The sequence below is a fragment of the Setaria viridis genome, chromosome 8 (genome assembly GCF_005286985.2).
Source record: "Setaria viridis chromosome 8, Setaria_viridis_v4.0, whole genome shotgun sequence".
Taxonomy (NCBI): domain Eukaryota; kingdom Viridiplantae; phylum Streptophyta; class Magnoliopsida; order Poales; family Poaceae; genus Setaria; species Setaria viridis.
Genome location: NC_048270.2, coordinates 30,218,481 through 30,499,752, shown reverse-complemented (window position 1 = coordinate 30,499,752; position 281,272 = coordinate 30,218,481). Strand labels below are relative to the sequence as shown.

Sequence of the window (281,272 nt, the reverse complement as noted above, 5' to 3'; positions counted from 1 at the left end):
AAGTGACATGGCTTGTTTTATGTTTTAATAGGTTACGTGGCCACCGCTCCCTGTCCCACCCTGCCGCCGCTGTACGCCGCTCCGTGTCTCGCCCTCCTGCCACCCCCACCTTCTACCTGCCGTGGTTTTGCAAGGTATAAGCTGTGTATGTGGTGGTCGGCCATCGTGTCGTTGGTTTGCTATGTATATGGTTGTCGGCCATCGTGCTATTGGTTTGTTGCAGGTTGTGGTTACCTCACCGTGCAGGGGAGGTGTTGCCGAAATTTACAATTGACACTATTATGTTCCTTTGTTGCAGGAGAGGCTATTGCAAAGATCATTCCACACCATCCTCGACTCGTCACTTTGCAGGACAGCGAGGTGAGGCATCCTACACCCCTCTTTCCGTATGGTGTGAAACATAGGATGTTTGTATATCACGTAACCTAGCTAGGAGTCTCCCGTTCAAAAGAGATACGGTTGTTAATATGCAGATCTTTGCATATCTACAACCGTATCTGTTTCGAATTGTCCACGTTTTTTGTACAGCTCGAGGATGTGTATGTCGGGGATACATCCCCAGTACCCGCAAGGAAGGAAGAAGTCAAACTCCTACTAGGATTCCCCTGTAATCCTACTAGGACTCATCCCGTGTAATCCTACTAGGACTCATCCCGTGTACTCCTACTAGGACTCCTCCTTATAATCCGACTAGTACTCTGCCTCCTGGAGTATATAAAGGAGGGCAGGGGTACCTAGCTCGGAAGGTGATACCTCAACACACAAGCGCAGGGCGCAGTATACAAACACCCCCAAACAGGACGTAGGGTATTACTCTACTTTGGCGGCCCGAACCTGTCTAAATCCGTGTCTTGTGTCCTCACTTTTACCTTCAAGTTCCAGGTCAGGTGATCCCCCGCTACACATTCTGCTACCTCGGGTACACCTTGGTAGACGGCCGGCATAAAACATCGACATTGGCACCTACCGTGGGGCTGATCGTCGAGATCATCAGGCGAGCTTGAAGGACCTCATCTTCAAGCCGGCGTTTGCTTTCAAAGCGGGCGCAACCTTCGTCTTCGACTCCTAACTTTGCATCACCGACGGCGACTTCGGGTTCGACCGCGATTCGAACTCGAACTCTGACGGCGGCTACGGGTCCGACTGCGACTTGAATTCGGAGTCCGACGGCGACTTCGGGTCTGGCTACAACTCCGAGTCCGATGACGACTCTGGGTTCGACCGCAACGCGGAGTCTGACGGCGACTCCAGCTTCAACTCCGACTCAAAGTTTGACAGCGACTCTGAATTCGACCACAACTCAAAAGTCTGACTACATCGCGAGCTCGCCGACGACTACGGGCAGCTCGCCGATGATTTCTTTGACTATGTCACGGGCACGCCGACGACCACGGTCGGCTTGCCGATGACTACGTCGACTACGGGCAGCTCGTCGACGACTTCAACTACGTTGCGAGCTTGCCGACGACTACGGGCGGCTCGGCAACGACTTCGACTACTCTCCTCGACTACTTCGCCCGGCAACACACTGACGACTACTTCATCATGACGCTCGCCGACGACTTCTCCGAGTACGTCGCGGCACTCGCCGACTACTATGGGCGGCTAGCCGCCGACTACTCCGACCACATCACGACGCTCGCTGACGACTACTTCTACTACTCGTCTCGACTACAAGGCCAGTCAAGGGCGGACTATTCCAACTCCTCGTCTCGACTAAAAAATTAGTCGGGGCAAACTTCGCATCATCGACAACTAGTCAGAATCGCCTCCGACTAGTCGACTTCGTCAACAACCGTTACGGCTTCATCAACGACCGTCACGGCTTCGTCAACAATCATCCATGAATATCATTGTGTTGATGGGGTTAGTTTCCATGCTGTACTCTGATCCGAGATAGAGTTTCAATAGCATCTCCTTGTTGTTCTCCGGATACACAATCTCCTTGCCAGGACGTGTATTTGGAGAACAGCAGTGAGGTGCTGCCAAAATTCTATCTCGGATAGGAGTAGAGCATGGAAACTAATCCCATCTACACATCCTCGGGTAGGATTAGGACCTATCTTCACCTATTAGACAATATAGGAACCTGTAGATGCAATTGACTTTTATATTTCTTGCTGATATGTTAGAGGATGGATGGCCGTGAGTGGATGTACACGGGCCGCTCTAGTCAGGGTTCATTGGCCGATTAATGGATTCAGAAGACCGATGCTTTCTTGGAAGTAGCATTTGCAAGGGTTAAAGGAGAGCATGTCACTTGGTGTCCCTGCAGCATTTGTGCAAACTCGCGTTGACAAACAAAAGAGGTCATGGGTTAACGTCTTTGCAAGAATGGATTTATGGCAGACTATACCCAATGGATCTACCATGGCGAATCTGATCATGTGAGAGATGAGGTCGTGAGACAACGCATTGAGGATTATGATGCCGGGGCAGGATACATGTTAAATAACTTTCATGAAGCACACTTCAATGAAGGACGTAGGAAGGAAGAGCCAGAGCCAACCACAAAAGCGTATTATGATATGTTGTCTATGGCACAACAATTTATCTAGAGTCAACTTTCACGGGCATACCAAGGTTTCTCAAATGGATGTCATTGCACGCCTAATAGTCGTAAAGTCCCAATTTAGCTAGAGTCGAGAAGCCTTTGATGTTATGCTGACAATTTTTGATAGCCTGCTCCCGGATGGTCACATTCTGCCAAAGAGCATGTATGAGGCATAGAAACTCCTTCATGCACTTAAGATGCCATATGAGCAGATACATGCTTGTCCGAAGGGATGCATCTTATTTAGAAAAGAACATGTGGAATCAAAGTACTGTGTGAAGTGTAAATCCTCTAGGTTCCTGGAGGTAGACTCTGGTGATGGTCAGAAGAGGTAGCTCGCAATCCCCGTGAAGATCCTATGGTACCTTCCATTCATTTCGAGGATCCAATGACTTTATATGACTGAGGAATCCATGAAACAGATGACATGGCACAAATACGGACATCGATACAATCCTGAGAAGTTGGTACATCCATTCGATGGTGAAGCATGGATACGGTTTGATATGATTCATCATGAGAAAGCTCTAGAGGCTCGTAATGTACGTGTTGTGCTGGCAACAGATGGGTTCAATCCTTATGGAATGGTGGCTGCCCCATACACTTGTTGGCCCATGTTCGTTATCCCCCTCAATCTCCCCCCGACATCCTCTTTCAACGATAGAACGTATTGTTGTCGTTGATAATTCCTGAACACTCGGGGAATAATATGAGTGTGTACATGGAGCCTCTGATTGATGATTTGGTCCGTACTTAAGGGTTGGGATGTTGTGTACAAGGTATCGCCACATGGTAAACTACCTATCCAAAATAATGAAGATTACAACATAGACCCCAACACATATGACAGAGAGTTCTTTCAAGAAGATGGGCTCAAAGGGAGTTTTGAGATAGACTTAACTGAAGCTCAGGGTATGGAAGTAGACAATGAAAGGGGTGCTGACGAGGATGCCGGAGACAAGGTTCAGAATGTGAAGGACTTAGAATTACTTCAGCGATTACATTTAAGCAATGATGGTGATGACGACATTCATCCTTCGGAGCACAAGCATGATTATATCGACACGTGTGATAGTGATGATGAGACTTTTGATCTAGCTAATCCCGATCATGATGATTATTTCTAATACATGTATGATCCATACTAATTGATTTATTATTTTCATACCATGTTATTTTCTAAGTATGTTTTGTTTATTTTGCATCTATTTCGATGTATTATCTATGCTAATTGGTTTACTCTTTTTAATTGCAGGTGATTGAACAATGGTGGGCGGTATGAGGAGGATAGCGTCGCTCTACTCAAAAGTGATAGCGTGGCTCAAAAGGTCCGATGCAGCTACAGAGTCTGATGTAGCTGAGGGGTCCAGGAGGAGACCTCGGGGTAGACCTAAGGGTGGAGGCAGGGGTCGAGGGTAGGGTGGAGGCAGAATGAGGCCACAGTCGCCTGTACCTTCATCGTTGTCTGAGTCTGAGGAGGTACCTTCCGCTCACGCATCCTCTAGGAGGAGCAAGTACAGGTGGAGGAGGAGGAAGGGGTGGAGGAGGAGGCACGGGGTTCCGGTTCCTCTAGTTCATCGCGTGTGTGGTTGCGAGGTCCCTCGACCCTCCCGAGCTGATCGATACCTCTTGAGAGACGCCCGCTGATTTGACTCGCTGGATCCAAGTAAGTAACTTTAGATGTTAGCACTAATTTTTCATTTGATATGTTCAAAATTACAATAGAAACTAATAATTCATCTTAATCACTGGGGCAGGGGTTGGAGGAAGGTCGGTGGGGGTGATCACGCACGCCATGTGAGTGGCATCCTTGGTCTTTTGATCAGGCAGTTGTTCCCTAGCCTGGTGCAGTTTGACGGAACTGTCGAGCCGGCCTACACGTGGGCCCACTATGCCGCCGTCCCTGATGCCCCTGATCAGGATGGCAGGGTATTCGCCAATAAGGCGCAGCATGTCAAGGCCGAGCTTTGGGTAAGTGTTTCTCGCACTACATTTCTCAATACATCACATTCATGGGACATTCTTGAAATAATGACCGGATACATCACGTCTATATGCAGGACTTCTTTAGATGCAAGGAGGGACACGAGGCCAAGGCGGATGTTGTGGCTGACAAAGCCGCCAAGAAACTTGTCAAGGACATGCACTATGAGGCGCATCCAGATCATCATCCAATACCACACGGACATCCTTAGAGTGAGGTTCCCTAAAAGTGAGGCAAGAACCATAAAGCTGACCTGGGAACAATACTTGCGGGTAAATATAGAACATTAATACTTATTTTTTATGAGATTAATTACGCTTAATTTCATCTTCTTACATGTCATATACTTGATGACGTAGGTGCCTCCGTGGTGGTGCGCCTAGCATCTCCAGTGCTGGGAGCGGATGGTGGACAAGTGGCACAACCCCGTGTGGAAGGAGACTCACAACGCTTGTCGGGAGCAGAGTTTGCTGATGCCGCGTGCACCATAGCATCAAGGCAACCTCAACCTCGAATAATACGTGGCTAGATGCGTACGCCGAATTCATTTCTTTATTCTAACACTCAATTTTGCATAATTTCTAATCATATTTCCATCTTTGCCAAGTGTTTTTCGCCTCGCACTATGCAAAAAGTCGATCTTTGCCGAGTGTTTTTCGCCTGGCACACTCGGCAAAAATTCCATCTGTGCCGAGTGTCTGTGCCATTAGACACTTGGCAAAGCCGCCATCACCATCTTCTCCCCGTCATGTTACTTTTTTTTGCTAATAGCCGGTTTTAGCACTCGGCAAAGTCTTTGCCGAGTGCCCGACAAAAAACACTCGGCAAAGAAATGTTTGCCAGCATTGTAGATGCTGTGTGATGTTTGCCGAGTGTTACACTCGGCAAAGCCTTTGCCGAGTGTTTTTTGGACTTTGCCGTGTGCCCAGGGCACAGCAAAGCTACTGTTTCCAGTAGTGGATGTTGACAAAGCCACCTCCTTCTGGTACCAGTCCGTGAAGTTTATTGAAAGAAAGGTTCAATCTAGTGAGATATGTAAAATTGGCCAAGTACTGTGGGACTGTACCAGACAGTTCATTGTAAGACACATCTAGTGATACCAAGCTGGTTAACATGTCCAAAGTGTCTGGAAATGAGTCATTGAGTGAGTTGTGTGACAGGTTCAGAAAGGCTACAATTTGCAGCTGTCCAAGCACTACTAGAAATATGACCTCTCATCCCTGGTGTTTGTATCGGTCACGTTTGGAACCGGTACTAATTCTAGCATTAGTACCGGTTCCAATGGATACTGCATGGAGCGCGTCCCGAGGACCCATTTGGTACCGGTTGGGGGCAACAATCGGTACTACAGGGTGCACATTAGTACCGGTTTCTACCACCAACCTGTACTAATACTCCATGCACACTCTAGTACCGGTTGCGGCCTCAATCCGGTACTAGTGTGGCACGCCCCCTCTAGTACTAATTTCCTTTGTATAAATACCCTCTTCTTCCTTTGTATAAATACTAAGTATTTCAATTCATTTGCTTTTACTTCATAAAACCAATTCATGTGTATATGCGGAGATTTGCTGCCGTGACGGGGGATCACCCTTCTCGCTCATCTCCTCCAATTCGATTGGATTCGATCTGGCGACTGGCGTGCCGGGAGTAAAGGAGGGAAATGGATTGTGGAGGGAAAAAACGAACCAAGGTAGGAGGGAAGGAAGAAGGGAGGGAGGGAGGGGAAAGAAGAAGGAAGGAATAAAAGCATGCGTAGGGGAAGGGAAACTATTCATTCATTCACCGCCAATCACCGCTCCCGCGCTCGCTACTGCTGCTCCATTTCCACCAATCAGTTTCTCAACTGGGCTGGGCTGGGCTAGGCTGGGAATGCTTGCGCAAGGCTGCTGGTATGGGCCGGCCCTAAAATGGTAAGGCTTGTGCACCTAGAGGAATATGCTTGATGAGCACCTGGAGACTCATGTCAAGATAATGCCATCCTGAAAGATTTTCTAGATGATGAAGCTGAGGAAGAGGATGATAGTGATAATGACATGATGAGATTTACGAATGATGATGAGGATGATGGAAGTGATGAAAATGAAGTTTTTAATGATTTGATAGCAGTTGGCAAAACAAATGATTGCAAAGATATTTGCAGATGATAATGATAAGTATGAGCACTCTGATGATGAAGAGATAGAGGAACATTTGGCCCGTCAACGTATTTCAAAGTACCACATCAAATCGAACTCGAGACCTTTGGAACAAATTACGTTTATCATCTTTTGCACAACAACAAATGTGACCTTTGGAAGATAGCCCTTCTCTAAACTTGCACAACAACAAATGTCTGAGCATGGAGGTGGTAGCAGGGATTGTTGTATCAGTCCATCCCTGTGAGGCAACATCTCGATTCTGTGGCTACTGACTGAGGCATTTGTCCTAGAGTAGACCAATGGTGCAGCAGGATTAAGCTTCTTTGAACGTGAATAAGTCAGAATTCTTTCTCTTTCTCTTTCTCTTTCTCTTTCTCTTTCTCTTTTTCTTCGCACTGTTCTTTTGTTTACAAGGGACTTGGTTGATCCGCGAGACCTCTCACCAACTCCTCCACCACTTTCCAAAGCAAATCAGCTTATCACATGGTAGTGTCTTTGAAACATGTATAGGGCACATCACATTACGTTTATCATCTTCTGCACAACAACAAATGTGACCTTTGGACGATAGCCCTCCTCTAAACTCGCACAAAAACATGAAGTACTTACTGAACTTACAGACCGTGTTCATCTCGTGGAGCTCATGAAGTACGGTGTGCTTATCATGGACACCTCAGCCTCTAAAGGCATGAAGTAGATGCCACAGTCGATGGAGAGAGCATCTGGGTCTAACCATATGGACACAAGTCTTCCCTTTAGATAATATACCATCGGATTCCTTGTAGGAGTTTGTATGTTGGACCATACCAACAGGAAGTTGATGAAAGAGCTCATGTCATTGTGGGCAAAAGGTCCTGGTAGCTCATGTTCCTCATTTGAAGTCCTCATGGCAGTACTACTTGGGAAATTGGTTATCCATTTTGAATGTGAGTTCTCAATCCTTCTGCTGTAGTTCCATATACGAGCTTGTCTTTTGTATGTTTTGGGTCTACACTTTGATAAGTTGCCCTCTTCAATGGTACATGGTTATTATATATAGTAATAAGTTTTATGCATTTGGAGCTAGAGTAATTTGTGATTTTTAGAATAAGTAATGGATAATTTTTTCATTTGTATTCATGTGTTATTTAGAGCTTATATTATTGATTTTTAGAATAAACTACCATTTTTTATGCTAAATAAATTGTTAGACATGGTGCCATAGGGGAGGTGCTGGCCGAGCCAATCACCAGCTCGGGCCTCATCCAATCCATGACGCCATAGTGTTCTAAAGGATCCTGTCTTCATACATAGTTATTATACTAAGTTTTATGATTTAGAGCTAGAGTAACTTCATCCTATCTTGAAATTATATTTTTTTCAGATATGTATAAGTAATCCTACACGGAGTCAAGAAACGAAAAGGCCATGGTCGGTGAGAAGATCTTTTATAACTTGCACTTGCCACAATACACTTTCCAAATAAAATTGTAACAAGAAGCATTTCCAAGATTGTTAAAAGGCATCAAATTGCTTTGAAAAGAATTGATTGCGTAAGCCCAATTGGGGTTGATTACCGAAGATGTCCACAATGATGCTTTCTACAGCTACCAACATCAAGGTTTGCAATGGATTTTTACTAACTTCAAAGCTAGGAGGAATGTTATTCTTGCTGGTACAAGTATAGTATATTGATAAGACAACACAAACTTTGTAAGGATATTCTAAAGCATCTGCTTCTAAAGCATCCTCCCTCCATGGTGCTGTTCGAGATGAGCTCTGATTCTATGAGCACCTTGGAAAGTGGAATTAAGTGGAGCCTAGGCTGACTTGCTATTCTAGGCACAATTAATCTCAGCCTAGGCTCCACTTAATTCCACTTTCCAATGTGCTGGCACTGCAACTCCAATTCATGTGCATGTACGTAGTTCCAGGGGCTCAAGCTCCACGAGGACGAGGACTGATCTATAAGAAGATCTATGAACTGATCTATAAGAAGACACCATTGAACCACTAGCAGTTCGGCCAAGGAAAGATGACTGATACACGGTGACACCATTTGATGGTTAAATATGACAAACATCTTTGCAATCATTTGTTCGTGCACTATAAAAATGTCATTATCACTATCATCCTCTTCCTCAGCTTCAACCAAGACGTGGAATATAACAAGGAGTTTGGTTGAGTACACATGTGAGTGCGATTTGACATGGTACTTTAACTAGATGGATATTCAAAACAAAATTCATGAAAAACTGCTAATTTTAGCTTTCTATGAAATTTATATTTTCATGTTTTTTTCTACTTAATTGAAACATTGTTCACAAGAAGATTATTCTTTCATTGATGATTATTCTTTATTAGATATGTTTCACTGAAAATGAGTTCATGGTGAGGAAGCTATATAGGTCACAGGTTCGTACAAAATATCTAAGTTTGTGCAAAATATCTAAGTTTGTGATGCTCCGTACAAATATCTAAGTTTGTGCACAAAAATGGAAAAGTGGCAATTAATACCGGTTGGTAGCTAAAACTGGTACTAAAGAGGGCTTTTCGTTTCCCGCACGGCAGGCCCCTTTAGTATCGGATGGTAGCTACAACCGGTATTAAAGGGTCTTTAGTACTGGGCGTTAACTACATCCGGTACTAATGTGGCCTTTTTGTTTCCCACGCGACAGGCACCTTTAGAACCAGTGCTTAACACAAACCAGTACTAAAGGGTGTTTAGTATCGGGTCTCCTGAAACACCGGTACTAAAGGTGGGGGAGATAAAACCACCAACCCCTTCTCCGCCGTCCACCGCCGTGCCCCCTCCTCACCGCTCTTCCTCGACCCCATCGCCCCTATAGCTAGCCCCAGCCCACATCGCTGGCGAAGCCCTGCCGCCAGTTGCCCCAGCCCACATTGCCCCCATCGCTCCATCGTCGTCACCCTCTGCTCGTTGTCGACCGCCACCCCATTGTCACCGTCACCCTCTGCTCGTCGTCGACCGCCGCTCCCATCGCCGTCACCCTCTCCTCGTCGTCGACCACCGTGTCCTCGTCGCCGTCCCCCTCTGCTTGTCGCCCGTCCGCCCCCTCATCGCCGATCGCCCTCTCCTTGTCGTCGACCGCCGCCCCCTCGTCGCCCCTCTGTAATTGCATTTCTTCAATTCAATTTTAATTAATTTCATTGTTGAATCCACTGAGAAAGTATCTATCATGCTATATATCCAGAATTGCTTACTATGTCATATGTGTCATATATAGTATGTATCCTTGCAGCGGTTTAAGAATGATGCTACCCTTATCTAGATGGTTTTTCTTGTCAAATTCAATATGGTTTTCCAAATCCGTACTTGTTGAACTTGCATACCGTGTTCATCTCGACGAGCATGTTCTCCGCCGAGCGGCAATGGACGTTAAGGAGGAGCTCCGATTCTACAAGGAAGAGCAACAACGGACATCATGGAAGACCGTATCCCCTTCCTCGTAGAATCGGAGCTCTTCCATGGTGAAGTACGGTGCCGCCCGGTGGAGAAATGCTCGCCGAGATGATCACGGTCTGCAAGTTCAACATGTATGGATGATTATTTTTTAGACATGTTTTTGAGCTAGAATTTAATGGATATTTGATAACTTCAAACCTAGGAATGTTATATAGAAATGTTACTACCCTCGAGGTAGTATCGTTGCCTCATCCTGCAGGAGTTCACATCCCTACTCCCGGTATCGTCATGCCAAAAGGCGATCGAAGCAACGGAACAATTCCGAACATAGTAATATTATTTCCTTCTTCTAATTGGTTTTGTACTACACATGAATAATTCCTAATTCTACTTACATACAATGTAGGTTATCAACAGTGTTAGATGGCTTAAACGAGTTGTCGCAGAGCTAGGTGGTGCCACTCCTAGAGTGCAAGCCGATGTAGTTGGTCCAATTAGAAGACTACACATCTGTTTTCAAATACCCATTCGAAGAGCACCAAGAGTAACAGGGCAGCCCAAGCCAATGGTTGCAATTGACGCATGGGGTTGAGCATCACCACATAAGATAACTTTTGGAAGGACCTTTGTGGAGGCATGCCTGCAACAGCTAAAAGATCATGGGTACTTTGTGCCAGACTACTCGTATTTTAAAATAAAGGCGCTTGAGGAGGGAAGCAGTAGTGTGATTATGACTGCTGAGAGGCTATGTCATCTGAATCAACATACCATCTAATTATCCTTTTATCTTTAACTACATTACATCTTTTAAATTTCATAATGTTATTCTCTTCTTTTAGGATATGTATAATCAAACCTTTGCGGCCATAAGCTTTCAAGCAATTCTGGAGCAAGCAGTGGAAAGGTTGGGATATAGTTACAACGTTGGATACCTGACGTGCACTAGATATTTCACGCTCCAGGCTAAGCTCTCTTTTTCTACAAGGCATGTCAAGCGATGGACACACCATTGTTTGAGATTTATGGTTGTCCAAATCAGTATCATTCTGAAGCGCTAGAGAGTGCACTGGTTCATGCTCTAACTTATATTGATGATGTTCTAGACATTAAGATTGTAGATATAATTATGTTCCATATCTAAGTAAGCTATCCAGACTAAGCCCGTAGTATGCATGGATGTAACATTTGTCTTAGGTGTTTGAACTTCTCTCTAAGACAAGTAATGCTGTATGAACTTAAGTAGTTACTTTTCTTATATATTTGAATTATTATCAGAAGTGGCTCTCTCTAAGTTCTCAAATGTAATATTATAGATATCTATTAGTGTACAAATGTAGAACAAAGAAATAGAAAAGAAAAAAAGTCATTTAGTACCGGTTGGGGATACAGAAAAGTAATAATATTATCTCAAATGTTATATTAAAGATAAATAGAACTTTACATATATTAGCGTATTAGAACTAGTATACGTAAAGGAAACAAATACGAAATACGAATATAGAATAAAAAAACAAAAAATCAGAAAAGAAAGCCGGTACCAATAAGGCAGCCCCCGCGCGGGGCGTGGTAGGCCCTTTAGTAACCCCCCTCTAGTACCGGATTACCAGTACCGGTTGACAACCAGTACTAGAGGGGGGTTACTGATCGGTACTAGAGGTGATTTTTCCAGTAGTGAAGGGATGTTGGAAGTCTACCAACCAAGTGATTATTTGAGAGATACACTACGGGAAACCTCAAAGTCGCCGAGTGTAATTACTTCGCCTATATATGCTGGTAATTCACCTTTCAATGAGTTTAGAGACAGATGAAGGGATATCAGGCTAGCAAGCTGAAACACACTGGCTGGTATTGTTGATGATATCTTGTTTTGAGATACGTTAAGGTACCTTAACTTGGTCAGGTTTCCAATGCCATCAGGTATGCCATGGGAGGAGCTGTTGCTATCCGGGTCTAGCCTCTCTAGTTTATACACATAGAAATCTGATATGGGATGGGGCCAAATATGCCATTTCTTGAGAGGGTAAGATGATGGAGCTTGTTCACCACCATCATTGATTCTGGGATTGTTCTACTCAATTGGTTTTCTCACTACTAGAAAAATAGCCTCTAGCACCGCAGAACAAGGATCCACCCTCTTCAGTCTGTTCTCCATGGATGCGTCTCTGAGAAAAGAATATAAAAGGCAAAGGGTGTCCAAATATATCATGCTACTGTCATTTGAATTGACTAACTGTTGAGATGAATTTGATGAGGGCCATGCATAAGGAGCACAGCACAGGCTGCGTGTGTGTATATAATATATATTCTGATGACCAATCTATCTGTAGTAGTATAGAACCAAGACCATCGCCTCCTGCTGATCCAGGAACAAGGGGAATGGCAGTTTTACACCAGCTTATTAGAATGAACAAAGTTAACCCCTAGTATCTAAAGGGTCGTGATTGATGTTCATAATTACATTCGTGTTGTATTACTGCCAAAAGGTTCGGAGGAACCAGATGGTACCGGACTCAAATGGCATATATCCGGTCGATCTCGGAATCTGAGAACTCCGAGTTGTGCTGCCATGAGTTTGAGCCGCTCCTCCTGGTTGATTTCACCTTCTTCCTGATTTTACGCGTGCGCTTGGACTTCACCACGTAGTATGTCATTGTCCCAAGCACACCGGCCATGATCACCCCGCCGATCAGGGTCACAAGAAGCGCAGCCCATTGGAAGTGCCGCCCCACAACAATGTACGAGGAGGATATGAATGCGACCGTCGTGCACACTGAAGCCAGCCACATCAGCTTGTTGATGACCTCGACAACCCGCCTCTCTGCTTTGGTCTCACCCCCAACCACTGTTATCTGGACCACAACAGATGAGCCACTGTGTAGATGTGGTAACAAAGCTGTTGGGTGCAGCGAGCCATTTGGGTGGGTTCACTATAGAGAGAGAAAGAGAGAGAGAGAGGATGGACTTGCGGGGTTGTAGCCTTGTGATTCTTTTTTTTTCCCACGAAACATTTTGTCTTGATATAAATTTGATGATAGAGAATATACAACACGTACCAACAATTAGCATTGTTTAATTAACTTTAGTTAAATATATACATCCTGGTAGGAAAGTAGGTGTTAATTAATAAGGGCACCCGCACCGGGCCGTTATCAGCTCTCTATAGCAGAGCCTTAAGAAAATGAGAGGAGAGAGAAATCGTCGCTAGATGTATCGAGTGTCGCCAGCACGCACTTCCTGGTCGAGTGGGCCCACATCCGCATCCACGCGATTCCCCACGCCGAGCTCCCCACAGGCGAGGCGGAGCAAGGCCAGGCGGAGCAAGGCCTCCACCGCAGCGGCGGCCTCAGGCTCGGGCGGAGCTCGTCCTTGGCACGGCGACGACGAGGAGGTGTGCGGCGGGCGGAGATGCGCCCCATGGGGCGGAGCTCGGCCATGGCCTGGGGCAAGGGGATGCTGCTGCCGGCGTGGGTGTTGGGGGGGGGTGCAAGCGCAGAGCGGCGATTTGCGGCCGAGCTGGGATGCCGCGAGGTGGCCGGAGGTGGTGGCGAGGCCGTCGGGCCCACCGCGGGTGGAGCAGGGGTGTGGCCGCCGGTCCGCCGGCACTCAGCAGCACAGATGCTGGGCCACCCGCCGGTGCCGCCTGCTGGGTTGGGGGAGAAGATGGGGAAGTCCGGGAGAGAGAGGAGGAGGAGGATGAATGTGGGACCCAATAAAGTTAGAAATAAATCTATAGTGAATCTGTTGGGTAGCAATTCTACAGGTATTGTTTATAGCTGAGTTGTACAAGTTATAAAGTTATAGAGAGCGTACAGTTGGAGGTGCCGTAAGCGTTCATTTTCTGAAATGTTATGATCGACTGGCAGGACAAGTAGCTTGCCTAGGTGACCGGGAGTAAATGAATAGAGCATTCAAATATTTATGTGCGTGTACGTAAATTTTAATTTGTGCATGAAGAAATAGAAAAGAAAAATAAGTATATGAAATATGAAGAAATAGAACAGAGAAATCAGTACATATATATATATATATATAGCAGTGGGCGGCGCAGCCTAAACATCGACAGCTGTATTTCCACTACTATTTATTGTTTGATACCCTAAACCTTAAACCCTAAACCTTAAAACTGAACGTGCTGAACTTCAAGGAAGTTTTGACATGGATTAAGAAACATATCCTCTTGTTATTTGAGCTTCCACTGGTTTGGAGTGGAAGGTATTCAAAATTCGAGCCAAAGTTCAGAAAACTTTGAACTTAGTTCATTTTCAAACCCTCTCTTTGAACCGGTCGTTCCTCAAAATGTTTGAGCGTATCTATCTCCCAATCTAGCACAGTTTTGACTAATGCTCCTTATTTGGAAACAGTGAACATTTTTTCTTTGCTATTATTAAAGTTCACGTACCACCGGTATCAGATGACCTATGTCCATATGAGTTTAATATCTAAACTCCCAAGATGACGAGACCTACCCTCTTTCGCGACGACGACTACGGCGCGGCCCTCCTCTGACTACTGCAGCTCTTGCCACAGAAGAGCAATCTTCTCACCAAGCTCTGGGTACGAGCGATGAAGTCAGGAACCAAGAACAGAAGAGCCAAAAATGACGACCAAGGGCAAAAGATATGCTTACTGAGACCGGCGCTCTCAAGCATAGAAGGCTCCTCATCTTGCTGGGTCACCCTCTCCTGTAGCCGAGCGAACTCTTGCTCCGACGACAACGCCTTCTGCTTGGCGTGCGCTCGGGCCGTCCGCTCCGCCCCCAGAGCCTCCTGTGCTGCAGCAAGTGCCTGCTCGGCAGTAGTCGCCCGCTCGAGCGCACGACGCTCCGCATCTTGGTGCTCCCCGACCGCCGCCTCGGCCTCTGCCAGGCAGGCTTGTGTCGCGGCAAGCTCCTACTCAGTAGCAGTCGCCCGCTCTTGGACTCTGGCCACCGGCGCCACCCGGTCTTGGGACTCGCGACGGGCAGCCTCCAGCTCACGAACAAGCTCCCCAACCTGCCGCAACGCCGCCGCGTCCCGCCCCTGCCGACTGTGCTCCTCCTGAAGGAATCGGGACTTGCTGACCGACATCGTCTCCAAGCCCTGCAAGATAAGAGCAAGTGCAATAAGGTGACCATTTGAACGATAAAAAAAATTAGAGACAAGACCAAGACCATAGGAAGCCTACCTCCGTGACGCGAGGCAGGTCGACGGACATGGCCTGATGGTCTACATATGGAACCCTACAGTTCACATTCGTCTTCGGGTACCTCATGTGATTAGCAACCATAGATTCCGCTAATTTCAGAATGGGGAAAATAATGATTCTCGGGGGTGGATGGGGCGGAGGAGGAGGTGGTGGAGGGAGACCGGGGCCGGCGGTGGTGGAGGGTGCGGAGGCGGAGGGAGGCCGAGGTCGGCGGGGAGGGGCAGAGGAGGAGGGGCGGCGGGGGTGGAGGGTGCAGAGGAGGAGGTGGCGGAGGGAGGCCGGTGTCGGCAGGGGCTGCCGGCGGGGCGGCATGGGTGGGGGGGGGGGGCTGGCGGGTGTTTTTCTCTTTTTTAATTTTTTAACACCCTCTAGTACTGGTTATCTCAACCGGTACTGGAGGACCCCCTCTAATACCGGATTGCTAGTATCGGTAGCACAACTGGTACTAGAGGGGGGTATGGAACCGATACTAGAGACAATTTTTCTAGTAGTGTCCTCAACACTGTCCGGGAGTCTTACAGCAAGGGTGCGGTCCTCAAGATGGCCGACGCACAGCTGGGCGGCGACTACGACGAGAGGCAGATGGAGCGCGTGATGCTCGTCGGGCTCTTGTGTGTCCACCAGGATCGGCAAGGCAACGCAGGTAGGCCATAGGCCTGCCCGGAGTCCGGTGACGCGACACGGGAGGGGAGAACCTAATCGGAGCCTAGCGTTCTTTGTGCTTGTCTCTACTTTGACGAGAACCAGATGGAGCGCGTGATGCTCGTCGGGCTCTTGTGTGTCCACCGGGATCGGCGGAACCGGCTGAGGATAAGAGAAGCTGTCAATTTGCTCTCGAATCTCAAGCACCCGTTACCTGAACCTGAAGTTGTTACTACCTGAGCACCTAGTAGCTAGGGAGTATGTAGTTCAGTGTCTCCTTTACCCTAGTAGGATATGCTGTCGGCTGTCCATCCTTCAATCTGTTTGACCATTGTTTTCTCTTACCAGATTTATTTGAGACAATATCTTTGGTGCCGGAAGGTGTAGGTGTATTAAACTCTTTCAAATAATTCGTGTCTGACTCTAGCAATACTTAATATGATACTACATATGTATGGTAGCTAAGGATATGTTTGGATTGCTCCTTATGCTTGCCCTACCAAAATTTTGGCGTTGACTACACATGTGTAGGTTCGCTTGGATCGACGTCAATTATTGGTGAGCCAACCCGTGCACAGCGGTGTCAGTTGATTTTGTCATCAACTCTGGGCGGAATCAAGGGCGTCAGTTGATTTTTCAATTATCCTATTCCTCACAATTCTATATGTAATTCCAAGAGCAAATGTGATTTGGACCTCATATAAAACGATTTCAATTGATTTTTCAGTTATCCCATTCCTCACAATTCTACATGTAATTCCACGAGCAAATATGATTTGGACCTCATATAAAACGATTAGCAAGTTTTGGGAGCTAAATGTGCATTTTGGGAGTTTGGGATCCAGATAGTACACCGAGCTAAATTTGAGGAACAGCCCGGCATTTTACTCAAGAAAATGGATGGAGTGATAAGGTTGGAGTTGCCATGCGGGGAGAAAATGAGGTCGTCGAGTGGGGCTTGCGAAGAAAATGGATGGAGTGATAACGCGTGCAGCATGGTAAAACAATAATCGCGTGAGAATTTCTCAGAAATTTCGTCCATGGTGCATGCTGTTCCGTCTGAACACGATGTCCGGTTAGTAAAGAGAAGAACGAAGCATTGAATCACACCTTGGTCGTCGCGATGCTTGGACAGGAAAAATCTGGCCTGGGGAATCTTGTTTCCTCGACGCTTCGTTAGTAGAAAGTTCAATTTCGTGACCATCGCTTACTTACTGGTGAAGCAGCTACCACAGCGATCTCTAACACTGCAGGCTGTGGAGGCCGCTGTGCAGTGACGCCCACGCGACCAAATCTCTCGACCTCCATAAATACTTGGCCCACGCTATAGTTTCTCTCGCGAACGGAAAACCCCAGCTAGCTGTAACGAAGAGAGCAGAGCGATATGTCTCTTCTCCTGCTGCCCAACCATGGCCTATCGAAGAGCTTCCCCCTTCCTCTTCCTAGCAACTGCTCACTTGTGCTTCATGTCTCCTCACAACACCGCTGCTGTGTCTTTCAGCTATAACTTCTCCAAGGCGAGCGACCGAGAAAAACTCTGGTACGCCTGCGGCGACCGAGAAAAACAATGGTACGCCAGCTGCGACCCCTCTGCCGCCGGCGACGGAATCAGTATTACAAAGATGGACAGATGGAGCACCGGCCGTGTGGCCTACAAGGAGGCGGTGCGCCTATGGGACGACCGCACCGGCAAGCTAGCCAGCTTCAACACGAGCTTCTCGTTCGCCATCGGGCGAAGCGGCAGCGATGGCAACGCAGGGGCCGATGGCATGGCGTTCTTCGTCGGGCCTTTCCCCCCGAGCCTGCCACAGGACTCGGGCGGCGCCTTCCTCGGGCTCTTCCCCAACAATAAGTTGGCACAGGGAACCGTCGGCGTGGAGTTCGACACGTTGTGGAACCCAGCACCAGCAGATTGGGAACCTAATGACATCACCACCGATCACGTCGGCATCGAGGTGGGCAACATCTGGAACATTATCAGCCACACCAAGGACTTGGCAAAAGGGAGCCTCTCTGGCCCCATGGAGGCGAACATCGCTTACGACGCGGGCTGCAAGCTGATGGTGGTGACCCTACGACTGGCCAACGGGAGTAGTGTCAGCGTCCAAGCGACGTTGGACTTGAAGGACGTTGCAGGACTGGGTCCGGACGCGGCCGTGGGATTTTCGGCGGCCACCGGGGACCTGTTCGACTCGCACCAGCTACTCTCCTGGTCTTTCAGCTCAACAGGTACTACCTACACTACTCCGTTATAAAATGTAGATTATTTTAATTTTTTCTAAATATATATATATTGCTATATATTTATACATAACTCTATATTTAGGTGTGTAGCAAAATCTATACATCTAGAAAAACTAAAACGATCTACATTTTATATTCATACTAAATCTATTTGAAGACGTGAATGTTAATATTTTTTTGTAAATTTTTTCAAACTTGAAACTGTTTGACTCCTTGAGAAATGATAGTTACATTTTTTTTTATGGAGGGAGTTGAATTTTTACATGACTGGTTAGTAGTTTTTTTTCTAACGAAAGGCTAGTAGTTTATTATTGGAGATTCTGTCATGGATTCACGTTCTGACCGGTGAGTGGTTATGACTAGTCAGGTTTTCATTTTCTTCTCCGCTTAATAATGCTTATTATTATTGGTCTCCACTGACAGATCCATCTAAGACCGAGCAATGCGTTATAATTTTGATAGCTCTCGCAAGTGCATCATTAGCCGGTTTAGTGGCTGCTCTGCTTTGCCTTGTCATACGTAGACAGGGACCGGAGGCGATACCGTTGCCAGGTAAAGACCATCTATCGTCTGTCTATTTGATTTCTTACACACACAGAGAGAGATCAAACGAGTTAAAGCAGTGCACACGGTGTAGCGAACTTACTAGTATCTTTATCTCTCCTTTCTGAAACAAAACCCAGTGGCAAGGAAATTCTCATACCGCGAACTGTCCACGGCGACCAAGAACTTCTCCAAGGATAGGAAGCTCGGTGAAGGATCCTTCGGGGAAGTGTACAGAGGGGACCTGCGGGATCCGCGCATGCCCCCTGTGGCAGTGAAGAGGTTGACAAAGCTGTCGGAGCAAACCAGGCGGGACTACGTCACCGAGATCATGATCTTGGGCCAGCTGAAGCACCGCAACCTTGTGAAGCTCGTTGGGTGGTGCGACGGCGGTGGAGACGACAAGCCTCTGCTCGTGTACGAGCTGGTAACCAACCGGAGCCTCGACGACCACCTCCACGGGTCGTCGGAGAGGCTGCTGACATGGCCGGAGAGGTACAAGATCGTGATCGGCATCGGCTCCGCCATAGAATACCTCCACACCGGCGACAAGGACGCCATCCTGCACCGGGACATCAAGCCCAGCAACGTGATGCTGGACGACGCGTTTGAGGCCAAGCTCGGCGACTTCCGGCTCGTGAGGCAGGTCAAGCCCGGACAGGGCTCCCTCAGAGGCACGACCATGGTCGGGAGCTGGGACTACATGAACCCCAAGTGCATCACCACCGACTCGGTGATCACGGCGTCCGACATGTACAGCTTCGGGGTGCTGCTGCTGGAGATCGCCACCGGCAAGAGGCCACGGGTAGTGCCGCAGGACGATGAAGAACTAAGCCTCCGAAACGCCCTCGTCGACTCTGTCTGGGAGTCTTACGGCAAGGGTGCGGTCCTCGAGATGGCCGACGCACGGCTGAACGGCGACTTCGACGAGAGGCAGATGGAGCGTGTGATGCTCGTCGGGCTCTTGTGTGTCAACCAGGATCGTGGGAACCGGTTGGGCATCAGAGAAGCTGTCAATTTACTCTCGAATCTCAGACACCCGCTACCTGAACCTGAAGGTATATCAGCGTATGATAGAAAATGATTGCTACCTGAATCTCAGACGTGCACCTAGTCGGAGTATGTAGTTTAGTGTCTCCTTTACCCTAGTAGGGTATGCTGTCGGCTGTCCATCCTTTAATCTGTTTGACCATTGTTCTCTTCTCAGATGATGTTCCTTTGCGCCCACTTGTTGAAGTCATGCCACCGCCGATGGAGATAGAGTTGCCAGGTAAATGTAGTCTTCTCGACGTTTAAATTTCTTAAATCAAGTGACTTAAAGTTAGACAAATGCGCGCTCAAAACTCTGAAATAAATCTCTCTCTTTTTTCGACGGAGAAATTCAGTTGCCAGGAAATTCTCGTACCACGAGCTGACCTTGGCGACCGACAGCTTCTCCGAGGACAGGAAGCTCGGCGCCGGCTCCTTTGGAGCAGTGTACAGAGGGGACCTGCGAGATCGTCGGCGCGTTGATGCGCCGGTGGCAGTGAAAAAATTTACACTGCTGTTGAAGCAAACCAGGCGGGACTTCGTCACCGAGATCATGATCTTGGGCCAGCTGAAGCACCGCAACCTTGTGAAGCTCATTGGGTGGTGCGACGGCGGTGGAGATGACAAGCTTCTGCTCGTGTACGAGCTGGTAACCAACCGGAGCCTCGACGACCACCTCCACGGGTCGTCGGAGAGGCTGTTGACATGGCCGGAGAGGTACAAGATCGTGCTGGGCATCGGCTTCGCCATAGAATACCTCCACACCGGCGACAAGGACGCCATCCTGCACCGGGACATCAAGCCCAGCAACGTGATGCTGGACGACGCGTTTGAGGCCAAGCTCGGCGACTTCGGGCTCGTGAGGCAGGTCAAGCCCGGACAGGGCTCCCTCAGAGGCACGGCCATGGTCGGAAGCTGGGAGTACATGGACCCCAAGTGCATCACCACCGACTCGGCGACCACGGCGTCCGACATGTACAGCTTCGGGGTGCTCCTGCTGGAGATTGCCACCGGCAAGAGGCCACGGGTAGTGCCGCAGGACGATGAAGAACTAAGCCTCCGAAACGCCCTCGTCGACTCTGTCCGGGAGTCTTACGGCAAGGGTGCGGTCCTCGAGATGGCTGACGCACGGCTGAACGGCGACCTCGACGAGAGGCAGATGGAGCGCGTGATGCTCGTCGGGCTCTTGTGTGTCCACCAGGATCGTCGGAACCGCCCGGGGATCAGAGAAGCCGTCAACTTGCTGTCGAATCTCGGACATCAGGTCTGTTTGTCTCAGCCTCCAGATGATGTTCCTTTCCGCCCACTTGTTGAAGTCATGCCGCACCTTGGACCGAAGCCGCAATCTCATCCGATAATCACGCGTCGTCTCCTTCGCCGTATCATGCGTAGACCGCGCCGGGCCCACTCGATGATCCACATAGAGCTGGAAGGTAAAAGATATCATCTTGTGTTGTTCTAGTTTAATTTCCTACTAAATCAAACTGGTCAACGATCGAGGGAGTCAGAAAGAAGATTTTATTTATTCGTTTTTTTTGTGGGGGGGGAACAGTGGCAAGAACATTCTCCTACAAAGAGCTGTCCGCGGCGACCAGCAATTTCTCCGAGGACAGGAGGCTCGGCGCGGGCTCCTTCGGGGTAGTGTACAGGGGGGAGCTGCAGGATCCGCGCATGCCGCCGGTTGTGGCCGTGAAGAAGGTTATGCTCCTACCGCACCAGACCAAGGACTTCGTCACCGAGATCATCACAGTGAGACAGCTCAGCCATCGGAACCTTGTGAAGCTCCTCGGCTGGTGCAGCGGCGGCAAGCTCCTTCTTGTGTACGAGCTGGTAACGAATGGGAGCCTCGACGATCACCTCCACGGGTCGGAGGGGCTGCTGACATGGCCCGAGAGGTACAAGATCGTGCTCTGCGTCGGCGCCGCCATAGACTACCTCCACAACGGCTATCGGAACTGCATCCTGCACCGGGACATCAAGCCGAGCAACGTGATGCTGGACGACGACTTCAACGCCAAGCTCGGCGACTTCGGGCTCGCGAGGCAGCTGATGCTGGACGACGCCTTCGACGCCAAGCTCGGCGACTTCGGGCTCGTGAGGCAGGTCAAGCCCGGACAGGGCTCCCTCAGAGGCACGACCATGGCCGGGAGCTGGGGCTACGTAGACCCCAAGTGCATCACCACCGACTCGGCGACCACGGCGTCCGACATGTACAGCTTCGGGGTGCTGCTGCTGGAGATCGCCACCGGCGAGAGGCCATGGGTGGTCGATGAAGAACTAAGCCCCCGAAACGCCCTCGTCGACGCTGTCCGTGAATCTTACGGCAAGGGTGCGGTCCTCGAGATGGCCGACGCACGGCTGAACGGCGACTTCGACGAGAGGCAGATGGAGCGTGTGATGCTCGTCGGGCTCTTGTGTGTCGAGCTGGAACGCCAGCACCGACCGAATATCAAAAGAGCCGTCAACTTGCTCTCGGATCTCAGCCTTCCGTTATTATAGGATAGAAAATGGTTACTTGGCGAGTTAACACTGTATAAACCAACCATTGCTTTCTAAGTTTAGGGTATGTTGTCTCCCCAGCATCCATATGGTCTGTGTGCTGAAGCAAGTCAAGCACCCTCTTCGCAAACGTGTGTAACATAACTATCCTTCGGTACCTTGTTCTGGCTTTCTGATCTCTGCGTGGATGTCATTCTACTACAGTACATCCCTTTAAGTACGTTGCTATCCAGCTCTTCCTCTTTTCCCAGAGTGCCTTTATTGCTAGGTTATTAGCTATCTCACACTCATCTACCAACTTGTTCCACTCCTCCTCAAACTATGTTGGCCCCAGTAGATTCTAGCCTCTCCTTGAGGTTTTTATCTTTGTGTTGTATGTACAATTTGTCGAGCTCGTATTCCCACGCCCTTGTGATATGCCATCTGCAGTTTCTATGTTGCAATTTGTCGAACACTGTCCTTATCACTTCTCTCATTGCTGCATCCTCATCTGTGGGAGCCAAAAAAAAAAAGATATATACAAACATATATATCAAACAACAGTTTCCAAAATGAACCAGCAATAGGGTTGCAACCCATACAACATCTAGTTTGCAACAGCAGAATCCATTTTATTGCAATTGTTCAATTATCAAGTTTGCAAACATTATATGTGTATTTGGAGTAAAATTTATACTTGTCAGGATGTCAGGATCACATATGGCTGGTGCCCCCCATGCAGTTCTTGAAAGTTTCAAACAACCATTTGAATGATTCAATTGTTTCGTCCCAAAGCAGAGCTTGCCCAAAACTGACATTCTTCAGGTTGTTATTGGCCCCCACAAATATGCCTAGTGGCATGTTTTTTCTATTTGTTTTGTGGGTCATGTCAAAGGTAATCACATAACCAAAGTCCGTGCATTCAGCCCTTTGACTTGCATGGCTCCAGAATATGCTCATGAGAACCTTTGTTTTCGGATCAAAATCCACATCAAAGTAAAAGTACTCGTTGCTTGCCTTGCATTCTCTAAAAAACTGAAAAAGCTTCTCCAGATCAGCACCCCTTTCCTCCGTTGCTTGCTCAGCATTCCTGGAACATAAAAAGAAATTAGTAAATTATTTTTTACAGCTACGAGCATAATTTTTTTCTTTTGGAATTTTTTTTCTGGTCTTAGCACATAGGGACCTACATGTTTTTGACATCTTTCTCTGTGAACGGCCAGTTTTGACGGCCACCATATAGCTCGGACGTGACATTCATCGCAGCTTGGTGCGCTACCCCATTCCTTGCCATGATAGCAAATAGGTCATCCAATGCTGCCTCCCTTTGTTTGTGAATATGCATGTTCCTGACCATCCTGGGCGTCGGGTGCAACTTGTGGTTGTGTGCTTCCTCAACATGGTCGAAGTACCATTGTTTGGCTTTCTTATCTTCCTTGACCTTAACATATGCAGGGCAGCCTACTCTCTTTGATGTCTTTTCAATCTGATGTCGCCGGTGAGGAAAGTAATTAGGCGAGATTTGGCGGCAATGGTGGCACTGTTATCCGTGGCGAATCAAGGGAAGTAGCGAATATTTTGAGGCTCAATTTGAATTTGGAGTCTGAAGAGGAAAAGGATGGTTTCCTTTTAGGGGGCTCTCGCAATACTTGGCATTCGAACATGGCCTGATGTAGGTTTCGGGAGCCGGACCGGAGATTTAGATTTAAAGATACTTTTTGCTAAGATCATATCTGTGTTGCTTTACAACATATGCATAGTCTAGGTTGCTGTAGATTGGTTACCTCTGCTCTATCTGTTATCTGTTATCTGTCTATACATGCCTCCACGGCTCCGCTAGTCCTCGTCCTCAAGGGCTGGCACCTAGTTCTGGTTGGCGTGCCTCCATAGCTCCGCCAGTCCTCACTAAGTTTAAATCATTATTTGTATCAGGAGGAATAATCCTAGTTTATCATTAAACAGATCATGTGAAACCTCGGAATAATCAAATTACTCCCTCTAGATGGACAAATAGAATATTTATGCCTTAGTTTGTTATGAACATTAGTTCGGAGAGGTAAGAATGCACTCGTCATCTTACCTAAAGATTCTGGTTGCATATGATGGTCTTAATATGATGCGTTCGTAGCGAAAAAATTCGTCGGAAGTTTGCTACCCTACATTAGTGCATTCGGATGCCGAAACACACTCATTTTTGTATCATTTTTCGTGTAGTGGCGAAATGCTCCAAAACACTCCCAAACATGTTCTAGGGTCTAATGAGGTATATTGGATCGAGAGAGAGATATACAAGAGTAAAATGTAACTAAGGGTACAAAGGTCCTTAAGCACAACAAAAGATCCAGAAGAAGTGGAGAGTGAAGTTGAGTCAGCAACTAACCATGGAGGAGCACAAGGAGAGCAAGGAGATGGTGGTGAGCCACCAGATGATGATGAGGATCAATCTAAAGATGAAGAAGGGGAGAAGGCGCTCTATGTGGAACCTGAAGAACTGAATAAGAGTGGTCTACAACAATGGAGATGGTGATCGGCAAGGGTTGCACCGTACGCAACCCTTGATGTTCAGCAAGGGTTACCGAGACAGCGGCTTAAGAATGATGCTACCCTTTTCTAGATGGTTTTTCTTGCGAAATTCAATATGGTTTTTCAAATCCTTACTTGTTGAACTTGCATACCATGTTCATCTCGACGAGCATGTTCTCCGCCGAGCGGCAACAAATGTCAAGGAGCTCCAATTCTACAAGAAAGAGCGGCAATGGACATCGTGGAAGATCGTGTCCCCTTGTAGAATCGGAGCTCTTCCATGGCGAAGTACGGTGCCGTCCGGTGGAGAAATGCTCGCCGAGATGATAACGGTCTGCAAGTTCAACAAGTACAGATGGTTATTTATTTAAAATGTTTTTGAGCTAGAATTTGATGGATATTTGATAACTTCAAACATAGGAATGTTATATAGAAATGTTACTACCCTCGAGGCGGCACCGTTGCCTCGTCCTGCCGGAGTTCACATCCCTACTCCCGGTATCATCATGTCAAAAGGCGATCGAAGCAATGGAACAATTTCGAACATAGAAATATTATTTCCTTCTTATAATTAGTTTTGTACTACACATGAATAATTCCTAATTCTACTAACATACAATATAGGTTATCACCAGTATTAGATGGCTTAAATGAGTTGTTGCAGAGCTAGGTGGTACCACTCCTAGAGTGCAAGCCGATGTAGTTGGTCTAATTAGAAGACTACACATCTCTTTTCAAATACCCATTCGAGGAGCACCAAGAGTAACAGGGCAGCCCAAGCCAATGATTGCAATTGATGCATGGGGTCGAGCATCACCACATAAGATAACTTTTGAAAGGACTGTTGTGGAGGCATGCCTGCAACAGCTAAAGGATCATGGGTACTTTGTGCAAGACTACTCGTATTTTAAAATAAAGGCGCTTGAGGAGGGAAGCGTAGTGGGATTATGACTGCTGAGAGGCTATGTCATCTGAATCAACATGACATGGTATGGATCTAATCATCCTTTTATCTTTAATTACGTTACATCTTTTAAATTTCATAATGTTATTCTCTTCTTTTAGGATATCTATAATCAAACCTTTGCGGCCATAAGCTTTCAAGCGATTCTGGAGCAAGTAGTGGAAAGGTTGGGATATAGTTACAGTGTTGGATACCCGACATGCACTAGATATTTCACGCTCCAGGATAAGCTCTCTTTCTATAAGGCATCTCAAGCGATGGACACACCATTGTTTGAGATTTATGGTTGTCCGAATCAGTATCATTCTGAAGCGCTAGAGAGTACACTAGTTCATGCTCTAACTTATATTGAAGCTATTCTAGACTTTAAGATTGTAGATATGAATTATGTTCCATATCTATGTAAACTATCCGCACGAAGCCTGTAGTATGCATGGATGTCATATTTGTCTTATGTATTTGAACTTCTCTCTGAGACAAGTAATGTTGTATGAACTTAAGTACTTTCTTTTCTTATGTATTTGAATTATTATCAGAAGTGGTTCTCTCTAAGTTCTCAAATCTAATATTATAGATATATATTAGTGTACCAATGTAGAACAAAGAAATAGAAAAGAAAAAAACACGTTTAGTACCGGTTGGGGATACCAACCGGTACTAATGAGGCAGCCGCTGCGTGGGGCGTGGCAGGCCCTTTAGTACCAAATGGCCAGTACTAGAGGGGGGTTACTGACCGGTACTAGAGGTGATTTTTTCAGTAGTGAAGGGATGTTGGAAGCCTACCAATCATGTGATTATTTGAGAGATATATCAAGATAATCTGTTTCAACTGGCCTATATATGCTGGTAATTCACCTTCCAATGAGTTTAGAGACAGATGAAGGGATATCAGGCTAGCAAGCTGAAACACACTTGCTGGTATGGTTGATGATATCTTGTTTTGAGATACGTTAAGGTATCTTAACTTGGTCAGGTTTCCAATGCCATCAGGTATGCCATGGGACAAGCTGTTGCTATCCGGGTCTAGCCTCTCTAGGTTATACAACATAGAAATCTGATATGGGATGGGGCGAAATATGTCATTTCTTGAGAGGGTAAGATGATGGAGCTTGTTCACCACCATCAATGATTTTGGGATTGTTCTACTCAATTGGTTTTCTGACTACTAGAAAAACAACCTCTAGTATCGGTCCTATACCGCCCTCTAGTACCGGTTGTGCAACCGGTACTTGCCATCCGGTACTAGTGGGGGGTCCTTAGTACCAGTTGAAATAACCGGTACTAGAGGGTGTTAAAAATTAATAAGAAAAGAAGATCACCCCCACCCCCGCCGGCCCTGTCGGACCTTGCTCGACACGGTCCTTAGTATGATGCTGATCTCTTAGGATGACCGAGATCTCACTCGCTTTTTCTGCTTTGTATTCGGCTGTTGCCTTTTTCCACACCTTCCCCGCCGCCTGCCCCCTCCGACGGCCCAACCTCCATCTCCACCCCGCCCCCTCCTCCTCCGCCCCTCCTCCGCCGCCGGCGGCGGCCTTCTCCGCCTCCACCGCACCCTCCTCCACCCTCCTCATCCAAATCCACCGCCGCCGGCCCCGCCCCACCTTTGCCTCCACCCGACCACCTCCTCCTCCATCCCTCCTCCGCCACCACCGGCAGCCTCCTCCGCCTCCACCTCCGCTATCCATCCACCGCGCCCTCCTCCACCACCTCCTCCTCCGCCATCCCGCCGCCATCGCCTATCCGCGCCGCCGCCTCACGTCGCCCTGCTACTGCTCCTCACCACCGGTGAGGGGCGAGCGGAGGGGGGAGGAGGGGCGAAGGGCTCGGGGAGAGTGAGGGAGCTGAGGGAGAGGGAGAGGAAGAGGAAAGTGAGGGAGAGAGGAAGAGGAGAGAGTGAGGGAGAGAGGAAGGGAGAGGGAGAGAGGAAGGGAGAGGGAGGCGTGGGAGAGGATGAGTGGAGACAGGGGGTGATGGAAGGATAAGGACAGTTGGAGCAGCGCAGGGGGGGGCAAAAAAATCTAAGTGTGTGGGGAGGCAGGGGGCGCATGGGGATAGGGGATCTAATACCGAATGGGGGTTCTGTCCGGTACTAGAGGGTACTAAAGCTAAAGCTAACATTTGTACCGGGTTCAAATGTGACTGGTACAAATTCTAGGGATGAGAGGTCATATTTCTAGTAGTGTCTCATACAATTAGCGCACTAAGGCTGCTCAAATTGGACAGGGAAGCAGGGAGTTCAGCAGTCAGCTCATTGTGACTCGCAAAGAGCTATTGTAGCTACGTGGAGAGGTTTCACTAGTAGAGAACTCACCTTCCATGCGCCCCCTTTTGTCCCAGTTTAAAGTTGGCCCGTGACAAAAAGGGGGCGCGCCACGATAGGCTGGAATGGGCCGGACCTTTACTCCCGGTTGGTATTTACAACCGGGACTAAAGCCCCTTTAGTCCCGGTTGTAACGGCTAGTTTCCTGAAACCGACAGCGCCACCCTTTTGTCCCGGTTGGAGCTTCCAACCGGGACAAAAGCGCCACCCTTTTGTCCAGGTTGAAGTTACCAACCTGGCCTATATATGCTGGTAATTCACCTTCCAATGAGTTAGGAGATAGATGAAGGGATATTAGGCTAGCAAGCTGAAACACACTTGCTGGTATGGTTGATGATATCTTGTTTTGAGATACGTTAAGGTGTCTTAACTTGGTCAGGTTTCCAATGCCATCAAGTATGCCATGGGACAAGCTGTTGCTATCCGGGTCTAGCCTCTCTAGGTTATACAACCTAGAAATATGATATGGGATGGGGCCAAATATGTCATTTCTTGAGAGGGTAAGATGATGGAGCTTGTTCACCACCATCAATGATTCTGGGATTGTTCTACTCAATTGGTTTTCTCACTACTAGAAAAACAGCCTCTAGTACCGGTCCCAAACCCCCCTCTAGTACCAGTTGTGCAACCGATACTTGCCATCCGGTACTAATGGGGGGTCCTGTAGTACCAGTTGAAATAACCGGTACTAGAGGGTGTTAAAAAATAATAAAAAAAGAAGATTACCTCCACCCCCGCCGGCCCTGCACCTCCCCCGCCGCCGACCCCCTCCGAGGGCCCCACCTCCGCCTCCACTCGGCCCCCTCCTCCTCTACCCCTCCTCCGCCGCCGCCGGCGGTGTTCTCCGCCTCCACCACACCCTCCTCCACCCTCCTCCTCTAGATCCACCGCTGTCGGCCCCGCCCCACCTCCGCCTCCACCCCACCCCCTCCTCCTCCGTCCCTCCTCCGCCACTGCCGGTGGCCTCCTCCGCCTGCACCTTCGCCATCCATCCACCGTGCCCTCCTCCACAACCTCCTCCTCCGTCATCCCGCCGCCATCGTCTATCCGCACCGCCGCCTCACCTCACCCTGCTGCTGCTCCTCACCGCCGGTGAGGGGCGAGCGGTGAGGGAGCTAAGGGAGAGGGAGAGAGGAAGAGGAAACTGAGGGAGAGAGGAAGAGGAGAGAGTGAGGGAGAGAGGAAGGGAGAGGGAGGCATGGGAGAGGATGAGTGGAGACAGGGGGCGATGGACGGATAAGGACAGTTGGAGTAGCGTGGGGGGGGTGAAAAAACCTAAGTGTGCGGTGGAGGCAGGGGGCGCACGGGGATGGGGGATCTAATACCGGATGGGGGTTCCGTCCAGTACTAGAGGCTACTAAAGCTAAAGCTAACATTAGTACTGGGTCCAAATATGACTGGTACAAATTCTAGGGATGAGAGGTCATATTTCTAGTAGTGTCTGATACATTTAGCGCACTACGGCTGCTCAAATTTGACAAGGAAGCAGGGATTTCTACAGTCAGCTCATTGTGACTGGCAAAGAGCTATTGTAGCTGAGAGGAGAGGTTTCACTAGTAGAGAACTCACCTTCCATGCGCCCCCTTTTGTCCCAGTTTAAAGTTGGCCCGGGACAAAAAGGGGCGGCCACGATAGGCTGGAATGGGCCGGACCTTTACTCTCGGTTGGTATTTGCAACCATCCCGGTTGTAACGGCTAGTTTCCTGGAACCGATGGCGCCACCCTTTTGTCCTGGTTGGAGCTTCCAACCGGGACAAAAGCGCCACCCTTTTGTCCAGGTTGAAGTTACCAACCGGGACAAAAGGTTTACTCCCGGTTGGTAATTCCAACCAGGACAAAAGGGTGGCACTTTTGTCCCGGTTGAAAGCTCCAACCAGGAGTAAACTTCCAACTGGGATAGTTGTTCCTTTTTGTCCTAGATGGAATTTCCAATTGGGATAAAAACTTATCCCCTTAAAGCTGCAAGACAAAGGCCTTTCTTCCTCTTCCAGCCCGAGCCACTCCACTCCAGAAAGACAGAGAGCTAGCTTCATCCTCTCCATGGCGCCGAAGCAAACCCAGGGGAGGTGCTACCAAATTTGTTTTCCTCATTTTCGTGGGGATTTCACTCATCCAAAGTGTTGTGAAGGTTAGCTACTTCATTATCCATTCATTTATTTTTTTTATACTTTGTTTTATGCTTTAGAGAGGGAGAAAAATGAGTTCCCTTGTTAGAAAGAGGGAGAATGGAGAGGATTTGTATTTATACATATTTTTGAGCTACAATGTGATGGATAGTTTTGAGCTAGAATGTGAGGGAGAATGGAGAGTAAATGTGAGGTAGAATGCAGAGGATTTCAATTTTATGTATGAGGAAAAAAGTAGAGTAAATGTGTTTTTAACATTTAGAAATTGCCATAAAATTAAGGTAAGTAAATTGTAGGTGTAAGAAAAAAGAATTTGGTCATTGCTACATTTTTTTCATGTCACTATAATTTAAAACTTAATAATTGTATTTATTGGACCAACAATTTATTTATCTCATGTTTAATGCAAGAACTAAATTATAAATAATAATTCTATATAAAACCCTATGTTCATTTTCCAAGTAATACGATGCGTAATGCGGGTTCGTATGTTGTCCATGTGTAATCCATTTTCATGCGTAATATGGGTTCATATGTTGTCCATGCGTAATCCATTTTCATGCGTAATACGATTGGACCGGCAATGAATGTATAACGCGGACAGATGGAGCAAGGATCTGTCATACAATGATCTGTCCGGTACAATCCCACAATACTTGGCCAATTTCACATATCTCACAAGCTTGAACCTTTCTTTCAATAAACTTCATGGACCGGTACCAGAAGGAGGTATCTTTGTAAACATCAGCCTACAATCTTTGGTGGGGAACATGGCTCTCTGTGGTGGAGTTTCACGACTGAGGCTTTCACCATGTAATAGCAGTCAGAGCTCCACTAAACGATATCGTATTTTAAGGTTTTTGCTCCCTACTGTCATCATAGTAGTTGGAGCTGTCACAATCGGTGTGTACCTGATGTTAAGGAAGAAAGTCAAGAAGCAGGAAGGGAGGGTCGGTTCTCCTGACATTGTCGGCACCCTCAACCATACCGTAGTTTCGTATTATGAGATCATTCGTGCCACGGATAATTTCAGTCAGATGAACCTGTTGGGCGCTGGAAGCTTTGGAAAAGTTTACAAGGGCCAACTAAGCAACGGCCTGGTGATCGCCGTAAAAGTTTTAAACATGCAGCTGGAACAAGCAGTGAGAAGCTTTGACTCCGAGTGTCGTGTTATGCGCATGGCTCGACATCGCAACTTGATAAAAGTACTTAGCGCCTGCTCAAATCTGGACTTCAAAGCTTTAGTCCTTCAGTACATGCCTAATGGAAACTTAGAAACACACCTACACACTGATGGTAGAGTGCATCTGGGATACCGTCAGAGGTTAGACACTATGTTGGATGTGTCCATGGCAATGGAGTACCTACACTATCATCACTTTGAGGTAGTCCTGCATTGTGACTTAAAGCCCAGCAATGTTCTATTCGATGAAAACATGATAGCACATGTGGCAGACTTCGGAATTGCAAAATTGTTGCATGGAGATGACTACTCCATGGTTTCTGCAAGCATGCCTGGGACAATTGGGTACATGGCACCAGGTACTTCGACACGCTTGATATATTTGTTTGGTACATCATTTACTACTATCGCTAATTGTTTCCTTTTATGTTCTGATTTTTTCGGACAGAGTATGGATCAGTTGGAAGGGCATCAAGAGGAAGTGACGCATTCAGCTACGGGATCATGCTTCTTGAAGTATTCACAGGAAAGAAGCCCACAGACCCTATGTTTGTCGGAGAACTAGCCCTTAGGAACTGGGTTAATCAAGCATTCCCAACAAATTTAATCGATATAGTGGATGACTGGCTACAACAAGATGCTATTAATTCTTTGAAGAACTTTCTAGTGCCAATATTTGAGATTGGTTTACGCTGCTCAAATGACATGCCAGACCAAAGAATGACGATGAGTGATGTGGTTGTGAGATTGACCAAGATCAAGGAGGACTACATGCAGATCAGTTTAACATAAAATGATGTAGTGCTCCAAGTTGGATACTTTGATAGAAATGCTTGCATCTTGGCCAAATAAATTTGCATCATCTGTGATTTATTGTTCTATGATAGGTATCGCAGGGATCTTCTGATGAATCCTACCTTGGTTGCTGGTTTAGCCCTGCCGCCGGTTTCTACTGAACGAGTAACATATTTGTCATTTTGTTGTGCGGTTACTTGGTTGTTCGTCCATTTGTGAAGGAGTCCATGATGTTTGGCCCACTCCAGCAGAAGGTGATGGAAGCAGCAGGTTGGGCCGGCGGCCTGGCCATGGAAAGTGTCAGGTAGGCCGGCTTTTTGAGTAGGTGGGAGCGGGATGCCTAGCCGCTTTGGCAGGAACTTTAACAGCACCCTGATCCTCCCAGCAGTGATGATTGATGACGGCAGCAGCCTTTAGAAAAGAATCTGATTTATCGCGGTGTTTCTAAAAAGAATACAAGGAACATTTTAGCTACCAGCTTCTTGCTACCTGGAAAGATCATCACAAAATATTAAAAGTATGCCTCATACCAAATTATTAAATTATGCCAATCGCGGCACATAGAATACTTGATCGGGTAAGTTTACTCCCATATGAGGAGGAAGACACCGTAAGCCAACCTTTGGCTAATAAGCGTGGCAAGTGTTTCATTTGTCATGCAGGTATCATTCCTCTGCAGGAAGCATCGTGTGATGATCCTCGACCGAAGGTTGGTGAAGAGCTGCTACACTACGGGAACAGACAGTTCGCCGAGTGCCTGGGGCATTCGGCGAAGGCCCAAAAACCCTCGGCGAAACGTTTGCCGAGTGTAACACTCGGCAAACGACACACGGTAAATTTTGAGTCGGCAAAGTTAGCTTTGACGAGTGTTCTATGTCGTGCACTCGGTGAAGCTTTCACCGAGTGACAACAAAACACTCGGCAAACATATTTTTTGAAAAAAATAAAAAAAACCAAAAGTGGCAGCCGCCACCACCATTGCCGGCCACCACCACCGCCGCCTCGCCACAGCCGCCGACCACCACCACCGGCCTCCACCACCGCCGCCTCGCCACAGCCGCCGCCCACCGGCCTCCACCACCGCCACAACCGCCGCCCGCCACGCCGCCGCCTCGCCACGGCCGCCGCTCGCCACGCCGCTACATCCACCGGGGAGGGGCGGGCCACCCGGAGCTTCCGGCGGCCGACCTTGTCGACGAGGATGATGGAGACGACGGTGGCGGGGGAGAGCCGGATCTGGCCCGTCCGCCCGGATCTAGCCTGTCCGCCGCCCGGATCTAGCCCCCGCCGCCCGTCGGACGCTGCCTCCCCTTCTCCCCTCCTCCGCCGCCCCCCCGCCGGTCGACGTGGACGATGGAGCCGGATCTAGCCCGTCCGCCGCCCGGATCTGGCCCGTCCGCCGCTCGGATCTGGTCCGTCCGTCGGGGGAGAGGGAGGGGACGGGGTCGGGGGGGAGCGCTGGGTCCGCCGGAGGAGAGGGAGGGGAGGGGGCCGGGGGGGGGGGGGCGTGCGGCGGCGGGCCAGGGGGGGGGCGCGTGCGGCGGCGGCGGCGGGCCAGGGGGGGCGCGTGCGGCGGCGGCGGCGGCTGCAGGAGTGAAGCGGCCGGGGTGGGGAAAGAGTGGGGAAGAGAGGAGAGTAGCGGGGGGCGGTCTGCGCGGGGGGCCGGGGGGGGGGGTGTTTTGAGGCATGTGGGGGGGCGTCTGGTTTGCCGAGTGTCCTACGTGGACACTCGGTAAACGGTTTATTTGCCGAGTGTCCAACTTAGGACACTCGGCAAACTTTTTTTGGAAAAAAATTAAAAAATATCCAACAGTTTCAAAAAAATACCAAATTTTCACACAAACTAATATATATTCTCTATTGACTATACAAAAAGTTTTGTAGTCAAACCAAACTCGACCGTCACTTCGACTCTAAATCTTATCGAATCCTCTCAAAGTTACTATTCTTCTTCTGAGATGCTTCGGTTTGTAATCATTGTACATGATGAAATGTGCAAAACCTTCTCAATTTTTTTCCACAGCCTCCACGTATTATATCATCATATCATGACAAATCTCATGATTTTCAGACTTTGCTTGTTTTTTTTACAATTTAAAAATACTACTGCCACACATTCATGGTCGTGTTTCTTGAACAAGATGTTCGAAATTTCTTTTCATTTCATGGGTCAGGTCTCAAATTGGGCCAAATAACAAGAATATCATTTTTCTACTCATTTTGTTCCATAATTTGAATTACTTGCAGTTCAAATTTGACTTATACCAAAATTTTCCTTGAAATGCAATTAATTAAATAAATATAGCAAATAAATCCAAAAATATACCCAATTTTAACATGGAGTACCACATGTTGTATGTGGGGAGTAGAAAAAATTTCATGGTGAAAAGATGAAAAAAATTATTTTTTTGCCTAGTGTCAAAAAAAAACACTAGGCAAACGCCCCTCTTTGCCGAGTGTTTTTTTTGACACTCGGCAAACCCCCCTCTTTGCCGAGTGTTTTTTTTGACACTCGGCAAAGAGGGTGGTTTGCCGAGTGTTTTTTATTTGACACTCGGCAAAGCCCCAATTTGCCGAGTGTTTTTTATTTGCCGAGTGTTTTTGGGTTGGCACTCGGCGAAGAGCTTGTTTGCCGAGTGCTGAAAAAAACACTCGGTAAAAAAAATACACTCGGCAATTTTTAACTTTCCCGTAGTGCTACTATGCAGAAAGTACGCGAGCAACCTCCGAGGGACCAAGCTTTGCGCAAGCGTGAAGGTCTGCGAGTGAAGGCGTGATTCAAAGGAGAAAGCCAAGGTGTACACATCTGTCTTGATGATCTTTATGTAAAGCATGTTCCACTAATGTAGTATAGTAGGTAGTCAAGGTACAAAGGGTAAAAAAGAAAGTCCTTTCCTGCTATAAAGGGATCCACCCTTCATGTACAAAGGATGATCTTTTTCTGAGAATGAAATCTCACCCAAGTGGCCACCAATTTCTGTGTATTCTATTTCTTTGAAGAGCACTATTTGGTCTCGGGTTCACTCAAAACCAACAGTTGGGGACCACCATGGTTTGGCATGATGGCACAAAAGAAAAGGAGTTACCAACGCGACAGCTGTCAGCGAAGGTGACGATCAGCAAGCTGTGGTTGCAGAGAACCAAATGGTTACCTTTAAACAGCCGCAAGATGATGAGCATCAGAGGTTCCAAAGGATTGAGAACAATCTTAGAACCAGGTGTTAGATATAAAGAGCAGAAGTCGAAGGTGCTGGAACCCATGAACAAGCAGAAAGTAGCACCAGGCACAATCAAAACTCTGTTGACCAAGATGGCAACAGAAGTAGCACCTTGAACATCACGGATCTAACTATGATTTATTAGAGCTTCACATACTGTGTGCCGATTAAAGTTTATTTTAGGCACCGTGGTAAGCAGGTTTAGTGCAAGATCAATAATTGGTTGACGCTACAGCCACCTATCCTTGGAAAACAAAGTGTGCGTGCCATCACCAATGTTGGCTTCCACTGCCATGGAGAAGAAAGCTGCAGCCTCACTCGAATTCTTCATTGACTACAATAGACCTTTGATCGCAAGCAGCACCTTGATGATATCTCCGGATGACATCCTACTCGATGCATCTCCTCAGAGCAACACGCTCCAAGTCTAAGCAGGGAAATAAGGCAGTCTATCTTTCCCTTGTGAGAAGAATCACCCGCATCTTGAATTTCTTTTTCGGCGTACAAAAACATACGCATGTCGACAATGTCCATTGTTCTGTTATGTAGGAACTGTTCAACGTATTGACGAAGGCTCATTACTCGGCTGAAGCTATCAGTGGGCCTCTTACCGGTTACCGTCTCTAAAGCAAGAATTCCATAACTGTAAATGTCTCCTTTCGTTGATACCTCGTTTCCAGTACTATATTCTCTGTTCCACCAAACATTTGGAGCACATTAGATATCTGGCTTAGGATATGCAGAGTTCCAAATTTAAGGTACAATCAGAATATTTTAGCAAAAAACAAACATTCCGTGGAACAGAAGTATGACATTTCACTTCGGCTAATCATTACTACTGAAAAACGCGGCATTAGTCCCAGTTGGTAGGGCTGAAAGATACCAAAAATCCATCTGGGATTAAATTTTCGAGACAAGGGGGGTTCTTTAGTCCCGTGTCATTCACCCGGGTCATTCACCCGGGACTAAAGGCCCCCTTTAGTTCCGGTTGGTTTTTACCAACCGAGACTAAAAAATTTCAAAAAAATAAAAAAAATGGACCCAGCCGCGCCGCCCGCCCGGCCATCCGCTTGCGACCCCCCCTCCCCCGTCCACTCCGCCTCGAAGGAAGGGAAAGGAGGAGAGAAATAAGGAAGAAGAGGGACTGCTGTGCGAGATAAGGGAGGGGAGAGGATAAGTAGAGGGAGGGGGGGGGGAGGGGGCTAAAGGTCCCCTTTTATCCCGGTTGGAATTTTCAACCGGGACTAAATCTTTAATCCCTTCCAACCGGAACAAAAGGAGGGCGGCGTCGGTGTGATTTTTTATAGCCGTTACAACCGGGACTAGGGGGAGGAGCTTTAGTCCCAGTTGATCTTTATAACCGGGACTAAAGGCCCCCCTGGCAATGACCTTCGATGGCAAATTTTTGACCTAGGGCTAAAGGCAAAGTCAATCAGGACTATAGGGGTTGGATGGAAGATTAGTAACTTCAGTAGCGCATGTTTAAGTTCTTCCATCAGCATGCTTCACCTTAAGGAAGTAACATAATCATAATTCATAAATATAGAAAAGAAGAAGATATTGCACTAACCTTTGTCCCTCTAGATGCCATCGAACTCGTCGACTGTTGGACAATTGAGCTTCCCTCAACAAGAATCTTAGCGAGTCCAAGTCTCCAACATGTGCTACCATATCAGCATCCAAGAGAACATTACTTGGTTTAAGATCACAATGTAGAACAGGTTCTGATCCATGTCAATGAAGGTAATCCAACAAAGTTACCCACTCCTATCATTATAAAAATATTCTAAAATAAATCCTAAACCCATATCTATATTATCGAGCTCTTCCACTATAAAAAATAATCTAAATTAATCCTATAATCTTAATCTAATTTACTCATGCATATCATTATAAAGGATAATTTAAAATGTCATTCTAAATTTGTATCTAAGTTACCCACGTATGTCGTTATTAAAAAAAGCTAAATTAAACACCTAAATCTTAATCTAATTATTTTCATGTGCATCATACATAAATATCCAAAAGTAAAATAATATATGATTTTAAATTACCTATTTATTATTGTTAATATACAAGTACTAAGTTAAGGTATATACGCATGATGAGTATCACCATGTAGACCATTTATACACGTATATGTGAGGAAGTGACGAAAAATATTGATTTTTATGCTAAATATAATGATGGAGGTGCGATACAAAATGAAAGAAGTGTGAATGTGGATGAAAAAGTGTATAGAGTAATTACTAATTAAAAATCAATCACAAATGGAAAAAGATAAGTACACATCTACATGGGTATTATGTTGAAGTATTGAAAAATAAGAGAGTAGTACGTAAACAATTTTAATTATTAGGTAGGAGTTTAATTTCTAAATATTTTTTAAATATAATAGCTTTTAAAAATATTAGCACACGAGGGAGCACGGTTGATGGATTAGTTTATATATAATTATATACAAAAAGTGCAAGTCCAGAGCAATGCTTCTTTTGTTTATGCTACATCAGTTGTCTGCTTTTAACATGGCTAAAAACAAACACGAATGAGACTAGTAAATCTACTATAATTAAAACATTTCTAACTGAAGACATTAGGAACACTTTGGGAGGCTATCATTTTTTCCTCCAAACAGGAGGGTTGAGCAACTACTGAATATAAGTCTATCTTATAGCTTTATGTGTACATTGTGGGCGCATTCAAGAGCTAATCACTGTTTCAACTCTTATGCTTATTGTGTATGGAAAGATAAGGCTAGAGACTACCGACCAGTCTCCCACCTGCAAAGCATGTCGCATTCCGTTTAGCAGTCCTTTGGATTATCTGATCTCTTTCTTCGGTTCACAGGTCCGCACAGAATTTCTAAACTTTTAGTATTCTCATCATATATTGGTCAACTAGTCCATCAATTGGTAACTAGTACTGAGCAAGGATGGGCCTTGTTAGAATTCAACAAGTCGGCACCAGGTGATTCTAGAGACAGCCGAAATTCGACTAGGATGGTAGAGAATTCGACACCCAATTCAAGATCCCACAACCCAATACAATCTGTACCAGTTTTTAATAAGTGCACAGAGCCGGAGCAGTTCTGCAGACTTTCAGAAAGCCATGTTTTCGCAGATCGATCAACAAATGTAAGAGGACGCGCACCTATCATCCTCATAGAGCACCTAAGATTATTCAGATTACCGCACTGCTGCGATATCAAGTGTCTAAAAGTTTGAGTTTTGGAATGCAAGTGTATAACTTATCTCGATCCCATCTTGTGTTTTTCGCTTTTCGGCATGTTTTTCTTCGCCAAGAACCCCGAGATCCTCACCTGCTCTCGCTGGCGTCGGGTGGCACGACCGCACGACGGAATCGCCTACCCTTCCGACCCGGGGCAATCTTTGCCGCCGCTGCCGCCCCCATCGCCTTGCTCCCTCGTGGCGACCGCCGTCGGTGAGACAGACAAACATTGTGCAGGAGAAAAGAGGGATTTGCAAGAGGAAAAGTGGACACTGAAATGCAGGGTCTGATTGCTCCAATTTCGTTCGAGATGTTGGTGGTTTGATTCATTGATTGTGAAGCGGAGATATTGTGATTGCTGCTACTAGGGCTTTTTTTAGGAATGCTACAAGGGCTTGTTTATTTGCGCACAACCCTATAGCTAAAGCATGAACATTAATGTCAAATTTGGGTAGGGCATATGCACGTTTTTTTTAGCCAAACTAAAGTTTTTGACAGTAATTTGGGCTTCCTAATGTGGGCCTACTAAGGAGTTGGGCCGGATGGATGGGTTGGGTTGGCTTAGTTGGGCCAGGAGGAAGAGAAAGGAAAAAGAAAGAGTGATGGGGGCGAATTAGGAAAGGTAGAAGTTGGGCCTTGAGCCTAGTTGGATTAGAGCTCAGATTGAAATTTGAAACTAAGTTTTTGAATTTGATTAACCTTTTAGTTTGAAATTTTGGGATGTTACAGTCACGCCATGAAAAGCATCAAGACTAGAAGGCAGGGGAAGCTAACTGACATGTAGCGTCCTGATTGTTTTTTTTACCGTCTTTTTGGAAAGGTTAGTTTTACAGTTTTGATCCACATATTATCTTGCTAATCCATAAACCACTAAAATTTCAAAAGAAAAAGGAAATAATAGTAGGGTTTATATGTTTTGGTGGTAGGATTTACCTATTTCAGAAGCTTTCGGCTTCCGGTGTGGTCAGCCTGTGGCAGTGGCGAGGCAGCATGCTGCCGCAAGTTATGGGTTGGACCAGGAGGGATCAAGATCACTGGCGTTCATTGACGGGCCAGGTAACAATTATGGTGGGCAGGAGTTTTTCCAGTTCTCCCAAAGCTTGGCCATCGTCCTCAGCTGAGCGAGACAGAGGCTGCTCGGTAGTCCGACCCAGTGATCACCACTATGGACATTGTCGCTTATCTTCAGCGTGTTAAATCCTGGTGACAATAGCGCAGCTCAAAGATGATTCAGAGTCGAGACCTGTCCACAGTGGAGGCACACTGCACCTTCACAAGGATTTCAGGCTCTGCTTGCCTTTATAAGTTTTTAAAAGGTTATTTATAATAGTTTATAGAGATTTTTAGAAAAACTTTTAAGTAAATTTCTTAGAAAGTACCTCTTGCCCATTGTTGCTTTGTGTGCTTAGCCCCTACCCACAGTCGTTGAGCTCTTTCACACTTGCCCCTGCCCTGCCACCATGAACTAAATTCTTAGTTTTTTGCAGAACTTTCTTTGTCCAAGGTTGTCTAAAAAATTACAAACTTACTTTTAGATGTGATTGCACGAACAACAGAATTTCGAGAGTTTGGAGAAATAAAAACTTTTTCATGCAATTACAATATGTGTTGTGACACAACTATTTCCCATTTTAAGGGGGTGCTTCACCTTACAAAAACTAGCTCCACTCCACTAGCTTCACACTTTCCCACCTCCACTCCACCAACTCTAGAAAAACATGGAGCTGCTGTATATGTTTGGTGGATTGTAGTGCTCCAGCTCCAGAAATATGAGGATTTGGTGGAAATGTTCTATTTTGTCCATGGTGGATGGCTGGTTGTGTTTTAAGCATTTTGGAGAGTTTTTATTTTATTTTTTTGCTGCTGCTACAGTATGTTGCTACAATACTTCATGGAAAAAAAAACTAGCTCAACAATGAGCATGGCAAGATATAAAATGAGATGTTCCATCCAATAATGTTCCAATGACCAAAATGTTCAACCAAATAATGTTCTATTGAATGAAAGGTCGCAACAAATACGGTACAAACTCAACCTTACCATTACAAACTAGTTCCAAGCAAGAGCGAGTGAGGTAGCTAGCTCCTCACGAAAGACATCCATAGTTGGCGTTGTTGAGTGCGGAAGTTGACCCATCCGACGCCACTTGTGAAACGACATATTTGTTATATCTTTCTGGTATTGTAGGAACAAAATTAGGATCACGATCAAACCGAGCAAAGTCTTCATCTTCATCTCCATGTTCACGAATGAAATTGTGAAGGACCATGGTAGCCACAACAATCATCTTTTGCTTGTACATGGGATATGGTGGCATCTTCCAAAGAATTTGCCACTTCATTTTTAATAATCCAAAAGATCGCTCAATCACATTGCGGATAGATGAGTGAACCCGATTGAACCTTTCCATAGGAGTCTTAGATTCAGTACCTCTGTGCCATTCCGGTATATGATACCTTTCACCCTTATAAGGAGCGAGGTAGCTAGGACGATTAGGATATCCTACATCCACAACATAGTATTTGCCTATATTCAGATAAAAATAATATGAGTTATGGATTAATGCTACATGTTAAACACATACGTATGTTCAAATTAAACACATGTTACCTCGTGGAGGATGTAGGAAAAATTCTTCATCCACTCTGAGTGTATTATACAACACACTTGTGTCATGCATAGCTCCAAGCTATCCCGTGGAAACATAAGTGAAACGCATGACAAAGTTACATACTGCTAGAACATTTTGAGTGGCTATCCCAGTTTTTCCAATATATCTCACTTGCTCATCAGGTGAAAGAGCGATACGGATATGAGTGCCATCAAGTGCACCAATGCAATCTTTGAAATGTGGATATGCATGTCTATCATCTCTTATCCTTTTATGGACTATGGGGAAGTTAGGATTTTTTGGTGTAATGAAATCTTTTGCCATAGCCATTGTCAACATCCTCTTGAAATGGTATGATGGGGTTAGAGCTCATAGGATTCCAGTAATCTGATTGGTCATTAGTGATGTCAGCAAACATCACTATCAAATCCTCCTCATTTTGCAATGGTTTTTTTCCTAAACTTGCCGCAACCTGGAATATCATGAAAGAAGGCAACCATTGTTACTAAAATAAATGACATGAAACTATTGAAGAATAGAAATAAAATAATCTCGGGACTCATCACCTTTGCCTTTTTCCACCACTCATCATCCATATCAATCACACCTCTTCCTCTGTCCCATCCCACTCATGTTTGCTTCCTCATTAATTGTTTCCAAGTTGATAAATCGGACTTCAACTTATCCCACTTGTTCTTCATTTGCTGCTTGGTCAAACGAATTGCTGTGAGGTTGAAGGATTCATCGCTAACCTCATCATAGCCTACTGAGTTCAAATGGGTGTTTGGCCTATTCCCTTTCTTAACTTGTTTGGAAAACAATGAACATATGAGCATCGTGTTTGCATCATTCCATTCAATTGAATCACCCTAACCAAGTTATGACAATAACCAATATCAAGTATTTGCACTAAAGTTTCTCTAACTCATATCACCTTATCTTATCATTTCAACCAACACATACATCATGAATGAATTATAAAACTATTGCATGATAGTGAGAAATTGCATATCATGAGAAATTGCATTACCGTGTCTTGAGCATTTCTTTTCCCTACCTTCTTCATACCTATGTGCTGTGCAGCAGAGCCGGCCACATCCTGGCCGCTGGGCTCGCTGCCAAGCCTAGCGCCACGGCCACGGCCAGGGCTGCCGCCCCAGGACCTGCCCAAAGAGGCTCGGTCGGCGGTGCCTAGGCCGCCAAGGCCCAGTGCGCCGAGGCCACCAGGGTCTTCTTGCACGCCACGGCTTCTCCTGGCCCCACCCAACGAGCCACGGCCGGCAGCGCCAAGGTTGCCATGGCCCAGCACGCCGAGGCCGCCAGAATCTTCTTCTCATGCCATGGCCGCCCGTGGCCCCACCCAACGAGCCACAGCCGGCGGCGCCCAGGCCATCAAGGCTACCATGACCCAACACAATTTGTGTCTAGGCATCATGGGCGGAGGCCAAAATCGAGCCGGTTGGAGGAACTGAGGAAGGAATCGCCGGATTGGGTGGAGGAGGGTCGCCATCGCCATCCATTTTCGCTGGGGACTCGGCCGGCGGCGGCCAAGGCGACCAGCGGAGCCACTAGGGTTCGCGGGTGAAGGGATGAGGGGGGTGGGGGGCGACAGGAGCAGTCCGGTCTTTTTTTTCTTTTGTCCAACTGATACGTTTGTGTAATGACTGGCAATGGTGGGTAAATACCCACCAACTCTATGAGGAAGTCTGAACCTGGAGTTGTTGGAGCACCCCTTGAGGTACTCCACCAAAAATGTGAATCTGGCCCCTAGCTCCACCTTTTTTTTTCTGGAGGTGGAGTTGGTGGAGCTAGACATGTTTGGCTACGAGTTTTTTTGGAGTTGGTGGAGTGGAGCTAATTTTTCTGCAATAGAGTGTGCCAAACACCCCCTAAATTTCTGATTTTGGACATGCAGGTGCGTGGTGCGTCCATTGATTTCTCTGTATACATGTCTCAGTTTAGGAAGGGCATGCATGCACATTATTTTATACTTATTAATTGAAATTTTAATGTATATTTTAATTAAGAAATATAAATAAATGGTCAGGATTTCATGAAGGCCAATCAAGATTGAACTTGTCCCAAGTTTCTGCAAAATGATTTCAGATTCTGTTCTGTAGTACAATGCTCCATACAAAGTTTAACAGAGAAATCCAATAGGTACTACATCCATCCCGAAATACAAGGGATTATGGCTAATTGGCTATGCCTATGCACCAGGACATGTACTTGTCCATGTACATAGCAAAAACCTTATATTTCAGGTACTACTTCATACATGTGGTATTTGTCCTAAAAATCTGAAGACAATTGCAATTCACCCTGGAAAACAGAGAGAAGCAGGTATAATATTATTGCTAGTACATCATAAAGCATGAAGGCAACTGCATGTCATTCCGTATGAAGTGAAGATTCATGTTTCCTCCACCAACCATCCGTTATCCAACAATTATTCCAGCTGATGGAACTGTGAAACCTCTGAAGTCAGGTCGAAGCATCTAAATGTGGATTAAAGATTTGATGGCAACCAGCTCCTTGATGATATCTCCAGTTGGCATCCTACTGGTCGGCATTTCCTCAGAGCATGACAGTCCAAGCCTAAGTAGTGAAATCAGGGCCTCAATCTTTCTATTGTATGAAGCACTTGCATCATGAACTTCATTCTTGAGCCTCAAGGACAGAGGCATGTCAACCACTTCCATTGTTCCTTTATGTAGGGCCATTTCGACATATTGACGAAGGCTCATTCCTTGTGCACAGATGCTATCAGTGGGCCTCTTCCCAGTTACCATTTCTAACACAAGAATTCCATAACTGTAAACGTCTCCATTTGTTGACACCACATTTCCAGCACCATACTCTGTAAATTAAATGTTCGAAAATACAAGATATCTGAGGATGCGCAAAATTCTAAGTTTAAGGTACAGCTGTAATACTATAACAGAAAAAGCAAAAGTTGGTAGGTGGCACAGCATAAAAATAAAGTAAGTAATGAACAATAAAGGCAGACAAACATAGCATAAACATATGCATGATAAAAACAGTTAGCTAACCTGGGGCAGCGTAACCGATTGTCCCTCTAACTCCCACTGAGCTTGCTGACTGTTGGACAATAGTGCTACCTTCAGTAATAATCTTGGCCAGACCAAAGTCTCCAACGTGGGCTACCATATCAGCATCCAAGAGCACATTGCTTGGCTTAAGATCACAATGTATAACAGGTGTTGGGCCATCACAATGAAGATAATCCAATGCGTAAGCCACATCTAGCAGTATGGCCACTCTTTCTGCGAGATCCAAGTACCTTTGTTCTGTTTGGTCATTAGGTTCAGGATGTAGCCAACCATCTAAACTCTGATTAGGCATAAAGTCATACACAATTGCTTTGAAATCATTTCCTCTGGCATCAATGCTTGCACAAGCTGTAACTATCTTGACGAGATTCCGGTGTCGCATGTTTCGGAGTGCTTCACATTCAGCTATGAAACTCTTGAGCGCCCCAGGAGTTTGAAGCTTTAGTACCTTCACAGCAACAAGATCTTTACCTTCCCCATCCTGACAATCTAACTCTCCTTTGTATACTGATCCAAATGATCCAGAGCCCAGAAAATTGGTAGGAGAGAAGTCATTTGTTGCTTTCACCAACTGAGAGTACGAGATCAATGGGTGGCCTTGCATGAGTATTGTTGAAGGAGTTTTTGTGTTGCTTCTCTTGCGCCATGATTTAAGAATGTAGAGTGATGAAAGGATGACCAGTATTGCGACAAGAGAAATAACAATGGGCACAACCACAAGGTTTTGTTTTTTCTTTGGTCGCTTTATCGAACAAGGAGGCAAATGTAGTCCAGTTATTCCATTGCAAAGTTTACCATTGCCTTTGATTGAGACTCCAGAAGCATTTGCAAAAACACCTGCAGTTGGCACTTCTCCAACAAAGTTGTTGAATGACAAGTTCAGAGAATAGAGCAATGTAAGGTCCCCTAAGAACTTGGGTATTGGACCTGACAAATTGTTGCGTGAAAGATCAAGAGTTTCAAGACCTTTGAGCTGACCCAGGGCTGATGGGATGCCACCAGCTATGAAATTATTTTGGAGATAGAGGTTCTGGAGGCGTTGGCATTGACCAATGGTAATAGGAATTTCACCTGATAATTTGTTAGACTCTGCATGGAATACTATAATACTTTCCAAATTTCCAATCTCTAAAGGTATTGAGCCCTCCAAGTGGTTATTGGATAGATCCAAACCATTAGAGAGAGTGGAAATGTTGAATACTTCCCTTGGAATGTGGCCTGTAAAACCATTACTAGATAGGTTTAGAGATAATAAGTTTGTAAGGTTTCCAACAATGCTTGGTATGCTACCAGTAAAACCATTTGATCCGAGATTTAGCATATTCAGTGCTGCAAGATTTCCTAATGTCAGTGGGATTGGCCCGCCAATTTTGTTGTTTGCAACAGAGAGGATTTGCAGATTTTGAAGCCTGCCTATGGAGGAGGGAAGAGTTCCTGTGAAATAGTTGTTATCGAGACCAAGAGCTTGTAAGTTGATGAGGTTATCAATATCTTTAGGTATGGTTCCTGAAATTTTGTTCGTGTCAAGGTAAAGAGCTGCCATGGTGGTGGACAGATTGGAAAGTGAATCAGGAAGCACTCCTCCTAAGTTACAAGTACTCAAGGACAATGCAGTAAACTTGGAACAATTGGTCAATGCAGTTATGAATTTCCAATCGTTGGGTTCTTTGGCTTCAAGCATAGTTTCTGAAAGCTCTAGAAGTTTTAAATGTTTTAAGCCTCCAATCTCTGGAGGAATGATGCCGCTTAAGGGGTTAGCACCAAGCTGAACCAACCATAGACTGGAAGCGTTAGCAATTGATGCAGGGATACTGCCATGGAACTGGTTGTGATCGGTTCCTATAATCTGCAGATTGGGAAAAGAATTGAATGCATTTGGAGGAAGACTTCCACTTAAATAATTTTGTTGTACAGTGAATGCTTGTAGAGAGGAAATATTCCAAATAGAATTGGGGATCAGGCCAGTAAAATTGTTAAAGCCTAAAGTTAGCCTAGATAAATTGGACAAGTGGCCTAAAGATGAAGGTATCGCGCCAGATAGCTTGTTGTAATCGAGACCAAGAATGATGAGGTTTGAGAGATTGCCCAACGCAGGGGGTACCTCATCAGAGAACCGATTGACTCTCAAATTCAGTACTTCCAGCAAGGGCAAATTCGCCAAAGATGGAGGGATCTCCCCTGAGAAACCATTTTTCTCAACATTCAAAAGCACAAGATTTTTCAGGCTGGCACCTATCTCAGTGGGGAACCGACCTTGGAGTCGGTTATCGCTTAGGTGAAGCATTGTGAGGTTGCTGCATCCTACCAGCAGAGGCACAGGAATGCCACCTTGGAGAGAGTTTGTGCTCAGGTTAAGCACCTGAAGCCTGCTGAGACGACCAAGCTCCTGAGGTATCTGCCCGACGAGGTTGTTGTCGTGCAGATCAAGAACCTTGAGAAAGGACAGGTTGCCAAGAATTGGTGAGAGGCGCCCAGAGAGGTGAGAAGAGCCCAACCTTAGTGAGGTGACCCTCTCGGGGTGCTGACGGCTGCAAACAACCCCTGGCCAGCTGCAGTAGTGGCTGGAGGAGTTCCATGATGCCAAGGAGCCCGCAGAGGCGAACGCCGACTTGAATGCGAGTAGCGTGAGCTCATCGGCTGTCACATTGCTGCTCCCTGTAGATACCAGAGCATAGGAACAGAATAGCAATAATGAGAAACAGAACAATGTTATAGCTCCTGCCATGACGATAAGTAGTTACAAGTGTGTATGCACTCATACTCTCAACGACGACATGTTATAGCTCCTGAATTAGAGAGTAGCATTGCCAAGTAACCGGCCGTCTAGCCGCCAGTCTTTGGTCAATGTATGGAGGCATCCAAGGACCACTACCTTCCATGTAGCTCCTAGAGCTTACTATAATGCATATTGGCAAGTGGGAGGACACATGCTGCGAACCAAACAACCACACTTGCTAGAGAGTGTCATTTGGTTAAGCAGTCTAGCCGCCAGTCTTTGGTCAATGTATGGAGGCATCCAAGGACCACTACCTTCCATGTAGCTCCTAGAGCTTACTATAATGCATATTGGCAAGTGGGAGGACACATGCTGCGAACCAAACAACCACACTTGCTAGAGAGTGTCATTTGGTTAAGCAATCAGCATTTGCATCTCCTTATTTCTCTCTACAAAGCTGATGAAATTAGCCTACTAGATAAGTTCATCCAAAGGTGAATGTGGATTGGCCATTGTCGGACCCGCTTTACAGAGGTCCATTGTGCACATCGTATCAGTCCTGGATCAGCGCATAGACAATAGAGATTGATATTGAAACAATACTTTGATCATTATTGATACTAGAATAGGGTTACACGGTTTATGGCTTTACAAAAGTGGCCTAATGCCAACGAGGCAATCAACGCAAACATTACAAGCAGAGTAAACAAGACAAACATTAGAGATCTACTGCAGCGGTCCTACGGCATCGTGACTCCAATCCTACAGGCATTCTTGGGTGTAGACGTAACCCTTATCTTCATGCATTCTCCTTAGTACAGTCCTCATCATTATTCGTATTCTGGTACGAGTTCATCATCTCTGTACTTCATTTCGTAGACTTCGTCCTCATGCATAATCAATATATAGCCTTGTGCTCCCTATGTAGCACTAGTAGAGAACTTACTTTCCATGCGTCCCTTTTGTTCCAATTTAAAGTTAGCCCGGGACAAAAGAGGGTGTGCCACGGTAGACTGGAATGGGGTGGAGCTTTACTCCCGGTTGGTATTTGCAACCGGGACTAAAGGCCCCCTTTTGTCCCAGTTGTAACGGCTAGTTTCCGAGTACCAACGGCACCACCCTTTTATCCCAGTTGGAGCTACCAACCGGGACAAAAGTGTTACCCTTTTGTCCTAGTTGGAGATTCCAACCGGGAGTAAACATTTTGTCCTGGTTGGTAATTCCAACCGGGACAAAAGGGTGATGCTTTTGTCCCGGTTGGTAGCTCCAACCGGGAGTAAACTCCAATCGGGACAAAAGCACCACCCTTTTGTCCCGGTTGGAATTACCAACCGGGATAAAATCTTATCCCCTTAAAGTCGTAGGTTAGAGGCCTTTCTTTCTCCTCCAGCCCAAGCCACTCCACTCCACAAAGACAGAGAGCTTCATCCTCTCCATGGCGCCGAAGCAAGCCTAGGGAAGGTGCTGCCGAATTTTTTTCCTCATTTCGGTGGGGATTTCACTCATCCAAAGTCTTGTGAAGGTTAGCTACTTCATTCTCTGTTCATTTATTGTTGTTATGCTTTGTTTTATGCTTTAGAGAGGGAGAAAAATGAGTTTGCTTGTTAGAAAGAGGGAGAATGGAGAGGATTTGTATTTATACATGTGTTTGAGCTACAATGTGATGGATAGTTTGAATGTGATGGAGAATGAAGAGTAAATGTGAGGGAGAATGAAGAGGATTTCAATATTATGAATGAGGAAAAATTAGAGTAAATGTGTTTTTAATATTTAGAAATTGCCATAAAATTAAGATAAATAAATTGTAGGTGTAAGAAAATAGAATTTGGTCATTGCTACATTTTTCCATGTCACTATGATTTAAAACTTAGTAATTGTATATATTTAACCAACAATTTATTTATCTCATGTTTAATGCAAGAACTAAATTATAAATAATAATTCTATACAAAACCCTATGTTCATTTTCCACGTAATACGATGCGTAATGCGGGTTCATATGTTGTCCATGCGTAATCCATTTTTATGCGTAATACAGGTTCATATGTTGTCCATGTGTAATACATTTTCATGCGTAATACAATGCAGGTGGACCGGCAGTGGATATATAATACAGATAGACGGAGCGAGGAATTTATTGATGGCTTGCATTATTTTCTCAAAGTGGCCAAAGCGAACAAGCCAGAGAACGAGTTCATATGTTGTCCATGCTTCCAATGCAGTAACAAGAAGGACTATTCAAAGGCTTCCTGGGGACTATTCACAGCCACTTGTTTAGATACGGTTTCATGCCTAACTATTTGGTTTGGACCAAGCACGGTGAAAGAGGGGTTGTAATGGAAGACGGCGAAGAGGAGGAGGATGATGACAACATTTCAGACTGGGCTGCAGCCAAGCTTTTGCAGATACTACAATGAGCGAGGCTGATGAAGATGGGTTTGCAGAACATGGCCCTACTGATGACCTTGGTCAGGTGCTAAGGGATGCACACAGAGATTGCAAAACTAAGAAGGAAACAGCAAAGTTGCAGCGCATGATAGATGATCACCAAAAATTGTTGTACCCAAATTGCCAGCAGGGCCATAAAAAGCTGGGTACCACACTAGAATTTATGCAATGGAAGACCAAAAATGGTGTGTTCGTAAGGCATTTCAGGGGATGTTGAAAATTGTCAAGAAGATTCTTCCCGAGAATAATGAATTGCCGTCCACAACATATGAAGCTAAACAGATTGTTTGCCTTCTGAGATTGGAGGTTCAGAAGATACACACATGCTCTAATGATTGTATCCTCTATCGTGGTGCTGAATATGAGAAACTAGATGCTTCTCTTGTGTGCAAAGCGCTACGGTATAAGATAAGGCGAGATACTCCTGGTGATGTCGAGGGCAGCCTCCCAAGAAGAGAGTTCCCGCAAAGGTGATGTGGTATTTCCCTATAATACCACGCTTAAAGCGCTTGTTCAGGAACAAGGCAAATGCTAAGTTGATGTGATGGCACAAAGAAGAACGTAAGCAAGATAAGATGCTGAGACACCCCACTGATGGGGCCCAGTGGAGATCAAATGATAGAGCATTTCCGGACTTTGAAAGTGATGCAAGGAACATAAGGTTTGGTTTAAGTACTGATGGATTCAATCCATCCAGTGAGTTGAGTAGTGGTCATAGTACTTAGCCTGTGACCTTATGTATGTTAAACCTTCCTTCTTGGTTGTGCATGAAGCGGAAGTTCATTATAATGCTGGTGCTTATCCCAGGCCCAAAACAATCCGGCAACGATATTGACGTGTACCTGAGACTGTTGGTTGATGAACTTTTACAGCTCTGGAAGGAAGGAGGTGTACGTGTGTGGGATGAGGATAAACAAGTGATGTTTAACCTACAAGCATTGTTGTTTGTAACCATCAATGCTTGGCCTGCACTGAGTAATCTTTCGAGACAGACAAACAAGGGATATCAGGCCAACACCCATTGTTTAGATGACATAGACAACATGTATTTGAAGCACTGTAAGAAGGTCGTCTATATGGATCATCGTTAATTTCTCCCTGCTCACCACCAGGTGAGAAACAACGGGATGCAATCTTCTCAATCCATCGATCCATGCCTTGGGATTGGAGTTTAATAACATCTTTATTTCTGCTATATGTACAGGTGGTGTACGAGAGTGCCTTACCAATCCTAGCAGGGCAACAAGCCATGGCATGGAGATTCCACCTGGCTACGCCAGTGTCGGCGTAGAGCAGCTCGCTGATAGCTAATATGAAGGCCTAGAGCTCGACCTCCAAGGAGGTGATGGAGAAAGGACACTAGGAGATGCGCTTCAAGGCATCATTCTATAGTGCAAATGCTACATCATCATCCTCGACACGGAGGCATTACCGCTCCCCACAGATCCCCAGCTGCAACCTTCTCCTCAAAGGTCAAGAATGACTTCTCCACCACGGCCTGCTCCAGGACTATCACCACCGGGACCGTCGCTTCCTACTTGATCAAGGTCTCCATCTCACCCACATCCTGGTGACGACGACGACAACAACACCCCTCCCTGATCACCGACGCCGGGACTAAGAGCAACCCCGAGCAAGGAACCTGCAACACCACTTAAGAAGTTGCGACCACCGCCTCCCAAGCCAACATAGAGAAAGAAGAAAACAAAGGAGCCTGAAGTGACTCATGAGGAACGCTGAGAGGCAATGACTCATGAGGAACGCTAGGCTGAAATCCAAGCAGAATGTAGGGAGTGGTTCAGGAAAAGGGCTGAAGAAAATAAAGTAAGGGAGATGAAACCACCACTAGTAGATCCAAATAAATTACAATTTTTTATTAAGATTTCAGAATCAGTCAAGAAGATGATGAGAGGAAAAAAAAAGTAAAGGAAAGTCATCTTAAGTGGTGTTGTCCCCCACCTCAGGCATCTACCAGAAAAAGACGCTAAAGGGATAGCAGCAATACCCTTGGATCAACAAGAACAAGTATTGAAATTCATGGAAGATATAGGTACGGGACTTGATGCATGTCTAGGGCAAGTTGACCTGCCAGCTGCACAGCCAGTACAACCGAAATGGACCTTTGAGCTAGGCAAGTCTCAAGTAAGGCCTGAGTTGGTAGGGAAGCTATCAACAAAGATGTACGAATTCCATGAATGGTACATGAAGACGTCCGCCGACCAGATGGCGATGTTCGGCCTTAAGGTAAAACCGATAGATTTTTTCAGCAAAGGCAAGAAACTCCTCTCGCTGGAATTCAAAGATATATACGAAGTGTACCATCATGATGCCCTAGATGTCTCTGTCATCAGCGTCTGGGCTCTATAAGTATCCGTTATCTATATGTAAATTTTGGATCATATCATTATTTTTTGTGTGTGAGTCGCCCTACTAACTTTGTCTTCTATTTTATGTAGGATACTAATTCAAAAGTGCCGACGAGAAGGATACTTCCATGTTGGCTTCATGGATCCATCCCTAGTTAATCAAGACCATATACAAGATTTTCTAGAGAAAACGTTGATGGAAATATTCAATTTCCTAGACAAACAAGCTTACAAGAGTTGCATACTACTTGCATACAACTTCAAGTAAGTGTTTGTATACCGTCTATTTTTGTTTTATTTTCCTTACTTGATTAATGTTAGTTAGCTCTAATATATATGAACATTTATGTACGCAGTTTCCACTAGATCCTCATAATAATTGAGCCTGATAGAAGCCACATCATTGTCTTCGATTCCTTGAGGAAACCACCGGCGGAGTACCAAGAGATGCAAGACATGCTAAACTTGTAATAATTCTGGACCTTTATCTCAATGCAAAAGTTTGTTTCCTAAATTTTCGCTTAACACTATATCATTCATTATTTTAATCCATAGTGCATGGAGACAGTTCCTCAAGAAACACAAAGGTGCATTCAAAGAAAAACTTACATGGAACATAGACTTTCTGGTACGTATGAAGTTTGCACATTTTGTACATTCTATATCATGAATATTTCATAACTTGTTTCTTTGCCCACTGAAGTGCTTAAGACATGAACCCGGGAATAATCTATGTGGCTACTACATCTACGAGAACATGCACAGTTTTGTGTCACACAAGGCTAGGTTGACGGAGCATGAAAAAAAGTACGTAAAATAAAACTATTAATAGTTAATTATTTTCTAGCTCTTTATATTTAATTGTTTGTGTAACATTATTCACATATTTCCTAATTACATATGCATAATATTCAACATAGCATCTTGGAGAAGGAAAGAATAGAGGCAATATGTGAAGGTCTCGTAGGATTCTTGGTGGACGAGGTGATAAATCCACAAGGAGAATTTCATTATGATGGATGAAATTAAGATGCACCGAGCAACACCTCGATGGGAAGATCCTAGGAATATCCGGGACAAATTTTTGTATAAATACTATAGTTTGAATATTTGTATATAATACGCTAAGATTTGTATAGTGTGCTAATTAAGAATTTTATATATACTAAGAATTATACGTATAGTAATTGTATAAATACTAGTTTGATTCGTTTAAATACTAGTTTGATTTCATTATAAAAAAACTCTCAACTACTAAAGGTTAACTAAAGGGATACGTGATGCATGAAATTACAGGCGCCATGCAGGCACCTACATGGCGTGCACCTCAAATTTTGTGAATGCACTTTAATCCCGGTTGGAAAACCAACTGGGACTAAAGGGGCCTGTCCTGCGCCTGGTGTGGCAGCCCCTTTAGTCCCGGTTGGTTTTACCAACTAGGATAAAAGGGGGTCTTTAGTCCCGGTTAAGTGACCTGGGACTAAAGACCCCCTCCTTTGGTCTCGATTGCTTTATCCCGTATGGTTTTTCAGGAGATTTTCTCCCTACCAACCGGGATAAAAAGTGAGTTCTCTACCAGTGTAGCCTTCATATTTCCGTGAGTAGTCTTTATCCTTTCATCCTCAAATATGTTCCTTATTACTGTCCTAACATGTGTTTTTCCTTGCGTACATCCACTGGTATTCCTTCATTGTCACGAGTGCTCCTGCAGCTTTCTCCTAAAATATTCAACGAGGGTGGTATGAGTACGCTACGTACTCAACAAGTCCTAACTATTGAGTTTAGGTAAGGTAATGATTTGCAGGTTGCATGCAAAGGATTATTTTGGTGAATTATGCAATATGGTAGGTGGATATTTATAAAAAGAAGTTTGAGTCCTTGGGGAGAATTCTCCCTTCCCGCCAGTTCCCGATTCTCAGGTCAACATGGCTTCCTCTCATCCATTCCTTATGTGAGTTCCCATAACAATCTCTTTATAAACACTAATCATATAGATCTCACCATAACCGGTTGCCCGGTACTAAGGACGTGGCTATTCGAATAGATTCATACACTCTGCAGAGATTGTACACTTTACCCACATGGTGTTACCGTCTAGATCATCAACAGCTTCAACGAGATCCAATACCTGACGGCTTTTCCCTATACTTCTACCTACGAGAGGTCATATGTTAAGTTGCAATACCAAGATGTTTCCAACATTCTAATCGGTGGAAGTTTTGCTCGGCACTTGCCATCTCGCTCTTCATCAATTGGCCCCTGGCACCGACCAACCTCTTCGTGCTGCAACCATAGCACCATCCGTTTGTATAGTCTTTGTTTCCCTTTGTTTTTGCCCCATTCAACTATCATGCACCTGAATGATGTAATAGGTATCCACACACAAATGCAAACAGGCCAAACTACTTTTCCATTATCTATAAAATTTGAGAGGGTACAGGTATAATATAGTGTACTAGAGCCACCATCATTGAATCATACCACTAGCGGTTATTATATGGCAAGTTGCCAGGGACTGCCCACCAGCTAGCCGCCTGCCTGTTAGGCATGTTGCATTCCGTTTTTGAAATCACAAGTACACTTTTGGATTTGATGGTATACGCAATTTGCCCACCATCCGTTTTGTCTTTGGCTGCTATACGCAATTCTAACGTTTCAAGATCGTCATGTTTAGATGGTTCCAACTTAAAAAGTCACCTTGGCTGAATTGTTGACGAAATTAAACAAGATTAGAACATACAATCGTGGATAGGCTTCACCAGTTACCTGTATTGCTAACTGCATGGTTATCAACAAAGCTAACTGCATTTTTTTAGAAAATGGAAATATCTGGCGCCAGACACAAGTTACAAAGTGATCAACTAATGGCTGATCAAAAATAAAAATAAAAAAGAAAGAGCACACAAACAATATGAAATAATCATCAGCAATGTCTATTATTGCTTCTCCATCTATTCTTAGCGACAATCCAATGATTTTGTTCGCCAAAAAGGTGGTCTCCCTTGTATCCTCACACTGCAATAATGCAAAGTCGTAGCTAGTATGTTCCCTGAATGTAGCCTTAAAAGCGACGCCTATAAGTAGGAATGTGACATAAAAAAAGATTGCTAACACCGTCCCATAGAACTGAGATTGAGTTTTTACTTGGTGATATAAACCAATTATGGTGGTCCTTCGGATGCCCCGATCTTCATGATAGTAATAAGCTTGTGAATCAAGGATAACGAAAAAATTGTCAGCAATTTCATGCTCATTCCCGGGGCCTCAAGAGGGATGGGCATCAACCACGTCCAGTACACTACCATCACTGGTAGAGAAATGGGATTTTGTCATAGTTGGAAACAATTTCCAACCGGGACTAACAAATCGGGACTAAAAGTCCCCATATTTAGTCTCGGTTCTTCACCCGGGACAAAGCCTACCTCAACCGAGACAAAATACTTCTAAAAAAACTGCATGCCGCCCCCATCCTGCCTGCTCGTGCTGCCACCCCTTCAGCTCCGCCTCGACCACCACCTCCTCGAGCTCCAACTCCACCATAGAGACAATCAAATCAAGAGAAAAAATAATTGACACTTCACAAATTGAAGCAAGAAACGTGCTCATCTCACATGACCATAACACAAGCAAGAACCACACAACCAATCAATTTGCAGAAGATCCGATTCACAACACATGAGTATAAGAACACATGAGTTCGATTTAATTCACAACACGCGGTGGATTCACCAGAAAAAATCACAAACGCGCAATTCATTAAGTATTTAGAAATCCATTAATAAGCCATTCCTCTCTATTCCGGGAATTATCCCTTAGAAATCAGATAATTCCCAAAATGTCCATCATCCTCTCTCTTTCGTTTCTCTTAAGCTAGACATTGATTGTTAGAATTATTTGTATGATCGCATGCTTGTTTGAGCCGAGAATACGACCAAGATCTGACCGGAAGCCAAGGATCCAGAAGGAACAAAGCCAAAGGTTCGGCCATCCAGAAGACCTAATTCGCATAGAAGCATTAGCCTGACCTGGCACCAATGAGAAGCTGAAGATTTGGAAGGCGAGAAGCCAAGACTCATTGTCGACCTAGGAAGCGCAATGTCCTAGCATCAACCCCCTTGATCATGTTTTATCCTATTAGTTTTATAAATAATAAAATAAGCCAAGATAATAATTTGACGTGCATATTTCCATAAAAACCATAAGGACCACCCACCTCCATTTCCTTCCTTGCCCTGTCTTCCAGGCATCTCTAACCAAATATCCCATCAGTGACCCCGAACGCGACTAGATCGATGCCCGAGCATCACTTAGAATTAGATTTCTTAGGAATATCACAAATACAACGCTTTTTATGGTGAGTTTTTATGTTTAATCTAAAATAAACCAACTAAAGAGAGTTAGAAACCATTAAGATAGGACATGGAAGTAAGGGGGCAACCTTAGTGGAGGATCCTGTCCTAAGAGCTTACTTCGGTCATGTAAGGACCGGTTCATGGGCAAGTCTTTCTGGTGAAATGTGCAACCATACGTGCCAAAAAAGGTACAACCTTTGGGAGTACCTATTTATATGAGGCATTGATTCGTGCCCCTCTAGTTGAACCTAGTAATCCATTCCAAGGGCCCAAGGTGAGCAACGGATATGCTGGAGCAAGACCTTTGCATAGTCTCAGGTCTATATCTGGCCATGCAGCCTGCAGCCCGAGAGCCCGGCACGAAGCACGTATTTTTAGCCCATACCTAACCCAGCCCGGCCCGTAACTCTTCGGACTCGGGCTGGCTCGGCCCGCATCATCGTGCCGGGTGTGGGCCGTTGCCTCGGCCCGACGGGCGGCACGGCCCGGCACAAAAATGTTGTCCCGGCTCATTGCCGGCCCGTTAAACGAGCAGCAGCCCAGCAGGCCGGCCCAGCAACGGTCGGGAGGGGGGCATATATAAGCCCTCGCGGCCGGCGATGCCCCCCCTTCGCAAACCCTACCTCCCATTCTCCCCTCCGCCCGCCGCCTCCTCGCCTCCTCGTCTCCTCCGCTGCGCGCCTACGCTCCAGGCTCCTCGCCTCCTCAGCTCCTTCTGTCCCGGCGAGTCGGCGACGGCCGACGGCGACCGGCGTGCCACCTCCTCGCCTCGACTCCTCCCGTCCTCTGCTCCCGGCTCACCTCCTGAGGCGTCGCGTCCGCGTCCGCGCCTCCGCAGGGAGTACCTGACCGCCTGCCTGCCTCCCTGCCTCCTTGGTGCCTTCTGCCTTGCTGGCTTCCCACCGGCACCGGCGCACCGCCTCCTCGCCTCCTCGCCTCGACTCCTCCGTTCCCCGCTCCTTGACTCCTCCCGTCCCGCCTCCCTGGATCTGGATCTACATCTAGATCCTCCTGATCCTTAGATCTAGATCCTCCTGATCCTCTTCTTGTTCTCCTGATCTTGTTCCTGTCGTCCTCTCCAGCCCAGGCTGAGCCGCTGAGGCATCGCAGGTATGTAGATGAGTAGATCCTCCTGATCCATTTCTTGTTCTCCTGATGTAGATCCTCCTGATCGTGTTCATGTTTTCCTGATCCTCTTCTTGCAGGTAATTGTCTTCTTCTCCTGCTCCGGGCTCCGGCGTCGCAGGTATCCATCGCCCGGTCGGGTGCCGCGCGCCGTTGAGTGACGGAGCGGTTGAGGCCTGAGACAGTGAGACCTGAGGGACACCCCGGCCCCCGGCTGCCGCCTGCCCCAGGAGGTCGTCGTGATGGACGAGAACTACACCATCAACGACGACCTAAGGGCCTATGGCCTGCCAGGTAACATCTTGCTGATCCTCTTCTTGTTCTTGTTCTCCTGATCATCTTCTGGTTCCTGTCTTCCTGATCCTCTTCTTGTTCCTATCTTCCTGATCCTCTTCTTGTTCTGTTCTACTAGGCGACGATGAGGACGATGTGGCTGCCGGAGCTGTGCCACTCGTCGGTAGCTCTGCTGCTCCCGTCAATGTGGATGCTGCCGGTGCCGGAGGTACTATTCCACCTTCTACCCCATCTTCTACCCCATCTTCTACCCCAACTACATCAACGGGCACCAGTGTCCGCAAGGGGAAGCGGCAGTCTGCTGCCTGGAATGACTTTGAGGAGTTGTTCCAGGACGGCGCCAACAGGAAGAAGGTAAGGTACGCTACCAAGTGCCGTCATTGTTCTCACATTCTTACTGGCCGGTCTTGTGCTGGTACTGGCCATTTGCTCCGGCACCAGAAGATGTGCTTCACTAAACAAAACCATTCTTCTCTTATTCAGTCGCAACTGCAATTCCATTCTGATGGCTCAATTATTAATTGGGAATACAAGCCCGATCTTGCTCGCAAAGAATTGTGCCGGTTGATTGCTAGACTTGATCTTCCCCTAGGCTTTGGTGAGACAGAGGCATTTGTGGAGTACATCCAGCGTGCTCATAACCCTCGTTTTGCTAAAGTTTCTAGACAGACCACTTCTAGAGATCTTGCCAAGTTCTTTGCCGAGCGTCATCTTTCTCTTGTTGATACTTTGAAGTCTCATGTTTCTTCTGTTTGTCTTACTTCTGATATTTGGTCAGGGAATGCCAAGGAGGACTACCTTAGTGTTGTTGCACATTTTGTTTCTGCTGATTGGGAATTAGAGAAGAGAGTCATTGCTCTTAGGTTGATTGATTGCTCCCATTCTGGTGTTAACATTGCTGAGCGTTTTGAACAAGTTGTTTCTGAGTTTGGTTTATAGGATAAAATTTTCTCTATCACACTTGACAATGCTTCTGCTAATACTTCTGCCATGTCCACACTTATTCCCAAATTTGTTGGTTATCTAGGTCCAGATCCTGAACCTCTTGATTCTGATTCTGATTAAGCACTTGTTGGTCTTTTGCATCAACGTTGTGCATGTTATATTATCAATCTCATAGTCAAGTCTGGTTTGAAGAGGATCAAGGCTTATCTTGAGGCTTTTAGGACTACAATCTCTTTTTTGAAATCTTCTAATCAATGCATTGCAGCTTTCCATAACTTCTGCATTGTCAAGGGGGTACGCCCTCGTAAGTTTGGTTTAGATATGGATGTGAGATGGAATTCTACATATCTCATGCTCAAACATCTACTACCATATAAGAATGTCTTTTCTGTCTTTATTTCTGCTCATTATGTGCACAATGGCCAGCCACTTCTGACTGAAAACCATTGGGTAATTGCTGAGAAAATTTTGCTATTCCTTGAAATGTTTTATGATTCCACTATTGCTTTATCTGGTGTTTACTATCCAACAAGTCCTTTGATGTTGCATCATATTATTGAGATTGCTAGCCATTTGCATGGCCAAGATTCTGATCCATTGCTCAGAAATATTGTTGTTCTCATGAAGCTTAAGTTTCTCAAGTATTGGCAGAACATACCTCTGTTGTATTCCTTTGCATTCATTTTGGATCCTAGAGCCAAGGTGAGAGGTTTTCATAATGTTCTCCAACTTCTTTCTCAGACAGTTGGTGTTGATTACTCTTCTTATTTCACTGAGGTAAGAACTCAATTACATAAGTTGTTTAACAAGTATGAAAACAAGTTTGGTACAGTTCGATCGCAAAGGCCCGCTCAACCTTCAGCTACTACTGGTAAGAAAAGAACAGCATGGGGTAAGATCTTTGGTGGTCCTGGTACATGTGGTTCTCCTGTTCTTTCATCTACACCTCCTATATCTCCTACTTCAGAGCTGTCATCCTACTTGGACAGTGATACTATTACTTGCTATGACGATGACTTCAACATACTTAGTTGGTGGCATGAGCACAAGCTATCCTATCCTATTTTGTCCATACTTGCTAAAGATGTTATGTATGTTCCAGTTTCCACTGTTTCTTCAGAATCTTGTTTTAGTCTCACTGGCAGGGTGATTGAGGAGCGGCGCCGACGGTTGTTGCCGGAGACGGTGGAGATGCTGACCTGCCTCAAGGATTGGGAGTTGGGAGATGCAAGGGCCCAACATGATGTTGAGAAGGAGGTCAATGAACTAGAGGAAACTTACAAAAGCCCCTACCCAGACATGGATGAAGGCCAAGCTAGTCAATAAGTCCATTACTAACTCATTACTCATCTTGTTCATTTGTTAAACACTTTGAATTGCAAACACTAATGCTGTTGGCCTGTTGTGCTTGTGCACCTCTAGGCCTACCCCAGGACCAGGAGCAAGCTGAAGGCTGAAGCCTGTTGCCTGTTGGACTTGGAGAATGGAGACTTGGACTGTTGGTCTGTTGCGGTGTTGCCTGAATGCCTGTTGGAGTTTTGGTGTTGGCTTGGCGGCTTGGCCAGTTGTTCATTAGATGTTATGTCTGTGAGTCAGTCAGTCTGTGTGTGTGTGTCTCAAACTCTTTGTAATGTTGAGTTGAAACTGAGCTGGCTGTACTCTTTTTCCCTTCCTAGGGTTTTCTCACAAGGGTGAGTTTTTACCTAGGAAGGTTTTTTAATGAGGCAACCAACACTTGATCACCCAGATCAAGTGTTAACAACTCTAATTCATTCTGCTTGTGGAATGGGTGACCGCACCGCTCTCCTCTATGTAAAGGTGAAAACTTTTTTTTATATGATTTTATGCGTCTTTTATTGTATTGGTAGTAAACTATAACGAGGATAGTATCAGCTACTGTTCCAAGGACTGATACAGCTAATCAGTGAGATTTCCAGAAGGAGGTCTCTACAGTGCGTGTATGTGGAGGAGCGCCGGGGCTACTGAAACGAACTGGGCTGAAGGGAGGAAGAGAAGGGAAGAGGCCCGAGGTGCAAAAGAGATGAGGAGAAGAGATGGGCCGAGCCAAGCTGAACGGGAAAGGAAGAGGAGATTGAGCCCGAGTTCATGGAGGAATAGAGAAAAGCTTTGGATATTTTTTAAGAGATTCAAGCAAGGATTTGAAGGATTTGAAAGGGTTTGCAAGGATTTAAGATTCGATAATGGAATTGGTTGCCACCAAAAGATTCAAAGCAAAACAAAACACAGAAGCAAGCACAACAAAATGCATATGGTGAATTTTGATGCAAGGTATCTTGATAAATTATTTTTAAAAGGGTGTTTGAGATAAGAAATAGCAAAGCAAAATTTAGTTTATTTGGAAATTTTAAAAAGTTTAAATTTTTAGTTCCTTTTATCATGAGGCAAAACACAGGCTGTTACAGCCATAGGGTTACAAACATAACAATCCCTGTCGAGCCAAGCAACTTCATAATATTTAACGAAACTTCATACAGTGTCCTTAATTAGTAATCCTATCATCCTATGCATTCTGAGCCTCAAAAGTCACAATTAATTCATTCAAAAGAGAATTCTCCATGAGCCAAAGATCACCAAAATTCTTCAAACACAGTAGTAGTACTTCATATTTCCATATAGCAGCAGTTATCAGAAGTTTAAATGTTAATGTAAGTGAACCAAAATGACTTATGTTTTTTTAAAAAAGAAAGTGGCTTACGTTAAGTTGCAATACCAAGATGTTTCCAACATTCTAATCGGTGGAAGTTTTGCTCGGCACTTGCCATCTTGCTCTTCATCAATGCGCCCCCTGGCATGCGACCAACCTCTTCGTGCTGCAACCATAGCACCATCAGCTGCAATATAATGGTCCCTTATCCAAATCCGGCACTCATCACGTGTGGTTGGACTACTTCATTTCGTGATACCTTCCTTTCCTGGAAAGAATGGATAAGTTGGTGGATTTTCTTGAATACCATATTCGAGAATCGAGAGGATATGGCATATATAGTTATTTTTTCACAGGTATGTGATTGGTGGCACATATATATTATAGTTTTTGTTTCCATTTGTTTTTGTCCCATTCAACTATCATGCACCTGAATGATGTAATAGGTATCCACACACAAATGCAAACAGGGACGGATCCAGGCCCCAAGCTGCCCGGGCTGCAGCTCGGGGCGAGCCCATAAAACTGCTGTTGGCACTTCTTCTGGCCAACACACGAATGCGCTAGTTCGTGTGTAGATCAGAAGATCACCTCGTCGGGGCTTCTGCACCTGGCCGGTCAGACCGGTCAGGGGTCCGGTCAGATCGGTCCTTGTAGGGGCACCGCAAAAGTCTACGTTCACCACCTCGGGAGGGACCCGTCGGAGATGGCGAGCCTAGGGTTGCTCTGAGATCGGTTAGGTCACTCAGAACGTCCTCAAACGCTGCCAGGATGCAGGAGGAAAGCAAAGGGGTTGGAAAAGCTAGGGTTTGAGATAAAAGTGTAAAAAGATATGTTTGACGATTGGGTGATTGCCCTCAATTGGCTAGGGCCCTTCATATTTATAGGATGGGAGGTCTTTTCCCGCAAGGAAATCCCGTTTCATCTCCAATTCGACCAGGACTCCAGAAATTATTTCGGACTTGGGCTGACCGATCTGACTAATCGGGGTCACCGGTCTGACTGGTCGGAGCCACCGGTCTGACTGGTCGAGGCCACCGGTCAGACCGGTGGGCATGCCCCAAATCGGCTATGAGCCTGATCAGTACTGCTGCCACTTTTGGGCTCCAACACATACCCCTGTTTCTTGGTAAAGCTTGCATACCAAGAAATAAATCTAAGGGTGATGGATTCCACCGGCCATTTGTTCTAAGGGTGATATTTTCGGGATATCGGCCATATTGCTTTAAGCGTCTTGCCAAACACTCGGATGGTACTTTTTCAAGTACCTCCCATTCAGAGCTCTAGGTAGCTAAAATCCGTGCAATGTCTCCACCATATAGGAATTCCCACGAAGCACACTTTTAATCTTGTATGGCCCTTCCCAACTTGGAGACCACTTTCCAAATTTATTGCTCTTGGTTCCCATAGGTAAAATTGTCTTCCAAACCAGATCCCCTACCTGAAATGTCTTGGCTTTGACCCTTTTGTTGTATGCTCTAGCTACCTGAATTTTATCCTTTTCAATCTCAACTAAAGCCTCCATCCGCTTGTTGGTCACTTCATCAATATTATCCATCATTAAAGCATAATAGGTGTCAAAATTAAGATAATTTTGCTTAGCCAACCTATATGCACCCAGATTTACCTCAATGGGCAAAACGCCTTTTTGACCATAGACGAGCTCAAAAGGAATAACTTTAGTGCTGCCATGTCTAGAAATATTATGAGCCCATAAAGCTTTAGATAAAACCTCATGCCATATTTTAGGATTGTCCTCTATCTTTTCTTGATGAGCTTAATTAAAATCTTGTTGTTAGACTCGGCTTGACCATTAGCTTGAGCATAATAAGGAAATGAATTGAGCAATTTAATACCATAAGATTCCACAAACTCCTGCACTTCTTTAGATATGAATGAAGTTCCTTGATCCATGGTCAAATCTGCGGAATGCCAAATCTATGTATAATATGCTCCTTAATGAACTCAATCACCTCTCGATGTATCATATTCTTAAGGGGCATTGCTTCCATCCACTTGGTGAAGTAATCAGTAGCCACAATCACAAAACAATGTCTCTTCGACGAAGAAGGATGAATCTTGCCAACAAAATCCAATCCCTATCCTCTAAACGGTCACGGTTTGATAATTGAATGCATCAATGAAGCAGGCACCAACTGAACGTCCCCAAACCTTTGACACTCTTCACAACCTTTGTAGTAGCGAAAACAATTGGCTATCATATTAGGCCAATAAAAACAAGCTCGCTTAAGAAACCATTTCATCACACGAGCTGATTGATGCGTACCACAAACTCCTTCATGCACCTCTGCCATAGCCACTTTGGCCTGATCAGAACCCATGCATTTTAAAAGTAACCCATCGACCATCCGACGATATAATTCACCATCAACCAAAGTGAAATTGAGTTCCCAACGTCGGATTTTTCTATCAATTGAACACTTAGGATTCTGTATATAGTCAATCAGAGGTTTTCTCTAGCCATCCACTTCATCCTTAGCAAGTTTGGAATGCTCCATGGCCGAAGCGGCAACTTCACCAGGCAGACCGGTCAGACTGGCTGTCTGGGCGGTCGGACCGGTTGGACCGGTCAGACCAGTTTTGAAGGCCGGTTGGACCGGTTCCTCCAGGACATAACCCTCGGCCTCGCAAAGTTTTAGCTTTCTCTCGTGAAAATTTCTTTTAGGAATGTTATAGCCAGACACTTGTTGTGCTAGAGCATTAGCCCTCGGATTCTCTTTCCTTGGTACATGGTAAATAGTAAATTCGTCCGTGCAAGATATGATGTCTAGACATTTATCAAGATAGGCATTCAAAAATCCATCCAAACATTGGCAAACCCTGGATACTTGTTGTACCACCAGTAAGGAATCTCCATAAACTTCAACATGTTTTACCCCCATCTGTTGCAAAATCTCCAAACCGAATAACAAAGCCTCATAATCGGTTTGATTATTAGTACACTTGTGACCCAATCGGCTAAGAAACTCAAAAACAGCTCTGTGTGAAATAAGCACCACACCAATGCCACAGCCACTCTTGCAAACTGATCCACCAAAATGCAATTTCCAAGGGGTAATCGTGATATAACTGACATTTAAATCAAGTTGCTCATCAATTCTATGCTCAACAATAAAATCGGCTACAATTTGACCCTTCATTGATTTCAATGGTTCACAAACCAGATCATATTCACTAAGAGCATAAGCCCATTTGCTGATTCTACCACTCAAAATAGGTTTTTGCAACATGTATTTAATTATATCGGTTTGACAAGCTACTATGCAAGTATTTGATAATAAATAATGCCTCAACTTAGTGCAAGCATGATAAAATGATAAGCACAACCTGTTTCGGCATCCAATAATCTTCTACTCACATAGATAACAATATGCTCCTTCCCTTCGGTCTCTTGAGTCAAAACAGCCCCAATCACGCCTTCTTCGGCTGCCACATATAATTTAAATGGAATGCCATGTTTTGGCACCTGAAGAATAGGCGGCGAAGATAAATAGTTCTTGATTTCCTCAAATTCTTCTTGCTACTTTGCCCCCCAAGTGAAATCAGCTTCATTCTTCAACTGAAGTAAAGGAGTAAATGCATTCACCTTCCCAGACAGGTTGCAAATAAATCTTCTCAAATAATTCACCTTGCCCAGAAACTTTTGCAACTCTTTTTTGCAAGTAGGAGCTTGTAGTTTTCTAATAGACTCAATCGTTTTAGGATCAATCTCAACACCTTTCTCATGAACTACAAAGCCCAAAAACTTCCCAGCCGATACACCAAAAGCTCATTTGAGTGGATTCATCTTTAGACCATATCGACGCATTTTCTCAAATGCAAGCCTCAAATCAGCCAAATGGGATCCTGGTCCGGCCGATTTTACCATAATGTCATCGATATACACTTTCAGTACTACTCCAAGTAAATCATGAAAAATCAAATTCATAGCCCCTTGATAAGTAGCACCAACATTCTTCAAACCAAAAGTCATAATGATCCACTCAAACAAACCCACAAATCCTGGACACACAAAGGCCGTTTTGGATATATCCTCTTCAGCCATAAAGATTTGATTGTATCTAGCATTATCATCAAGAAATCTAATCATTTTATGTCCAGATGCAACATTAATAAGCACATCGACTATAGGCATAGGATATTCATCTTTTGGTGAAGCTATGTTAAGATCTCTAAAATCAATGCATACTCTGAGCTTACCCATGCCCTTCTTCTCAACAGGCACAATATTAGAAACCCAATTAGCATATCAACAAGGCCTAATAAACTTAGCATCAAGCAACCGATTGATCTCTTCTTTCACTCAATCATAAATAATAGGATTGAAACGCCTAGCAGTTTGTTTATGAGGCCTAAAACTAGGTTTGATGGGCAGCCGATGCTCAACTAGCTCGTGGCTTAAACCAGGCATTTTAGTATAATTCCATGCAAAATAGTCGACATACTCTTTCAATAACTTTATTAAATTGGCCTTAAAAGCAAGCTCAAGATTTTCATTTACAAACATCGGCCTTGACATAGTACCATCACCAATATCCACCTCCTCTAAAGGATCGGCCGATGTGAACCCTTGTCCTAATTTACTCATATCATCAAGATCCTCAATGACCTCACACATATTGTTCTTCTACGCCCGATAGTGTTCTAACCTCTGCTGCAACCATTCTAGATTTACATCCATTACATCATATGCGATAAGCTAGCCGATCCTCAATCGGCTTTAATACAGTAGTGACAAAGCCATCCTTTGTGCAACTAATGAACTTGCAATTAGAAAGATCTATACCAGATAAGCACTTGACATTATCATGCACGCCTATGGTAGAACTATCGGCTACAGCAACACAAGCTGACATATCACCATGCACAATCTCCACTTCATCGCCGACCAATTGAATCAAGAATTGATGCAAAGTGGAAGGGACACATTGATTCGCATATATCCAATCACGACCCAAAATTAAACTGAAGTTACCTTGGGTCTTGTTGACAAAGAAAGCGGTAGCCAACAGCTTGCTCCCAACAGGGAGCTCCATAGAGACAACGCCTTTAGCTCCCATAGGCTCGCCTCCTCCCACACCGCTGACAGTCATGTTGGTCTTGATCAGCTCCTCATGTGAACCTCCCAATTTCTTGAACAAAGAATAGGGCATCAAATTTACAATAGCCCCTCCATCAACCAACATTTAAGAAATTGGCTTCCCATTGATATGGCCTTTCATGTACAACGCTTTCAAATGACTTTCAGTAGCATTAGGCTTCCGGAACACAGCTTCCTTCAGCCCAAAGTGAAGGTGAGACAAATCATCCTCCGAGATCACATAACCATCCATCGACATATAAATCACATTTATATCCAAGTTCATGCTCTCAGCGAACTACTATAATCAAGAAGTTGTTCATCGTCCTCCGATTCACGAACTAATGCCAACTCATTGTCACAAGCCGTAGGGCCAGAAGAAGTGAAACCAGGTGGCGACTCTAGCTCGACCGGTCTGACCGGCTCAGGTGCTGGCGCAGACGCCTCGACCGGTCTGACCGGTGGAGCTGGGGTGTTGGTCTTGTGATGAGGACACCACGAGTACATCTACACCAGCAGCACCTCAGGCGCCTCCAGTTGCTCCTCCACCTCAGGCGCCTACAGTTGCTCATCCAGTTGGGCCAATCACTCGAGCCCGTGCGAGAGAATTAAACTTCATCATGCTGTTAAGGAACGAAGGCCCATCGGAATAAGAAGATGGCCCAACAGGGCAGCCCAGGTGGGGCGCCTAGGGTTGGGCGCCGTGACCCCTTCGGACTCCAGGGGCTGCGCCCCCTTTATTTAGTCCGAGTCCTTTTTGTTTACGACTTGAGTTTTGTTTTACATCTAGCTTTAGCTACTCTTGAACACGCGCAAATACGCGCTGTCCTTGTGATTCAGAACTCCACCTTCGAGTGATATTTAGATTGCTCGCCTCTCTTTCTTGTTCGTTCTTCGATTGCGGACAGGAATCGATCTTCGTGATCAGGCTGATCTCGCACCGGCGAGGTTGGTAACCATCGGGAGTTGGTTCAGCGATTGCATTGGCGCTTCGGGTTCGCTCGTCGTAGTCGGATCGTGAGGGTCTACTTCCACCAAGTCGAATTTATCTCCACTCACCGAAAGATCGGGCACTCCGACTCTATCAAGTGGTATCAGCTTTCCAGGTTGATCGGTGAGTTTTACCGAGTGTTTTTCCCTTCCTACAGTCCACAAAAACCAAAACAAATTTTTTTTCAGGTTAGATCCTTTGTCCCAGCAACCGTTTAGCCTCGCACATTCTTTCAATAAGTGTCTTTGTTGAATTTGTGTGCCTACTCGTTCAATTGTTGCTGGTTACTTGTGTTTAATCTCTTGTTTATCGTTTTTCATCTAACCCTAGTTTTCGCCGCCGCCGCCGTTCCGCTGCTCGCCAACCCTACCAGCCGCGCCCACCGCAACTCCCCCCGCGACAACCGCGCCGCACCATTCCACTACTCCGATCGCCCCTCCCCTGTCAAAAAAAAAGATCGAAAGCAATCAGAAAAAAAAAAGGAAAGTGCAAAAAAAAAGGAAAGAAGCAAAAAAAAAAAAAAGACGAAGAAGAATCCAACAGGGAGAAGGAAGGTGATTCGGCTTTGTTTCGTTGGAACCTCCCTTTGCGCGCGCCGTGACTCCTCCTGGGTCACGCCTCTCTGGTGTTAATTCCCCCCTCCCCCACGCATTCCGTGCCAGCCTTTCACATCCGTCTCTCTCTTTCTTGGTCCTTTATTATTCTGAGGTTCGCCTTACTCTAGAGAGAGAGAGAGAGAGAGTATCTTTTTTTTTACCGGAATACCCCTGTACTTTCGGAAAAAGTGTGTGCCGCAATTTGATATTTGAGATCCTCTGTGTTCATATTATCAGTTTTGGGGCACCCTCTGTGAAAAAAAAAAAAACAGAAATAAAAAAAAAAAAAAGAGGTGCGCCCTCTCCACCTTGCCTCTGTTCTTTCGATTTTTCCTTGTTACCAGCAACTCTTGTTACGTGTTTGGCACTATCTTTCAACTTTGCATTATTGTTTGATTGTGCTAATCCTTCATTTGAGTGCAGCCTTCCCAGAACTCCACATAGTTCTACGACGAGCATATTTTGTTTCTCCAGGCAATCGCTCCTCCAATCTTTCGTGAGTTCCACCGGTTGGTTGCAGTTCGCCCCTGTGTGCGTGGTAAGAACGGATAAGAATTTGATAACAGCACTAGTGTGAGCGCCTTGTGAGCTGTTACACCCCTATTTTGTCGTCGCTTGTGTTCTTGTCTTTGCGCTAACCATGGCAGATGATGTCGACGCGGGGGCTGACCAGCTGCAGGGCATACGGGCGCAAGTTGAAGGGCTTGTCACCGACATTCAGACGATTCATGAACGGCTGGACTCGACGATCTCCTCGACGACCGAGCGGTGTGATCAGCTCGACCTTGCACAGACGGCCGCTAAGGCCACACTCGACTCAGTTGTGGCAAGACTCGATGCATTGCACACTACAGTCGCAGAGTTGCAGCAGGGTTATGGTGGTGACTCGGACCAGGACGATGGCGACCGCCGTGGCCGTGCCCGCCGCGTGCCACGCCGTCCCGGTGGTAATGATTCCTTTTCCAAGATTAAATTTAAAATTCCACCTTTTAATGGCAAATATGATCCTGCTGCATATCTTGATTGGGAATTAGAAGTTGAACAGAAATTTTCATGCCATGATATTCTTGCTAATTCTCAAGTTAAAGCTGCTATTAGTGAATTTACTGATTTTGCTTTAATCTGGTGGCGTGAATATAAACACAAACATCCCAATACCATTCCAACCACTTGGGAGCAATTAAAAACTGCTATGCGCCACAGATTTGTGCCTTCTTATTATGCTCGCGATTTGCTTAATAAAATGCAACGTTTTCAGCAAGGTTCCAAATCTGTTGAGGAATATTTCCAGGAATTACAAATAGGCATGATTCGTTGTGGGTTATTGGAGGAAACCGATGCTGCTATGGCACGTTTTCGTGGTGGTTTGAACCGCGAAATTCAGGATATACTTGATTATAAGGACTACACAGATATGACAACATTATTTGAATATGCTTGCAAAGCTGAACGTGAAGTGCAGGGACGCCGCTCGAAGACATATTCTAACTCTTTTGCAGGAAGAAGCTCGACATCCAACTCCGCACCCGCTCTCCCTGCGCCACCCACGCCCACCACTACACCGCGCGAGCGAACGGCCAAACCTGCAAGCGCTGCCCCTTCCACAGGCGCCGCCCCTCCCACAGGCCGTACACGGGATATTCAGTGTCATCGTTGCAAAGGATTTGGCCATGTGATTCGGGACTGTCCGAACAAGCGCACTTTGCTTCTTCGTGACGATGGTGAGTACTCTTCCGCTAGTGATTCTGAAGATACTCGACATGCGATGCTTGCCACTGACCATGCAGCTATGGAGGTACATGTCAACCCGGGCGACGCCGATAGGTATGAAAGTCTTGTTGTGCAGCGTGTTCTTAGTACACAGGTCGCCCCGTCCGAGAAGAATCAGCGACACACTCTTTTCCATACCAAGGGCGTTGTGCAGGAGCGGTCGATTCGCATCATCATCGACAGCGGCAGCTGCAACAATTTGGCGAGTACCACGCTGGTTGAAAAGTTGTCTTTACCCACTCGTAAGCATCCACATCCATATCACATTCAATGGCTTAATGATGGTGGGAAAATTAGAATTACTCGATCAGTCCGTGTTCCTTTCTCCATGGGTGCTTATTCTGATTTTGTTGATTGTGATGTTATTCCCATGGAAGCATGCTCTCTGTTACTTGGGCGACCTTGGCAATATGATACTGATAGCTTGCATCATGGTCGTTCAAATCACTATTCTTTCATGTTTAAGGGTCAGAAAATAATTATACATCCCATGACACCTGAACAAATTCTTAAAGATGATCTTGCTAGAGCTGCGAAAACTGCTAAACAACTTGAACCATCGACATCTATTAATTCTGAAATCAAGTTGAATGCTCCTGTTTTGCTTGCCACACGTGCTGATTTTGATGAGTTACGCGATGCTCCTTTGCCATGCTATGCCCTTATATGCTCTAGTGTGCTCGTTTCACTTGATGATGCACCATCTTTGGATATTCCCCCTGCGGTTGCTAACATTTTGCAGGAGTACGCTGATGTCTTTCCAAAAGATTTGCCACCGGGACTTCCACCACTTCGTGGCATTGAGCACCAGATCGACCTCATTCCCGGCGCACAGCTTCCGAACCGTGCACCGTACCGTACAAATCCGGATGAGACGAAGGAAATCCAGCGCCAGGTACAGGCGTTGCTTGACAAGGGTTATATTCGTGAGTCTCTTAGCCCTTGCTCCGTTCCTGTGTTACTTGTTCCAAAGAAAGATGGCTCATGGCGTATGTGTGTAGACTGTCGTGCTATTAATAACATTACCATTCGCTACCGATACCCTATACCACGCCTTGATGATATGCTAGATGAGCTTAGTGGTGCCATTATTTTCACTAAGATTGATTTGCGTAGTGGCTACCATCAGATTCGCATGAAATTAGGTGATGAATGGAAAACGGCTTTTAAAACAAAATTTGGGTTATATGAATGGTTGGTTATGCCGTTTGGTTTGACAAATGCTCCCAGCACATTTATGCGTTTGATGAATGAAGTTCTGAGGCCCTTCATAGGATTGTTTGTAGTTGTCTATTTTGATGATATCCTCATTTACAGCAAGTCTATGGAAGAGCATTTAGAACATTTGCGTGCTGTTTTTGATGCATTGCGTGCGGCCCATTTATTTGCTAACCTCGAAAAATGCATGTTTTGCACACAACGTGTCTCGTTTCTTGGCTATGTTGTTACTCCACAGGGCATTGAGGTGGATAGCAGCAAGATTGATGCCATTCGGGAGTGGCCTACACCGACAACGGTCACACAAATTCGAAGCTTTCTTGGCCTCGCAGGTTTCTACCGCCGGTTTGTTCGTGATTTTAGCTCCATTGCAGCGCCTCTACATGAGCTTACAAAGAAGGATGTTCCCTTTGCTTGGAGTGATTCGCAAGAGGTTGCGTTCAGCACCTTGAAAGATAAGTTAACCAATGCTCCTCTCTTGCAGTTGCCTGATTTTACTAAAGTGTTTGAGCTTGAATGCGATGCTAGCGGTATTGGGCTAGGTGCTGTTTTGTTACAAGAAGGAAAACCGGTTGCTTACTTTAGTGAGAAATTAAGTGGTGCTAGCTTGAATTATTCTACTTATGATAAGGAGCTTTATGCTTTAGTGCGCACTTTGCATACTTGGCAGCACTACCTTTGGCATCGCGAGTTTATAATTCATTCTGATCATGAGGCTTTAAAACATATTCGTACCCAAACAAACCTGAACCGTCGTCATGCTAAATGGGTAGAATTCATTGAGTCTTTCCCTTACATTATTAAACACAAGAGCGGGAAGGAAAATGTCATTGCTGATGCTTTGTCTCGTCGCTATACCATGCTGTCACAGTTAGATTTTAAAATCTTTGGCTTGCAAACTGTGAAGGATCAATATGTGGATGATGCTGATTTTAAAGATGCTTTCGCCCACTGTATTCATGGCAAACCATGGGGCAAATTTCACATACAGGACGGGTTCCTGTTTCGCGCTAACAAGCTGTGTGTTCCAGCTAGCTCGGTTCGTCGTTTGTTGTTACAGGAAGCGCATGGAGGCGGTCTCATGGGGCACTTTGGCGTCTTCAAGACGCATGAAGTGCTGGCTGCCCACTTCTTTTGGCCCCGGATGCGCGCTGATGTTGAGCGCCTTGTTGCCCGCTGCACTACTTGCCAGAAAGCTAAGTCACGATTAAACAACCATGGTTTGTACATGCCTTTGCCTGTTCCTACTTCCCCTTGGCTTGATATTTCTATGGACTTTGTTTTGGGATTGCCTAGAACTAAGAAGGGGAGGGACAGTATTTTTGTGGTTGTTGATCGTTTCTCCAAAATGGCTCATTTTATACCTTGTCATAAGACTGATGATGCTAGCAATGTTGCTGAATTGTTCTTTCGCGAGATTATTCGTTTGCATGGTATTCCAAATACAATAGTCTCTGATCGTGATGCTAAGTTTCTCAGTCATTTTTGGAGATCACTATGGAATAAAATGGGAACTAAATTGCTGTTTAGCACCACTTGTCACCCTCAGACTGATGGACAAACTGAGGTGGTTAATCGAACCTTGTCCACCATGCTTAGGGCTGTTTTAGATAAACACTTGAAACGTTGGGAAGATTGCTTGCCTCATGTTGAGTTTGCTTATAATCATGCAACGCATTCTTCTACAAAGATGTGTCCTTTTCAAGTTGTTTATGGTTATATTCCTCGGGCGCCTATTGATTTGTTTGCACTTGATGCCGAGGACACCCCACACATAGATGCCGCTGCCCATGTTGATCAAATGATTACCTTGCATGAGCAGACTCAACAAAACATTGCTGCTGCTAATGCTAAATATCAGGTTGCGGGTAGTAAAGGGAGAAAACATGTTACTTTTGCACCGGGTGATCTGGTTTGGTTGCATTTGAGGAAGGATCGTTTTCCTACCTTACGTCGTTCTAAATTGATGCCACGTGCTGCTGGTCCTTTTAAAGTGCTAACCAAGATTAATGATAATGCTTATATCCTTGACCTGCCTGCGGAGTTTGGTGTTTCCACGAGTTTTAATGTTGCAGATTTGAAACCGTATGTGGGTGAAGATGAGGAGTTGCCGTCGAGGACGACTTCAGTTCAAGAAGGGGAGGATGATGAGGACACCACGAGTACATCTACACCAGCAGCACCTCAGGCGCCTCCAGTTGCTCCTCCACCTCAGGCGCCTACAGTTGCTCATCCAGTTGGGCCAATCACTCGAGCCCGTGCGAGAGAATTAAACTTCATCATGCTGTTAAGGAACGAAGGCCCATCGGAATAAGAAGATGGCCCAACAGGGCAGCCCAGGTGGGGCGCCTAGGGTTGGGCGCCGTGACCCCTTCGGACTCCAGGGGCTGCGCCCCCTTTATTTAGTCCGAGTCCTTTTTGTTTACGACTTGAGTTTTGTTTTACATCTAGCTTTAGCTACTCTTGAACACGCGCAAATACGCGCTGTCCTTGTGATTCAGAACTCCACCTTCGAGTGATATTTAGATTGCTCGCCTCTCTTTCTTGTTCGTTCTTCGATTGCGGACAGGAATCGATCTTCGTGATCAGGCTGATCTCGCACCGGCGAGGTTGGTAACCATCGGGAGTTGGTTCAGCGATTGCATTGGCGCTTCGGGTTCGCTCGTCGTAGTCGGATCGTGAGGGTCTACTTCCACCAAGTCGAATTTATCTCCACTCACCGAAAGATCGGGCACTCCGACTCTATCATCTTGACTCTCCACTCCTTCTTTTGCGGGACCATGGATCTATATTTGCCAAATGCTTCATCCCTCTGCTTCTCTAGCTCATGTTCCCTCTTCTCTTGCAACCTCAGCCTCTGCAACTTCCTCCTTTATGTGCGAGTTAACCCGGGAGGACACCAGCTTGGCAAAAAGTACTTGGAGCTTGACCCACTACTGCTGGCCTCATGGTTGGTACCAGCGGGAACCTTCTGACCAGATGATAAGACCAGATTGCCTATGCCAATCGGTCCTTTAGCACTATTCTCCACGGGAACATTCATAGACCCGATCTGGATAATAGCTCTCTCTGCACCTTTCCCTGAGTCTATTTCCATCTTCTGATTCTCCTCCTCCTTCTTGGGACGATACACTTGCTTTGGAGGAGGCATCCTTGGTGCCTGGACAGGCCGGTCTAACCGGTTAGGGTAGACCGGTCGGGTCTGAGTGCCCTGACCGGATGAGCAAAGTGCCCAACGGCCTTGCATGGGGCGTGAGATCCTGTCCAAAGCCGACTTCCTTGATTCTCCCCATCTAGGATGGAAAGACGACTGTTGCACGAACTGGTAAGGCACCCACATTACCCCATTATCATCCCACACCAGGCATGAAGGTTTCAATGCTGGAGGGGCCCAAGATGTGGAGGGGTACTGCCTTGGTTGCACTTGGTCACTTCTCTGTCTTGTAACCACTCTCGGCGGCGAACCTTGTCTCCCTTGATGAGTAGGTGACCTCATTCTCTTTTTTAACTAGTCGATCACTTGTAACGGCCTTTTGCTTGGAATACTTGTCTAGAAGCATATCAAAAGTAACCTTTTCCCTAGGACTGCTCCCTAGATCTTTTGCCATCAAAAGTGACCTTTTCCCTAGGACTGCTCCCTAGATCTTTTGCCATGTTGAGCTTCCAAGTCCTAATTTTGGGACGCTTCGGTTTCAGCATCCGGGGGCGGTCCTGGGGCTGACTGGTCCCCTGCACCGGTCTGACTGGTTCGGTCTGGCTAGTAGACTTGAGCGGTTTTTGACCAAATGCTGTGGACATTGCTTGCCCCCTGTGTCCAGAAGTTTTTACAGTAATTTCAAATGACTCTCTGCCATCTAGAGTCTTTTTATACACCACTTCCCTTGTTAACTCTTTTTTCCTCAAATTGGGCTTTTCTTCCCTGATCATGACATTCTTGCCCTTGGTCGCTTCGACTTGATGCGGCAGAATCAGTACCTTGGGCTGTTGTATATCCATTGTATTGACAGGAAACGGTGTCTTGTCCACTTGCATTTCATGAAACGTCAAACGACCTTCATTTATAGCCGATTGAACCTGTCGACAAAACACATTGCAATCATTAGTCGCATGGGAAAAAGTATTATGAAACATACAATATGCTTTCCTCTTTAGCTCTTCAAGTGGAGGCATCAAAAGTATAAGCAATTCATCAAAAATACGATCACACTTGGAAACATCGAAAGTAATTTCACTTCTTGCCGACTCTTGTGAGCCGGCTTAAGAGATGCACAAGAATATGATTTAGCTTTAGAAGGCCACACAAATTCAGTTACATAAACCTCATTGTCATCATCGTTCAAACTATCGGAATCATATTCAATAGCATGCATATTACACCGACGAGACTTGAAGCTATCTTTTTCCTTAGCGATCCTAAGTTCTATTGTTGAAGCCTTCATAAGCACTTGTGCAAGGGTATGAAGCTCAAAACCTTCTAGCTGATCCCTAATGGATGATTTCAAACCCTTAAGAGCAAGATCGGTCAAATCACTATTGGAAAGTGACAAATTAAAGCATCAGTTCTTAGTTTCTTTGAATCATCTTGTGTAATCAAAGACAGATTTCTCTTTGCATTGCCTAACTGATGTTAAATCTGTCAACTTTAATTCAAAACTCCCGATGTAAAAGTGATCATAAAATTTCTACTCTAATTGATCCCACGAATCAATAGAGTCAGGAGCCAAGGACGAATACCAAGCAAAAGAGGCTCCAGTTAATGATAAAGAAAATAAATGAACCCGCAAAACATTATAATAACCCGCTTCACCTAGTTGAGCCAGATACTGACTAATGTGCTTCCAAGTAGTTCGGTTATCTTCGCCACTGAATTTAACAAAATCGGGCATGTGCCAACTGACAGGATAGGGGACATAGTCAAAATCAGCAAGATACGATTTTTGATACAACTTTGAACTGCTTGTATCTATGCCAAATTTATTTTCAATTATAGCCAACATCTCCTCTCTAAATCTTCTAATCTCGCTAAGGGGATTTGACTCTGGTAGTGCTGGGGCTGATGTATTCACAACACTCGCGTGGGTGGATGCCATTCTAAATGCGATGCAAATCAGGAAATACATCATTTGAAATACCCCTAGATGCAACAGTGGTGTTAGGGATCGGGGGCGTCATGTACGCTATTGTGCTAATTGAGGGTGTATTCACTCCAAGCTCACCATCATGGTTAGGAACAACCGAACTGGGCACAACAGCGAGTGGCATGGGCGATTCAGGGACAATTGCTAACTGGCCGGCTTGGGAAGCCTAACCAGTCAGACCGCCTGCCTGGACCGGTCTGACCACTTCAGCCATGTTTGGCTTTGGCGGTTGGACCCGGGGTGACATCTGTCCTACTTAGAAGTTCAACGGCATGCCATACTTAGGGTTTTCAGGAATAGCCCTAGGTTTGCCGATGGACTTGAATGTACAACCCCACGTGAATCAACTTGAGAAAAATCGTCTTTATTAGATTCAACAGATTTACCCTCTACAAGTTGATTTACACGTGTCATTAAAGAAGCAGTACTTTGATTTTGGGCCTCAAGGTTCTTACGGAACTCTGCATTAAAGATAGACTGATCGAGGGTAAGATTACTCACATTGCATACTTCCTTGATCATGCGGTCTTTCATCTTGATCGCGAGCATCTTGATGTCTTGTACTCTCGTCGCTTTGCCCTTGCTATCTTTCTTAACGCCCACTATATAGTAGTTCTTCACATACTCTTGGAGCACCACGATGTTCCACTGCTCCTCCTCGCTAAGATCCTCCACAGAAGCTGTGATGATATTGTCCATGTTAATTTCCGTAGTAGATCCCATCTTGCTAGGGTTCTCCGGAACGGTTGCAAAAACCAGATCTTTTTTCCCCAACGGAGTCGCCAAAATGTGTTGGCGCTTCTTCTGGCCAACACACAAATGCGGTAGTTCACGTGTAGATCAGAAGATCACCTCGTTAGGGCTTCTGCATCTGAGGGGTCCGGTCAGACCGGTTCTCACAGGTGCACCGCGAAAGCCTACATTCACCACCTCGGGAGGGACCCTATCGGGGATGGCGAGCCTAGGGTTGCTCTGAGATCAGTCAGGCCACTCAGAATGTCCTCAAACACCACTAGGACGTAGGAGGAAAGCACAGGGGTTAGAAAAGCTAGGGTTTAAGATAAAAGTGTAAAAAGATATGTTTGACGATTGGGTGATTGCCCTTAATCGGTCAGGCCTTTATATTTATAGGGTGGGAGGTCTTTTCCTGCAAGGAAATCCCGTTTCATCTCCAATTCGACCATGACTCCAGAAATTATTTCGGACTCGGGCTGACCAGTCTGACTGATCGGGGCCACCGGTCAAACCGGTGGGCATGCACCAGATCAGCTACGAGCCTGATCGGTACCGCTGCCACTTTTGGGCTCCAACAATTGCATGTATTTCTACAGTATAAATCAGCCTATATAGCATCAAATCAGCTCATTATGTCATTGTAAAATCAATTTGCCTTGGTCCAGCCCGGGTCCGGCTGCAGTTCTGGCTCCGCCCCTGAATGCAAACAGGCCAAACTACTTTTCCTTTATCTATAAAATTTGAGAGGATACAGGTATAATATAGTGTACTATAGCCACCATCATTGAATCATACCACTAGCGGTTATTATATGGAAACTTGGCAAGTTGCCAGGGACTGCCCACCAGCACCTGCCTGTTAGGCATGTCGCATTCCGTTTTATTGAAATCACAAGTACACTTTTGGATTTGATGGTATACGCAATTTGCCCACCATCCGTTTTGTCTTTGGCTGCTATACGCAATTCTAACGTTTCAAGAGCGTCATGTTTAGATGGTTCCAACTTAAAAAGTCACCTTGGCTGAATTGTTGACGAAATTAAACAAGATTAGAACATACAATCGTGGATAGGCTTCACCAGTTACCTGTATTGCTAACTGCATGGTTATCAACAAAGCTAACTGCATTTTTTTTAGAAAATTGAAAAATATCTGGCGCCATACACAACTTATAAAGTGATCAACTAATGGCTGATCAAAAATAAAAATAAAAAAGAAAGAGGACACAAACAATATGAAACAATCATCAGCAATGTCTATTATTGCTTCTCCATCTATTCTTAGCGACAATCCAATACTTTTGTTCGCCAAACAGGTGGTATCTCTTGTGTCCTGAGACTGCAATAATGCAAAGTTGCAGCTAGTATGTTCCCCGAAGGTAGCCTCAAAAGCGACCCCTATAAGTAGGAATCTGACATAAAAAAAGATTGCTAACACCGTCCAATAGAACTGAGATTGAGTTTTTACTTGGTGATATAAACTGATTATGGTGGTCCTTCGGATGCCCCAATCTTCATGATAGTAAGCTTGCGAATCAAGGATAACAAAAAATTTGTCAGCAATTTGACGCTCATTACGTCAGGTTGGAAATGTGCAAAGAGCTCGAATTTCCAACCAGGACTAAAAGTCCCCATCTTTAGTCCCGGTTCTTCACCTGGGACTAAAGCCTACCTCAACCGGGATAAAAGACTTCCAAAAAAAACTGCAGGCCACCCCCGTCCTGCCTGCTCGTGCTGCCCTGCACCTCTGCCTCGACCACCACCTCCTCGAACTCCAACTCCACCATAGAGACAATCAAATCAAGAGAAAAAATAATTGACACTTCACAAATTGAAGCAAGAAACGTGCTCATCTCACATGACCATAACACAAGCAAGAACACATAACCAATCAATTCACAGAACATCTAATTCATAACACATGAGTAAGAACACATGAGTTCGATTTGATACACGACACGCGTAGCAAAAATCACAAACGTATCATTCACCGCTCACCATCTCACTTGTGTCCGGCCGCCTGCGCCGGCACCGGGCTGGGCAGCTCTGTGGCAAGCCGGGCCCTCGCCCACTGATGCCGTGTTGGGCAGCTCCACCCTCACCCGCCCGCACCGGGCATCTCGTGGGGAAGGAGCTAGAAGGAGGAGGACGTGGAGGCGGGGAGGGAGGGAGGGAGTAGAGGGAGAGGAGGAGGCGGGAAGGGAGGGAGGGAGCAGAGAGAGGAGTGCTAGGAGGCTGGGGAGAGGGAGCAGAGGGTGGAGCGAGTTGAGAGAGAGAGAGGAGTAGATAAGGGAGAGAGAGGAGTTGGAGAGAAAAATTAAGGCTGGCGTCGATGCGTCATGGATTTAGTCCTGGCTGGTGGCTCCAATCGGGACTAAAAGAGCCCTTTTAGTCCCGATTGGAGCCACCAACCAGGACTAAAAAGGCTCCGAGGGACTACGAAATTTAGACCTAGGACTAATGTCTCTTTAGTCCCAGGTCCAATTCATTCCGAGATTTTTGTCCAAGGATTGAAAGTCATTTCTCTACTAGTGCATGTAGACCTAACTCAACGTACTCGTGGAGGCTCCTCTAGTGAAGTCACTAGCTGAAACGGACCCGAATTCTCATTTCTGAGAATTCAAGTCTACGCACCTCGATGATAGTCCCAGAAAAGGTACCACGTGCAAACCCCTATCTCAGATAGTACAAATCCACACCAACATAGAAATATAGAGCAACAACAGAGTACAATATCATAAATATCATAAGTAATGAGTACATCTCTTCGGCACATACCGATACAAGTCCATTAGGACTGAATCAAGAAAGGTAAACATCTATGCAGCGGAAACAAAAGCTTTGGCGAACTCCATCTTCAGAGGCGACTCGAGCGAAGAACCATCCCTAGTCTTCCTATCCGTCATTGTCAAAGTCGTAGTCAAGCTCCAACCCTGAAAAGCCACCATCTACCCAAGAAGCGGGTAAGCCATGTCAACTCCCAAAAGTAGCAAGCCAAGGAAATGGGGGAATTATACTATATGCATGAGTAAAACCTATATATGGCTGTAGAGGTTTATGCAGCAGTAGCAGCAATCAAGGAAGCAGCAAGGCAACATCATCTTCGAGGTCAACACCTCAAACAAGGAAGTCAGTACAAATCACCGGATCCTGCACCCAAGGGTCTAGCACCGAAACACACTAGGTGATGTGAGAGCTCCATCCCCTCACATCTCAACGGCGAACGCCGACCTATCTCAAAAAAAGGAGGTAGAAGAATAAGAAAAGTCTAGTCAGAAGTAGCGGTAGTCAATAGCGCTGTGCATAACCAGTGGACATGGATTATAGCTATAGCTTTATACACTCTACAGAGGTTATACACCTGTACCCACATGGATGGAGCCTGAACGGGGATCAGTCGTCCAAACCCCACCTAACAGCCGGAGCCCTAGTAGGTGGATAGCTCTCTCTTGTGTCCTCGAGTTTGGAACCGTCCTCATCTGCAGGGCACGCCATCACTAGTGAGGATCTTGAAACTGTGAAACCTACCCACGTCAGGGTGCAGTCTAGTTAGAGCAGGCCAATGCCTTAAACTCCTTACACGATCTTCCAATCCGCCTAAAGGCAAAGTACTATCCACCACTAGTCTGGGACCGAACCCCACCCATAATGTAAGTGAGCGATATGTACGTAAAAAGATGTTGTGACTGGTGGTAAACTGACTCGGTCCTTAAGCGGCTGAGAGCGAGCACTCTACCCAAAAGTATGTGCTGAAGCACTTGCAACGTACAAGTACACCACCTGCTCCTCAGTAACAAACGAGGTACCCGCCACAGGTACGGGTTACAGAGAGAGTCCAGAATTCTCTCTCCCGGCAAGGCACTCCTCAGTACCATCCATGGTTTGCTCCTGCCAAAACACATCGAGGAGTCACACTCACCTAAAACGCACGTGAGAGTGTTCAAGGAATCCCGTCACCAAAGCCATGGCAAATGCTCATCCATAACTAGGGGTGGAGCTAGGATTTGAGGTAAGGGGGGGCAATGGACAAAGCAAAGTAGAACTGATGGCCATGTGATTATGGATTACCTGTGGTGGTGTCAATTTGGACAACGGCGTCACGCAGCGTCTCAACTCTCACGTCCGGTCTCCCAATGGCTAGTCCGGTAGTACCAGCGCTGCATGGTCATGGTGTTCGGCAAACTGGCGAAGGAGAAGGCTAAAAGACCAAAGCCGAACAGTCGAACGGACAGAATCACGATGCTTGATGCTTCATATTCCAAACAATAATGAAGGGTGAAGGCAAGTAGCAGCTAGATAGTAATGCATATGGATATATGAGCGGTGGACTAGCTAGGGGTCTCTAGCTAGTCCACAAAAATAGGTAACAAGGAAAACAGGATAAACAATTATCAAGGTATGGATAAAAACATTGGCTATGCAATCCAACATCATCAAGCATCATAAATAAAGCGCTAGCAACTAAGCATGCATAGGATCTATATGTTTGGGAGTGACATGACACCTTGTCCGTGGTCGTTGGGGTCTTCCTTGGTGTAGTCGGGGTCTTGAGGGTTTTCTGGGTCGTAGCCCGGGTCTGAATAGAATGAGATACGACGTAAAGTAAATTAAACAGCATAACATCTAGGAAAAAACACCAAGAAAGCCAAATTTAGACGATTCAAATAACACCAAACTAGCTACAAATAGCACGGGCTCAAATTTACGAATTTAATGCAATTGGTTTCATATTTTTTGAAGTTAAAATGAATTAGTTATAAATTTTTAAAGATTAAAGGATTTATTTAATTATTTAAATAATTTTAGAAAATATTTATTATTCTAGTAACACGTGTGAGCATCTGATTGGGCCATGTGGCAGCATGAGAGTGCGCCACGTGCCTGCTGACGTCAGCATTGACCCGGTCAGCGGTCAACATTGTTGACCGTCAACGGTTAACAGAGTCCCACCGGTCAGTGGTGGACCCCACAGGTCAATGGACCCCATGGGTCGGCCCCGCCAGTGGGCATCACCATTGGGCCTGGGCCTCGGACACATCAGCGCCACGTGGCGCACTTTATCCATGTGGCGGGCGGCGGCGGCGTGGCTGTGACCGTGCCCACAACGTCGCAGCGTAGCACAACATCGCGGTGCGGCGCAACCAGCGCGTAGCAGCCATGCAACGAGGGTGCACGCAGACACGGTGCGATCGATGCGGTGTGCGGGCGTGGGTGCGACACGCGAGCGCGGTGCGGCAGCGGCGCAGACGCATGCACGGGGCGGCCGGGTTAGCGCTCGGCCCCGACCTCATGCCCGAAATGCGTGGTGTAGTGCGGCGCGGTAGTGCGCATGCGCGCGGGCTCGTGGTAGTCCCCGACTGCGATGGCGCGCAGGAGTCCCGGTGTCCCAGGTCTACTGCGGCCGATGGTGAGGCGAGCGGTGGTGCCTCCTACGGCGGCACGAAGGCTAGGCATACGGCTAAGCTACGAGGAGAAAGAGAGGGGCGGTGAGGCTCACAGCGGGGTGACGGCGAAGGAGGATGGTGGCGCTCCCGCGTAAGGCGGCAGACGACGGCTCTGATTTCCCTCGGGTGGCCTCCTTCTCTTCTTTCTCTCTTCTGCTCCTTCTTCTCACTCGGGTAGCCAGCGGCGCAAGGGCGGAGCCCCGGGTGGACGGCTAGGGGAAGCTTCGGGTGGTCCTATTTATAGCGGAGAGGTGGCTAGGTTTCCAGAGGGAGGGTGCAGCGGCGCACTAGGGTTTGGGGGCGTGGCGCCAGCAACGTGGATGGTCGGGATTGCGGTGGCGCGGGCGGCGTGACGGCCATCCGAGGCCGCTAGCGCAAAAGCAAGGGCACGTGGATGGCCGGCGACCTCGTCCCATCCACGCACGCATGCGCTAGGCGCGTGGGTGTACGGCCATAGGAAGAAGATGAACAGGGGATTGATGAGCAGGGTCCACCTGCCGGCGAGAGAAAGAGAAAGGGAGGGGCGCGGTGCAGTTTAGGTGGGCCGGCTGGACCGTTCAGGCGGCCTGCTGGGCTGGTCAGCCGTTCTGGCGGTTGAGCGAGGGGAATGGGAGGTTGACGGGCTGGGCCTGGGTGGGCTGCGGCTGGCCTAGTAGTTAGATAGGTTAGGTAGGTTTTGTTTTTATTTAGATATAGGTTTAGATTTACATTTAGTTTGAATTTTGAATTAGATTCAAAATTCAAACACGCACTCAAACATGAGATCCAAATAAAATCCAAAAGATCCAAATCAATCCACATAAGTTTTGAAATGAAATTTAGGGACGAGATGAGAATTTGACTAACATTTTCAAACAAGCACACAATTCAAATAAAAAAGTTTAAATTTTTGAAAATTTCATACAAATAAATATTACAAATTTTTGGAATATTACACTAGCTATGGGCTTCTTCGCGGAGACTGTTTCAAGCACAAGAATTCCATAGCTGTAAGCATCTCCCTGCATTGATACCATGTTTCCAGCACCATGTTCTGTTGGATCACAGATTAAAACAAATAAAATCGGAACAATTAAAATTGATAATGTAAGGATAAGTCATAATAACATCAGGTCAGAAAAACACAAGGCTGCTTCAGATAATTCTGCAACTTTTCTAGCTGCATGCATTATTTTTTGAAGAACTAGACACTACAGAAGTATTAAAAAAAAGAAAACAGAAAACATATACTTCATTTAGCATAACCGATCGTCCCTAGGGTCTCATCCGTCCGTACCGGCTTATCCGTGCCGTCCCAGTTGGCACCGAAATGGAAGGCCCATCTGTGGTGGTCCTAAAGCTGACGAGGGCACACACCGGCACGTTTAACATCCGTGCCAGGACTAGTCAAAGGCCTGCACATAAGGTCTCGTCAGGGGCGGACCTACGTTGACGCGGGGGGCCCACCAGAAATTTCATTGGGCCTTTTGGAAAGCCAAACTACCTACAGGTGGATTTCCAGAGTTCAAGAGAAAAACAGACCTAAAACTGAGAGGCTTCAATTACATGATGAACATTTGGCACCAGGATGTTTCTGGCGCCCGCACAAGTTACCGCATTGCACGAGGAGCCCAAGCGCACGTTGGGAAGAAGCGCGAATAAACTGTTGCACGCGGAGGAGATCAATAGCACACACAGCTTTGTGTGTGTGTATATAGGAGCCCATTCGCACATATCGTGGCGCAAAATCATCTTAGAATCCATCGAACAAAAAAAAGAGAGCAGGCCGGGGAGAGCGACGTGGTGGGCTAGGGCATCGACGTCCAGGTCAACCACATCGTGCTGCGTCAAAGGTGCTGGCGGCCCGTCGTGCCCAGCATTGCCGGTACACCGCAGCAGTGTGCATGCGGCGAATCCTTGGTCCACCACAACACAACTTCATGGTGGCCTGTGACGAAATCTTACTATAAAGATCTCAGATCTGTTCTTTCCTCTACCAAGCATCATTTAATCGTTGTACTAATTGGTCTGCACTAACCTTACTTTCAACATCTCGCGATTAGTTGGTCACGAGTCCTGCTGCCGGCGTCCAAAATGTAGAGGCGCAAAAGACCAAAAGAAATCATTTTGATGCAGAATGAACAGTGATCTTCAGAGCACAAAATGATTCAGGCAATTGGAAGATGAGCAAAATAAAATGCAGTAAGGCAGTGGCTCGCAGTCTGTATGCTCACCGTCGATGCCATCGTCTTTTACCGTGAACCGCGAGATCCGGCGGCCCATGGCCTCCTTCCCGGATGCTCCCCCATCAGCTTCTTCTAGGCGGCAGACGGCGGCGGCCAGCGGAGTTTGCGGCGCCATCGCCGCGGCGGCTGCTGTGGCGAGTTTGTTGGGGCCAAGGCAGGACGAGGAAGCGGAATACTAGAACAGAGGTAACTGACATGTGTGGCACTCTGACCCACCTTTCAGTGAGTAAAACTTGCTCTGCTCGAGGCAAAAATAAAGTGTAGTTTTAAAACGTGCGTGTGTGTTGTGGTTAGACTAAACTATATTTGGTTGATATAAACAACTCGTTTTATTTGTAGTTTAAAGTGTGGAACTTGCTTAAATGAATGCGTAGTTTAAGGTAAACATTTTTTTACAGGTATGCTTTGAACTTGAACGTTGCCTACTCTTGCTGTTTCGCCATGTTATATATGTCAGTAACCTTAAGGGTACTCAGTGCAAAACGGTTGTATGGATGAGGAACGGTATCATGAAAACTGTTGCATGTATGAACACCTATCTTACTATTACTAATTGGAGGTTCCTTTTGAAGCCTTCAGATGAAGCCACCTAGGATTTCTAGGTGGACACTCTAGAAAAAGAGAGAAATCCTAGAAATTCTCACAAAAAAGCAAAACATCTGACCATCAATCGATAGATTCAAATCATCGTAGCCATTGGATCTATTATGTTTTTAAAAAATTACCCACATATACCATTATGAAAATAGCATAAAGTAACCCCCTAAATCTATATATAAATTACCCACCTCTGCCATTATATAAAATAAACTAAAGTAACCCCATAATCTTCATCCAAATTACCCACTTATGCCATTATAAACAATATTTAAAATAACTCCCTAATTTGCAACTGAATTGCCTACCACTATTACTTAAAAAACTTAAAGTAACCCTTAAATTTGCATCTATATTACCCACACATGCTATTATTAAAAATAACATGAGGTAACCCTACGTTTGAATCAAATAACCTTAATTAAAAATATACAACAATATATGATTCAAATCGTCTATATCTTGCACTATTGGTATACGATATAATAATTAAGGTCTATATGCATAATGTGTGTCACCATTTATAAGGATATAAAGTGATGGGAATATAGATTTCTATGCTAAAATTGTATCTAAGTTCATTAAACAAATTCAAGTGCATACCTGCTATCCAAAGTGAAAAGTTAAAAATTATAAATGTGGATGAAAATATTATAGAATAATTACTAACTAAAATCTATCACAATTGGATGAAGATATTAAGTATATATCCATATAAGTATTGTGTTTGAATATTTAACAAACAAGAGGTAGCCTATAGTAAAAGTTTTGTAGCAATGTAGTCTCATTTCTTTTTCCATTGAAGACTCCGTATTAGTTCCCACGAGACAAGCTAGAAAAAAGAGAGAAATTCTCATAAAAATTAAAAACATCAAACGTCAATCCTATAAACTCTAATAATCATCTATTATATTTGCTAAAAAGTTACCCACCACTGTCATTGTGAAAATATTCAAAAATAAGCTCTAAACCTATATCTAAATTACCGAGCTCAGCTATTATAAAACATAATCTAAAGTAACCTCATAATCTTCATCCAATTTACTAATACACATCATTATAAAACATAACTTAAAATATCATTCTAAAATTTTATCTATGTTACCCACGTATGTCGTTATTAAAAATAACCTAAAGTAAACATCTAAATCTTAATCTAATTATCTTCATGTGCATCATACAGAAATATCAAAAAGTAAACTAATATATGATTCTAAATTACCTATTTATGTCATTGTTAATATAAAAATACTAAGTTAAAGTATATACACATGATGAGTGCCACCATTTAGACCATTTATACATATACGTGCGGAATCGATGAAAAATATTGATTTGTATGCTAAACATAATGTATGGAGGATTGGAGGTGTGATACAAAATGAAAAAAATATGAATATGGATGAAAAAGTGCATAGAGTAATTATTAATTAAAAATCAATCATAGCTGGACAAAGATAGATATATAAGTATTATGTTGAAGTATTGGAAAAATAAGAGAGTAGTAGGTAAACAATTTTGATTATTAGCTAAGAGTTTAATTTCTAAATAATTTTCAACTACAATAGCTTTTAAAAACATTAGCCCGTGCGGGAGCATGGGTTGATGGACTAGTTAAAAAATAGTTAGGAACCTGTGGTGCAGCTTAGAAATTTCACTGAGCAATTCCTTTCTCAGTAAAACAATCTAGCTGATCTTGTAAAAGTGAAATTTCACTGACAGTAAAACAACCTAGCTGATTTTGTAGAAGTGAAAATAATGGGCCTACTGGTCTTGTAAAAGTTAAAATAATAGGTCTACCTCCCTAGAACCTAGAGATTAGCCTCGGAAAACGAGTGCCATAAAACCATGCATTTAGAAAAGATAGAGTAATGCAGTTGTTTTGTTCATTGTTGAAGAGTGAAAGCATGCATGGGGTCATCTTGTCAGAGATGATCAACAACTTTTATCCAACAATCTTGATACAACACTAAAAGGGTACTCAACTTTTTTAGAAAAAAGGAATAGTCTCCGGCCTCTACGATCGCACACAACCAAGTTTTTACAGAATTCTCAGCTTAATAGCGGATCAACAATAATAATGAACAGTATGCAAGGAAGTAATCATAAACAAAGTCTACGATTGCTTTTCCATCCGTTGTAGAGTACAGATTATCTGAACTGCTGCCACTCCAGCGAGCAATAGCAGAAAGTATCACACTTGTATAACATAAAGGACGATGAAACCATCGCCATAAACTGGACACATTGATGAGCCTTCTATTAGCCAAGAATTCTAGCTGCGGCAGGAATCAGCTTGAAGCATCTAAAAGTGGATCAAAGATATCCTTGGACACATCCGCACATACAGTTAGTGATTTTCCATCTTCATGTTCTGCATTCCCTACAAGATAGATCCTTTGATGACAAGCAGCTCCTTGATGATTTCTCCAGTTGGCATCCTACTGGATGGCAATTCCTCAGAGCACGACAATCCAAGTTTAAGTAGGGCAATCAGGCAATCAGTCTTTCTATTTTGCGATGAATCACCCTCACCCACACCCTGAAATTCATTCTCGAGGCTCAACGACAGACGCGTGTCAATGATGTCCATCGTTCCATTATGCAGGGCCAGCTCAACATATTCACGGAGGCTTAATCCCTCTCTGAAGGTGCTATCTGTGGGCCTCCTACCAGTTACCATTTCTAACACAAGAATTCCATAACTGTAGATGTCTCCATTTGTTGACACCACGTTCCCAGCACCATACTCTGTTCCATTAAATGTTTGGACAATATTAGATATCTTTAGAATGTGCAAAGTTGCAAAATTATGTTACAGTTGTAATATACAGAAAATTAAATGTTTGCATAACATAAGTGTGCAAGATTTAGCTTCTCGAAATCATCAAAGTTACTTCATAAACATGCTTTATTTGGTAGTGAAGTAAAGAATAATAAAGACAAATAACAGAGTCATAAACATGGAAATGAAGAAAATATTGGGCTAACCTGGGGCAGCATAACCAATTGTCCCTCTGAACCCCATCGAGCTCACTGACTGTTGGACAATTAAGCTTCCATCAACAATAATCTTGGCAAGTCCAAAGTCTCCAACATGGGCAACCATATCAGCATCCAAGAGCACATTACTTGACTTAAGGTCACAATGTATAACAGGAACTGGGCCATCAGAATGAAGGTAATCCAATGCATAAGCCACATCTAGTAGTATGGTCACTCTTTCTGCGAGATCTAAGTACCTTTGCTCTGTCTGCACATCATTTGCATCAGGATGTAGCCAACCTTCTAAACTCCCATTTGGCATAAAGTCATAGACAATTGCTTTGAAGTCGTTTCCTCTTGAATCAATGCTTGCACAAGTTGTAACTATCTTGACAAGATTCCGGTGTCTCATGTTTCGCAGTGCTTCACATTCAACTATGAAACTCTTGAGTGCACCAGGAGTTTGAAGCTTTAGTACCTTCACAGCCACAAGATTTCTACTTTCACCATCCTGATCATCTAGCTCTCCTTTGTACACAGACCCAAATGATCCAGAACCCAGCAAATTGCTAGGCGAGAAACTATCTGTTGCTTTTACCAACTGTGAATAAGAGATACATGGGTGGCCTGGCATGAACATTGTTGAAGGAGTTTTTGTTTTGCTTCTCCTGTGCCAGGTTAGAAGAATATAGAGCGACGAAAGGATGGCCAATGTTGCAGCAATAGAAATAACAATAGGTACCGCCAGAAGTTTATGTTTTTTCTTTGGTAGTTGTAATGAACAAAGAGGCAAATGTAGATCAGGTATGCCCCCGCAAAGTCTGCCATTGCCTTGGACTGAAACTCCAGAGGAATTTGCAAAAACGCCAGTAGATGGCACTTCTCCAATAAAACTATTGAATGAAACGTTCAGATAATAGAGCATTCTAAGGTCTCCTAAGAATTTGGGTATCTGGCCAGATAAATTGTTGCTCGAGAGGTCAAGATTTTCAAGACCTTTCAACTGACCCAGGAGTGACGGAATATTGCCACTCAAGAAATTATTTTGCAAATAGAGACTCTGCAGAAGTTGACAGTCACCGAGGGTGGAAGGAATCTGACCTGATAGTTTGTTGAACTCTGCATGGAATTGTACAAGATTTTTTAAGTTCCCGATTTCTTGTGGTATAGCTCCCTCCAAGTTATTATATGATAGATCAAAACCTTCTGAGAGTGTGGGGATGTTGAACAATGCATTCGGTATTGAGCCTGTAAAATTATTTCTTGAAAGATCTAATTCCAACAGTTTTTTCAGGTTTCCCAGTGTGTTTGGTATCCCACCACTGAAGCCATTAGCACCCAGGTATAAATAATTTAGTTCTGTAAGATTTCCGATGGTGGAGATTGGCCCACTAAACTTGTTTCCATATAGGGTCAAACCTTGCAAGTTTGTAAGCCTACTGAATGATGAAGGAATAGTTCCTGTGAAGTTGTTCTGAGCAAAATCCACAATCTGCAAGTTGAAGAGATTACCAATATCTCTAGGTATGCTTCCGGAAATTGGGTTGTGTCCCAGGAAGAGTATTTCTAGAGAAGTAGAAAGATTTGAAACTGAATTTGGAAGGACTCCTCCAAGCCTGCAAAACATCATGTCTAAAATTCTCAACTGGGAGCAATTTGTCAGTGCAGTTAGAAATTCCCAATCCTTGGGTTCTTTAGCTTCAAGCATAGTTTGTGAGAGCTCGAGCCAACTGAGATTTCTTAATCTTCCAATCTCCGGGGGAACTATGCCACTAAAAAGATTATAACCGAGCTGAACATGCTCTAACTCAGAAGCATTAGCTATCGAGGCAGGGATCTGTCCATGAAACTGGTTGTTGTCCATGTATATCTTCTGCAGATGAGGAAGATTATTGAATGCATTTGGAGGTATTGTTCCACTTAGCATAATATTTTGTGAGACAGAAAACATGACTAGAGAGGAAATGTTCCAAAGAGAAGTGGGGATAACCCCACTTAAATTGTTAAATCCCAAGTCAAGCCATGATAATTTGGGCAATAGACCGAGAGATGAAGGGATGGATCCAGTTAGCATGTTCTTTCCAAGACCAAGAAACTGAAGGTTGGTAAGATTGCTCAAACTAGCCGGTATCTCACCAGATAATTTATTGTCATAGAAAGTCAAGTGCACCATAGATGGTAGTTCTGTTAGTGATTGAGGGATTTCTCCTGAGAAAGCATTAGTGAAAAGGAACAACCCGAGAAGATTTTTCAAGTTACCTATCTCCGTGGGGATCTCACCCTGGAGCTTATTATTGGTTAAGCACAGCAATTTAAGCTCAGTGCATCTGCCTATAGTCGCCGGAATGCTTCCTTCCAGTGAATTTGCGCTCAGGTTCAGCAACTGAAGCTTGGCCAGACGACCAAGCTCTGGTGGTATCTCCCCGATGAGCTGGTTATTCCCAAGGTTCAGCTTCTCTAGAAAAGATAGGTTGCCCACGAATGGCGAGATTTTCCCTGAAAGATTGAAGGAGTTCATGAGCAACGAGACCACCCTCACAGGTGGCCGACGGCTGCAAGCTACTCCTGGCCAGGTACAGTAATTGGTGGACGTGTTCCATGAAGCGAGCAAAGCAGATGGGCCTGACAACATGGACATGAAGGAGAGGAGCGCAAGCTCGTCGGCTGTCGTGTTACTACTGCTTCTGCTGCCCGGAGGCAACCGAGCATGGGAGAAGAGGAACAGCAAGGATAGCAATAGCAATCTGGTTCTTCCTTCCATCAGGAAATGAAGCTACAAGATCTCAACTGAATGTAAGGAAGTTTTGTGATAGAATGTACCTTATAAAGGATGTTATAGAGAAGCAATGTGACATTTTTGCCACTTATTGCCAAGGGAAGGTATGCAAGTGGAAGTTTGGAACAGATATGCGTGTGGAGCCAAGTTCGACTTGGTCCTGGTTGAATGATTAAAAAAGCTCTGTCCCAATCGAAACATGATTAAATCCATGAGTCATCGTCGGTCTCCCAGTCATCTTCTTATCTGGAAAACTGGCACATGAGGAACAAAGAGCATAACAGCTTCAGAGCATTTGCAAAAGACTTCACAGTTTTGTAATACACTGACATGGCCTACTTAGGCCTCTTTGCTGCAGCTTCAGCGGGCTCCGGCTCCTTCTCAAAGATACTGTAGCGTCACTATTTAGTACTGTAGCGAGGAACTGTTTCGGCTCCCAAGGAGCAAAATGAAGGAGGAGTTGGGGGAGCCACGCTACAGTGCGGGAGCCGGAGCCAGGAAGAGCCGCACCAAAGAGGACCTTAATTACTAATGAATACGGTTCTTGTACCTTCGCTACGGAAGGATTGCAAGTTGAGTGTGGAACCATGAATTCGTTGACCTCTGGTCGACTTTGGCGACTGCATGTTCAGGGTTGGAGTGCTCAGGAGCCCATTGCCATGGATGCATCCAAGAGCCATCGTTGTCTTGTACCTAAGCTCCAGTGCTTATGATATGGCAAATTGGCATGTGGGGGACACGGCCAGCCACTTGCTAAAGGTGTCTGTACCGCAAATTTCAGCATTGACTCCTTGGGAATGGTATGGGGATTTCAGATTTGTTCTTTCCTCTACCAAGCATCATCTGGTCCTTGTAATCATCGGTCGACACTAACCTTACTTTTGACATCTCGCGATTTGTTCGTCACAAATCCTACTACCAGCATCCAACATGCAGAGACGTAAAAAATCATTTTTTTTCGCGACCGGTAAAAAAATTATTTTGATGCAGTGAACAGTAATCTTCAGAGCACAAAATGGATTCGTACGAACAGGCAATTAGAAGATCAGAAAAATGAAATGTGGTAAGGCAGTGGCTCGCAGTCTGGGTGCTCACCATCGATGTCACCATCTTCGCCAAGAACCACGAGATCCGGCGGCGCGTGGCCTCCTTCCCGGATGCTCCCCATCAGCCGCTTCTAGACGGCGGACGGCGGCATCCACGAGCACATCACGCTCGCGCAGACGCCGCATCCAGCAAAGTTTGCGGCGGCGAGCGGAACGCCGGAACTGCGGCGCCCCGCCGTCGCATCTTCATCGCCACCGCCGCGGCTGCTGCAGTCTCCACTCTCCAGGCCTTGTGCCGAACGGCCAATCCAGGACGAGAAAGCGGAATAGGAGAGAGGCCACTGACAGGTGTGGCCCACCTTCCAGTGTCGATTTCAAACGTTTGTGGTTATGGTTAGACTAAGCAAATTTGATTGATAATCTAACTCATACTGAATGTTTACGTTTGTCTAAAAAATATTTTAATAATAAAATGTTTTCAAAAAACTAAATATAAATGTATCAATAGTAAAAACTGGTGGTTTAAAAAGATCTCAAAAGGAATTGTGATTCAAGGTTCATGTCAGTGTGAGAACAAAAGAAGGGGGGAAAATCTTTTACCAATGAAATGGGGTTCCAGTATTTGTCTAGCATAGTTGTTTACTGCTAGTACTATTTATTTTATTTTACTAAAAAAAGAGTAGAATGACTGACTACACAAAGCACAAACCATGAATTGTTCAAAACTTAAATGGACACAGATGGTGTAATTTGTGTTCAAGGGGGATAATCCGATTTGTGTTCAAGGGCCCCTGTTTGTGTTGTAACATTCCTATAAGCCGATTTTATGCGAGACTTGCTTCAAATGATGCTCCTCTAATTTTATTGTAGTTTAAAGTCGCTTTTTTACTGGTATAGTTCAAAACTTCAAAGTTGCAGTTCTCTGTTTTACTGCATTATGTCTGTAACCACTGTTGCACGGATGAACATCCATACAAAAAAATTGTCAGGAACTTGCAATGCAGCTCAGAAATTTCATTGAGCAATTCCTTTCTTACTGACAGTAAAATAACCGAACTGGTCTTGTAATAGTGAATAATGGGCCTACGGGTCTTGTAAAACTGAAAATACTGCCTCCCTAGAAATTAACCCCAAAAAATGAGTACTACAAAATTAAACCACGAGTTTAGCAAAGCTATGGTAACTCAGTTATTTTGAATTTCTGAAAGCATGCCCTGGGATCAACATCTTGTCAGCTCTGATCAACGACTTTATCCAACAATCTTGATACAATATTAAAAGGGTACTCAATGTACAGACTATTTGAAGTTTGAACTGCTGCAACTCCAGCGAGCAGAGAGCAACAGGAATAACACTTGTATAACATTAAGCATGATGAAACCATCGGCATGAACTGGATACGTTGACGAATCATCTGTTATCCATGAATTCTAGCTGCGCCAGGAACCAGTTTGAACCATCTAAAAATTGGTGCTTCTCCATATTCATGTTCTGCATTGCCTACAAGATAGATCCTTTTATGACAAGCAGCTCTCTGATGATGTCTGCAGTTGGCATCCTACTGGATGGCAATTCCTCAGAGCACGACAATCCAAGTTTAAGTAGGGCAATCAGGCAATCAGTCTTTCTATTTTGCGATGAATCACCCCCACCCACACCCTGAAATTCATTCTCGAGGCTCAACGACAGACGCATGTCAATGACGTCCCTTGTTCCATTATGCAGGGCCAGCTCAACATATTCACGAAGGCTTAATCCTTCCCTGAAGGTGCTATCTGTGGGCCTCCTACCAGTTACCATTTCTAACACAAGAATTCCATAACTGTAGATGTCTCCATTTGTTGAAACCACATTCCCAGCACCATACTCTGTTGCATTAAATGTTTGGGCAATATTAGACATCTGAGGCATGCTCGTCCTCGAAAAATAAAGATACTTAGGATGTGCACAATTGTAAATTTATATTGCAGTTGTAGTATTACAAAAACAAAAAAAATGCCTCACATAAAAGTATAAAATTTCACTTCCACAAATCATCTGAGTTTCTCTGTCACCAAGCGTCAACAAAGGCAAATAATATAAATCATGAGGGCATCAGCAAAGTTTTATTTGATAATGACATTGAGAAAAAACAAACGCAAACAATACAAACCATAAGCATTGAAAAGAAGGAAATATGTATTAGACTAACCTGGGGCAGCATAACCGATTGTTCCTTTAAGTCCCATCGAGCTCATGGACTGTTGAACAGTTGAGCTTTCCTCAACAAGAATTTTAGCAAGTCCAAAGTCTCCAACATGGGCTACCATATCAGCATCCAAGAGCACATTACTAGGTTTAAGATCACAATGTATAACAGGTGCTAGACCATGACAATGAAGATAATCCAATGCAAAAGCCACATCGAGTAGTATGCTCACCCTCTCAATCAGATTCAAAAATTTCTGTTCCATTTGCCCATCTGTGTCAGGATGTAGCCAACCTTCTAAATTGCCATTAGGCATGAATTCATACACGATTGCTTTGAAGTCATTCCCATTATGATCAATGCTCAAACAAGTTGTAACTATTTTGACAAGATTTCGGTGTCTCAAGTTCCGTAGTGCTTCGCATTCAGCTACAAAACTCTTCATGGCCCCAGGAGTTTGAAGTTTTAGCACCTTCACAGCAACAACGTTCGTGCTTTCACCCAATTGACCATCTAGCTCCCCTTTGTACACGGTACCGAATGAACCAGAACCCAACAAATTTGTTGCTGAAAAACCATCTGTTGCTTTCACCAACTCTGAATAAGAGATAAGTGGGTGTCTTTGTCTCTGCATGGTTGTAGTTGAAGGGATTTCCGTTTTGTTTCTTTTATGCCAAGTAAGAAGCTTGTAGAGCAACACAAGGATGATTAATGTTCCAACGAGAGAAGTAACAATAGGAATCACTAGGAGTTTATGTTTGTTCTTTGGTAACTGCAAAGGACATGGAGGCAAATGCATAGCAGGCATCCCACCGCAAAGTTTGCCATTGTGTTGGATTGAGATTGCAGTAGCATTAGCGAATACACCAAAAGTTTGTACCTCTCCCATAAAATTATTGAATGAAAGGTTTAGGTAAGATAGCATGGTAAGATTGCCTAAGAACTTTGGTATCTGACCAGACAAATTATTGCTTGAGAGGTCAAGACTTTGTAGACTTTTCAGTTGACTAAGATGTCCTGGGATGTTACCGTTTAAGATGTTATTTTGGAGGAAGAGATACTGGAGACCTTGACATTCCCCTAGGGCGGCAGGGATTTCCCCTGACAATTTGTTTGACTCTGCATTGAATTTGGCTAGACTTTTTAGATTTCCTATTTCTTGTGGTATTGATCCCTCCAGGCTATTATAAGATAGGTCCAAACCTATAGAGAGTGTGGATATGTTGAATAAACCACTAGGAATTGTGCCTATGAAGTTGTTATTAGCAAGATAAAGCTCCGACAGCATTGTCATATTTGCAAGTGTGTTTGGCAACCTACCGCTGAAGGCATTAGACATTAAGTACAGTGAAATTAAGTATGTGAGATTTCCTATTGCCAATGGGAGTGATCCGTTAATATAGTTATCATTTACAAAGAACTTTTGCAAGTTTTTAAGCTTAGCCAAGGATGACGGAAGATTTCCTGTGAAAGAGTTATAGGCAAGGTCAAGGACTTGTAGGTTGAAGAGATTACCAATATCTTTGGGTATGCTTCCTGAAATTGCATTTGCTGAGAGGGAGAGAATTTTTAGCGAAGTGGAAAGATTGGAAAGTGAATCAGGAAGGGTTCCAGTGAACTCACAAATACCCAGTATTAAAACCTCTAGCTGGGAGCAATTTGTTAATGCAGTTATGAATTCCCAATCTTTGGGTTCCTTGGCTCCAACTAAAGAATCCGTGAGCACTAGTCGGTTAAGATTTCTTAACTCCCCAACCTCTTTGGGAACAATGCCACTAAAAGGATTTGCACCAAGGACAATCATGAACAGATTGGAAGCATTAGCCAGTGAGGCAGGGATATGGCCATGGAAGTGGTTGTGGTCCATGTATAACATCTGGAGATTGGGAAGATTATCGAACGCATTAGGAGGTATGGCTCCATTTAGCATATTTCGTGAGACAGAAAGCACTGTCAATGATGAAATGTTCCAAATAGAAGTGGGTATTGGTCCAGTTAAATTGTTAAAGCCTACGCTGAGCACAGATAAATTTGGCAGCATACCCAAAGATGAAGGGATAGCTCCTGAAAGCATGTTGTTAGAAAAACCAATAGACAAGAGGTTTGTGAGGTTGCCCAAAGCAGATGGTATCTCACCATCTAAATTGTTGTGGGATAAAAACAATGATTCAATCGATGACAACTCAGCAAGAGATTGGGGAATCACTCCTGTCAAAAGATTCTTTCGAAGGTAAAGCTGGACAAGATTTTTCATGCTGGCACCTATCACGGATGGGATCTCACCTTGCAGTTGGTTGTTGCTCAGATCCAGCACCATGAGGTTGGTGCAACCTCCCATGGCTACAGGAATGCTTCCTTGGAGAAAATTTGTGCTCAAATTCAGCTCCTGAAGCTTGCTGAGACGACCGAGCTCAGGCGGTATATGCCCAACAAGCTGGTTGTTGCCAAGTTCAACCTTCTGGAGAAATGACAGGTTTCCCAAGAACGGTGAGATGCGCCCCGAGAGGTCGAAGGAGCTCAAGTGCAGCGAGACAACCCTATCAGGATGCCGACGACCGCAAACGACTCCTTGCCAGCTGCAGAAGTGACTGGACATGTTCCATGATGCCAGCGAGACCTTGGACGGGCTCGACAGCATGGATTTAAATGAGAGTAGCGCGAGCTCATCACCGGTGGCATTGCTGCTCCCTAGAGACACCAGAGCATGGGAACAGAAGAAGAACAAAGAGAAGAAGAACAATGTCATCGCTTCCTGCATCGATGAAAATGTGGGGCTACAGCCTACAAGAGCACACTTGCCCTCCTAGATACTATTGATCCTGCAGGAAGAGAAGGTAGATGTGTATTTATATACAAGTTTCTAAATCGGGGTTGAGACATCAGTGGTCAACAGGTCGTCTTCATCTAGCCTCCAGAGTTTGGCCAATAAAGCGTAGCGGGCGGGTTTCTAAGTCTTCCGGCATGCGGGCGCCACCAAAGCGTAGCCTTGATAGAAGGGTCCTTTAGTCTTTGGTCAATGTTCTTTTGCTATAGATGCAAGTTGGGACAGTAATGCCGTGTGGAACTGACTTCCACTTTGTCGTGTTTGACGGGAAAAGGTGCTTTCTCCCACTAGAAACACGTCATCTGTCTCCCTGTCATCTAGGCTCTAGCCGCGAGGCAGTCTTTGGCAGGAGCTGGAAATTTAATGGCGCATTCCCCATTGGAAAAAAAAACACCATCTTCTTTCTAACCTCTTGTAATATTCCAAAATTTGAAATATTAAATTGAGTGAAATTTAGAAAAAATTGTTTGAATTATGCGCTCACTTGAAAATGAAGGACAAATTCTACTCTCTTCTAGAAATTCCCTAATAAATTAAATCTCAATTTAATTTCAGAACTTTTTGTGCTAGTTTGATTTGGCTCCTTTTGGATTTTGTTGGATTAAAAAATAAGCAAACTAAATATAAATAAAAACAAAATCTAACCTAACATCTACCCTACCCAAGCTAGCCCGAAGCCGAACTGGCCTAGCCCACTCTAACCACCCCCAACCGTGTGCAGCCAAGCAAGCCGAACTGGCCCAGCCAGCCTGGCCCGCCTGCCGTCCGCCTAGCCCCATCGCTTGGGCCGGCGCCCAGCCAGCCCACCAGGCCGCCAACACCGTCGCTCCTCCTCTCTTCTCTCACTGACGTACCGGACCCGCCCGTCAGCCAATGGCCCTATTCCCCTTCTTCCTCCTCGCATCGTACATCTCACACGCGGCGCGTGCAGGGGCGACGAGGCGAGCTCGCCGCGCTAGCACACTACCACAACCGTGTGCGCCCGTGACCTCCCCCCCTCTTCTTCTAGAGCCTTCTAGCATGGGCTATAAATAGCCTTCCGGAGCCTTCTGCAGCCTTTTGCCACGTGCCCACCTTGCCCTCGCCCCATGCCGCAAACCTTAGCGCCAAGCCGCTAGATGGCCGCCAAGCCATGCCTGGGTGCGCCCAATGAGGATCGACGGCGCGCTGCCCTTGGTGCACTGCCCCGCTGCCCTAGCCCCGGCCAGCAGCCTCTCCTCGCCATCCCAATCCATTCGCGGTTCTCCCCCTAGCCGCCACCACCAACCGGGTAGAAGAGAGGGGAAGAGGAGGAGAGGAGGAGAGAAGAAGAGAGGAGGAAAAGGAGGTCGCGCCCGAGGAGGAGTCGGGCGCCGCGCTTGGAGGAGGAGCTGCTGCCGCGGGAGCTGCTCGTCGCCGACGCGCCCAAGGAGGAGCCGGGAGCTGTCGTCGCCGCACCGCGAGTCTTCGCTAGCGCCGGCCACCTCTTCTTTCTATCCTCATCGTGAGCGCCGCCGCCTCTCCTTCCTTCCTCTTGGCGTTCTGTCCAGCCTTCGTGCCGCTACCGTCGTTGCTCTGCTTGACCAGCCTTCAAGCCATAACTGTCGCTCGCCATCACCATGGACGCCGCGGGTCCAGGGTGCCGGAACCCCACACGCATCCATGGGCGTCCCGCGGGCAAGGAGTTCCCCTGCACCGCGCACGCGCAGCCGCCTCGCGCCTACCTTGCCGCGGCCAAAGGTTTTGCCTTTGGCCGAGCCACATCCACATCATGCGTCGTTGCCCCACCGTGCTGTTGCATCACGCCGCCTGCAGCCCATCATGCACTGGCCACACACTCAGCCACACGTGTGTGGCGCACGGGATCCGGCCGGCACACCCGATCACGGGCTAACCCTGTGCGGCCACGTGTGTGCCGCGTGGCAGTGGCACGCAGAATAGGTTGGCCATGTGGACGCCACGTGGAGGTTGGGCCACTCGTGGGGCCCACTGCTAGTGGAGCCCACCGGCTGACCAGTGGAGCCCACTGGCTGATCGGTGGGGCCCAGTTGATCGTTGACCAGTCAACATTGACCGTTGATCGATCAACATTGACCGTTGACCGGGTCCACACTAACCGTTGACTGGGTCAACTCTAATGCAGCCGACACGTGGTACCCTCTGTGCTGCCACGTGGCACAACCAGAAGATGACATGTGCCACCCTTATTAATATTTTTCCAAAATTAATTAAATAATTAAATAAATCATTTAATCTTTAAAAATTCATAACTAATTCATTTGAACTCTAAAAATATGAAACCAGTTGCATTAAATTCGTCAAATCAAGCCCATACTGTTTGTACTGTTTGTAGCTAGTTTGATATTATTTGCATCTTCTAAATTTGTCTTTCTTGGAGTTTTTGCCTAGATGTAATGTCGATTAATTTATTTTCGTACATAGCATTTGCCTTGTTATGGGTCGGGTTCAGTCCGAGAGTAGTGGTGGATAGTGCTCAGCCTGTAGATGGATTGGAGGATCAGTGTATGAAGTTTGAGGCATTGCCCTGCTCTGACCAGACTGCACCTTGGCACGGGTAGGTTTCATAGCTTCGAGGTTCTCAACCGGTAACGGTATGCCCTGCAATTGAGGATGGTTGTAGACTCGAGGAAACAGGAGAGTGCTATCCACTTACTAGGGCTCCAGCTATTAGGTGGGGTTTGGGCGGATTGCTACCGTTCAGGCTCCATCCATGCGGGTACAGTTGTACAACCTCTGCAGAGTGTATAAACTTATAGCTATAGTCCGTGTCCACTAGTTATGGACAGTGATGTTGACTACCGCTACTCCTGACTAGACTTATAATATTCTTCTTCCTCCCTTTTTTGAGATAGGCAGGCGTTTGCTGTTAAGATGTGAGGGAAGAGAGATCTGACATCGCCTAGAGTGTTTGGGTGCTGCATTCTCGGGTAAAGGATTTGGTTATCTGTGACGACTTCCTTGTTGAGAGGTGTTGACCTCGAAGATGGTATTGCTTTGATGCATCCTTGATTGCTGCTGCTGCCGCTGCATATACCTCTACAACCATATATAGGTTGATCCATGCATATAGTATTATTTCCTCATTTTCTTAGCTTGCTGCTATTAGGAGTTGACATGGCCTACCCGCTTCTCGGGTACATGGTGGCTGTTCATGATCGGAACCCGACTACGACTTCGACAACAATGGATGGGAAGACTAGGGATGGTCCCTCGCTCAAGTCGCCTCTGGAGATGGTGTTCGCCATAGCTTATGTTATCCTGTATAGATTTTTTACCTTTCATGATTCAGTCCTGATGGACTTGTACCGGCATGTGCCGAAGTATTGTACTCGATATTTATGATATTGTTACTCTGTTGATATTCTATATTTCTGGTGTGAATTTGTACCATCTGAAATAGGGATTTGTACGGAGGTGCCTAAGTTTGCATTCTCATAAATAGGATTTCGAGTCCGTTTCACCGATTGGTGGGAAACAGGGGCGGCCAGGATCTGCTCAAAGGGGTTCTGACACTCTTAAACTTAAGCTAGCCTCATGTTTTAGGTGCAAAAATTGAAGATTTAAGATTTCACAACCTTGTAATGCAATTGCAGCACCAGCAGGTTTTTTATGCTGGGTCCATCTCTTTCCTTCCCTAATCGTTGTCCTCATTATCTTTGACCCTTTTGATTGCAGGCACTAATCTTACTTTGGAGAGCACGGATCTTTTCTTCGAAAGGAGGGCACTAATCTTATAGTTGGCCGTATATTCTTATAAACATGGTGTGGCACAGATATCACTCTGTTTCTGTGGTCTTCAGAGCAGAAAATATCGTTTAGGAACCACGATCTTGACATCGCAGAAAGGAGTAGTTTTACAGGGAGGAAGAGATGTAAATTGCAGTGGAAAACGGCGGTTCACAGATTCAGGTGCTCACCGTCGAAGGCGCCCCCATCTTCGCCAAGAACGGTGAGATGAGGCTGCTTGTGAGCCCCTCTCAGAAGGCTCCCCCATCAGCTTTCAGACGGCAGATGGACAGAGCATCCACCGGCGGCGGTCCGCCCTCGCGGCCGCGTCCTTGGTGCCGCGGCGGCGGCGGCAGTAGTTGTCTTGGGGCGAAGCGATGAGGATAAACAGGAGAGGCGACTGGTAGCGTGCGGTGTGCCCCACCTTTCAGTGACTAACACAAAAGGTGCAGTTTTCTTTGACAATTCCACCAACACATGAATTGCTGAATAATATTGGGTTGAACTGTGAAGAAGTTTCTAAGTCTCATAAAACAACTAGATAAAATGGTTTTTATCATCAGTGGTAATGACGAGCACAACCTAGTTAATTATCAAAATCTCGTGAAGCCAAGGTACTAAATAACATTCGTAGCGACCGCTAGCTATAGCGGCAGTACGTGGTACCCTACCACTACCACTATCGTTATAAGGGTGTGTTTGGATGGAGGGACGGCGAGGACGGGACAGGATCATTCCTGTTTTCGGGGATGGAATGATCCTACCTAATGTTTGGTTGGAGGGACGGGGACGTCCCTAGTTTTATGTTTGGTTAGAGGGACGGCCGAGGGACGAGATGGATGGCGTTTGCGTGCCGTTAACTGTGGGTCCCATTGTCATTGATCTAAAAATTGCAGGCCCCATATGTCATCCACTATCTTCTTCTTCCTCCCGACCCCCACCTCCAGGCACCGCCTTCCTCCAACCCGCCGGTCTTCCTCCATCCCACCGGCGCCGCCCCTGAGCCGTCCGCCTCCAACTCCGGTGCACGGAGCTCCCATGGCCGCTCACCCCGCCGGCCTCCTCCTCCCTCCGCAGGCGCCGCCCATTTCCTCCCCCCGACGGCACCACCCCCGAGCCGGCCTTCTCCACCGCCGACGCCACGGTCGTGGCATGCTCCGCCTCTGCCCCCGGCCGTGGCCATGGCCTGCTCTGCCGCCGCCCCTGCCACGGCCCACTCCGCCGCCGCCCCAAGGCCACCGCCGCCGCCCGGCCACGGCCCGCTCGCGCCGCCGCCCAAGGCCCCAACTCGCATGAGATGGCGTGCTAACACCGTGCGGGTGGGATGGATCGGTCTGAGCTTTTTTGAGGGACCGATCCATCCCACTTCTTTATGGAATATGCCATTTTGATGTCGTCCCCATCCCCATATCTCTCCAATCAAACACATGTAAAATTGGGACCATCCCATCCCATCCCGTCCCGTCCCTCCATCCAAACACACTCTAAGGTAGTAGATCCAAGATAGCATGTTTGGACTTAGCGGCTACTATTGTCCGCTATTGCGGCAGCTATCATTCATGTTAGGCCGTTATTCGCTATATTTATGATTCAAGTGACATGTGAATATGAATCAAATGGTAATAAAAATGTTTAAAATAATTATTTAAGTAATGATGAAAAATTATGGGATGAGAAACGAACATTTTATATATGAGAATGTATTGTTAATATATATCCATACATCTTAATTGTATATATTTATTTGTGATTCTTACCATTAAATGTAATGTTCAACTTAAAATTTTAACTTTTTTAAGAAAACTTGACGGTACTATTCATATATGCTTTAAAATTGTGACTATTTTTTGAATTCCGTTATTTTGACTTAGCGCCCGCAATAGCACCCGCTATCCGCAATCCACTAAACCGGCACTAATCCGCTACCGTCCACGGTATTTAATACCTTGCGTGAAGCCAACCGTGTAACTAGAAAAGGATGAACATAAGCTCAGTATGAAGTGTAGTACCAAAAGCATGTCGAAGCGAAAACAGAATGAGAGAATCTTTCAGTTGCCCAACATTATTTTGGTTGCTCACTGAAAATTGCTATATCCTTCGTATAGATGTTGCATGCCTATAAATACGAATACCATCTAACCCCTCGATGTTTGTTTGATAGTCCACAATGTGGCAATGCACAGTTTTATCATTGAGATGTTGGAGAGCTTCGAGCGCAGACATACAAAGCAGTTTCAAGTAGTTTCGAGATGGGTCGCGAGATTATTTCTAACACTCTATTTGTGTTAATTAGTATTGGAAAATCAAGGAAAATATATATATATATATATTTAATTTGTATTGGAAAATCAACGAACATATAGTTTTCTTTAATTAGGGTATGAAAGATTGATGAGATTTTAAAATCAACGAGATGTTTTGTGTTGTTTAAATAATAACCATCATTGCCATTGTAATATTCTCTGTTACCACTATTCCTATTTAAAACATTTTGCTCCTATCTTAAGTGACTTGTGCTTTTGTAATAGGTTAGTTTTTTTCGTGTGATTTGTCTGGTCGGCGCCACAGACTCATGTATGTGTACATAGCCCCACCTAGGCCTGGCCGTGCTTAGCAACTTTCTCCTTAATTGCAAGCACATCTGGTCAATAACTATATCAGTTTCAAACTAAATCAAAATAATATATATATTTATAGAATGGTTTAGAGAGGTGTTTATTCTAAATGAGTACGTATAATATCGGATATCCATCCATATCCACAATTATTTTGAATATGAATTCGAATTCGCATATAAGAAACGAATTCAGATGTATCTACTTCAGTTGCCACATTAATACGGATGCGGATATCCATATTTACAATGCTGCAAATATGGATATCAGATAATTCGAATATTCTTTTTATTAATAAAGTGAATAATTCGGATAGATCCGTGCCAACTTTCCGCCCCTCCGCGCTCTTACCCGCTCGCTCACAGTTTTCGCAGCACCACCCGTCTTCCAGTTATGCGCAATCGTCTGGCCTGGTCCCCGCCAAGGTAAACTTTTTTTTTCCTAAAAACACGCGGTGCTCTAAGGGCAAGTACATTGGTGCCGTCTAATAGCCGGTCTCATGCATTGACACGTAATCTTAAGACGATTCAACAGGTAACTTGTACAATAGGTTGTCCTATAAGTTGTCTGGTAGTGGTATATAATTCCTTAATTTGTACATAAGAAAAATAAAATATTATGAGTTGCATGTCAACAATAACTCGTACAATGGTTGTTAAGTTGTCTCGTAGTCCTACAATTTAGCTCATGAGGTAGTTGTTTCGCGAAGCAACGACCTCTTTCTCTCTCCTCGCTCTCTCTCCTCCACATCATCAAAAATCCTATGTGGCACTGCATGAGACGACCTATGAGACCGCTGACGTGTAGCAATGTACTTGCCCTAAAACTGATGAAGTCTAGTGTTGATCACGGAAGTGGGAAAGAATGAGAGCCTCCTCATCACGATGTTTGCGCCAATGGCGCGAGATTTGTTGTGAGTGGTTCATGCACGAAGAATGAACAGCTCACGGCCCTAATTAAGATGATTTCTGCCTGGCTCGTAATAGGTTAAATACGGTGCTGGCAGCACCCAACTTCACGTTTACCTTTGGTTTGTTCGGCTTATTAGCAGCCTCAATCTGTTTCCTGGGGTTGGAATGGCACAAGTTTTTGAAAGATGAGAACTAGTATGGCACTCTAGTCAGACAGTTGAGGGTGAGCCATGCATGATGCTAAATCTCTGTGATGTTAGAGGAAACTGGCGCGGGATTATATCATAATATGATATGGAATATTTGTCGAGCAGGGCAACTAAACAACATTCGTCGAGACTGGTAGACATGGGAGGCTGAGACTGATAAGTGCACTATGTATAGGCAATAGAGAAGCAAAACGAATGAGTTGTAACCAGTTTTTGCTGCTAATGCACTACCAGAGAGCAGGAAATTCCTGACGGCCGAAAACCGTCAGGAAAGGTCCTCCTGTCGGTTGGACAACAGGAATCCTTTCGTGACGGCAGTTCCTGACGGCCGTCCTAAGGACTGTCCATGAAGACCAATTCCTGACGGTAAAACCACGATTGTCCAACAAGGCTAAAAAAATATATAATCCTTTACAGATCTGCATCCACGATTACAATTTCTCAGCTCCATCACGTTTTTTCTTTTATTCAGTAGGACGACTTGGTGCGGTGCGGGGGCCTTCGGGCTTTGCCTACTGGGCTCCTGTCGGTCCGCTTCACGCCGTCAGGAGCCTCCGCGTTTCCGTAGTGATGTTCCAAGACTGCCTTTCCAAAGTGTTAAATTCAATTCATGAGCAACCTGGTACATCAGTCTAGTCATGATTAATCGATCATGCTCATGGTGAATTCTTCAAGCTTCTAAATTTGATTTATGAACATATTTAATCTATCGATTAATCACATCTTGACTTATTATTTGCTCAATCCATATGTTGTAAATAATGTCAACCATTCATGCGTTTCATCCACTCGCCATTACCAGCCATCAATCTGGCTACGAGAACATAACACACTCAAAGCATTGGCGAAGTTGGCTACCTTATCAGAGGAAGAATTATGATATTTGACTAGGTAACATAACACACTCAAAGGAGAGATCCTACAACAAGTTGCGGTTCACGTCGAGTCGGTGTGCATTTTTTCAGTTTCAGCATCATCACTACTCCGGGAGTTTCGGAACAATCAACAGCCTCCTGATCATGCCATCCGCCTGTGTAGACAGGAACAGGAACCTGCTGTGAATGTGACCAGCAGGCCAACACACACTGAGTGACTGTTCAAAGTGTTCATGCGTTGTTCACACACCACCGCGCCTGCTGCATTCCGTGACTAACAGATAGCGGCATTGTGCTTCATTCCGTGTGTGTTTGTTGTCCGTGTTATGATGCTGCCTGTTGGCCTGTTGGTCTGTTATGATGATGCTTAATGAATAGGATCAGCAGCTACACGAACAGCACGGCATGACTTACTCATCAGCAGCTATATGAACAGCATTACAACACCAGAACATCGTGGTGCATAAGGATCATCACCGAGATGTTAGAGGTAACTGATAGCTATCAACCGATGTAGCGGTTCACCCCTTCTGCTCCTTCAAAAAAAAAAAAACCGATGTAGCGGTTGAATTATGTTCGTCTACCTTTGCTTTTCGACCATGCGCGCTGTCTCTGTTTTGTTTCTTTTGTACTGCTTCATTGGAAAATGATTTTAAGGGTACACAGAGTATTTGGACGACCACCGATCTCTTCATGCGATATATACCAATGTACACACCACCCAGTCCACCGATCTCTTCTGTGACGGTCACTACTCTGTGTTGTGGCTTACATCTCTACTCTCTGTTACGGCTTACAACTCGGACTGTTCTTAGCATTTATCATGGCACCAATTGACTTTGTGAGCAAGCGGGACGGAGCAATTATGTTCTTTAAGCCTTTTTCTTTTTCCTTTTGATAATGTTCTTTGAGGCTTCTGAGATGGTAGAGAAAACTGAGCTTGCAGTTCAATCTACTGAATCCGGATCCACCAAGCAGGCCACCGCCCACCGGTTCATACCTGTCTAGCTCCTTTGACAGGCTTAAGATACAGGAGACAACTTCTCTCACGGTCACTGGGAGAGTCAGTATCCAGCTACCGCTCTGCTTCTGGATCACGAAGGCAGTCTCTGTTCGTCGTCAATATTGTTATGCTCTTGTCAGGTTTGGTCGTTTGGTACGCGCGACAGTTTTTGTTAGAACGGTTGAGGTGTATCCAAATAAATGTAGATAGAGGTGAAAGACTTCTTAAGATTTGTATTGGAGAATCATATTACTATTTAGATTTAGAAAAGCAAATCGATTTGCATGCTGTGGTTTCGATCCGCAACGTTTAAAAATAGTAGTCTGTCAGACTGTCACCTAAACGCGCAATGCAACGCCGGCGTTCTAGGCATCGTCAAGACGTGACAACACCCAAAGAGCGAGCGGATCCTCGTGTTAATACCAGGAGAATGCCATGATCAAGCTAATCGACGGCTTCACGAAATGAGGATATGCTTCACTCGATCAGCAGCCACTAAAACACCTGAGGATGCTTACAGTTACAGGATCTGTCAGTAGATAATGAAAAAAGAAAAGAAAAGATGAACACAAGACACAATTTTTACATAGAAAATTCTAGAAAAAAAACCACAGGCACCAATCAACGATCTTCACTACAATACCATAGGGATTATTGCCTAGGATGAACCTCAAAGGATAGTTGGGAAATAATAACACCAGCTCTGGAAATTTCACTGAATGTCCGTGCTATTCGCTCTCTTATTGACAGCTACTATAAGCTGATCGTGTATGTAAATAGTGTATGTACTTAATTACTAGAACCCCAAAATTGAAAACAATTGCATATTGTTACAACATTACTCCTACTTTACATTTATCAAAGATATATACTATCTACTAGCTATGACAGCCAGAACCTGCTTCCTGGTTGACACCCATGTGTAATTGATGAACCACCATATTTCTATATAATTTACTACTTGCCGTGTACACCCAAAAATCAAGAATTTAGTTTGAAAGGCTCCTAAGATGGGTTCTCATCATCCTATCGTGGCAGGGGTTAAGCAGCAGGGCCACCTTTTGGTCTTCCTTGCTTGCTTTGACTCTCTGTTGTTGCCTAAACCGTTCTGATGGAAGCCGTTTGTGTCTAGGCTCTCTTCGCCGTGCACCCTTATTGCGCTTCTCAATGTCATTGACATCGTCCTTGTTACGGTAGAAGCTGTCGAATTCTTCAGAGAACCTTTGTCGATGGCGTCTTCTGCCCTATCGCTAACTTTCTCACTGGGCAGTGAATATGCTTGTCGGATCTCTCTGCATCAAAGAAAACACAAGTTGATCACAAATGGGCCATTAACTGAAATGGAAATGTACAACAAACGGTTTCAATATATCCTTTCATGCTGACCTGGAGTCCTGTGGTTGTGTGGTAGCAGGACCGCCGTTCAGAAGATTGTCTGCATTACGAATGTTAGCTCGTGAACTTCTCGAATTGACAGTACTTCCTTTCGAAGCCGCATCGTAACTGAGCAAATTTTGTAGCGTGGTGATGTTCGTGGTCTTATCGCCTCTGATAACTGCAATAGCGGTGTCCAATATGCCCAATGCATGCTCTACCTCAGGACTGATAAAAGGTTTATTTTCGACCTGTTGTGCTCGCTCGGCTGGTTGGTAAGAAGGGCTAGTTGGAAGAATATCCATCTTCAAGGACGTGTTCTGTTCGCTCTCCTCCTCCACAATCTCAGTATTCGACGTGGTATTTGTTACTGCCAAACGATTCTGTACCATGGGATTATCAGGGGGCACCTCAGTAACATTTTCCTCTTTTGTGGTCACCTTCACCTTGTCATCGGAATCCTGGTATTCGCGGATCCTAACATAGAGTGGTCCTCTCAAAGCTCTCTTGTAGTCCTCATCACAAGTTGCCACAGTACTGACTGCCTGCATGATATTCCATATCAATGCTGGTTATATTGGCTGTTATTCATAATCTCATGACTCAACAATTAGCATGCAGTATGTCCCTGATGTCCAGATTTACCAGTTAGCACCCCCACCACACCCACAGTGATTCAAAGAAATCTATGTAGAGAACGTAGCTCAAATGTGTAAATTGTTGCCAGCCACTAACCTTCTGGTACAGCTTATGCCCACTGCCGATTAGCTGCCTTGATATGAAGTTGATGAACCATGGTGGAACAAAGTCTAGCTTAATATCCATATTAGCTATTGCCCTGAATGAAGGATTTTTTTAAGAACAATAATGATCAGCAGTGTATTTTTGTTAAAGCTGAGAAAAGGAATAATAGTATGAAAAGGGAATTGCTTACAATATGTAGTAGTATATTTATTAAAGCAAAAATTAGTGAATATTGTTCAAGCAGTAAGTAAGGTGAAAATTGGATTGCCCGTAAAAACAAGTTGATACAACAAAAGAGAAAGTTCTGTTTCATTAAAATTGTTTCATTTAATCTAGTAAAGTGATACTCAACCTAAAGATACATGGTGCCTCCAAAAGCCAAGTGGTCTAATAGGAAACATGTTGCTCTATATTAATGCAAATGGCATCACATGCTTCACCTAAAAAAGCTTCTTTCTTTTGTAATCCTTTGCAAGACAAAGCCTCCAAATACATCTATCCGAACTGTGTCACCAGCTTCAGGAATTCCATCCCTACTAAATCCATGTGTCCGTATATTTATAGTATCCAAATCTGATATCTGCAAACAAGTCAATAAGCACTAGATAAATAAACTAGGGCATACAGCATCAAGGTTGTAGGGAGAGGTTCCCAGAAAAGAATAAAAAACTGAAGGGGAAAAAACATACGCACAGTTTTCATGATTACAATGACAAGGTCTTCTTTAAGATACTCCAATTCAAAGTAGTGTAGAAGAGCCTCTCTTTCAGAAACCGGCCATGGAACCTTCACCCTTTCTTCCAAATAGTGAATAAACAAATTAGCTACGATCACTATAAAGTGTAAGTTGAAAGTAAGTAGAAGTGTAACAAACAAGTAGTCCACAACCAACCTGACCAAACAAATTTCTTCACCAATGCGAACCTTTTTCAAGCAGCCTGACTGATCAATTCTAAAAGTTGGCAGGTTGTATTGTGGAAACCTGGAGAAAAACCACCTCATCAATATATGAACCGAATATACTTTTGCTTTATTTGGTCCAGGTTGACTCCAAATACTGAATTACACAGGTGCATGCTATTTTTCATAAAAAGAATGGAGATGCCCAAGAAAATAAGAAAGCAGTTCGAGACTGAAAACCATGCCATGACAATAGAAATAGCTATTTTTTCCCCAAATTTAACCTGTGGCCCTGTGGGGGATCACTCCAATCCATATTTATTGGTGAAAGAGAACTTTATGCTGTCTTTATCGGATTACTGTAGATAGAGCTGTATCGGTACAACATCAGGTTGTAATTACAAGTGGGTGGGTGTGGGCCATGCGGCTACAGTGAGGCAAGAAAGGACACCTTGCAAGCTCACTTCTCAATTAAGCACATCATGCTTAGAAAGCTCACTTCTCAATTAAGAGCATCAGGCTCAGAAAGTATTTCAAGCCATAAATTGTAAGCTGCCTTTAACACAAAACAGCAGTAAGCAAGTTGAGTCAAGAACCCTAGAAATGACAAATCTATATGTCAGAAACTACAATGTTTAAATGGTTTATTTCCTAAATGCCATAATTAAAAAAAAACTATGTTTTAATGCACTAGTGTTAATTCCGCAAGATAAAGTTGAATAATATTGGAGCACACCATGTGTAGTTTCGAGAACATGAAATTTTAACTAATCAAGAATGAATTTGAGGAAAGCATTGTACTGACCATTTTTTGTATAGAGCCGATTCCCATGACACACATGTACCTATGAAAAAAATTGTGCCAGTGTCAGTGTGTTAAGATGTAGTATTTTACTGGCTGATGATTAAAATCCTTACAAACATCAATAGGTCCATCAGCAAAGCCTTCAAGAAGAAGGGTGTGAAATGGGGTCCCCTCTGGTCCCTCGCGGTACATGACTCTTAATTGGTCTGTATCTTGCTTCACCTGCTACCACAAAGTATCTAAAGATCATTGCAGATATTCACAAACATTTACTTACAAACACAAATGAATAATTAATCAATCTCCAAAAGATGGGCAGAACAGGCTGGAGAATTTTGTACTAGAAGGTAATCGATTGATTATTCGCTAACCCTAGAGGGTAGCTATGTAGATGTCTTACATGGGCCTATTGGGCCCTAATACACACAGTACACCAACACTCCCCCGCAGTCTGAACTACCGACGCAGCGGAGTTGCAGACTGGACATGAAAAGAAAGGCACACACACAAGCCCCCCCACAGACGCAACTAGCCACAGGTGATGTTGAGGCTGGAGCGAAACTCGGTGAAGGCGGGTGACGAGAGGCCCTTGGTGAAGATGTCAGCAAACTGAGAGGTGGTCGGGACGTGGAGGACCCGAACATCGCCGATGGCGACCCGATCCCGGACGAAGTGAAGGTCAATCTCCACATGCTTGGTCCGCTGGTGCTGAACAGGGTTGGTGGAGAGGTACACCGCACTGACGTTGTCGCAGTAGACAAGAGTGCTCCGGGAAGAAGGAGTGTGGAGCTCGACAAGGAGCTGCCGAAGCCAGGATGCCTCAGCCACGCCATTAGCGACAGCGCGGTACTCCGCCTCGGCACAGGAGCGGGAGACCACCGGCTGACGCTTGGACGACCAGGACACCAGGTTGCCGCCCAAAAAGACGGCGTAGCCGGAGGTAGAGCGCCTAGTGTCCGGACACCCGGCCCAGTCAGCGTCGGTGTAGACAACAAGCTCAGTGGAGGGAGACCGGTGAAGAAGGAGGCCGTAGTCCACAGTGCCCCGGAGGTAACGGAGTAAGCGCTTCAGAGCAGTGAGATGGGGCTCTCGGGGATCATGCATGTGAAGGCAAATCTGCTGAACTGCATAAGTGATATCTGGCCTGGTGAAGGTGAGGTACTGAAGGGCCCCAGCCAGACTCCGGTATGCAGTAGCATCTGTCACAGGAGTGCCGGCAGCCTCTGACAACTTGGCCTGAGTATCAACTGGAGTGGAGCAGGGCTTGCAGTCAGTCATCCCAGCTCGCTCCAGGATATCAAGAGTATACTGCCGCTGGTGAAGAAAGAGGCCGGCCTGACGAGGCTCAACAGTGACCCCAAGAAAATGATGGAGCACACCCAGATCCTTCATAGCGAACTCCTGCTGAAGCGAGGTGATGATCCGCCGTAGGAGGGACGGACTGGAGGCAGTGAGGACAATGTCATCAACATAGAGCAGTAGATAAGCAGTCTCAGCTCCATGGTGATAAATGAACAGCGAAGTATCGGACTTGGCCTCCACAAAGCCCAGCGTCAGGAGGTAGGCAGCAAACCTCGAATACCAAGCTCGAGGGGCCTGCTTGAGGCCATAAAGTGACTTGTTGAGCCGGCAAACCATATCAGGCCGAGAAGAGTCAACAAACCCCGCTGGCTGGCTGCAGTAAACAGTCTCAGTCAGAGTGCCGTGCAGGAAGGCGTTCTTGACGTCGAGCTGATGCACGGGCCAGGAGCGGGAGAGAGCCAGTGAGAGAACAGTCCGGACAGTAGCTGGCTTGACCACCGGACTGAACGTCTCGTCGTAGTCGACACCAGGGCGCTGAGTGAAACCCCGGAGAACCCAGCGAGCCTTGTACCGCTCAAGAGTACCATCAGCCCGCCGCTTGTGAGTCCAGATCCACTTGCCGGTGACGACGTTGGAGCCAGGCGGACGGGGCACCAGATCCCAAGTCTGGTTGGCGAGGAGCGCCGCGTACTCCTCTTCCATCGCGCGGCGCCAGTGAGGATCCGACAGGGCGCCGCGGACGGAGGAGGGTACAGGAGAAACCTGCGGCGCGCCGGGCATCGCTGAAAGAGCCCGGGGCTGCAGGGTACCAGCCGCAAGTCGCGTCACCATAGGGTGAACGTGACTCGGGTGTCGGTGTAGGAGAGGCGGATGGTACACCGTCGGCGCGACACGAGCAGTCGGGGCCGGTGGAGGTGGTGGTGGTGTAGGCGTCGCCGGCGGAGAAGAGTCCAACGGCGATGACTGAGGCGGCGACGGCGGTGGCGGGGCCGGCTGCAGGTCCAGTGGAGCCGGCCGCGCCCGGCGCTGGTAGACGCGGACGGGCTGCGCAAACCGGACAGCAGGTGCTGCGAGCGGTGCCACCGGTCCCGCGCAGGGCGAAGGGGAAGAAGCAGCACCAGAGGCCGGCACCGTCGAACCCGTGCTGGGCGCAGGGTCAGGGATAGTACCGGTGGACGTCGAGCCCGAGGAGAACCACGGCGGAGCAGTACCTGCAGGACAGAACGGTAGCGGTGGCTGGTCCACCGGGTCAGTGGGAAACAGGGAGGAGAGATCAGGGTCGGAGGTGGAAGGAGGTGGGGTGGTGGAGTAAGGGAAGACGGACTCGTCAAAAACCACGTGGCGAGAGATGAGGACCCGCCGAGAAGAGAGGTCAAAGCAACGGTACCCCTTGTGATCCGGGGAGTACCCGAGGAAGACACATTGAGTCGAACGGGGAGCCAGCTTATGAGGAGCGGTGGCTGCGGTGTTAGGATAACACGCACACCCGAAGACCCGAAGGTGATCGTAACGGGGGGAGGTACCGAAGAGAGCGTGGTGTGGAGTGGGAGCGGGGCAGGCAACAGAAGGTAGGCGGTTAAGGAGATAGGTGGAGGTGTGAAGACTCTCAGCCCAAAAAGGGGCAGGGAGAGAAGACTGGAACAGAAGAGAGCGCATGGTGTCGTTCGTGGTACGAATCATGCGTTCAGCCTTACCGTTCTGGGAGGAGGTATAGGGACACGACATGCGTAGGTGCACGCCGTGAGAGAGGAAGAAGGCACGTGAGGTGGTGTTATCAAACTCGCGGCCGTTGTCACACTGGACGGCCTTGATGGTGAGACCGAACTGAGTGGACACCCAAGCGAAGAAGTGGAGAAGTGTGGGAAAAGTATCAGACTTGGCACGTAAGGGAAAGGTCCAAGAATAATGAGAGAAATCATCAACCACAATAAGATAGTACTTGTAGCCAGAAATGCTTAGAACAGGAGATGTCCATAGATCGCAATGTACAAGGTCGAATACATGGGTCGCATGTGAAGAAGAGGTAGGGAAAGGAAGTCGAACATGACGGCCCAGTTGGCACGCCTGACACAGGTGCTCATCAGGAGCCCGAGTACATGGTATATCGGAACTATGACTAAGCTGTGTCAGGACAGCACGGCCAGGATGACCAAGACGCCGGTGCCATGTAGTGGAAGAAGCTGTGGCGGCAAAAGCGGCTGAAGAAGCGGAGGGCGAAGCGGAAGAAGTGGACGCAGGAAATCGGAGGGAGTAAAGGGGCCCGGTGCTGTCACAGCGGAGAAGAGGTCGCCGGGTAGCCACATCCTTCACAGTAAGACCAGAAGAGTCAAATTCAACAGAACAGGAATTGTCAGTGGTAAAACGGCGAATAGAAAGAAGGTTGTGAACCATGGAAGGAGCAACAAGAACATCAGAAACTCGAAAAGAACCGGGAGTGTGAGCAGTGCCCACGGAGGTGACAGGAAGACAAGAACCATTTGCGACCATGATGGACGAGGGGTGGGAGGAAGAAGGAGGGTGAACGGAAGTGAGTATACCAGGGTCGGGTGTAGTATGGAAGGTGGCACCCGAGTCTGCGATCCAGTCCTGACCGACCGGAGGAGTCAGGGCTATGGTGCCGAAGGAGCGTGCCAAGGCAGTCGGGTCCCATCCGACAGGCCCAGGCGAGGCCCCGGGAGGAGGAGCCCACGGCGACGCAAACTGAGGAGGAGCCCACGGCGACGCGAACTGAGCAGCTGGGACAGCGCCAGCGAGCATGGCGGCCGGTGGACGAGGCTCGCCGGTGGCCTGGAAAGGCCACATAGAGATGCGCCCTGACCATGGGTGGGTAAAGGACGGCCAGGGAGAACCCCGTGGAGGCGCCGGTGTGCCCGCCGGTGTGCCCCCACCGCGCCCCCCACCACGGCCCCCACCACGGCGACGGCGGCCGCCACGGCCCCCCCCACCCCCGCTCGGCCCAGGAGGGGGAGGACCAAGAAGGGACGACGGTGGCGAAGCGGAGGGTCGTGGCGGTGGAGTCACAGCAAGCGCGGTCGAGGAAGACGCAGACCCCGGCGCAGGAAGGGACCCGGGCTGGATGCCCTGAGTAAGCTCCTCCATGACAAGATCATCCCGGACCTGGAGGAAGGTGGGGAAGGGTCGCTGCCGGGTGATCCAGGTGCGGAGGTGGGCGTAGCGGTCGCTGAGGCCGCGAAGAACGTTGAGAACCAAGATCCGGTCCTCCACGGCCCAGCCAAGGTCCCCGAGGGAGTCCGCCATGGTCTTCATCTTCCGGCAGAACTCACCAACGGAGAGGTCGCCCTGGACGAAGGTGCGGAAGCTCGCATCGAGACGAAGGGCCCGGGCTTCGGCGTTGCCCAGGAACTGACCCTCGAGCGCCAGCCAGGCCCGGCGGGCGGTGGTGTCGGGGGTGCCGCGGACGAGATCGTGGATGTCGAGGGAGATGGTCCCCAGGATCCACGACAGGACGATGCTGTCGAGGCGAACCCACGCAGCTGTCCGGGCCGCAGGGAAGGTGTCGGTGAGGACGTGGTCGTCGAGGGCGTAACGGCGGAGAATGAGCAGGACCATGTCCCGCCAGCGGGCGTAGGAGGGCGACTCAGGGTCGAGGACGACGGGGACCAAGCTCTTGATGTTCTGGACACCCCCAGCCTGGTAGTGGAGCTGTGCGACAAGTGGATCGGCCGGATCGGTCCAGGCCACCACAGGCGGACGGGGAGCACCGGAGCCGGAGGAGGTGGCCGTGCTGTCGTGGGACATCGTGAGGAGCTGCTCCACCTCGGCGATCTGACGGGCCAAGATGTCGGCCGCATCCCGCTCCCGCTCCCAGGCCAGGGCTGCCGCGCGCAGGCGCGCCTGTCCCTCGGCAGCGGCAGCCCGGGCAGCGACGAGGGCTGTCGCGAGGTTCCCATCCGGAGGTGGTAGAGGAGGCGGGGCGGGGAAAGGTAGGCGAGCAGCCCCTCCCCCCACAGGAGCAGCTGCCACCCCTGTAAAAACAGGGGCAGCAGTCCCCCCCACCCCCGGTTGAAAACCAGGGGCAGGAGGCGTCGGGTAGAGGGCGGCGGCGGCGGCGGCGGCGGCGGCGGCAGCGGCGTCCCCGCCGGCCTGCGCGCCCGCGCGCTCGCCCGCGCGCTCGCCCGCGCGGCGAGCCGCAGCGGCAGCGGCGGCGGCGGCGTCCCCGCCGGCCTGCGCGCCCGCGCGCTCGCCCGCGCGCTCGCCCGCGCGGCGAGCAGCAGCGGCGGCGGCGGCGGCGGCGTCCCCGCCCGCGCGCTCGCCCGCGCGCTCGCCCGCGCGGCGAGCCGCAGCGGCGGCGGCGGCGGCGGCTGCGGGATCCGCGCCGTCCGCCGCCCCGTCGGCGGCGGCGGCGGCGGCAGGGCCCGCCCCGACGGCCGCCAGAGCCGCGGCCGCAGGGGGCCGGTCGGCGGCCGCCACCTGCGCCCACGAGGGGAGGAGAGAGGGGAAAGAGGAGAGGGGAGGGGGGAAGGAGTCGCCGGCCATGGCGCCGGCCGGCGGCGGCGGCGGCGGCGGCGCCGGCCGGCGGCGGCGGCGGCGGCGGCGACGGCGGCGGCGGCGGCGGCGCCAGTCACAGGTAACCCTAACCCTAACCTAGGCTGATACCATACTAGAAGGTAATCGATTGATTATTCGCTAACCCTAGAGGGTAGCTATGTAGATGTCTTACATGGGCCTATTGGGCCCTAATACACACAGTACACCAACATTTTGAAGCACGATATAGGCTAAGAGGTAGAAATTACAAACAAAAGTTCTGGAACTTGTTGGTAGCATTGCACATTAAACAAGAATTAAATCGGTGAATTATTCACGCTATAATGCAGAACAGGGATCAAGCGAATGGTCAAAGCGAAAATAGATCAAGAAGCTTATTTGAACGAGTTAACAAACTCAGTTCAACCCGTACCTTCCACTCCTTCTGTGGCGCCTCATGAACCTTCGAAGATCGCCCGTCGCTCGAAGTGTTTAGCATTTGAAGAAACTCCGAGACTTCCTTGGCCCGCGTTTCAGCAATGAGGTCGATATCGCCTAAAAGAGGGCACACAAAGGCACTAGTCAGGAAACATGGAGCAGACATTTACATGCATATAGGCCGGCAAATATGCCACAATCAGGGCCTTCAGGTAGTACCCCCTGTTAACACATTCTCCAGCAGTACTAGGATAGTAGGATGGATATTTAATTTACGGCTGAAACCATAAAAGATCACATGCACCATGTCTACGAAAAATCAGCGCATTCATTACTACCATAAATAAGCTGATATTCACGCCGAGATTGGATCGAGCAAATGGAAAAACAGAGGAAGTAAACAGAGCCCGCCCGCACCTTCATCGGAGCCGGTCAGGGACGACGCCTGCATCTGCTTCTTCACCAGCGCCCTGAGCGAGCTCTCCTCCGCGAGGTCGGGCAGCGCCAGCGTCCGGTCCAGCCGGTCCCGCAGCTCCAGCACCCGCTTCCTCTTCTCCATGGCCCGCGGCCGCTGCCAAGAACCTCCTCCTCTGCTCACCTATACACTCACCAAAAAAATATACAAAGATGAGAGCTTCTTCAAGCAAATAGAAGCCGCCAAATTCGATCGAATATATTGAGGCAAAAAAAACAAAGCGATGAATGATTCGTCCCCTTTTCTTCTCCGCCAAAAAAGGGTCGGAATTTTAGGGTCCCGGATAAAAAAGCAACGATTCGTCCATCCCCTATGCTTATGCTGATGCTCCTCCGGTCAAGAGATGCGAGGAGAAAGGGTGGCTGCCTGCGGAAGTGGTTCCAAGGCTCAAGGATTTCTCCAGAGGAGGAATCTGGGCAGCCACCTTCGGTACGCTGCCCCCACAGAAATCACGCCGCAGCAAAAAAAAAAGAAAAGCAAAGAAAAGCAAAACAAAACAAAACAAAACAAAACAAATCCGCGCCGCGCGGGAGGAAAGCTAGAGGCGCGGTTTAGATGCAGGGGGCGGGGATTTCGGGCCGTGAAGATCCGCGGCCAGCTGTGCGGGAAGAAGGCGCTCACCGCTGGTGCCGGACGCGGAGGGGTAGCTAGCCGGGGAAGCGGCGAGGACGTCGAGGAGGCGGAGTAAGGAGCGGGAGGCTGGCTGACCAACTGGAGACTACCGACGGAGGAGGAGGAAGGCACGGTGGACTAGTAAACTATAGTTTGTTGGTGGGGGTGGGGCCCGCGTTGCACCCTGCTGCCGGAGCTTCTTCGTGGGGGCGCTCCTCGCGTACTTTTTCACCGTACCTTGGCCGAGGAGGAAGCAGAGCAGTAGCCGACGAGGATGGCGAGAGGGCCTGCTACAGTTGCAGATCAGTGGGTGGCGGCAGCAGGTGGGGGGCGGGCAGGTGGTGCTACACTACAGCTTGCAGCGCACCGTCACACTACACCTTTGCTATACTTTGCTACGCTACATGCCCGGTCAACAAGAAAAGTTACAAGCATTGATGATTGATGACATCGGTATGTGTTTCAGCATGGCGCTGGAGCGCAAGTGTCGTGTTAGGGAGGAGCTCATCTCGAGCTCAGGTTACGTTGCGAGGCTGGAACTAGCTAGGTTTTGATTGCGGGGGAAGAAAACCGGAAAGAGGAATTGTTTCTCAGCGAAACATCACATCATGCCGTTAACACATGTTCCCAAAGTCTAAATGAGTGTTATTAAAATGAACTTTTGACCTAAATGAGTGTTATTAAAATGAACTTTTGACCTACAGAGAACTTTCTCACATTTAATCAAATATCTGTCTTTTGCCCCTCTCCTCTCTCGAGACCGCACGGTTGGTTGGAGGCACGAAGTCGAGTACGTACTTTTGGTACCACGACATGCGTATTATGGGCTAGTTTGGCAGGACTCCGGCTCCTCTAAAAATAGCTTCAGCTCTGGCTTCTCTAGTGGGGTGGCTTCTCCGGCTCTAGCTCCTCCTTTTGAAAAAACGTTTGGCAAAACGGCTTCGCGTAGTTTAAAATGTCTAGATAAGATGAAATACTTTCATTTTCCTTTTCTTTTTTTCTTTTCTTCCTATTTATTTTCCTTCTTTTATCTTCCTATTTCCTTTTCCTATTTTTTTCTCTCCTCCCATTCGTTTTCCTATTTTTTTTCTCTCCTTCTCTCTCCTCCCTATCTTCCCACCGCCGACCTCCCACTCTTCTCTCTCTTCCCTATCCTTCCACCGCCGCTCCTATCCACTCCCAGCCTCCCGTCTCCTCCCGGCCGTCGCCATCTCCACCCCCGCCTCCCAGTCGTCTCTGTCCCCGCCGTCGCCGTCGGCCGCCGCCCGCTGGAGCTCTATCGTCTGCCGCCGCTTGCCCGCCCGGAGGTCCCTCCGCCTGCCTGCGGGCCCTCCCCGAGGGCAACGAGGGGGAGGAGCTGCGGAAGCCTCTTTTTTTGGCTCCGCCAGCCCGAAACGGTTCCAGAGAGCGAGATTCCTGGGGCTCCTCCGACAGAGCCGGAGCCATTTCGGACGTCCCGCGCCCTTTGGCACGGCTTCGGGAGAAGCCGCTCCCGGAGCCCGGCCAAACGCACCCTATATACCACGCGGTTTGGCAGGGCTGTGGCTGTAGCTGCTCTGGTGGAGCGGCTTCTCTAGTGGAGCTGAAGCTGGTTTGGAAAGTGTTTGGTAAAACGGCTTCTCCTGTATTTTTAGGAATGGCCATAAGAGATCAAATGTCCTATATGCCCTTGACTATGTGGATTGTTTGAATAGATGAATTGAATGCTTAACATTTGTTTATAAATTTGAGTTAATTAGAAATTTAAAAAATAAAAGGATTCTTGTCAGTCATGTTTATACCTCGGATCGGTGAGGTCGATGTCCATTGATGCAGATGCAAGAGCTGTCCTAGCGGCCGGTGGTGGCCTAGGTGCGCGCCACCTTGCCGGCAACTTAGGGAGCCCCGAATTGGACCAGAGCTTGCTCGAAATGGCAGCCTCCCGTCGCCATGTTCGTCGGCACGAACCTCCTATGAAGCCGTCTCCTTGGTGGCCACTGACGACGTCGGAAGTGCCAAGATCAGCACGGAACCATTCTAGCCCTAGAGCCTCGGCTGCTGCTCTGGCCCACTACTCCGGCCATCCTTCATGGCCAGCCATGCCGGCACCTGCGGGCATGGATGTGCCTCCAACCATGGCGGCGCTAGGCCATGCGTCGGTGGCCAGGCCCGCCACAACTGGGGTGCCACCCCAGGACCTGGCAGTGTGGCCGATTTGGGTGGTGTCGTCCGCCCCCGTGGACGCTGCTGCTCTAAGTGCATCGGGGAAGCCGGGCCATGCGCTCAGCCCCAGGCCTACAGGCACTCCCGCGGCGGCCAAGAGCGCGCCCTGGGGACCCGGCGGCGAGCCTCCCTGCCATGCGAACGGGGATGAGGCGCCACCACTGCCTCTGCCGGCCGCATCTTGCAGACCACCACCGGATCCGTCCCTTTCACCCATCAGGGGTCCTCTTCCGGTTGGCACCACCGCCCCGTCCTCCATTTTTGCGCCACCACTGACGACCATGAGGAGAGGGAGAGAGGAATCGAGCGATTCAGATGGGGGAGAGACCGTGCGGTTCGCTATGTGGATGAGAATGGGGTGGTGGCATTTTGGCTGTAATTTCAGCGAAGTCTAGGGGCAATTTCGTACCTAATCCTGCACGGATGGGGAGGAAGCCACGGGGAGCTAGAAATTTCAGCTTTGCCTCGCTAGTACAAATCGGCAAACGGCTTCGCGGGTGCTTCGCGACCGAAGTTGTTTTTTGGAAGGGCATTTAGTATAGCTTCTCCAAAAGTCGTCGGAGAAGCTGTCTAATAGACCCTACCAAAGGCGCCCTATCTCGGATAAAAAGAACCTATACATGACGAAAAGTAATATCTTTTTTTGATTTTTTTCCAATCAACATAGTAATGCCGTTTTAAGGTAGGTTTTATATTTCTCACAGCAGGATGCTGGAAGGTGGAAGCAGCAAATTTGTTTGGTTTTGTCCCTGGCTGCTAGCCTGTGCAAAAACTCAACGTTAGCCGGACCAATGCAGCAGCAGGGCCAGCAAAACTTCGCTTCACCCTGGCGGCCGGACAGCAGAGAATGGTCCAGCGCAGCCGACCAAGGCCAGCCGTGCTCCCTCTCCCTCCCAGTCTCCCAGACCCGCCACCGCCAACCAACCCGACACCCCGAGCAAATGCGCGTCGGCGCCACGGCTGGCTCGCTCCGGCCGAGGCCCCGCCCTGTGGGCTGTGGCCTCCACTTGCGCAGCGCACGCCGGCCGGATCATCAAAGCGCCTGCTGAGATATGACAGCGAGATGCTCATGCATACGAGCATATCGGGATCCCTGCCGCTGCGCGACGGCGAGATGCTCTCGGTCGCCGTTGCTGGCCGGCCGTTGCTGGAGCCAGCCCACTGATCTCCCCGGCGCAGCAGCGAGCGGCAGCGGCAGCGGCACGGCGCTCGTGGGCCTCCAGGTCCCGGTGGTCCGGCGCCGCCGCCGGCACGGGTGGTACTGTTCAGTTCGCCACCCAACCGGACGGTGCACCTTTGCGCTATGGACCCGGACTAGCAGCAAGAGAGCTCGTGGCTTCTTTTGGTTTGTGCAGTTGTCTTCCTCTGTAGTATCATGCCACTTGTGAGCCGTGTGCGTGCGTTAAACGAGTCCTTTCTCGTTGCTTGATTCCCTGATTGATTGAGGCGCGGTTCGTGCCGTTGGGGATGCGTGCCAGCTCCCTCGTGCTCACGTCGAAAGCGACGCGGAACACGACAGACGAGAGATGGGGGGATTCGTCGGTTAATTACGAGTACGTAGTTATGCTAATGTTACGTGATCTTCGCTAGCTTAGGGCTGGTTCCTCCTGCTAAACTTTAGTTGCTAAAAGTTGCTAAATTTTAGGGGGTGTTTGATTCCACCTTGCTAAACTTTAGTTGCTAAACTGCCAATAAGGAGTTACGAAGTAAGTATTTTTATACGATGAAAAATGTATTATAGTCCTTGAACTTGTCACTTAGATCCAGAGGCGGCGGATCCAAGGGGTGAGGGGGGCTCAAGCTCCCTACCTCCCCACGACAAGCTGGCTACTGCTCGGTAAGCTGGCTACAGCTGCGCTACTGCTACGTCTGCAGCAGCCGCCACAGGTGCTGCACCCAGGCGGCAGCAGCTGCAGTTCGTATAGTGAACCTCTTGGCCACTCGGCAGCTTTTGTTGCAACTGCAGCCAAAAAAGAAAATCACAATCGAGGAGGCCCAATGGATACCTCTCTTCGGGGGTGCGGGGGAGGGGTTCCCATTACATCGAATGTTTGGACACTAATTAGAAGTATTAAATCTAGACTAATTACAAAACTAATTACACAACCCCTAGGCTAAATCGCGAGACGAATCTATTAAGCCTAATTAGTCCATGATCTGACAATGTGGTGCTAATGATGGATTAATTAGGCTTAATAGATTCGTCTCGCGATTTAGCTTAGGGGTTCTGCAATTAGTTTTGTAATTAGTTTATGTTTAGTCCTCCTAATTAGTATCTGAACATCCGATGTGACAGGGCTAAAATTTAGCCCCCTCCTCCCAAACACCCCCGACATCCCCACGCGTACCCACCCCATTTTTTGAGAGGAAAGAAGGAAGAATGGGAGAAAAACAAAGGAAAAAAAGAGAAAAATCAGGAAAAGAAGAAGAGCCCCTCAACCTGCTTACATTCGTAAAGTTAGATCTGAGCAAAATAAACCCAGCTCGACACTCATTTAGAGCCGGCCGTGGCGCTGATTTTCACGGCTCAAAAAAAATAGGTGAGCTTGAGCCTTACCCGAATAATAAATGAATTAATTTTACACTAGAAAATGATGGGTAGCCCATCCAAAATTAGACCTGGATTGGAGTAAATGGGCGGGTTTGGGTGGAGATTTTGAGCCCGAAAGAAACTGGGCTTTTGCCGGTCCGGCCCGAGGTATGCTCAAGTCTACGTAAATATATCTTTGAACTTGGTAACTGATTAACTGAAGGGTCAAGCCCTAAATCTCCCTTATTATGTTGATTTACCTACATTACATCCCCCAAAGCATCCATTGTAGCCTTATTCGGCGAACTCGTAATTCTCAAAAAAATCACTATCGAAATACTTTGTCAAAGTTTTAGCGCTGCCCGCGCTGATACTTGTCAGTGCCAATTTTGGAGAAAGGCTTTTATTGGAGCTTGGACCATGTAAAGACATTATGGAATGCTAAAAAATAATTGACTAAGTGTTCTTCAAAATGTAAAAAAAATTTGACGTTTTTCTAAATAAAATATGCCTTTGTATATTTGAATTCAGCTTTGACCTCAGCAAGACCGCAACGCCAACCCTTTCAAACACGGTGTGCCGTGCCGGCGGATTACAAGGCTGGAAGCATGCCAAGCAACGTTGTTGGTTACCAGACCGTATGGACCAGCACGTCATCGGCCGGCCGGCCGGCCGGCCGTTGCAGCCGCCGTGGAATTGGGTACCGTCCCGGCCTCACGCTTCTGAGCAACGGCGAGCTTATCGTATCACATAGCACCGGTGGTAGGTTTCTGCAGGCAGATTAGGACAGGGATCGGAAATGTTTGACTCTCCGTGCGGGCCAAATTAATCCGGCGGCTGCACGGCCATCCGTCCAACCGAAAATCCTTGACTTTCAGTAGAGAAGGGCAAGACCACAGAAAGGATGAGACAGTTTTTGTAAACAGACAAATGGATGGCTAATTCTTCAATATGAAAAATCATCCCTTTATAAATTATAGGTCCCATGTATAGAAAAATTTATTCGTCCATAGAAAATGTTCAGGAGCCTGTGTAGATTACTTGGCACACACGAAGACGTCAACTCTCTCTATTGCCTTAAAAATCTGACATCAAAATGTGGGAAGCATAAATATGAATTAACCAGCAACTACTAACCACCCATGGTCGCAAACCCATCACAGTACTACATCCCTAGATCCCTACTGACCAAGGTTCTCGCGCTATGAAGCATTAAAGATTCCAGGGTGTCTTTTCAACTGCCTTATGGGCTTCAACAAATCTATCGAGGGCGACGTTCGGTCACTCATAATTTAATTAGCTAACGCCCAACCACCTGATGCTGCGGGTCCAGGTGTTTGCCTGGAAGATCTTGTCACCCAATAGCTACTTCTCCGACTCAGAAGATCTTGTCACCCAATAGCTACTTCTCCGACTCCGGTGAGGTCAGCTGCCTTAGGTTGAACTTTGCGAGCTCCTTGTATCTTTCAACAACTCCGATCATGCATATGGTCTGCTCAAGTTTCAAACAAAGATAGTCCATCAAAACTTGAACTGCGATCAGCTTCTAGAAAAATCCATGCTAACATGTAGATGTGACTAGATGAACCATGCAGAACAGAATAATCAAGAAAGCAAGAAAATACTGTTAGAATTAGACATGAGTCTATGGGTGCATGATGTACCATGTGCGCTTGGAAAATGTGATAACAGAACATTTAGGAGAACACATGTCAGTCAGTTTGTATAAACCTATCAAGCTTACTTGCCATAGGCATGCCCCACATATGAATGCTATATAAATGGCAGTGCTACTTGCTACTAGCATGATCAAGAATTAGCGTTTGGTCATTTCTATATGACAAACTAGAGCACTCTGCCATCCTCAGCATTTTCAGTAAGACTGTTTACACGTTACATAATGCTGCAATTCTGAAGCAACCATGAAGAAAAAAGGGACGAAGATATGAATAAGTTCCCCTGTCTATTAGACATTCAAATACCACAGAAGTGGTTGCCACATCGACAACAGTTTCAGTACGACCAATTATATCAGATCAAGGTGGGTGCATTAAATGGGACCCAAGTGTGACCATAGTTAACTCTACAGCTAAATAAGATGTAACCGAGCAACTAATTCATAAGAGTAATAATGTTGATCCTGTAGTAATATGTCATACTACAGAGCTTTAACTATCCATGTACTTGACAATCATGGTCAGATTTTGACATTTAAAGAAAAAATTGTTGGAGCTTAGCATGCCCTCCAGAACAAAGTCTAAAATTACAAAGTGCCCTCATTAACTTGTATAAATAAAGTTCTCTCTTTAAACTTTGACCCGCCCAAGGTATGTTTGTATGCCCTGCCTTCCTCAGAAAAGAAAAGGGAGGCTAGAAACCTAGAAATGACCAGTAGGGTCTGAAGTTGAACAGCATCATGTGCAGCTAAAACATGGGTGCTAGGAAAAAATACCTTGGGAATAATCTAACGGAACTAGGTAGTTCCAAGAATACATTTTCAGAACTCAAAACAAAACCTGAGCTGTAGAAAATTATGCTAGAAAAGGACTGAAGGCAATGTTTGAAATTCAAAATTTAATGAGGCATCCTAATAAAAAATGAAGTAAAATGAGTAACTGCAGAATTTGATATCATTTCTCTTTACTTGATGGAGGATGTCTTCCCTCTATTACCACATGCACATCACCAAAGCCTCAAGCACTAGAAAAATGCATAATGTATCAGCCCAACTGTACTGCAAATAAAATCATTTACCTTTGCAATCTGGACAATAATAGTTTTGTCAGGGTTTTTCAGGTCAACTTTGTGAGGTTGTGGTACAGATTTCGCTACTGCATTTATAATTTTCATTCTATCAATTCCTGTATTTGACCTTGCTTCATATAACACTGCAAACTGCAAGATTAAAGCTCTGAGTTAGAGACCATTCCAATTTTGGATGCTAAACAAAGAGAACAAATACTTGTCCAGAACAGATGAATTATGGGAGTTGTAGTTTGCATGGTCATGTTTTATGCACTTTCTTGACTGAGAAAGCACAGAAAAATATTGCCAGGCAATGTATATTAAGGATGAATGACATTCATAATCTGATTTACTGCACTAAACCTACTTATCTAAGACTAAGAGTAGCTGCCACAGAAAAATGAAAACTGTACTTAAGCCATTCATAAACATGAAGATATGATCTAACAAATTAATACTCCACATATCATTCAAAGTCCAAAATCCGTCTTACCTACCCAAACCCTCTACAATCTTTTTTAACACAATGAACAAAACATTTGATGCTAAGACATGAACATAAACAGTAGCCAGTTGATTCTAAAAATAGTGGGAACAATGATCATTCATTCTTGTTGAACATCTTCTATGACTAAAAAAGGTGGCATTTGAATTAATGTTCCTACATTCATTATGGACTTCAAGAAAGTAAATATTGTTAAAGAGACTGAATGTGAGCTACTGTAAGAAAAACTCAGGCAGTAGCCTTTTAGCAATGTCACCAGAACATTCATCCCTAACTAAAGGATCACATGACAAATGATGCAGCAATGAGGTAGGCAACTTACCTTATGACCTGGGCATTCTGTTGGGAAATACTTTTCAACAAGGGGACTGATTGCTTTTGTTATTTCCTCTTCGGATGCATAGCATGCCACCTCAACAGGCAAAACTCGCAGAATAAATCTAGTATGCATTTAAAAGGGGTATCCATAAGTGCAAAAACAACTAAATATCCATATCAGCAAAGAAAAACTACATCTTTAAATACAAGGCATAAAGATCATAGGAGAAGATAGGCTGCAATAGCACCAAATCAGAACCTTGACATATGTTTACGAGTTGAAGCAGCCGATGACATCATGTTTTGTACAATCTCAACTGGACCAGGGTCTCCAGCTCTTTTATGCATTTGAATGAATATGCAACCGTTGCAGCCTGACTCAAGGCTTGCAAAGAGCCTCTGTTCATAATACAAAAGCTTTCATCATACAACTTAGCATATAATGTCACAAATCATAGTACAACAAAAACAACATATATAAAGTTTATTCGGTTTCTGTTGGTTTTTGATCTTAAGGATTGTCAGAAAGATTTCCAATAGAACTGAATAAATGAAATGCACACGCAGATAAGGCCCTAGATAATGCCTCAGCTCAGAGTTCAAAAAAACTGTTGCTAAAAAAAGCTTTACAATACAAATTTCTGCCATTTGATTAGTCATGATTTCCTAAATGATCTTCTGCCTGCAACAAATTGCTTAAGCTAAAGTGTACTTAACTACAATACAAAAGCGCCCAGATTAAACCTAGTATCAAGTGAGTAATAAGATACAACAGTAACCAACCACTAGAGTTGGTTCCTGCCTGAAACAATTTTAATCTGCACAAGCTAAATATCAAATTTCAAAACTGAGCTAGAAAAGGTTATTAAGCAGGAGAATACTTGATTGCAGTATCCAAAGAGAGGCTTAGGGACTTTGATCTGCAGAATAAATTTGAATGGTAACAGGAAAAGGATGTCCAAGGCTGCTGCAGGAATGTAAGAACGCCCCTAAGTTTCTATACTGAAGCCCCTGCTTTATAAGAACAAAAATTTATAAAAGAATGAATGGTGCCAATTGATCTCAACTATGAAGTATTTATTGCTTTATTCCTACTGAAAATGCTAAAACTTCAGTTTGTTCTTTGGTATTGATTATATGGACTACTCCATAACAGAGGGAAGCATTGCAACATACACCTCAAACTGTAATTGCAACCAGAAAGCAAACATACCTTTTTCCTGTCTCCTAGTTCTTTCAAGTCCTCATCAATTAAATCATCAATGTTTCTTTCACTGGACTCTTTTGGTTTACCAGTGGGATCTTTTGGTTTATCAGTGGGCTCTTTTGGTTCATCAGTGGGCTCCTTTGGTTCATCAGTGGACTCCTTTGGTTCATCAGTGGACTCCTTTGTTTCATCAGCAGCCTCCTTTTGTTCTGTCTGTTCAGAAACTGGAGGGTCTTCCACACGTTGCTTCTTTTCTCTTGGTTCTTCAGCAGTGCCTGCTTGTTCCTCATCATCCTTACTGGCAGGAACAGAGCTGTCGAGTACCTCCTGTTGCTGCTGAGCTGGAGCAGTTTCACCTTTCTCCACATCATTCCCATTCCCGTTGTCAGCTTCCTCAACAGAATGGTCTTTATCCTCGTCATCTGAGGAATCAGAGTCCTCAAACTTTATCTTTTTGTTCATTGGCTTGTCAGGAATGCCTTTGGGTTTCTCATCCGATCCTTTCCCATCCACCAGGTCTTCATAGAACTGCAGTAACAACAATGGAGTCAGCAGCATAATGAGACAAGCATAGTAGCAAGGTTGATTGTACAAATCAAAGTGACTAGAAAGGCTGTCATTTCTCTCAGCAGGAGGTGTGGTAACAGAACTTGAAATAACAAGGCATAATGGCCAGCAGTTACCTCACAATGCATAACTTACAGCTATTGTATAAACCAGGCATAGGCATTCGTTAAATGTGCGCATAAAGCCATAAAACCCTACTAATGCCACAACCAAGTATCCAGATGCAACCAACACACAATCTAAAATTCAGGGAGCCCTACAAATTTCCAACATTATGTGCTTTCCACATTTCGGGCTTTCGGACAGTTAATCTAAAGGGTGCACAGCAAAACATCAAACATATGAAATGTGTCGCCACAGGAACACCAATCACCACATAAAGCCTACGCCTCACAAACCTCCTAATCTTAAGCAATCGAATGAAGCACAAGCAATGACTCGTTGACAGGATTGCCACCAGTGAACCCGCCAACGAGTCCGCGGCAACTCACACTGCCCTCAAGCGGACCGGTCTGGCACGGGTAATGCGACGAACACCTAGCGAGCGAGCGTCGCCCGCGCCGGACCCAAGAGGGCGTACCACTAGTCCCCTACACGCCGGTCAAGTACAGGTACGGGGGAAGCGGAGTTGTAGGGAGCGGCCTTACGGAATCGAGGAGGGAGAGGGCCTCGCGGGTGGCCTGGCGCTCGCGGCCGCCGTCGCAGGTGATGAAGAAGCCCTGCACCCCGGGGCGCAGCGGGTAGGCCCCCTTCCGCACCGGCTTCCCGTGGGGGAGGAACTTGCGCTTCCTCCCACCACCTCCGCCGCCTCCGCCTGGGTTCGCCTTGGCCTCGCCGCCGGGGGCCATCGCTTTTCTAGGGTTTCTCAGGTCCGCGAGGGTTTTGCGTCGGTGGGAACAAGGGATGCTGCGGTGGGAGAGGGCGAGGCCGCTGAGCCGGACGCCGAGATTGCCCCAATGCCCGGCGCTGGAGAAACCGTCCGATGGCCTTTATTTTTCGGTTTGGGCCGGATTTCAGCCCAAATTTTATAATTTGGTTTTCCTAAATCACAGCACATTTTAAAATGTCTCTCAAAAAAACACAAACGATATGCTGGGTTCGTATTTCTTGGCCACAAAATAAAAATACAAATCCTAATGTTTCTCCTTTTTTTTCAACTTTAGGAAATCTCTTTCTTTTTTTTACCTCATTTCTCAACAAGATCAAGCAGGCATGGCCGTTTAAACAGTCCATTATCAGGAAATTCAGCATCGGTTGGAATAGGTTGGAACTTCCCTGCAGAATCCATAGTTCTGTGAAATCTGAAACGCGCCATCAAGAGACAGAAACATAACACCTGGAGAACAGACACTATTCAAGACGCAACTGGCGCAGACCATTCAGCTCCCAACGAGATCCTCATCTTAGCATAATCTAGTTGTTTTTCGCAAAATCGTCAGTTCTAAAGAAGCATATCACCCCCAAACAAACACACAGACACCATTCCACATCAAGCAAAGAGCAATTTGGATTCTGGTCACCGTAAAACTTGTAAGATGCAATTCTATCTAAACAAAGTTTTACTGCCCAGGAGGACAACAAGCCCTGCGCAGTGCCTTCCTTGGCGTCATTATCAGCCTTCTAAATCCTGATCTTGTACTTAAGCTCGAACTCGGTCTGGGCACCATATAGTAACTTGAATCATGCAGGTCTCTCTAACTCAGCTTTACTGCCCAGCAGGACCAACAAGAACTCCCTGCGCAGTGCCTTCTTTCTTCCCGCCTTCCTCAGCGTCGTTGTCAGCCTTCCGGATCCTGATCTTGTACTTGAGCTCGAACTCGGTGATCTCCTTCTTCTTCCTCTCAAGTGCCTCGTGCATGCGAGCGATCACCTCCTCGAGGCCCTCCTTGTTGCGATTCACCGCGGGCAGGACCTCCTTGATGGTCCTCTCCACCAGGATGCCGCCAATCATCCTGTAGCAGCGCCTCAAGGGGTCCAGCGGCTCGATCGCGCCGATCACAAGGGAGTGCTCGCTGACCTCCATCTCCAGCTCCGTGATCTTGGTGTAGAGTTGGTTCATTTCGGTGCGCATGTTGGCATAAGTGTTGGCGATTACTTGCTCATTTATGGCTTCTTTGCCATCACCACCTGCTTTGCTTGCCATTTTCCTTGTGATACAGCTAGCAGCAGAAGAATATCACAAATGCTGAAACCTGCAGATAAATATGATGCAGGTCATACATCAGCATCAAAGGAATACATGAACCCACTGCCATAGACAAAAAATATAAAGGGTATTGAGTGTAAAACTTTATAACTTTACTGTCCTCTAGCAGCAAACACATTGACATAGGGCAGTAAATAAAAACACATTGTTGTAGCAAAAAGGTTATCAATAGCATAAAATAATTGGACCAGCAGTTCCCAAAGATTTAAAAAAAAACAGCCTTTTAGTTCCAAGCAGGTTGTAGAAGAACAGGTGCAATGTTTTCAGAAATATGGCCAAAACCAAGTTTGAATAGTTTTAATAACTTCTATAAACTATGCTGCCCAAACTAGGTGACCTGTTCCTAATGAAACAACTTACTGGGCACACCAGATGAAACGCAACAGACAGCTATTTGGAAATTTGGACAATCACGTCAGTTAGGACGACTTCAGCATGGCCCAGCCAATTTGAGCAATTATGTTTACATATATCACAATAACTATAATTGCATATCCGTCCGGCCATCTGCGCACATTAAAAATTAAAGATCTGGCCTAGTAATAAATATATTGCCCCCTCCAATAAATGCACATCCAAGCTAATATGGTGTGACTCTGCAATTGGCTCTCAAAGAAATGTGTCAAGAACAGCATAAGTAAAAGATAGTTCCCGATTACACTTTAGTTTAGTTTCAGCGAAAAAAGAAAGAATATTACATTCTGATGGCATAGCAAACCTGTTTGAGCTAAGAAAGTTCCCATATAAAAAGAACATTTACTACATCACTTGGTCAAGACAGAAAACTTTGCACGGCAGAACTATACTTTTGCCCTAAAGGCTAAAACCCAGAAACCTCAGTACCTCACCATCACCCATCGCTAGCAGTGCCATATTGTTATTGGTTGAATGAGATACTTTCCTCAAAGAAACAAAAAACTGTGATTGCACTGGCTAGCAAATAAACTATAATCTTGGAACAAAATAAGCCCCCCTTTCATTTTGTTAAAGCTATTAGCCTTTTGCCAAGGTAATATTCACAAAAAAGGTCATCCTGAGACATTTCTACGTGCTTGTTTAGATGAGGCATAACATGCTCAGGTCAAATTTTATATTACAAGACAAATAGCTACTAGCAGATGCTCAGTTAACCCGACAGGTAGCATCGATTTAAATATTTAATGAATAAATATTGCTTACGCATCTATCATAACATGAGACACCGAATCCTTTTTCACAGGCTATATTCGGTGTCGCACGTCGGGTAATAGTCTTTCCTATTAACTGAGTAAATTGACACCCTTGTTTAAGACTTGAGGAGGAATATATTTATAGCTGGCAATGCACATCCAAGCCATCCACCTTTTTATGACTAATTGACACTAATGGTATCTAAGTTATTGAAAACATGCTTTGCACTCCCTGCTCGCACAGAAAAGATTGAAGAGTAACGTACCAAAAAGAAATAGTTATCAGCATTTAGGGGGCGTTTTCTTCAACTGACTTATTTTTAGCACGTGTCACATCGAATGTTTAGATACTAATTAGGAGTATTAAACGTAGACTATTTACAAAACCCATTACATAAGACGAATCTAAACGGCGAGACGAATCTATTAAGCCTAATTAATCCATCATTAGCAAATATTTACTGTAGCACCACATTGTCAAATCATGGACTAATTAGGCTTAATAGATTCGTCTCGCCGTTTAGATTCGTCTTATGTAATGGGTTTTGTAAATAGTCTACGTTTAATACTCCTAATTAGTATCTAAACATTCGATGTGACGGGTGCTAAAAATAAGTCAGTGGAAGAAAACGGGGCCTTAATGATCTTAGCAAATCCTATTCACGTTAAGCAAGCCCAGAAATAAATAATAAAATACTATAACCGACGGGCCACAAAAGACAAAAACCTGCATAGCGGAGCTATACTTAAGCCTACCATGTAACGGCACCATTGTCCGTTACTAGTGATGCAAAAGTACTAGCACTCGATAATCTGAAACAAAGCGATGCTTCATCGCAGACGCAAGCACTAGCATCAACGCAAACAGGAATATGGACACCAATGTGAAATGTCAATAGTTAATATAGGGCCCAAATTTATCAAAATTGCTTGTTCAGCAGTAGAGCAACACACGATCCAGTGCATTAGCCTTCGCCTGCTGCTTAGTGGGAAGATTACACCCAAACGAAAAACGCCATTCACACTCATCGTACATCTTTAGTAATCTCTATTGTAGCTACGCAGGGCATCCCTAGGCATATGTCGCAGAGCCCACAAAACATCTGGATTGGGGAATGATAAAATCCGCGGCCTGTAGAGCTCTAGATTTCTTGACAAGTAGCTACTAGCATCACCAACGACAGTTGAAACCATAAATTCCAACTGAGACTCCATCCCTCAACACTCCCAACCTCACGGGGGCATGGTGTCAGTCAGTTGAACCACCCAGAAAATTGGGGGAAACAAATAAACCGCTCTACTACCACAGAACGCAGCGAACCAATCCGCCACAAACTAGATGGGGTCGGAGGATCCGTCCGTCCACCGCAGTGAAGGTCCGGGTTCCGTTGCTCCCAGTCACAGCGACTAAAGATCCAGCAAGCTAGGGCTTCCTTACCAGGAGGGAGGGGAGAAAGAGCCGATCCAGGGCAGGATGGATCGCGGTCCACCAGAGGGGCGGCGGTCCTGAGTCGGCGGAGGAGGAGGGGCCGCGACTCTGCGAGCGCGATGGCGGCGCGGAAGGCAATCGGGCGTGGCGTCTCCGTCGGGCCGTCGGGGAAGGGATGGCGGCCGAAGAGGGGCCGCTCTGGATGGACTCACGCGGGTTGAGTGAGAGAAGGCCGAGCTGTTATTTGGGCCGGGTCCGTTCAGGACTTTCAGTCAGGGAGGAGTTGTTTTTTATTTTTATATTTTTATTTTAATATTTTGCAAAAATATATAACAAAAAAAATTGGAAATCTTTAAATCGGCGGAAGCAAACTACCGCCAGTTCAACCGACGGCACCTCCCCCGGGAACATCATCTTTAAAAAATCATAACTAATTCATATAAACTTGGATGGAGATAAACTTTATATGAAAATTGTAGATCCCGACGAGATCTACAACTTTGTAGTTCAAACCTCATTTAGCGTCATCTTGATGCTTAAATAATCGACATAAGTTTCAGATCTAAAATTCAAATTTTAGATCTAAATTAGACAGCACATGTTCAAAAAATCATAACTAATTCATATGAATTCGGATAGAGATAAGTTTTATATACAAATTGTAGTTCTCGATGAGATTTACAACTTGGTAGGTCAACTGTTTTCATTTCATTTGGTGCCATCTTTATGCTCCAATAATCGACACAAGTTGTGTTGATTATTTGAGTACCAAAATAATATTAAATGAAAAAATTTTAAACTACAAAGTTGTAGATTTCGTCGATATCTACAATTTTCATATAAAGTTTATCTCCATCCAAGTTCATATGAATTGGTTATGATTTTTTGAAAGTGTATTGCTCAGAGGAAGTTACCGCCGGTTTAACTGGCGGTAGCTTGCTTCCACCATTTCAAACGGCAATATAAGTCTATATTTGCAATTTTTTTGTTTGGCCATATATTTTCGCAAAATACTAAAATAAAAAAATCTCAGGGAGAGATGAGGAGGGATTTTTTTTCTATTTTTCTCCTGCAAGCAAGTAACCTTGTGCCTAACATTTTGGGTTTTTTTTACTAGTAGAAGTGCACATGTGGCACGCACATGATATAAAAGAGATCACATACAAGATACCTACATAGCTAGAAGGCATCATAATTATTGATATGGTAACATTCCATCATAATTAGATTTGATACTTGTTTACATCCTTCCACATAAACCATTACCATGACTCACATCAATCAAAAGGATAGAGAAACCGGTTCCAACCATATATTGAATGTTTACTATATTATTAAAAATCATATTGTATTCAAAATAAAACTCAACACAGACCTCTTATGGTGCACATATATATAATAAAACTCTATAAACAGACCTCAACGTTCTCAAACCAACCAAGTTCACTCTTGAGAGCCCTGTAGTATGGACGAATGAATTTTAGACCGTGCCCTTGTACACACATTAGTATTAGCTCATCACCAGGGGACTTGGCTAGGTATAAAATGCCGTTATATGGGTCTTCAACAAAATGAAAATAGCAGGGGTCCATTGTTTTTTTCCACCACATGATTTCAAAGATAAAAGGGTAAAAACATTCCAATGCTCACATATAGAGTAATTTATCATGTTCATCAACCATTACTATTCAATCCTCTTTGCTTGTTAAAATTTTAAAAACCGGAAACAAACTGTCACAAAGAAGAATGTACAATGCTTGTTATTTATGGCTGTTTTAAAATAAGAACATAGATGGTTAGAAACTAAGAAGTCTAAATAGCAATATAGGTTAGTGACCTAAGAATATACATGGTAAGATGCATATGAGTTCTTCCATTGATGTTATAGTATTATTTTCTGCAGTAGTTCTTTTGATAAATTAGCCATATAACATTATAGAAAAATTATCCAAATATTATTGTTTAACAGAACTACCAAAATCCTCCAAATAGACCTCATGAGAGAGTCTCACCTTGTAAGCCAGTCTGCAAGGCTGTTGCTCCTGTCCCTACCCTTATTGATGCTACATGGCTCCACCCTTGGTAGCCCCTTTCTCCCAAGCTTCCACCAAACAGTTGGGGAGGGAACTAAGCAATTTTTTTTTAACATGAGTTGCTATAGAAAAAATAATCAAGCAGCACTATAACCAGGCATATTTCATGCAGCAACTACAAAATCAAAAAAATGCTCTTAAAGATCGATACATTAGTACAGTCATATAGATGAATGGTAGCGTCGTAGTGAAAAGAGAGCCAAGATGGCAGTTTTGTCGAGCAAAGGAAAATAAAAAGGTTATACTTATCCCACATGTTAAACTGGAAACAATTACAAAGTAACAATGTTGTTATCACTTGATGTAGTAGGAAATAGACAACATTGTAAATCCTTTAAAATTTCTATCTTCCAAGCAAAAGCAAAGAAAAATCTATAATGTTTTCTATTTTCCAAACAAAAAGCTAGGTATAAGTAACCTGCATATTGAGGTGGAGATAAGAAGCTGCATAGAATTTATATCTTGATGAAGCTCTTCACATCTATAGATTTTATTTTCTCATCACAACTCTCAGCTACTTGTAACTGCAGTACATCATTAACATTATATTCCTAATTTTTTGGAACCATCATGTAAAGAAATATTCAATGATTTGTAATTTAAATCTCAATATCTGAATGTCTGAATAGGAGTCAAAAGTTCAGGTTCAGATTCCAGTTAGTATTACAGGTAAAAAAAACAACGGAAGTGGTAAGCAGAGACAGTTGTGCTGTATCAGAGGCCACCAAACATGATTCATTTAGGTATTCAAGATAAAAAAAATGTGCCCACTCATCATTCCAACCCTGATCAGCACCATTCCTCGTACTGACTCAGTCTCATGTTTTACTGTTCCAACCTTTTGGTAGCAGTAACCTTATATACAAGTTATTAGCAATGGAATGATGTGGCATTAATACTAAATGAAAATTAAATCTGAAATATGAATACTATGTAACAATGGAATGGTATCATCTGTGACAGAAATATGAAGTATCAATAAGCAGAAATGCTATGCGAACAACATTCTGTCAATTTGACAATTGAATGACTGCTACGAAAATAACTGAAACTACAATATTCAGACCTTTACTCCCAAACAAACTTGTAGGAAAGTAGCCTATCAAAGTTCCAAAAGGCAACATGAACTTTCCTACTTTCAGGTCTTAAAATGAATAATGATGGGGTATAAGCAGTACATGCATGAACATTTTTCATTGACAGGAAGCACACACCTGAAACCAGTAAGACCGAATCAAACCAATTGCCTCCTCACCCTGCAGCTGGTAAATGGAAGCTTGTTGAAGTGCTTTTCCTTGTTACCAAGGAGATCAAGCAATAAAAAACTTATCCACAAATATTCAGTCAAATCTGTCGACAAATCAAGCAAAGGTCAAGTAATCTTCTCCAAGATCAAGAGATCCATATGCAGTAAAAAAGAAAAGTCATCTTACCTTGGTTGAGAACAAAAAGGCTATGGATCACTGGAGCAGAAGGCCTTGATTAAAATCTCTAATCAAGCATTTGGTATGTATCAAGCATTCATAGTTGCCGCCTTGCCTGAAAGTTGTAGTAGAAAATACAAACTGGGAAGGTGTACCTACATCTGCAGGACAGGCGGCCACATTGAATACAACTTGAAACCAAACAACCTGTAAACCGCTTCTATAGGTGTAATCATTCTTGCATCACGGTACTTCTTGATCCCATTCATTACACTGTGCTCATTTTCTTTTTCATCAACAGAGAACGAAGTTCAATCATAGCCTTTATATATGTATCTGTAAAGATATTTAACTAAGTTGATGCTACTGCAAATCTCAACATTGATATGGCAGTTATACCTCATAAGAAATCCTGAATTATAAGGTACCACCCACCTATTATCCAATTCCTCTCCTCTAACCTTTACTTTTTGCCTATCTTCCCTTCTTCTATATATTGGGTACATGTCCTTGCCTTATTCGGTCGTTTCACTAAACTGCTGAGGATACCGGAAATGACACTGACCGTCAACCATGCAAGGGCAATTTTTATTGAGGGTACCACAAGGACCATACATCATGTGCTTCACAACAATCTCATGCAACTGCGGGTATTTGTTCGGATCAGGAATCTCCGCTGATATATACTTATCATAATCATCAGGGCTCTTTAACTTGCTTCCAGACTCCATAACCAAAAGAAAGTGCTCGTGTGGAAGACCCCTCTCCTGGAACTCTGTCACGTATGCCCATGCAGCAACAGTACCAAGATGACCCTTTTTTATCAAGAAATCATGGAGATCCAGGAGCTTAGCATGGTAAACCCGCGCAACAACATCAGGACAGTCCTTTGGCGTCTGTCCAGGCAACAACTCTACCACAATTTCATCCCAATACGGATTGCATGTCATAGTCACAAAATAATCAGGCTTACCATAGCGCGTTACCAAAGTCATAGCATCACAGGTCAGATGGAGAATTATTAAGGCAAGGTACTCATACTATATCATCTCTATGCTAATGTTCCTAGTCTGTATCACACAGACTCAATCACATAAAGCAAACATATATATATGCTCATCTAAATGTTGATTCTGCATCTCCTCTCTGCTGAAAGGCAACCAAATCAAGCAGCGATTTACCAATCGCACCACGGATTAGAGCAAACTAAGAGGACTTTCTCTAAGAGGCTGTGTGTCTCAGCCGCTGGAAAATACATGGATACTTAATTCTAGATATGTAGGAGGAGAATACTGCATTTAATCAATAAGAAACACAGATTCAGAGTCAGAGGAGGTTTACCTGTCTGTACACGAGAAGCCATTGCTACTACTGCTGAAGTGGTAACAACTAACAACACCAAAAACAGAACCCAGGGCCCCATTGCCAACTGCTGATGAATCAATATGTACATCGACCTGCAGAAGAATATAAGAATTGTATCTCCGACACCATACCTTCTCCACGTCTCTTAACACCACGTTCAGGGAACGATGTCCCGTGCGTGTTCGTCACATCTCCAAGTGCAACTCAGACGACCCATGTGGATACAATGTTGTGGATTAGTTACTCCTAGAACCTAACAGAAATAAAACAAAAGTAGATGCAGGGAACCATGAAACATTAAATTGTCAGAATGGGAGAATGAGACCTGACATTTGCCTACCAGCCACGGTTCTCTAGGACATCAAAGCACTGACAACGAGTGAGCCGGTGAACCATGAAACAACATCTTTGATCTAGGTTGAACAAGGCACCACGCCGTCAAATCTTGGACAAAAACGTGCGGTAGTACCATACCTGATCTTGGGCAGAGTCTAAGAAGAATGGCCTTACCTGATTGCCATTTTCACAGAGATGGCAGATTGATGTGATCCGGCCATCCGGGCGGTGGACGCACAGTGGAGTTCTGGCACCTTGGTAGAAGGAGGACGGGACGCTCGAAGGAAACCTGCCACCGCTTATAAAGGGCATCCGTAAGAAAGGAAAGAAACGATGCAAATCATGGAAGGGTCTCAGAAGGAAGGCTGCAAATCAGGGGAGGGTTTCAGAAGGAAAGAAATGACGCTAAAAGATAGCGCGCGGGCGGGTAAGCACGCGCGCGGGTTGAGAAAAAACGGTGGATTTCGGTGGAAACATTTTCCTTCGTTCAGTTTTTTCGTCGTCCCACCCTTCATCGCACCTTCGGTGGTAGGATTGAGGTTTTTCGGTCCTCTGGGAAGGGTACGGGGGTGTGACTCTTGGTGAGAATTGTTTTCAATTCTCTCGCTCTTTATAGTATAGATAACTAACATTTCGGAAATCTATCTGGCTTCCCGTAGCCACATAGTACTTGGCACACAGCACTTTAAGATTCGTGCAAGGATCGAAGGCTGTCCGATCCCGTTGCCGCTGCCTTTTTCTCCGCCGCTACCTCCCCCGCGCGCCGCTGCGCCCTGCGCCGTCATGGAGGTTTGTCCGGAGGAGCGGGTGGGTGGTGGAGGAGCGGCCAGCGGTGAGGTCACCATCGGCCGAGGTGGTGGTCGAGGTCGGTGGGGTTAGGCTTAGGGTTTCGGGGCTTCCAATGGCCGCTGGCCTTAGAGAAGGAGGAATGCAGTGGCGGCGGAAGCCCGATGAAGGTGGCGGGTTGGTCGGCGGTGGAGGCGAGGCGAAGCGGGAGCGCCGCCGGCCGAGCACGACCGAACAGTCGGTGGGCAGTGGCCAACGTTAGGGGACGAGGAATGCCATGAGGAAGGACGGGGTAGACGGTAGGGACGGATGGTGGGTGAACGGCGCAGCAGCCGCCGGCCGGGGCAGCGGCGGCGGAGGTGGCAGGTGGAGGATCGATGCCGGACGCAAGGTGGAAGAAGGTGGGGGCGTTCATGGGCCTTTGATGGGCCTAAGCCATCATCCCTATCTGGCACATGGAAGCCCGATAGGAACCCTGGTCCAAGGTGCTCATTTACAAGACATTTTTTAAGAAATTTACCAGACATTTTTGTACTTAATATATTTACAAATTATAATACGTATGACACCAATCTATGCTTTGAATCAGCAAATGAAACAGTGCTACTACACTTTCACTAACTAGAGCTTCGGTGTAAGGATGACGTGAAGCGGAAACGCTCCTCGATGTACAAGCAGCGGTAGTGAGAACAACAGCACTAGCAGCAGGACTCTGAGTAGCGAGGCGCTGCGGTTGTTCGAGTTTCCACTATCTAGCAGTTTTAGGCAAAACCTATTCTCTCATCTTGGCGCTCTTTTGTCGATGTTCGGCAAAACTTCATGACATAGTCCCCAATTTCAATAACCCCCAATAGAAAAATAAAATTATTTGAGATGGAGAAGAAAAATGACCCAACGAAGAGAAGTCTAGACTTCAGGTTTATTTTCAACATTATTTGAGACCCCCATCGTGTTTTTTTCATTGCTAATAACAATACATCAGCCCATCTCGCCACCATCACACACCTCCGGCACAACATTTTACAAGGGCTTGTTTGGAGTCCCGAGTGACTTGCTCAGTGAAAAGTGCTGCCTGAGAGTTGCCTTCTACTTGACCAGGCAAGTTGGGAGATGATGCGTTTGATTGGAAGCCTGTACCTAGGCATACTAATGACACAAGATGCTCATGGTAAATATGCTTTTTAAGTATAATCAAAATTAATAGTGTGTGCTAATGTTTTGCTAGTAAAATATTTTTCTAATGAATAAAATCTTAACACGTTTTGATAAAATATTTAATCAAAGCAGGGATCGAACGAATGGAATTGATAAAATATTTAATCAAAGCAGGAATCGAACGAATGGAACCGTCACAAAATATTTGGAAACAAAATATCATTGATTAAGCTACATGATATTGTTGCCTCATGGTACCAAAAACCAGACAAAAAAGCAACACGAAAATGAGTAGGCAACAACCGTGCTGCAGCCAGGCAGTCAATTTTGTTGACCTAGGGACAACACACCTTGCCTGATCTAGCCAGCTACTCAGGACTTCAACCAAACACGCCACAAGCAAGGAGCAAGCAGAGTTTTGATCAGGCAGATTTGCTTCAGGCCTTGAACCAAACAAGCCCTGAAAGCATCGAGCTACTTCTTTTTATCATGTTGCCTCTCAAACGCCACCATTTTCATATGCTATCGTGCTACCCTCCTACTAATCCTTTTTTATGTGTGGGTGGTGGGTGGGGTAGGGGGCTCAAGCACCCTTATACGTTTGGATAGAGGGTTCAACTAGTTGGATCTGTGTTTGGTTATGAGTGCACGTGAGTTGGAGTGACTCCAAGAGAAAATATTTTATGCGGGTAGGCAATGATTTCTCCGAAACGAGGGGACTATCTCGACCCAGATGGACAACGTCGCTCTCCACCTCGCGCCTGCAGCGTGTGACGTGTGAGAGCGAGCGAGTTGACCTCCGACAAGAGGCGCGAGCACTCACGGGGAGGTGCAGGATGGGGGCATCGCAGTGCGGTCAAAGCTGGGCTGGACAGCGTCGGCAGGGCCGCGCGTGTGGGGCGGGAGCGGTGCGCCCGAGCTGGCGGAGCTGGATGGGACGGCGTGGTGGAGCACTGGAGCTAGACCAGCGGAGCTGCACGGCGCCGCGCGAGGCCGCCTGTGTGGACAGGGGCGCCATGGTGCGGACGAAGGCAATGAGGAGAGGGCGGCCAACCGGCAAGGAACTGGGTTGCTCGTGGCAGCGGAGGCCGGGGCGGCGCTAAGGCGGCCGGCCAGGAGCGGCGACCGGGTCAACGCGCGGCGATGAGAGTGCGGGGCAGCTTTCATGCGGCCGGCGAGGAGCTCAGGCCTCCATCCACTCGATGCCTTGATAGAGATTCAGACGAAGAAGATAATCTTCGAATAGAAAAAATAGGAGATAAAGAAAAAGAAAAATAGTGGATGACATGTGGGGCTACCTTATGACTGGTGTCAAGGTGGATATCCATTCATCCTTCTCAATCCCTCTCGCCAAAAAAAATTAGGATGAAACAAACACATTCAATAAGCACGAGATGGGTCGAACCCAATTTAGAAAATATGAACGGACCCCACCTATTCTACACAAGGGTGGAGCTAGAGAACAATTAAAGGGGGTGTGACATCTTCATAGCATATATAAACATTCAATTTAACATGGTGAAAAATATAGAGATGATAAGAGACTCTAAATTTTTTTTTTGGTGCGGCCGCACCAGTACTCACTACCTAGCTCCGCCCTTGATTTTACATGGTCTTTAAACCAAACACATGCTTAGATGAAGAGAGAGTGAAATGAAGGGGATGGTTTTGAGAAAGAGGATGGTAGATAGCCGAGAAAGAGGATGGTAGATAGCCCCCAGAATTACTAATGCATTCCATCACTAGCGCCATACATGAAGATACTGAATAATGGATAAAATCAAAAGTCAAGGCAAAAAGTCCAAGTATTCGAATCTCATAGCTCTATCTCCCACTTCGTCATTGTGCCGAAAAGCGAGACAAAAGCTTTATTGCATCTGTGTGAGCTTCGGTCATTAGTAGCAAGCGGACCATTCTTTTTCCTATCCCACATGTGCAAATATATTATCTGCAGCGTGTGAAATAAAGGATCCCAAGGCACTTAAGCAGGGGTGAAAAATGGTACCAATATTATCAGTCGGTACTCGAATCAGGATCCGTTTGAAGGGGTTAAAATCCTCCATATCCGAATTCATATATCACATATTTAATATCCGCTATCTGGATACTTCAAGTATATATATATATATATATATATATATATATATATATATATATATATATATATATTGTCGATATCCATTTATACACAGCGGACATTATCCATACCCGAATCTGAATTCGAGAAAAAGATTATCTATAATCGTACGTGCAGATTTCTGTCCGTATTCAATCCGTTTACACCTCTACGCTTGACCTCCTACGCGAAGGTCCTCTCTAGAGTTTCTTCTAAATCCAAGAATTGAAAGCGTGCCTTTGCATCTCCAGCGGATCAAGAGGTCCGCCCGCCCAACTTTGAGAGTTGAGACCGGCATGAACCGAGGCCACTCGCACCCACAAACAAAACGGTCACGAAACGCCTCAGCTCGAAATTCGAATCCTGCAGCCCGAACGACCCGCATGCACTCCCGATTTCACGAGATCTCCCGTCAATCTGACCAGCCATTTCCCAAAATAGCACGCCGTTGCCTACGCAGCTACAGCCAGCTAGGCTACCACCTCCTCGCCTCCTGTGTCGCCCGTGGTGGCGTGCCGCGCCGCACTGGCCTGGCACACTGCTGCTAGCAGCTTGCGCGCGCGCGCTGCCCTCCCCTTCCCGCCTCCCCGCTCGGCCACCGCTTCACGCGAGACCCAACCCTCCCTCACCGCCCCCACACCACCATCCCCGCTGGTATCCCACCTGTCAGCGACCTAACCCAGCCGAGAGCCGCGTATCGGCCCCGCGCCCCTCCAGTCCCATCCCCGCCGATCCCATCCGTGCCGGGCCTCGCGTGCGCCCACGCGCACCTCCCGCCCCCCCCCCCCCTCGGGTCCGGTCCCACCTGTCTGAGACGACAAGCTTTAGGCGGGAAACCCGCTGGCCGATCCCGCGCTTCCACTCCCCCCCGTCCCGTTCGCGCGCGCCCCGACGCTCCGTACCCACGCCCCCACGGGCGCCCGCGACGCGCTCGCGTTCCCCACCCTCTGCAACTGACGGGTGGGCCCGACGTCGGCTAGCGGGCCTCTCGGTCCCACGCGTCAGCCGTGCTGGTGGAACCGAGACGGGCCCCACCAGCGGGTGCCGGAGCAAGCGCCGGCGAGCTCGCCCATAAAACCCACGCCCACACCCCGGCGGCCCGGCCACCAATCTGACCGTTGCGCTTGCGGCCTCCACCCCCGTTCCCTCCACTTTCCTATTGGGAACAGTTCCCTCCCCTTCCTCGGAGAAATCTTCCCCTCCCCGCCGCCGCCGCAAGAACCCGCGCCGACCGCGTCTCCGGCCATGGCCACCACCGCGGACCCGTCGCCGGCGCCGGCACCGGCACCGGCACCGGCTCGGCGAGGCCGGCCGCCGAAGGTTCCCCCCGCCGCCGCGGCGGAGGCGCCGGGGAGCCCGGTGTCCCCGCTGGACGCGGCGGGAGGGGACTACGAGCGGGAGAGGGCGGCCCGGATCCGGGAGAACATGGAGCGGATGCAGAAGCTCGGCATCCTCGACCTCGCGCAGACGCTCACCCAATCCGCCGCCGCCGGAGGCTCGGGCGGGGGTGGTGCTACCGGCAGAGGGCGCCCGCGGCGGAAGCCCGTGGAGCCGGGGTCCGCGCCGAGGGTGAAGCTGACGCCGCCGCCGCCGGCGCGGAGGTCGCTCAGGTACGGATCGAATCGTCTTCTTGAGTTGCTAGATATGATACTCTCTGTTCGTTTCTTGGGGGAATCGTCTTATTGAGTTGCTAGATATGATCGCCCCGACTCGTTTCTTGGGGGAACGAACCCGTGCAGCGGCTGCAAGATCTGTTCCTTTATGCGGAGTATAGGTACTGTGTCTGCGTGAAGCTGTGCCTCGATCCAGTAATCTTTTGCGGCTTACTAGTTCCGATGCTACAGTAGTTTTCATCCCGCTGTCTGAATGAGTTTCCCTGCAGTTCTTGTTGGTGCGATGTTTTTAGTGTTCTTCTCTTCCACCCCTCACATGTTTCAGGATTAAATATCGCTCTCTCTATGTTCCTTTTGTGCTTGCCGTTTCAATGTTGAATGGATCTGATTGGATGTCTTCCCGTGAGGCATTGTAAAATTCTGAGCTATTTTTGTACTTCAAATTTCTCGTGCCACCTGTCAAATTCTTGAGTTTAAGATACATTGTCCGTGCAAATTTCCTGCAATCGTGAACTTGTACATCGATTAATTCTTTCATGACTATAGCAGCAATCTTGAAACCCCTGTTTTTTTAGGTTGAAGAGCGTGGAACCAGTCAGCTACTGTGAAGTTCAGCCGAAGAAGGAGAAAGATGCTGAAGGTGGAAGAACTGAGTTATTACTAGAGGTTGGAGCCAAGGAAGAAATTTACACAGAAGAGCATGAGAAGCTTCTGGGTACATGTAACACTCCTTGGACTCTCTTTGTGGATGGTTATGGCAAGGATGGTAAGCGCATCTATGATCAAGTGAGAGGCCAAACCTGTCATCAGTGCCGGTAAGTTTCTACTGGAATAGCTATTTGGGAATGCTGTAGTTTTTCATCAGTTTTCTTTTCTATCTGTTGTACTGTTAATTTTTTTGGTAGAAGGGTAATGTGATCTTAATTTACAGCAATATGAACAAAATAAATTTACAACTTTATCAATAATGGTAATTTACAGCGTCAGATTTTGATGTTTTGTAACACTTTCCTAATGCTATTTACTTTTTGCATGCTAGATTAATCAATGTGAACACTTGAGTCTAGAGTCCAATAAAATATTTAATAAAAAGTTCCTTCTATATTGTATAAGAATGCCAAGTTACTTCCCTTGATTGGAGGTTTTTATGATCTGTTACATAGGAGTTGTTGTTGTCATGACTCAGTATGCATTGTATGTTCCATGGCATTGCAGAATTTCCTTTTGGCATATTTTCCTGATGTAAAATGCTTTCATTGTACAGACAGAAAACTCTTGGTCATCACACAAGCTGCTGTAAATGCCAAATTGTCCAAGGGCAGTTCTGTGGAGATTGTTTGTACATGAGGTGAGCTTTTTCTTAGTAAATTCTCATTTCTTAATTAAATGTTGATGGGTTTTGCTGCTTGATAAAACTAAGCATAGAATTATCGATTGTGCATTAATGAGCTGTGGGTAATTGCATTATTAAATTCATTATGAAAACTACCATAATATTTGACCTTTTTCATTTATGTACTATATTTTCATAGATATTGCTAGTCAAATAAGAGGAAGTATTAGTAACAGAAATATGATGGAAACTTTCTGATTTATGGTTCACAATTCAAAATAGATTTACTGATTCTTAAATTATATTTCTTTCTTTGAATTTTTGGAAGCCTGTGAAATTTGTGTAGGACTTGGATTGCAATATAGAACTTTGTTGAAAACTGGCCTAGTTTTGTTAGAAAATTTCAGTTGCAGGTCTGTACCAATAAAAAACATTCAAAGTCCCCTTACTTTTAGTAGAAAAATGTTGAAATACTCTGCATGTTTCTAAATTGAGCTCATGTTTCTTTTCTCCCTGTGTGTATGCACTTGATTAATCATCTATTTTGGATTGACATTTTGTAACCAATGCAGGTATGGTGAGAATGTGCTAGAAGCTAAGAAGAATCCCAACTGGATGTGTCCAGTTTGCCGTGGCATTTGTAATTGCAGTATATGTAGAACTAAGAAAGGATGGTTCCCTACTGGCTGTGCATATAAGAAGGTGTATATACTAACATAAATACACATTTTACACTTGGACATCCCATACTTTTATTAGAAGCTGAAGTAACTTCATGCATTCATTGCAGTTAATTTATACTATATTGTATAATATTATCTCTCTTTGGTGATCATGTGGCTATTGTTAGGTTTCGACTCTAGCATAGCCCCACATGTTTGGATCATGATGACTGATAAAAATAATAGGAAGAAGCTAAATGATGAACTAGATCTCATGTTGCTAGTATGCATATATGAATGGATACAGTGGTTCTGAGAACATGGTTGTTTTCCATTTTGCAGGCTGTCAGACTTGGGTACAAATCTGTGGCGCACTATCTGATCGCAACTCAGCGAGCATCAGCTAACTCAGAGGATTCAAGCGCAGCTGACTCCTCGAACAAGCTGCTCTCTGACAAATCAGAAACCTCGTGCATTTCTGATCAGGATGCTACAGCTGCCAAGGAGAGCCTGGAGGATGGAGAAACAAGCAGCAAAGCTAAGGAGAGCAAAACGACCTGCCTCCAAGTTAAGAGGAACTCTGATGACTACAAGGATGATAGAAAGAGCGAGTCTGTGGTGACATCTGATTCTCAGGACGTTCAGGTCAATAAGGATGCTGGGTGTGTCACTCCATCTTCTAAGCCCGCAAGGAAGAGGAAGTATGAACGAAGCCCTGACTGTGTTGCAAGCAGGCTGCGATCCCGGTCCAACCAGACATGAACACCGGATCCCCTATGACAATCAACTTCTGTTTGCTTTTGTGATCCTGGTCCAAGCGGCTGTCTTTTGTGAAGAACAGTGGGTTAATGGTGTTGTAAGTTAGCTTACAAGACTGCATTTTGCGTCCGGCCCTTGTTCAGTAGATGTAGGGAATCAGTAAATGTAGAGTATTAGTAGATGCAGGTGATTGTGGTGATGGTCTTTTGTGAAGCTGTGTTACAGCTTTAAACTATGTTTACTGCCAAATGTGCTGGAGATGGGCTGTGTTTCTGGCATATAGTGCAAAAAGGTGATTGGGAATTTGCGGTGTTAGTCTATGTGATGTTCGGTGAATGTTTTACTGATTTGCAGTAGCCTAAGCATGCTAGATTCATGCCGTGTGAGTGTATATGTTATGTTTCAGTCGCTGTCGATATAGCTTGAATTGCCTATGCAAAAGGCAAGGCACCTGTGGGATTGATTGTTGTCCTTGAGACCTAATGTTCCTGAACCCTTACAGATCGCCACACAAAGCATACGCACTGCTGATAATCTCGCGCTGCTGACTGCTGACTGCTGAGAGGCCTTGGATAGATTGATTAGCTCCTCGCTGAACTTGCATTCCTTTTCAACGTTCCCTTTCTCTATCCCTTCTGATTTCCGGTTCTGGCCTTGGATGGACGACCATTCCCTCCAATCCGTATGTATTTGGGAGAAATTTGTTTATTTTCCACGTACAACCCACCTGAACTATATTCAGTTGATATCAATGTTGCACCACGAATATGATCCATCATACTGATAGTAAAAGATATAGTTCACTACAAATCTTCATTGTGTGGCTTCACCACAAGTACAAAGTACAGACTGATAGTGTACACATATAATAGGAATCGAACAACAATCAAAATGTCTCACTTCAAAGAATACATCAAACACAACAAATGTAAACTGCTGCATCTCCTTTTTTATTTACTCATAGAGCTACTAGTCGCCTTAATACTAAACCTTACCAATTGGCTGGCCTAATGTCTAGCAGTCTTTTTGGGCCATCTTGCCCATGCAACAACGAGAACCACATAGATTTTGTCAAATGATCTCTTGAATAATATGACACAAAACACCACCCAGAGATCAACCACACATCCAACGCCAAGTCCAAAGAAAAATGTAAGTACCTTAGAATCATGCTCATCTCTCTTTTCATCACTATGCTTCAATTCACTACCATCGGTGCAATTCTTCTTAAGAGGATATCCACAAAGACCAATGTTGCCATCATAGATCTGTGGGTTCTGCGAGTATAGGGTATCGAGCTGCTCCCCTGATGGGATTCTTCCCATGAGATCATTGTCCGACAGGTCCAGGAAGCTTAAATATGTTAGATTTGATAGGCTTTGTGGGATTTCTCCATGAAGCTTGTTTTCTGAGAGGTCAATCGATTCCAATGAATGCATGGCCCCAATCTTTTCTGTCAAATTATTCCTCGATAAATTCAAATTTACAACTCCATCTAATTCTTCTGGAATTCCGCCCGTCAAATGGTTTGATGATAAGTCAATGCTCAACACGGCTTTATCTATAAAATCGTAATAGCGTTCTTGGCCCTTCGTAGTCTGAGACATATTCACACGCCTCCAGAGGAAACCGTGGTAACGCTCTGTTTGCATGCACGTTAAATTGGGTAAGGTACCAGATATATTGTTGCCTGGCAGATTTAGATGATAAAGGCCTCCAAGCTTGGTAATAGTTGATGGAATGCTTCCATTGAACTTATTCCATGCTAGATCGAGGATTAGCAGTTCTGAGTATGTTTCCAGAACGGACTGTAACTTTCCAGATAGCATATTGTTATTTAACAGTAGTGCTTTGGTCATCCTTGGCTAAAAGCATTGTGGGAAATCTCCCTTCAAATGATTGTTGGCTAAATTCAAGATGCTTGTGTTAGATTCACAAATGTTTGATGGTAGTGACCCTGACAAATAGTTCCTGGGGATGTCCAATGCATACAGATTTCGCGGCAACAGAGGTATCGGACCCGTTAGCTGGTTTGAATTCATGTTGAATTCCTCTAATGATGTGATATCTGTCAAGTTTTTTGGCAATGTGCCATTGATTGCATTTTTTGAAATGTCCAACTTCCAAGCCATCTGAAAGGCATTGGAAAAACCAATCTGGAAGCCTGTCAAATATAGATGCGTTTGATATGTCTAGATAAAGAATACCAGCCTGGGACTGCAGCCAGACAGGAAATAGAGGACCCATCTGGCAAGATGCGAAAAGTGCACGTTCAAGTCTAAAGGGAGGTAAAACTCAGGATCAATCATGATTTTCAAGGAATTACGTGACAAGTCAATATATATGCTTTAACTTGGTTAGGCCAGCAAAGTGTTCATGGGTAATCACACCATCGATATTATTGCCGCTGAGGTCCATGTTAATCAAATTATTGAGCGTACCGGTAGCAGAGGGCATAGGTCCGGTTAATTGATTAGCAGAGGTCATAGGTCCAGTCAATTGATTGTCAGAAAGATCAAGAGTGTGTAAATTATTGGGCATATGGATCACAGACGGCAGATGTCCAGTGATCCGGTTTATACAGAGATCAAGAATGACTAAGCTGGTCCATCGCCCTATCCAATTTGGTAGCACTCCACTGAAATCGTTTTCTCCCAAACGCATTTCCTTCAGTTTGTTCGGGTAACACTGGGGTAATCTCTGAAATAACTCTGCTATGTTGCCATCAAGATTGCTGCTACTCAAGTCTATGCTTTCCAAATTGCATAGATTTCTCATGTTTGCTGTCATGATGCCTGTGCTTCCAATACTGGATGAAAAATCAAGGACTTCGAGGGACGTCATACTTCCCAATGCATCAGGAATTTTACCGTATAAAAAAGTTTCCCTAAGATCGAGATGCTGGAGGCTTGTCAAATTCCAGAACCAACATGATGCCACTGGGTGACCAAAGACGTTATTAGAGAGACTTAAGCTCCTGAAGGTCCGTAAGATTGAGATGCGGGAGAGATTGGTTTGCACTTGTAAGGGAGCAACGAGCAAGACGAAGGACCTTTAGGGAAGGAATCATGTTGACCACATGAGCCCAATCAACTATCCTGCTAAGGTCTACAGAATCCATGTTGAGGTACCATAAAGGCAGATTTGATAATCAAGAGATATCAGTGGAGGATAAGCTTGGAGCGTACCATGGGACAATTTCATTCGCATTGGGTGGAAACCCCTTGCGGGAAAAAAACCACGGACGACGGCGAGCAATCCATTATATGAATAAGCAATACAAGAGGTGGGAGCCAACAAGGATGGGGAGGTTCCAAATCCCTCACAGATTTCACTTTCTATTGGATGGATTTGGTGGATCTAAGCCTCTCCTCTCCTCTCTATAACCCTAGCTCTCTTCCAAGGTGAAGAACATAACAGAACACTCTGTTCTGATTCGAGTTGGGGCTGCCTGTTAAAATGGCAGACTTTAAAGAGCCTCGAGAGTTGTAGATTATCACAAACAGCCTAATTTTAATGTACAACATGTATATGCAATGTTTGCCATAACAAATGAGCTAATGGGTTTTCAAATTGGTGAAATTAGAAGCTGGACATCACAATTCTCCACCTCAGCGATAAATAAACCATAGAGCAAACACATCAAGCTTCTTGGTGCCAAAAGCTCAATCTTCAAATGTTTCATCTTCAAGTGAATAGTTCAACAAGTAACAAACTCACCACCACCAATGTTCCACTGGGGAGCTAAATTAGGCAAGAATGAATACAAACCAAGTTCAAGCAATGCTCAAACTTGACCTTCCGGACCACCTTGGTTAACATATTAGTCGGGTTGTCTTTTGTGCTAATTTTCTCAACATACAAAGCTTTTTTTTTTCACATGAAGCCGAATAAAGAAATTTCGCACATCAATATGCTTGATTCTCTCATGAAACTTTTCATCTTTTGCAAGGTGAATCGCACTTTGACTATCACAAAAGACAACACGATCAACTTGCTCAATGCCCAAATCACCCAGAAAACCATGCAACCAAATAGCCTCCTTCACTGCCTTAGTCAAAGACATAAACTCAGCTTCCGTAGTAGATAAAGCAACTGTATGCTGCAATGTTACCCTCCAGCTAACACAAGACCCACAAAGCTGAAACACATAACCAGTGAGAGAGCGCCTCTCATCAAGATCCCTAGCAAAATCAGAATCAGAATAACCAACAACTTGTCCTGGATTTGCTGCCCTCTTATCAAACATCAAACCATATTTATTTGTGCCTCTAAGATATCTAAGGATCCATTGTACTACCTTCCAATGTTCGTTGCTTGGACTTGACATAAAACGGCTCACAACACTAACTGCATGTGCAATATCTGGACGTGTGTAAACCATAGCATACATCAAACTGCCAACAGCACAAGCATAAGGAACTCCATACATGTACCTTTCACCCTCTGTATCTAATGGCCCTAATGAAGTACCTGAAATGTGGTGCCAAAGGAGTAGCAACAGGTTTCGATTGTGACATGTGAAATCGATGTAGAACCTTCTCAATATATTGACTTTGTGAAAGCCAAAGTCTGCCCAAAGACCTGTCATGACGAATATCCATACCCAACAACCTCCTGGCTGCACCCAAATCCTTCATCTCAAACTCACTCTTGAGCAAGGCCTTTGTTTCATCAATAGCAGAACAACTCTTTCCTGCAATAAGGATGTCATCAACATAAAGCAACATGTACACCCTTGAGCCATCTACAAGCACCTGCTGAAACACACAAGCATCATATGAACTTCTTTAAAAACCATACCTACTAACATAAGAATTAAAATGATAGTACCATTGCCTTGGAGACTACTTCAAGCCATACAATGACTTCTTTAGCAAACAAACGTGGTTTTCTTTACCTTCAACCACAAAACCCTTTGGCTATACCATAAATATCTCCTCCTCAAGCTCACCATGAAGAAATGCTGTCTTCACATCCACTTGCTCTAATTCCAAATCAAATAGAGCAGCCAAAGTTAGCAAAGCACGAATTGAAGTATGCTTTACAACTGGAGAAAATACCTCATGGTAATCAACCGATTGAACCCCTTTTCCACAAATCTAGCTTTGTAACTTGGAGCAATAATATCTGGAGAAGCATCTTTCAGCTTAATCACCCATTTACATCCAACAATCTTGCACCCCTTGGGCAGCAACACCAAGTCCCAAGTAATATTTTTATGCAATGATTCCATCTCCTCTGCCATAGCCTGGACCCAACTAGCTGCTTGAGGACTAATAACCACCTCTCTATAAGTGCTAGGCTCATCATGAACAATATCCTCAACAACTGTCAAAGCGAAGGCAGCTGTACCTCTACCTCTCGCTACTGGTGTGACCCACTCTCCATAGAAATTTGTTGGTTTCCTTTGTGTCTGTGAATAACCATAGGAGAGTTTGGATCATCTGAAGCTCCACCTGAAACTATATCCACTAGCTGTCCATCAGCTGCATCTGACTCAAAATCTGCCTCATGTGTGTCACCCTGAACACCATCTGCAGACTCTGACAACAATGACTGCTGCTGCTGCTGACTGTGAAATGTAGTAGACTTGGTCACTGGAGTCTCCACGTCAAATGTTACCCTCTATGCTACCTGCTCTGCCCCTGAACCACCACCTGAAGAAGCTCCACCTGAAGTGGAAGTCTCTTCCGATTGCCAACAAGCTGGAGTAATGATCGCCATCTCATCAAAGGTCACATCTCTACTGACGATCACCTTAGGGGGTCTAGAATCTTTACACCACAAATGATACCCTTTAACTCCATCACCATAACCAAGAATGACACGCTTCAAAGCTTGAGGTTGCAACTTGTTCTGGCGAATGTGTGCATACGCCGGATAACCAAATACCCTCAAGTGATCATACTAAGGTGGCTTTCCAGACCACACCTCCTCTAGTGTCTTACACTCAATAGCTGTCGATGGAGAGTGATTGATCAACTAGCATGCTATGGTAACTGCCTCTGCCCTAAGACTCTGTGGTAACCCGGCATGAGAGAGCATGCAATGAGTCCTCTCCAGCAATATCCTGTTCATATGTTTCGCTACTCCATTCTGCTGTGGAGTGCCAACTGTGGTATAGTATCGAATAATGCCAGCATCCTGACAATACTTCTCAAACGCTCCTAAGCGGAACTCAGTGCCATTGTCTGATCTCAAATATTTGATATTTCTTTCTATTTGTGTTTCCACCATAGTCTTCCATTGATAGAAACGAGCAAATTTCTCATCTTTAGACTTCAAGATGTAGACCCAAACCTTCCTACTGAAATCATCAACAAAGGTTAGCAAATATTTTCCACCTCCAATAGATGTTACTGGTGCATCACCCCACAAATCTATATGCACATACTCAAGAATGGCCTTCATCGTGTGAACTAACTTGCTGAACCTCAAACAAGTTTGCTTCCCAAAAACACAATGCTCACAGAACTGCAAACTACCTATCTTTCGACTGCCCAACAGACTACGACAACTCAAATCTGCGATACCATGCTTGACATGTGCCCCAATCTCATATGCCACAATGCAATCATAATCTCATCATCAACCTGGGAACTAGAGGCCACTGATGCTGACCCAATAAGCAAACTACCCTGTAAGAAATACAAGTCATCTGGATCAAGAGTAGTAAGAACCTTCATCACACATAAGGAACCTTTGAAAACTTTGATCTAATAGCTACGAGTCACAAATTTGTAACCTTTTCGATCAAGTGCCTTGAAAGAGATCAAATTTTTCTTCAGCCCAACCATATCGTGAACATCTGTGAGTGTACGAACAATACCATCAAACATCTTGAATCTGATTGTGCCAATACCAACAACTCTGCACTTTGTGTCATTACCCATAGAGACTGAGCAACCATTCAATGGTTCATAGGTAGCAAAGCACTCTCTGTGTGGAGATATATGGTAAGAATAAGTAGAATCAAGAATCCAACTAGTCCTGAAGCTCATATCACCATCAGCTGAAATACTAGAAGCACATTGCCGAACTGAAGAGCTGTCTGCACTGACAACAAATAACTCACCAAAACCATCTGAATCACCATCTGCTACTGCCACACTAGCTGCTAAAGAATTCTCACCCTTGCTACCATCACCTTGCTTGTCCCTCTTTTTTCTTCAATTTGGGACAATCCCACTTGAAATGGCCAAAGTCCTTGCAATACCTGCACTGAATACCTTTGTTGCCCGAACCTGACTTTGAATGGCCCTTAGATTTACTCTTGCCACTGCTAGAAGCATTACCACCACTATGACCACGCTCTACGGATCTCCCACGACTCACAACAATACCCTCACTTGGGCCATGACTCTCCATATGAGACTTCTTGAGCAAATCCTTAGACAAAAGGATAGAAGTGATATCATCCATAGAAACAGAATATGTGCCATAAAAGATCTAATCTCTGATGCTATCATAAAAATCTGGGAGTGAACACAAGAACAAAATAGCCAAATGATTTGTATCCATAGAGTTGGCAACATTCTGATAATCAAGCACCGCCTTGTTAAAGTCATCAATATATTGCTTGATAGGAGTGCCTTCTAGCATACACATCCTAAACAAATGCATCATGAGGTAGAAAAGACTTGAGAGTGATTTATCCAAATAGAGAGATTCCATTTTCTTCCAAAGTGCCATAGCAGATTTTTCCTCACAAACTTACGTCAAAACATTATCAGCAAGAGCCAAACAGAGAACTGTCAATGCCTTCTTATCTATCTTCTTCAACTCTTCTTTTGATGTGCTAGCCAAATCTGGATCGATTTCTTCCAAAGCAATATTTAAACCCTTGTCAACTAGGATAGATTGCATTTTCACTTGCCATAACCGAAAGTCACCCTTAAAGTCAAACTTGCTCACTTCTAATGTTGACATATTGTACCAAATCAGCACGATTAATTGGTGCCTTTGATAATTAATAGCTCTGATATCACTTGTGATAACAATGGAGTAGCAGAATAATCAAATTAGCAAACTAACTTGTCACAAGCATTTCACTGAACATCTTGTGAGCATGAACAAAATAGCAACTATGCTTCAAACTTTCAAACCACAAGCTGTCCAATGATTCAATAACAAAATACTTGCAGCAGCTAATTCACTAGAATATCAATCCCATCATCTCATCTCAACATATAAAAGAACACACATATGCCTCCCATGCCAACTCATCCATACAAGCAACCACTTCACATATGGATCAATAGCAAGCAAGATGGTGATTTAATCAACACATATGGAAAAAATACAAAATTCAAGGCAGACACAAGATTTACATGGAACCCCTTGCAGGAAAAAACCACGGGCGGCGGTGAGTAATCCACTATATAAATAAGCAATACAAGAGGTGGGAGACAACAAGAATGGGGAGGCTCCAAATCCTCCACGGATTTCACTTTCTATTGGATGGATTTGGTGGATCTAAGCCTTTCCTCTCCTCTCCCTAACCCTAGCTCTCTTTCAAGGTGAAGAACATAACAGAACACTCTGTTCTGGTTCGAGTTGGGCCTTCCGCTTAAAATGGCATACTTGTAAAGAGGCCACAGAGTTGTAGATTATCACAAACAATCCTAATTTCAACATACAACATGTATATGCAATGTTTGACATAACAAATGAGCTAATGGACTTTTAAATTGGTGAAATTAGGAGCTGGACATCACATCCAGGAACTCCGGCAAACGACTGGTTGGCCCCAAAATGATATTGTTGCTGAGATCAAGGTGCTTGAGATGATGCAAGGATAACAAGGAGGGACTTATCTAGCCGGTCAAAGCCATAACCCCGAGATTGACCTCAGTATCATCGTCCGTCCGTAATGGTTCTGGTTTGTTGACGTTGACCGGGTTGTTCACTGGTCGTTAGTTATGGTCTTTTATTATTTACTAGCAAATATGCCCGTGCGTTGCTATGGTTACAGACCTCAAATGCAACTCAGCTGGTGACAACAACCAAAAAAGGCACATGTACATGGGGGAAATAGGCCGGAGGCAATGACGAAAAACAATGGAAATGCCTCTAACCTCGCCGAGGTTATCACCTCTGCTAGTCACTCAACAATGTTGAACCTGATGCTTCCTAAGCTATGTCAGCAGAACATCAAAGATGCTGAAGAAAAGGAAAGGGTAAAACTGTGAATCCCAACTGTTGCCTTTGCCAAAGAAGGCCGGGGTCTAAAATGACCGGGGCAACAATTTTCATGAAAGTTCTGCTATTCACGACTCACTCCCTATTGACAAAACTTTTACTCTCATAGTACTTCTTCTCACTGGCTTTCTTCTTCTCGTTCCGCTTCTGCAAGAATTAAGAGGGCAAAGCAAATATGAATACAAACAGCACCAGATTGATGGGCCAGAATAAATAAAAAACCACACAAACCCAACATCAAAGAACATGTTGGCAAGCATAGTACAAGAGGGAAATATTGATCCTAGGGAAACAGCCATAATTTAATGTACACATGCAAGAAGCTTTACTCAAGCAAAAATGCATCAGCATAATATCAGTACACAATAGCTCCCATATGTGCATTACTAATATGAAGAAGACAAAATCAAACCACATGTGTAACTGTGAATATATATACACTATACTACATGCTGCATACTGCATATAAAAGATCATGTTAGCTACCTGGTAAGCTTCATGATTAGCAACAATCCTTCTGATAATAGTACTTGTAGTGATATCCAAAGGACTCTCCAGCCTATGGTAAATGCCCATAGCTATTGGAACATCATATGGATTTGAATCATCCTGATAAATGAATGAACAATGATTAGTTATCAATGTTGTATCATTTTTATGTTCAAAAGAGAAGTGATACACATCAATAAAAGTAAAACTTAATGACCTCCATAAAGTCCATGTTCTCAGCAATTGTTCCATGAAGAACTAATGAAATATTGAATGTGGAAATCTGCAAATGGAAAAAGGAAGCTGGATCCTCTTTCTCCCCTGGCCGAGGCGGGCGGTGGGCGCAGGCCGGGCGGCGTGGCCGGGGTCGGGGAGGTGGCTCTGGCGTGGCCGGGTGGGGCGACCGTGGTGGGCGGCGCGGGCGGTTGGGGCCGAGGACGCTAGCGACGGGGGACGGCGCGGGGACTCGGGGTGACGGGGTCGGGCGGCGACGAGGCGAGGAGGAGGCAACGAGGGGGCGCCACGGCGGGACGGCGACGCTGTTTTAGCCGAGCATCCAGGATCCGCGCGGCGCCGGCGTGCTGGCCGCCGTCGGTGGCTGCCCGCGCCGCTGCGATGCCGTCGGCCGCCGCGAGCCGGACTGGAGGAGGAGGGTACAGGTGACTTTCGTCAAGACATAGTCCAAGGACTGCAGGTTGATTTATGAAAAAGTTGAGGCACGATGAAAAAAAAGCAGAAACGTTATTTGGCCCGTTTGTTTCCGCTTATAAGCGGCTTACCGATGGAAATAAGCGAGAATCCCACCAAAAGCTTTGTTTATTTCCACCGATTCTCGCTTATGTGGTAAGCCGCTTCAGAGATTTGAACTAGGAGAAGCGAAAAGCGAGAAGCGAGAAAATTTTCGTTTAGATTATAATCCAAATGTGGCTAGAAGGAAGCGTATCCAAACAGGAGGATCGAAATTACTATAAGCGCTACCACATAAGCTAATCGGCATCTGTTGCACACGCATCTTCACGTGTGAGAGCAGTACATTGCTGCCGCTCAAGGGAGTTGGGTAGCTACCACAGTGGGTAAAAAATCCCCTTTGTGACTCCGACGACAGCCACAGACGCGGCGAGTGTCTCCACAGCGAGGCGGATCGTGGCGAAGCTTGAGTGGCAGGTAGTAGGAGCCCAGCGGCGCGCATGACAAGATTCACGAGTATGGGAGCCCGCCTGCTCGCCGACGGGAGGAGCGGGTGCTGGCGAATGGAAAGAGAGAGGAATTGGAACGTAATTGAAGGTTAGACCGGGGTGGCGGATTGATTGCAGGGGATCGCGATGCAGGATAGTTGGACCGATGGGGAAATCGAAGGGCGCTGGTGTGAGATCAGTAGAATGGAGCGTGCCGATTCTGAGTTGGAGGAGCGCGCGGGCTTGGCGGAGGCGGACTGACGGCGATGAAAGAGAGGGTGGGGGTGTTGTTACACGAAAAAAAATCTCCCTTAGGGAATTATTAGTAGTATACGTAGAGATAGAGATATTGACATCTTTGTATTACAACGGGCCCAACTAAATTTATTAGATATTTTCACTAAAGAATAAAAAATAGAAAATAGCTCGTGCGACGGCTAGTTGAGAAAAAAAGAAGGGGGATGAAAACTAGAGAACAGGCCCGTAGGCATCATTTCGAGGGAAGCACGCCCCCTTGTCACGGCGTAGGTGCATGCACGTGGAGTTTCTACCTCCCCTCAAATCCAAACCGTTCGTTAGGTTCAAATTGGTCATTAATTGCTAAGCAAACCGACGGGAAGTTTTTCTACCGCACGCTTTCTTTTACTTGCTCTCGTGGAAACCACCAATGCCTCGTTCGTTTCAGCCGGAATGGTCCGAAATGAGGCCTGTTCCGTGTGGTTTGGTTCAGCCCGGAATGAAGGCATACCTCAATGAAAATTGCTATTCGGTTGGTCTGGCCGGAACCAAACCTGGTTCGGCTCGGTTTCACCCCTTCAATCCAAGGTCCAGAATGAAACCTCACCCTATCCCCTCCGGAATGAATCCTCGGGAGGACGGGAGCTAGCGACGCGAGATGGCGTGACGGCGGTGCGAGATGGCAGCGCGGCATAGCCTCAACAGCGATCCTCTCCACCGCCTTCTCACCGGTAAGTGCCACCCTTCCTTCCCCTCTCCCATTAAGGGCCGCCTTCTCTTGCTTCCCCTCTCCAGCGGCCGGCGTGGGAGAAGAGGACGAGCGCGACCTCAGCGTCGCAGAGGATGGAGAGCTCATGCGCCTTCTTGAGTAGGCCGTTCTGGCGCTTGGAGAACAAGATCTTGTTCTCGATCCGCTGTAGCACCACCTTCCCGCTCCCATGGACTAGCCTCCCGATCGATCTCACACCCTTCTTAGTTCTTGATCTCTTTCCCTCCATAATCAACCTCCCAACAAATTTAGAATTGTGTGTCATTTCAGGGTATAGCACTGGAGGGGGGGGGGGGGGGGAGGGCGCAGGCGGAGGAGGAGGTGCGGGTGACTCCTCACCAACCTGGTCCCAGCATGCGGGCGCGGTGAGTGGCGGCGGCGTGGCCATGGACGTGGAAGAGGTCCGCGCCAGCCGTGACCTCGAGCTGGAGCTCCCCTCCAACTGCATCGTGGAGATCCAGTGCTACGAGTTGACGTCCGGTGGCAGCAGCCCTAGCCACACTGCCAGCAGCGGCGCCGACTCCCCCGACGTCGTCTCCAGCCCCGGTACGATCGATCTTGCTCACCATCTATATATGGCTCTTAGATCTTGGCCTCTGTTCATTGCTTTCTAGATGTTAATTGCTTACAGTCAAGTACAACTCTATACCCCTATTTTCTTTCCTCTCCAGCCGAACACTACTTTTGAATCAATGGTTTTGATCCCGGGGAGGAATGATTAATCACTAGGTTTCAGTGAGAAACCAGGATCCACTCGATCCTGACCAGGATCAAAAGCTGGTCTAGCACCAATCCTATGTCTCCGAACGAGGCCTAAGCTGCACTCCTTGTAAAAGCACCCACACCACATTGCTAGCTTGCAAAATAGTAGTGTAACATTCTCATTGCGGTGGGTATCGTTTTCGTCCACATTGATCGGTGATCTGAAATGTAATAATGCCCACTGCAGACAGACATATAGTTGGGATGCATTTTCTCCATAGATTATATTGAGGGTTGGCCTAATGCACTTCATTCCATGTTTCGTTGAAAAAAATTGTCTGAGGAGGATATTTCTGCCCTAGTATTGGTGCCACGGCAGCTAGGCTAGCTGTTAATTATACATAATTATCACCCCATATATTCCCCATATTCTATTCTTTTTCTCTTTTTCCCCCTCTTATTTTTTCTCATTCTCTGTCAGAGAAATTATCGCTGCCCGCCGGCGTCGTTCCACGCTTGTGCCGCTAGGGAGGTGGCAAATTTTTACCCAAGTTTTTCACTAAACTGTTGTTTCTTGAATTCTTTTTGTTTTACGTTTTTGTTTCCAAATTTTGTCTCAAAATTTTGTTCCATTTTCATCCTAATTTTGTTTTCGAATTTCTTGTGTTTCCAAATTTTTTCCCGATGAGTTTTGGGGAAATACATGAGTTTAACTGAATTTTTAGTGTTCAGTTTGTATTTGATATACCGTTCCAGTTTACCAAATTCTAGCTGACACGTCCTGCTCGATTGTCCGCTGTTCGATTGGATGGAGCTTTGCTCATTGGTTAGATTTGCACTTTCATCACTAATTTTGAGCTTCAACTAACTCATCAGTTAACAAAGAAACAATTAAATGGTTTTCGCATGTTAGTTGCGATGAGAGGATTTGTACAGCCTGAGGTAGAAGAAAATAAATTGTCCATCGGATTGTGATCCTAATATGGCTCGTATTAGACGTACTCTTTTACGAGACATCCTAATATTAGCATACAAATAAGCATACGTACTACACTAATTACACACGTATAGACAGGCGATGAAATAAGTGACCAGCCACTTATTTTTCCATACAGTGCTTTGTGGCGAGCACGTAGATACTAGATACAACACGCATACAAAATATACGTACACAAATTACACACGTACACACACGCAGACGATACAGTACACTGAATATTGAATAAGTATCAGCGATCAAGTAGCCTGTTCACAGGCGATGAAATACGTGACCAGCACTTATTTTTCCATGCACTGCTTGATGCTGGCGCCACGCACGTTCGAAGCCTTTCATTTGCGCATCCAGAGCTTGCCGTCCTGGGGCAGGAAGTGGCACACCGCCACGGTTCCCGGCGTGACCCCGAGCTTCTTGTACGTCGGCCCGAAGATGCCGGGCGTGGCGTCCTTGTGGCACGCCGTCAGAGCCTCAACCCTGGTCCCGTCGGCGCCGGCGAGGGCCACCGTGAACACGGCGGCGGTGGTGGTGTGGCACCCGAAGACGGCGTAGGGGTATGGCATGCAGTGGCAGGCCACCATGTCCCTGCCAATCACTGGCAGCGGCACGACGGACTCCACCACGTACGCCTGCCTCGGAGTCGCGCCTTCCCTGCTGAGCTTGGTCATCCCCGCGCGGATGCCTCGGGTGCCGAGGCTGGAAGCGGCGAAGTCGACCATGGACTCGAAGGAGGTGGCGCAGCGCTGCGCCGCCACGCCCGGGAACCGCGGGGCCTCGCACTCGGCCAGGGTGGAGCGCACCGCGGCGGCGGCGGGGGACCCGGCCGGGATGGAGAATAGGGAGAGGATCTCCGGGATCTTGGCGGAGGTGAAGGGGATGGCGTCGGCGCGGGCGCGCGGGAGCGACGGGGCTCCCGGGGCGGCGCGGGTGAAGTGGAGCGTCATATTGGAGCCCGGGTACAGGTCGTGCTGGAGGAAGAACGTCCGCCCTACCGAGCCCTCCTCGTACTGGTATCCTGAAGCGACAGTGCCCACTAAGAGGAGCAGGAGGAGAGCTGCTAGGGACCTAACCATTGTTGGTAGTTTGGAAGCTCTCCCGTGCTCTGCGGTATGAAGCTAGCAGACGACGATGACCGGTGTTTATATAGGGCCGGGAAGGAATCGATCGAGTGGGACGAAAACGATACCCGCGCTGGAAAAAATTAATGGAGAGGTTTGCGAGATAGAACTTGTGCAGGAATGTAACAGTCTCACTCCTCTGCATGGAGATGGATCAGATAATGTCGTGTGTGATCTCACATCGCAACCTGAACAATGATCGGGGGGCTGGAAGGTCCACCACCGCTGGTAGTGGCATGCATTTTCGATAACTGACAGGACAGATCGAAGAAGGATGGCCTAATGTCTGAGGAGGATATTTCTGCGGCCCGGCCCTAGTAATGTGTCATGGTGGAAGGTTTAGCCGTTACCATCGTGTGTTTCATGAAATCGCCAACTAAGAAAACACATCCCGCACCATGTAAGTATACGAAAGTAGCAATGTGGACCGCGCTAATAGCACGGGTAGCTAGCTTTTTATTTGTATTTTTTGTTTCAGATAAATGTATTGTAAATATTTTTATTTAGCCACGTAGTTTTTTTTGTTCTAATCACATTATCCAAAGTATTGTGAATGCTTTTTTTGATATCATGCATATCCTGTTAAATATTTTTCTTATCATGAATTCTAGAAAAAAGAAATACCTTATATAGAAATATATTTTTGTTTTTCTTAAAAGTAATATATATATTTAATAGGTATATTATTTTTAATTTTGGTTGGCGATGTACGTTTTTGTTTAAGAGTTTTAGTTAGTGATACATCATCCTTGCATTTTGAAATGGAGATCTACGTAAATGGTTCAATGTTTACCGTGAGTTTGAGTTTGAACCAAAACCTTAATGAGGATTGGCACTGGTGGATGCATCCTCTTTAGTTTTAATCATATCTAAATCTCCATTCTTTTCTTTGTTATGCAATCCTCGCTTGCTACAGCCATGAATGCATGATCTCCTTGACTTACAGACGTTGCACATTTCCTCCGAAACGAACCGTTCGCAGAATCAACAAATTCAATGTTGCGCACATAAGATACAACCCGGAAACTTCTTTTGTACTCACCCCTTCTCTCCTACTTCTACTCCCAAGAAGTTGTCTCCGCTACAATGCAGTCATCAAGGACACGTCCGTGATGGTGCTTGTGGTTCCATCTCTTCGAACACTACATGCAGGTTGATATTGACGTGCGAGCATGTCAAACATCGTCTTTGAGTTGCTTTGTTTAGATCAGATCATCACTACTTGACCACATCATCGTTCTTCTCTCCTAATTTTTTTAGCTCTCAGGCATCCACTGATCAAAATGTTAAACAGCAAGATACCACCATCTCGCTGCTTGCCATCATCATCGGTGATGATCGCCATGCCTTGACACCAACTATGATATTAGGTCATTACCTGACGATGAAGATGGGATCACATTGCAGTATTGGCATGGTTGTATAACCGAGTTGTCATTATCATGCCCCGAAACCCCATATGCTGGTCATCATTGCACTCTCCAAGTTGGCCATCCACCCATCGCTTTTCAAATTGAAATCCTAAGAAGTTCTTAGCACTACTGGCTACTACTCTTCTCTTTTACCTTCTGATTGTGCTGTTATTCTCCGTATTCTGCTATTGAGCTATGATTCTATATGGCCAGCTCACGGTTATTTACCATGGTTGTCAACTCGTCATCACCCTCTTAGAATCTAACCCCTTTTCTCCCCTGGCCATGCTAGGGATGTTTTTCTCTCATTCCTTTTGCTGTAATTGTTCCCGTTTTCTTATATTAAGTTTGCGCCTCTCCATGGCTGCCCCAACAAATCTTACCCCCACACACCGCATCAGGCTAAACTTTCCAAGAGTTGGCCCCTTCTATCCTGCTAATATGCTAACTTTTTTTGCATTACTTGTTTTTTCTGCATGTCGGTGTCCTTCCGTGGATTGATTAAAGAGAAAATTCCTTATTTGACACTGGGAAAATGAGTCATTCCTTTTTTAGCCCTGAAATTTTCTTCGTTCCCTATTTGACACTCGCTTCAACTTTCGTTCCCTATTTGACACTACCGTCTGTTCTGTTACTTATCCCGTTAGGAATCATGGGCCCCGCTGTCAGATAATGACATTTGGGTCCAAACTACCCAAGGCCGCTCTCAGTCTCTCCCGTGTCTCTCGTGCGTCTCTCCCGTGTCTCTCTCGGTCCCTCCCAGATTGAGGCGGCGGCCGGCCGTCGGGCTGCGTCGATGGCGGCGGCGAGCCCCCCCCGGCGGGGCGGGGCGGCTCCGGCGGATCTCCCCGGCGGGGCGGGGTGGGTCCGACAGATGCAGCGGGAGGCCCCCGGCGGGGCGGGGCGGGTCCGGCGGAAGACCCCCGGCGGGGCGGGGCGGGTCCGGCGGAAGACCCCCGGCGCGGCGCGGCAGGTCCGCTGGGATCCCCCCGGCGGGGCGGCACGGGTCCGACGGGATCCCCCCCAGCACGGCGGGGCGGCTCCGGTGGATGAAGCGGGAGCCCCCGGGCGGGGTGCGCCAGCTTCGGGGGGACCCCCCCGGCGGGGCGCGAAGGCTCCAGGGAGCCCCCCCCCCCCCCCCCCCCCGGCGGGGCGCGGAGGCTCCAGGGAGCCCCCCCACCCCCCGGCAGCAAAAATTTTAGAAAAAAAAACTACGCAAAAAAATCTACGACAAAAAATCATGCAAATACATGCAAATACAAAAAATTTTAGAATGCAGCCGAGTAACCTCAAGCATTGATTAAAATCAACGGTTGTTAGTCTTTTCCTCTTTGGTCAAAACTGAAACATACAAACATTCTTCCACATTAATTCCATATCACCGTTGGGCAAAAATGGAACCAATGCATAAAATTCATTGATTCTTTTACATTAATTCTACATCACTGTTGGGCAGAAATAGAATTAATGCATAAAACTCATGAATTCTTCTTCATTAATTCTATATCACTGACATTCTTCCACATTAATTCTATATCACCCAGAAATAGAATTAATGCATAAAACTCACTAAAACTTATGAATAATCTTATGAATAAAGTTATAATATTGTTATCATCAACGTTGGTCAGAAAATAACAATACGATAATTTAACTTAAAAAATATGGCTACTCCTCCAATTAAAATTCACCAAAATTAATCAGAGGATAAACATAATCTTTGCAGTGGAAACTTAAACATAATTTGCAAATTTTACCCAAAAGAAAATTCTCCTCAAAACTTATTATATTTGAGCCACTAATCAATTTACAGAAATAATGAAAATCGCTGGAAAAAGAAAAAGCAAAAAGAAAGCCTCAAACTTTTCCTTTCTTTCGGCCTAACCGTAGAAATGGCCCAGCCCAGCTCGCGCAGGAGCGCTCGTCTCAGCCACAAAAATGGCCCAGCAAAAGCTGCCCAGCTAGCCCTTTTCTTTCACTTGGACGCGGTCCGGCTAAAAGCTACTGTGTCGGCGGCCTGCGTAAGAATACGGCCCGGCCTGGCAGTCAATCTCGCCTGCACGGCTTAGCAGGCTACAACCTGGGCCTGGTCCGGGAAAGTTCTCACCCACCTGGGCTGCATCCGGTCCATTATCTCTGAGCCATTGGATCTGATCAGACGGCTGTACGCTATTCTCGGAGGATCAAAAACCTCGGCCGACGCCTCCTGGTAAACCCTAGCGCCATTTCTTCTTTCCTTCCTCCTTTCTCTAGTGCCGCTGCACGAGAGCCGAGCGGTGCTGGCCCGTGGTGGACCTGAGCGGGAGGTCGAGCGCTGGCAAGCGAGAGGAAAGTCCGGCGGTGCAGCGGAGCGCGGCCCCAGAGCGTCGTCGTTGGCGCCATCGCCGACCCCTTTGCCGGTGCGCGCTCCTCTTCGGGTGAGCACACCGCCGTCGAGTGGCTTAGCGGCGGCGCCCTAGGTGGCCGTCTCTGTCCAGCGCGGAGGCCCTTCCCGGAGTACTCCGGTGAGTAGAGGCCGGTGAGGAAAGCCACCTCCCTAACCCTTCCTCTTTCCTCTTGGTCTACCGGCGGCCGTCGGTTCAAGATCCGGCAGCCGACATCTCGTTCTTGCGGCATGGCGCCACCGGCGGTCGTCGATGAAACCGGCGGCCGCCACTCATCTAAAAATGTTTCTAAAAATTTCTTAACTCTAAATCAAAACTCCTCTCCTTCTAAATTCTTTCGGTTACTAATCTTCCCTGAGTAGATCTACACCGTAGTACTATCTCTGGTACCATTGTTAGAAGTTTAGGATCATCTAGGGTAGATCAGTGGGTGAATTGCTTACTCAGTTTGGTTCAAATCAAGTAACAGTGGACTTAGGAGAAGTAGGCAGAGAGAGAGAGAGAGAGTAGAGAGAGAGAGGTCCATACCTTCTAGGTAGGCAGAGGAGGTAGAGGAGGAAGAAGCTACCATGGCAGCGAGTACGCAGTGCGGGGCAGCGAAGTCCGGTGCGGCGGTGAAGGTGATGGCGCTTCCCATCGCTCACAGTGCCCCTCTCAATCGGTCTAGGGTTACGAACTTCGATGGTGGGCTAGCGGCTCAGATCAACCTCGTGTCTTGTGCCCTAGCCCCCACCATCCTTTTATGGCGCTACATGACGGGGGCCCGTCAACCAGAAGAATCGGCTGAGCGCCTCTGATCGGGGCGCGGACCAAGGGCCCAATTGGTCATTAGGCCAACTGGTGGAGATCAAACTAACAAGATTTTAACCGGTGTTTAATTTGGTCCCTCCACAGAGTTGTGGGTGTCAGCGATCTCCTTGCGAGGTTTGTTTTCCACCTTCTCATGTGTGCGGCTTGGTGTTCAGCGATCCCCTTTGTGGGTCTGATGTTTCATCGATTGAGGTTTGCCGGTGAGGTGACTGGCGATAGATCCCGATGATGACGAGGAGGAGGCGTTCAATGGATAGTGTAGTTTGCCGTTCACCAATGCGTTCAATGGATCAATAGCAAACATTCGACGTGCCACATATGGATTTTCTAAAAATTGAAGGTTCTTTGTCGATCTGGGCCACGAACTTCGAGCATGATTAGTTGGCTCCCAAAATCTGCCCTGTCAAAACTAAAGCCGATAAACTTTCGCACTTATTTGATTGGCACCCAACCAAATCCTATTCTAGAATTCTTATCCAAATCCAAGTTTTGGTATGGCATGCCCATATTTTGACCTGCCCAAATTTAGTATGGCAAAATTTGGTCACCGACCCGCGCACAACCTTCTCGACGTCGAGCGCCTCTTCACCGTCGTCGTCCTGCGGCAGGGTCGGGATGAACGGCGGGCGTGCCATGTGGAGGATGCGATCCCAGTCGACGCCCCGGAAGAAGGGGTGCGCCTTGACGCCATGCGCGCCGATGCGCTTCTCGGGATCCTTCTTGAGGAGGCGGGCGATGTACATCCTTGGTATGTTTTTTACTGTGGGAGGTGAACTTCGAGGCTGCGGTGGGAATGGGATGACAGCAGAGGCCACAAGAAGCACCTCAAAGGATCTATACATTTATTCTTTAGGGGTGCCCTTGTAGGGGTTGGATGTAAAAGCACTTTATCTTAATCCAACCCGTTCTTGAAAAAATAAGTGCAACTAATTATTTTTATGTTTGTTTTTATGCGTTTCTTTATTCTAATATGTTTAAGTAATCATGTTTATTAGATTCTAACTTTTTACATTTATACATGCTTCAACATTCTTATAAACTTGGTTTAACAATTTGTGAGACCTAAGTCAACATTTAGAATAAACTGATTTAACATTTTGGCGTTTGTTTTTTGTTGTCATCCGGCATGAATTAACGTATCCTCTCACCGGTTCATACTATTAACTGGTAGTAGGGATAACATATTGCCCTCCCATTTAATTATTGCCACCAACTTATGTTAATTATAAACCAACAATAGTAATGCCTTACCACAGCTGGCTTTAAGAAAATGGTAGTGATAGGGGGGGGGGTTGGGTTGGATGTGTTTAATAAAAAATTTCATTTGGTTGTTTTCAAGAATTGGACCAATCAATAAAATCATGGATGTATCATAGACTTACGTGGCATTTAATTCTAAGATTCATCAAAGAGTTAGAAACCGCATACACATGGTTTCATTTAGGGGGTGTTTGGTTCCCTTTGCTTATTTTTAGCACATGTCACATCGAATGTTTAGATACTAATTAGGAGTATTAAATGTAGACTATTTACAAAACTCATTATATAAGTAGAGGCTAAACGGCGAGACGAAGCTATTAAGCCTAATTAATCCATCCTTAGCAAATGTTTACTGTAACAACACATTGTCAAATCATGGACTAATTAGGCTTAATAGATTCGTCTCGCCGTTTAGCCTCCACTTATGTAATGGGTTTTGTAAATAGTTTACATTTAATACTCCTAATTAGTATCTAAACATTCGATGTGACGAGTGCTAAAAATAAGTAAGAGGAACCAAACCAGGCCTTAAATAAATTATGATTTCATCTCTGCTATCTATTATCTTAATGTAATAATATTAAAAGAATCAACCACGTTCGTCAAGAGGATCTAGAAATTTCCACGTTAATTAAAAAAGAGAAGAATTTGAATAGTTGGATTTTATGATGATCTAATGGTCTAAACTAGCCCATAGAGTTCCTGAATAATACGATTAATAAATAGATAAATTTAAATTAAAAATAGTCTTTGACGACCCTGTTCTACAACCCGGCGGCGACGAAGCTGTCCCCGAACGACGTGTTCGGCGTGGCGTTCACCGGCGGTTTCAACCAGCCCAAAGAGCCGAAGCAGATGACGCTGCAGGTCAGGGGCAGCGTCGACCCGCCCATCTACTCCATCAGGATACGCGTCCCGCAGCACGGTGCGTCGCCGGCGCCCGTTGGCCTCTCTTTCTTTCAAGTTTCAACTCACCTTCATCTTATCCTAGGAAGCACGAGCAGGCATGTTGCTGTTGTTGTTTGTATATGTTTTCTGCAGCCAGGAGCCTGATCTTCTCCTTCACCAACGGGGCCGAGTGGGACCAGAGGCCATCTACCCGGACGAGAACATCGCCATCACCACTGCGCCATGGACGGCTACTACGGAGAGGAGGTGGGTTAACCATTCACCCACTACTCATCACCCTCTGCACCTCTGCTCTGTTCTCTAGCAGTGCTTGCAAGATTCATGACTACAACTCTAACAGCTTTGAAAGAGCAAGAGTTTAAGTAGTATTACAAGCAACAGACATGGCCAGTTGTTGCCTTATTTAGACGACAAGCCTACCATCGGCTATATGTTCAAGGTGCTCCACGCCAAAGACCTCCTTCAGTCATGTATCATGACAGCCGCCCCATCATCATCCATAGGGCCAGGTTCATGATGGGGAATTCAGCATTGTGAGCATGCGCAAGACGTGATTGGGTGGACTGTTCGGTTAAGCGATTTTCATCAGGAGCTCCTCGATCGGCTGAATCAGCACCTTCTTCTGGGTATCCGGACTGCATCGACGTCAACCTGCACGCTAAGGGTAAGGCCACGCGCTCAGCCCTAAAAATACGGGCCTAACAAATTAGTGATTGAGTCCTATAAACAGACTGATTCATCGAACATGAATCTCGATTACAAAGTGCTAACACGTACTAACGAAGAGTTCAGGGAGCACATGGTATACGGGATTGTACTTCAAGGAGCACAGGATGCGGACGAGCTGGATGAGCCTCAGTTAAATGGTGCAAAGATGGAAATTGAACCAGAAAAATGAAGGAAGAGATGGGAGAGGAATAGGATGATGAATATCTGTGCGGTTTGTGGGCAATGAAAACAGCCATCCGCATAGAGTGCGGCAAGAGCTCCGTAAGAAAAGCATCTGCAGATATGAACATTTAGCCAAAGACATGCAAGCGGTGGTGATCGATTGAGTTCATGCGCACTATTGTCACGGAGCCAAAAAAAAAAAAACATTGGGTAGAAGCTACTCTGAACTTCTTGGCTGGACGGCTTGCATGTCGCCACCTCACGAAGAGCATCGTCAAGATATCCAGGTGGACAAGGACATCCAGCCTCGCTCCCTCACCTGGTTTCCTCACTCGGCGAGGATACAACGCTCTACTTAATTAAGACCGCAAGCTTAGCTTGCATGTTTCTCGAGGATGATTTGTCCGAAGTCAGATCACATGTCAACTTAGATTTTTTTTTTATAAAAGAATTGTGCATCTTAGATTAATTAATAAATAAATAAATTCAATCATTACATCGTGCAATGCATGTCCTGCACACGGAAGACTAGCTACACAAGTTCGAAGCGGCGAGGCCACCCAATGTGACGAAATTCCGATAAATAATCAAGAACTTGTTTTTGCCAGGCAGAATGCAGCGGCAAAAGCTTAGGCCTTCCTGGTCACTGGTAGGCCATTTCAAAGCAAGAAGCACAATCTAAAAATATATAATACTCCCTCTAGCCTCCATCCTAAAATACTCGGCTGCCAATGGAATGCAATGCTAGGCTATGTGAACAAAAAGACATGAGTTAAGCCTGTTTTGGGCTAAATTGAATTAAGTTTTTCTCTCACCAAGAGCTTCTATTATTGTTAGTTCATCAATTTTCTGATTAAATTGGAACCAACGGGAAGATTTATTTGGAAAATGAAGTATAAGTGAATGTTCTTGGTCATCATGTCTAAGTTTTCGTTATTGAAAATAGAATATGGATTTTCTATCATTATGATGAGAGTTGCAATAAGTAAGATGCATGTCTAATTTGACCAACGTCGGATTAAACATGTGTGTTACAGAGTGTTCAGATTTATTTCTGAATTTGATATATTGAATGTTCAAAGCACTTCCCATGTTCTGAGAGCTAACTCTGGTTCTTATGTCCCTTATAGGGAATTATCCCGTATGGCGGGAGAAGTTTTGGCATAGTTCTTATGCTATTCAAATCCTGCATAGCGGGAGAAGTTTGTGATGACTCATGTGGTTTTAGTGTATCCCGCACAGCGAGAGAGGTTTGGGGTAGCTCTTATGCTATCCTAGTATTGACCGTGCATTTCTACTGTGTCATGGTCATTAAACACTCAATGAGTCAAAGGCCATAAGGGGTGCAATCCCAAAATCACATCACACCAATGCTAAAACAAGGTGGAGAGTCGGTTAATTGACTCTCTACAAACGTATGCGGGCACTCTAATTGAGTAACTCATTGCGGAGTAATCTAGTAATGGTGGAATGTACATTTTGAATGTATAATATGGCCATTAAGATGGAGTCATTAGACGTAGATCGAAAGGAAAGAGAAAAGTTTAAGTCTTCCTTGTAGTATCATTTTGTCATGAAATGAGTTTAAGGACAAAAGGAAGTTGAAAACCAACCAAATATAAGAAAGATATACAAGCATGAGTACTGCTAATAAAGGACTTTGTTGAGTTCTTGAAGTGGAATGAGAAAAGTGTACTCCTCATATGAATTAAGAAATAACTTTGTCTGCATGACATAATCATGTGAATGAAGTACCTCATGAATGCCTTCTCGTTCACAAGAGTTCTAAATAGTTTTCGAAATTATGGCAATAAAGTTCATGCCATATCTCGAGGGGGAGAATGAATTGTAAGATCAACTAAGAAAGATACTCTCCCCATAATGCGATGCATAGTATGCATTGAGAGCAAAAGTGATATATAAAAGATGAATGTGACTGTCAGCAGAGTACAACGGTCATAATAATGATACCCCGTAGCTAAATTCCTGAACTTTTCACAGTTCCGATAGGAAGATAGCGTAGTCAGCCAATATTCATACTAGACGAGCCTCAAAGATATTAATGCGTTGCTTAAAGCGCCATATGAGGCTCTAATAGATTAAACCTAAATAAGGAATTTGAAGATACACCATCTTTTCAGAAGATGGGATGATTTGGGGGAGCATGGTATGTAGAGACCTAAGACTTGAAGAGAAATGGGACGGCTGTCCACTTCGATGATTCAAGAGCAACAAGTTTTCTCAATACCTGTTGATGCTGTATGACTTATACAACACTTGTTGTTAGCCATTCAAGGAAGATAAATAATATAAACAAGGATCTTGTTATACAGGAGACTCTAGAGTCAATTGTCTCCTGACAATGAAGAGCAACAACAGTCCCATATGAAAGACGTGCGAGTAGCTTAGACCCCAGACTATGAAGTCTATGTTAGTGAAGAAATTCAAATGGAGGGTAATCCTACCTCATTTGAAGAAGTCATGAGAAGCACTCACTCATCTGAATGGCAAGAGGCTACAGAATATGAGATGAAATCGATGAGTACCAACTAGGTTTGGGACTTAAAAGAAATTCTTAATGGAGTCAAAACAGTAGGCTGTAAATGGGTCTACAATACAATATGTGATTCCAAAGGGAATAGAGAAAGATATAAGGTGCCACTTGTGGCGAAAGGCTTTACACAAAGAGAAGGAATAAGTTATAATGAGAGTTCTTCTCCAGTCTCATGCAAGGATTCCTTTAGAATCATAATGGCGTTCGTGGCACATTACGATTTAGAGTTACATCAGATGAATGTAAAGATAGCATTCCCCGATAGAGATTTGTATGAAAAATGTTGACATGACACAACCCGAAGGTTCTGTTGTGGAAGAAAAAGAACGTATGGGATACCGCCTGAAGAACTCCATTTATGGATTAAAGAAAGCCTCTAGGCTGTAGCAATTAAAGTTAATAAAGCAATAAGAAAGTTTGGGTTTAAAAGAGAATGTAGAGGACAATTGCATTTATGCAAAGTTCAGGAATGGAAAATTCATTTTCCGCATCCTGTGTATAGATGACATCCTACTCACTAGTAGTGATGTTAATCTGTTATGGAAGAAGAAGTTTTTGTTCTCAAGTTACAATATGAATGATCTCGGTGAAGCGTCGTTCGTTCTAGGAATTGAAATTCACCGAGATAGAAGAAAAGGGGTATTAGTTCTATCGCAAAGGCATACTTGGAAAAGATCCTAAAGAAATAAAGTATGCATGCGAGTAAGCCTACGCCTGCTCCTATAGTCAAGGGTAATAGTTATGGCAACTTTTAGTGTTTCAGGAACCAATATGAGATCGATCAAATGTACATGGTTCCATATGTTTAGTTATTGGAAGCTTAATAAGTGCATAAGGAAGAACTTACCCTGACATAGCTCACGTATTCAGGATATTTTGGCAGAAGCCCAGTCCAAGGGTAATAGTTATGGCAACTTTCAGTGTTTCAGGAACCAATATGAGATCGATCAAATGTACATGGTTCCATATGTTTAGTTGTTGGAAGCTTAATAAGTGCATAAGGAAGAACTTACCCTGACATAGCTCACGTATTCAGGATATTTTGGCAGAAGCCCAGTCCAGATATAAATCATTGGAATGGAGTTAAGAATGTCTTGCAATTTTGCAAAGTATCATAGGCCTCATGATGAGTAAGAAAGAACAAGTACTCTCAAATAGTTGTGGGTACAAATGTTTAGTTTTGGCAAGATGTGTAGTGAAATCCATAGTAGTTGGTAACACTCGCAGTTGGAGTTTTATTGTGGAAAAGCTCCACAGAAACAGTTGTGGTATCATCAATGATGCATACCTATAGTATAACTTGTTATGAGGCTTAAGGGACAGGCAAAAGTGGTTAAGAAAACTTGTACCCGGAATGAACAATGGTTGTCAGCAACAATAACCATTTAAAGTAATTCACTCCTATGACAACAAATCAAGTGTGCTGCCAAACACATTGACATTAAGTTATATGTTGTAAAGGAGGAAATCCAGAATCATTCAGAAAGCATTAAGCGTATAAGTACCAAGCAAGTACTTGCGGATCCACTTACCAAAGGCTTACCACCCAGTGTGTTTAGAGAACACACAGTCAACATGGGTTTACAGGAAAGCCTATGATTTCTGGATACTAAGGGCCTAGTTGAGTATCTGTTTCGAAATAGAGAGGTGCATTGTAGTTGTTAAATCTAATGGCAACTGACCGTGACGATGAGGCATGCTCTATGCACTGATCTGTGATGGAATGGGAACAAGATAAAGTAAGTTAAGTTTAAGTCATAAGGTGAGATCAAGGGGGAGAATGTTAATTTGATCTCCACCAGTTGGCCCAATGGCTAATTGGGCCCTTGTTCCATGCCCTAATCAGAGGCGCTCAGCTGGTTCTTCTAGCAGATGGCCCCCCGTCATGCAGCGCCATAAAAGGATGGTGGGGGCTGGGGCACAAGACACAAGGTTGATCTGAGCTGCCAGCCCACCATCGAAGTTCCTAAGCCTAGACCGATCGAGAGGGGCGCTGTGAGCAACGGGAAGCGCCATCGCCTTCACCGTCACACTGGACTTTGCCGCCCCACACTGCGTACCTGCTGCCATGGCAGCTTCTTCCTCCTGTACCTCCTCTGCCTACCAGAAGGTATCGACCCCTCCCTTTATCTCTACTCTCTCTCTCTCTACCTACTGTTGGGATACGAGGTAGGCTACGCTAGCGCAAAACAAAATTTTTGTACCGCGTAAACCAGGAAAACTGCCGTATATGGATCACGGGATTACCACTCGACGCACTGGTGTGGAAGATGTAGAATCGCGTCGGGGCAGCAAAGTCGATCAGCATAGTCGAACACGTAGTCAATCACGTCGACGTCGAGCAGCTCCTCAGTAGATCGTCCACGTGCAGCAAGGTCGTCTTCGTGCCGTGGCTCGTCGTCGGCTCATCGTGGCTCGTCGTCGACTCGTCGTGGCTCGTCCAAGTGCTGCAGGTGCAACACCTCCAAGGTATCCACACGTGCAAGGAGGAAGTGTCGCAAGCCGGACTGCTAGGTTCGCGAGTTGCAACAAGGCGAGGGCGTGGGAGGCGCGGCAGATGTGTTTTCAGCCAAAAAAGGATGAAACCCTAGGGAGCCCCACCCCTCTATTTATAGAGGTTCCTGACGGGCCTCTAGGTCCAAGGCCCATTAGTACTTCTAAACCTGATCCAACTCGGATCATATCCAAATTGGGCTTCCAGCCCCTTAAGTATGTGACCCTATGGGTTCGGATACGTATAGACATGGCTCGAGTACTCCTACTCGGCCCAATAGTCGGTAGCGGCCTCTAGCAAGACGTGCCAACTCCTATACGCACACGAAGATCATATCAGATGAACCATCACAACATTACGTACATGCTATTCCCTTTGCCTCACGATATTTGGTCTAGCTTCTAGCGTTTGATAGCCCCTAAGAAAGTCGATCCACATCTTAAGTACATGCGACAATCTCAGGTCTAAGGACACAGCGTACATGTTGTGTAAAGAGAGAACTACTTCTCGTGTTGGGTCAGTCCTAGCACATGTCTTTACATATGCCTACATTATTAGTTTGACATCTTCATGTCCATGACTTGTGAAACATAGTCATCAACTAATACATGTACTAGTCTAATATTCATGTGTGTTCACACATGAACTCCGACTAGGGACAACTTTTAGAATAACCATACAAGTAAAGAGTTCCACATACAATTCACATAATTGCAGATCAATTCAAGTAGCCTTTAATGGATATTCAATGAACACAATATACAAATCATGGATACAATCAGATATCATCATCTCTATAATTGCCTGTAGGGCATACCTCCAACAGTCTCCCACTTGCACTAGAGTCAATCTAGAATATATCTAATACCCATAGCTCTTATGTGCGCATCATGCTTAGATTGCGGGAGAGGTTTTGTCAACGAATCAGAAATATTCAAATCCGTATGTATTTTGCATATCTTGATCTCACCCTGATTAACGAAGTCTCTAATGAAATGAAATCGCCGCATAACGTGTTTGTTCTTCTGGTGATTCCTTGGCTCCTTTGCTTGCGCAATTACCCCATTGTTGTCACAGTAGAGATTCAATGGGCTGGATGCATTTGGTAACACACCAACCTCAATAAGAAAATTCCTTATCCAAACACCCTCCTTCGCGGCTTCCGAAGCCGCAATGTACTCAGCTTTTGTCGTAGAATTGGCCACTATCTCCTGCTTGGAACTCTTCCAACTAACAGCACCACCATTTAATGTTAACACAAATCCTAATTGTGACTTTGAATCATCTCTGTCAGTTTGGAAACTAGCATAGGTGTAACCTGTTACAACGAGCTCCTCCTCATCTCCATAAATGAGGAACATATCTTTAGTCCTTCTTAAGTACTTAATAATGTTTTTCACCACTGTCCAGTGACTCTCACCTGGATGAGATTGGTGTCTGCTTGTCATACTTAGCGCATATGAAACATCTGGGCGAGTACTGATCATTGCATACATGATAGATCCAATAGCCAAGGCATATGACACTCTACTCATGCGATCCCGCTCATCAGCAGCCGAAGGACACTGAGTCTTGCTGAGATGTATGCCATGTGAAATAGGCAAGAACCCTTTCTTCACCTCTTCCATGCTGAACCGCTTCAACACTTTGTCAATGTAAGTATCTTGGCTTAATCCTATAAACCTTCTCGATCTATCTCTATAGATCTTAATGCCCAGAATATATGCTGCTTCCCCTAAGTCCTTCATCGAAAAACTATTTTTCAGTGAAGTCTTTACGGACTCAAGCATAGGAATGTTATTTCCAATCAGCAATATGTCATCCACATATAAGATTAGAAATACTACAGAGCTCCCACTAATCTTCTTGTAAACACTAGACTCTTCTTCATTCTTGGTGAAGTCAAAGCCTTTGACCACTTCATCAAAACGAATGTTCCAACTCCTAGATGCTTGCTTCAATCCATAAATGGATCTCTGAAGCTTGCATAGTTTTCCAGCATTTTTTGGATCGACAAAACCCTTGGGCTGTATCATATACATGTCCTCAGCTAGGTTTCCATTCAGGAAAGCTGTCTTGATATCCATCTGCCATATCTCATAATCGAAATATGCAGCTATAGCTAGAATAATCCGAATGGACTTAAGCATCACTACGGGCGAGAAGGTCTTGTCGTAGTCAACTCCTTGAACTTGTCGAAAATCTTTTCCGACAAGTCGTGCTTTACAGATGTGAACATTTCTATCCATGTCCTTTTTATTCTTATAGATCCACTTGCACTCTATGGCTTTAACACCATCAGGCGGGTCAACCAAGTTCCAAACTTGATTGTCTCCCATGGACTCTTTTTTGGATTGCATGGCACTTTGCCATTTTTCGGAGTCTGGGTCCATCATTGCTTCTGCATATGTCGCAGGCTCATCATTGTCCAACAATAATATCTCCCGCATTTCGCGGAGCCTTGCCGACCTTCGTGGTTGTGGTGGTGCTTCTCTTGCCATAGGTATCTCAACTTGTTCTGCTACGTTAGCTTCACTCATTGATTCTTGCCTGATCAGCTCATCTTGAACTTCTTCAAGATGCACTGTCTTTCCACTCTTTTCTCCTTTGAGAAACTCTTTCTCTAGGAAAACCCCGTTCCGAGCGACAAACACTTTGCCTTCTGACCGGTTGTAGAAATAATATCCTAAAGTTTCCTTTGGATATCCCACAAAAATGCACTTATCCGACTTGGATGTGATCTTGTCCGACTAAAGTCGCTTGACAAACACTTCACATCCCCAAATCTTTAGAAAAGACAAACTGGGAACTTTTTTGGTCCACATCTCATATGGTGTCCTAACTACGGATTTAGATGGTACCCTATTAAGTGTGAAAGCTACTGTTTCTAGAGCGTATCCCCAAAATGATAATGGTAGGTCCAACTGGCTCATCATTGATTGAACCATGTCTAACAAAGTTCGATTACGTCGCTTGGATACACTGTTTCTCTAAGGTGTTCCAGGCGGCGTAAGTTGTGGAACAATTTCGCAACTCTCTAGATGATTGCTAAACTCGTGGCTCAAATACTCGCCTCCACGATCAGATCGTAAGGCCTTAATTTTCTTGCCACGCTGATTTTCAACTTCATTCTGAAATTCCTTGAACTTTTCAAAGGTTTCAGACTTGTGCCTCATCAAGTAGATATAGCCATATCTACTAAAATCATCAGTGAAAGTTATGAAGTATTAGAATCCTCCTCTAGCCGTCGTGCTCATTGGTCCGCATACATCGCTATGTACGAGTTCTAACAAGTCTACTGCTCTCTGAGGAAAACCTGTGAAAGGTGTCTTGGTCATCTTGCCTAGCAAGCAAGCCTCACATGTCTCGTATGATTCAAAATCAAACGAAGTTAGAAGTCCATCAGAATGGAGCTTTTTCATGCATTTTTCACTTATATGACCCAAACGACAATGCCACAAGTAGGTGGAACTCAAATCATTAGGCCGAGACCTTTTAACACTTACATTACAGACAGGTGAACCATTAAGATTTAAAACAAATAATCCATTCACAATGGGTGCAAAAGACATAAACATATCATTCTTAGAGATCACACAAGCATTATTTTCACTCACAAATGAATAACCATCCTTCATCAAGCATGAAGGAGACAAAATGTTTTGACTTAAACTAGGAACGAAATAACAATTATTCAACTCCATAATAAATCCTGACGGGAGGTGGAGTTGCATCGTCCCGACGGTCAACGCAACAACTCTTGCATTATTGCCCTACGTGGAAATCAACTTCTCCTCTTTCCATGCTTCTACTTCTTATCATTCCCTGCATTGAATTGCAAATATGAGCAACCGATCTGGTATCAACTACCCAGGAATTAATAATTGTATCAGCGAGAAATATGTTGTCTATAACATTAATAACAAGCGTACTTGAGGTGGAAGTACTCTTACTTCCGCCATTCTTCAACGAAGCTAGGTACTGCTTGCAAATTTCTCTTCCAGTGACCAAGTTCATGGCAATGAAAACACTCTTTGTCTGGAGTAGGTCCAGGTCCAGCTTTAACCTTGGGCGTTGGGTTTGGCTTGGACGTTCCAGCCTTGCCCTTCTTCTTCCAAGAATTGCCCTTCTTCTTAAAGCTAGGCTTGTTCTGTATAGCCATCACATGACTACTACTAGCGCTTTTCTTAATGTCAGCCTCTGCTGTTTTAAGCATGCCACACAGTTCATTCAGACCCTTCTTCGTCCCATGCATATGGTAGTTCGAGATGAAGTTCCCATAGCTGGACGGAAGAGATGAAAGAATGAAATCAGTGGCCAACTCTTGGCCCAGTGGGAAGCCCAGCTTCTCCAACCGTTGAGTGTAACCAACCATCTTGATTACGTGTGGTCCTACTGTTGCGCCTTCTGCTAGCTTGCTCTCCACAAAGGCCTTAGACACATTGAACCTTTCAGTCCTAGCCTGTGTTTGGAACATGTCTCTAAGTGCCACAATCATATCATGCGCCTCATGGTTTGTTTCTAACTGCATCTGCAGCTCGGGTTCCATGCAAGTACACATAAGGTAGCTTACTTCGAGGTTAGCATCACATGCTTTCTTGTAAGCATTCTTAACAGTAGCAGGTGCATCATCAGCAGGTTCTTCTGGTAGTGGGTTGTCTAGAACATCTTCCTTTTTCTTAACCCTGAGAACTATTCTCAGGTTATGGATCCAATCCGAGTAATTTGTTCCATTCAACTTGTCCTTCTTAAGGACTGAACGCAAAGCAAATGGTGTGGTGCTGCTAGGTGCCATTTAATCTACAACAAAAGTAATGCAAAATACACTAAGACAAACGTATCCTTGACAGAGCAAATGACATTAAACTATTTAACAGAATCTACTCCCACTAAAATCAATATCCCTCTATTGATACTTAGTGATTCAGGATCCACAACTAACAAGTCTACTAGTGAGCTTTAGCATCACCGCTAGCAAACAAGGTAGATCGGTAAGCAACTTTGAATCGATTAGGTTTGTCATGCATGGTTAATAAATTCGAATCGATTCATCTGCCTCTCACAGTTTGAGACTGTTTGATCGCTATTCCGCACTGAGTAAAGATGGAACATGATGATGATATTAATCTTGATGCTTGTTCTTTAATTGTTTGGAAACAATGCTTGCTTAGTATAAGTTGCTAATCTAGACTGGTTAATGAAATTAGAATCTGAGCTAAAATATTGAAAGTAAGGACCAACTCTAGTCGCTTTTGGCAAAAACAAACCCACCGCCAAAAAGCCTTGCATGTCTAGGAGTCGGTGGAGTAGTTACCGCCTGACGGGTAAGCCTTGTTGAGTATTAGTATACTCAACCTTGCTTGTGGCTATCTGTTTCAGGTTTGCTGTTGTTTTGGGTGCTAGTCTTACTTGGTCTACCTAGCTCCCTCCGGGTTGGACAGCCGAGTGGGATACCTCCTCAGACGGCGGGGACAAGGATCATTGATATCATGGTCGGCTTCACCATGGTATTGTGTATCGACGTGTAGCTTCCGCTCGTTTTACTTTTTGTTGTTTAAAATCTTGCAAATTCTATTTGAATTTCAAAAACTCTGATGTAATAAGTTGTTGAACTATGTTAATGTGATGGGAATGTTGTAATCTCGTAGCCACTTACTTTCGTGTGAGCAATGCTTCTCGATCCTGAGTAAGTGGTTTATCAGATGAAATCTGACGGACGACCAAATTGGCTTGCTGATTTAAGTGCATTTTAGTCAGGCTAATTTGAGCCGTGTCTGTGGAGATTTCCATCTTGTGGCTGTAAGAGTGTCCAGCTGTTGCCTGATTTAAAAGAAGATAGCTATGAATGCTGTTGTTCATATTCCAGTTAATTGGCTCTGTACAAGAAGCTATATCTTGTGCAGTATCTGTTTTGCTAGTATTTTCAGATTAGTCTATCACTATTCCTAGTCTGCAAATAATCACGACAACTGAATTTAGATAGGGAGCATATATTGGACAGCCATACTATTGAGACTAAATTCTGTAAGTGATTAGTACCGTCAAAGATTGAGACAGATCGATCCTGTGCACAGCAAGCATGTCCTTATCAGGTCGTATCAGTTTTGCTAAGTTGGTCACGGTATATCTGCTGTTAACTTTACTATTTGAGATTTTTTTTATGATTGCTACCACGATTCTGGGCACTGCATTGCAAAATTATGAGCAGGATCCAACCGTGGATCCTGATCTTTCCATGTGCTACACTCGCTGTGAAGTTGTTGCGGGTACATGTGCTACGATTGTGGATCAATTCTCTGTCATCAATGCTGCAAGTGAATGTCTTGTGAATGTTTTGGGACTGTCGCGGATGCATCATACGAGGCCACATATTTCATGGATAAATAACCGCGGTTTATATGTACACAAGGTGAAGGTGAAGTTTTCATTATGTGGACACGGTGATGTTATGATTCGTGATGTCATTCCACTAGATCTGGGAAGGCCTGGGACTATGGATCGTGCATGGCGTCATGAATTTCCGTATTCTACCCATCGCTACTCATAGCTTTCGGGGGACCAATCGTGTGAGCATTACAGCCTACAGACCACGATAATATTTTGATGATCGTGGATGACGAGAAGCTCATGACCAGAAGATATTACAAATATTTTTGCACCAAAATTCCGAGGACGCCGAGCAAGATGTTCCTTCATCTTGGAGTGATTCTCTTATTGGAGAAGTATGCATGAAAGGGCTTAGGGGGCATGGTTCCCGAACCAAACATGCTGAAAAAAATGTCAGTCTTTCTAGAATGTTCTCCCACTCCTGGAATGCAAGTTAGCACTCCAGCTTGTGGAAGAGTTTGCAAGGAAGACAATACTATTCAGTGTGTTGAACTTCCGAATAAGTTGCTGCATTGCCTGCAAAACGTGACTCCTTCAGCAAATGAGTGCCTGCGGTCTTCTCCTCCTCCTCGACAATACTTGATCATGATTCACTGAATTGTGCCTGCGGTCTTCTCCTTCTCGACATCGTGTGAAAAAAATATAACTATGCTTCAACTTTAAATCCAAGTAATTGCATATGCTTGTCATGTGGTCAGTAAAATGGTAGCGCCAACAACATACTTTTACATATCCGGGGCTTCTTGAGAGATGATATATGTCTGTGCCAATGCTAATGGAAGCTCAGCATGGATGACACGGATATTATCGATGCCAGGCTTCTTCATGCTAGTACAGATATTGTGCAGTGAAGCTGGTCATTGTTTTCAAGCCCTCTGCGGTTTGGCTGCTCAGCCAATGTAGATGGCCCTTCTGGTTTTCGGCCGGTACTGATTGGCCGACATGGATAAGGTATTGTTCGGGTGGCGATGCAACCATGACTAGTTCGACATCTTTTCAATCCAAATTGTTAGGCGCATGACATTTTATCAGTTCAATAAAGTTTGACATTAATAATATATGTACATTTATCTCATTACGAACATTCATTATTCATAACCATTTATTCAAAATAAGTAATAGGAGTTGTCTTCATACATACACAGGTACTCCCTTTGTGCACTAGTTTTAACTTTTCATAGTTTTGAGATATAAGTCATTGGGCATGAGATTGATGTCTTGACCAATAGTCGGAAAATTCACTGGCAATCGAGGGAGAGATGTGTCATTTGTTGGTCCATCCTCTACAATAAATACTGCTGCCATGCCCATCGATAGATGAAACTCATAGTGGCAATGCATGAACCATACCCCTGTACAACATAAAAGACTATAAGTTAGTTTTTGGCGCCAAGAGGTGCTTTGGCAGGCAACTTAGACAAACAAATATGGGTGCGAATCGGAAAAACACTATAATAAATTTTATTGAATAATTTCCTAGGAATACAACTCTGGATAATTATATTGAAGTCTCGTGGAATGCTTAAAAAATTGACTCCTTCAGATACCAAGTATAAATGTAAGTGGTCATTCTCACAATGCACCAAATAGTAGTCAAACAACTTTCAGACATAATTTTGATTCCACTTTCCTATTTTATCCGACGCCTTTCTAAAGTTATCAATTTTTTAGTTTAAATGAACAAAGCACCGTAATAATTTTGTTAATTGAGTATTATTCAATATGGTCATTGCAATACAAACCTGAATTGAAGAACATGAGCCTTGATAGGCTTATATTTGAGGTAGAAGGAAATAAAATTTAGGAGAAGATGAATAATTTCTTACTGATAAAATTTTGCGCTATTTTATCATAAGACTTGTTTTTGTGGCTCTAGAAATTTTTGCGCTATTTCCTTTCCTACAACAGTTTAGGCCTTATAACGCATGGCGTGATAATTAACAACAGCAAACTCGAACGTCTTGAGGACTTTCATGGTCTAAAATAATAAATGGAACAAACATAATGTTATGCTGCTAGTGAAGTCCAATCTTCTACCTTTTAGCAAGATTTTCTCTAAACTTCAAATAAACAAGTTCACAAGACTATTTCCAACAATCGACGACCTATACAAAAATATATTCAAGGGAGGTTAACTAGGGCTTTCCACGATTAAACCAAGATAGGGGTCTCCACATAATATTTTCCAACATGAAACTAGGATTCAAATCTTATACACACCTGGATTATTGGCGACAAATCGGATGGCGATCCACCCAAGATTTGGGACAAGCACAGTGTTCTTTACTAGTGGATTAACCAGGTTGTACGTGGCCACGGCCTTCGCTGGATCATAGTTGCCAAGGCCTTGTGCAAGCACAATCATGTCATGCCCATGTAGGTGCATTGGATTGGAGTCGCCCTGTAGGATCGCTGTGCTCTGAAAGACTATTTCCACCACAGCACCGTGTCGGAACCTCCGGACCAACGTCGCCTTGTGAGTTGGCTCTAGCTGCATCTCTTTGGGTCCAGTAGGGATTAAGGCTTCATCGGTGAAGTTGAACAATTTCGGTGGCCTCTTCGGAAGCTCTTGTGTCGTGGCATTGATGAGGCCGGTGTGGTAGTAGTGCGCTTCTAGTAGTGGTGTCGGTATCGCTGTGGGGTGCTGGAAGGAAGCATTGTTCATCGTGGCCACTAGGAGGTCCTCGTCACTGCTACCCCTCTTACAGAACTGGCCTTTCTTGCAGATGGTGCCGAGGCCAAGCACGATGAAGAGGCGCTCATCGACTTGTTGCTGGACTGGAAGTTGCCCTTGGTGGTGCAGGCTGGTCAGGTTGCCATGGAAGTAGAACGATGTAATTGTGTCATGTATATCAGGCATCTTAGGCACTATTGGAGCATCACCAGATGTACCTCGATATCCTTTTTCTTCTTCTTCTGTACCCTGGCATGAGCTCACTGCCGTTGAGCTAGTGCAGGTGCTGTGGCTGACCTTATACCGCACCATCCCCCTTGTAGCGTACTCCGGAGTTTGGGTGTCAGGCAATGGTGCCTGATTGGGTAGGGCGACCATGTAGTACCTGCCAGGGGCTGCATTGGCAATTAGCAGGGCATCCACTGTCTCGCCAGCTGCGATTGCGATGACATCTGTGGTGAAGGGGCTGACGTAGTTAGCGTCGGCAGCAACCACCGTGAACTTGTGCCCAGCGATCTTAAGATAGAACTCAGAGAAGAGGCCGGCATTGATTATTCGTAGCAGGTAGGTCTTGCCAGGCTCCACATCCAGAACATATCCTTCTTTTGTGACACCTGAAAGATGAATTATAATAAAAACAGAGCCAAAGAAAAGGATGTATCGGTATCGACATGGACAAGTCTCCAATATTTTTTCACCTAACACAGTTGTAAATAGTCGATCACCCATCTTCTAGCGAATTATCAGTCAAACCAGCTGTTGAAATGCACTAAATGACATTAAAACAGAGCCAGTGGGCTACTGTACATCAATTAAATAACTGCTTACCGGAGCAATTGAAGAGATCTCCGACCAAGCCATTGACTGTGGAGGCACTAGCATCAGACAAAAAGATGCCCTTCGTCATGTTCCTGGCCATCTCTGCAAGGTCCTCCTCCCACCAGTCCCCTGTAATCGTCAGGATCATTTCACATCTACTAGGTAGTTGCACAAGCATGGCGAAATTGCATAATTCATTTCCCAGAGGACTTCACATTTTCTTCTCCTCAAATGGGTCCCAATTAAAAATTGCTCCTAGAAAACGTTTATGTTCTCAGATGATCAGCAATCAATATCAGAAAGGTACACAAACCTATAATAACCGGGATCTCCTTATGAGGCTTAGGAAATGGATATGACTCAGCCCCAAGCCTTGGCCGAATGATGAATGCGCCATGGAGGGTTGCCCGTAGGCCGGGGACATGAGCATGCCACCACAGAGTGCCTTCCTGCCCGACGACATTGAACCGGTAAGTGAAATCTTTGTTCGGCTGGATAGGGTATTGGGTGACCATAGGCACCCCATCAGCCCAGCAGTTCCGAAACTGCTTTACTCCATGCCTGCATCAGGAACCACAAAATGCATTTATGTAATCAGAAATGATAATAATAACAATATTACTTTTTTTTTGAAAAACACAGTTGTCTTTGTAGTTGACTGAAAATGGTGGCTCAAAGTTTAATCACAGGGGCTTTAAATTACCAAGTTAATCATTAGAAATGCGTCAAATCTACATAGTTTATCGAGCGGATCCAGATTGCGATGGTGAAAATCAACTGTGAGATACAAGTCAATCTGGACACCTCAAATAAAAATAAGAGTCCACATTGGAAAAAAAAAAGATCAACACCACCATATAAAGATTATATAGGAACTAATCCTTTCCTAACATAATAAACAACAACGGGCAACATTGAGCTCCTACGATATCCTGTAAATCGGTTGCCTGCCACGAGTGTCACCTGGGGTCGATCGAACTAGCTCATTATATGTTTAATCGGAAGTGTCCTTCTTTTAATGCTGTCAAGTGACCTGTGGAAATGAACTTATTTTTATGCCATCATCGCTTACCAGTGGATCGTAATGTTGTAAGGTGACCTGTTGACGACATGAACAGTCACCGAGTCTCCTTCTGTGACCTCAATGGTCGGCCCTGGGAGCTGCCCGTTCACCACGGTGACCAGTGTCTCCTTGCACAGGCGCATCATCTTCGTCTGATTCACCTACAATATTTTCCAACAAATCAAGCATAAGCGAGTGTGTTGTAGTGCCCGAATTTGGTGAAAGTCTATTCACGATTTGTGTGCAAACTTACGACAAATGTGTGCTCGACGGATCCCGCGCACGCCAGCGGTGCGGCGGTAGAGAGGAAGATGATGGCGACTGCCAGAGCTGGGGCAGCAGCGAGGAGGCTCCGGCTCTCCATGCTCACCATGGCTGCTTGCTTTGCTCCGTGAAGCACTTGCTTGTCCGATGGAGTGCTCCAGCTACGTTTTTCAGGTATATATGCGGCCGCCTGAGCATGGATTCTTTACTAAACTACGCGATAATCAATGTCGGAGTCATTAATGGTTTTGTGAATGTCGAAGTTGGCGGTGTCGGCCGCCTGAGCATGGATTCTTTACTAAACTACGCGATAATCAATGTCGGAGTCATTAATGGTTTTGTGAATCTCGACGTTGGCGGTGTCACCCTACCGACCCACAGTTCAACATTATTTTATAATTTGTATCGCTGTCTCTATTCTCATCTACTGTTCATCTCTTCTACGGTCCTGTTCCGGAGGAAGATGGACTAAATTTTAGCACCATCAAATGGGGTGCTAAACTTTAGCCCTTCAGGGTGGGAAGGAGACTAAATTTTAGCACATGTGTTGACAAAAGATAGATTTACCCCTGCTTTCTCTCTCTCCTTCACCCCCTCCTCTTCCTTCTCAAAGCGCCGTCCTCTTCCTGCTCGTGGCACATCTCAGGCGGAGGCGCGACGAGGATCCCGGCGAGGCCCAGCGAGGCGAGGTGGAGGGGATCGGCGAGGCAGTGGCGAGCCCTATCGAGGCGCTGGTGGGGGCGGCGGGGCCGGCGCGGAGGCCGCGAGGGCGGGCGGGGCCGGCGGCGACCGCGGGGGCGGGCGAGGCCGGCGCGGAGGTCGCGGGGGCGAGCGGGGTCGGCTGGAGGCAGCGGGGCCGGCCGGAGGCGGCGGCGGTGGCGGCGAGGCAGAGGCGGCGGGGTTGGCCGGAGGCGGTGGCGGCGAGGTGGAGGCGGCAGGACCGGCGGGCGAGGCGGAGGCGGCGGTTCGGGCGAAGGAGGCGGGGAGAGAGAGAGACTGAGGGGAGGAGAGAGAGGGGAGGGGGCAGGGGGAAAGTGGTCCGGGGGACCACTTTTTAGTCCATTTAGTCCATTTTAGCTACCCTCAAGTGACTAAAGGATTAGTGGGGGGCTAAAATTTAGTCCACCAATTTTAGCTCACCTATTTGGGAGCACAAATGATTAAAATGGACTAAAGTAGGGGTGCTAAAGTTTAGCACCTCTCTCCCAAACGTCGATGCAACATTTCTTTTTCTTATATTTTTTACTTGGAATTCGAGGCCATGAACCACCCAGATTCGTCGTATGCGTTGCAGCCAAACCACGTGACAACGTTTTCAGTTCCTACAGAGCAACTTTGGCTAATCGATCTGTGATGTTGGAAAACAGGTTTCAGCGAAGTTCGAACACAATGATGTTAAAGCAGCACTTGCAATTCAATTCTATGAAATGAACGTGAGTTTACATTGGGGTAGGACTCCACTTTTATAGTGTTACGGGGGATACTTTACATCCTACAATTACCCTCATTCATCTACTCCTAGAATATGCTTTACATAGAGGTCTTTTTAGATGGTAACTTGTATGACTTGTGTCCTCTTAGGGTCACGCTTCTCACGTCTTCAATCAGCTCCGTGATTCACGCTCTCACATGGTTCCACAAATCACGCCTTCACGTTTCCAATACCTCCACGCTCCTTGACCTCGCGACCAAAGCCATCCTAGCTTCGGGAGTTCCAATCGCTTTAGCTTTGCGTCCGAGAGGCGCTCAACCTCGCGCCCTGCTTCCTGATCTGAACCAGCGACTCTGCACAAGATAGCGAACAACTCAGCACTCGTGGTTAGGTTCGAGTGCTCGAGGTCAGACTCGGCTAGTCAGGGGATTAGTAATTACCTCCTGGCTTCGAGTTAAAACTTAGGATAGCGAGGCTAAAATTACTTTTCCGCATCAGGTTCACCGTTTGAGGTTACGGGGCCTCACCCGAGATTAATTATCCTAAGGGGCTGAGCTTCTGTTGTCGCTGAGCACGATGAGTTCGAGGGTGATCATCTTTTTGGGCGATCCCCAACCTGTGAAGCAAACTAACACTCAACCAACAACCTGCTTCCGCCTTGAAATCTGTGGAATGCCATTGTATTTTGCTTGCTTCCGCCTTGAAATCTGTAGAATGCCATTGTATTTTGCTTGAGATCAATATAAAACAATGTATCTTAACTATGTTGCCTATATTTCTTATGTAATTAATATATTTTTTTATAAAAAAACAAAGACAGTCCGTGAAGATTAGGTACGTCTTAGATGGTCCTATCATAAAAAAACACGTGGAGTGAAAAAAGAAGTTCATTAAGAACACCATCCCAAACATTATATTATGATAGACAAATGTTGCCCCCGCAAAGTTTAATTTGAACAAATATTGGTCATAAATTTGTCTGCAAGACTGCGCCATGCATGTTATAGACACGTTATTTACGGTATTGTTACTTCAATGTGGAAGTGACTAGTGACTAATCCCTGGAGTTTTGTAATTCCTATACTTTTTGGAAAAAATTTGGCATACCAAGAACTGTTGAATTAGGATCCTATATTTGGTCAGCTAACCAAAGTTGAAATTCTGCTCCCTTTTTTGTGCTCTTCTGCGCACATGGAGTACTGTACTAGGGTAACTCCGTGCGGAAGTCACGCTGCAGTATCAAGTAATGCACCCGAGATAAGTGCATAGGACCACGTGTTTCTTAAGCGGGGCGCCGTAATAGCCACATAAAAAATAACTGTCGGTTGGTGCAGTGACACACAATTAATGAGCTCATGGATGGTAATAATCAAGTTGCCTAGCCGCTGGCTCTCGTATCCGTTAAAAATGTGATACATGGACATCCATATCCGCATATCCGCATTCGTTTCTAGTATTTTCTAATGTGGTACGATACATTTGAATTTGTATTTTATTATCCAAATTTATATTTGTATTCGAAATAAATGTGGGACGTGGATGGAACAACGTCGGTTAATCCTACAATAAATTTAAGAAAACGCAAGCATCATTACAAAGTCAAGAACTCGATCCTTAATCGGTATGTTCATTCCATGATAATGAATCTTACTATCTGAGCTATTACGCTCAGTTCGCCAACCATCTTTCAGCCTCACTAATCATGTAGACACAAGTCCCCCACAATATAGAATTCAATAGTTTGTAGTGCGTTGATTTTCTTGTTGAAACACTATCTTGTACGAGATCTTGCATGAGATCTAGTTTGTTCTTTTTTTCTTTACCTCTCATTTAATATAGTGCCACATCATTTGTGGCACTACATTAATGTCATGGAGACAATCGAGCATTTGTCTGTCAAAGTTGAGCCTGAGATCGTCAAATTTGTCAGTCCACCATCCGTCAATTATGTGTTTTCATTCCGCTATAGGCCTTGTTTAGTTCCCAATTTGGGAGTAGCAAAATTGGCATTTTGCCATAAATGCGCAACTGTAGCATTTCGTTTGTATTTGTGAATTATTGTCCAAACATTGACTAATTAGGCTCAAAAGATTCGTCTCGCAAAGTACAACAAAACTGTGCAATTAGTTTTTAATTTCATCTACATTTAGTACTCCATGCATGTACCGCAAGTTTGATGTGATGGGGAATCTTCTTTTTGCATAGTGTCAAAGTTGGGATTTTGAAGGGAAGTAAACAAGGGCATAATTTGGCTTTGCCTATTCATGTATCTCAACTTCCCCATGGTATCTTATTTCCTTTTGGCCACATATGGTATTTAAACAAGATTGCTCCATGACCATAGCATTATCACTAATCACTCAAAAAATTTACCTACTCCGTCCATCCTGTACATCGTTTTGACTTTTCTAGGTGCATATTTTTTTATATATACCTAGATGTAGTGTATGTCTAGAAAATGCAGAAGAACCTATAGTTTGAAACAGAGGGAGTACTTTATAATTAATAAATATTTTATGATATCGGTCTAATTAAATCTAATTAATCACTCATCCATCCCTGTAAACACATTGTGCCACATGTCGTCTCATCTCAGTTTGCCATCTCTTACGGATAATTGTAAACATTACAAGATGCCTAAGTACTCTAAATTTTACTGACGTTATATACTTATATATAAAAATCTGTCTCAAAATGATATGATTTTCTACATAGTGAGTATTCAAGAACAACATAGCTCAGCCAACTTCATATTTCTTTTAAGATTATCGACTTACAACAATTAATTAAGGACACCATAATCCTGTCAACCACCGGCGATGGCTGCGAGGCACGTGAGAAGATCGATCGAGATGCTGGTCAATGGAAGGGTGAGAATGACCTGCTCTTGCTGGCCAGCAGACCAAACGCACACAAATCGACATAAATGAACATGGACCAGTTTCATAAATGTTTCAAATTAAAAATTAACAAAATCTGCGTCCATCGGATCTCAAATATTCCACACCATCCACCAACTTTGCGCCACGTTCATCCGGCTAGAAATGCACAAGACAACCACGGTGCACTTCTTGATCCATAGCCTATATACCAATATCAGCGAGCTAGCTAGGAGGTGAACCTGTCTACCCGGCCGGTAGCTCCACGCCACCCAGCGACATGTCGTCGGCTCCGCTGCTCGGCGACCGCTGCAAGGGCGATGACCTCGCCGCCGGCAAAGTTGGAGGGGAGCAGCAGCTACCATGCTGGTTAGCATGGCTTGGCCGGATAGTTGACACGGAGGAGGCGCAGGCGCAGCTCTGCGTTTCGCGGTGCCGATGGTGCTCACCAACATGGCCTACTACGACATTCCGCTGGTGTCGGTGATGTTCTCCGGCCACCTCGGCGACGTCCACCTCGCCGGCGCCACGCTCGGCAACTCCTGGGCAACCGTCACCGGCTACGCCTTCGTTGTACGTACAAAGCCTACCTTCTACTAAATTGCTTATTTTGCTCACCATTTAGTCTCTGCCTATGCTGTGGTTTAGCATTTTTGGAATGCAAGTAATCGAATTCTGAATGAACCTTTAGCTCTGGAGGAATGGAAATGATCACCTGAACAAAGCTATATTTGAGTGATGGGGTAGCATAATGTTTTTGACCTATTGTTCCACATATGGATCATTGTCTACAAAAAGAAAATATGAGTTTAACAACAGCATAGCAGTATTTACACAAAAACCAATTCATCCAGTTTATCAAGCTGCTTCATGTAGGCATTGCGTGCCTGAACCTGCTCATCAGGCTCATTGTGGACTTCGTCGGCCACCACGACATGAGCCATCAAAACAACTAACGCCGCGACAGCGCCCATAACATCGACCTCCACCGCAACAATATTCTATCACCACGCAATCCACAATCGCACCACCGATGCATCTCTATGTAACATTATATTCAAGCAATCTACCTCTCATGACCATGCCGCCTCTGCACCACCACCCATGTAATATCGGTCCCTGCAAATGCCAACACCACATCTAGGGGCGGATCCAGAACGGGACTACGCCCCGGGCTGAGCTGTTGAATCACGTCTAAAACAGTCTAATCTTGTCTCCTAAATCTCATTTTGTTAGGCTAAACACCACATATATTAAAGGGACTCCATGGTCTCGCCCCGGGCTGCAGCCCGAGCAGCCCGGGCCTTAGATCCGCCCCTGACCACATCCATCATATGCATGGAGAGCATATTGGTCTCCCTATTAGAGATTATGGTTTATGTATTGGTTCCAAACCCTCCTTAATTCAAGAATTTTGAAACGGTAAAAAAAAACCAAGATGAAAAGTTCTGAAGATCTGTCTCCTTTAGTACGGGTCGGTAAAAGTTATCAAAAAAATATTTACAACCCTGGATAAGAAATGCTTTTTGTAATATCATCTCTAGAGGATCTTTTAGTACCCATTGATTACATCAACAGGTAATAAATGTAACTTTTAGTACCAGTTACCAAGTGGTAATAGTTTCGAGGAGCATTAGTAAAGGATGGTAACAGCAACTAGTTCGAAATGGTAGGTTTAGGTCTGTTTGGTTACCCCTAGTTTTTAGGAGCTAAAATCTGGATAAAATTTGCCTAAACAACCAAACATCCCCTCCTAAAAGCTCCTAAAAACTTTAGGAGGGACTAAAAACTTTAGGAGCTCCACCCCCTCCTAAAAGTAACTAAAGTCCATCCTGGACCCCCACTACCACTCCTTTATTGCCCTGTCCCCCCTTCTCTCTCCCACCCTCTCTCCCGCCTAGCCAACCATCGCCATTCCACCCGCTGCCACCGCATGGGCCCGCCCCTCGTGCCGCCCCTGCTCCCTCCACAACCCCGCTGTCGCTCCTTCCCTCCTCCACTCCCCCTCGTGCCACCGGATCCGACGCCCTCGCTGCCGCTCCCTCCCTCCTCCACGCCGACGCCCGCCGGATCTGCCGCCCCCGCTCCCTTGCGCCGCTGCATGGGCCCGCCGTGGCGCCCCCACTCCTCCTCGGCGCCGGCACCCGCTCGCTCCCCCTCCGGTCCGCGCCCTCCCCCGCCGGGTCCGCCACCCCTTCGCGCCCAAAGCCAGCGGAGGCAGCGACGGCGCCGGGGTGAGCTTGCGGCTGTGCGAGAGTGTAGGGATACGAGGTAGGCTACGCTAGCACAGATCAAAATTTTTCTACCGCGTAAACCAGGAAAACTGCCGTATATGGATCACGGGATTACCACTCGACGCACTGGTACGGAAGATGCAGAATCGCGTCAGGGCAGCGAAGTCGATCAGCGTAGTCCAACACATAGTCGATTACGTCAACGTTGAGCAGCTCCTCAGTAGCTCGTCCACGTGCAACAAGGTCATCCTCATGCCGTGGCTCGTCGTCGGCTCGTCGTGGCTAGTCGGCGTCTCGTCGTGGCTCATCGGCGGCTCATCCAAGTGCTGCAGGTGCAACACCTCCAAGATATCCACACGTGCAGGGAGGAAACGTCGCAAGCCAAACTGCTAGGTCCGCGAGTTGCAACAAGTGAGGGCGTGGGAAGCGCGGCAGATGTGTTTCGGCCAAAAGGGATGAAACCCTAGGGCGCCTCACCCCTCTATTTATAGAGGTTCCTGACGGGCCTCTGGGTCTGAGGCCCATTAGTACTTCTAAACCTGATCCAACTCGGATCATATCCGAGTTGGGCTTCTAGCCCCTTAAGTGTGTGATCCTATGGGTTCGGATACGTATAGACATGGCCCGAGTACTCCTATTCGGCCCAATAGTCGGTAGCGGCCTCTAGCAAGACGTGCCAACTCTTATACGCACACGAAGATCATATCAGACGAACCGTCACAACATCATGTACATGCTATTCCCTTTGCCTCACGATATTTGGTCTAGCTCCAAGCCGACCGCTCTTTCTCGATCCTGTGATTCGGAATCCCTTTGTAGGTTAACTCTTAACCGTACGTAGCATGGCCATGCATTTTTGGATCCGATCACTCGAGGGGCCTAGAGATATCACTCTCAACCAGAGAGGGGCAAATCCCATCTTGATTGACCATGCCTCACAGCATGCTTCCTGACAAATCCGAAAGCTACCATTATAACTACCCTGTTACGGTGTAGCGTTTGATAGCCCCTAAGTGAGTCGATTCACATCTTGAGTACATGCGACAATCTCAGGTCTAAGGACAAAGCGTACTTGTTGTGTAAAGAGAGAACTACTTCTTGTGTTGGGTCAGTCCTAGCACATGTCTCTACATGTGCCTACATTATTAGTTTGACATCTCCATGTTCATGACTTGTGAAACATAGTCATCAACTAATACATGTACTAGTCTAATATTCATGTGTGTCCACATATGAACTCCGACTAGGGACAACTTTTAAAATAACCATACAAGTAAAGAGTTCCATATACAATTCACATAATTGCAGATCAATTCAAGTAGCCTTTAATGGATATTCAATGAACACAATATACAAATCATGTATACAATCAGATATCATCATCTCTATGATTGCCTCTAGGGCATACCTCCAACACCTACTTCTCCTAAATTCGCTGTTACTTGATTTGAACCAAACTGAGTAAGCAATTCACCCACTGATCTACCCTAGATGATCCTAAACTTCTAACAAATCTGACCATCATTGCTAGTATATGTCTGTTGAGACTCCTCTGAACACCGACCGCCATGTCATTTGCAATGAAATCGACGCCATCGTTGACATCGCAAAGAAGGTTAGGACACCAATGCAAAGGATGCAGTGAGCATAGAAAATATTGTCGATGCCAAAACCTCCCACAGATAACACCCTCACTATGCACCACGCATACACCAGCCACCAGGAGGACCAAGCCACTGGCTCACCACCAACAAAAATGACAACAGAGGAGTTATAGAGTAAGCAAAAGGTCTCACCATGAACACCACTCCGGGAAGCGATTTGCCTCTGAGTCACCTTTTTCAACTGTATCGAAGGGTAGAGAAGGCGAAAGAGATTAATTGCACACCATGCACATATGTGCTGAGCCCACAGGAGCCCATGCGTGGACCGCAAGCAGGTATACACAACACGATAGGTATACATATATTTACGGAATACTCCCACCATTTCAAATTGTACATCGTTTTACCTTTTCTATGTACATAGTTTTTCTATATGAGGATCAATGGTGGTCACCCTTGGATGATAAGTGATTGACAATGTTGTGTGGAATGATGTTGCTCTTGGCTTGTGATGTGCAGGTGTAGGATGTGACATGGCGGCTGACGGCATGCGGTGAAGGTCAAGCGAAAGGTTCATGCCAATGGACCAAGGGCGGTGTAGGGGGAACACGAGTAGGCTTGGACCGAGGGACCCGAGGAGTCCAGGCAGAGTCATGGGCGATCCACATGGTGCATGAAAGGGTGAGAGAACATGACCGGATGGAAATTGTGTCGATCGAGTCAAGTAGGAGGCTTGGTGGAGGCTGGACACGCATCAACATCGAGGAGGTCGCATGGCGGCCAAGCGGAGATGGACGGTTTGGGTGGTTTGGGCCTCAAAACCACCGTGCAGGCAGGTTTCCCAGTTTGGGCCTCAAAATCGGGGGCGAGCCCAGTGCGGCTGGAGCTTTGAGAAGAAGGGCACGTGGCATCATCTCGAAGTAAAGTTGTGAAGGTGGCGTGTCCGTCCGATGCATCTACAAAAAACTAGACCAAAATACCCCTGCATGGGTGGTTATCTTAGTTGTAGCTATATGGGTATTTTCGTCATCAGCCATGGACTATATATATTGGAGTTGGCTGGTTTGGGGGTGTGCTTGGAACCCTATTTTCATTTGCTTAGAGGCTAGCCAAGTGCTTAGAGAGAGGAGAGAGAGAGATGAGAGGGTGAGAGCTTCTTTTCTCTTGATTTCTCCATCCTAGGGGGAGGATGAAGGGTGGAGGCTAGTCCTCATCTTGTAAATATGTTGTCTTCGTGATTTAGTCGAATTTGTGTCTCAAATCCATGGCTAAATCTTGTTGTTTCTCCCTTTTTCTTTTTTGGGATTTTCGGGGAATTTTCGTGCGAATTTTCATTTTTCAAGTTTGAGCCCAAATCTCGCGAGGTTTGTTAGGGGAAATTGTTGCTATGACCCTTGTGAGCATCATTGATGTGATCCTTCCTCAAACCCTCACGGATTCGGTTTGAATTTGAAGTTTCCCAAAACTCTCTCTCTTTTGTGTTATTGACCATATTCTGTGAAATCCATATTGAAATATTGATATTTTTGAGGAGACCTTTTGGGCAAAGACTCACTAGGCAATTACAGAGCTATGGTTAAAATTTCATGAATTTTGGAGGTTATTTGATTGAATTTTGAAGCGTTGACTTAAACTTTCCGGGCTGTTTTTCTGAGTTGCAGGAAGTTTCGACACCGAACCGGAAGTTCCGATGATTTATTTTTTAAAGCCTGAGAGCCCTTTGTCGGCAGTTTCTCAATACATCCGATAGGTGCTGGAAGTTTCGATACAGGGTTGGAAGTTCCGACAAAACCGTGGAGGACCTCTTGTCGGAGTTTTCTAGACAGTTTCAATCGCACTTTCGGAAGTTCCAATAAGAGATCGGAAGTTTCGGTACATGGAAGGTGTTTTGAGCTTAGTTTTGCCTCAATCTTTTGTGTTTACTTCCGTGTTGTTTCCGAGCCTTCCTAGCATCGTTCCAAAGGTCAGTAGGTCCGCTGTGACTACGTGATCTTGATAATAGCTAGAAGAGAGGGTTGAATGTTACTTTGGGACTTAGGCCGAGTTTATTGGAGAGTTTTTTGAATTGGCTCCTATTCACCCCCTCTGGTCGCCCTTTTCTACCCTTCACTATGCATTTAGGAACAACCTGCAATTTAGAACGGAGGGAGTACATGGATAGTATTACGTATAGAGATTATTACACACCCACACAACATACTGTATTACATTTCAGTGATCCGGTAGCCGATAGAACAGGCGATCAAGTACGTGATCAGCCACTTAGTTTTTTATACACACGTAGCACTTGCTCGCGCCGCGCCACTTTGAAGCCAAGCTTTATTTTCAGTTGCGCATCCAGAGCATGCTGTCCTGGGGCAGGAAGTGGCACACGGGCACGCTCCCCGGCTCCACGCCGAGCTTCTCGTACGCCGACTGCGAGATACCCGGGAACGCGTCCGCGTGGCACGCCGCGAGGGCCTCCCCCTTGGCCGTCGTCCCGTCGGCGCCGGCGAGGCTCACCGCGTACACGGCGGCGGTGGTTGCGTGGCACGCGAACACGGCGTACGGATAGGGCATGCGGTGGCAGGCAACCATGTCGCCGCCGGCCACCGGCAGGGGCCTGACGGACACCATCGTGTACTCCTGCCTCGTCGTCGCGCCTTCCGTGCTGGTGAGCTTGGTCGCCGCCGCGCGGATGTTCCGGGTGCCGAGGATGGAGGCGGCGAGGTCGGCCATGGAGTCTGGGGAGGTGACGCAGCGCAGGGCCTCCACGCCGGGGACGGGCGCGGCCTCGCATGCGGCGAGGGTGGAACGCACGGCCGCGGCGGCGGGGGAGCCGGCCGGGACGGGGAGGCGGGAGAGGATCTCCTGGATCCTGGCGGAGGCGAACGGGATGGTGTCGGCGAGGGCGCGTGGGAGGGCGGCGCCGGCGGCGGCGAGGGTGAAGTGGAGCGTCATCTTGGAGCCCGGGTACAGGTCCTTGTCGAGGAAGAACGCCGTGCCCACCGAGTCGTCCTGGTACTGAGCTGAAGCTGCCACGGCGGCGACCTGTTAGTTCCCACATGCAGGCAGAAGCAAAGCAATCCTTGTTAATCTTGACATAATGGACAAGTAACAGATATCATTAAGTCTGCTACCGAACAGATGTATTATTCTTGAGAAATGAGAATCAAATTAAACGCATATACAACTTGAACAAGTGAATTTATCGTGATAATCTGTTGTACCCTTTCTAGCTAGGTTTTATACACGATCGAATTAGGTTTTGGGCCGGGGTTAATGATTCACTGGTTGCGCATAAGCTAAGCTCACCAGGAGGAGGAGGAGAGCTGAGAGGGACCTAGCCATTGCAATGCAAGCTGGAAATGGAATGGAACCAAGCAGTTGTGCTTTCTCTAAGGTAGTAGAGGACTACATGTATATATTGGGCCGGATCGAATCGATCGAGTTGGGTATCACTATCACTGTATCAGTCTTATCTCGATTTTATGTTGGAAAACGAAAGGAGCGACCTGGATTGTATCCGTCTTTTGTGGAGCGACTAGATTCATTGACTCAAAACTGTCAGTTTCCTTTGTTACAAGACTCCATTTAATCAAGTTAGCAAATAGTTATGTGCCAGCAATCTTATTAAATTATAGTACACTCGTTGCTAGATATCACTGCTCACTACTGGAAAATTGAGCATTTCTCCAACACATTAGTACCGGTCGTCACGCACAGTACCACCAGAACCCCTGTAGTACTGGTTTGGAGCCTCAGCCGGTACTAAATGGTGGCATAGGGACCGGATGGCCAATGGCTAGATTCCCCTGGAAGCCATTTAGTACTGGCTGGTAGCTTCACTCGGTACTAAATGGTGTTCACGTACGTGTGTACCGGCTGTTAGCTTCAGCCGGTACTAAATGTCACAATTTAGTACCGGCTAGAACCACCAACCAGTACTAATGTACAAACTATAGAATAAGATGCTTCTTTCTTCCCGAGCCTGAGCTCAACGGTTTGACCAAGAGCTCAAGCTTCTTCACTCCCATGGCAACCTAGGGGAGGTGCTGCCAATATTTCCCATGATTTGGGGGGATTTTTATTCTTCCAACTGTTCTAAAGGTTAGGAACTCCTCCCTCCTCTCATGATTAGTATTCTATATTTTTTGCTTAGTAGCTAGAGAAATTTGTACTTTTTTAGAGTGAGAATGAATGGAGAGTTTTTCAATTTATACATGCATGTAGAATGTAGAATTTTTATATGTTCGATATTGAGAAATTCGTATTGGATATTGACAAATATGTATTGTGTTAATTACTTTGGTTGCTTTACATAAATAACATAAGTACAATGTTGAAACAAAAATAATCAACTAATTTTGTTGCTTTACATAAATAACATAGTTGAACTCAAGCTAATGACAATTTGGGACAAAGGGAGTTGCTGCCGAAATTCCTCACAAAATTTGTAGGGATTTAATTTGCTCATAGAAAGTGGTCCACATATAAAAGGTCAGCAATATTTTTCAGAAAGTTTTTTTAACATTTGTTGCTTTACAAATGGAGAAGTAAATTAAAAACTTTTTGCAGATGGACCGGCAATGGATGTACGGCGACTGATGCTCCATGCCATTCATTAATGGCCTAAAGACTTTTCTCGAAGCGGTAGAGGCCAATAAGTCATCGAAGGGTTTCATGTGCTGTCCATGCAGAATGTGCAAAAAAAAATAAGGATTACTCTAATAGAAAAACTCTACACGGCCACATATTTTGTTGGGGTTTCATGGATAACTATACTCTTTGGACCAAGCATGGTGAAAGAGAAGTTGTAATGGAAGACGGTGAAAATGATGATGATGATAACAACATTCTAGCTAACTAGGCTAAAGGTGGTGCCTTTGCAGATTTTGAAATGGGCGAGGCTGAAGAAGATTTTGTAGAAGATGAACCAGCTAACGACTAGGTCAGGTGTTGCTAGATGCAAGGAAAGACTTTGAAAATATGAAGGAGACAAAGAAGTTTGAGAAGATGTTGGAGGATCATAAAAACTTATTGTACCCCAATTGTAAACAGGGCCACAAAAATTTAGGTAGCACACTGGAATTGATGCAGTGGAAGGCAGCAAATGGTCTGACCGATAAGGGATTTGGAGAGCTATTGAGAATTGTAAAGAGGATGCTTCCCGAGGGTAACAAACTTCCCTCAACCACATATGAAGCAAAAAGGTTGTTTGCCCTCTAGGATTGGATATACAGAAGATACATGCATGTCCTAATGATTGTATCCTTTATTGCGACGAGGAATATAAGAAATTGGATGCTTGTTCTATTTATGAGGAATTGCGGTATAAGATTAGGCAAGATGACCCTGGTGATGTTGAGGGGCAGCCTGTCAAGAAGAGAGTTCCAACAAAGGTGATGTGGTATTTCCCTGTAATACCATGTTTGAAGCAAGTTCCAACAAAGGTGATGTGGTATTTCCCTGTAATACCATGTTTGAAGCGCTTGTTTAGGAAAAAGGCGCACGCTAAGTTGATGCGATGGCACAAAGAAGAACGTAAGCAAGATAAGAAGCTAATACACTCCGCAGATGATTCCTAGTGGAGAAATGTTGATAGAGAATTTCCAGACTTTGAGATGGACGCAAGGAACATAAGGTTTGGTTTAAGTACTGATGGAATGAATCCATTTGGTGAGTTCGATAGTGCTCATAGTACATGGCCCTGTGACCCTATGTATCTTCAACCTTCCTTCTTAGTTGTGCATTAAGTAGAAGTTCATCATGATGCCAAGCCTTATCCAAGGCCCAAAACAACCTAGCAACGACATTGACGTGTACCTAAGATCGTTAGTTGATGAACGTTTACTGCTATGGAAGGAAAAAGGTGTACCTGTGTGGGATGAGGACAAATATAAAACTTTAATTCTCGGAGCATTGCGTTGTAACCATCAATGATTGGCCTGCAGTTAGTAACCTATCCGGACAGACGAACAAGGGATATCGGGCATGCAACCATTGTTTAGATGAAACCGATAGCATGTATTTGAAACACTATTGGAAGGTGGTGTATATGGGCCATCATCAAATTCTTTTTGCGAATCACCCTTTAAGAAAGAAAGGAAAGAATTTTAAAGGGGAGCCCGACAGTCATGCTAAGCCTTTGCACCGTAATGAAAAACGTGTATTTCGATGATAAAGGATGTAAAGGTAGTCTTTGGTAAGGGTTCTGGTAGCCGACCTGTTCCAAACGATGATAACGGACGTGCAGCCATGTGGAAGAAGAAATCTATATTCTGGGAGCTACCTTATTGGGAAGTTGTAGAGGTTCGTAACATAATTGACATGATGCACATGACGAAGAATCTTTGCATAAACTTGCTAGGCTTCTTCGGTGTTTATGGGGTGCCAAAGGATACATTGGAAGTAAGGCAGGAGTTCAAATGTACAGAACAACGAGAGGACCTACATCTGGAAAAGAGAAAGAACGGACAACACTACTTATGTCCTGCCAGCTACACTCTCACTGAAGAGGATAAAGAAAGCATGCTTGTTTGCTTGAATAGTATGAATGTCCCATCCGCGTACTCCTCTAATATATAGGGAATAATACATGTGAAAGAGAAGAAATTCACAAATCTAAAGTCACATGATTGCCACGTCTTGATGACACGGTTGCTTCCGGTTGCATTGAGGGGTATTCTACTAGAGATTGTGAGATTGGCAATCCTAAAGCTATGTGCGTTTCTCAATGAAATTTCGCAGAAGGCAATCAATCCAAACAATTTAATAAAGCTATAGAATGACGTGTCCAATGTCTTATGAATTTTGATATGGTCTTTCCACCTTCCTTCTTTAATATTATGACTCATCTCTTGGTTCATCTTGTTAAAGAGATAACCAATTTGGGTCCAGTATACCTACACAATATGTGGCCTTTTGAGAGGTTCATGTTAGTCCTAAAGAAGTACATTTGCAATCGTGCCCATCCAGAAGGAAGCATCACCAAGGGATATGGAACAGAGGAGGTCATTTTGTTGTTGAAAATTTTTCATTTAAAGTCATTTCGATGACCAAAATATAACTTTAGCATGTGTTTTGTGTCCCTTATCATTTGAATTTAATGTTTATTCAAATATTCGTAACTTTGTAATATGGATTGGTTCGAAGATGAACTTTATATGAAAGTTCTAGATTTTGACCTAATCTACAACTTTGAAAGTTGTTCATATGTCAAATGATGTATATAATTTCAGCTCTGTTTCCGCTCTTTATTCCCGCCCTTGTAATTTGAACTTTATATTGTATTCGGAAGTTCATAACTTTTTCATCCAGCATCGGATGGTGACAGATTGTACACTTGTAACACATTCTTGACTTCCTTCGCACTCTCCCTATTCACTCTAAGAATAGTAGGTTATCATCCGCAAAGAGTAACTGACTCACCACCAGAGCCGATGGAGCCACCTTGATGCCATTAAGTTGCGCTGACTGAACTTGTGATTTTAACAGGCACGAAAGGCCCTCTGCTGCCAATAAAAAGAGGTAGGGCGAGATTGGATCCCCTTGACAAATACCCCTTAAGGGTTTAAAACCTTCCATCCGTTCACCATTGAAAAGCACCGAGAATGAAACCATGGTCACCATTCTCATAATCGACTCCACCTAGACTCAGTGAAAACCAAGCCTTATCATGACTAACCGTAGATAACCCCACTCTACTCGGTCATAATCTTTCCTCATGTCTAGCTTTAGGGCAAAACACCTACTATCTTGAACTCGCTTCTTCTTCATAAAATGCATGCACTCATAAGTTGTAATGATGTTATCTGTGATCAGTCGCCCAGGGATGAAAGCTGATTGCTCTTCAGCTATAATTTCCAGCAATATTCTCCTCAATCTGTTTGCCAGCACCTTGGAACCGATCTTGTATATCACGTTGCAGAGGTTGATTGGTCGAAACTGACCAAGCTCTTCTGGCTCACCCATCTTGGGAATTAATACAATGCAAGTATTATTTATGCTTGATGGGTCATCTTCTCCCCGCAACACCCTTAAAACAAACAGATGTTACTTTCTCACCACATAGATCCCAATGATGATGGAAAAAATGTGCTGGAAAACCATTCAGGCTCTGGTGCTTCGATTGGAAACATTTGGAACAGAGCAACCTTAGCTTCTTCCTTGCTGAAAGGTAGGAGTAACTGACTGTGAGCTTAACCGGGACCATGTCTGAAACACGTTCCATATCCTCCGTCCCTTCCGACGTATACAGATCCTTTATTGAATTTTTTTTGTTCTTCCATATTGTGCTATTCATTATTGTATTTTGTTTGGACAATTTATTTAGGTATTTTCCTCCAATTTGTATCCAAACCAAACTTCTATTTTTTGTTTTTTAATTGTGAATTTAGCTAGTTATTGATTGTATTTCAGAATCACTGCTTTTTTCAATTTAGGCCATGAGATAATTACAATAACAAACTGTATAAACCTTTTTTTTCCTGATTAGGTTGGTAATTTCTAAATTTTGAGAGTGAATATGGTGGTTTCTTTCTTCTTTTTATCTCAAATATTAGGTAATAGATTTATGGTGAGGATTTATATAATATTTTTATTTACTATGTTGGTTCTTGTGCAGTTAACAAATAATTAGGCTGGCAATAAAGATATGATAAGATCCTGGTATCAACTTTGTGAAAGCAGCCAATCATTATTGGCAGCATCGACGGAGTCACATCGTGAAAGTAACCAAACAACCCTGACTGCATCAACAGGGACAGCGTGTGAAAGCAACTAATCAACCTTGGCTGCAATAGCGGGGAATCTGGTGTTGCTTTTTAAAAAACTTCAACACATGGCCTCACCTGAGAACAATCTAGTTGCAAGTACTTAAAAAGCTTTGCAGCATGGAGCTCGCCGCGGATTGCAAGAGAGAGTGGAAAATCGAAAGACGCTTGATATACATACTGAGTTTCCAGTCTCCTGTCGCCATCGTAGCTACGTTACTGTTAAACAATCTATAGCATGAAGATTTCGAATTATTGCCCTATCGCCTTCTTCTTAGCATTATCATCTTGTGCTATATACACAACAACAAATCGATCGCTTGTGTGTTTCTAAAGTCTTTAAAACTATAATTTAGGTGCATTATCTTCTTGTTAGCCTACTGTTCTGATGATGATATGTACGACCATTAAGCCCTCGGTAGCTATACATCCACGGCTTTGTCCATGTCTATGCACACACAATTGGAGATTTTTTTGCGAATCACACGGTTCAGATGCAGTCGCTCACATACTCGCACACACACTCACCCCTACGAACACACGCACGCAACCCTACCTATATGAGCACCTCCGAAGGACCTCAAAATTGACAAAGTCACTACTAGCGTCTCACTGTCAACGGGTACGTCGCCTACCATTGAAAGATTAGCGCCGATTAAATCCTGAAATAAATCCAGGAAGATGTGAGCACCAATGCTGGGTTGAGGACTCGAACCCTATTGGGCAGAACCTTACTGCGCTTAGTTCGCACACTATTGGTGATCTAATTGTCTCCATCATTTGGTTTTTGATTTTGACCCTGCTTGGCCTGTCACATGCTTCACAGCTTACTGATACACCCCTATATCTAGCCTACTAATCCATAGATTTTTTATTTAATATTTCACTTTTCATCCATTCAAAAACAAAAAAAATATGAGTTTAGGATTTCAAATTTTTTAGATATTAATAACTAATGTATTTTACGTAGTCCTTATTTGACATTTTGCTCACAATCAGAATGAAAACAAAATAGTTTTTTACTACTTTATGACAAATTTTGCTTTTTATTGATTATAATTCGCATAGATTATTATGAGCTACATTTTGCATGTACTTTTATTTATTACTCCCTCCCTCCGTTTGAAACTATATGGTACGCTTTTGTTTGATTTTTTCAGAAACAAGGTGAAGTTATACTTAGCTTTTAGCTGCCTTTTTCAAACTTCATATAGCTCTTGCGTAATTCTTTTTGAGGCCTCTCCACCTTTATTTATTCAAAGTTATGGGAGTATGAATTACAAACACCATCCGTGGTGTTAGAAACCATACATGTCTACTTACCTAACTATAAATTGAGCTCCTGGCCAGCGCAAGTGCATCAATGTTGGATCTTCTGCTTTCGTTCACAACCTCAACAGCTTCGAATCTTCCTCTCCCTGCATTGATCTCCCGGATGATCTGTCCATAGGTGCCCATGCCAGCCCCTTGGAGATTCTTGACGACACTAGCACAATCACTCGCCAGCCTGAATTCCTGAATGAGTAGGTCGCTTGCTAGTGCTAGGCCTTCCTTGCATGCCAGCACTTCTTCTGTCTTGGCGTCTGTGACCCTCTTCAATACCACAGCTAATGCTCCAACAAAAGCGCCAATAGCACTTCGCGCCACTGCTGCCACCGCTACCGTGTTCGAGTTTTTGGATATGGCCGCATCAACATTGATTTTAGCAAAACCATGCGGAGGGGTATCCACTTCGGAATCTGAATCTATCCCAGTTGTTGTTGTGACTTTGGGCTTGATTTCAACATCTCCAATTCTATTATAAACCGTTCCACAAAACAGTGTATCAATAGCGGACTTTGGAACATATTCTCATGAATGGCCTTGCGCCGTGCATGCCACACTGCCCACAATCTCATGACCACCCGTATAAGTTTATCATGTGGCAGTACCTCCATCACCTCCTTCAGCCAACCTCGGGCATCTTGATTCTGAGCCTGACCCAAAACTTCTGTAATGGCATTGTGTTCCAATGCCCAGACACACCGGAACATGTTGCACTCTAGCAATGAATATCTCCATTAGTCCAAGGCTCCACGAAACCACAACAGCTGTTCGGAGCCATGTTCCTGTGGTGGCGCACGTCACTTTTTGGGATAGAATGGCGAGCAAGCCTCCATAAGAACATACGAATCTTTGATGGCACCTTGACCTTCCACAGGTCAGTCCATTCCTTCTTTACTATGTGTGTATCCGACATCCCATCTGTGCTATCCAACCAAGCTCTTGTAGCTCCTTTGTTGCGTACCAACATTCTATAGGAAGATCTGACAGAGAAAATGCCAGTCCGCTCGTAATGTCATGCCCATAAATCATCCCTTCCATCTAAGCTAAGAGGGATATTTGTGATAACTTTTATGTCCAACGGAGTGAAGAAAAGATTTAGCTTGTGGCAGTTCCAAGTCCCCGATGTCTGATCAATGAGATCATGACTAGCTGCAGAGGATTGTTTCCAATGGAACACACAGGACGTAACATGCAGTCCCTTGGCTGCCAATTCACGCTCCAGATATATGTTTCCTCGCCATTGCAAATCCTACGAATGATCCCTTGCTTGAGTACCTCTTTGCCATCAATAATTGCTCGCCGCACCCTTGATGGTGACTCACGTACTTCAGCATCCAAGAAATCTCCATTAGGAAAGTAGACTGCTTTAAGGATTCGTGCACTAAGTGAATCTGGCTCTTGCATAATTCTCCAAGCTTGCCTCACTAGCAACGCTAGATTAAACATTTCAATGTCCCTAAACCCTAGGCCACCTGCGCATTTAGGTTTAGTGATGTCATCCCGTGCTACCCAGCATGTCCTACGTTTTCCTTCCTTACTCCCCCACCAAAAGCTTCGAAGCAGCCCATCAATATGTTTGCACAGTCCTCTTGGGAGCTTGAAGCAAGACATGGAGTAGGTCGGTATATCTTGGGCTACTGCTTTGATCAACACTCCTTTCCCTCTTGATGATAACGCCTTCTCTATCCAACCCTACCCTCGCTTCCACACTCGATCCTTCAAGTACTTAAATGCACCATTTGTTGAACTGCCTACATCGGTAGGCATCCCTAGATATTTCTCACTTAGAGCTTCATTATTAACCTCCAGAATATTCTTTATTTACGCTCTTAAGCTTCCTAAGCACCCTCTAGCAAAGTGTATAGACGACTCATCCATATTCACTTGTTACCCTGACGCCTTGCAGTACAATTGTAACATGTTCTTAACTTCCTCCGCACTCTCAATATTCACTTTGAAGAACAGCAGGTTGTTAGCCGCAAATAGTAAGTGACTCACCACCGGAGCCGATGGAGCCACCTTGATGCCATTAAGCTGCGCTGACTGAACTCGTGATTTTAACAGCCACGAAAGGCCCTCTGCTGCCAACAAAAAGAGGTAGGGAGAGATTGGATCCCCTTGACACATACCCCTTGAGGGTTTAAAACCTTCCATCCGTTCACCATTGAAAAGCACCGAGAATGAAACCGTGGTCACCATTCTCATAATCGACTCCACCTAGATTCGGTGAAAACCAAGCCTTATCATGACTGACTGTAGATAACCCCACTCTACTCAGTCATAACCTTTCCTCATGTCTAGCTTTAGGGCACAACACCTACTATCTTGAGCTCGCTTCTTCTTCATAAAATGCATGCACTCATAAGTTGTAATGATGTTATCTGTGGTCAGTCGCCCAGGGATGAAAGCAGATTGCTCTTCAGCTATAATTTCCGGCAATATTCTCCTCAATCTGTTTGCCAGCACCTTGGAACCGATCTTGTATATCACGTTGCAGAGGCTGATTGGTCGAAACTGACCAAGCTCTTCTGGCTGACCCACCTTGGGAATTAATACAAGGCAAGTATTATTTATGCTTGATGGGTCATCTTCTCCCTGCAACACCCTTAAAACAAACTGATGTTACTTTCTCACCACATAGATCCCAATGACGCTGGAAAAAATGTGCTGGAAAACCATTCAGGCTCTGGTGCTTCGATTGGAAACATTTGGAACAGAGCAACCTTAACTTCTTCCTTGCTGAAAGGTAGGAGTAACTGACTGTGAGCTTAACCGGGACCATGTCTGAAACACGTTCCATATCCTCCGTCCCTTCCGACGTATACAGATCCTTTATTGATTTTTTTTTGTTCTTCCATATTGTGCTATTCATTATTGTATTTTGTGTGGACACTTTATTTAGGTATTTTCCTCCAATTTGTATCCAAACCAAACTTCTATTTTTTGTTTTTTAATTGTGAATTTAGCTAGTTATTGATTGTATTTCAGAATCACTGCTTTTTTCAATTTAGGCCATGAGATGATTACAATAACAAACTGTATAAACCTTTTTTTTTCCTGATTAGGTTGGTAATTTCTAAATTTTGAGAGTGAATATGGTGGTTTCTTTCTTCTTTTTATCTCAAATATTAGGTAATAGATTTATGGTGAGGATTTATATAATATTTTTATTTACTATGTTGGTTCTTGTGCAGTTAACAAATAATTAGGCTGGCAATAAAGATATGATAAGATCCTGGTATCAACTTTGTGAAAGCAGCCAATCATTATTGGCAGCATCGACGGAGTCACATTGTGAAAGTAACCAAACAACCCTGACTGCATCAACAGGGACAGCGTGTGAAAGCAACTAATCAACCTTGGCTGCAATAGCGGGGAATCTGGTGTTGCTTTTTAAAAAACTTCAACACATGGCCTCACCTGCGAACAATCTAGTTGCAAGTACTTAAAAAGCTTTGCAGCATGGAGCTCGCCGCGGATTGCAAGAGAGAGTGGAAAATCGAAAGACGCTTGATATACATACTGAGTTTCCAGTCTCCTGTCGCCATCGTAGCTACGTTACTGTTAAACAATCTATAGCATGAAGATTTCGAATTATTGCCCTATCGCCTTCTTCTTAGCATTATCATCTTGTGCTATATACACAACAACAAATCGATCGCTTGTGTGTTTCTAAAGTCTTTAAAACTATAATTTAGGTGCATTATCTTCTTGTTAGCCTACTGTTCTGATGATGATATGTACGACCATTAAGCCCTCGGTAGCTATACATACACGGCTTTGTCCATGTCTATGCACACACAATTGGAGATTTGTGATTTTTTTTGCGAATCACACGGTTCAGATGCAGTCGCTCACATACACGTACGTACACTCGCCCCTATGAACACACACGCAACTCTACCCATATAAGGACCTCCAAAAGATTGAGGCGGCAGATCCTCAAAATTGATGAAGTCACTACTGACGTCTCACTGTCGACTGGCACGTCGCCTACCATTGAAAGAATAGCGCTGATTAAATCTTAAAATAAATCTAGAAAATTGTGAGCATCAATACGGAGTTGAGGACTCAAACCTTAGTGGGCAGAACCTTACTACGCTCAGTTCGCACACTATTGGTGATCTAATTGTCTCCATCATTTGGTTTTTTATTTTGACCCTGCTTGGCCTGTCACATGCTTCACAGCTTACTGATACACCCCAATATCTAGCCTACTAATCCATAGATTTTTATTTAATATTTCACTTTTCATCCATTCAAAAACAAAAAAAATATGTGTTCAGTATTTTAAATTTTTTAGATATTAATAACTAATGTATTTTACGTGGTCCTTATTTGACATTTTGCTCACAATCAGAATGAAAGCAAAATAATTTTTACTACTTTATTGCAAATTTTGCTTTTTATTGATTATAATTCACATAGATTATTATGAGCTAAATTTTGCATGTACTTTTATTTATTACTCCCTCCCTCCGTTTGAAACTATATGGTACCCTTTTGTTTGATTTTTTCAGAAACAAGGTGAAGTTATACTTAGCTTTTGGCTGCCTTCTTCAAACTTCATATAGCTCTTGCGTAATGGCATGTGCTGTTGTTTTACTTGCATGGGCCACGAGGTCATCAACGTCCAATAACAAAGAGGGTCACCATTCAATGGCCCATTAGAAACGTGGTCCAATCCGACCAAGTCCGAATAGAAAAATTTGTTAGCATTCAAAAGCCCGAAGAGCTGCGCGGCACAGCCTATGCTCTCTCTCATAGGGGCCAAGGCCCAATCGAGCCCACTCCTCCTCGACACAACCCAATCCATCCCGTTCCTCCGCAGCCTGGGCCCAATTCTCCCTCTCCTCTCCAACGCGGCCACGCCAAACTATCTCAACTAACATTTTCTCGTTCACCTCTCTCTCTCAAAAAAAAAAAAGTCTTTTCAGACAGGGAGGGGAAAAAAAATTCGGCGGCGACTGGAGGCGATGGCAGCGCAGGCGGAGGCGGAGGAGGAGGTGCGGCTGGAGCTGGAGGCTGTGGCGGCGGTGTACGGCGACGACGTCCGCGTGCTCCGCGACCTCCCGCCCCACCTCGTCGTCCACGTGCGGCCCCGCACCGCCGACGACTCCTCGCAGCAGGTCCGCCTCGCCCCTCCCCTCCCCTCCCCTCGACACTAGCCCCCTTCCTCTCAGGCCCCCATTGTTTTCCCCGTCCCTCGCGATTACCGAGTGTGGTGGGTCGCGGATGGATGATTCGATCCACCGGCTGGCCAGCCATCTGGTGTGGTGTGGTGTGCTGTGACAGGTAGTGGGCGGTGCTAGAGTTGCCGCCTGTTCTGAGGTGAACCCTAGCTCTCGGAGAAGAGAAGGGGGATTAGTGAGTGGTTCAAGTTTAATCCTTTGGGGGTGACTAGTTGAGCTGTTGGAATATTGAAGATTTGTATGGTTAGCGCTTGTGGGCTTACAGGTTGATTAATTTTAGGGTGTATCTGTGGTGCCATGATCCTGATGCTTTGTTAGTTAACAGTTTAATTTGATCAATTGCTGTGGCAATGATTGCTATGATTGGCCTGATGCTGCAGTCTTGGCAGGCAAACAGGGGTATATACTTAGGAGCCGAGTAGTATGCACTTGTGCAAGCAGTCAAGTGCAATTTTAGTTTGATTACACTCAGATAGTTTCAATTAAGATTTATGGGCCCTCATGTAGGAAATTCATCCTGGAGGACTAGTCTAAACACAAGAGCCACAATCTTTCGGCGGATGTAGTCTTTACCTTTCTCCCCAAGGATTTGTTGTTTGCTCTCTTATCCTGCTATAATCATAATGGAAGTGGCAGTAAAGCTGCCAGCACCAAGCAATAACTTCTTGGTTTTTTGATAAAATCCCTTGGTTGCACTTTCCATGAGCTTTGAAGTCTATATAGTCGTGGCATTACTTTTGTTGCTTGAGATGAAGGCATAGAGATTTATCTACTGTTTTGTTTCTTAGACTTTGACATTGCTAGTGGCGTCTGATGCACGCTGGTAGTTCGATCAATATTGCCCTAAATTCCACTATTTTTATTAGGAGTTATACATTATGATCTGTGCGTTAATGCTGAATTGCTCTGCTTTCAGTTTGTGGAACTCTTTCTTGGAATTAAAGCATCCTCACAGGTATGAACCTCTACTACCATTCGAGATTTTCTGCTCATCTATCCCAACCTACGGATTATATGGTTAGGAATAATTTTTCCACTACTCGTTAATTGATCAACATAGTAATAGTCAAGACTCAACAATATGCATGTTAACATCAAGCATTAAAGTTTTCATGTACATGTAAACAGGTATGTTTCAATGATGCATTGAGATAAATTACTGTTTGAAAACCTTTGTTGTGGAATCATGCCAAGATCTAAAAACATTTCTTCTCCAAAATTTTTATGCCTTGGAATGAAATTTTACAGTGCTTATGGTATCATAGGTTTAGAACAAAACATGTCATATCAAGCAATCATTTCAAATTACAAAACTCATATTATAGCTTGATATTGATATCTAGCATGCTTGTGACATTTTACTACAGTATCATGATATGCTGCTGCCCTTCTGACAGAAACAACTTTGTTCATAATACTTCAGACATGGTTAAACTTTTGCTCAGTCTTGATTGTTAATGCACTTTGGATTTATGGCATTGCCATATTGTACTTGCAGTATCCAAATGAACCACCTCACATTTATGCTGTGGAAAGTAAGGGCCTTGATGAGGATCGACAGTCATATCTTATTAGAAGCATCCAGAACAAGGCAAAAGAGCTTTCCAACTATCCAATGCTTGTGACATTATGTGAGGTATTCAGTCTGTTTTGCTTTCTGTACAGCACAGACCATGATTTTTTTAATATCACAAGGTTCAAAAGATTTTTCACAATCGCAATGTGTTAGTTGAAACAATTCTTGCCTTAGGTACCGTGGGTGCTAGCATTAGACTCAATTCCTTTACCTTCACTTCTTACTCACTATTTGTATACAAACGGAGTTAATAAGATTTACTGCCTTGATGCTTTCAAATTGTATACTATGCCAGACTCCTTAAACTATGGTATCTTTAGGCAACTATCAGATGGCATTTTTACATGTTATTGTTAGTAAATGATCTATATGTTAGGTTTAATAGTAATATGTGATGAATGAGCGAGAAATGGCGCCAAGCTTGTGCTTGTAGCAGAGTTTGTTGTTATAATTCACCAAAACACACCATCTGAATGTTTCACATGGCCCCATATCCGCATGTCAGTGAATATCAAAGGAATCCTGTAGCAGGAATCTGTTAATATCCATCATAACAAGTGTTGTCTAAGAGGGTGGATGGTTCCATTTCTTTCACATGACTTAATAACTTTACATGCAGGAAGCTGGAGAGATCCTCTCGAATATGAATCATCCAGCAGGGGATTGTCCACTGTGTCTATATCCTTTAATGAGAGAGGATAAGGATGGCTCTGAGTTGCCTTTCATGAAGTTGATGTCATGCTACCACTGCTTCCACAGGTTGATGTCTTAACTCATGCATTGACATAACTGTACTGTAGTGCAAATAATTTATTCTCACTAGTGGTAGCCTATATTCTTGCATTGCAGTGACTGCATTATGAGATGGTGGGAATGGCTCCAACATGGTGATGCTAACCTTAAGGAGCGTAATACTAGAGGTGCGGATATTATTTCTTGTTTGTCCACTTTCCCTTCTATTTGAATTTTTTAGCATAATTCGTAGAAATGTTTCATGCACTCCTGAATCAAAGCTGCTTACAAACATTAGTAAGTTGATGACTGATACTTGAACCAAAGTTGCTTACAAGGATTAGTGGGTTGATGCTGATATCTGAACCAAAGCTTCTTAGAAAGAGTTGTTAGGTTGATAGTTGATACTGAAACAAAAGCTGCTCGCAGAGATTATTGTTCCCATGGAAATTTTTTGTTAAAAGTTTGCATGTCATGAAGTCCATAGTATGCTGCCTCTTGTGAACTGCACTTGAATTCTAGGCTTTTAGTCCATTCTGAAACAATGACGACTCTGTGTGAGGTGCAATGTTCGTCGGGGGCAGCCAGCGTAGATTGTAGCCGAATGAGGTGCGAGGGTGAGGGGAGAAGAGCCGCCGTTGACCTGTGGTCGCCGGCAATTTAGCTGCTGGCCGATCTGCAGGGAGGAGTTGGGGGTGTGCGGGTTACTGTTCACGTGAACAGTACTCGAGGGGGAGGGGGTGGAGGCGCAGGGAGAGGTGGAGAGGCAGGGGGCAGGGTAGGGTTTAAGCTTTTCCTTGCTGATCCAAAATAGATTGCACCCTTTTAGTTTTATAGTGACTCCTAACTTAACTCCCAAGCAATCTAAGGATGGAATCCTTCCATCTTACAACTCAATCTCTAATTATTACCTAACTTAAACAAAAGGACTTCCTAATACTTGAATAGACTAAAGATAGAAGGGAGGGGGCTGCTGGGCGCCTGGACCCCCTAGGGTGGTGCGGCGAGGGCTGTAGGTGCCCCTGCACGCCTGCCTGCTGCTGTTGGGCCTGCCTGGCCCATGGCGCCAGGGCCCTGGCTGCCCATGCACGTGACACTCTGGTGTCAGCAGTTTACTGAATTACTATCGTAAAGAAGCACATTAAATTGTCAACATATGGGATTATTTATTTCTCGCTTACAATGTCATTTGGTATTCTATCAAGGGCGCAGGGCTTTAGATACATCCGTAAAATTCTTGCATACATGTAACTGACATTTTTGTTCATTGATTCGATATGCTAAATGTCATTAATCTTGACTTGTCCTGCTAATTATTAATGCTTCTAAAGGATTCGATTTGTCCAGCTCAGGCAAGCATTATAATGTGAATCAGAACAAAGGATTTTGTCCAGTTTGCCGCAAAGTGTTCGATGAGAAGGATATTGAGCATGTTCGTGATCTGTTGGGTGAAAGTACTTCCCGGCTGGTATGTCTCAGATATGGTTTACATACAAGTGAAAACCCTTTCTACATTTTGAGGCTTTGCCAGTTTAAGTTTACTGCATTGAAGCCTTGATCATATTACTCCATATCACTATTGCCCACTATATCATATAATCCTTATCTTGAATAAATGAGACCCGCCATAACTCTTTTCCTGTTTTTACTTGTTCACCTCTAGGAATCATTGACACTTGACCTGGGTGAAGCTGAGAAGGAATTGTTCCATTCTGAGGCAGAGCAAATCAGGAGAAAAAGAATCGAATCACTTGTTAATCTGCAGCAAGAATGCAACGGGCTGATTGAACCGAAGAAAGACCTTGCCATACAACCGGGAATGTATGTTACTCTTCCTCCCAGCACACCAGACACAGCTGCAGAAGAGAACGCTGATCCCAGCGAGGACACCCCTACTTCAACCTCAGGAACAGAGCAACGCAGCCAGGTAAACAACACCAGCAGCAATAAGCCGAAGAATTCTGGATATCGAAGGCGAAACCGAGCTAACACTTCAAGAAGACAGCCTCACGGCCAACCTCATAGGCAGCCTGGTATGCAACAGTGGCAGAGGAAAGAAGCAGACACTTCACAGCAATAACATTGAAGCAATGAGGGTGTGAGGTGTTCTATCGGTTATGTATATTGTTGGTGCGCCCTGTGTTTTTTTTCCATGGCACACATCATAATTTTTGCACTGTTGACCAAGAGAGTTAAAGAGTATATTGTCACACCTGGTTTTAAAACGAAATCAAGTGCTATCTATATGTATGCCAGGATCAAGTACTATCTATATGTATGCTAGGATCAAGTTTCATACATATAGTGACATCATCAGTGAATAATAATAACAGTATCATGTAAATGAATATAAATAATGAGTTACAAGTCTATCAGATATATACAGCTTAATTTTAGAAATGGAGGCTTCAATCTTCACAGCTAATTGATTGGGGTTGCATACGCATAGAACTCAGCATCATCTTCAGAAAACTTCACACACCTTCCTTGTATGAGCAGCAGTAAGCAAGCATGAGTATACTTAGGGTTAGTATTCAGAATAATGATTTAAATCCATCTTCAAGTTTATTAATCATGTGAGGGTTCAGGGCGCTCTTCACCGTGAGCACGGCTGATATATCAGTTTTAGATACTATGCAGAGGTTGTACACTTTCACCACAAGTTGCGTAAAAAGTTTAGAATAACTTTAGACCCAACCATGTTGTGCAAAAGTAGGCACTTATCATACTACCGAGGTGTGATTGCATAGGGACGCTACGAGGCCTTTACAAAGATTTCCTAATAAGAAGTAGCCCGCTAAGGTTTCTGGATCAGTAGCAGAGCATAAACCTCTCTCAAGACTGCGAAGCTACCGTAGTGCAGAGTAGTCTGAGGGCCAGGTTATACCCCATCTGCCACCATCCCTCTTACCCATTCGATAAGACCGCTTCAAACTAGAGTCTCTAATTAATTAGCTAAGACAAGAGCTATTGTTGTTGCACTGTTTTCCTAGGTGGTTGCTCAATGTTCCAATTAATTTATGGTATTCTTGTAAAATAAGCATAGATAGAAAGATGCTTAGGGACACTTGCATTCCTCCGAAGATACAGCTGCTCAGATTATCTTCAGCTCTTGTTCTTCGAAGCTCTCGAACGACGTTCCTTCGGCTCGCAACAATCATCGGGCACAAGCATACAAACAAAGAAGCACAACTAAAAACAATACACCAATCAAAATAAAAGCTTTGAAGGAGTATACTAAATGATTCTTTAGGGCTCGATTCTAAGATCACAAAGGTGCGTGAAACACTAAGAATGATGCTATCATTAAAAAATATACATCTATCAGGGAAACTTTGATTGCAAAGGAAAAGATAAGAGCTATATGCTGCATTTATTTTAATTAGAAAATATATGTAAAGGATACTTTTAGAAAATATCCTAAGTGAGAGTTCATTCAAATTATATTTGTATCCGAAAAGATGATGTAAAACCTATTCAACTTTTATTTATAAATATTCATGTACAAATTATGCCATTTAAACATTTAACTTTGGAAAATAAACTATATGTAATAACATCTAATCGTCGCATTGAACTAAAACAAGTTATAATTTGAAACTCATTCATGTTGATACTAATCATATTAACACTTACTTAAAGAAAACCGATGTATAGATCTAATTAGCTTTTAATTAAAAAAATATTTGAGAGTAAGCATTAATCAAATTAACACTTATTATGTAAAGCGGTGTATAACATTAAATAGCTTTTAATTAAAGAAGACATGTTTAACAGGCATTAATCAAATTAACCTTCAGTTATGAAAGAGAGGTACAACTCTAATTTGATTTTATTTAGAAAACTCAGTTAAATCGGATTAGTCAAATTAAGATTAACTATGAAAACCGATATGTATACCCTAATTAAACTTTATTAAGAAAAGGTATTCAAATAGGCATTAATCAAATTAATTTTAGAATAAATTCTTAAAACACATATTAGGGTAAATATCATGGCTAGCGTGTAGTTTATGTTGAGACGAAACTAACTCAACAAGAACGAGCTTAAACGGATATGAAACACGCGAGGTATGGTCATTTAAAGATTCTAGGGATTTATTCGCGATTAACCCTAGACAATAGGGGCTAGCAAGGAAGATTTCCGAGACACATTGAACAGACAAAGGTTAGGTCTAGATATGAAAAGTTCATGGGTTGGACTGGTTTGCAAATAATCTAATTGATCTAGGGGTTTATTTGAAAAGCAGCATAGACTCAGAGAATTCTACCAACATTACAGATTTCCCTAGGGTTTAAATTGCAAAAGCTCCAGCTTCTATAGGCCATGGCGGGCGGGTGCCCTGGCCGGCAAAAATCAACGGCGCTCCGAGCGATGATGGGCTCGGCTGAGGCGGGGAAGACGGAGAAGAGGTCGAGGGGACCTCGAGGCGGGTCTTACCGGCGTCGGAGGTAGACTGAGCTAGCGGGAATCTGGAGGCGGGTGGTTGGCTCGTCAATCTTCACTGGCCGGTGGTGCCCTAGTGCTGGACGGACGACGAGGATAGGCAGCGAAGATTCGGCTTGACTCCATGGACATCCTCACGGTGACGGCGTTGCCTAGCGGTCGACAGGCGTGGCGAATCGGAGTGCGAGGAGTGCAGCGGCGGCGCTCAGCTCGGCAGTACGCTCGTCGGCGGTGGTTTGGAGCAGTTGTGGAGCGCAGAGAACGCGGAGGCTCCGGGCTCAACTTTATAGGCGGGCAGGGTGCCTTGGTGCGCACGCCAAGGGCATCGCGGCGGCGGGGTGACATACTCGACTCGGCAAGCGTGGCTGTAGCTAGGCCTGGATGGGCCTGGCTGGACTGGTGGATGGGCCCTGGCAGCTGATGAGCCCGCGAGCTCAGCCCAAAAGGATAGGATAGGTTTTTTTAAAATAATTCTGTGTGTCAAGATAAATCCAGAAAATTCTAGATAAATCATTTAGACCACGAAAAATACTCTAAAAATTCCAAAAATTCCAGGAGAATTTCTAGAGATAGTTTGGGACACGAGGAGTCCAAATATAACACTTGGAGCTTGTGAAAAAGGGTTTTAGAGTCTTCTAATAAATATATTAAGCTCTAGGAAAATGAGAATAAATTCCAGAAAAAGCTGGAAAATTCTCAGAAGAACCTGGTCATCGTCTAAAAGCATTTTAAAATATTTACACTCAACAAGCACCAAGATGCATCGGCATAAATGCAACACACATAAAACAACACTATTTAATTTAGAAAAACAACCAATTATTTTTCCTATACTACATTTCCTGTCAAGAAATAAATGCTGGGAAATTTTTTAAAATTATGAGAAAATTATTTCTTAATTTTTCTTTCTAATCACATCCTGAAATCTAAAAAGTGACATATCTTGCCGGATTTTATTTCTGAAGGATAAACAGTGCATTGTGGTTCATGTCACTGCAAAATTGAAGCTACGCTCCTGCTATGAAACGCAAAGTAGAAAAAACTGCTTTCTTGACCCTACATATACTCCATATTTTTTTCATTTCGAGGTGCTCTACTGAAGTGCTCGGTTCAAGTTGAATTGAAATGAATAATTTTGTTGTTCAAGTTGCCACTTGCAGTAAGAAACGTATGATGCCAACGAAATAGTGTAGATACTAAGCAAACATGTTGTGCTCAACTGCTCATCATTTTGAGTACAACCAACAACAATATCTTGGCCCCCTCAAAAAAAAAAAAACAATATCTTGGCCAAGCAGGGGCGTGGCAGTTTAACAATATAATTTGTTCTTAATGCTGCTTGGCCTTTCTTTACTGCTCTTTGTTGGAAATATTGTGTTATGGCTTATACTTTGTAACAAGCACTGAATTACATTGCCGGGGTATATATACTGATATTTCCATTATCTAACAAAAGAAAAGTAGAAGAGATTTAGTTGCTGTTTGCTGTTGTCTTCCTGGCAAGCTTTGCCAAAGAAACAACCGCCACTACAAATACATTGTCAAGCACCTTATCAAACAGGTGGAAGTAAGCAATTCTCCAACCCTCCTTGAATAACAGGGCACAAAAACACCCCATGCACCCACTATGAGGTCGCACACAACTCCAAGATAAAAGAAATCTTGCTGATGACCACCTTCGTTTATTTCTGTGTGGCCTTCCTTTGATGCACCATTTCTTGAACAATTCTTTTGAAGAGGAGGCCCGCAAAGGCCGATATTGCCAGTATACATTGATGGGCTTGCAGAATATAGGGTGTCAAGTTGTGCTCCTTATGGTATTCTTCCTGTAAAGTTTATGACAAGTCCATGTAACTTAGAAATGTCAAATTTGATAGACTTGCTGGTACCTCCCCTGAAAGGTTATTTCTTGAGAGGTCAAGTGATTCCAATGATCTCATAGCCCCAATTCTGTTTGGAATATTTCTGCTGAAGTGGTTCCGAGAGAGATTCAAGTTGATTAGTGCTTCCAAAGTTGTTATTTTTTCTGGAATTTCACACCCGCCCGTCACGCCTCCACCACACACGTCCGCCTGTCATGCTGCGCCGCTCATCGCGCCACGCCTCCACCGCCTGCACACCGCCCCGCCGGTCGCAACGCCACACCCTCGCGCTGCCTCACCCGTTGCGCTGCCACCGCCAGCGCTCGGCCGCCGCCACCGCCGCCTCACCACCACCGCCCGCACGCTGCCCTGCCCGTCGCGCCACCCCCGCCCGCACGCTGGCCCGCCCGTCGCGCCACCACCGCCACCTCCGGCTTCTCCAGGCAGCCGGCGGCGGTTCCTCCTTCTCCTGCTCCCTTCCCAGCCCGCCGCCGCCGCCGCCTCCGGCTTCTCCACGATGTTGCCGCCGGCTCCTCCTCCATTTCAAGTTCGCCGCTGCCGCCGCCTCCTCCCTTTCTAGGACCCATCCTCATCTTGGTTAAGATAGGAGCCCTTGCAATGGAAGCTGTAAGTTGAGCTATGAAACACATGTTTTGTGATTGATTATTTGAATATTAACCTGCAATTACAGATGTGGTAAGCTTTGTTAGTTAGGTTGGGATGAACAACTTAAGTACCATCATATGTTGATACAAAGGTATTCTTTGAAATGGTTGTGATACATTTAATTTTTTTCTTACAGGTTACCGTAACGGAGGCAAAAGGGTATGTTAGCCTGGAGGAAATTAAAGAATATAAGAGTGTTGTAGATCAGACTTTTATGAGGGAGGAAGATTTCTATGAGTTTTATAATGATTATGCATGCCATAAAATGTTTAGTATCAGAAAGGACAGAGTTAGGTACAAGACAGGCACCAAAGAGGTGATATGGAGAAGATTCATGTGCTCCTATGAAGGATATAGATCCGTTAAGTACTTTGAAAGGATGGATCAAAAAAGACAGCCACGTGCCCTCACCCGTTGTGGATGCACGGCTAGGCTTGATGTGGAGTGGAGTCAAAGTAATGGCATCTGGTATGTGAAGCACTTTGTGGATGTCCATACACATGCCCTTGCAAAACCAGAGCATGCTTTTGTTTTGCGGTCTCATCGAGGGCTTAATGATCCTCAGAAAGCGGAGGCAATCGAGCTAGGGCTAGGTGGGCTGCATCTATTTTAGATCATGGACGTAATGGAGACCAGCCACGGTGGTCCAGGAGAGACTGGATTTCTTTCGCAGGACTTGTACAGTTTCTTTTCAAGGTACAAGAAGGGAAAGGTTGAAGAAAGTGATGCAGAATTTGTGTTGAATCATATGCGTCAGATTCAAGAGAAAGATCCAGAGTTCTTTTTCACATTTAGTGTGGATGCACAAGGCAGGTTGAAGAACCTATTTTGGTCGGATGCATAGTTGTAGATAGACTATGGTGTTTTTGGAGACGTCATTGTATTTGACATCACTTACTGCATGAACCGGTACAATCTTCTGTTTGTTCCTTTTATAGGAGTTAACCATCATCGAAGCACAGTTTTCTTTGGCTCCGGTATTTTATCGGATGAAACTATCTTGTCATATGTCTGGCTGCTCGAGGCTTTACTGAAGGCGATGCACCAGAAGCATTCAAAATCCTTAATCACTGATGGGGACGCAGCGATGGTGAGAGCTATTGAGATTGTCATGCCTGATGCAGATCACAGATTGTGCAGTTAGCACATAGACCAAAACATGATGAAACGATTTTGTGGTTCGAAGCTCAAGGATTTCAGAAAGTTCATATACCATGCAATGGAGGAGGGTGAATTTATAGGTACCCATAATATCAAAGAAGATAACCTATGGGTAAATAGGATGTACAAACTTAGAAGGAAGTGGGCTGCAACGTTCACAAGAGGGAGACATTTCTTAGGCATGCAAAGCAATCAGAGGAGCGAGAGTCTGAACTCAAGGATTTACAACCATTTAGACCGAAAGATGTCCCTGGTTGATTTAATGGAGCATTATGAGTTCTGCCTATCACGCATTCGTCGGAATGAGATTGAGGTTGATGCGAAGGCGCTGTGTTCTATCCCATTCACTAAGATTTCTGCTGATGTTCTTGAGAAAAGTGCTGTGCGGATCTTCACACCAAATATTTTCCAGAAAGTGAGCTTCCAGATTAAAAAATCAAGTAATTGATTGGTGACAGAGGTGACATTGCAGAATGGGTGTTTGAGGTATGAGGTTTCATTGCAAGGCAACAACAAGCTTTGTTTTCACATGACTTGTACCTTTGGGTCATCGTTGGTTGATGCTAGATGCCATTGCCGGAAGCTGGAGCGCGAAGGAATTCCATGTGCACATACTTTTTGCGTCATGAAGGATGCTCGTATAGAGAGCATCCCTCCTTGTTGTGTTTACGTGAGGTGGACTATGAATGCCAAGAGTGCTTCTCAACGAAGATGCGTAGCAACATGCATGTTTAGACAGAACAAATGGATCATTACCATTCTCTTCGCTCAAAGGGCAATCGTGCTTTATTCAAAGTTTCTAGGAGCCAAGGAGAGACGGAGAGGGTAATGAAGTTACTTGATGATATTTTGAAAGAATACACGCAGGAGCACGGGATGGAAGAGGAGACGTCATTTGGGCCATTGCCGGCTCATTTCTCAGCAGCCAACCAGCCTTGTGGCACCAAAGTACTTGATCCGATGAAGATTGTTTCGACATGGACGTGGACGGAGCTAATTCTTGGGTGCAACAGAAGGACCATACACCACCTGCGCAACAGAAGGAGCATGCACCACATGTGGGAATTGATCCAATTACACCTGTGCTGTTCTATCCAGTAAGTTTCTGATCAGTTTATCAATACAACATGACATGCAAAAAAAAATTATATTTGTCCAAAATTTTTAATCAGATCCATTCATCCCAGGGTAACACTGGGGTAGAGCTCAACTTTAATGGTCCCTTGGAGGATAACACTGATGACGAAACAGATTCTGAAGACCCTATCGTTAACTTTACTGAGGACCCATTCATCTATCCACCCAAGATAGAAAGGAAGCCGGTACAATTTTCACTCATCTTTTTGTTGCCATCATCATATTATGAACCGTTATGATTTAATTGATCGCAATTTTATAGGTGTCAAAGGCCTATGGTGATATAATGGAAAAATTACACGCCATGGATACCCGGGAATACGGAGACTACAACTACCTAAAAACTGCACAGGAATCAATCTGTCACCAAGTAAAAGGAATTACTAGCGCCTTTCACACAATTCAACATTCACTGATTGACATTAAGTGCTACATCCAGGTACGTACTAATGAATTTTGAACCCTGCATGTGAGTTTGACTTGCCTACTCACAACCTTGTAGCCTCTAGAGCAGATCAACAAATTTGATTTGCCCCAACAGAATATGACACAAGGGCGACTGATTTCAAGAACAGCTGGAGAGCCACCAAGGCCAATTGATGAAAAAGTAAGTAGGTTCTATGACCATGATACTAAACCAGGTACCTATGATAGCACAAAAAGGAAGCGAGGTGAGTCGGATAAACTTGATGTAAAGAAAGGTAATATAAAGTGTATCCAATCTAACATTTGACAATAATTCATATTGGTAATTGATATTATGTGATGATGTGATTGCAGAGTTCAGCTGTTTCATGGATGAATTTCTTCAAGTTATGAATATAAACAGAGGCTACGATGATGACATCATTATCAAAATAAAGGGTGTTGTATTAACAAGAAAGGAGATGCACACTTTGACTATACAGTATGACTACGACTGTTTCAACAAATGTTTAGATGATAAGGTTTGTCCTTAAAACATTGTTTATTTAGTTCCTTCATTTACTAGTTGTTTAAGATACCAACAGTAATATGTGAAGTGGAGTGTCATTTAAGTACCTTGTTCTTACTATCCTGATCAATTAATGGTTGTGTTGCTTCTGTAATAGGTTAGTCCTCGATGAATATATTGCTCTATGTCAGTTGGCACCCCCAGCTGCAATAATGATGGATCAAAACTTTAATTAGTAATTAAATAGGCAAGCTCATGTAGATAATTATTGTATCATGCAGATAATAGATGCACGCATACATGACATGCGCGGGAAGATCCCGGATGACAAATGGATATTCACCAATGTTTACTTGGAGAACACGCACATGCCTACAAGGTTCCAGTACACACAGAGACATGAGGCTGAGCTATGTAAAGAAGAAGCAATGCACAGGTGTGCAGTTGCATTTAAATACGTCAGACACGAAATGGTAGCACATATTTACTTAACTGCTAGTCAATACTTTCATGCATTCAATGCTGACTACAACATTTGTAGGTATTTCTCCCAATGCGTGTGCAGACACACTAGTTCTTGGTGGTAGGGAACGCTTGCGGACTGTACAAGTATTGAACTCCGACAAACAATTCGTTGCAAATATAGTGCAACAAGTCAGGAATATGGTGAGGTTTAAGTAATTCTGTATACTTTGTACTGTTCCATTTTGATTGCACAGTACATAATACCATTATATGAAATAGGTTCAAGGCTTGCACTGTTATTTGGAGATCGTTCAAAACGACAAGAAGGAGGACTACCATCGGTGGAAGGATTTTAATGTCAAGACCTGGGACATCGACATGCTCGGTGGACTACCACAACAGGAGGACAGGACATCATCCGGCATTATGGTTACAAACTACAAAAAGGCTTCACATAGAACCTTATTGATGAGTTCAGATCTAAACTAGCAGCTATACTGGTGAACTCAGACTTCAATAAGGAGCAGACTATGAAGGGATCCTTTGAGATCTAGTTCGACTCTTGCAGTTAAAAAAGTTATCTTCAGTTCCTACAAATTAAGTGTACTGCTATAGTAATTTCATATTCAGTGTGGTACATGCTCATGATTCCAAACAAGTCTCCAAACAAAGAATTCACGAAACACACATTAAACATCCTGACAAGAAAAACCCATTTAAAGATGAAGCCTTAACTTATTCAGTGAGAATACCAGACGAGGAGGAGCCCAGCTAGCCCTAATCCTCCTGTAGTCGGATGAGGAGGCGAGCTTGTCGGGCGCTTGCGGGTGACAATGTTCTTGTACTTGACGAGGTTCTGGATGGCGTCGTGCAGCAATCTGACCTAGTCCCTAGGGTGAGGGGGGAGGTGCAGCAGAGTTAGCAATGCGGCGGCGGCGGGGAGGGGAGGGGATAACAGATAGGAGGGGTGAGAGCTAGGAAGGGTGCGTACTTGGCCTTACCCGTGGAGTCCTGGACGCTGGCGTGGATCCGCCTGAGCTCGTCTGCCTGGTCATCGGTGGTGGCAGAGCTGCTGCTGCTGCTTGGGGTCGGGCCCCCAGGCGAGCGAGTTGAGGGAGAGCGGCACGAGCCCTTCCCTGGCGTGAAACGGACTGAACGGGGGCAACGCGATGCCGTGGAGTCGCCGCCGCCCACCGCGTAGTCACCACCGCCCGCCGGAGTCGCTGCCGCCAGCTGCGGAGTCACCACAGCCCGCCGTGTAGTCGCCGCTGCGGAGTCAGCGCCGCCGCCCCAGTGCAACCCTAGCGACGGATTGGAAACAAGGAGAAGAGGAATAAAAAGGAAAGAAGATGATACTTAAGAAAGATTTGATCTATTTCAACAATGCCATTTTACATCTTTCCAATCATACCCCTATACTACCCATGCTTCTCATGCATACTACCTATACTACAGCTTAAGGTTTTAGTAGTATACAATTAATCTCAACCATCGGATTCTTACATACGAGTTCTTTTCCAACAGTAGCATAGGGTAGTATTGTGTTCCGTAAAAGAGCTCATGAAGATATACAATGCTCACTTGCCATTGCAACCAGGCAGGAAACATAGGACCTAGTTGGCAAGATGCAAACATTGCTCTAGACAGTCTAAATGGAGGTTACCATTCTGTACTGATCTCAACCTTCAAGGAATTATGGGACAAGTCTATGTACTGCAAGCTCTTTGCATTAAGAAAGTGTTCCTCAGTGATCACACCGTCCAATTGATTGCCGGACAGGTCAAGGTTTCTTAAAGCAGTCAAATGGCCTATAAATGCCGGCAGAGGTCCGCTGATATTGTTATCATGAAGATCAAGAATGACCAAGGTGGTTAATTGCCCCATCCAGTTTGGTAGCACCCCAGTAAAGCTATTTCTCGCGAAGTGCAACTCCTTCAATTTGTTGGACGGATAAACCGGTAAATTCTCAAATAACTCTGTTACGTTACCATATGAGAGGCTCGTGGCAAGGTTTCTTATGTTCCAAAACCAACAGGATTCGATTGGATGCTCGAAGTCATTCTTATAGAGATCCAACACCTCGAGATTCGTGAGGTTAAGGTGTGGAAGCGATTGGTTTGCGCTTGTAAGCGAGCAATAAGAAAAGATGAAGGACCTTCAGAGATGGAACCATATTCACCACTCGAGGCCAATCAGAAGTAGTGCTGAGGTTTACCCAGCTGAGATCAAGGTATTGTAGAAAATGCAGACGTGTTAGCCATGAAACGTCTGTTGAGTATGCATCGTCTCGCATACTTGAAAGGTCGAGATACTGCAACTTTGACAAGTTGCCAAGATGAGGAGGCACAATACCAGAGAACAGTATGCCCGAGAGATTAAGATACTTCAGATTGTTCATGGAGCCCAATAACTCCGGAATAAGACCAGTTGACCCCTCGAGGTTATTCATGCTGAGATCGAGGTGTTGCAGATGTTGCAAGCAGAGCAGGGAGCTACTTATCTCGCCGAAGAGTTGCTGCACGTAACACCTCTCCACTGGCAGCAATCCTGCTCTCGCTGCCATGACGCGAGGACGCCCGTTGGGTCCCTTGTGATGCCCTGCTTGAAGATGAGCAGGGCATCCTCTCGTGCGGTAGGCAGCAGCTCGCGCATGGCGGCTGCTGCAGGGCAAGGGCTGTGATGAGGAAGATTCTCCCACGGGTGGAAAATTGAGCAGTAGTTCCGGTTGAATAGTCTTATATCTCTCGAAAATCTAATCGGAACTAATCATTTGGAACTAAAGATTTCTATCTTTTGTAGCTAGATGGAACGTCGTTTATCTACTAATGTCCAGGCGGCGGCTGCGATGAGCTGCGTGTAGGCCGGAATGGCGGCGGATGAGCCAGGCATGGTGAGCGGTGGATCAGCTATGCGCTTGGGAACTGGGAAGAGGCTGGAACCGGTGTGGATTTGTTGCGTTGAAACGCGTAGCAGAATGAGTCCGAGTTTGCTAGCGACCTGTGTGTGAATAGTCTTCGGACTTCGGTGGCTTGACATGGTCATCCAAGACTCCAAGCGGACCATGTAGGACTCCTAGTCTACTATGCCATGGTCTCTTCGGCAGCCAGTAAGAATTAGTGGCAACATACTACTAAGGATGTACTCCCTCCGGACAATTTTGTTTGATGATTGAGACAAACAAATAGAACTATAAAAAGGTTCAAATTTTCACCACTTCAATTTTATCAACTTAAAATTTTAAGGTTGAACTGGTTCGGTACATGCAGCTAAATAGTGCAGTACCAATTGATGATGTTTTGTTTATTTGAGATATATGTTTGCTTAAATAAACGGTACAATGGCAGGATAAAAATGATTTAATTGTTGTACAAGTCGTGGTAAAACCCGGTGACGTGGCAGATACGTGTGTATGTGGAAGCACAATCTCCGGTCGTCTCGATCTGCCAGCAGTCCAGCACAACAGATATTGCACCTTATCATCTCACGCTGGCTGGCTCCATGGAGTCCATGTCCATGACACATGTATGTACGTATGTGTACAACTCGCATTGGCACGTGCGTAGTCTTGTCCACACAGAGGGAGAGAACGGTGACGCAAGAGCTACAGGGTCGGCCAGCTGTAGCCGCACAATTGCCGACTACGTGGGTCTCGATTGTCCCCGTTGCCGCTTGCCGGTCTTTGCCCGCACAGCACGCGCATATCTTCACCAAGATCTTGCAGCAAGAACGAAACGGCCTGATTAAATCTTAGAAAGACCTTGCTATAAAGACGGGAATGTAGGTTACTCTTCCTCATAGCACACCAGATACAGCTATCTCAGAGAGAAGACCAGTTCAACCTCAGAAACAGAGCAAAGCGGCCACTAGCATTGAAGAAATGAGGAGGATGTGAGTTGCTTTTTTTTGTCAGTCATGTAAATTGATGGTTGTGCCCTGTATTTCTTTTGCACAGTAGCATGCCCTTGACCCCAGTACGAGTTTCGTTCTGGAGAGAGAACACGCACTGTAGTTTATGACGTCATATAAAATTTGAAGATAAATTCTACTTCCTTGGTCCCAAATTGTAGGTTGTTTTGATTTTTTCTAGGTGCAAAGGTTTTGCTATTCATTTAGATATATACTATGTCTCGATAGATAACAAAAATTATGAATGTATAAATGACAAAACCATCTACAATTTGGGATGGAGGGAGAGTACTACTTAATAACACTAGTATAAACGACTGCATTCTTAACTCGGTGCTCTGTTGTTTGTTTCTTGTTCTCTTGATGTCGTGTCTTGCAATACCTGTTTTCAAGTCATATGAGACATTACGTACGTTAAATAAAATGTCATATGAGACGTTGGGTTCATGCTCTGGGCAACTGGTATGTAACAATGATCTATCTGGTAGACCATGAATGATTCAAATGACATTTCTTATAACTCATGTCCTCACACGGGGGCAAACCAGTAACAATGCAACTATCTGGTAACCCAAAACATAAAACAGGACAGATAAACACGTTGCAATCCATGTACTAGGTACACCAAAGTTGGTTCTTGATAATTAAGTTGCGGTTGTCTTCCTTGTCAGTCTTGCCCAAGTAACTACCACGAGCACATATGCTTTATCATACAGCTTGTCAAGGAGGCTGAAGAAAGCAATTCTCCATCGTTTCTTGAATAATAGGGCAAAAAAAGTCACCCAGATACCTACTATGAAGCCGCAGCCAAGTCCAATGTAAAATAATTCTACCCCAGGACCTTGCTTTGTTGGATGGGTGCTTGAACAATTTTTCTGAAGAGGTGGACTGCAAAGACCGATGTTGCCAGTGTAGATGAATGGATTTTGATCATAGAGTGAGATAAGCTGTGGGCTTGATGGTATTCTTCCGGTAATTGACAAACTTTCCGGTATTTCACCAGAAAGTTCGTTTCTCGAGAGGTCAAGTGATACTAGTGATTGCATGGCCCCGCTTCGAATGTTGCAGCTGAAGTGGTTTCGCGAGAGATTCAAATTCACCAATACACCAAGAGTAGCTATTTCTTCTGGAATTTCACCGGTTAAATTGTTTAAAGATAAGTCAATGATATTCAGATCAATTCCAATAATTTTAACAATGAAGCCATAATTGAGTTGCTGCCCTTTCAGAACTGTAGTCAAACTAGAAGAATAGCCCTCGACATCGTAATCATGGGAACAAAACGCTGTTGGATATTTCTGTCTCAATGATTTTAAGTTTGATAGGTCCCTAGGTAGAGAACCTGATATAGCATTATCTGCAATATCAATGCATTGAAGGCATTCAAGACTTGTAAGGTTTGTTGGAATGTTCCCTGAGAACTTTTATTGTGACTTAGCCGTAGAAACTTTAATCTCTTAAACTTTAATCTTCCAGAGAACTTATTTCCTGATAGATCCAGAAACCGTAGCATTGTGCAGTTTTGCATAGATGATGGGATTGCTCCAGAAAAACTATTGTTACTTAAAACTAAAGACGTCATCCCTCAGTTCCCAAAGCACATGGGTAGTTCTCCCTCAAATAGATTGTTGGCTAAGCCAATGCTTGTCAATGCCTCACATTTACAAATAGATTCGGGAATGCGACCAGTGATGTGATTTGGAAAATAGAACAACCGATGGAGGTTTGGAACCCCAAAATTTGGAGGTAGAGGTCCTGCTAATGAGTTTGTAAGAAATCGGTGCTCGTAGTCTAAGATGGGGAGATGATAAATTAGACAAACTTAAAATCCTTAACCTATGGCTTCCACTGCTTGCATCAAAACATAGACTAGATCATGGTATCTAGATGTGCATCTATGGTTGATCTAGTGTAAAACTTCCCACCCACAAAAAGTTTTGATATAGCCACTCCTAGCAAGAACTACTCTATGAAAGTAAAGGTACACAAGTTGCAAGATGAAATACGGAAACGTAAAGGACTGTGTTAGGAAGGATGCAAACTCGGCACAACGATTTTATCCCGCGGTATCGGTAGGCAAATGCCACCCCTAGTCCACGTTGGAGCTCCACCAAGGATATGCTCCCGGTCACCAAGTCTCTCTCGGTCAAGGTCTTGAGCTCGCCACAAAGGCTCTCGCCAAAACAGATGAGAAGCTTGCCACTAAGGCAAGGATCACAACTCCCTCTCTTCCGGTCACCTTGACGCCATCTCCACTATGGAGCTTGTCTAGGAAGATAGGGGTCGCCTCGTCCCCCGTACACGATCATCGTCACCACTTCACACCAAGTCGGAGGGTCGAAGACTTACCGGCGAGCCACTAAGGCTTCAAGGCACACGATCACTTTTGCACTTTTGGTGGCATGGATGTGTTCTTGATGAGTCTTGAACTTGAATGCACTCCTGAAAACTCCAACAACTCCAAATGGGTGAGTGAAGAGGGTATAAATAACCCATAGACCTTAAAGAGCTGTTACTCCAATGGCACTAAAATCTGTAGGCACCGGAATATCCAAATATCCGGTGGTCATATTTTTGGTGCTGCCGGAATATCTGGCACCACACCGGAATGTACGGTGGTCATATTTCTGTAGCTCCGGTGGTCATATTTCTGGTAGTGTCAGATGTTCCGGTGCACACCTTTTTCCTACTAGCCATTGGCTCCCATCACGCAAAAATGCTCTGATGCATTCATGCGATGGACCATCGGACCTTCCGCTGCTGGTACATAGCCTTCCAAAAATTCTATGGACAATTTGAAAGAAAATATGCTTAGTCTAACGCCAGCTATCGTTGGATATTCCAGCACTGTGCCAGAAATTCCAACATCATATTCCGACACCCCATCAGATATTGCGATGGTCCTTTTTCCGAGAATGTTCAAACACAAAGCTACGACGCTTCTAAATATCATACCATCGGATATTCTGGTGGGTTCTTAGATATTATGGTAATCTATTTTGGTCATAACTTTCGACTTCGGAATCCAATTTTGATGATCTTATACTCTATGGAAAGCTTGTGAAGTATTATACATGATTCTATAGAAATCCAAGCCATTTGATCCACCCAAAAATAATTATTCATGGGACAAGTCCAATTCATTCCTCTCTTTGTCCCGGCTTCAATGTCTTTATTTATGTTGCATTTTGAACCTATGAAATTCTACGAAGTGCTCCTTCTTTATACGTCCAAATGACTATGTTGTCACTTAATCACCAAAATCACAAACTATGACCTAATGGGACCATGTTCCCTACAGAGTTCAAGGAGATATCCAAGTACGTGAGGTTTCTTGGCAATGGTGGTATTTGACAAGTTAATTTGTTGGAACTGAGGATGAGCTGTTCCACTGACATTATTTCCATAGTTTCTGGCAAACCTCCACTAAGTTGACTGTTTGAGATGTCCAAATGTATAGCATTATAAAAGGCACTAGCGAACCAGTGTGGAATACTGTCATTTATTCCAGCGCTTGAGATGTAAAGCCTAACAATGTCAACCTGCCACTGAATCCAGGCAGGAAACTGAGGACCCATCTGGCAAGTTGAAAAGTGAGCATGCTGTACTCTAAATGGAGGCCGCCATTTAGAACTGATATTGACCTTCAAAGAATTAGAAGATAGAAGATTATCAAAGTGTTTCTCTGTGATGACGCCGTCCATAGAATTAGAAGATAGGTCAAGGTAGGTCAAATTAGTGAAGATACCAATCTCATATGGATCATATCCAGTAAAGTGGTTGGAAGAGAGGTCAAGGGGTACTCAAACTAGAAATATGCCTTATAGACGTTGGTAGAGGTCCAATAATATTGTTAAATCCCAAATACAATTCCTGCAATTTGTTGGGTGAACAATGAGGCAGACTCTCAAATAACTCAGTTGCATTTCCATACTGGAGACTTGAACGAAAGGTCTAAGGCCTTGTTTAGTTGCCCAACTTTGGAGATGCAAAATCACTGCTGTAGCACTGTAGCACACTGTAGCGTTTCGTTTGTATTTGTGAATTATTATCCAAATATTGACTAATTAGGCTCAAAAGATTCGTCTCGCAAAGTACAACAAAACTATGCAATTAGTTTTTGATTTTGTCTACATTTAGTACTCCATGCATGTACCGCAAGTTTGATGTGAGGGGGAATCTTCTTTTTGCATAGTGTCAAAGTTGGAAGTTTGGAGGAAACTAAACATGGCCTAAGATTTCCAAACTGCATAGATTCTTCAAGTGTGATATTATGATGCCCTTGCTAGTGTAGGAATAACCTTTGAATCTGAGTACTCGCAGTGATTTCATGCGTCCTAGCGCATCAGGAAACGGACCATACATATTGGTTGAGCTGAGGTCGAGGTACTTGAGGTTTGTTAGGTTCCAAATTAAACCAAGCAGAGGCAATTGGGTGGTCAAAGTAATTGTCGAAGAGGCGGAGGTCCTGAAGATTCGTAACGTTTAGATGTGGTAGCGATTGGTTGGCACTCGTAAGCAAGCAGTCAGAAAGATCAAGTACCCTCAGAGTTATGTTCGTCACAAGGGACCAGTCAGAAACTGTGCTGAGATTTGTTCCACGAAGATTAAGATACCGAAGGAAACGTAGTTGTGTTATCCGTGAGACATCCATTGAGTTTGTACCTCCCACCGTTGAAAGGTCAAGATATTGCAATTTTGTCAAGTTGCCAAGCTGGGGAGGCACACGGCCAATAAATAATGTATGCCAGAGAGGTTAAGGTACTTGAGGTTGTTCAGAGAGCTCATCAAGAACTCTGGAATACGTCCAGATGACCCCTCGAGCCTATTCATGCTGAGATCAAGGTGCTCCAGATAGTTGAGGGAAAGCAAGGAACGACTTATCTCGCCAGTCATGCCAATGATGATGTGAGCGGGTTCATCGTAGCGGACCACTTCATTCCGATTTATTTAGCCAAACAAATGAAAAAAAATGAAGAGTGTTATATATTTGAATACAGATGTAAGTAACAGTTACACACTTCATTCCAGTTTATAAGGTCCACACGCGTATTAAGATTTGAATTTTACAATATTGTATCAATAATTTAGCTAATAATTTTTATAATATTGTTGAATGGTTGTGAACTGAGCGTAGCTCAGCTTACGCTCAACTAGTAAGGTTACTTGTGGTGGATTTTTTCAAGGATTTAACCGGTACTATTCTTTCAGTGGTAGGTGACGTGTCCCTCAACATCGAGGCGCCAACGATGACTTCGTCAATCTTAAGTATTTGCTGGCTCAGTCTTTCGTAAGTGCTTATAGGGGTTAGGTTACGTACGTGTATTTGTAGGGATGAGTGTGCTTGCACGCATGTAAGCGTCCCTGTCTGTACTGTGTGATTCGAAAAAAATATTAATGAATGATCAAAGTGTAATTTGAAAGATCATGCCAAATCATATCACATTGAATGGAGGGAGTATTTCATTTTGCGTTGAAATTTCCTGTCGTGGTCGTCTTGTCATCCACGTCGATTATCATCATACGTCGGCAATTTGATAGCAAATCGTACCGGATGCAGTCAGGGCCAGAGTGAGCGTGGGCAAATCTATCGAAATTGGCGAGAGATTCTGGACGAGCGGACGAGGGTCAGCCGGGACTTCGTCGTGGTAGCCACCGTGGCCGTGCACGCCTCCTTTCGTCGTCACGCGATATCTCGTTGAACCGGGCCAGGCCAGGCCTGCCGCACGCCGTCGGTTTGAGCGCAGCGCTTTCCGTGTTCCCATTATTGACAGGGAACGCTCATGGCTGTGCCTCCGCACCCGTCAAATGTCATGATCAAGACGTGAATGCGAGGGCATCACTAGTTCGCTACTGCAACAGCTCAGAAACAGACCGAGCATCTCGCGCGCCGGGTGAACAACATTGCTTCAGTAAGGCTAACAATTCTGGATATCGGAGGAGAAATCCAGCTAACGCTTCAAGAAGGCAGCCTCACGGGCAGCCTGGTAGGCAACAGTGGCACAGGAAAGGAGGAGACACTTACCACCAATAACATTGAAGCAATGAGGATGTGAGTTGTTTTTCTTTTTTGTCGGTTATGTCTAGTTGTCTACAGTATATTGATAGTGTGCTCTGAATTTCGTACGTGCGCGGCATGACACAACAGCTCCTCAAGTTGCCACGTGCCATATCTACTTTGAAACACATGGACAATGGATTGCATTTTAGGCTTTGGGCACGAGGTGCTCTCACGCTGCAGCCTTTGGAAACTAGCATCGACGCCCACGCTGTGGGTGCTCTAAGGTCTACAATCGTGTGGAACTAGCTGGCACGAGGTAAGGAACATCCTTTAATTTTGAATAGACACAATTTCTTATTTTGACATCAACAAAAATACAAAGCACAAGATAGAAGGGACATGACTGCTTAAGTAGGAGAGGGTGCACTGTGCATTGAACCCACTGTGCATGATACAAGAGGTCAGAGATGAACCATACCTAGTCTACCATCCGCGTGGAAACTGGCACTGAGTGGACGGAGATCGACGCACCATATCTCACGCTAAGAACAGCAATCATAGTTCTCAGCATGGACCACACGTTGACTGATTCCACGTTCAACAGGTGCACATAGGCGCACATAAACCAACGGGCCTCTGCTCATGACCCGTTGAGTACACATAGGAAAGGAATAGGGAACAGTGAGTTAGCTCCTCCAGCTTTTGGCGAGTACACAAATCTTACTATTACTGTACATGAACACATGTATGAATCCTGGATGGACACTTAGAAAAAAAGAAATTCTAAGAATCTCTAAAAAAAGCAAAATATCTGGCCGTCAATTCGGTAGGCTCAATCATCATAGCCATTGGATCTATTATATTTTCTAAAAAATTATCCACATTTGCCATTATGAAAATAGCCTAAAGTAACCCCTAAATCAATATCTAAATTACCCACATCTGCCATTATATAAAACAAATTAAAGTAACCCCTAATCTTCATCTAAATTGCCCACATATGCCTTTATAATTTAAAATAAATCCTTAAATTTGCATCTAAATTGCCCACCACTATCATTATAAAAAATAATTACATGTAAATCACCTTCATTAAGAACATACCTAGAGGTACATCAATATATGATTTTAATTGTCTATTTATTACACTATTGATATAGAAAATAATAATTAAGGTATATACACATGATGTGTATCACTATTTATAAATTTATAGAGGAAGTGATGAGAATATAGATTTCCATGTTAAAATATAGCTCAAACTGAGAGTCTATTAAACAAATGCAACCGCATACCTGTGATGCAAAGTGAAAAAAAGATTCTAAATGTGGATGAAAATGTTGTAGAGTAATTACTCACTAAACTCTATCAGAATTAGTTGAAGATAATAATTATATATCTATATAAGTATTGTGTTAGCATATTTAATAAATAAGAGAGAGAGCTTAAGTTAACAATTTTGATAGAAAACTATGTGCCCTTATTTCTTTAAAACAATCGGAGACCACACATTAATTTTCATAAGACGCTAGAAAATTGTAAGAAAATTCTAAAACATCAGGGCATCACGTAGACTCTAATCACAGCTATTGGTCAATTATATTTTCTAAAAAATTACTCTCCACTGTCATTTTGAAAATATTCTAATCGCATAAGTGAGTAATTTTTTTAGAAAATATAATAAACCCTAAAATGATATCTAAATTACATACCTTCGCATTATAAAAAATAATTTACAGTAAACCATAATCTTCATCTAAATTATCCATACAAGTTATTATAAAATATCTTAAAATATGTTTCTAAATTTGTATCTAAGTTACGCACATATATATGTTGTCATTAAAAATAACCTAAAGTAAGCATCTAAATTTTAATCTATTTATCTGCATGTTCATTATATAGAAATATCTAAGAGGAAACAAATATATGATTCTAAATTAACTAGTTCTGTCATTGTTAATATAGAAATACTAATTTAAGGTATATTTGCATGATGTGTGTTACCGTATAGACCATTTATATATGTATGGAAGGAAGCGATGAAAAATACTGATTTTAAATGTTAAACACAATGTATGAAGGTGCGTTGTAAGGTCAAAAAAGTACAAATCTGGAGGAAAAAGTGTATAAAGTAATTACCAATTAAAATCAATCAAAACTGGAGTAGTGTAAGAATATTAAATAAATAAAAGAATCATAGATAAATATTTTTGATCATTAGCTAGGGAATCTAATTTTAAAATTATTAGTCCGTGCAGGAGCACTGGTTGATGAACTAGTTCCATAGAATTTAAATTTATTTGGAATTTTCAGAATTATTAAATGGGCAAAGCCCACTAAATATTCCAACAGCTACCCGTTGTTGTAGTTGTTTAAGATTAAGAAGCTTCTTTTATAAAAAAATAAAATAAAAGCTCATGAACAATACGGGTGATTACCCAGTAAAAAATCGTATAAAAATTGTATGATACAATATAGACAGTAACACCAATGCAAATAATTCTGATTGCTAAAATGCTAACTATCTGTCTGCACCATGATTAACACTAACACAGGCACATCTTCGAATTAGGACAGACAGAAGATCCTATTTTGACATCAATAAAGATAAAGTACAAGAGAAGGTACGCAGCTACTGAAGTAGCTGTGCAATGTACTATCCACTATAGTTACTTTTTTTAGATAATGGAATAGTGTTCCGGCATCAGCCACCTCAAAGAGGTGAAATCAGTCCTCAGTTATTACAAGTACACGCACACAAACCAACATAATATTTATTTTACAGTACTCATCCTGATCAGTCTTAACCATCTAACAAAGAATAGAACATATACTTTGTCACACAGCTGGTCCAAGAGACTGAAGTAAGATATTCTCCATCCATCCTTGAATAGCAGGGCACTGAAAGCCACCAATATACCGACTATGAAACCACATCCAAGTCCCAGGTTAAAGAAGTCTGTCATATGACCTTCGGTTCTTCCTGAGTTACCTTCCCTTGATGCATCATTGCTTGAACAATTCTTTTTAAGAGGAGGCCCACAAAGACCGATGTTGCCGGTGTACATAGTTGATTTGCTGCATATAGGGTGTCAAGTTGTGATCCGGATGGTATTGGTCCTTCCAAGTTGTTGTATGACAAGTCCAAGTAACTCAGAAACGTTAAATTTGACAGGCTTGCTGGGACTTCACCGGAAAGATTGTTCCTGGAGAGGTCAAGTGATTCCAGTGACTGAATGGCCCCGATCCTGCTTGGAACGTTTCCACTGAAGTGATTCTGCGAGAGATTTAGATTCACCAATGCATGAAGAGTGGCTATTTCTTCTGGAATTTCACCAGTTAAATTGTTTAAAGATAAGTCGATGATCTTCATGTTCAAAAAAATTATTCTTGCAATGGAACCATAGTTGGGTTGTTGCCCTTTCAGAAATGTAGATAAACTAGAAGGATCCTCTGTAATTGTACCTTTGGAACAAAAGTCTGAAGGATATATATTTCTCAGTGCGCTTAAATGATAGGTCCCTAGGTAAAGAACCTGATATACTATTGTTAGCTGTATCCATGTATTGAAGGCATTGAAGATTTGTAATGTTAATTGGAATGCTCCCAAAGAACATATTGTGACTTATCCGTAAAAATTGTAATCTCACGAATTTACCAATCCAATCAGGCAATCTTCCAGAGAACTTGTTTCTTGATAAGTCCAAGACATGCAGCTCTGTGCAGTCTTGCATAGATGACGGGATCCTTCCAGAAAAACTATTGTTACTTACATCTAAATACATAATCACTCTGTTCCCAAAGCATTGGGGCAGTTCTCCTTCAAGCAGATTGTCAGCTAAATCTAAGTTTGTCAACCCTTCAGATTTGCAAATAGAGTCAGAAACATGTCCACTGATGCGATTATTGAACAGGAACAATTCTATAAGGTTAGGTCCAAAATTTGCAGGTAGAGGTCCTGATAACGAGTTCATGGAGATGTCCATGGAGGTTAAATTTTCTGGAAATGGGGGTATATGACCAGTCAATTGGTTAGAATTGAGATCAAGATTTACCACTGACATGAATTCCAAATTTGCTGGCAAACCTCCACCGAGGTTATTCTTTGAGACATTCAAAAATATCGCTTTGGAAAAGGCACTAGAGAACCAGTGTGGAATCCTGTCACTTATACCCGTGCTTGAGATGTGAAGCTCTTTGATGTCCACCATCCACTGCAGCCAGGCAGGAAATGTAGGACCCATTTGGCAAGTTGAAAAATCGGCATACCAAAGTCTGAAAGGAGGTTTCCATTTCGAACTGATCTTAATCCTCAGGGAATTAGAAGATAAATCTATGTACTCCAACTTCTTTAGACTATCAAAGTGCTCCTCTCTGATTACACCATCCAAGTCATTGTGGCTTAGGTCAAAGTTGGTCAAATTAGTGAGCATCGCTATCTCAACAGGAACATGTCCAGTCAAGCGGTTGCGAGCCAAGGTAAGCGTAGTTAAACTAGTCAAATGACCTACAGATACTGGGAGAGGTCCAGTGAGGTTGTTCTGGCTGAGATCAAGAACGACCAAGCTGGTTAATTGCCCTATCCAAATTGGTAACATCCCATGGACATTGTTGCCTGATAGGTACAGTTCCTGCAATTTGTTGGGTAGATTCTCAAACAGCTCATCAGTTGCAACTTCATGCAACAGACTATGACCAAGGTTTAGGATTTTCAAACCGCAAAGATTCTTCAAGTTTGGTATCATGATGCCCTTGCTCGTTTGAGCATAGCCTGAAAAATCAAGGACTTCTAGTGATGCCATGTCTCCCAGCGCTTTGCCGGGAAAGCGACCGTACATATAGGTCGATCCTAGATTGAGGTTCTTGAGGCTTGTTATGTTCCAAAACCAAGCAGATATAATTGGGTGGTCAAAGTAGTTCCAAGAGAGATCGAGCTCCTGGAGATTTGTAAGGTTACGGTACAGGACCGATTGGTTTGCGCTTAGAAGCGAGCAATACGATAGATCAAGGACCCTCAGAGAAGGGATCATGCTCACCACAAGAGACCAGTCAACCACCTCGCCGAGGTTTACCATCTTAAGGTTCAAATACTGTAATAATGGCAGACGTGTCAGCCATGACACATCCCTTGGGTTCAAAAATGTCATGTAAGAAAGGTCGAGATACCGCAATTCGGACAAGTTGCCGAGCTGGGGAGGCACACTGCCAATGAAAGGTATGCCAGAGAGGTCAAGATACTCGAGGTTCTTGAGACAGCCCAAGAACTCCGGAATACGGCCATCAGACCCCTCGACGGAATTCCAGCTCAGATCGAGGTGCTCCAGACGCTCCAAGGCAAGCAGAGAGCGACTTATCTGGCCGACCAGGAGCGTGTCCCCAGAGCTGAAGTAGTTGGCGTGCTCGTTGCCGAGCCGAAGCTCGAGCACGTGGCCGGTGCGGTTGCTGCACCGGACGCCTCTCCAACGGCAGCAGTCGTCACCGTCCTGCCGCCAGGAGTCTAGGACGCCTGCCTCGTCGCCGGTGATGCCTTGCTTGAAACCCAGCAGAGCTTCCCTCTCGTGCGGCGTGCAGGTCGCAAGGACACTGCTGCCTGCCGGTTGAGGCCGTTGCAGTGGTGATGCATGGGAGGCGACAAGCAAGAGGCTGCAAATCGCCGCTGCGATAAGCAGCGATTGGACGTTGGTAGCTGGAGGATGCATTGGTGGATTGGTAGCGACGTTGATTCTGGTGGCTCGTGCTCGTATTTTAAGGCATCGGATTTTCTTTTGAGAGACACAGGGAGTCATGGCAGAGTTGAATTTCCGCATGGTATTTTGTTATGCCGTACGCGCGTCGCCGTCACTGCACTGCTGATGCCGCTCGTCGTCGTCGCCGCCGCGGCGCACGCCGCACATGGGTGAGTGGCGTGCATCACCCACAGGGCCGGCACGACGTGTGTGAACATGTGGCGTGCGATGGCCGCCGAAATTGACGAAAGATGGAGGGTAAATGCACCTACAGGTCGTCATCGTCGTCGCGCTGTCCCCTGGTGGAAGTGGTACGTCGCCCGCGCCGCGATCCTGGACCCGCGTGCGCTTTCCCTCTCGTTTATTCCCCCAACTGATCTGTGTTTCCTCCGCCAAAAAAAAAGTCATCCAGATTAATAAGAGGTAAAATGAACTCCCCTTATTTATCAGTCATATTCCAGTCATATTCAGCGCTAATAGGTTGCTGCATGCCCACATGCACATGCACATGTACCAAATTAAGTATAATGACTTATTTTTTGATAAATTTTGAATCTCAGAATGACTTTTTTTTTCGACCGATGGACTATGCATTAACTAGAGACATCTCGAACCACACACCTCTGTTTTTAAACACAGGTGATACCTGTGTTGCATTGGCAATAATCCACAAATGTTCAAGTTCAAGATTGGTTGGTTATTACGTTATGGGTTTATAGTTATGGTTAATAAGATGTGGATGGAGATCCTAAAAGGTCGTACACCATTAGGGAAGTGGCAGGAAAAGATTAGATGCCCCATGACAATATATCTAAGTGGATGGGCCAAAAATGTTAGTGTTGCATACAAGATGGCTACGTTTAATAACTAACCAAATTGGTACATATTCAAACAGGCTAGGATATGAAGTATATATGTGCTAGTGTAAAATATGATTGCTACGTTTAATTAAAAGATTAACATGCCGGTCAGCTTTCGTAGTAGTGCGAATGGATTTTGTGTTAGTGGACGATACTTGTGAAAGATGATATCCCTCAAGCTTCTGAGCAGGAGAGGATGTGAGGCTAGCAATTTTCCAAATGAAACATAATATTTGAACATCTGCAAACAGAGGATGTGAGCCTTGAAAGTTTCTATCAAAATTTTATCAAGTGTTCTCGAATGTTATTAAAGAATATTTGATGGCTCTGTTTGCATTTTTCCATAAGGTATGTTACCACTCCGTAGCCTAAACTTTTGGGACAATAACATTATTATCAAACAGTAATGATCAACAACAAATTAAGCATTATTGACCCATTACTTGTTGCAATTCATAAAACTAGCCATTAATCTCATTTACCAATGAATCCTAGAAAATCCTTGTACCTTCACTTTCTGTTACATATGGGTCAGGATACCCTTCATGATCTTCCGTGCTAGCTCTCAAAAATAGTTACCACGAACAATGAATTATTCGCGCCAAGTTACGTGTGGACTCCGAAATATGAAAATTCGTAATTTTAGAGACAGACTTGGATGGAGGTAAACTTTATATGAAAATTATAGATTTAACAAGACCTACAACTTTGTAGTTGAAGTTTGATTTAAAATTATTTAGATACCCAAAATATAATTTTACCTCGGTGTTCCTGCCCTTGTAATTTGAAATTTAGGTTGTACTCCGAAATTCATAATTTTTGCATACGGTTTCAGATAGAGACAAACTTTATATGAAAATTGTACATTTTGATGGGACCTACAACATTGATGTTGAAAATCTATTGATTTGAAGTAATTTACATGCAAGTCGATACAATCTTTTTGTACCTGATGGAAATGTAGCGATTAAGATAAATAAGAAAATGTGCTTATTTCCAAACAATAAAAGGTATTAGACAAAGTGACGCGCTCCCCTATATTATATAATATAATGGTTGATATGCTGGCTATTATGGTTGCTAGGGCTAACGAAGATGGACAAGTGAAAAGGATATTACTACACTTAATTGGATGATACTATTATTTTCATGGACCATGCATGACATTGAATATGAAACTTTTAGTCTGTGAACAATTGTCAGGTGTAAATATTACCTTTATAAGAGCAAAATATTTTGCTTTGGTAAAAAAATTAGAAAATACAGAATATTTTGCTTTGGGAAAAAATAATTTAGAAAATATAGTGGATGAAAAGAAAAATAGTTTGCTCCCAGAGGGAGAAAATAGTCCGTTGATTAACTCAGGTGTCGGCCTGGCGTTGGAATTTTTTATTTTAATCTTTTTTAATCTAAAATATTAAAAAAAGCATGTGCCAAACTAAAATTCTAAGAAATAGCCCTTTTGATCGTGCCACGACCCTTGGCACGACCAATACTTGAGTCGCGCCAAAGCATGTGGCACGACTGGCCCTCCACGCTTGATCCGTGTGAGTGGGCACTGAGCTGGCATGGCTGAGTTGCGCACATGCTTTGGCATGACTGAGTCACGCCAAGCGACGTGTAACCACTAAGCCCACCATCCACTTTCTTTCTCCCTTGCCCTCCCAGCCCTAGCCCGAGCTCTCTCCCTCCCATGGCGCCGCCCCCACTCCTCCCCCTCTATATCCACTCCATGTCTCACCTAATTCAAAGGGGAAACAAACAGAAATTGGTTTGGGAAGGTAACTCCTACACTCTAACCAACTAGTTTTTCTCGATTTTGTCGTTTTAGTTGGATATGAAATGGTTAGGTTTTATGTATGATATGACTTGGAACTTTGGATTGAGTACGAATCATTGTGTTGTATCGTGCAATTGGTTGACGGTAACTCCTTCCTGTCGTGTAGTTTCTCTTGCATGGTAGGATTTTGATGTGTTAATTGTGGGTAATGTGATTTATTAATAATGCTTTAAAGAAAAATCTTCATTATTATTTAGTAATGTAGAAGTTGTAAGGAAATAGGTGAAGGTCCATGTAATCAATTTAATTTGGTGGTTGTTTGTAGATGGATTGTTTAATTCGTTTTTCTTGGGTGGCACGATTGATGATAATGGAGAGTTTGGAAGAATGAGGCAACAAGTAGTAAGATTTGATAGTCCTCCAACATTTGATAATATAATAGGCCGAGTAAATTTTTTGTTCAAAGTTGCAAATGAGGAAGAGGATTTAAGGATTTGTGGATGGTTTGATGCTAGTGACAAAAGATCTCACTATATGTTGATGCCACTTGCATGTGATGATGATTGGTTATTTTACAAAGAGTAGTGAAAGGTTTTCAAGTTCCTTGTGCAAAGTTAGTTGTGGATGTTTGTCCTCGGTGTATGTCTCGTGAACACTTAACTCAGGAAGATGTGTTACCGCCGGTCAATGAAAATGGTGAACAAGAGGATTATGAAGAGGGTGGTGATGATAGTTCTCATGGTTCAGGTGGTACCGGTGATAAAGGTCACTTTGATATATGTAGAGTGAACAATGATTTTGATGTTGCCAACTTGGAGGATGTGGTAGATGAGGATGATTTATCGGTGGGCTCGGATGAAGAACAAAGTGGTGGTGAAGATTCTATTAGAAATTGTGGTGAGGAAGAAACTTGTGGTGAAGGTGATTTTGGAAATTGTGGTGTACAACAAAGGGTGCTAGTGGTGCAATCAATTGGGTAAAGGCAACTCTTATGGAGACTATTGGGTAAAGTGATTTTCCTAATTTGTTCTATTTGGAATGTCATTCATGTGGTAAAGGCATTTATTTGAGTACATATGGACTTTCCTATTTTTTGTTGGAGGGGAGGACTTGTGATTGGGAGACCTTTCCAGGTAGGGAACACTCTGTCTACGTTTGGGGTCCTGTTCGGAACAACTACCTCTTAGAAGCATGATTCCATATGGGTTATAGTTGATAGACTGACCAAAACCGCACATTTTATTCCGGTTCAAACAACCTACACAACCAAGAGATATGCCGAACTGTACTTTGACTACATGGAGTGCCCAAAACGATCATCTCAGATCGAGATACTCAGTTTGTGGCACGCTTCTGGGAATAGTTGCAAGCTTCTCTTGGCACCAAGTTGATTCGTAGCTCGACTTATCACCTTCAGACAGATGGACAAACGGAAAGGGTGAATCAAATCCTTGAGGAAATGCTTCGAGATTGTGTCATTCATTATGACAAACTGGGACAAATGCTTACTGAAGAAGAGGCAACGTGGGAAACTGAAGAATATCTCAACAAAAATTTCGGCGGTTTTCTTTTCGATTAGGGAGGTACGTGCACATCCACACTAGTTTTAATCACTCGAATCTTGGGGCGAGATTCTTTTTAAGAGGGTAGGCTGTGACACCCCTAGTAATTAAGGGACTAAATCAAAGAATCGTCAAAGTGATTAAGAAGCAAATCAAAGCTAACTCCAAATTGCTAAGAGTTAAGATCAAAAACACCTTAAATTTTGGCTAAGTGTTAAATCTCCTTTTTGTTAATAATCAAATGTGAAGCAAATAAAAATAAATTTCATATAAGAACTTAATTTTTGGCCAATATAAAAGTGGTAGAACTTTTCAAATTGAACACCTTTCACTCACAGTACTTCTTCTGATTTTGAGGAGAAGATGTTCAAAAATTGAGTAGAAGTTATGCATCGTGAAATTCACATTATTGTTGTTTATTGTTAAAAATTCAAACTTGTAAAGAAACCCCAATTTTTGCTATACAACTATGCCTCCTATTATTTTATTTAAATACTATATACAATTTTATGATTTTACAATATTTGTACAAAATTTTTCAGAAATGTTTGCTTGTGCTAGAAATTCATTTAAAGTTTAATTTTGACCATTTTCTTTTGTCAATTGCGTGAAAACCAGTGCAGCTCTTGAGTCGATTTTTGCGGCATTGTATTCTTCCCATTTTTTTCTTTCTAACGAGTATTTATGGATAATTTTCAGACGAGTGTAGCTGGGTCAATTGAGGTTAGAAATTAGGACTAGTTTAATTTGCGCGGGCCCACATGTCAGTCACACCTTCTGCTTCCTCTCTCCATCTGCACGCTACTGGTTGGCTGCACAGATGCCAAGGACCGCCGTTGGGCAGCTCCGGCTGCACCAGCAGGGCACCCCTCGCCGGTTGGCCGCCCAAATGACGCCCACGTGAAGTTCCTTGCGAGCCATGCCCCTCCTCGCCACCGGTTGGCCAGAACCGCCCCGACCAGAAGCTTGCCGCCACGCAGCCAATGAACTCCGGCAACACCCCTCACCGCCAATACCCAAGCAGCATGCCATGTCATCCTTATCCTCGCGCTGCTCCTCGCCTATAAAGCTGGGTGCCAGCTTCTCGTGGAAGCATTGCCCCTCCCAATCCTCCATTGACAGTACTGCCACCTCCAAAATTCCCCATCTTCACTGGCGAAATTCGTCGCTGTCGGTCAGCCACCGGCCGATTCCTCGCGCTAGGAGCTTCCTCATTCCGCCGCGCCTCCGTTTTCCACTTCCTGGCCGCCCTTCCTCGCCGGACAGTCCTCCCCACGGTGACCCCATCCGCCCCTTCTGGTTGTTGTGAAACCCCAGTGGCGCCGCCCCTCCTCATCGCTGCGCCCCTTCTGGTGAGCACCCCCTGCCCAAGGTGCCGCCCCGTCCCTCTTCCTGCCGCGCCATCTCCCCCTGTTGCCGCCAGCCTGAACCAAGGCCACGACACGGCCAAGTCCCGTGCTCCACCGTGCGTGTTTCTGTTCTGGTGCGTGAAAGGTTCTGGTTGGAGAAGAAGGGAAAAGGAGAAGGGGTTATGGGAAAAGTGCAGGGACCTATGTGCGAGAACTCTTTAGATCTAAGGGCTGTTTTGAAATCGGTTTTGTTTATTCCTAGGATTAAATAGCTGCAAACTTTGAAAAGGCATAGAAAAGTGTAGACAAATTGTGAAAATGTCAAACTTATTTTGTTGGGTTCCTAGTGACATCTAGTTTATTTCAAAAATATTTATTGTGCATGTTACTATTTTATATTTGGTGATATGATTTAATTAGTCCAAAAGCCATTAAATGCTTTATAAATCATATAGTGCTCTAAAAATTGTGAAACCACTTTTGTTAGTTCTCTTGTGGCATGCATGTTCATGATCTAAAACTTGTGCTACTGGTCTAGGTGATGTTCATGTTGTTTTAGGTTCAAATGCCTAAATGCTAGTTGAATCTTGTTATTTGCACCTTAAATAGAGGAAAATGGATAAAAAGGCAAGATAAGTTTCCTTATGCATATGTCTAATTAGGAAGAATAATAGCTTCTGTAAGACGGGAGTTTTACCTTGTTTAAATAAATGCATGTGGTTTAATATACTTAAAATGTGATAAATAGTTTTTATGCTCAATAAATCTTGGAAAATTTATAGTAGCCTCTGTTAGTGTTAATGAAGCTTCTACAAAAATTGCAGAACCCTATCTTACTAGATGCTTCCAGAAGTATTTATTCAAGTTTAATAGCTAGTTAAATGCATAAGGGTAAAATAGTGAATGCTTAGTTTTGTTGTTTAAAAACTCAGAAACAGGATAACTTTCCAAATAAATGATGAACAACACCAGAACGACCACCACCTTTCTTTGATGAATTCTAAGTTATTAAAATCTTATATGTGTACACAATCACCATCAAAATAAAAGCCATTCGATCCAAACTTGTTGTATGAAGAAAAGAAATGTTTATAAACTTGTCTAGGTGAATGTGGTCGAAATGCACCGCGAGCTTTTACAATATTTATGAAATGCAATCTACATCATGGAAGATTATAAATGAAATCTTATGCATATGCATCTCGTGTAGAAACTAACCTGGCTGACGGAACGTATGAGCTCGGCCCAGGACGCGAAGAAAGACACCCTCTTGCTGAGCTGAATGTAATCGAGATGAACCAAGGCCCAAACCAAAGTTCGGAAGAGCCCAAGGCTGATTTAGGGCAAGAAGGCAAGCCTCGGAGCATAACCTTGGTTTCTAAAATTTACGCACTACTTATGTTACTTATGTTTGTGCATTAAGTTTATAGGCGTTCCTTAAAACCGTAGTTGCATGAACCGAGGTACCTATGTGCTGAATACTAGTATGTTAAGACGAGTAGTTGCAATGCTAAATAAGGACTCGGTAAAAGTTGAGTGATTTCCTATCACCCGCGAGCTATAGGAGTTGCATGTTTACTTATGTTGGAATCGTAAGGTTGATGGGCAGGGCTTGGTACTCCACTCTGAGATGGTTGATGCCCCGTCTGTATAGAGGAAAAACTGCTAAGGTCGAAACGGGTGGGAGTCTTGGTCAAGTGTTTGAAAGTACTAAACTCATACCTAGTATGGGATGGGAAAGCCTAGTACCTAATTGAACTGGGACGTGGACATACTCACCGCTCTCTCTGGAACTGGGTTCCCATGAGGTCTCATGTGGGTACAAGTGCAGCCTCGGTACGGTGCCGTTCCGGGACTGTTGGGGCATTGTATTCCAAGGGAAGTGGGATCTGTACACGTGCTGGGGATTGATAGGGATGGCTAACATGTGTGGACCCAGTGTGGTACGCATATGTCATGGGGTTTAGGTCCACCTTGCAAGGTTAAGAAATCCGATTCGAATCATCTGCTTCTCACAGTTTGGGACTGCTTGACCTCTTTTCCTGCATTGAGTAAGAAGGTGAACAAGGATGATGATTAATATTGATGCTTGATTAAATTGCTTGTTCTACCATGCTTGTTTAGAATAGGTTCTTACCTAGAATGGTTAATCAACAAGAATTTGATGCTAAAATTTGAAAGTAAGGATCCACTTTAGAAGCTTTGGCAAAAACAAACCCCTCAGCTAAAAAACCTTGCATGTTTAGGAGTCGGTGGATTAGGTACCACCTGACAGGTAAGTCTTGTTGAGTATTAGTATACTCAGCGTTGCTTGTGGCTTTGTTTTCAGGTAATGACTTGGTTGCCAGTTTGACTTGGCCGTCTCCGCTCCCTCCGGGATGGACGGTTGAGTGGGATCCATCCTCGATCGGCGAGGATCATGGTGCTTGATATCATGGCAGGCTTCACCATGGTATTGTGTATTGATGTTAGATCTATCGTTTATTTTTCCGTTGCTTTTGAACTTTGAACCATCTACTTTTATGCATTTGAACTCCTGTATTGTAATAACTTAATGTGGGACCTGTAATGAATTATCTGGATTGTTGTAATCTCTAGACTCGCCTTCGTGTGAGTATGCTTTGATTCAATCCGAGACAAGTGGTTTATCGGGTGAAACCCGACAGATTACCATTTTAACTTGATTAAAGTGTCTGCTCGCATGTAAGGCAACGTTGAGTACACTTTAGCTGGGTTAATCTGGGTGGTTCTGCCACACGAACAGAACAGGGATCGATTTGAAGGAGGCTAGAATAGTTGCACAGTTGGCACAATTGTGGGCAATGAAGACACTTGTGGCTGAATTGCCTAAAGTTGGAGAGTCTAAGGCTAGCAATACTAGGAGGAAATGGAAGATATGGCGAGGGAAGCACAAATGGAGGCAATGAAGGCACTTGTGTGTGACTTACCTATGGAAAGGAAAGAAAAGGATGTTCCCTATGATGCAAAGGGAAAGGGCAAGGTGCAGGATGTGGGCAAGGCCAAGGTGCAAGATGTGCGCGTCCAAATTGACACCAAGGGCAAGGCCATCGTCGCAACGGACAATGATCCAGATGTGGAGGATGTTTGGGATGATGATGATTTGTTGTTCGATGGTGATTCGGACTAGTATCATGGTCTATTTCAATTATGTTGTAATAGGCTTGTGTAGTGGACTATTTGAATTATGTAATGGACTAGTGTCGTGGACTATTTGAATTATGTAATGCTTTTGTGTTGTGGACTATTTGAATTATGTAATGGACTTGTGTCGTGAACTATTTGAATTATGCAATAGACTATTATCGTGGATGGCATACAAGCATGTAATGGATTATTACAACCATGCATTGCTTATGAGGTAGTACAAACACAACCATGACACAAGATGGAAATGTGGTGATACATACCAAAATACTACATGCATAGGAAGGGTGGTAGATCCACAATATTGAAGAGATGAACACATAATGATACAACCCTATTCACCCATAATAGTTGTGACGCCCAACAACTGTAGGTGGCATGAAACACCGGTTAATATTCCTCGCTCGCTCTTGGCGCAGTTCTTCCTCTAGCTGATTGATACGATCAGCCATCAACATCTTCTCTTCCAATAATTTGTTCATTTGTTCATCTTTCTGCCTGCTATCTTCCAGCAATTGGTTCACATTATGATGCTTTTCCATATCCTCCTGCTGCGACCGATCTATGATGACTTGGAGGTGCCGAATGTATTCTTGAACATGTGGAACCATAGGGCCATCAATCTAGCATGTGAAACACCAATCGTTGATCTACCATCAAAGACAAGCGACGGAATTAACATTATTACGTACAAATCAATCGACCGTATGTACTGATAAATCAATGAAGTAACCTTAAAACGTGGGCACCGGAAGAAGCATCGCCTGGCATCACCAAATAGCTCCTAAACCTGAACGACGACATCTTCTCCATGGTAACATCTAGGCCAGAACTCACATGGAAGGGCATTATGATTGCCATAGAAATCCCTAGTGGTTACATCTAGATTTGGGTGGGGTGGAGGCGGATCTAGAGGACCATTCATCCACGACATGGCTTGAATTGATGTTGTATTCACCCACTTGGGCACTCCTTTTATAATCTGCTTTCGGTGCACTGGACCGTTTCCCACGGAGTAGAGATCCTTGCCTTGGATGCCCTGGTCACTGAAAAGGCTAACCTGGCAAAAGGGTATGCACTGAAAAGGCTAGGCACTGTGACCCCTGAAAAGGCTAGGCACTGTCACAGGATGCCCTAGTCACTGAAAAGGCTAACCTGGCAAAAGGTATGCACTGAAAAGGCTAGGCACTGTGACCCCTGAAAAGGCTAGGCACTGTCACTGAAAAGGCTAACCTGGCTAGGCCATGGTCACTGGAAAAGGCTAAGCTGCCAAAAGAGTAGGCCAAGGACAATTCGTATAAGGGAGTCCAAATTGACACCATGCCTTCTGGAAATCATTGAAAGGGATTAATCGATGTTCAGTGGTTGAACTACATGATGTGTGTATCTCGTGTGAAATGTGAAGACTCTATGGTGTACAAGTGTAGGAGTGATGTGTGTAGTCAAAGTGAAGTGTAAAAGTTAATCGTGCCAAGCCACCTGGCGTGACTCCTTGTGCAAAAAATGACTATTGTGGAAACTGGTGGAAGATTCATTTGGCATGACTCACAAAGGAGTGGCGCTAGGCTGCCTGGCGTGACCATCATATGAGTCGCTCCAGGCCACACGGTGCGACTCCTTTGTGAGTCGTGCCAAAGGAAAATCCCACCAGTTTTTCAAGTAGCCATTTTTGGCACAAGGAGTCAGGCCAGGTGGCGTGGCGCAACTCTTTTGATAGTTGCGCCAAGGGCTTTGGCGCTACTCCTTGTGCTAAAAATGACTACCGGGAAAATTGGTGGGAGTTTCATTTGGCATGACTAACAAAGGAGTCACGCCACACGGCCTAGCGTGACTCATATGATAGTGGCGCCAAGCGGCCTGGCACGACTAACTTTTACACCAAATGAAACTTCCACCAGTTTCCATGGTAGTCATTTTTTGCACAAGGAGTCACTCCAAGCCACCTAGCGCGACTAACTTTTACACTTCAGTTCGACTAATCCCTTCACTCCTACACTTTTACACCACAGTCTTCACAATTCACATGAGATACATAGTACAAACACATTAAGTTCAAGAAATAGTTCATTTAATGGATGCACACATCGCTTCACATTGCACACGACGATACAAAGTCCATCACAAAGTACAATCACATTACATAGTACAACCACATGACATTTAGTCCATGAAATAGTTCGACCACATAGTCCAAACACATTTTGTTCATCAAGTCCATGACATTTAGTTCTACTACATAAATAAGCTAAAATGATGAGTTCAGCAACTAGAACGTGATCAATGCGGAGTGTATGTCTTCATCACACGACGATGGCCTAGGTTGGTGGGGAAGACGTTGACGCTACCGACATCTATGCGATCCCATCCCTATGCCTGCCTCTTAGCTGGTGGACTACCTTGTGTGAGGGTCAGAGCACCTTGTAGTTGAGAGGAGCCAACCTCCTGTTGTCCGTACGTTGGGTCATCATCCTCCGAGCTCGTAGTGTCATCAGAATCATCAGCACTCTCAGGTTGAGGGGCACCTTGAGGGGAACCAATAATGAGTGCCCCTCCATGACCACATCTTCATCCTAAATAGCCAACAATGGAAAATTTAAATGTTGGCAAGATGAATGAGTAAACTTAATCCAAAACTATTATGTATATCCTCACACCTCTAGATGTTGCCTGACATGTGCTCCTAGCCATGCTTGAGGATGCTCAATGACTCGATGCTTAAGGCCACCTTGTCAACAAGAGGTGCTGGTGCCGCCAAGCAATTCATCTTGAAGGCTATTTTCTTATATCCCCATCTAAGCCTTTGCACAGATCAAAAAAACCAAAACAATTGCTCAAGATACAACCCACTTCACAGTCACACAAGTGACAAGGCTAAAAATGAACCTGTAAGAACCCCCTCAGCACACTAGCCTCCTCCGGAGATCTTATTGGAACACTCAAAGCTTGTCCGACCTCATTAGCAAACCTTCCAAGTTGTTGACCTTGTAGAGTTGGGAACAAATTTGAATTATATCATTATTAAAAAAATAAAGGAAATTAAACCAAAGATCCGTTGCATATGAACTTACAATATAATCCTCGAAAGGAGCACGCTAAGGCTGCCTACCACTTCTTGTCACTTCATCGTACTCCGGAAAAACATCTTTCGGATCCGAAGGTAGGTCCTCGATGTTGGTAGTGTCCATTGCAACCTTGAGTTTCAGGCATGTGTTTTGTTTCAACTAGTCCAAATATTGATTGAACGGCCCATCATGGTGAACAGCCCCGCCATAAACCTTGTTGTTTGCTCGTAAATTCCGTGCGTTAATTGTGTGAATGTGCTTCTCCTCCCAATTCTTGGCACCCCTTTGCTTGCGACGATCGATTCTATATTAATTTAACCAACAAGGTTAGATGGTTACAAATTAATCAATTTCATGGTTATTTACCAGGGAACAAAATACATACTGGTGCAGATCTTGGCCTGTGTTGCTATACTCTTGAGGGCAAGTTTGAAGAATTCCAAATTGCTGCATCACCTTATTTGGAAGATGGTACTCGACAATATACAAGAAAATTAGGGGGCAAACAAAACGCCAGTATTCTTCATCCATCTTGCACACGGGAATAAGCTCCATCTCTTCAACCTCATTCCTACTATGGCCGCCAAGTTACCAAGATATGCAATTAAAATGTGCTTTCCTATAAACACTCTATAGCATAGATGGTAGTAGTGAAAAGATATTGCACTTACATGGCTACTTCTAAGGCAGTCAATGGCATTGCTGTAGTCTATGTAGCGCCATCTTGGGTTGCCGTAGATGGTAGAAACGATGTTCCAAAGATATCCGACAGTAGCCAAGGATTCATCGCCGTGATATGGCAAATCCGGCAACAAATTACCAAATTGAAGGTTACTAAAATAACAAAGGCTTGGAAACAGGTTATATAGGGCTGCAAAGTATGTACACTAAATGCGTGGCGTCTGGCCGCCCTATTGGAAGGTGCTCCCACATCCACAACTAGAGAAGATACACACACCCACCAATATTAGCATTAGCCCCAGTCCTCCTACAGGCATCACACAGCTGACGATACAACCATGCGAGAGTGGCAATCCCCCAGCTATAGGTGCCAATGTTGTCCCAGTCTTGACCAATCATTTGTAGCCACATCCAAGAAATTGTAAAGTTTTGATGAATGATTGGTAGCCACATCCATATGCCACAACCATGCGTGGGCATACCTAGCAAGAACTCCCTCTTTAGCAGCAACAGGTGGTCGATGACCAAAGTGCTGAGCCAGCCAAGCAGAACTCACACCTGTAGTTTTACTATCCTTCACATTTTCTGGGGGATCTTCTAGCCAGACTCCAAGCAACAAATGCACCCTGTCCCTCCATCCAACCAGCTCTATGCTCCCAATCATGACTCGCCCGTCCACACGAAGCCCAAAAACCATGGCTATGTCCTCAAGTGTGATTGTCATCTCACCGGAGGAAAGGTGGAATGTGTGTGTCTCCGGCCTCCACCGGTCGACTAGCATAGTCAGAGCAGCATTATCCATCTTCGGCAGCCCCACCTTCACCAATGTTGCTAGTGGGAGGAAACCCGCCCTTCGAAGGTACGGGACATACCTATCATCCAACTCTAGAGGAGTGTGAGTGCGGTCTTAAAGGATTCAAAACCTACAAAAATAATTATTGTAAAAGGTTGTCAACACATCCTTAATACCAATCCTTCAAGATGAGATTAACTAAAAAAATCATAAATTTAGAGCTCGCGTACTTGTAAACACTCTTCAAGCTTCCTCCCACGGTGGTGCTTGTTGTAGAACATCTCACGGAGTGGATATCGTGGATGGTGTGCCATCGTTCTAAATCAAGTATCAAAATAAATTTTAGAAACAAAACTTCGACTGTATGGCACAATTCATAACTTCTACATTTCCATTAACATCAACCAACCTATAATCAATTTAATATGTAGTAACCAATTCAAAGCTTCAACATCTAAGCATAAATTTTATATGAAAACATATGTAGTAAGCAATAACCATTTCTAATCAATTATAATATTTTATATCTTTATCAACAAATAAACTCTTCCATTACTAACTTCTAAATTTCCATGAACATCAATCAACCATTTTTTAATTATGAATACATCCCCAAAGCTGCATTTCATTTATTCATGCTCTCAAATATAACTTCAACATCTACACCACCAAAATCCATCAAAATCCGTCAAAATCCGAACATGCAATACAAACTACACAATAGACAGGCATTACAATCGTTCAATGCAATGATACAACACACCTAACAATGCCCGATTCGTACTCAAACCCCCATTCAAACCCAAAATCTAACCTAACCCTAGCAACTTCAAATCCTACAAAAATCACCAAATCTAGAAAAACTACTTGGTTAAAGTGAAGGAGGTACTGTGGCGGAACCACCTCGAATTACCTTGATTAAGCAAGGTTAGGCCGCCTGACATGCGACACTCCTGCCTAACTCGGGCTAACACGAAGCGCCGTCGGATTTCATCCGATTTAACCATTTAAAACATGATCGAGTTCAGCAAACCCACACGAGGTGAGCGGTTATAGAGAATACAACGAGTCCGCTGAGTTAAGTAAGTCTTACTTGATTAGTTCGGCCATAAAATTTTGCATAAGAGTTTTACAAGTTCAAAGAAAACGACAGAGAAACACTAGCGGAAGACTTCGTCGGGGTCGGACGTCCGGGCGAGGCTAGCCAGAACATCACTGAGTCCTCTCCTCGCTGTCCGAGGAAGGATCCCACTCGACCGTCCAGCCTGGCGGAAGCTGGGGCGGCCAAGCGCCAACAAGGGAGGGGTTGGAAACTGCAACTTCACCTGAAAAACAGGAGCCACAACAAGGCTGAGCTACTAAGCTCAACAAGACTTAACCGGGGAGGAGCCAACTACTCTCCCAACTAGACATGCAAGGCTTCTTGGCTGAGGGGTTTGTTTTGCCAAAAGCACTAAGTAACCTATTTTCAAGTTTTAGCTCCGGTTCTAGATTTATTTACCAGTCTAGGTTATGCGACCTATTCTAATCAAACATCGAGCCAATCAAGTGTGTAGATACAAACAACAACAACATTGCCATCATCAGATTCCTCATTTACTCAGGGTGACATAGCGATCAAGTAATCTCAAACTGTGAGAGGCAGACGAATCGATTCGAGTTCTTTAACCATGCATGGTGAACCTAGCCCCACGACATCCGCGCACCCGGAGGTCGCTTCTTGTGTCGGCCTTCCCCATCAATCCCCTAACCCGTGTCGGGCCCATTTCCTTTGGTGCAAGGTTCCACAGACCCGGTCTCTGCCGTTCTGTGACCACGCTTTGCCACCACGTGCAACAACCAGCAGGGGAAACTCCGTTCCAAGAACAATGGGGCGACCGCTACGTCTAGGTTCAATCAGGTACTAGGCTTCCTCATCCCATACTAAGTATGAGGCTAGTACTTTCAAACACTTGATCACGAACACCACCACTGTCGGGCCTTAGCAAGTTTTCATAGACAGACGGGGCGACCATCCGTCCACCAAAGTGTTACCAACCCTGCCCCGTCCATCGCCCTTATAGTTATAACAGGAGAGTAAACATGCAACTCCTACAACTCGCGAGTGACAGGAGATCACTCGGCTTTTACCGTCTCCTATTTAAGCAATGCAACTACTCGGTCCAACAGCTAGTGTTCATATCAAGGGTTAACTAGGTCATGCATCTAGGGTTTCATACAACTCCTAGACGTAAATGCACAAGCAAGTTACAGAAGGCATGCGCAAGTCTGGTAAGACTCATAGGACGTTCATGCAACCGGGGCTTGCCTGCAAACAAAGAGGGCGGAAACTGCTCGACTTCGGGGGCGGCTTCGACTTCCGCGGGCAGGATCTCGGCTACAGCTTCTTCTTCGGGCGCCGGGTGCAGCTCGTAGAAGCCGTCAGTGAGATGCAACTCTACACGAATGCAATGCAAGGGTTAGCTTAGACGGTTAGTCCAACAGCAACAATGGCTCTCCTGAGCCCAGAAACTCGCGACAAGGAGCAGGAGGTTGAGGCTGGTTGAGAGAGCTGATGATGATCATGAGGTAAGGGTAGGAAGGGAACTAGTGGTCTGATCCTTGAACTAGAGGATGTGATAACTGGGATCCTCAGACGTAGGCGCTGAAGGGTTCCCACGTTTTACACTTACACCCTCGAGTTGAAGAAAAAGATCACAGCCAAGCCCTCGGACGAGGCGGACAAGGGTCGGCAAACAGACAGGGTCAGACGAGACGGAACTGGGGTCGGGCGGATAGGAGGGGTCGGGCGAGGCGGACTTAGGGTCGGCACTCACCTTCTTCCTGAAAGGAAAGCTTGGGGTCGGGAAGAGGCAGACTTGGGCGCGAAACTAAAGCTTCGAGCAGGGACTAAGATTGGCGATACTCCGGCGGCGGCGTTGCTTCTTGCGGATCACAAGAGAGCTCTACGCAGCACAAAGGAGCACGCTGCTGGTGACTTTGATGAACTGAGAAGGAACTGGGAGGTGAACCTTTCAAGAACTGGGTGGGTGGCGCTAGAAGCTTGAGCAGGGAGCTAGAGGAAGCTAAGGGCAACAAAGACGGAGGGAACTCCGGCGACGGGGGCATTCCTTTTATAGCTGCGGGAGCAGAGGAATGGAAACGTCGCGGAGAGAGAGAAGGGGAGCGGCGCGAAGGCCGGGGAGAAGCAATGGAGTGCTCGGCCGTGGCGGCGATTGAGCAAACCGGCGGTGCTGCAGAACTCCGGGGGTGACGCCAGCGATCATTGCGCTACTCCGTCAGGGCGGCGTAGGCGCGGGTAGACCGGTGGTTGGGATTTGGTGGAGAGCGGGCGTCGTCGTGCGGAAGAGGTGATAGAAGCGACCGGTTAAACGGCGCTAGGATCGAGGGCACACAGGTGGGAGAACAAGCGGACGCGGAGCGGGGGAGAGCGCGGAACAACAGATTGTCGGGCGGCTCTGACAGAGCGGGGAAAGGGACTGTCGCGGCCGCGGTCGGGGTTGGCGGTGGGGGAATCGTCATGTAGCGACGACCGGGCGGCACAACTGTTGCTGGAAGGGACGGAAAAGATGGGCGACATCGGTCTCTAGGGCCGGGATCTGGTATCGTGATGATGGGCGCGGGGAACGAGGGTCTGCAGAAAGGGGTGCAGAGGGCTTCCGCTGCCATTGGGGAAAAGGGCGCGGGAACCAACTCTGTTCCTCTCCAGAGACAAAACTGAGCGATGGCGTCGGAGAAGACGAGCCACGCGGCAGGAAAACTCTGAGGCAGCCATGCAACTCGAGTGCGGCTGGCGCGGGGGATCTGGAAAAGATCTCACGGGTTCACCGGAGGAAAAGATCGGACGGGTGAGGAAGTTCTGCAGGATCCGACGAAGGGCTGAACTTGCCAGGGTCGGGAAAAAGGAACGAAGCGGTAGGGGTCGGATCTCAGGGGTCGGAACTGGCGGAAGACTAAGCACTTAGGTGCGGTCAACAGAGCAACTGACTGAGGTTAAGGGCTGAAATCAAACCTAACTGGAAAAGGTTAGGGTCGGTCGTTACAGCCTACCCCTCTTAAAAAGAATCTCGTCCCGAGATTCAAGATCAAGGGTGTGCTGTTCTTACCTCCTGGATGAGATAGAAAACCTGGAAAACACTTGTTCAGATATTCTTCCGTCTCCCATGTTGCTTCATCTTCAGTGTGGTTTCTCCAGAGGATCTTGTACATCCTTACCACTTGGCGTCGAGTGTGCCTTTCCTTCTGGTCGAGAACTCGATCTGGGTACTCGGCGTAGGTCAGGTCAGGTTCTACTTGAAGCTGTTCTTGTTCTAGGATCTGTGCTGGAACTCGGACACACTTCTTCAGCTGAGACACATGGAAAACATCATGTATGGCTGATAGCTGTTCTGGGAGTTGGATCCGGTAAGCAACAGGTCCACATTTCTCCACAATCTCATAAGGGCCAACATAGCGTGGAGCTAACTTGCCTTTTATTCCAAACCGTTGCACTCCTTTGGTTGGGGAGACTCGAAGGTATACATGATCACCAAGGTTGAACTGCAGGGGTCTCCTCCGCTGGTCAGAGTAACTCTTCTGTCGCGATTGGGCAGCCTTGAGATTTGCCTAAATTACCTTCACTTGCTCTTCGGCTTCTGCCACCAAGGCAGGGCCATAAACTTGTCTCTCTCCTGGTTGGGACCAGTTCAAGGGTGTTCGGCATCTTCGGCCGTACAGGGCCTCAAACGGTGCCATCTTCAAACTGGCCTGGTAGCTGTTATTGTAGGAGAACTCTGCTAAGGGCAGGCACTTGTCCCAGCTTTTGTCATAGTGGATGACACAAGCTCTTAACATGTCTTCGAGGATGTGATTGACTCTCTCGGTTTGTCCATCGGTTTGGGGATGATATGTTGAGCTTCGGATGAGCCTTGTGCCCATGGATGCTTGTAGTTGCTCCCAGAAACGTGCCACAAACTGAACTCCTCTGTCTGAGACTATAGTCTTGGGTACACCATGTAGGGAAACGATACGGTCGAGGTACAACTCTGCGTACTGCCTGACGGTGTAGGTGGTACGAACAGGAAAGAAATGTGCCGTCTTGGTCAGGCGGTCCACTATCACCCAGATAGAATCATACCGTTGAGTTGTAAGGGGTAACCCAACTATGAAGTCCATGCTGATGTCTTCCCATTTCCAAGAGGGAATAGGTAGCGGCTGCAAGGTTCCTGCTACCTTCAAGTGACTGGCCTTGACACGTTGACAAGTGTCGCATTCTGAAACATAACGAGCTATCTCCGGTTTCATCCCACTCCACCAAAAGGTCTGACGGAGATCATGGTACATCTTGTTGCTGCCAGGGTGGATGGAGAACTTGGAAAGATGAGCTTCATCTAGGATCTGCCTTCTCAACTCGGGGTCGGCGGGCACTACTAGTCGGTTTCCATAGTACACACCTCCCATTTGGTCCTGCCGGAAAAACTTATATCCCTCGTCTTTTACCAAGACCTTACTGATGATCCGTTTTACTTTTTCATCCTTAGCTTGTGCTGACCGAATCCGGTCCTCCAAACTGAGTCAAGGATGAGGTGATCAAGGGTTCCATGGGGAACAAGCTCTAGACTTAGTTTTCCCATCTCGTGACATAAAGTGTTGGTGAAGGCTGTTGACAACAAGCAGTTGCACTGGGGTTTGCGACTGAGGGCGTCGGCCACCACATTGGCCTTGCCAGGATGATAGTGCACTTCCAAGTCATAATCCTTTATCAACTCCAGCCATCTTCTCTGATGCATGTTGAGGTCGGCTTGCGTGAAGATGTACTTGAGGCTCTTGTGGTCGGTATAGATATTGCAGTGAGCTCCCATTAAGTAGTGCCTCCATATCTTCAAGGCATGTATCACTGCTGCCAACTCAAGGTCATGTGTCGGGTAGTTCAGCTCATGAGGTCGCAGCGCACGTGAGGCATAGGCAATGACTCGGCTGTTTTGCATAAGAACACATCCGAGGCCAGTGCCAGAGGCGTCACAGTACACGTCATACGGCCTAGAGGGGTCGGGTTGAGCCAAAACTGGGGCGGTGGTTAACAAGTGCTTCAGGGTCTTGAAAGCTTCTTCGCACTTGGTGTCCCACACAAACTTGACCTCTTTCTTCAACAACTCGGTCATCGGCTTAGCTATCTTGGAGAAATCCGGTATAAAACACCGATAGTAACCTGCCAGTCCGAGGAAACTCCGGATCTGGTGTACCGAGACAGGAGACTTCCATTCCATGACCTCTTGCACCTTGCTGGGATCCACGGCAATACCGTCCTTGGAGATAGTGTGTCCCAAAAACTTGACACTATCCAACCAAAACTCACACTTGGAGAACTTTGCATAAAGCTGGTGATCTCTCAGTCACTGAAGAATTATATGAAGATGGTTGGCATGCTCTTCCTTGTCCTTTGAGTACACTAAGATATCATCAATGAACACCACTACAAACTTGTCCAGCTCGGGCATAAACACCGAGTTCATAAGGTACATGAAGTAAGCGGGTGCATTGGTGAGTCCAAAGGACATGACCAGGTACTCATACAGTCCATATCTGGTAGAGAAAGCTGTCTTGGGTACGTCGCAGGGTCGAATCTTGATTTGGTGATAACCAGAATGAAGATCGATCTTGGAGAACACCTTTGCTCTGGCTAACTGGTCGAACAAGACATCAATGCGGGGCAGTGGGTACTTATTCTTGACTGTTACCGCATTGAGGGGTTGGTAATCCACACACATCCGTAAACTGCTGTCTTTCTTCTTCACAAACAGGGCGGGGCAACCCCAAGATGACGTACTGGGTCGAATGAAGCCCTTTTCCAACAGATCATGCAACTGGGTCTTCAACTCTGCTAACTCAGCGGGTGGCATCCGATAGGGTCTCTTAGATATCGGGGCTGTGCCAGGAACCAACTCTATAGAAAACTCCACTTCTCTGTCAGGTGGCATGCCTGGCAAGTCTTCTGGAAACACATCTGGGTACTCACAGATGACAGGGAGGTCTTCCAAACGGGTTCCCAAGAGAGGATAGGCACAATGAGTCAAAGACTCAGGATGGGTCAAGGATAGGGTAGAACTGCCATGAGAGGGCGAGCTGATGAAAAGAGATCGGGCTGAGGTATCTAAAACAACACGATGTCGGGCCATCCAATCCATGCCAAGGATGACGTCTAGGCCTTCGAGGTCAAGGATGATAAGGTTTTCCTTGAAGAGGGTGGGGCCTAGCTGGAGAGGTACAAGAATAACGACCTGATCCGACGTTATCCTTCCTCCAGGAGTGGCGATCACATAGGGTTCCTTAGTGTGACCTACACTTAGCCCACATATTTCCCTTGCCTTACTCCCGATAAAGCTATGAGAGGCTCCCGAATCAAACAACACCACAACAGCTTGATTTAAAACAAGAAAAGTACCCGTCATTACTGGCGCACCTTCGGGAAGTTCGGTCAAGCTGGTGTAGTTGAGTCGGCCTTGTCAGACTTGCACCTTGGGCCTTCTTCCTCTGGCTGCCATGGGGTTCTGGCCTTGCTGCTGAGTCTTGCTCCTGGGGCAATCCCTTGCAAAATGTCCCTCATTGCCGCAGGTAAAACATCTGTTACTTACTGCCGTACGAGGTGGCGTTGGCAAGGTCGGCCGGGGTACTTGCGGTTGGAAGCCTGGGGAACTAGGCATTGTTGCCGGCGGGGGTCGGGCGATCCATTTCCCTGACTGTTGGGGTCGGCCAGGGGCTTGTGGAGGGATCATCCGAAACCTTCGGGCTGGCGGGCTCGGAAGAGCCACAGAGGCTTTCCTCTTCTGGTCGGCCTTGAGAGCTTGCATGCAGTCCTCCTGGGAGATGGCCAGATTGACCAACTCGTTATAGGTATCCACCCGGATGGGGTTCAGCCTTTCCCTGAGCTCCAAGCTCAGTCCTCGGCGGAATCTGTCCCGCTTCTTCTCATCCGTGTCCGCGTGATATCCCGCATAACGGCATAGGTCATTGAACGCCTGGGCGTAGTGCAGCACATCCCGAGTTCCCTGGGTGAGGGCCAGAAACTCGTTGAGCTTGCGCTCCAGGAGACCTTCAGGAATGTGATGCGCCTTAAATGCCGTCTTAAACTCGTTCCAACTGACTACGTGGTCAGCATGTAGCATGGCATGGTAGTGGTCCCACCAAAGCCGTGCGGAACCACACAGCTGCTGAGCCGCGAACCGCGCCTTGTTGTTGTCAGGGCAAGGAGCGGTGAGGAGCTCGAACTTGGATTCAATCGTACGAACCCATGCATCAGCGTCGAGCGGTTCTTGGGTCTTTTGGAACAGCGGGGGCTGCGTCCCCAGAAAATCCTCATATCTTGTGATATGCTGCTGCTGCTGTGCTCTACCACCATGTGGCTACTGTTGTCCTTGCACCAGATGCCTGAGCAGCTCGGTTTGAGTTGCTAGGATTGCCTCCAATGGCGATGGTGGCGGGGGCGGGGGAAGATCCTAGCGCTGATCACTACTACTGGGCATAGTTCCAGACCTCGTGCGGTGCGCCATCTGCAAGAGTTAACGCCCCATCAATCTCATAACCTTAGGTGTACTCCAGCAATTGGGAACGTATGATTTAAATCCTTCAATGCGACTCTTGCCAATGGTGCATCACACGTCCTTATAGAGGAAGCACACTCCTCCCATTTTCATCACCGATAGCCCCTACTTGCCCTGGTACTCCACCTTAGGTACCCACACCACATACAGACTCCTAGGGTCGGGTCCACTCGAACCAAGGGGTCGGATACGGTCCGTACTTGGAAGGGTCGGACAAGGCGGAGACTGCCTCTAAGGTCGGTGCACTCTGGCTTGCAAACTAGGGTCGGCCAACTGAACAGGCTCCCCGAAAACAACACAGGGTTACGGCACCACTCACTCAACCTTAGCATCCACACCATAGAAAAGGATAAAACCACGCACCGGGTTGACTTTATACAAACGACGTTCCAGCACAGGGAGTACTCAACTCAAGGCTAACCTATTACAACTTTCCAAAACTAGGCTGCCGAGGAGTACAACAAAAGAAAGAAGGTTCCCTGAGAACCCTTAAGCTACCACTGGACACTATGAGTCGGAGAAGGGGGCGCCATCTTCTTCTATGTCCATGCTGGACGCTCCCTCGTCCTCCTCAGGGTCCTCCTGAGCTCCAAGCTGCATGTTGAGGGCATGCATATCTTCAAGCTCAGCTTGGTGCTCTTCTAGGTGGGCATTGGCAACGGCCAACTACATTTCCACCTCCATTTTCTCCTCCGAGAGCTCGATCATACCGTCCACAAGGTCGGCAACTTCTCCTTCCAGCTCGGAGATCCGGTCTTGCATGTCGTGGATCTGGATTCCACGTTGGATCAGCTGGTAGGTTTGTCCTACCAGGTCCCTTCTAGCTGCCTGGAGGTACCCGTGGGTGTCTGCAGCAGTCCGGGCAAAGAGAGTCATGGCCCTTCCTTGGAGCTCGATCAGCCGGTAGAAAGCAGCCATGCAACGGACGTTGGTGGAGATGGTGACCATAGCACAGGTAGTGGCCAACACCTCGAGGTTTCCGATGCGGTCCAGCCAGGCCGGGTCCAACCGACTCCTGACGGGAAAAAGACCGATCGGGTCCAGGGTGATCTCCACAGGGTGGAACTGACAGAACTGCGTGAGCAACTGAAGAGCGGCGGATTCCCACGTATCTTCCGGAGAAAGACCGTAGGCTATGATGCCCAGAGAGGACCAGTTGGGCCGCGCAAAAGGGGGTGGCACCAGTGCTTGCACCTGGCACGTCTGGATGCCCTGCTTTACATACAGCCGCCCAGAATACAGGGGTGGGGACTGATACCCAAACCAGCTCAAAGTATCCCACAAGATCGCGGGAAACCCCTCGAAATGTAGGCATGTTGATTGGAAGGTACCGTCCGCTCCAAACACCACATGCCCGGGAGCAGCCATCTGGAACCAAGAAAACCGAAGCCACGTGAGATAACTCCGAGGATCAGGGATCGGATAGAGAAACAGAAGGGATTAACCGAAGGCAACTAAGAGGAACTAGAAATCCTTAGATCCAAAAGAGCTATGTCGGACAGGGTTGCTGTTGGGAGGAAAACATTACAGATTTTTGGTATGACGCATGCACGGCCTACCGTACTCTTAACCAAAACCAACTGCCCAAACCTTGGGTCTTACGCGGTCAGCGCCGGTGACAAGGCAACAATACGTCTCTCCCTATATTAACTAGTCGGTTCTAGCAATGTCTTAACGAACGCGGTTAGCAACCTGCAGAAAACACACACACGAACCTCTCGTGCCAGCACCCACGAAAGCATTCCCAAACATTACCGTTCACTATAGGAACGGCACCCATGCGTTTAAGGCTGCATGGACAGCACTCAACCGTGGAAATAGGTTTTCTTCCGAATAGAACCATATAACCCTTCGCATACTCGTGATGCGGCATCGGCACACGTATGACAAACGTGGCGAAACAACCGTGCCAATAGGTTCGTTGGAATCGAACCATATCAACCTTCGTATGGATCACATACGGAATCTGCGCACGTATAATAGACGTGGGCGAAAACAACCGCGAAGATAGGGTCCCTTGAATGGAACTCCCTATCAACCCTCGCATACTCGCGATGCGAAACTCAGCACACGTATAATAGACGTGGCGAAGTGCTGGAAGAGTTAGCAACATAACCAGATACTTATTAGTCACCTGAAACGACCCAAAAATCCCCTAGGGCCTCTCGCACTAAGTCATCCTTAACATTTGTACGAGATTTTCGAAAGGTTCTTGCAACTTTTATATTTTCAAAGAAGTGTTTAGGGCTCATTGGGTTCTCTGATATGCTAAACTCGGCTCTGATACCAAGCTGTGGCGGAACCACCTCGAATTAGCTTGATTAAGCAAGGTTAGGCCGCCTGACATGCGACACTCCTGCCTAACTCGGGCTAACACGAAGCGCCGTCGGATTTCATCCGATTTAACCATTTAAAACAGGATCGAGTTCAGCAAACCCACACGAGGTGAGCGGTTACAGAGAATACAACGAGTCCGCTGAGTTAAGCAAGTCTTACTTGATTAGTTCGGCCATAAAATTTTGCATAAGAGTTTTACAAGTTCAAAGAAAACGACAGAGAAACACTAGCGGAAGACTTCGTCGGGGTCGGACGTCCGGGCGAGGCCAGCCAGAACATCACTGAGTCCTCTCCTCGCCGTCCGAGGAAGGATCCCACTCGACCGTCCAGCCTGGCGGAAGCTGGGGCGGCCAAGCGCCAACAAGGGAGGGGTCGGAAACTGCAACTTCACCTGAAAAACAGGAGCCACAACAAGGCTGAGCTACTAAGCTCAACAAGACTTAACCGGGGAGGAGCCAACTACTCTCCCAACTAGACATGCAAGGCTTCTTGGCTGAGGGGTTTGTTTTGCCAAAAGCACTAAGTAACCTATTTTCAAGTTTTAGCTCCGGTTCTAGATTTATTTACCAGTCTAGGTTATGCGACCTATTCTAATCAAACATCGAGCCAATCAAGTGTGTAGATACAAACAACAACAACATTGCCATCATAAGATTCCTCATTTACTCAGGGTGACATAGCGATCAAGTAATCTCAAACTGTGAGAGGCAGACGAATCGATTCGAGTTCTTTAACCATGCATGGTGAACCTAGCCCCACGACATCCGCGCACCCGGAGGTCGCTTCCTGTGTTGGCCTTCCCCATCAATCCCCTAACCCGTGTCGGGCCCATTTCCTTTGGTGCAAGGTTCCACAGACCCGGTCTCTGCCGTTCTGTGACCACGCTTTGCCACCATGTGCGACAACCAGCAGGGGAAACTCCGTTCCAAGAACAATGGGGCGACCGCTCACGTCTAGGTTCAATCAGGTACTAGGCTTCCTCATCCCATACTAAGTATGAGGCTAGTACTTTCAAACACTTGATCATGAACACCACCACTGTCGGGCCTTAGCAAGTTTTCATAGACAGACGGGGCGACCATCCGTCCACCAAAGTGTTACCAACCCTGCCCCGTCCATCGTCCTTATAGTTATAACAGGAGAGTAAACATGCAACTCCTACAACTCGTGAGTGACAGGAGATCACTCGGCTTTTACCGTCTCCTATTTAAGCAATGCAACTACTCGGTCCAACAGCTAGTGTTCATATCAAGGGATAACTAGGTCATGCATCTAGGGTTTCATACAACTCCTAGACGTAAATGCACAAGCAAGTTACAAAAGGCATGCGCAAGTCTGGTAAGACTCATAGGACGTTCATGCAACCGGGGCTTGCCTGCAAACAAAGAGGGCGGAAACTGCTCGACTTCGGGGGTGACTTCGACTTCCGCGGGCAGGATCTCGGCTACAACTTCTTCTTCGGGCGCCGGGTGCAGCTCGTAGAAGCCGTCAGCGAGATGCAACTCTACACGAATGCAATGCAAGGGTTAGCTTAGACGGTTAGTCCAACAGCAACAATGGCTCTCCTGAGCCCAGAAACTCGCGACAAGGAGCAGGAGGTTGAGGCTGGTTGAGAGAGCTGATGATGATCATGAGGTAAGGGTAGGAAGGGAACTAGTGGTCTGATCCTTGAACTAGAGGATGTGATAACTGGGATCCTCAGACGTAGGCGCTGAAGGGTTCCCACGTTTTACACTTACACCCTCGAGTTGAAGAAAAAGATCACAGCCAAGCCCTCGGACGAGGCGGACAAGGGTCGGCAAACAGACAGGGTCGGACGAGACGGAACTGGGGTCGGGCGGATAGGAGGGGTCGGGCGAGGCGGACTTAGGGTCGGCACTCACCTTCTTCCTGAAAGGAAAGCTTGGGGTCGGGAAGAGGCAGACTTGGGCGCGAAACTAAAGCTTCGAGCAGGGACTAAGATTGGCGATACTCCGGCGGCGGCGTTGCTTCTTGCGGATCACAAGAGAGCTCTACGCAGCACAAAGGAGCACGCTGCTGGTGACTTTGATGAACTGAGAAGGAACTGGGAGGTGAACCTTTCAAGAACTGGGTGGGTGGCGCTAGAAGCTTGAGCAGGGAGCTAGAGGAAGCTAAGGGCAACAAAGACGGAGGGAACTCCGGCGACGGGGGCATTCCTTTTATAGCTGCGGGAGCAGAGGAATGGAAACGTCGCGGAGAGAGAGAAGGGGAGCGGCGCGAAGGCCGGGGAGAAGCAATGGAGTGCTCTGCCGTGGCGGCGATTGAGCAAACCGGCGGTGCTGCAGAACTCCGGGGGTGACGCCAGCGATCATTGCGCTACTCCGTCAGGGCGGCGTAGGCGCGGGTAGATCGGTGGTTGGGATTTGGCGGAGAGCGGGCGTCGTCGTGCGGAAGAGGTGATAGAAGCGACCGGTTAAACGGCGCTAGGATCGAGGGCGCACAGGTGGGAGAACAAGCGGACGCGGCGCGGGGGAGAGCGCGGAACAACAGATTGTCGGGCGGCTCTGACAGAGCGGGGAAAGGGACTGTCGCGGCCGCGGTCGGGGTTGGCGGTGGGGGAATCGTCATGTAGCGACGACCGGGCGGCGCAACTGTTGCTGGAAGGGACGGAAAAGACGGGCGACATCGGTCTCCGGGGCCGGGATCTGGTATCGTGATGATGGGCGCGGGGAACGAGGGTCTGCAGAAAGGGGTGCAGAGGGCTTCCGCTGCCATTGGGGAAAAGGGCACGGGAACCAACTCTGTTCCTCGCCAGAGACAAAACTGAGCGATGGCGTCGGAGAAGACGAGCCACGCAGCAGGAAAACTCTGAGGCAGCCATGCAACTCGAGTGCGGCTAGCGCGGGGGATCTGGAAAAGATCTCACGGGTTCACCGGAGGAAAAGATCGGACGGGTGAGAAGTTCTACAGGATCCGACGAAGGGCTGAACTCGCCAGGGTCGGGAAAAAGGAACGAAGCGGTAGGGGTCGGATCTCAGGGGTCGGAACTGACGGAAGACTGAGCACTTAGGTGCGGTCAACAGAGCAACTGACTGAGGTTAAGGGCTGAGATCAAACCTAACTGGAAAAGGTTAGGGTCGGTCGTTACAGGTACCTTCAAGGAGCAATTTCCACCTGATTTCCCCCTTGAATTCGATGGGGGATGGAGTGGATCTAGAGGGGGGATTGGGAGGAGCGGTGCCATGGAGAGAGGAGGGACTTCGGGTCAGCTAAGGGGAAGGGAGGAAGTGGGGAGAAAGAAAGAAAGGGGCTGGCAGGCCCAGCTGTTATTTGCTGAGTCGCACCACGCCGCGTGGCATGACTCAGTCGCGCCAAAACATGTGGTGCGACTCAACCTTGCTAGCTCAGCCGCACCGTGCGCGACCAGCCAATGTGGCGGGCATGTGGCGTGGCGCGATTGAAAAGGGCTACTTTTAGGAATTTTAGTTTGGCACGGGCTATTTGAAGGACCGAAAGGGCGACCAGAGGGGGGGTGAATGGGAGCCTATAAAAATTCTCAACGAGAACAAGGCCTATCTCCCAAACGCAACCCTAAAGCACACCGTATGTTCAATCGTCAAGATGACGCAAGTCAACTCGTGACAATCTCACCCTAGGAACGATAAGAGACGCACAAATCACAGCGGAAACATAGCATGAATCGACTTCATCAAGTTTGCACAAATGAGACAAAACAAGAACACTACTAACCACTTACTTAACTAGGCAGTGATTAAATAAACTAAGCATGATTAGCACAAGAGACAAATAACTAGTTAAATAATCACTAGACAGGATTACAAGAGAGTGATTAAACAAGTCGTTAGAACAAGTAACAGGAACTGTGCAGGAACTAATTAGAAAGAACAAAGAGCGAGCTCACGTTGCGTTGTTTGAAGAACCAGGACCTGCTCTCCTGCTGCGTTGGCCTGCCTAGAGTCTTGGGCCGGCCTGTGGTGACTCGCTTGGGCTGCGTGAACTGCTAGGCCGCAAGCTCCTGCGCTAGCTGCACTTGCTCTGGCCCGTGCTGGACTGGACCGCTAGCAGTAGCGTACTGGGCTGGCCCGCCTAGCAGCTGACGGCCCGCTTGCTACTGCAGCTTGCACGTGCGCCCCGCGTGCCTGTGCGATCGATTTCTGCTGCGCTTCTTCCTGCGCACGAACAGAGAGAAAAACAAGAACTGCAGGAACACCAAGAGCACCACTCAAACTTCAAACTAAAAATACTCTCTCAAATCTCCATGAATCGAGACGAAACTTGAGAAAAGGATGCAATACCTCTAGGGAAAATAGATCCATGAAACAAATCTAAAAAAACTCAAGTATTCATCGCAAATCTTGGAGAAAAATCGAAACCCTACGCGAAGAACACGATTTGGGAGAAACTCAAAATCCGACCGAATCCATGTGGGATTTGAAGGGGGATTATATCAAAGATGTTCCCTAAGGTCCTATCAACATTTCTCTTCAACCAAAACCACGAGATGATGAACAAAATTTTCCCAAAAATAGCTCCGAAAATAAGGAAAAAGAAAAATGCTCAGGAATCAAAGATTTAGCACGATTTGAGATAACAAACAAAGCTAAATCACGAGCACATCTTCTATAAAAGATGAGGACTAGCTTCCTCCCTTCATCTACCCACTAAAGATGAACAAATCAAGAGAAAAGAGTAATCACCCTCTAATCTCCCTCTCTCCTCTCACTTTAAGCACATGACTAGCTTCTAAGTTACAAGATAATGAGTTGCTAAGCAAAGAGGTGCTCAAATAACCAGCCCCCCATCCCTATTTATAATTCAGGATGAAAGACAATACTACCCTTCCAGCTACAACTAGGATAACTACCCACGCAGGAGCATTTTGGTCTAAGTTTTTATCCGTACATCGGACGGACACGCCGTCTTCACGACTTTGCTTCGCCTCGACGCAAGCTTCGCGATGACGTCACGTGCCCTCCTTCTCGAAGTTCCGGCCGCACCGAGCTCGCCCTCGGTTTTGAGGCCCAAACCGGGAAACCTGCCTGCGCGGTGGTTTTGAGGCCCAAACCACCCAAACCGTCCATCTTCGCTTGGCCGCCACGCGACCTCCTCGATGTTGACGCATGTCCGGCCTCCGCCAAGCCTCCCGCTCGACTCGACCGACGTCGTATCTATCCCGTCATGTCCTCTCGCCGTTCCGTGCACCATGCGGACCGCCCATGACTTCGCCTGGACTCCTCGGGTCCATCGGTCCAAGCCTACTCGCGTTCATCCTTCACTGCCCTTGGTCCATCGGCATGAAACTTTCGCTTAACCTTCACCGCACGCCGTCGACAGCCATGTTGCATCCTACACCTGCACATCACAAGCCAAGAGCAACATCAAACCAACACAATGTTATCAATCACTCATGATCCAAGGATGACTACCATTGGTCCTCACTATTTTTTATATTTTAGATTAAAAAGATCAGAATAAAAAATTTACTGGCGTTAATGGGCCTTTGGAACCGGCGCCATTATATGCCGGCACGGATGATCTGACACTTATGAAGAGTTTTCGAGTAGTGTATCATGTGTCTGACTTAGGTGTCTTCTTTTTGCTGTTTTAACATGGTGCAAGAATCATATGCAACTACATATTACTAGGAGGAGACTATGTGTACCACGTGTGAGATTGATTGGAACAGCTTGCACCTCGTGGTGCTTTGTATGTTTATGATGTATAAACAAGGCCGGCCCAAGCCAAGGCCAAAACATTTACAACAAGGACTCTAGACAGTCTGTGTTCCATAATTACGATGTCCTGTTCGGACTACGGATCTGAATCACGAATCCTAGAGACCGATATCGTAGTGTATTCTAACACAGATTTCCTCTAGTACTAACTCACAGCAGCGACAAATGGCGGTGCCAGATTTAGACGCCAGAGTCTCAACTCCAAAGTACTAGGGGTTGGGCTGTTAGATCCAATCATATGACTTACTTGATTACTTCCACTCTATAGGTTTCTCTGCTCCTGATGATGACATCTACGTCTTATGCTCAATGTCGATAAGAAAGCTCTCCTATAAATAGGTTTTGCATGTTTAACCCTGACTCTTGAAGCCCAGCTAGCAGAGCACTTACAAATGTACTCTTAGTCTCGAGCTTTGCATCAGTCATCCATGCTCATGCTCAGACGCATGGGTCCCATTCCCAGGCAGTTCCTAATAACCTTATTCTTGCTTGCCTTTGCATCATCGCACAGCTCGGCGGCGCCACCAACGTCCGGCTACCGCTCCACGCTCACCCACGTCGACTCCAAAGGCGGCTTCAACAAGGCCAAGCTCATGCGCCGAGCCGCTGACAGAAGCCGCCACCGTGCAGCCACGATGCAGCTATCAGTCTATTCCACAACATCTACCAGCTCGGACACCCGTCCCACCAGGCTCTACTCGGGCCAAGCCGAGTACCTCATGGAACTCGCCATCGGGACGCCGCCGGTGCCGTTCGTCGCGCTCGCCGACACCGGCAGCGACCTGACCTGGACGCAGTGCGAGCCCTGCAAGCTGTGCTTCGCGCAGGACACGCCCATCTACGACCGCAACGCCTCGTCGAGCTTCTCCCCGGTGACGTGCTCCAGCGACGCGTGCCTGCCCGTATGGAGCCACAACTGCTCCGCCACCACGCCCTGCAAGTACCGCTACGTTTACGGCGACGGCGCCTACTCGGCCGGCGTCATGGGCACGGAGACGCTCACCTTCGGCTCTAGCTACGGCCAAGCACCGCCCGTCTCCGTCGGCGGCATCGCGTTCGGCTGCGGCGTCGACAATGGTGGGCTCTCGTACAACTCCACCGGCACGGTTGGTCTAGGCCGTGGGAGCCTGTCCCTCGTGGCGCAGCTCGGCGTCGGCAAGCTCTCCTACTGCCTCACAGACTTCTTTGACATCAGCCTGGGCAGCCCAGTCCTGTTCGGCTCCCTCGCCGAGCTGGCCGACCCCAGCGGCGGCGCCGCCGTGCAGTCGACGCCGCTTGTGCAGAGCCCACAGAACCCCTCCTGGTACTACGTCTCCCTCGAAGGTATATCGCTCGGCGACGCTCTCCTGCCGATCCAGAACGGCACCTTCGACCTGCGCGCCGACGGCACCGGGGGGATGATCGTGGACTCCGGCACTATCTTTACTTCCCTCGTCGAGAGTGCTTTCAGGGTGGTCGTGGACCGCGTGGCCGACGTGCTCGGCCAGCCGGTGGCGAACGCCTCAAGCCTGGACAGCCCTTGTTTTCCGGCTCCGGCCGGTGCGTGGCAGCTCCCAGACATGCCTGATATGGTGTTGCACTTCGCCGGCGGTGCGGATATGAAGCTGCACAGGGACAACTACATGTACTTTGACCAAGAGGAGTCGTCGTTCTGCTTGACCTTTGCTGGGAGTCCTGGGCCGGCGTCGACTTCCGTGCTGGGGAATTTCCAGCAGCAGAATATACAGATGCTGTTTGACATCACCGTAGGGCAGTTGTCGTTCGTGCCCACCGACTGCAGTAAGCTCTGAAGTCTGGAGCATATAGTAATAGTTGCTGAATCCTTGCTTTGAATATTTCGACATCTTGTTGTTTCTGTTTCTTGAACACTTGATGCAGTACTTTCTTGCGGCCAATGAATGTCTTGTTGGTTGATGTGAGTTGTTCTAACTTCTAACTAGTTCTTTATCAAAAAAGTTTTAGCTAGTTCCTCTAGACTCTAGTAGACTAGTAGTTACCACTTACAACGAGGATCGATGCAATACTTTTGAGAAACCAATGGAGGTTTACTCTCTTTTGTGATGAGCGATTGAAAATATGAGTGATTTGAGGTGCTTCTTGGCTTATGATGTGTAGATGTTAGATGTAATACAGTGGTTGACACCAAGCAGTAAAAGTCGCGTTAGTGTTCATGCCGAGAAGAGACAGTGCGCGGTGAAGGACGAACAAGGGCTTGAAACCGAGGGATCTTGGAGGAGTCTGTTCGAGACCATGGTGGTTTACATCGTGCATATGAAGAGTAAGAGTACGTGGTAATGAAGACATCATCGGCCAAGTCAAGGAAGAAGACAATGGAAAGCTCGAGTAGGTTGTCGATGCGTGGTAGTGCGAAAAATTTGAAGCTATGAAGGCTTGGCTTGAGGTCTGACACACGCCTACACCCAGGAGGATGTATAATGGCTACATGGAGATAAAAAGTTTGAGCTTTGGGCCACAAAACCATTGACGTGGCGGGTTTTCAGTTCATTTGGTAGTTCCCTTCCTATGTGCTTGAGAGAGAGGGGGAGGGAGGATGGGGGGACAAGAGATGATGAATATTGAAATCTTGATCTACCTTGTATAGGTGAATTTAGGTGAATTCATCGTGAGATTTGCAAATTCTCCAGAGATTTCATGCCTACAATATCAAATAAGTGCACACTAGAAATATATTTCATGATGGATCTAACGATAGTCATTTAATGTCATAAATATTATTATTCTTTTCTATACATTTGCTCAAACCTAGGCCTTGTTTAGTTGCCCAATTTTGAGGTGCTAAAATTACTATAGCAACACTGCAGCGTTTCGTTTGTATTTGTGAATTATTGTCCAAACATTGACTAATTAGGCTCAAAAGATTCGTCTCGCAAAGTACAACAAAACTGTGCAATTAGTTTTTAATTTTGTCTACATTTAGTACTCCATGCATGTACCGCAAGTTTGATGTGATGGGGAATCTTCTTTTTGCATAGTGCCAAAGTTGGGATTTGAGGGTGAACTAAACAAGGCCCTAGAATTATTTGGCTTATAACAAACTCAGGAATCCATGTATTTTAGGAGGAGAGAGTTATATATTTTTGCAGGATTCACTATATACTTGGATGTGCACTGTTAGGCTTTGATGCTTTTGGCAACTGCTAATAAAACATACGGGATACTGTTTTTTTTCCTGAACATTAACATACGGGATACTGTTGTTGTTGGCTACCCCAGTAACAATGCATCTGACACTGCATAAGTGACAGGTTCACATACAGTGCGGGTGACACACTCACAATGTTTATTTAGTACTTGTCAGTGAATATTACAAACAGATCAGGCACACCCTTGCTCTATCTTATTTCGCACGAAACAAAAATGAAACAAAACAACTACACATTGTGATCGACACACTGCGCAAAGAGCCAAGGATTGTCCACCATAGTTATTCAACCAAAGTAATTTATGGATATCTTCCTCGTCAATCTTGCTCAAGTAACAACCACAAACAAGTATGCCTTATTTGCTATACGAGTTATCAAGTAGGTCAAAGTATGCAACACTCCACCGTTTCTTGAATAACAACGCACAGAAAACCATCCAAATACCCACTATAAACCCACACCCAAGTCCAAGATAAAAAAAGTCTGCACCTGCTTCATTTGTTCTCAGGTGACTATGGATTGATGTTTCATTGCTGGAACAACCCTTTATGAGAGGAGGCCCACAAAGACCAATGTTGCCAGCATACATAGATGGATTTGATGCATACAGGCTGTCAAGCTGTGGTCCAGAAGGTATTCCTCCTGTTAGATTGTTGTATGACAAGTCCAAGTAACTTAAGAATGCCAAATTTGACATACTCGCTGGTATTTCCATAGAAAGATCGTTTCTTGAAAGGTCTAGTGATTCTAGTGATCGCATCGCCCCAATCTTATGAGGAATATTTCTGCTGAAGTGGTTATGTGAGAGATTCAAATTTACCAACGCATCAAGATTGATTATTTCTTCTGGAATTTCACCTGACAAATTATTTAAAGATAAGTCAATGCTCAACATTTTCATATTCAAAATACGACTACTAGTACCATAGTTGAGTTCTTGCCCCTTTGTAACTGCAGACAATTCAACGCTATGATATTCATCAGGTACTGAGTAAAAGCCACAATAGGACGGTTGTTGAGGATACTTTATTGTTGAATGTTTCTCTCTCATTGCTGTTAAATTCAACATGTTCCTGGGCAAAGAACTAGATATACTATTATCTGCTATATCCAAATATTGAAGGCATCCAAGACTTGTGATGCTCACCGGAATATTCCCGGAGAACATGTTGTGGCTTAACCGTATAAATTGCAACCCCACCAGGTCTCCAATCCACGTTGGCAGTCTTCCTGAGAACTTATTCCATGCTAAGTCAAGAAATTGCAAGTTCGTTGAGTTTTGCACAAAAGAATGGAACTCACCAGACAAATTATTGTTACTTAACTCTAATGTCGTAAGCATGGTCATCCCAAAGCATGGGGGAATCTCTCCTTCAAACAAGTTGTTGGCTAAGTCCAATGTCATCAATCCCTTGCATTTGCAGATGTATTTGGGAATAGGGCCAGTTATGCGGTTGGAGAATAACGACAACTCTGTTAATTTTGGAGCTCCAAAATCTACGGGCAGAGGTCCCAACACCGAGTTCATGGAGATGTCCAAGCGGGTTAGGTTCGGTGGCAGTCGTGATATCTGACCTGTTAAATTGTTGGAACTCAAATGGAGTCTTTCCAGCGACATGATTTCCATATTTCTTGGCAGATCTCCAGTTATTTGATTGTTGGCAAGGTTCAAATATACAGAATTTGAGAAGGCATTACAGAACCAATGTGGAATCCGGTCGTTTATACTCGTGCCCGAAATATCAAGAAAAAGAATGTCCACCATCCATCGCAGCCAGGCAGGAAACAGGGGACCCAATTGGCAAGATGCAAACTGTGCATTACGTAGTCTAAAGCGAGGCTGCCATTCTGAGCTGACCTCAACCTTCAAGGAGGTGTAAGATAAGTCTATGTATTGCAAGCTCTCTAAGCCACCAAAGTGTTTCTCTGTGATCACACCGTCCAATAATCCATTGTTGCGTAGATATAGGTTGGTCAAATTTGTGAGTGCACCTATCTCATCAGGTACACCTCCAGTAAAATTGTTACTAGAGAGGTCCAGGGTCTTTAAACTAGTGAAATTTCCCAAAAATCTCGGGAGGAGTCCAGTAATGTTGTTGTGACTGAGGTCAAGAATGACTAAACCGGTGAAATGTTGCAAAAAATCTGGTAGTACCCCAAACATTTGGTTTGATTGAAGGTTCAGCTCCTGCAAGCATACATGATTCGATGCGTAGGACCCTCAAGTTGCATAGATTCTTCAAATTTATCATCGGCGCGCTGATTGTTGTGTACGATAAATCTAGGTATTGCAAGGATATCATGGTTCCCAGTGCTTCAGGAAGTTGACCATACATGCTGGTATGTGGAAGGTTAATGTACCTAAGGCTTGTAGGTTCCAGAACCAACACGATGCGATTGGGTGGTGGAAGTAGTTTTCTGAGAGATCTAGCCACTCAAGATTAGTAAGATTAAGGCGCGGTAGCGACTGATTTGAACTTGCAAGCAAGCAGTCAGAAAGATCAAGGAATTTCAGAGAAGGAATCATGTTCACTACATGTGCCCAGTTAGCTGTTGCGCTGAGGTTTACTGAATTGAAGTTAAGATACTGTAGATGTCGTAGACCTGTTAACCATGATATATCCAACGATAATGTACCTTGCGTACCGGAGATGTCGAGAAATTGCAACTTGGACAGGTTGCCAAGGTGTGTAGGCACCCCACCAGAAAATGGTATGCCAGATAGGTTCAGATACTTCAATCTCTTGAAAGAGCCCAAAAACTCTGGAATACCTCCAGTGGAACCCTCCAAGCTGTTCATGCTAAGATCAAGGTACTCCAGATGCCCCAGTGAAAGCAAAGAACGACTTATCTTGCCGACGAGCGCACGACCATCATAGAGATCGGCGTTTCGAAGCCGAAGCTCCATGACATGGCCGCCAGTCCCGTTGCTGCAGCGGACGCCTCTCCAGCGGCAGCAGTCGTCCATCCCATGGACACCTCCTCGTCGTCGTCTCCACGAGGCGAGAACGCCCGCCGGGTCGCTCGTGACGCCTTGCTTGAACGCCAGCAGCGCGTCCATCTCGTGCGGCATGCAGCTCGCGCCAACCCTAGAACGACCTGCTGCAGGTTGGGGCAGCTGCACTCCTCTTGTGAGAACGACGAAGAAGCTGCAGATGGCCGCTGCCAGAAGCAGCACGGGCGCGGCGGCTGAGCCACGCATGCTTGATCCCCTCCTGGTTGCCATTATGGCTTCTTGTTGTCACTTGTCAGTTCGATCTTCACCAGGTTGTGTAATAGTGGTTCGCTCGCCGGCGCGGCCGGTCGTCGTGTGATCAATTGTCTACTGTTAGTCGTCAGTCGTCGGCCGGCGTTCATCGCGTCGTGGTCGCCGACTGCGACAGCGCGCGCTTCGTGCCTTCTTCGTTAGTTCGTTTGTCATCTCGTACTGAGCCGAAGCCAAACACCAGCGGCGAGTGTTTGGCATCATTTACAAGTTTGGCGTAATTTGGCTGCATCTCCGCTTGCGGAAGACAATACGGCTCCATCTTGCTGGTTGGTTCGGTCGCCACGGACATGCGTCGTCGGCCATCTGGCAGTGTCGCAGCTAGCAGACGTGCAGTGCGGTACGGGCGCAGAGAATTTTTTTTCCCTTGAATCATTGGGCGCGTCGATTGGTTGTATCTAATGCGCAGAGAAATTTTTTTTTGTTACTGCAACAGTAACGCCAGCAACGTCCTCGGCTCGTTCGCGAAAGGAGTAGCTAGATGGAGCTGCTGCCCTGTGCATGTGTGAACACGAGGAAACCGCTACCTGCAGCTGCGGTAGCGGAAGCGTGTGGAATGGTTTGCCATTCAAGCCTTAGCTCCCACTAACCTGAATTGTCAATTTTGCCAAGTTGCCATGTTGCGTTGAAGTCGTTAGTAGCTCCTAGCATGCCGGTTTTGATTTCTTTGGATCATTGATGAATGTTACAAAAAAAATTCATCCGGCCATGATATGATCCTTGGGGCCAGACACATTAGAAAAAATGGAAATCCAAGAAATTATTGGAAAGCAAAATGTCTTATCATCAATTTGAATACAAACTTCGTCATTACTATACCGTCGACAACAACAAAATTCGATATATATGTATGGAGAAAGCGATGATAATGAATGTGGAAAATAGTTGGAACGGCTTGACCTTTAGGGTCGCCTAGGCTTTCATTATATAGTCCAGGTTCATGGAGTCCTAATCCTAGTCCTAGTTACATAATCTAAAGGAGACCTACTCAATCTACAATGTCCTTGTTCTAGTCTTATTATTAGAAACAGTAAAATGCATGAGCGGCCTCTAAACTTGTCCACATGTGTTATTTAAGTCCACAAACTTGTAAAACACAGATCTAGATCCCCAAACATGCTATTTGTACCACGGGATCTTTAGATTTGCCTCAAACCGCTTACGTGGCATGCTGATTGGGCGATGACTTGTACCTGATGTGTGGTGTTCACGTGTCAGCCCCATCTATCCCCTCTTATCCAATTTTTCCTTCCACCCTCTCTCTAACAGCACCGGGGAAGACCAGCAGTGAACGCCCCTGTTTGTTACCTCAGCAGCTCGCCTCCGCATCCCTCATGCTGGAGTTGGCATCAAGGAGTGAGTCCACTGGAGCAGGGCGTGCTCCCTGACAACCTAGTGGAGATTTGGTGAGGAAATCCATGGCTGCATGTTGGAGATGGAGCCAAACTGCTGCTCATGTGCTTATTGTCACACTACTATAATCGCGAATTACCTTGATGGCCTAAAACCCCCAAAGAATATAGGATTACTGCCAAGGTAATTGTTCTTGTTAGCCGACTGCCAAGCAAAGGTAGCCATGTATAGAGAGCCAAAGAAAAATGATCGACTTGGCGGCTGACTGCCAAGAATTATTTTCTTAGCCAAGATAACTAGGATGATGTTAAAAATTTTAATGCGCCAAGGAAGGTTACATCCGCTAAGTAAACTCCTTTTCTTGGCAGCCGTGGACTGCCAAGTAAGCATCTTTCCTTGGTTGCCTTCGACTGCCAAGATAAAGCATTGGCACGAAGAGATAAAGATAGAGATATGATCGTTTAAATATGCACGGGGAACTTGTACTAGGAATTAGTTTGTTCCGTTGTAACCAACTAGAATTAGTTCAGAAGCATATCTGGAACCCTGCTCCCCAGCTATATAAGGTAGGTAGGGACATCCCCCTAAAAATGCAAGTTATATTCGATACACTATATGCTGAGAATACAAACCCCAAGCACAGGATGTAGGGTATTACACCTATTCGGTGGCCCAAACCTGATTAATTCTCCATGTTTATTCATATAGCTCTAGACCTGACGATTCCCTCTAAACAATTTACCACCTTGGGTAGCCTTGTGGTGGACTACCGAATCTTCGCCTGACAAGAGGTGTCAGTTCACGGGTTTTGCTACCTGAGTTGAGGCCCCACAACGCGCTCATGACCCAGTCGTGCCCACAGATGACGAGATTTGGCAGCTCTTTGTGCAGCCTCTTCTTTCGGGCACCCCACGATCTCTGGATCTCTTGACTTCTAAGGCATACATTGTGCACAACGCCTTCAACAAGTCGTCATTTTTTTGAGTAGGGAACACCGAGTCGATCTTTCAACATCGTTGACCTTTTCTTGTGTGAGCTCGAGAATGCTATTATGGATGGGATGACCATGAACCGTCCAGCAGCCATACGCTCACTGGATTAGATGGATTTTGGCTTCACTGCAGGCTCGCCAGTACATTCCCCATTTGGAGCGCTCCAGGTTGGCTTTAAAGTTCTATAGCTCATTCGCACCGAACGACACTCGCAGAGGTTCACAAGGGTTGCGTCATGCACGAGTGCAGATTGAGGAGCGGCGCAGACGATCCTGCGGACAAACGACCACGTCTTTGCGTTGCGGCCGACGACCTGCATGGTGATCCAGGACCTCATGTATGGGTCGATGGACATCGGTTTTGCCCTCAAGAAGGTGCTGTCATATTGCCTCGCCCGCAAAGAAGAGGTAGTATCATTTTTGGTAACGTATATACAGCATCCATATGCATACGAAACTAGATAAAATCCGTTCGACTATAGGTTTGCTTGGTGATGGCGAAGCTTCGGGCGGCGGCAGGTGCGGGCATGGAGGTGGACGTCAGCGAGATGATGAACGCGTTTTTGAATGATATCGCATGCCGTGCTGTATCTGGCAAGTTCTTCAGGGTAGAAGACCGGAACAAGCTCTTCCGGGAGCTCGTTGAGTGGAACGCTGCCCTGTTTACGGGATTCAGCCTCGAAAACTACTTTCCAGGTCTTGCCAATTCGCTACGTATCTTCACAAGGTTAGTGAACAAGAATGCGCAGAAGGCACACAAGAGATGGGACTAGTTGCTTGAAACGATAATATGTGACCACGAGCGACGAAGAGCCAAGCAACTCCATGGTGACAGTGCTGAGCAAGAAGAGAGTGCAGATTTCATCGATGTGATGCTAGCTGTTCAGGAGGAGTACGGTATCACCAGAGAACAAATAAAGGGCATCTTGATGGTGAGTGAGTAGTTTCCAGTGTTATATTTTTTTATTCAGAGAGAAGAGAACTAGCTATAGCTAACTTTCCCATTGGCCTACTGAAACCATGGGCATTTAGGATATGTTCGATGCAGGCACAGGCACGTCATATCTTTAACTGACGAAACTTGCGGACAAAATATGATTAGAGATTGGGCCACGTCACCTACATTTCTCGGCCATCAGATCTTGATACCGTTCAGCGCAGGCACAATCCACACGAGCTGGCGTTTCTAGAGCCTTCGTCCTCAGCACGCCTGCCGCGTCGCCCGTCGGCTTCCGCCCTCCGTTTGCCTCGCGGTGCTCACGTCTTCCTCTTCCCGCAGCGGTGCCCGTGCGTCCCGGCCCCGCACCGCAAGCTGCCATCCGCCCCTGCCTGCAGCGTCATCCACCTGCTCATCACCGTCGCCTCGATCTTCCTGACGGAGAGCCGGAGATCCGGCGTATCTCTTCCCCACCCGCGGAGAGCCACCTCTACAACAGCAATGATCCAAGGTGGCACGGTGGCTGCGTAGGCCTTGGCGATGCGGCCGCTCACTTTGCACGTTGGGGCCTCAGGGCGCTTCTGGACGCCCAGCTCGTGCCGCCATGTGGCCTTGGAGCCGTGGGGTGGGGAGAGGTATGGTCCTATGGTCGCGGGTGCACGGAGGAGCCAAGCGGCCGGTGCTGTGCCGTGGGTGCAGCCCACACTGGCACCGTGCAAGGTCACCGAGATTCGATCGAGCTCGAGCGCAGCCCTCTCGGACTTCGTGCGACGCCCGTGGCTGACTGGCTGGAGGCCAACGCTGGCGCCGAGCGCGCCTGGACGGGAAACGCCTCCTCCATCTGCATCTCCCTCCGCTCGTCCCATAGCTCACTGCCGCCGCTCTCGAGTCTCGAAGGAGCCCCGATGTCCGGGCCAGCCCACGCGAGGCTCGCGCGATGCATAACGGCATAAGACGAGCGCCATAGAGCTCACCCGCCAGCGCCCCTACAATCGGAGATGCACGACGCAGGTGTTGCTCACTGAATAGCTGGTGTTTTCAGAGAGCTGAGTAGCTTTTGTGTCCTGATGCTTCATTCATACTTTCGTCAGATATGGTTGCTTGGGAGCCCAGCTGCTGTGAAATTGTTTCGGATGCACAAAGCCGCTTACTGTTGCTACGAGAATGGAATTCATTTTTCTGGATCTGCTAATTATCACATAGAGATACATAAAGCAATAGGAGTAGATATGACCTTAGTATCCAATAAGACATTTAAGTTCTGATGACAACCGCATTTTTTTGTAATTAAGTATATAAATTTGAATTTTCTAAACACCATATACAGCTGCCAGCTTTGCCTCGCTCCAGACAATGTGAATTTGATTTCATATGTATTCAAAGAAAGCTATCTGGGACTTCATAACGTTTTACTCAAGGCAGTTGTTATGCTACTACTACAGTTATTAGTCGCGACTAATTCATGAAGTAACTTTGGGAGGTCGAAGAATATCTTTGGGGTCTATGTTCGTTGCCCATCAAGAAGATTTCTTTAGGTTTGGACTTTCTGCTTACTATAAGCAGCAGATAACTATGGGAGAGCAATGTTTCTAAACATGCATGTTAGTAATTGTGTTTTACTTTTGCGGTTATTCCTTAATGCAATCCTATCATCTGGGGTAGCAACACATGCGAGACCCTCTGTTAGGTTAATTTGATCTGATTGTTATTGTTTATAGTCATTCTTCTTCCGGTTCGAACAGCAGTTTCCTGAACAAAATCTTGACAAAGTCCAACTTTTTATTAGCCAAGTACAAGAACGGTTCAGACCAAAACATTGACGCCCAGAATTATGTTAATCTTTGTGACAACAATGAAGAAAACTGGTGTCGCTCTCTGCCAGTCTATTAGCTCTACATGGACTGGCCTACTCGTAGGGCGCGGCAAAGCCGCGCTTGACTTTCTAGTTTGGTACTTGAACTTGGCATGGTTGAGCTCATGCGCAACCCTCGTCTCATGACCAAGCTACAAGCGGAGGTGAGGAATATGACACCAAAGGGTCAAGAAATGGTCAAGGAACAGGACCTTGCTAGCATGGCATATCTGAGAGCCGTCGTGAAGGAGACGCTAAGGTTACACCCACCAGCTCCACTCCTCATGCGTCGTCGCCAATCCATGGGTAACTGTGATATTGATGGCTATACAATCCCCCCTAGAACTAGGGTCATCATCAACACATGGGCTATCGGCAGAGATCAAGAGTCATGGGAGCAGGCAGAGGACTTCATTCCGGAGAGGTTCGTTGATGGTGGCAGCGCCGCTGCCATTGACTTTAAGGGTAATGACTTTGAGTTCCTACCGTTTGGAGCTGGCCGAAGAATGTGCCCTGGCCTCAACTTTGGGTTGGCCACTGTGGAGATCATGCTGGCCAACCTCATGTACTGTTTTGATTGGGAACTCCCGCCTGGCATGGAGAAGGAGGATATCGATATGACGGAGGTGTTTGGATTGACGGTACATCGAAAGGAGAAACTCATCCTTGTTCCAAAAAGCCATATGATAATGCTGTTCGCGCCATGCGTGCTAAGCTGATGCGCGGTTTTATCCTAACTGAGTAATGATATCTAAAAATTGTGCTCGTGATCGAATGTACTGCATGTGATAATATGAGCATCCATATATGTAACTGTAACACTATGTATGTGTGTGTGCGTGTGTCCATGCCAGATATCGAATTGTGTAGTTGTACTACCATAATGCATGCATATCTATTCACGTACGAGTGGCCAATATGACCGCCGGACCGGTGGAAATGGGTCTTTCACTGCTGGTTCATGAGACCAACTGGTGGCGACACGTCCATTTTTTTTTTAGGGTCAACGTCACCTGGTTGCGATACGTCCATTTTTTTTGGTACGTTCTTCCGCTGGCCACCGGAAGCTCCATAAGCGCGTGTCTTCCTTGCACGCCGACCAGAGCCGGCCATGGGAAGCGGCCGGGGCATGTTGTTGAACGCGACGTCATTTCGGTGCTTCCACAACTGCCAGCAAATGAGTGGGAGGAGGGTGTTGAAGTGTTTGACTTGTACCGTTTCCGGGCGCTGGACCATCCAGAGCGTAGAAGCAGCGCATCCGGAGACATCGAAGCCGAGATCATGCCAAGCTTTCTTAGCAAAGGAGCAGGCGAATATGAGATGATTGCAGTCTTCTTCAGCCGCGGAGCAGAGGGCACAAGTGGCATTGTCAATCACGTTCTTCGCCAGGAGATTGGTTCGGCACTGGATGCGTTCTTGTATCAGGAGCCATGTGAAGAACTGAAACCGGGGCGGTGTACGGTTCTTCCAGACGAAGTCAGGGAAGCTGCAGGTTGGAGCGCCCAGCGTCGTCATAACAAGGCGGTAGACCGGCCCGGCACGCAGTGTGCCCCCCTTCCCAGCGAGCAGGGAGGTTCGCCGATCGTCCCCGGCCCTGAGGTTCACCGCGGTCAGCATCTGCCGTGCTTTGCAAAGCTCAACTTGGGCCCTCTGGGTGAGCCGGCCGGAGTACCAGGTATCGTTCCAGGCCGTTGTTGACCACCGCGCTGACAGACATTTCCTTGTCAGTTGCATGGCTGTAGAGCAGAGGAAATTGGTCCATCAGATGACCTCCGAGAGCCATCGATCAAGCCAGAAGGATGTGGCGTCACCGTTGTTCACTTCGCAGACCATCACGGCCCTGTACAGGATGAGTAGACTTTCGATATCGTGCCAATGCGCCCCGGTGACTTCCACTAGATTCACCACGGCCACGAGGTTTGTAGCCTCCCCGACCTTTGGATGCTAAATTGGTCGAGGATTGGTAGTGACCACCTGAGCGCTGATCAAACATGTCCAAGCACATCTCATATGTCATGACTTAAGCATAAAAGTCATTGATAGAGATGGGATCTGACCGGCCCAATACTGAGGAGACAATGGGATTGTATTCAAAATCAAGACCATTCAAAATAAAGGATACCATCTCATCATTGTCAATAGGCTTCCCCGCAACAGCAATTTCAACTCCTATGGCCTTCATCTTGTTGAAGTACGTTGCGATTTTCATGCTTCCCTTCTTGAGGCTTGCAAGTTGCATCCGTAGATTGGTTACTCGTGCACGTGATTGTGCCGAGTACATGTCTTCCAATGCCATCCAAACTTCGAACGATGATGTCAACGTAGCTACCTGCGCCAACATTGTGGATGATAGGGAGTTGACGAGATGGTCGAGTACCTGTGGTCTTGCGCCAGCCAGATCTCATACGCCGGGTTGGAGATGTCGTTGTTCTTATCATCTTGGATTGTTTTTGGTGGTGCCGGAATTGAGTCGTCAAGGATTCCAAGGAGGCGAGCACCCCTGATCGGTGGCAACACCTGGGCCTTCCAAAGAATGAAGTTCTCTCTCATGAGCTTCTCGGAGACCGACAGCCCGAGAGCACTTGACGACGACGAGGAACTAGAGGCTATGGCGGTAGATGTATTTTGAGGAAGCAGCTCTGATTACCATGAATGGAATAATGGTAATTGGGTGAATGTGGCTGCCTACCTAGGCTAGCCGCGGCTGCATGTTACTATAGAGGAAATCCCCAATAGATTACATGAGTTTGATTACAACTTGTGATACAAGATACACTTTGTTTAAACCTTCTCTATCTATACAAGGTCTATCTGTAGCTAGAGGTTTAACCAATGCATCTAAGTATCCAATGCCATCACGTTCATTTGACGTGTTTACACAAGACTCTTTACAAGAGATATATCTATCTTTTAACACTCCGGCCTATCGTCATCGCTCTCGACCTCCTCCACGGATTCGTCCTCCAGGCTGTCGTCATCCTCCATGTTGGCTTCATGCTCAGATGGTGGTGTTGGCTCATCCTGAGGCTGAGGCACGGGCACAGTCGGTGCTGGCATTGGTGCGGGCTGTGGCGCGGAGCGCGAACTGCCTCCTCCATAAGAGCTGACAGAAGAGGGTGAGCTCGGCACGCCGCGCCTGCCATGCACCAACATCCTGATGTCGCAGGCCTTAGGGATCTGAGGTGCGGCGCCACGTGGCGGAGCATCGAGGATGCCCGTGCCCTTATCTTCCTCTTCGCGAAAGAGATCTCCAGGAAGTAGGGGCCTTCCTCCGTGTGGCAATGACCGGCTCGGAGCGGATCTGGCGGCTGGCAGCGGGTCTCGAGCTGGAGGATGCGAGCATGTTGAGGGGGGCGAAAGAGGTGGTGAAGGGTGGGAGGTTGAGTGGAGTGGG

At 45.5% G+C, this 281,272-nt stretch overlaps 16 protein-coding genes, 1 long non-coding RNA gene, 1 other non-coding gene and 2 pseudogenes across 20 annotated transcripts; 7 read left to right on the top strand and 13 right to left on the bottom strand.

The window, feature by feature from the left end:
- The first annotated feature begins 17,189 nt into the window (after positions 1–17,189).
- Positions 17,190–22,458, top strand: LOC117834792 (uncharacterized). Of its 2 annotated transcripts, none has more exons than XM_034714336.2 (6): positions 17,190–18,140; positions 18,618–18,707; positions 18,839–19,756; positions 19,906–19,968; positions 20,084–21,160; positions 21,280–22,458. In XM_034714336.2, exons 1-6 carry the CDS (start codon positions 17,321–17,323, stop codon positions 22,224–22,226), a joined length of 3,915 nt encoding a protein of 1,304 aa, XP_034570227.1. In that variant the 5' UTR covers positions 17,190–17,320; the 3' UTR covers positions 22,227–22,458. The 2 variants fall into 2 exon arrangements, with proteins under 2 accessions (XP_034570227.1, XP_034570226.1); XM_034714335.2 differs by having other exon boundaries at positions 17,192–18,140; positions 18,579–18,707.
- Positions 22,459–31,247: 8,789 nt separating this feature from the next.
- LOC117834479 (probable LRR receptor-like serine/threonine-protein kinase At3g47570) lies at positions 31,248–32,116 on the top strand. Its single transcript, XM_034714044.2, has 2 exons — positions 31,248–31,683; positions 31,773–32,116. Exons 1-2 carry the CDS (start codon positions 31,266–31,268, stop codon positions 32,114–32,116), a joined length of 762 nt encoding a protein of 253 aa, XP_034569935.2. The 5' UTR covers positions 31,248–31,265.
- An 11,146-nt stretch (positions 32,117–43,262) lies between these two features.
- LOC117833576 (receptor kinase-like protein Xa21) lies at positions 43,263–47,005 on the bottom strand. The gene is made up of 2 exons (XM_034713130.1): positions 44,230–47,005; positions 43,263–44,036 (listed from the first exon to the last, which is right to left on the bottom strand). Exons 1-2 carry the CDS (start codon positions 46,973–46,975, stop codon positions 43,675–43,677), a joined length of 3,108 nt encoding a protein of 1,035 aa, XP_034569021.1. The 5' UTR covers positions 46,976–47,005; the 3' UTR covers positions 43,263–43,674.
- Positions 47,006–87,074: 40,069 nt separating this feature from the next.
- LOC117867111 (receptor kinase-like protein Xa21) lies at positions 87,075–92,071 on the bottom strand. Its single transcript, XM_034751453.2, has 2 exons — positions 87,966–92,071; positions 87,075–87,725 (listed from the first exon to the last, which is right to left on the bottom strand). The coding sequence occupies exons 1-2, from the start codon at positions 90,718–90,720 to the stop codon at positions 87,358–87,360; spliced, it is 3,123 nt and encodes a 1,040-aa protein (XP_034607344.1). The 5' UTR covers positions 90,721–92,071; the 3' UTR covers positions 87,075–87,357.
- A 758-nt stretch (positions 92,072–92,829) lies between these two features.
- On the bottom strand, positions 92,830–97,193 carry LOC117867112 (receptor kinase-like protein Xa21). The gene is made up of 2 exons (XM_034751454.2): positions 93,973–97,193; positions 92,830–93,649 (listed from the first exon to the last, which is right to left on the bottom strand). The coding sequence occupies exons 1-2, from the start codon at positions 96,725–96,727 to the stop codon at positions 93,282–93,284; spliced, it is 3,123 nt and encodes a 1,040-aa protein (XP_034607345.1). The 5' UTR covers positions 96,728–97,193; the 3' UTR covers positions 92,830–93,281.
- Positions 97,194–122,954: 25,761 nt separating this feature from the next.
- Positions 122,955–128,303, bottom strand: LOC117833033 (uncharacterized). Its single transcript, XM_034712373.2, has 6 exons — positions 127,992–128,303; positions 126,784–127,305; positions 125,830–125,969; positions 125,575–125,692; positions 124,757–124,897; positions 122,955–123,494 (listed from the first exon to the last, which is right to left on the bottom strand). The coding sequence occupies exons 1-6, from the start codon at positions 128,190–128,192 to the stop codon at positions 123,405–123,407; spliced, it is 1,212 nt and encodes a 403-aa protein (XP_034568264.1). The 5' UTR covers positions 128,193–128,303; the 3' UTR covers positions 122,955–123,404.
- Positions 128,304–128,722: 419 nt separating this feature from the next.
- LOC117833034 (prefoldin subunit 2) lies at positions 128,723–132,347 on the bottom strand. The gene is made up of 2 exons (XM_034712374.2): positions 132,158–132,347; positions 128,723–129,536 (listed from the first exon to the last, which is right to left on the bottom strand). The coding sequence occupies exon 2, from the start codon at positions 129,485–129,487 to the stop codon at positions 129,050–129,052; it is 438 nt and encodes a 145-aa protein (XP_034568265.1). The 5' UTR covers positions 129,488–129,536; positions 132,158–132,347; the 3' UTR covers positions 128,723–129,049.
- A 10,177-nt stretch (positions 132,348–142,524) lies between these two features.
- On the top strand, positions 142,525–146,137 carry LOC117834108 (uncharacterized). The gene is made up of 5 exons (XM_034713724.2): positions 142,525–143,033; positions 143,612–143,851; positions 144,301–144,384; positions 144,942–145,071; positions 145,374–146,137. Exons 1-5 carry the CDS (start codon positions 142,669–142,671, stop codon positions 145,791–145,793), a joined length of 1,239 nt encoding a protein of 412 aa, XP_034569615.1. The 5' UTR covers positions 142,525–142,668; the 3' UTR covers positions 145,794–146,137.
- Positions 146,138–146,797: 660 nt separating this feature from the next.
- Positions 146,798–223,789, bottom strand: LOC140220277 (receptor-like protein EIX1; annotated as a pseudogene).
- On the bottom strand, positions 159,446–160,487 carry LOC117833098 (BURP domain-containing protein 6). The gene has a single exon (XM_034712484.2). The coding sequence runs from the start codon at positions 160,431–160,433 to the stop codon at positions 159,696–159,698; it is 738 nt and encodes a 245-aa protein (XP_034568375.1). The 5' UTR covers positions 160,434–160,487; the 3' UTR covers positions 159,446–159,695.
- Positions 180,655–184,578, bottom strand: LOC117833094 (laccase-15). Its single transcript, XM_034712481.2, has 6 exons — positions 184,389–184,578; positions 184,145–184,296; positions 183,386–183,633; positions 183,082–183,201; positions 181,800–182,867; positions 180,655–180,931 (listed from the first exon to the last, which is right to left on the bottom strand). The coding sequence occupies exons 1-6, from the start codon at positions 184,506–184,508 to the stop codon at positions 180,747–180,749; spliced, it is 1,893 nt and encodes a 630-aa protein (XP_034568372.1). The 5' UTR covers positions 184,509–184,578; the 3' UTR covers positions 180,655–180,746.
- LOC117833097 (BURP domain-containing protein 6) lies at positions 194,683–195,984 on the bottom strand. Its single transcript, XM_034712483.2, has 2 exons — positions 195,843–195,984; positions 194,683–195,578 (listed from the first exon to the last, which is right to left on the bottom strand). The coding sequence occupies exons 1-2, from the start codon at positions 195,876–195,878 to the stop codon at positions 194,874–194,876; spliced, it is 741 nt and encodes a 246-aa protein (XP_034568374.1). The 5' UTR covers positions 195,879–195,984; the 3' UTR covers positions 194,683–194,873.
- Positions 207,546–212,389, top strand: LOC117833095 (uncharacterized). Of its 2 annotated transcripts, none has more exons than XM_034712482.2 (7): positions 207,546–207,756; positions 208,736–208,774; positions 209,318–209,455; positions 210,015–210,154; positions 210,245–210,315; positions 211,459–211,595; positions 211,791–212,389. In XM_034712482.2, exons 1-7 carry the CDS (start codon positions 207,604–207,606, stop codon positions 212,205–212,207), a joined length of 1,095 nt encoding a protein of 364 aa, XP_034568373.1. In that variant the 5' UTR covers positions 207,546–207,603; the 3' UTR covers positions 212,208–212,389. The 2 variants fall into 2 exon arrangements, with proteins under 2 accessions (XP_034568373.1, XP_072151771.1); XM_072295670.1 differs by having other exon boundaries at positions 207,548–207,756; positions 211,480–211,595.
- Positions 223,790–233,142: 9,353 nt separating the features above from the next.
- LOC117834478 (receptor-like protein EIX1) lies at positions 233,143–236,653 on the bottom strand. The gene is given in 3 exon segments (XM_072295720.1): positions 233,143–233,781; positions 233,784–234,249; positions 234,251–236,653. Coding segments are annotated over 3 exon segments (2,922 nt in total). The 5' UTR covers positions 236,408–236,653; the 3' UTR covers positions 233,143–233,482.
- Positions 236,654–241,553: 4,900 nt separating this feature from the next.
- LOC140223588 (uncharacterized) lies at positions 241,554–244,655 on the top strand. The gene is made up of 3 exons (XR_011898941.1): positions 241,554–241,988; positions 243,196–243,336; positions 244,315–244,655. It is a non-coding gene; the product is annotated as an uncharacterized lncRNA (long non-coding RNA).
- Positions 244,656–266,762: 22,107 nt separating this feature from the next.
- LOC117834477 (aspartic proteinase nepenthesin-1) lies at positions 266,763–268,106 on the top strand. Its single transcript, XM_034714042.1, has one exon. It carries the CDS (start codon positions 266,763–266,765, stop codon positions 268,104–268,106), a length of 1,344 nt encoding a protein of 447 aa, XP_034569933.1.
- A 1,582-nt stretch (positions 268,107–269,688) lies between these two features.
- LOC117834056 (uncharacterized) lies at positions 269,689–271,761 on the bottom strand. Its single transcript, XM_034713673.2, has one exon. It carries the CDS (start codon positions 271,642–271,644, stop codon positions 269,836–269,838), a length of 1,809 nt encoding a protein of 602 aa, XP_034569564.2. The 5' UTR covers positions 271,645–271,761; the 3' UTR covers positions 269,689–269,835.
- On the bottom strand, positions 271,644–272,905 carry LOC117834057 (receptor-like protein EIX1). The gene has a single exon (XM_034713674.2). The coding sequence runs from the start codon at positions 272,704–272,706 to the stop codon at positions 271,780–271,782; it is 927 nt and encodes a 308-aa protein (XP_034569565.1). The 5' UTR covers positions 272,707–272,905; the 3' UTR covers positions 271,644–271,779.
- A 1,174-nt stretch (positions 272,906–274,079) lies between these two features.
- Positions 274,080–278,597, top strand: LOC117834476 (indole-2-monooxygenase-like; annotated as a pseudogene).
- Positions 278,598–279,882: 1,285 nt separating this feature from the next.
- On the bottom strand, positions 279,883–280,021 carry LOC117834904 (small nucleolar RNA Z247). The gene has a single exon (XR_004635858.1). It is a non-coding gene; the product is annotated as a small nucleolar RNA Z247 (small nucleolar RNA).
- Between the last annotated feature and the right edge of the window lie 1,251 nt (positions 280,022–281,272).

Excerpts from the sequence above, each read along its gene's own strand:
- LOC117834057 (XM_034713674.2), bottom strand. The coding sequence starts at position 272,706 with ATGGCAACCAGGAGGGGATCAAGCATGCGTGGCTCAGCCGCCGCGCCC.
- LOC117834477 (XM_034714042.1), top strand. The coding sequence starts at position 266,763 with ATGGGTCCCATTCCCAGGCAGTTCCTAATAACCTTATTCTTGCTTGCC.
- LOC117833033 (XM_034712373.2), bottom strand. The coding sequence starts at position 128,192 with ATGGCCCCCGGCGGCGAGGCCAAGGCGAACCCAGGCGGAGGCGGCGGA. Across the intron at positions 125,693-125,829 it reads ACTCGTAAACATATGTCAAG|ATTTATTCTGCGAGTTTTGC; the intron begins GTTCTGATTTGG and ends AATGCATACTAG. Across the intron at positions 123,495-124,756 it reads TTATTGTCCAGATTGCAAAG|ACCATATGCATGATCGGAGT; the intron begins GTAAATGATTTT and ends AAACTTGAGCAG.
- LOC117833098 (XM_034712484.2), bottom strand. The coding sequence starts at position 160,433 with ATGGTTAGGTCCCTAGCAGCTCTCCTCCTGCTCCTCTTAGTGGGCACT.
- LOC117867111 (XM_034751453.2), bottom strand. The coding sequence starts at position 90,720 with ATGGAAGGAAGAACCAGATTGCTATTGCTATCCTTGCTGTTCCTCTTC. Across the intron at positions 87,726-87,965 it reads AATTGGTTATGCTGCCCCAG|AGTATGGTGCTGGGAACGTG; the intron begins GTTAGCCCAATA and ends TTAATGGAACAG.
- LOC117867112 (XM_034751454.2), bottom strand. The coding sequence starts at position 96,727 with ATGCAGGAAGCGATGACATTGTTCTTCTTCTCTTTGTTCTTCTTCTGT. Across the intron at positions 93,650-93,972 it reads AATCGGTTATGCTGCCCCAG|AGTATGGTGCTGGGAATGTG; the intron begins GTTAGTCTAATA and ends TTAATGCAACAG.
- LOC117834792 (XM_034714335.2), top strand. The coding sequence starts at position 17,321 with ATGGCCTATCGAAGAGCTTCCCCCTTCCTCTTCCTAGCAACTGCTCAC. Across the intron at positions 19,757-19,905 it reads CCCGCTACCTGAACCTGAAG|ATGATGTTCCTTTGCGCCCA; the intron begins GTATATCAGCGT and ends TTCTCTTCTCAG. Across the intron at positions 21,161-21,279 it reads GATCCACATAGAGCTGGAAG|TGGCAAGAACATTCTCCTAC; the intron begins GTAAAAGATATC and ends GGGGGGGAACAG.
- LOC117834108 (XM_034713724.2), top strand. The coding sequence starts at position 142,669 with ATGGCCACCACCGCGGACCCGTCGCCGGCGCCGGCACCGGCACCGGCA. Across the intron at positions 143,852-144,300 it reads CAAACCTGTCATCAGTGCCG|ACAGAAAACTCTTGGTCATC; the intron begins GTAAGTTTCTAC and ends TTCATTGTACAG. Across the intron at positions 144,385-144,941 it reads GGAGATTGTTTGTACATGAG|GTATGGTGAGAATGTGCTAG; the intron begins GTGAGCTTTTTC and ends TAACCAATGCAG.
- LOC117834479 (XM_034714044.2), top strand. The coding sequence starts at position 31,266 with ATGCAGCTGGAACAAGCAGTGAGAAGCTTTGACTCCGAGTGTCGTGTT. Across the intron at positions 31,684-31,772 it reads AATTGGGTACATGGCACCAG|AGTATGGATCAGTTGGAAGG; the intron begins GTACTTCGACAC and ends TTTTTCGGACAG.
- LOC117833576 (XM_034713130.1), bottom strand. The coding sequence starts at position 46,975 with ATGGCAGGAGCTATAACATTGTTCTGTTTCTCATTATTGCTATTCTGT. Across the intron at positions 44,037-44,229 it reads AATCGGTTACGCTGCCCCAG|AGTATGGTGCTGGAAATGTG; the intron begins GTTAGCTAACTG and ends TTTAATTTACAG.
- LOC117833095 (XM_034712482.2), top strand. The coding sequence starts at position 207,604 with ATGGCAGCGCAGGCGGAGGCGGAGGAGGAGGTGCGGCTGGAGCTGGAG. Across the intron at positions 209,456-210,014 it reads TGCTTGTGACATTATGTGAG|GAAGCTGGAGAGATCCTCTC; the intron begins GTATTCAGTCTG and ends CTTTACATGCAG. Across the intron at positions 210,316-211,458 it reads TAAGGAGCGTAATACTAGAG|GATTCGATTTGTCCAGCTCA; the intron begins GTGCGGATATTA and ends ATGCTTCTAAAG.
- LOC117833034 (XM_034712374.2), bottom strand. The coding sequence starts at position 129,487 with ATGGCAAGCAAAGCAGGTGGTGATGGCAAAGAAGCCATAAATGAGCAA.
- LOC117833097 (XM_034712483.2), bottom strand. The coding sequence starts at position 195,878 with ATGGCTAGGTCCCTCTCAGCTCTCCTCCTCCTCCTG. Across the intron at positions 195,579-195,842 it reads CAGCTCTCCTCCTCCTCCTG|GTCGCCGCCGTGGCAGCTTC; the intron begins GTGAGCTTAGCT and ends GGGAACTAACAG.
- LOC117834056 (XM_034713673.2), bottom strand. The coding sequence starts at position 271,644 with ATGTTTGGGGTACTACCAGATTTTTTGCAACATTTCACCGGTTTAGTC.
- LOC117833094 (XM_034712481.2), bottom strand. The coding sequence starts at position 184,508 with ATGGTGAGCATGGAGAGCCGGAGCCTCCTCGCTGCTGCCCCAGCTCTG. Across the intron at positions 184,297-184,388 it reads CCGTCGAGCACACATTTGTC|GTGAATCAGACGAAGATGAT; the intron begins GTAAGTTTGCAC and ends AAAATATTGTAG. Across the intron at positions 183,202-183,385 it reads GGAGATCCCGGTTATTATAG|GGGACTGGTGGGAGGAGGAC; the intron begins GTTTGTGTACCT and ends TGACGATTACAG.